A 288,358-nucleotide genomic window follows, 5' to 3' on the forward strand; every position below is an offset into this window, starting at 1 on the left:
TGGAAAATATTTTCTACATCAGTAAATGACTGACACAAACTCTAGAATAATTAAATTGATATAGACATCAAGGTACAATAGGTGGCTGTATCAGATGGAACAGTTTGGATGGGACACAGTTTTTCTTTTCCTTCCAAAAACTCAGCAACTTTCCAGTAAGATATGAATTGTTTATTGTTTTTTCTGGACTTTGTTAATTCATATTCTTCCAGAAAACATAAAATTTTGAAAATGTTAAGGGTAAGAAAAATGAAGCATTTTTTCCACAGTCAAACTGATTTATTGGACAAAAGAAAAATGGTGTCTTTCAAATGCAGAGTGGACATGCAGTCAATCTTGCTTAAGTTGACTCTGCATTAGTCGAATAATCACCTAAGTTGAAGGTCTTTTCAAGTCCTCTTCTCTTTATATTCTATTGATTTCCCTCATAAGTCAAATTTTCTCTAAGTTGAAGCTATTTCTTCAGTCCAAGTAGATTCAACTTAGGCAAGGTTGACTGTAATTCTAGAGGAAAATCACACTGAATACCATGGGTGGTGTAGTATCAAACTTCTCAAGAAAACGGACTGATCTTAAAAACTTAGTTATGTGCAATGCTGGAATAAATCTGATGACCACTTGTCAGAGACTCCAACCCAAAGCACCTTCTGATCTGGAGATTCTCCCACCCGAAACCCCAAGCAAACGGGAGACTCCAACTTGATGTGTGCGAAGTTCCTGGGGTTCTAGATGTTCTCTGGTGCTATCTAAGGCTTAGGTTTTTTCCACATGCGATAGCAATAAGTAGGAAATCCTGTCCATCGGGAAACACAGAGCCAGGGCGGGAGAAATTAAATCTCCAGCGGGAGAACGGGAGATTTTGCAAAACTGGGTTTTCGGCGGGAGATCTCCCGTCGAAAACGGGAGAATTGGAGTCTCTGACTTGTTGCAAAACCTCCAACTGTGAAACTTAAGTAGGCAGAATTTTCAAATTATAAAAGAGACATACACCTCATGACATGTAAAGTCTTGCTCAAAAGAACATAAAGGATTGCATACATAATATTGTACCTGCTGTGTCTAAATCACTAAGTAGTATGCATGGAATAATGTTTATTGCATCTTGAATTATCTACATGTGAAATGATTTGAAATAAGCACTTACATGTACTAGCATACCGGAATACTGCATGATCAAGTAACTGTGCTGTGCTCCATTTTAGTATTTTGTTTTACTATGGTTATGGTTGTTGTTGTTGTTATTGTTGTTGTTGTTGTTGTTGTTGTTGTTGTTGTTGTTGTTGTTTGTTTGTTTTTTCCGGGGGGGGGGGGGGGGGGGGGGGGGCTCAACACCAGGCAAACAAGGTCCCTGACCCCAACAGTAGGCAAACAAGGCCCATGAGTCTGACACTGAAGCAAAAAAGGGCCAACAAATCCCACACCCATTATATCACGGGGCTTAATGTACACAGTGTCGGTCTTGTTGGCCCTTTTTTGCCTACTGTCAGACTCATGGGCCTTTTTTTGCCCAGTGTCAAACTTATACGCTGTATGACTGATGAGCTGTATGACTTTATGGACCCTTTTTTTAATGTCGAGCTTGAGAGCTGTATGACTTGTGGGATGACCCCTGTATTTTGACCAGTATAAGGTACAGTGTACCACACAAATTGCACCACAGTCTATAAGATTTCCAACCAATGTTTGACGTGGGTCTGCTACGGCCCCTGTATTTTGACCAGTAAAAGGTACCACACAAACTGAAGCATAGTCTTTGTAATTCTGGATTAAGGTTCTGTGCAAAATCAACATTGATTTCAAAATCTCATTAGGAACAAGTTAAACTTCAGGAACCAAATCTCACTCTTGTCAAAAGACACATGAATAATATCAACAAAAAGAATAAAGGGTGGTGCATAAAAATGACAACAAAAGAGTGTGTACATCTGAAAGAATATATCACACACTTATCACTGCGTGAAAGGCAAGGGTGAAACCTAATTCACACATGCAGTGAATTTCTGCACATTTGGTCAGTAAAATTCACACAAAATTCCAACTTTTGAAGATGATACATCTTGAACATAGTGTCGTTTTTTTTTCCTTTGTGTTTATACATCTATGAATCTATACAAATATGAAGAGACAAAGAAAAATGAAACTATTGACACGTTTACAAAAATATTTACAAGGATATAACGTATATAAATATCCAGTTCTGGCACCAATTTTTATTGTCACATGATTATTCGATACGAGAATCACTTTCTACCTTCACTGATTGTGTCATCACGTAGGAATATTTACATTGACACTGAATAATACAACAACAAAAGTTTTGACTTGCATCAGAACAGGCATTGTATGGTATATTCATACACGTTTACATAATCTATACAGCTGAATAGATATATCTTTGTACACTGTGACACACCATTAACATGCATGTTTCTCCCTGCTTTTAGTACTGGGTGCAAAGAGACCACACGCCACAGTGATGTCTTCATTTAAGACACAAACGACTTCTTGATCTCAAGAGCAGTTTTCTCTTCCGACGTAGCTTTGATATCATAATTCATACCTAACACTTTTTGCAACTGTGCCTGGGGAGGGCGCAATTGCAGTTATCTGTTCATAGGAATGACGACACTCACATACCGGTGTATCAGTGCATATTAGCTCTCCTTTAATACAAAGTAGCAAGCATAAAAGCTGTTATAAAGAAAAAATAAATAAATGAAGGATTATTGCTACCGAGCATTACTGATTTGTGAAATGCCTGTCTAAATCATGAAAGTATCATAATTAAAGAAAACACATAAGAATCCTTTAGTGCCGAATCAAAATATGAGAGGATGATTGTTATCAAAATTCATGAAATTCTTCCGTCGAGATGTTTTTCATTGAAACTGATTGACAAATTGCCCTACATCGATGTAAATAAGCACTGACTTGATCAGTGTTTTAGTAGTAGCCATGACAAATAATCATGGGCGTACATACTCGAGCAGAATTCGAACCTACGACCTCCTGATCTCTAGACAGGCATCATCTCCACTAGACCATCGAGCTTCTGCCTGACAGCAAGTGTTGGTTCTAATCCTTACAGCATGCAGCGGGTACTGTGTAATTATTCAAATTCATTAAATTCTCCCATCGAGATGTTTTTCATGATTGACAAATTGCCCTACATCGAAATAACGTCCATATTTACATCCATGTAGGGCAATTTGTCAATCAGTAGCAAGGATGATTGTTATATCGTGAAAATATTGTAAAGATAACATCTTTCCAGGAGAGTCAATACGTCATCTAAACCACAAGATGACAAGAACATAATAATCACAATGGGGTATGGGGAGGACCAGAGCACAGGTGCCTAAATCATAACCCGCACTGGCCACGCCCAGTGGTTCTTGGGAGAAAGAGACACACATTCACCTTTATCAAAAGACTCTCAAGGATCTACACAAAGACTCTGTAGTGTCACTAGCAATGAAGCTTGGTCATTTTTTAAATCAATAATATTCATCCTAAGTATGGCAAGTCATCTACTGCTGTCCTGAGGCACAATAATGACAAAAAATTACGTGAGAATGCATGATGTATTCCCTACCAAGAGTCATGAAGTCGAGGTTTTTAGACTCACTTCTTAGACTCACTGCTCACTCTTACTTCAAAAGGTATGATTGCAAATCAAGCGATAGGTTTTGATCAGGTGATTGGTGGCATGTCAGGTGACTGATACTAGTCAGGTGACAGGTTTCAATCAGGTGATTTGTGGCATGTCAGGTGACAAGCTTCAATCAGGTAACTAGTAGTAGGTCAGGTTGCCAGTACACTGGACGATGCATCCTGGGCCATTTAACCTCAGTGCGACCTCAGTTGTAGTTCACTGTCTATTACACAATTTCAAAACTATACCTGTGTGACACGTTTTGTTGTAACTATGACCACAAAATCTTTTTTTTTGGACAAATCTTTTTTTTTTCTTGACAGTATTTATACATCCCACCAAAAAAGGCAAAACAAAAGTTTTGTTTTTGTTTTGTTTTGTTTGTTTGTTTGTTTGTTTGTGTGTGTTTTTTTTTTTTTTTGGGGGGGGGGGTTGGGGGGGAGGGGTGTAAGCCTGCATAGGAGAAACCCCATGATACTTTTAAGTGCAGTCAATTATGAACTGGTATCCAGATACAGGTGTACAAATGCACATGAACTGCACACACACAAATACACAAACAAGGGGAACGGACTAAAACTGCATACATAGTGTGCAAGCTTGTTGAGATGTTTGCTTAAATTACATTCTGCTATGTTCTGTGTGCAATAATCTGCACTGCACCTAAAAATACTGAGATGCTACAATGCTACTGCGTGCATGTCTTTTTCATCTTCTTATCTTTTTAATATTGAGGTTTGAAAGTACGCTGTCACAAGGCTTTCTACCAGAAATTGCACAGTAACAAAAATTGCAAAGTAATCAAATCATATGCAGCAATATGTGGATCCCTTACATTGTCAGTATTTTCTCGTTATCAAGTGCTGCCCAGTTGATGGTGAGAAAGAAAAAAACAACAACAACAAAATATCCTCAGATAGTGAAATCCACATGGCAAATACCTGCAAGACTCTCATATAAAAGCAAAAAACAAAAACAGCTCTGCAGTACTACATACTATGTAATTCTCTTAAGGTAACAGTTAAACTTCTTATTCAAAACAAGTCACATATACCTATGTTGCTACCAAAATCCAACAGGTACAAGGTACAAGGTACTTTTTTCTCCTTTCCCAGCTACTCAGTGATGATAGAGTCTGATTTAGTTTCCTGGCATTCTTACAAATTGAGACAAAATATTTTGCATTTTCCTTTTGGAAATCTACATATATATAACAAATAAAAAAAAAAAAGAAAGAAGAGGAGGAATATATACTCCACGTGTTCTTTGAAGGACTAATACCACATGGTGTGACAAGGAAACTCTCTCTATTTCAGAAAAATAGAAGTGTAACAGTTCTCTCTGGCTGGGTAAAGAAGAGTCAGATACCACAAATTGCAAAATCGGAAAAGATTGAAAGAATTTTGGACAAAAACAAAAATTCAACTACCCGTAATACACTAAAACATTCAAAATACTGGTTGACAGGGAAACAGACTGTAGTGTGATTGATAGTTGTTGGCAAAACCCGAATTGGCGTGAGTTACTTTTATTCATGTCAGAAGCCTGCTATGATGGTGCAAAACTCTACACTATCCACTCCCCTTCCCTTCTTCATTATTTCTATTGCGTAGCATGTTAACTGCATTCACATGAAGTAGTCAAATGCTCCTAAAGTGTACCGTACCGTACTGTACCAAGCCAAAAGTGGACCACTTCGCGATGTGCTCCAAAAGCGTACCAAAAGCGTACCAAAAGTTCTCATGCAAAAAATGTGTGTATCATGATACGTCATAATACAAAGACATCATTCCCTTTGTCCGGGACATCTGAAAGTAGTTCAAGCGCACTGGGTGAATGACCCTCTTGCTACCAAAGGTGCGACCTCTTCTTAAAATAACTCATGAGGTATGCTTTCTCAATAGAGCCCTCGAACGCTCCAAATCTGGCACAGTTCGGTACGGTACACCTTTATAGTTCAGTTCGCTTTGGTTCGCTTTAGAGCGCTCGAATGCAGCTAAAGATGACATAATACCGAGAATGCGTCATACTCACGCTGCAACGCGCTGCCACAGACGAGTGCCAAAAATTTGTCAAAATTGACTGAAAAGGCAAATTGCATGCATTAATGCTAGTTGATCACTACGCTATAAACACAAAATCAATATTAGATGACATAGAATGTCGGAACACACCACTAATTTTTTTTTTTCCAAAGTCTAGTAAGCCTACGTGATATGGAAGTGCTGAAAATGCTTCACTGAGAAAATAGATTTGAAAGTCTTTCCAGTCATGCATTGCGATACACATGTAGTTGACTATTGCCACTATTAAAACATGATTGAGTTGTACAAATATATTCTCCTTTGTTCCTTGGCCTGATAAGAATATACAAGTAACATACAAAAATAATTGATTTGTCAAGAGAGTGAAACTTCCCCTTTATCACACACAGTCGTCAAGTCATAACCCCCACCGGAAAACAAAACAAAAAAAAACAAACACATAAATCCATTATAATAAAATCATGATATGCTAGAATCCATCCAATATCCATAAATCTTGGCACGTCTGGTGAATGAAGGAAACCGTATGAGTGTGTCACTTGTGAAAGAAAAAAATATTTGTGTTCCATCGTCTTTATGTGCATTATACTTTTATATATGCTCTACATATAAATATATTGTCAAACTGTTATATACTCGTTCAAGAGAATTCCAGTCTTGTGGATATAATAATGCAAGAAAGAACAACTTCAAATGTTCAATAGAATTTTTCTCATACATACAATAGATCTCATAGGTACAGGTTTGATGCCATTCCAGACCAGATACACAAGTTTGTACCAAATTGTATATCAATTTAATCACACAGTGTAAGGCACAGTACCAAGTTGGGGGACAGAAACATGTAATCTTTGGTGCTCACTTCTATCTGTGCTTCATTTTGTTTTTTGTTTGTTTGTTTTTTTCAAAAGTAGAATCTGGAGTTGTGGCACTTTTTTTAAATGTAACCAGCCTTAACGAATTGCAACATAAAAAAAAAATATGATATATACTGCTGGCTACAATTTGCACTGAATTTATACACCACTAATGTACTTCTCTGCAAATGTCATTAACATGTCAATTGTCTCTTTGTTGGCTAAATCTATTCTGAAAAAAATTGCATATCCACATAAATATCATAAACAACACATGACCACATCTCTGTGAGTTACACAATCTAAATTGCCAAAGAGTCCAAGTAAGGAGGGCTCCAGCGTGGAATCATGGGAAACGGTTTCGATGGTGACGACATTGAGCTTCACAGAAACGGCCTCGTGAATCAAGTTTTAAAACAAACTCAAAATTTCTCCTTGCAGAAAGGCGGCCGGCGCTGAAGAGGGGAGGCTAGTCATCTCACTGTCACGTCGTCACTCATCTTGCTCGCGACGCTTGCCGAATGTCGCGACGCCCTTTTTGTGGATGTCTCGCTTTACGTGACTGTAAAAAATGAGTTCACCTCCTGCGTCTCCCTCAAAGGAACAGTCACAGTCATTCTGTGCAGTTTCTGGCAAACGAGCGTGCCCTACGCAAACACAGCGATGAAACAAATACGCAAAAGAAAACTCGGCTAAACGAACGAACCAACGAACGGTCACATGAGCAAACCATTTCCAGGTTGGTGGTCGTTTTTTCTCTTTTCTCTTCTTTCCTGCAAAATGCAGATGACAAACACTTTCAATAGTGCTGAGTGTGCATCGTGTCAAAGTGTTTGGAGCAGGGATAAACTGGGAACGACACAGCGTTCAACCTACTCCCTGATTACTGTGGCACATGGACAGCAAGAAGAGAAGCAAACAATTGCGAGTTTCACCGTGCAAATTCTCGGCAGGTTTCGCTAGTGCAAGGTACTAGACTGACCCCATCATCATCTCTGGTGCTGGTCCTACAGAAAAAACAAAAATGTGCGTAGAGTCATCAGCATTGGCACACGAGCTGGGGAGGTTGTCCATTTGTTCCCGGGTCCTGGTCCCGCAGGCTGACTGGTGCCGAGTCCTCAACAGGGCCTGGACCTGATAATCCACTCTGCGGTTGGGTTGACCCGGACCAGGGCCATCATGTTGGTATCAGGATCCAGACATCGCTCACCTGCCGACAACAGAATGGATCAAATATTACAATAACTTTTTAAAATCTAATTAATCACAGGAATCTCTCTTTTTCACCGATTTGGGAAAAACCAATTAAAAACTACAATTGTACAGGCCTGATAACAAACACCTGTCTGTTTTTGCCCACTGTAACTTGTTGCCAATGTTAAAATATAAAAAGAGGAAAAAAGAAAACACACAAAAGACCTGTAAATTCATTAGGTAAGCACGATTACAATAAACCTTGCGTAAGTCAACATTGTACAAATGGATGCAATACATGTACATACACATACACACCTTTGTGGAGTATTGTAACATAAAGTCCCAATATTTTTTTCTTTCAATATTTTGTTTAGTTATTTTGTTGACTTCCATTAGTCTACATTCTCTAAAGTGTACAGATTTTCTCTGGCGTTGTGCCAGTTGACCTATGTGAGATCACATCATGCAACATAACTATAACCTGACTTTGATACAGTATCACACAATTTTGATAGTATAATGCATCCTTACGTGCAATTGACATCATTTTAGTGCTATTAAAGAATCGTGTGTGGCTGATGCCATATTGTGACACACCATCATTTGGATGTTCATTCTCTGACTCATAAAGATGCCTTTAAAACTGCCATGTCCATGGCAACACTCAGAGATGCTAGCAGGGCCTCCATCGCGTGATCTTCTGAAAACAGGAAGCAGCGGATACCAACGGAGCAACACCAGCATCGGGAACACTGCCACCATTCCTCACCAAACATATTCCCTGGAAAATATGCGCAAAGAACTCACCGATGCTGCCGCCAACTTCGTAGAGGTAGAACCTAGGTGCTTTGCTGGGGGTGATGTTGCTCAGAAACTCAAAGCTAGAATTCCTGTTGAAAAAAAAAATGATTTAAAACAAAATTCCAAATAAGAGCAAGATTACAATATTTGGAGAGCACAAGATTTTCAACAATATTCATTTTTTTCTTATTTTTTAAATGGCTGCTACGTAAGAACTACAAGTTGTAAAAGTTAAAAGTAAGGAATTACATAACCAACAGCAGTACATCCCCTCAAATGAACTACAGCAACAAGGATACAAGTGTAAAGTGCCTTGCCAGGGGCACATCTGTTGCAGCCAGGGGGCTTGAACCAAGGACCTTGCAATTGATAGTTTGTGGTCTTAACCGCTGAGCTGCGACAGCTCCTCAAGAGCTCTCCAATATGAATCTAAAACACATCTCTACAGAATATGTAATATTTTCTATGTTCTATATGTTAAGAAAATTTTTATTGTGCATCCAAGCTGGATACTACATGTATGTACTGTATCATTCTATTTTGTTTACATATAATGTAATCTCAATTGAGAAATATGAACATAAAATGAAAAAAAAAATGAAACATTGTGTATGAACTATTGTGCAATGATACTGCAAAAAGAACGTCAATGCCTCTCGCTCCCCCACCCTCACCTCTGAATAGACTTCTTCCGGCTCCGCCGCTTTAGGCTGTTGCGCTTGAGCGGGGCGGGTTCGATGTTCACAAAAGACGCGTCCTCCGTGAACTTGGCCACGATGTCGCCCGCTGTGGTCTTGTCGCTGAGCTGGACGGTGGTGCGCACCTTTTCGCCAGACTCCGCCCCCGGCGTCTGTATCCTGACGATGCCCTCAAGAACCTCCTGTGATGAAAAGGAGACCAAAAAAAAAAGGGTTGGCTTACTACTTTCTCTTAAAGGACAAGTCCACCTTCATATACATAAGGATTGAGAGAATGCAGCAATATTAGTAGAACACATCAGTGAAAGTTTGAGGAAAATTGGACAATCCGTTCAAAAGTTACAAATATTTTAAGTATCTGCGCAGTCACTGCTGGAAGAGAAGACTACTACAGTGTATGATGTCACACGCGTACAACTATATAAAGAAAATAAAAAGAGAATTTCACAAAACTTTACTTTCTGAATAAAGTGCACAGTTCTTCGACTTGCTACTGACGTATGTTAAGGGTAATATTATTCCCCCTGCTTTTTGAAAGAGAGAAGTCGAGTGTTCTTTTGTTACGGAAGAAAAATGGAAATATGTTGAATTTTCTTTATTCTTTCTTTATTATCGTTGTACTCATGTGACATCACAAGCTATAGTCTTTTCATCCAGCTGTGACTTAGCAGAAACTTCAAAAATTCATAACTTTTGAACGGATTGTCCGATTTTCCCCAAACTCTCAATGATGTGTTCTACTAATATTGCTGCATTCACTCAACCCACATGTCTATGAAGGTGAACTTGTCCTTTAATTAACCCTTTCTGTCCCAAGGGCTTTAAAATTGACAGTGTGTAGAACTCTATGGGGTTTTCTTGACCAACTGACTTTCAAAGCACACAAACGTTTGAACTACCATCACCACAACTTCAATAGCTTTCTAAATCGCGCTAACTGCTTATCAGATCTCTCTACCCTGTGTCTATTTATTGGATCGACTTTTAACCCACTGAAGACTAGTTCCACGTATTCTTGGGCTGGGGAGAATAGAAAATGCATGTTATTGGACAATCAGTCTTCAACAGGTTACAGAGGGGAAATGAGGGAAGTGAGTCATGTGTAAGAAATTGTTAAAAAGTTGTTAAAAAGTTGAAGAGACAAATCTATGAAAAGAGGATGAATTTATCGACTGACATCCAATTTCGTCCTGTTGTTTGACTGATGACATATTGTTTCTTGATATGTCACACAATAAAGCGCAAAGCTGTCAACATTCCGAGATTGAGGAGATTCCAAAGAGCAATCAGGTAAGATTCTTGTGTTTGAGACGCACCTCAATGGTCAAGGATTATTCCCAATTCAAGAGGATTTTCATATTCTCTAGTCAGCACATGAAGAAATATTTCATTTTTCAGAGAGCTTCCTCCTGTATCATCAAGACTTGGTAGTAATGTATTAAAGTGTTTAGTAAACATGATTTATCTAACCCTACCCCACAAAACCACCAAAAAGTCATCAAACATGGATTTTTATATATAAGGGCTGAAAGAGCAGACTCTAAGCTTTAAAATGACAGTACAGTATACTTGAATATATCAAGTTAAATGGGGATGGCTAGTAACTGATCAGTGGGAATGCTGGAGGATGATTGTTCCAATCCTTGTGGGATTTATTTAAGAGTACATTATATCATTCTATTGTTGTGTGAAAATTATTTGTTTCAGAATGGTCTCATATTCAAGTAATGTGCAGTTTAATGTTTAGAAGTTAGCGTGCCTGGTCAGTGACGGGGCATTAATCTGCACATTACTTGAATATAAGACCGTTCTGAAGCAAATAATTTTCACACAACAGTAGATATATAATGTACTCTTAAACGAATCCCACAAGGATTGGAACAATCATCCCTCAGCATTCCCACTGATTGGTTACTAGCCATCCCCTTTAATCTTGTACTCCTACAACCATCTGACGAAAGGCACTGTTTCATATGAACATAGATACAATTCTATTTGCTACACTTCATGAAACTTAACAGCTGATACATTGTACTTTGCAAACAATAACAAAATCTATGGAAAAAGTACAAGTAGGTTATCTTCTCTGTGACTGTAGAAAAAGGAAAATATCAAACTTCATCAAGAAATATAAATTCAGTCATGCTGCAAGATTGTGATGGTGTGACGATTTCAAAGGAACGATGCACATTCTCAATTAGTATTTGACAGATGACGGAATTAGATGATTTATCAATATGGGTTTAGATGACAGTCATAAGACCTGGAGCAGTGACAATGCAAAGGTTTCACAATCTACATCGTGGTACATACGAACACACAAAACTAAACGAGGATTTTGTAATCCCTCATCTCTTGTTGAACATTGCGCAGCACCCGACACCCATCAAATGTGAATAATCACAAGAGCGATAAAGCGAAGAAAACTAACAGTATGTCCAGTTATATTGCTCTTAGAATCACAATACATCAAGCAGCTAATTCTATTACCATCATTTTTTTTCCCAAAAATTGATCAGCATTTCTCCATGACAGCCACTATAAAAGTGAAATTTTGAAGGATCACAGCTTTATTGCCATTTCAGTATAAGCCAAAAATCTATCTACAACAATACCCTAAAAAATAACACATACACTGTACTGTAAAACCAGAAACATTAGTCGCATGAAACTTTGGCGAGTTGGAGCTGACAGCCTTTTTTACAGCAAAAAAAACCTTTGTGAATTGCCACTGGCACTCAATACATTATGTAGAAATAAAAACAACTCCAAGATGCATTTCACTTTTGGGAATCTTGGCTTCTTGTGAAATTCACAGAAGAATCATTCACATGAAAATTTATGGTTTTACAGAGCACTCTCGGTGGGTCTTGAGCGAGCCATGGCAGCGCACTATCACAAGGAAGACAAGAGAGGGAGCTCTCCCCCTACCTCCACCAGTGCCGTATACGTATAAAGAGAGTCTGGCCAACTCGTAAATTTGACACCATGTCCTTGCCCAGTGTATTACGCGTTACAGGGTTGGCGTGTATGCTCAGACGTAATTATTAATGAAAACCTACCAAATAAGGGGTAATGAACAATGGGCACTGCGTATGAGCGCACTTTGGTAACGACATGGTTCCGCAAAGATTACAGAACCACTTTTGACCGATCACAGGCTTCAAAACTCATAAGCCGAAAACCGAGTTGGCCAGACTCTCTTTATATACAGCACTGACCTCCCTGAACTAACAGCAATTCCCATGCTGAAAACTAATCACTTGCGTTGAACTACCTTTACCAATTGAAAATTAGCCTGAAGTATTCTCAGCTAAGCATCTGTGAGAAATGTGTGCGACAGTAAAATCAGTTCTTTCTCTCGGGGTTAACAAAGGACAGCAAGAAAACAGCATTTGCATGCTAACTCTCATTACTTGCATTTGACTGCTATAAAAGAAATCAAAGTGAAAAAAAAAAATAACCACAAAAGGTAAAGATGGCAGTATGTACTTTGACAAGAAAGAGCCAGAAAGTGCTGGACAAATATATAAGTTAAAAATCTAGATTGAACAGCATAAAAATTGGGACTTTTTGACAGTAAAGTACAGTGTACCAAGTAATTTAGGATGAGGAAATCGGCACGCTGCTTGCAATTTTTAAAAAATGGACTCCAAATATTTTGGACGAAAAATAAACAGAATTCATGGAGCATTTTCAGTTTTAAAGAAGAAATAAAAGACACACAGAAATAAAAAAAAAAACCAACAACAACAACTACTAATTCAGAATGTGTTAAGATATCACATTAAACGAGTGCACATACATGTACATACAACATTCATGCCACAAATCAATCAGTTAACGAATGACATTGATGTCTTGAGAGTGGGTTACGCAGTGGTGTGCACATTTGATGCGAGGAGCCAGTAATTTTGTGTGGAATTCCTTTACTCTAATTTTTCATTTTTCTTTCTGTCATGCAGAAGCAGGGAAAGGGTTAAGTAGATGCAGAAGAATGGCTTGGGGTGAGTGAAGTTAAAAGGGGGCAGGGAAGACTAAAGCCGAAGTCATGCTGGCAAAACTTTGAAAATACTTCATGAAGTTTGCTCGTCCCTTCATGCTGGCAGCCAAACTTTTTGAAGTGTCAGTTCGCAACATGTTCTGGGGTGGCATTTCATGAAGCATTCTGTCCAATAAAGTCGTTGGACAAATTTGCTCTCAGCCAATCAGATGCAAGGATTTCTGTAGCTTGTAACAGTTTGTCAGAAAAATGTCCGACCAAAGCGCTTCATAAAAATGCCCCCTTGATGCTTGGGTCACTGGTGAGCATGTGCCACAATAAAGAAAATGCATGCTGTCTGATGGCTTTGATGGCACCACAAACAAGACATGGACTGGTCACATGACAATCTTTGTGAAGTTTAAGCTGTGTGCACTCAGATTTCACAAACATTGAGAAAATCTGCTGGGGTTCGGGAAATGTTTCTTGTTTAAATGAGAAGTTTTGCAAGCAGTTTCGTGCGATTTTAACATGAGGTTTGCATTTAGTCAGGCAAAACTTGTGAAATTTAACTTCGAGAAGTTTTGCCAGTGCAACTGCAGCTTATGAAAGAATTGAGAAATTGAGAAATCTAAGGCAACAAAACCTGTGCACACTTTGTTACACTTTTTATGGAGACATCGCATTTTTGATTGTGTGGGAAAATGGGATGCCAAAACAGTATTGGTGGAGGTGCATTTGAATCAGTCATACTCAGATGAAATAAAAATAAATTGTTGCAACATGGTCTGAACAAAAAATGATCGCAATGACTCTAGGCTTACAATCATGCACTGTGTGATCAATTATTCATAAATAATCAAATAATAATGACAAACTCATAGACAAAACAGTGAAAACACTTTGGGGCAGATGAACTTTTGATAACATGCAAAAAAAGGGAAGGCAGCAGAGACTGCTGTGGAAATCTGTCATGACATTGAAAACAAGAATTGAGAACAAAAATTACAATACATAACATGAGAGATGCCAGAAAAAGCTGCTTGCACATGTAAAGCAAGATGCACAATGAAATGAAGCTTGGATGCTTTTTGTTCATTCTTTTTAACCTCAAAAATGCCACTTTTCTTGTCCTTCGTTCGCTTGAACAGTGTCATCACCTAGATGATGGGGGGAAAAGAAAAAAGGCGATGGAAAGATAGAAAGATGGCACCATGTAAACACGTCCAGAGGAAAAGGATTTGATGTGACGGGGAAGGGAGGGGTGAGAGAGATAAAACATGCATCTGACTTCGGGGAGGAAAACGTCCTTCCATCTGACATTTATAAGGAAAGACTTGGGGAGGGTTAAAGGCCGGAAACCTAACTAACCTCTAGTCATGATATACAGACAGGTTCTACCTATTCTGATCTTGTTTTATTTTGTCTTTTTGAGGCAGGTGGGGGTGGAGAAAGGGGATTTTTAAAAAGTTAGATAATTACTTTAAGCCCAGTCAGGGGATAGGTTGATATACACTGTATAGTGTTACATGTAGTTTAACCGATAAATTCCTTTGGGGAGGGTGGGGGGGGGGATTTGCTGCAGAAAAGATAATCATTAAATTGGTACCTCTGAATTTCACTGCTTATCTTGTATTGAAGAAAAAAATAATATGTGACTGGTTAAATCATTAAATGTGCATAAACTCAGAAAGAAAGTTTAATACAAAAACTTGCCAATCTTGAGAAATACAAACTTTCATCATCTAGGATATAGTTGCCAATTGCAGGCAATATTAGAATCAGTTGTAGATTTAACAATTAAGAGGCTTTTGAATGTATACAAAACCAGGAAGAAATTTAAACCCTACCCCCCTCCAAAAACAAAACAAAACAAAGAAACAAAAAAAAAACAATATTGCCAATTTTTAGAGAGAATCAGGAACTTTAACCTTAACTAGGATATGTTGCCAATTTCAAAATCAGAACAGATTAGATAATCAATAGACTTTTGAAAATTCTGCAACCAAAACAAACAATTACACACTACCAACAAAGGGCTAGAATGAAAGATACATAATACTTTACCGTACCTTATGAAATACTAACAAATTTGAATGCAAACGAGCAATCAGAACAAAAAGATACATCACCAACCACAAAAATGTGTTTTCTACAACTAAATACTCCAAGGGTTGGGGGTGGAGGAAACTCTCTTTCTAAAATTTCTAGATTTGATAAAAAAGAAACAAAACCCAACAACAATGAGATAAACAAAATAAAAGAGGACTACAGATGGTACCTCTCCACACTGCAAGGGAAAACATGCATTTTTGAATTGTTGACCTGTACAAGTCATTAAAAATGAATGGTGCCTGTAATAGATACATATGACATATGAACCATACTAGGCTGTGGTATACAAATTGAGGTTTGTGGCTGGTTTAAATACAGGTATTGGCAAGGCGTAGGGGTGTGACATGGGCGGGCTGAGAGGGACAGACAAAATAGTGTGGGGATCTCATTTTTGGGGGGTGGGGTGGGGAGGGGGAGGGGGGAGGGGAGGGGTGAAGGCAGGAAGAGGGGAGCAGAGGGAAAACACATAGCATGTACGACTGACACAGCATTCACAACATTCATTTTGACACAAGGTACCACAAAATACACACAACGGTACTGCACACAAAATGTGACTGCTTACAAGTACACGGTATGACCGACATCTGTATGTATACGTGAACTTTAAGAATACAGAGAATTCGCACGTGGAGAGATAATGTAATTCTGTGAGTGAAATGAGGGGACAGATATGGCACTATATGTACATGTAAAGGGGATAACTCACTGTAAAGTGCCACATACAGCACTTGGAAATAGAAGTATGATGTCAGCAAAGGGTAGGGTGGGAATAGATAGGAAAGGATGAAGCTGGCACTTGAAACAAAGTGCCAGCCTCCTAAAAACAATGCCTCTGGAAAAATTTTAATGAACATTATATGTGACCGTGCACCTCAAAACGAACATAAAGTCGCACATACTGATTTTGCGTGAGGACTGAAAATAAGTGAAATGGGTCAACCTCGCCGAACTTGACTTTTTTATATTTTCTGAAAGAGCGGGTCCTCTTTTACATTATGCTAAAATTTGGTATCATAAAACGGGCAGGAAAGTGTGGTTTTAGAGCAGTTTATCTCGAACATTTTTTGTAGAATAGTGTGATTAGGTGTGTCTTTAGAATCCCTTTTTCATTTCTGAAAAACCTTGTCCACACTCTTCACCTTCAACTCTAATAACTTTTGAGAGGATAGTGCTACTGCTTTGAAAGTTGCCATTAATTATGAACAGAATATGTTAATGAGGCATGCTTAATTTCAGATTAATCTGATAATCCCTTCATTGTTGTAAACTCTGGTGGCTTACTTCCCGTTTTTTGTCCCATTCATCGCACAGCCAGCATGGTTTGGTAAAGATTAAGCGCTTGAATAGACACTGTACTCCAGAGCCTCTTTTCTCAGTTCACACTTTTCCTGAGTCTGTGCTTTCTTTCCAATATTTAGATAGGTTAGGAGAGTCCAATTGATTTGATTTATACATCATTTTAAAGCTTAAAGTCTGCTCTTTCAGAATATGGTCTTAACTAAAAAGTCATGTCTGGCGACTTTTTGTTTGTTTTGAGGTGCAGGGTCACATATACAGTACATGCAGTAACTCTGAATTCTGAATTAAGCAACAGGGCTAGATGGAACGTATTTTCAAATAGAGGGTATTATGTTTAAGTGCCTGAAAAGGAGGCTAATACACGCCATGCACATCATCACTGCAAAATGTGCCTTTCAGAGGAAAAGAAAAGAAAAATATTCAAAATATGGAAGGAAAAACAAATGGAGTTACACGATATACAAAAGAACAGATTACTCTACATGTACCTGTAAATATATCAAGTCTTCTGTGTAAGTTGAATACCAATACCTAACCTACTGTATGATTTCTGACATTAACCCTGTGCACTGTGTATTGATCCTATGGGAAATTACCTTCATTTGCAGGAACAGGGTAAAAATGATGTCAGTTTAGCCTCACTCTGTGCACCCATTTAATAAATTTTGATCTTAGCTTTGAACTTCTGGCAGCTCTGACAACACACTGGTATGGGGTTCCTGGAAGATATTGTGGTAAAGTCTTGAAAGTAACGATTATGTTAGGATCTTTTCAGCATCATTGACTAGGTGGAGGTATCTATCATATATCAAAAACATGGTGGAATATAGAGTTACCACGGGCGATGCCGCGCGTCAGAAAATAAATGGTAGACATACGTTTATGAAGGGGAAGAGATGGGTTGTATGAGACAGAAAGCAGTTTAATACATTCATTTCACTCCTCAAGAATTAAGCATCATCACGGCAATGCATGATAAGGTTTTGGTTCTTGGGGAGGACACAATGAAAAAACACTAACAACAATAATATCAGCAAATGAACAAAGAAAGGGGCGGGGTCAAATTACCGATTTCGAATCCCTCGACCTCTTGCTGTCGATCTCGTACATCTTCCGCACCTGCTCCAGCATCCTGAAGGGAACCTGTTAGTTTTTGAGAGAGAAATGTGTACTAGTATTTATGCATAATGATCATTACCATGCATATTGACTTAGATATTTTGTATTATATTTGCAGCAACACCTATTATGTGTAGCATACATAGAAGGAGCTATTTTGAATGAAAACCACAGAATATGATTGGAACTGATCAGTAAAGGTTTGAGCAAATTCAGAGTAAGACTGCAATGTTAAGTGAGTTCACTGGAGTGCAGAGGTAAAGGGCTCTATATTCTTAACACAGGTGATTCATGGTTCAAATCCTATCTGGTTTTGACATTCTCAGACATGTTGTCTCTCTAACTAGGCGTAAAAAAACAAATAGAGAATGCAAAATGGCAATGGTGGTACAATCACAATGGTAGGGCCTGGAGGAATAGCAGTGCTAACTATATAGAGGCTAGCATGGGGAAATAAAGGAATTTGTTCAAATGATGAAAGCCTTCATCATTTTCACTATCTTTCTTTCTTAGTATCATCACCATCACCTTTGTTATCACTATCACTACTATTTCTATAATATTCAAAGTATATGATTATTAGTAGTACATTGTAGTATCAACAGTACTCTCATCATCATTGTCATTATTCTTTCGATTACCCCTACTGTCATTATTATCATTATCATCATCATCACCATCACCTTCATAACCGTCACCACCACCATCATCATCATTATCATCACTATTAAAAAGGGTACCAGTAAATGGCCATTATATGTACCTATTACATAGTATGACAGCTTACTTGCTGTAACTCCTTATTTCTGTCTTGGTGTCTGTTTTGAGCCAATAATTTCATTTTTTGTCAAACAATTCACACAATCAGGATGCCTCTTGGCAAAGCTCTTACCACCCAGAGGACAGCGTGATACTTGACGAGCATGCGCATGATGTTGGACGTGCCCGCCGCAATCTGGAGCTCGCGGTAGTCGGGAGACTTCTTGCGCGACATGGCGTGTCCCGAGAAGAGGTTGGGGGCCATTATCATGGCGACGTTGTTCAACGACATCTTGTTGTGGGACTCCTGGTCAACCACCTTACCCAGGAATGACAGAAGGAGCTGAAAGTAAAAAAGAAGAACAGAACGGATTCCAGATGTCTGATCAGTGACTGTGACTCGATTCAGTTTTATTGGAGACATCAGGATACAAATTAATCTGTTAATTAACGGGCTGATTTTGCTGTTACACTCAAATCCAAACTTAACATATCTGTTCCTCTCACACTGAGGACTATAATTGCTGTCTATAATGTTTGGAACAATAATGTATTCTTTATCTGGTACGTGTTTGCTTGTTGTTTGCCATTTTCTTCTCTGTTGTCATGTTTGAACATGTTTATATACCTATCTTTTCATTTTTGACATGCCATGAGCACTGAAAGGTGGACCTGTGTGCTATACAAGTAGCCACCAACTATTATTATCATTATTATTTCCCATGGACACCTGCCCGAGTATTCTCAGTACTCGCGTTCAACAGGTTAATTTACAGCTACAGCTGTACCAGCTTGAGCTGCCATTCTATTCACTGAGAGCTCTGGCAAAATAATACATCACATCATATAAATGTTACCTGTACTACTGTATGAGCCATTATTTTCGCGTACGGATATTTTCACGAATGAGGAGCTCACAGACATGTATTTCCGCGGGATGTTGCTTTTGCGAATGGACAACGACACTATTCATCGTAATTGCACATATCCTGGTTCATTGCGACATTTTCGTGTGTTGATAAATTTGCGATCCAACTATGATTCACCAAATTTGCGAAAATTAAACCCTTGCAAAATAACAGTTTATACAATAGTCTGCGTTGCCAATTGACAACAGCTTGTACAGTATGAGGAATTGTACATCATATAAAGGAAAACATCATACAGAAAGTTGGAAGAACTACCTCAAAAAAAAAAGAAGAGAAATTAATAATGGCACTGCTTGTATTGCAGATGAAGGGTATGTAAAGGTTTCTGCATGTTGATCCAAATTGCCTACTAAGAGCCTTGGGGGTGGGGGCAGGGAGGGGAAGAGGGGAGGATGAAATTGTGACCGTTGCCGGCCTGTGTTGACCAGTGCTTGATCACATGCCCCCCTGCCGTGTGTCCAGGGGTACGTGCCAAACAGCAGGAAACTCCTGGTCAGGTTTATCTTGGCCAAATCAAGAATCAACAGGTCGAGGACATGTGCTCTTTTTTCCTACTCTAGGGTTTTATAATGTTCTTCTCCTCTGCAATACGTAGCCATCATACAAATCCACAAGATCAGGCAGATACGACATGAATTTCGTGCAACATTCTTGCTCTTCACAAAAGTTGCAGGGGAGCATGATACCAAATTCCTCCCCCTTACCCCCTCTCCCCCCCCCCCAAAAAAAAGAAGGTATGAATAAAATCTTGTAAATTTTGCAAGCTTACTTTGCATCATTTAATTCTGAGTTCACATTTGTATAAAAATACAAAATGATTTGATCCATCTCTCAATTTTCAGCCGTCCTTTGCAATTTTCACACTAGTCTAAATTGACGTGTAAGGAATTTGAATCGTTCTGGAGGAAAATATGTTTTTGCTTCCATGGTTCCTTATGGAAACACAAAACCTGTTGAAGGCTACGTGTAGTCCCGAGTATACTCGGGCAAGTGTCTATGGGAAATACGTGTTGTAGGTTTGTAGCAAGATATGCCCGTCCTCGACGGGTTGAAAAGACCGCAAAGTGTCCTCATATTATCTCCAATTTTTATATATTTCAAACAATTGTCACTGAGGAAAGATGTTTGCGATAGTTTGTGATGCTCTAATTGTGACTACAGTGCAAGGCATATTAAACCAGCATGGCTTCGAGTACCAGATACTGACATATTGGACCTGCATTATATCCAATACATCTGAATACTGAAACCACACATGCATGATAATCCCTGTGGTAGGAAATATGCCTACCCACCCTTACTCCCCCCCCCCCCCCCCCCCCGGGGGGGGGGGGGGGGACCATGAACGCACATACTCCAGATAGAAAGCAATGAAAAACAAAACAACAAAAGTGTGTGCATCTGGGATCTCTCTGACAGCCGCAGAGAAAAACAAACAGGTGCACACAGGTACTTTGCCACATCCGGAAGAACACCAGAGCCTATCTTGACCCAGCTTTAAAACCCACCCACACACACACAGACACACTCTCATATCAACATCTCTCATAAGCCCCTGGATTTAAAGTGGGTCTGGTCAATATTCTTACAGTCATGGTTGTCATTTTCCAAACCATTGAATTAATTCTGACCCATATGAAGGCTGATATCTGATCACCTTTGTTTGTCTGTCTGTCTCTGTCTGTCTGTCTCAAACTTTTTCAAACATTATTTCAATACTTTCCACAAAATACACGTACACTGAATTATACCTGTTTCAATAAAGCACAAAAAGCAAAAATAGCACTACATGTGGGTTCATGTGTATCTTTCTATCTATTTACATAGTATCTATCCATCTATCTATCTACAATGTATCTATCTATCTATCTATCCATCTATTGTATTTATCAATCTATCTATCTAATCTATCTACATTGTTTCTTTTTATCTATGTTACTTATATTTCTGTCGACCTACATGTATCTAACTATCTGTCTATCTATTTATCTATCTATCTATCTATCTATCTATCTATCTATCTATCTACTGTATCTATCTATCTATCTATCTACCTATCTATCTATTTATCTATCTACTGTATCTATCTATCTATCTATCTATCTATCTATCTATCTATCTATCTACTGTATCTATCTATCTATCTATCTATCTATCTATCTATCTATCTATCTATCTATCTATCTATCTATCTATCTATCTATCTACATGTATCTATCTTATCTACCTACATGTAACTATCTACAAGAATTGACCTCTATTTTCTATGATACATTGTATGTAAGTCACATATATTCTCATTTCTGCATATCGTCCCCACGGTGGTAAGACTGTATGCCACAAATATTTATTTTTTTTTCCAGGAAAGCAAAAATGCTTGATCTGTCTTTGCAAAATTTTGCACAAAATAACTGCAGTGTTGACATCAAATTATGTAGGAACATTATTTTGGATTTCATTAATGATAGTATTGTTACAAAACTCAATATCAGTATTCATGTATGCCAAATGGAGTAAGGAGGTTTGCGATTACATGCCAATTGAGATGCAAGGTCTTGCCAAATCAGGGACAATATGAAGTTTTCTCCCGTGGCTGGCAACTCCTTCGCTTTTTTTTTTTTTTTTTTTTGACATTGATAAGACAGTCTTAAATCCAATGTCACTGGTTGACTGGTTGCTAGAAATTCAAGATAAGAACTCTGAGGAAACATCAGTAACCTGCACCCACAATCTTTCACCAATCTTCAGGAAATGTACTAGATTTTGGGCATTTGTTAAAATCATTCTACACTTGTTCTAACCTTTCCCCCGCCATCCTCAATATCAGCTACAGTACGTGCATGTGAAGAACCACAAACACACAGACCCCTAAACACCAAGGTCAAATGTCAATGTGGTCTGAAACATCACTTGGGCTGATCATGGATTGTTTGTGCAATTATCCATGAAGTGCATTGAAAATCATGCACTACTAGAAATGTATTTCACTTTTCCATTTTCTCTTTAGGCCTACCCCATTGTGGACGAGCTGATTTTGCTGTAACACGCACTTCCAATAGACACCTTCCTGAGTATACTCAGGACTAGTCTTAAATGGGTTTATAATGGGATGGATGTAGTTGCAATCGGTAAGATCAGCCGCAAGATGAGGTGGTTCCCACGGCGATGACAAATCAAAAGCTTCCCGAGCTCTTCGAGACCGATCCTGCGACATTTTGGCAGTCCACTCATCGTTTATACATCCATGAGTCAGAAAACTACGTACACCGGATAGCGACCCCTCCCGCTGATCATCCATCAATGGGGGTGGGAGGGGGCAGACATTGCACCCCTGGGGTGCAATGTCTCCCTTCTCCTTCTAATCTTATCCCTCCCTCTCTCGCTCTTTCCCTATCTCATCTTTGTGGAATATACAATCAATGCATAGATGCCACTTGAAGTATATCCAGAGAGGTCAAGTAGGAATAAGATACCTCAAATCTGTGATACAAGGAGGAGAGAATGCCTTGGCATTCCTTATATGATCCTTTGTCTTTTCATTGCCTCTGATCTCTCTCTCTCTCTTTCTATCTCTCTTTATCTCTTTATCTCTCTAATTATTTATTTATCTATCTATCTATCTATTTATCTATTTATCTATTTATCTATCTATCTATCTATCTATCTATCTATCTATCTATCTATCTATCTGTCTATCTATCTATACCCATCTATCTATCTAACGAGATTACATTACTGTACATATGCAGAGCTCAACACTAACTTTTTAATCTGGTGATCTTTAAATTTGAAATTCTGGTGGCCTGTGACAAAAGGAAACATAACGATCCATTTTGAATTTCAGTTACCTGATTAGGAAAAAACACAAAGGCAACCTCTTCGGAAATTTGGTGGCACAACATGGTCCCAGGTCAACGCTGATGTTGAAGAATATATATGTACAAGTTTGAGAGTAAGTGTCCTTGTTTGTCTTTATGTATGTATCTACCTTTATATAATGGTTTATCTAATGTTTTCTTCTCCAACTATCTCTTTCTCTCTCTCAATCTTGTACCCTGTATAGATCTCCTTGCAGTATCCATCTTTGGGGAATAATAATCTTGTTACTGCATTGTAATTTGCTACAATCATGTATGCATTTCTACACCCCACTGCTACACAAACTATCTGGTACAGCAGTTTTCTTTCAATGAAGTGTACACAGGATACGTGTACAATTTAAAATATCATTCATCAGCTGAAATTGCTACTCCAATTTGAGTTGGAAAACTATTCCCTGATCTTGCCAGCTTTCCCACCTGCCATTTAATATCAAAGTCTACTCTGATGAAGACTGCCACAGAAGAAAAGTGAGATTAATGGACTACTGTCTTCTTGGCAGAAGGAATAATAGAGAGGTAGATTGACAGAGGCCGAGACAGACGACTTTTGTTCGCTCTTGGTAGCCACTGGATGGAAGGACTCTGCCAGCGAGTGCCAAACAAAGAATTCCCTCTATGGATCCATGACAGGAAGGCGTACGTGTCGGTGCCAGCTTGGCATCCAGCCGCACATTAACAAGCATACAATTTTATTACAAGCTTCCTCTGAACAGAGATAAAAGGCTCATTCATACAGATCGAAAAAGCATGAGTCGAATCCCGATCAAATCATGCTTTTCTTGTGTGTGTGTGTGCTCTGGTTCACATGTACATAGGCAAGAGAATAATCACACTGGTTCATGATGAAAAATCATGACTCGAATCACACTGGTTTTTCGTAAAAGCAGGGCCAAACTGCGCATGGGGGAGGCTTGGAGTTTGACCCGCCTTTGACCAGACTGTCTCACGCAAGTTGCGTTATGAGATATAAAAAAAACAGACTAATCAAGTGCAATTTCAGACAATGTTTATACACACGTCGCACTGCAAATAATCATGACACTATTTCAGAAACGTCACACTTTTAGTGGTGCATGTAATGCGATTTGAATCTCACTAATGGTCACGATCATTACAGTGTATGTCCACACACATGAAAAATAATGGTTTTTGTGTTGCAATTCAAATTGGAACCTACGATAATGGTGACTACTGGTGTTGGTGTGAATAGGGTCATCCACCTTCCTCCGGCCAACAACTCAAGCCAAGAGAAATTAGTATGGGAGTGCTACTGCCAACTGCTATGGCTGGAATACGGGAGCATTCAGCATATCATTGACTACAAACTCAATTCTCTTCCACTCTTTGTCGTACCTGTGCAAAAAGAAAATGCCAACAGGAACGCTCTAGAACATGCTGATCCAACTCTAAGAGGTGCACTGGTATGCCTCCAAATGATATGCTTCATCACACGCACACATCATATCAGCTTGAAGTTCTAGCATCAGTGCGACAAACAATAAAGGTAATACCCTTGGAGATATACATCATGCCAATGTAATAATTTGACACACACATGTGGTTTTGAAAGGGTTAATGCACAAAGGGAAAAAGTGTCTTCCAGAACTTCCTTGAACATAGTGTCCTGCTGCAAAGTCTTTAAAAACATCACTTTTGGCAAAGCCAAACTACTCAAACACTGAACTTCAAGATAAAAGTCTTTAATGGCTTTTGTCTGTCCTTTAAACGCGACCATGAACTTCCCGACCCGACGGTCTGCCATCCGATCTTATCTCATCATCTTAATGCCGCAAGTCCACCACCTGTACTCCGTGCTACTCCGGGTCAGACTGGTTTGGAAACCATTAATGAGCAAAGGGCACCACCAGCATCCTCTGAGGCCTGGCGACAGATTTCTTTATCATCATCATCCCCTCTGATTTCACTGAAATAACACGGAAGGAGTGAGCAATACATCAACGACAACCATTGTTTTCATGATCACTGCATGGAAACGACGGATGGGCGAGCACATTCACGCATCCGGGCTGAAGTCGGCTCACCTAAAATCGCTCTGGACCTGGGCCACCTTTTGATTCCTTCGGAACCTATATCACCCTTATGCGAACCGTGATTCTATCCCAGCTTTGTAATTTGTTGAAATAAAGGCAGCGCTCATTTATTGTGTGGGTTGAATCTGAATTTGTATTTGTGAAGTCTTTCTGTTTGTCTGTGTGTGTGTGTGTGTGTGTGTAACAGTAATCACTTGCTACTGTAAAAAAAAAAATGTGTCTAACAAGGTTGATAGCACACGAAGATGATAAAAGTCCAGTCGGAAACTAGAAGAGATTTGGTCAGGACGGGCAATTTTGATGGTCAAGCTGTTCATAAATTTCGCCAACAGTAGGCTTGTTCAAACACACCCAAAACTGAAACGGTAGAAAGAAAAGCTTGGTGCGATTGAAAGAGTCGTCAAGTGGGTGTGACCCGGTCGGCCACCATGCGAGAGTAGCTGCTGACTCTTACCTTTAACGTCGCCCGGTGGATGTCTGGTAGTACCAGGATGAGCAGGTTGAGGCACTGGAGTTGTTTCTTCTGGTCTTGGATCTCTGCAAAGGAAGGATTGAATACGACTATCAAGAATCAAGAATCACGACTCAAGAATCAAGAAGAGGAATCTTGTAAAAGAAAAGAATATTACAGGTGGCTATCTCGTTATGTTCTGATGCATTTTATTTGTTTCTCTTACTCTTTTTGCTCTCTTTTCCGTTACGTCCCTTTCCTTCCTTTCATAGTTTTTGTCACTAGGTTGTTTGTTAACAAGTCCAACATTTTCATCAAGGGACCTATACATTACAAGCTCTGCATTTTAGTAGGTTCCCCACTTTTCATGTTTGCAAAATTATCTTCTCTTGTATTCTTTTAATATGACGCTATGTCTAGTCTTATGTTCAATCGATATTGTATCATGTTATTTGTGTTTGAGATGTGGAACAATAAAATCAAATCAAATCCATGCCTGTGTTGACTGTTTAAAAAAAAAAAAAAAAAAAAAAAAAAAAAACATAGCTAGATATCTATACATTGTAGGCCTATACAGAAGTGTCCTTCGGGACAGTCAGACCTATACACTGAATAGGTTGTTTAGAACCAGCTTCAAGGAAGACTTTCTCGTACACACCTACACTGTACAAAAATAAAAGCCACAACTTTCTTGCAGTGACAGTAATACAGCTCATTAGAGAATCAGATCCACTGCAGTCTCTTTGTTTCTTGTACTTTGACAAATCTCTCTCTTTGAAGACCAGTTCATACATCAAATTGTTGCATGGTAGTTGCATTCACAAACAACTGTAAACCAAGAGTCCCAGATGTTCTGTATCATGTTGGGTTCACTACACTACCAGAACTATGGGGCAACTCCATACGAGGTGTGTAACTAGTTGGCAATTGCCCCATGTTTTAAACTCACTCTCCACCATGGCGAAGGCATTGACGTATTCCCAGGTGAGGATTGGCGTGGGCATGTCTCGCAGGAACTGCTTCAAGAGCCCCACAGCGTCGTTCACCCGAAGGTCGTCGAACCGGAACTTACCGTCATAGAAGTCCCGCTCAATCTGCTCGCTGAGTTGCTGGAGGGAAAGGGAAAAATCAAGGCAATTAGTTGGTGAGGAATTTCACAATTTCTCAAACCTTTATGGCAGACCAGTTTATTAGTACCACGGTACCCTCCATTCATGCAAAACTCTGTAACAGGTTGTTTCAGGTTATTTCTGTCAGCAGCAACAACAACAACAACAACAAAAACTTGCATCATGCATGCCTAACATAACTACTAATAAAGCAAGAATATTAAAGCACAGATATACAGTTTTAAAAGTAGCATTGAGACCACAAGTAATGTGTAATTAGATAACTTTTTGGAAAAATCTCATAAACTAGCCCACATTTATTTAATAACAAGGCCAATCCATTGAGGCTTTAATCTGTGTTGTTCAGATTGTCTGGTTTGTGTCCCCTTTTTTGGTGTGTATCTAATAAACATTTAGGGCATTTGACATGACAAATGACACTATTTTGCTGATTTTGCAGGGGCTTCGCGTCAAACGTTCTCTTCAATAATCTCTGATATGAGTAGATGGAGGAAACAAACAAAAGGATGACCGCCCGGTGACAGGGAAACACCAATGTCTGTCGGACATCACGGTTTCCTTGACATCTCTGCACAGAGCCAGGACGGCGGACCGCAAGATATGGTGGGAGACAAAAACATGGCTCGGGAGGATTGTCTGCGCTGTAGCAGTCTGCCTGCAATCCCTTGCTTTGCTTGTTTTGTTTCTTTTTTTCTTTGGCCATCCCCAATCTGGACATTTGCTCATATTTCCTCCCGATAAATATTATGGCACCGATAACAAACATGGGCATTACGAGGACACTCCCCTCCGACAAACGGCTCTGTTTATTTCAGGTTCTGCCAGAATGACTCAGAGTATCTCAAAGACATCTCAATAGCTCTTGATGTCATCAACATCACGTGGATATCCTTTCTCTGTCTGTGTGTGTGTATCTGTGTCTATGTCTGTCTGTCTGTACGTAGGATTCTACATCTTGGTAAGATTCTTACCACAGCTATCTTTTTCTAGCTCTCTCTTCACTTTTTTTTTCTCACAGAAGTGCATTTATAGCATCTTAGAAAACATTTCTTCCAAAACAAAACAAAACAAAACAAAACAAAACAAAACAAAACAAAACAAAACAAAACAAAACAAAACAAAAGACCACAAAACCAATCCCCGTAATGATGGTAGCTATACTAATTACTGTAACTAGGCAAGCAGATTTTAACACTTGTGAGCCTCCACACTTACAGATTTTTGACAGTGGTTTCAGGAAGAAGGTCTTGGTGACCAAATGGAAAATTTCAAGCAATCAGAAAGAGAGCAGCTAGCTCTTCAAACATGGCACCTGTACCAACTCTTTCATTTTTTTTTTCTTATAGAAAAAAGAGAAAGAAAACCTCACAAAAAGGCTGCATAGAAAAGCTCAAGGAAAACAGAATGCCTCAATATGGAGGGAAACGTAGACACTTCAGATGGACTGGAAAGTGATTGTCATCCCGTCGGGTTGCTCGCTCCATTAAAGCTGTTATTCTCTCCCCGTTACGTGCCCATCATTGCTTCAGTAGCTTCCTGAGAGAGTGATTTGCACACTGTGTACGGAACTCTTGCCTTCCTCTTGTTCTCCAACCCCAAACTCTCCCCCCCCCCCCAACCTATCACAAAAACAGGAACTCCACATATCTGGTGCAATACTATCAAACACAATGCAAGCCCTTATTATCTCGTCTGTATTTCGCAAATCGCACCACAACATAATCAGCAAAAAACTGGAACTGCTGCCCCCTGGGCAAATACTCACTGGCTATTATGATTGCTGGCTTTGATTCTGTAAGAAGGGCAAGTCTGTACTGCACGTACACATATTTTCAGAATAAATCGACATCATGAAATTCACTGCGAACATTGTTAACTGTACACTGTGTAGTTAATTGCACCCAGAAAAGTACAAAGGATTTACAGGCATGCATTGTAATCCAACCACAATTGGTTTCACTCAATACCATCCCTTTGCTCCAAAGAAATGTTGTTTACGCATTGCTGTCTATACAGTGATCTCTTCACAGCCCACAGTCAACTTTCCAAAGTTCATCCCAGCATGAATAGAAATAACGATGACTGCATACTCCTGTGTTTCATACTTTTTTTCTTACAATATGTACATAAAATAAGTGCTTTATGCAGATGGTGTTGCATGGACATAAATCTTATAAAAGCAAACAAACATAAGACGAAACTGGGTGCACTGCTTAAAGAGGACTACACACCGCAATTGTTCAAATCACAATCCATGTTTACGTGAAACTCACCTTCCCAGAGCGTGAATGTTCAATTCATTCATCCATTACCATTCATAATTTGAGCTCATTAATCAGCAGCTGACAAGTTTCACTTTCTATTTTCTCATATAACCCTTTACGTGCTACATTCCTGTCTACAAGGCACCTCAGACATTGGAACTGTTAGAGCACAATTCTTCTTCTTCACATAGGCAGGTACAATAGAATCCTGACTCAAATCTTAACCCACCACCATAAAAAGCCCCATTAAAATTGCCTCACATCAACTTTATGAATCTGATATTTTTACAGTACCTTGTATCCAAAAGAAAAAGAACTCCATATTGTCAAAGATTGCACAGCGTATGCTTTCCATGTGATACATTTTTCGTTTTTTCATCAGCTGAGATCAACACACAAAAGATAACAAAGTCAGTTGCTAGATACCTTCAATAAAAAGGTGATTGGATATTCAAACATAATGGGCCAATATAAAGTGGCGAGATTCACCGAATGAGAGAATTTTTTTTTCAAAATTCAAAATGCTCCAGAACGTGGTAAAATTTTGATAGCTGGTTGGTGTCAGAAAATAAATTACATATTTCCAAAAATTTTGTTTTTTTTAAACCATAAATCAAATTTCTTATTTCTCTGCAAGAAAAAAAAGAAAGAACAGAAATGGAGTTGTTTTGTTGTTTTCTCAACTCCAATGTCTGCAGTTTGAGTTTAGGGGTGGTAGGTTTTATTTTGTAGCCTACCAGAAATGACAAAATAAGAAGTACATGGATAATATTTTTACCTTTATTCTTGCTGCAGAGCCTGGAACCCGCAATACGCCTTCTTCATGTAAGCCGTGCATTTCCAGGAACCCTATTAACTGGTCGGGAGAGGGAAAAACAGAAGTAGCAAAGAGAACATTTAACCCACAGAATACTGAGATGTGGTGGGAAGTGTTTAAAGCAGAGGATTTTAGAATCTAAGAGATTTAAGAGTTAATGGGTGAAGGGGAGAGGGTTGTGCATGCTATACTTGTGTATAGCATACAATACACAAGTACAAAAGTGTATGTGTACAGGTGAGTACTTCATAACAAAAATGATAGCAAATATTTGACGGCTCTATTAAAACATTGTTGCTTTTTCTGTACATGCTGTCTTTAAAGTTAAAAAGTAAATGAAATAAAAAGTACACAAAAGAAGAAAAAGACCAGGGACAATTTTTATTTGACTAATGGGGCAGCTCCATGTGAAAATTCCCATTTATGGTAGCTACAAATATCCCACACAGGAAAAATATGTCAAATGTAGAACAGGCAAGTGTATTGGCCTACTGATTAAATAGTGTTGGTATATATCGGTCATCAATGGACTCATGAACTTGTATGATGTGAAGTCTTGAGTCGTGACACTGAAGCACTGTGCGAAATCACTTGATCTAGATATTTCCTTTGATGAAGATGTCGTGCGAATACACGTAACTGTGCATGCAAGGGGGGAAATGCCGGGCCACGATTCCCGATGGAAAGCCTGTAATTGGCACAAAGAATGCGCTGCTGATCCCATTTTAGCACGGAGTGTGTACTCTGCTCTGCTTTTCTTTGTCTTTCTTTTGTTTGCTTAAGGTTAAGTGCATCGCGATGTCAGTCTCTTCACTTGCACGCAGTCGATTTTCGGGCCGGTCACCCTCGCTGCTTCCTGTTGTTTCTACTGGTAACAACAAGAGACCCCCCTGGTGGTCGCCAACTGACACGGCCCTGACTTCTCACACAAATACCTGCGTCACACCTGCCCCAATAAACTCTCATATAATAAATTTCCAAATCCCTATGTACATGCCTCTGTGGCAGGGCTGTAAAAGCCCCTCATCCAAAAATCCCCCCAAAACTTGGCCAATCTAATTTACCAATGATGTCGAGGTATGGTACTTTCCGAAGCTTAGCAGAGCAATTAGCATTAATAGGTTCTGCCTGACCTTAAGGCTGCATTACTACATGTAGGTTGTACGTACATGTATATATACAGCTTCTTTTTCATGCTTGCTATATGATTACGCAACAGTGGGAGTCAACACAAATTTGTGGTCAAGTTTAGAGTTGCCAATTTGGATGTAGCATAGACAAATAATCACTGCTTCTAGAAAATTTCCATGGGAGATGATGGGTTGAATAACAAATAAATAGAGTATTGTGGGATACACAGCAAAATTTAGAGTTGCCAATTTTGATGTAATAGTGCTGTAACAGAATTTCCATGGGACTTTAATGGGTTGAATAACAAATAAATAGACAAAAAGACAAACAGAGATACATAGTTTTTACACTCGCCAGCTCACATCAAGGCCAGAACATGGCAGGATTTGGCTGTCATACGCAACAACAACCATCATGACAAGTGCAAAACCACCTGCGAGTCCTTCAAGCGGATGAACGTAAACAGAGCATGCCGCAGCACTCTTCACGTCACATGAGTCAGGACACGAGTCAGGGCGAGTGTCGGACAACCCCGCTCTCATGGTCAAGCGTCACACTGGAAATTATTTCTCTGGCAAAACTAGATTCATGGTTTCCATATCAATCAGTTAGCCTTGTTCCAATTTTGTTGCGGGGAGCGTGTGCACTTTACCGATGTCTGACAAAAACATGACAGGATGATATCAAAACGCTTCTGTATCCTTGGCAACGAGCTTGACACTCCCTTACAGCATGTGCGTTCACCAGGGACATCTGCACAAAATTGCCTCTGATCTCTTTTTGTCCATCACCATGGCAACAGAATTAGCCAAAGAGTTCTGTATAGTAACTCCTAAATATTCTAGAGAGACTCCTAGACTAGTTATGTCCACCTTCTCTGTATTGGCAGCTGCAGTTATTGCTCACAAAAAAAGTTAAAACACCCAGAGAAGTACCACAAATATAAATCTTCCCCATAGTTGAATAATTCGAGAGAGCAAAAAAGAAGGCCATCAATACTCTTGGCATAATGAAATCTGATTCCATTTTGACTTGGAAGCACACAGCTAATATGCAGTCCATGTCACCAGATTATACTCCTCTTTACTGACTCCCATGCACACATCTTACCTTTTGTAGAAAAAGCGGGGACGATGTGTCTGGGCTCCATAACTTGTCGTTGGCAACAAGATTTCTGAGGGGTACACCGAAAACGCCATTTTCTGATGTAAGAATGTACAAACAGACAAAATATTACTGAGGAACCATTCAGACTTCTGTGTGATATTCACCAATATTGTATAAATTTACCCTCTTTGCTTCTTACACCTTCAAGCTAGTCCAGTTATTGCTTGCTGGGGCTGACACTTTCAAAATTTATCACCTCCTAAGGAAAGGACTTTCACAACTATTATCATCACCAAGATATATGATAGCAATTATCACAACACCTGTCTTCATATTTCTTTTCTTTGTCACAGTTACCATGATTAACATTATTATTGCAATGAAGCATTACAGCAATCACCATATTTTTCATCATCATCTCACTGTTCTTATCATCAACATATCATGATTACTTTCATCAGCATCATCGCCCTCATAATCGACATCATCACCCTCATAATCATTATTATCACCACAATCATTACAGATGCCCCCCCCCCCCCAATCATCATCATCATCATCATCATCATCATCATCATCATCATCATCATCATCAGGGGCGGATCCAGGAATTCTGTAAAGGGGGGCGCGACTAATATTTCTGGTGTCACTTCCGGGTTTCATTTGATTTTTTTCTTTTTATTTCTTTTGTTTTTAACGAAAAATAAAGGGGGGGGGGGGGCATGCGCCGGTTGAGCAACCCACCCCCACCCCCCCCCCCCCCTTTGGATCCACCACTGATCATGATCCACAGGATACTCACTGATATACAAAGTTTCTGCAAAATCTCCACTTACATCACCTCTACAATTAAAAGAAGTCCTGATCAACATCACATCAAAGGTACATGTACAATTGTATGTGCACACGAAAACCTTAATGTAATAAAAAAAAACACCCCTTAAAAAAACCCTCTAAAAACCACCCTAAAATGTTTTTAAAAAAAAGAAAAAAAAAAGAAGTAAAACTCTCTCACCTTTGACTCTCCTCTTGGCTGCCTTCCGGACGGGGTCAAAGCTCAGTCCTATCCTGTCAAACATGGCAGTGAGTTCTATGAGGGCGATTTTCCGCACCTTGTCCACGTCCTTGCCCGAGAGAAAGTCCACCGGCGTTGTTCCCTGGGCATCTTTGGCTACTGTGATGTTCTGGAAGGAAGAAAAAGACATCAATGATTTCATCATCTCAATTCATTCATGTGGTCCTACACTGTCTGTAAAGGTGGCCTGACGAGGAATTCCACCCCAATTATAGATTCATCTGCTGATAAAAGAGTTAAATCTTACGAGTGCAACAAAGAAAATTTGATCAAAATCGGATGAAATTTAGGGAAGTTGTGAAATTGTGAAGTTTTGCATACTTTTGCAAAACAGTTCTTGTACAGTGGATCTGAATATGCAAGTGCGTGAGCTGACCATGTCATAACCTCACAATTTTCCATTGATCGTGTACAAAAAATGACGAAATTCAATGTTTCTGTCATTAAAGTCTAAAGTATGATGTTATTTCTGGTTGAATAACTTCAGAATAGTGATCAGTTATATATCAGGATTTGAGCCTTGGGCATAATTGCGTTTGAATGAAAAACTGGAAATTCCAAAAATTTCATGTATAAACTATGTGGCAAATTGTGAGGGTATGACATGCTCATTTTGCCATTTCCATATTCATATTGACTGTTCAAGAAATGTTTCCTGAAAAATTAACAAAACTTCAAAATGTCATAACTTCCTTATTTTTCTTCCGATTTCGATCAAAATTTTACCATTGAACTCGTAATATTTTACTCTTTCTTATCAGACTAACTTATATTTGAACTGGATTTCCCCTTTCAGCATCTCAGTTCATTATTACACCATTTCCGTTCCCTCCTCTCAGGGGTGTCTTACTCAAGTTTTAGTGATCTCAGAGAAACTGCACCTATGACCAATTTCAGTAGATTTGTGGAAATACAAATGCACACTTGAGCAGTAGATCTTGAAACATAGTTTTTACAAAATGTAGTTCTACCATCCCTATGCACTACAATGCTTGTTTCTACACCTCTTCTTATATTCATCTGTTTTTTTTTTAATACTTAATATACAACATCACATCAAAATACATCTAGTAGACTGACATTTTAATACGAAAATGGCAGTTTTCCTCATCCGCTCCTTTACTGACAAGTATTTGTACCACAAACCAGCTCTAGCCTGATATATCTTTAGGCCTACATTGTATTTTGAATACATCTCGACAATAATGTCCATATGAATAAAAAAGCAAACCAAGAAAATTGACTTATCTGTAAACCTGCCAATCCCCATAATTATTCATGTTTTTGATTGGCAAATACAAGTGTATATACACATAAAAAAGAAACGAAACAACAAAAGACATGGGTAAGACTGATTCATGACAAGGCAATGAAGAAACGCCACAAGTGCTATAACGGGTGCTGTCTACGAGAACTTTCTGAAAATAGAAACTCTTCCTGCACACTTGTCATTAATAATGGCCCATATTTCACCGACTGAGACCGAAACTGTTGACTCGCCGTTGACGATACGTGATGAGACTCATCTTCCTATCACTCCGGCAGGATAATTAGCGTGGGGGGCACATTAAAGATGAAGATTAGCCCCTCATTCATATAAGGAAATGGACCTGCCGTAAGACTTCCGGCAAAAATTCCCCACCATGTTCAAGTTGACTGCATTACATGAAAGTGAATCATTGAATTGATCATAAAACAGCACAACTTTCATCGAAATCTGACGCAAAGCAAAACTGCCAAGTTTCTCATGTTTTCGCTAGGTACAACATGTATACTGTATGTACTCTTTTGTACATTGGTCTACATATTTGTAGATCGCATACATTGTAAACGCAAATTTCATATATTCAAAGGCAAAGGTGCCACTATCAAAACTCCATCTTTGGTTTGCTCATGTATCTAAAGCAAGAAACACTTTTTTGATGATAATTTACAATGACAGGAAATCCATCTACATTTGTATTCACATGTAAACTAATATCATGGCCATGTATACAAGCACAGGAATGAATTGCTAAGATTTGCTACGACAGATTGTTATCAATTGTAGCCATCTGTACAAATGTTTTTGTAAGATTGCAACTGCTTTACTACACTACGAACGTAGATCAGCAGTTATCATCTTACATTTGTATTTGGGAAATATTTGATAGTTCCTGATTGATTTCCTTTGACTTCTATTATGTATTGAAGTCAAACTTTCACTCTATTGCTCATTTGCATATTTTACAGTCTATAGCCAGTGTGATCTTGAAGAGGGACAGGAGTCTGGGTGAGTAGTGCATGTTTCAGTGCAAATAATATATCTTGATATCAAACTTCTGACACTTGGGTGATAAAAAGTTTCTGCCCTATTAAAAGGGAAATCCAGTCCAAATATAAGTCAGTCTGATAAAAAAGAATAAAATCTTACAAGTTCAATGGTAGAAATTTGACTGAAATCGGATGAAAAATAAGGAAGTTATGACATTTTGTACTTTTGCTACTTTTTTGCAAGACAGTTCTTGTACAGTGGATATGAATATGTAAATGAGTGAGCTACGTAACCATGTCATAACCTCACAATTTTCCATTGATCGTGTACAAGAAAATGATGAAAATTCAAAGTTTCTGTCAATGAAGTCTGAAACATGATGTAATTCCTGGTCGAATAATTTCAGAATAGTGATCAGTTAGGTATACAGTCTGTACCAGGATTTGAGCCTCGGGCGTAATTGCGTTTGAATGAAAAACGGGAAATTTCACAATTTATGTACAAACCATATGGCAGATTGTGAGGTGATGACATGCTCACTTTGCTATTTGCATATTCATATTGATGGTTCAAGAACTGTTTCCTGAAAAATTAGCAAAACTTCAAAATGTCACAACTTCCTTATTTTTCAGCCGATTTCGATCAAAAATTTTCCACTCAACTCATAGTATTTTACTCTTTTTTTATCAGACTAACTTATAATTTGACTGGATTTTCCCTTCAAGAAGCCATATCACAGAGATGACCGGGCCACCGCTGCCGCCTCACAGATTCGACACTTACTGGCAGTTCTATTTCGAGGTTCTTGAATAAGTCGTCCTGTCTGATCATGCCATCTTCAATTCCATGAAGATCCTGCAGAATCATGAATTTTGGAGAAAAATGAGAGAAGAAAACAAGATGAAAATTGTTAGGTGGGCCAGTCATTTTGTGAAAGAAAATTGGGTGAAGCAAATACACTGCAACTGACTGACAAATAGCCCTACATCGACAATGAAAACATCTCGACGGAAGAATTTCATGAATTTGGATAAATAACAGTAGCTACTCTGCACCTGTGTGCGATAATCAGATTCTGTGTGTTGCATATATGTGTGATTATTCCGTTTCTTTTTAAAATACAGTATTACGACTAGCATGATATGATACAATAATGATGGAAAAGGCTGACAGCCCCTACTTAGTTGTGTTGATAGGACACAGCTGTCCTGAAGAAAAAATTTGCATCAATTATATCAACTCTATCCATACTATTGCACATATAAACTTCAGATTGAAAGAACACTGCACATTGCCATACAGTAACAAAAAAAAAATATATATATATATATATATATAATACTGGTAGATTATGTGAACAAAATAAAAATGATCCAGTCTGCTTTCGTATCAAGAGTCAGACTATACAGGAAGAGAAATGAAATGAGAAAGGAAAGGGGGGAATAGAGATGGAGAGCATAAAAGTCAAATCTAGAGAAGAGTTGTGGGTTAGAGTTATAATTTTTGTACTGAAAATAATGCAAATCATCAAATGCTATATTGATCATAATTAATACTCTTCCACACCTACGATCACTATCACTGGGTCAATATGAATAAGGCAGAACAACAGCAATAACAATCAGACCACTTTTTTTTAAAGCTGCTTGGAACATTTAAGACAAAGAAAAAAATAGTACAATGTATGTAGGCTCTTTGATATTCCTATAATCCAATTCATTTCCAAGTGCAAGAACAAAGATTTCCATGAACACAATCATTGTTACCTGGACTTTTGGTGTTCTTTTTTGGCAGAGGAAACTACAGAGGCCCATGATGAGAAGCACGCTGGGAATCACCCACCACCAAACAAAACTCCAAATCATGAATGGAATATAAATGGAGAAAGTGGGTCTATGCACATTCCCACAACATAAAAGATGCAACTCAAATAGTAAAGTTCCAAAACTAATCCAACGTAATTCCAATGCAATGAGGAACTAAATGAAAATAATCCAAAAGTATGATCCTTAAATCCTAAGACGGGGGTCTGAGGGGAGCAGGGAAGTTCGTGTGGAAGGAACTTGCGAGATGGGGAGATCCTGGTGTGATTCAGCCAAGCTGCAGATGGGACAGCTAGAGATCACAGGGTTTTTAGTTCTTGTGGGTGACTGGCTGGGGTCTTCGACAGCAGGTACAGCGTCACTACGCCCAGGCTGTATTGTCATCACTCGGGAGAACCCCCCTATTGAGAGATGGTGCTGCTGTTACGATCAGTCCGCAACCGTGACAGCAGACAGACCGATCCCCTCGTTACTGGAGATGGCGAGTGATTCTAAACAGCTGCTCTGATGTCATCTCAAACACTGGTCACACCTCCGATGGTGATTCGGCAATGTAATGCTTCCAATCGGCTGCGGATTTTCTCCAACGAAAGATTCTTCAATACAATCACAGCAACCCAGAGCACCAGATTCAAGGAAAAGGAAGAAAACTGATATGCAGCAGGAAAAATCTTAAAGCAGGGACATGCCTCAACAGGTATTGATGATGAAGTTCTCTTACACACGCTTTCAGAGTTACAGTCACTGCGATGAAGTCGCGAAAGCTGTATTCTGGATAAAACAGTTGGGAGGTACTGGAGGAAAAGCAGTAATCAGAGACCTGCTTTAATCTCAGTCAGTGAGAAACAATTCTCCCAGCAGTTCGATCTGCCCAGGACGACAGTCAAAGTGCCGTGTGACTCAGAGCCGTACGCCTTTTGTTCACAACGTCATGACAACATACCGACTTCGTATGGTAAGTGGGTAGCGATACTACCAGAGAACGTGTTCCCGATTCCAAAACCACTGCGTGTGGGGGGGGGGGGGAGGGGCAGGGGATCGATCGTGCAAAACGTTGGACAATGATATACCACCAGAAGAGGAAGTTAGCACAGGAAACAGTAGAGAGGGTGAGAGAAAAGCTAACCCTACAGCCAAGGCTAGAAAGGACGTTGCCTGCCATGTACCAACAAACAGTCGGTTTGCGTCGTGGAAAGAAATGATCATTTCCTTGTACTGCTGACTGCTTGCATAACCGGCCCCGATTAAAACAAAAAAAATCCCCAACTTTCCACGTACTGATTTGCATTCAAATTCACTACTAAATATTCTCCTGTGCTCTGCTTATGTTGCATAACTAACCATAAATGACGAAATGCCTCGCAGTATACAAAAAGTGTGTCATTATTCTTTTCCATTGTAATGCTGATCATCCGATACCCACCACGGTTTCAGTACTGCACAAATGGTCGTTCCCTTGTTGGCACGAGACCAAACAAAACAGTAAACATGCCAATCAAATCAGAGACCACTCCCACTAATTCCTAGTTGCTATAATCCCTTGGATTCCAACATCATTCCATCATTTTTTTCTACAATTTTCCACAACACCACAGACCACATTTTTAAAACTGGACAGAAGTGGATACACAGCTGTTTAGCTCCCAACTTGGCAATGGCTCATGTTTAACCCCTTGAGGACTGGCTGATTTGGCTATAACAGGCATTTCCCATAAAACACCTGCCCAAGTATACTCAGGACTGGCCTTCAGTAGGCTAATATGAAGAAAAACAAGACCTGTGATGTTATCACTACGGTCACTGTATCTCTTCTGCAGCATTGTTCCACATATTAAAATCAGTGTGAGCATTTTGTCTACTTCGTTATTACCATAGTGCTCTGTGAGCAGAAATTCGGACACATGAATCATTCCTTTATGTCTCTCTTTCTCTCTCTCTCTCTCTCTGATATACACAATTGTATGTGTGTGAGATAACCCAGATTTGTGTTTTTTTTTTGCTGGTACAGTGTACTTGTATATCCATACAAATTATTGCACAATTAACACTAAAAGTATCAAAATATAACTGAATCTTTCAAAAATATGACTTTATGATGATGAGAGCAGGATGCATCATTCTTTCATTACTCCATTCATCATTCTTCAATTACTCCATTCAATTCTTGGCAAGGCTCATCCTGCATTCTGTTTTCTTATTGAGGGTCAACACAGCACTCTTAATCAATGTTGTCGTCTTTTTTTTTGCAATGTCATCTTGTTAGAAATCATTGTATTTCTGGTACATTGCGGAAGTCTGTATAGTACTGTATACGGCTAATATTTCGCGAGGTTTTATTTTCATGAATTTCACGAGTCAGGTGCTCTTCACAAAATTAAAAACACGCAAAAATATTGACTCTGATCTCAACACGAATGTGACTTCCACACATACATTTCTCCATTCAGTCCTGTACTCCACGATCGCAAATTTAACCACTCGTGAAATCGTCGGGAAGTCCCGATTCTCAAAAATTTAGACTCGCTAAATATATGGCGTATACAGTATGCTCTTTTCCTTCCATTTCTTTCATTCATGTACCCGAGGTCAATGCATACAATGTATGTCGAAAACAAACAAACAAACTAGTTTCCTCAGTAGCGTAGACGGAAATCCCTTCCAAGGTCACAGAGCTGGCGTATCACAATCATTCTGAACTTGCAAGGGAAGAAAATATTTCCTGCTTGAAACCTTACGCAGAGAAAAACACCCAAATATATCAATTGTTACAATATCCCAAACCTTTCCTCATATCAAAACAATAACTAGAAAATATTTAGAGAGCACATACTTGCACCAGAGCAGGTATGAAAACTTAAAGGGAAAGCACAGATTTGGTTGGTTAGATGGGGCTTCAGGTTTTCAACATTTTTAATGATGACTTTTTGAGATAATGTGTAGCCTGTTATAAAAGAACACATGTAATTCTAAGAGGAATTCAAAGTTTATTTGATGAAAATTTATTTTGAAATGACTGAGACAGCAACCGTGGTATGAATGTGAAATCTTGTAAAACTGTTTTTTTTTTTCAAACAACAAAAACAACATAAACCTTTAAATATATACATGTAAATAATTCTGTTTTGTTTTGTTTTGTTTTGTTTTGACTCCGGAAAAACAAATCAACAAGCTTGTTTTGAAAACAAAAATGAGGATATTCTAATGAAAGACATTACATGAATTCACAGTAATCTTGCTCCACATTCACACACAAGGTCAATACAAGAAAAGATAGAAAAAGAAAATGGTGTAAGGACATGCTATCAAAAGGATAGAATATTTCCTAGCCTGAACAGGTGTGAAATACCCTCTCATTGTGAACTACAGTACCCCTGCATACAGCAATTCATATGTGAAATACCTTCTGACACGCAACAGATGTGAAAGACTCTCACTAACTTTTGGTAGATTTATACATGAAGATAGTACATGACTGTGTGCTTACTACCCCGATTTTAATTCATGCATGAAATACAGCAACCTCAACAGATACAAAAATGTGAAATACCCACTATTTTGAATAGCTACATATTACCTTCCCTTGACTTCACTTCATCATATTTTTATGACCCTGCATGACAAAACCGACAAAAAGTTGCCGTAGATCTTTTTTTTTTTTTTTTTTTTTTTTTGGGGGGGGGAGATTCTGAGAGAGCAAATATTAAGGTCTAAAATGATGCATAACTCAATTCAAATGGACCTCATGACCTATCTAATTATCGGACAAAAAGTATGCACTCTGGAAGAAAGGAACATTCCCCCTTAACCCGGAAATGGGACTCCTTTGCAAGAATGAGATGGGACGGTGACAGGAAATTCAGCCCCTAGACTGCTCCCATCACCTGAATCAGTCTGATCTAGTCACCTGACACAGTCTCACAGAGTCACCTGACTCAGTCTGACCGAGTCACCTGACTCAGTCTGATCCAGTCACATGACACCTGCTTTGATAAAAGACTCAGTATCGTAGGAGATCCATGGAGCAGGGAGGCTAGCCCAGCTCAGATATATTTGAGAATCCTGTAACGAACTGCGTACAGCGTTATATACATGTATGAAATTCAGAAATTGTTTTCATTTTTAGCTATTAAATACAAGTAAATGCATGTTCTCACACCAAGATATATCAGAGTTAACATTTGTTCTTTTCTATTTTGAGTGGTTGAAAGGCAAGTTTTATATTTGTACCGCTGAAATATGAGATTTTTGTCATTTCCGTATATGAAATGAATAAGACATTGTGAGAGCATGACATCATCAACTTGCTCATTTGAATATTCATAAGGACTGGTCAAGAAACGTTTCCTGAAAAGAACTGCAAAATATCAAAATGTCATATCTTCCTTATTTCTTTACCCACTTTTGTCATTTTTGTATCATTCTGTAGGAATATTTGTTTCTTTCTTTTGAAGTTAACTTGTTTTATTTGGGGGGGGCGGTGGATTTCTTCTTTAAAGAGTTGCTGGAGGGGGGGGGTTGGGGAGGGGAAGGGGAACAGGGAGACGGGGGGGGGGGGGATGATTCTAGTCATGCTTAATGTAAACCCACTTGAACTCATGACTCCCCAAAATAGATACCCCACGCACGCTCTCCCATAAAGCATCAGCTTGAATCACGTTACACATTTTGACAGAGATTGTGCAGGGGGGCCCCTCAAACTCTGTTAGTAGCAGCTATCTGTGCCATCTTACAGGGTTGCAATAGTTCACATCTGTCTTTCTCTTTTCTCTTGTCACTCTCTCAAATTTTTACATCAATTTTTCTCTCATCGCTTATTTTTCCCCCCATGCCCTTGAAGTTGACAGTATTTGCCTGACACAAGGCTGTGTTTGGTACTTGTACATAATGTGCCAACATCTGCCTTTTTAAAAAGTAATATTTTTTTAGTTTTGTTTTTGTTTTTGTTTTCTTTTCTTTTCTATCCCTGCCTGCCTTATTGCAAGATGTACAGATGGGACAATAATAGACTCAATGTGAAATTGTTGGTTCCCACAGCAGTAAACTCTGTTTTAGGGGGTTTCTCTGAACTTATCGTTGTGGCAGTAAGTGCACGTCACTAGTATAGTATCACACTGCATAAGCTGTCTGGATTACAGTATTGATACAAAGCTCGTAAAGTTCATCAGAAATGAATGCACACATAGACATACCTATGCATTACAAAAAAACAAAAAAACAAACAAACAAACAAACCTGCAGTGAAAAGGGAAAAAAAATCATCCATGCAAATTGAGTGCAAATCATGTATCAAAGAAACAAGAAAACTAAAACGAAAATTGCACTTATCATGAATGCCCAAAACATATTCATGGATTAATACGTGTTTGTATTTATAAGTGATTTGTTGTTATTGTTGTTGTTGTTGTTGCTTTGTTTGCATTACTTTGCCCATCACATGTGAACCACTATTTACTTGTATATAGGGCATAGAATACTGCTTCAGTCTTCAGGTGAGCTTTTTGTATTAAAGAACTAGAAATGTCGCTACGGCGACTGATGCCTCCGCCATAATGCATGATTCTCCCAATAGGTGTATAGTACAATGTCTTCACAATGTGTGATGACAGTTTCACATAACTGGCAAAATATCGAAATAACAGGTTTATCAGAAATATCTTGAATGTTCACTTTCCACGAACTGGGTTTGCTATAATTGTCTTTTAAAGAGTACAGGTACACATATTTGGGGAATTGAAAATTTTTACTTGACTTCTGACCGACCTTATCATAAGTTTATGCATTGAGTATAATTTTCAAGGTATGAAGAAAGAGTGTACAGTACAAAATATATCTTTTTTTTTCATTCAAACCTAACCTTTGACCCTTAACCTTTGACCTTTAACCTTCTGGCTGGAAACTTCTCCAAAGAGAATCTCCATTAAGTAATACATTTGTACATACATGTACATATATTAAATCTTAAAACTAATAATGCAATTATTGCATATACTAGTATATGAGGGAAATAGTAACATTTTGAGGAGTTGACCTTGACCTTTGACCCCTGACTATTGACCCATGACCCCTAAATTCCATAGATAATCCCTGCCAGTCAGTACATGCATATGTACCAAGTTCCATGAAGATACATTGAACCATTTGTGAGAAATGTGATATTGCAACATTTTCACCTAACCTTTGACCTTTTGACCTTTGACCTTATGACATGAAACTCTCTCTGGAGAATCTTTATGCAGTAGTACATGTCTACACTAATACCCCTTTCCCGCTGCCCGTCTCGGTGAACCACCGAGAGGTTCCCCGGTGAATTCACCGGGGAACCTCTCGGTGAAAGTTTGAGTGCCGTCGTTTCACACTGCTCTCGGTGAAACTTTCCCCTAGACGGGTTTTCTGCTCGCAACGTGGGTGATCTTATGTACTTGAGTTTGTTGTGCATCTGCGATTTGGTTTTTTCGATCCTATGTTCAGCAAGTTTTCGGAGAAGGGACTCGTACGCGGCAGCGTCAGCCGACGTCCCGCTCAGTTCTTCGTTCACTGCTGCCTCGCTACGTAATCGAAGTAACAGTCTCTCTTCGTCTTTGGTCCACGCTCCAGCCATTTGCAAAATTCCCTCAAATTTCAACAGCACAAAACGTCAACGGATTTCTCCTGCACACTGTAAACCCAGCACTTGTCGAGAAAAGCACAAAATACGAAAAAATCAAGCAAGAGGCGCACGTTTTAATCAGACTTTACTGGAAGAGTTAAGAGCTAGACACTAGAGGAAGACGAAGAAGGAGGAAGCATCAAATCGATCAAGTACATATGTACACTGCAAACCTATATCAGCTTTGTATACAGTACACGGCGTGCTAATTACTTCTAAACAATACAATGCCCAGCACGATGCAAAACATTGCCGTCGCACTGTGAACGCCACATTGCACACGAAACGACATAAGTACTATGTAGTGTCGTGTGTATGTTTACAAACACGAATTACTAGTACCCTGTACGTGTGGATTTGGGAGGTCGAGTGCGCGCTAGCTGAAAACGTGTGCATGACCAGAAAAAATACATGACCTTTGACATAATCTGCATATTTTCCCCGGTGTTTCACCGAGACAACCTTTCACGCTGGGCGCTCTCGGTGAACCACCGGGTGATCTCCCGTTGAACTATCGGTGTTCACCCAGGACGCTTCTCGGGTAAAAATTGCCCAAAACTTCATCGGTGTTTCACCTAGGCTTCCCCTAGGTTTCAACCGAGTGACCTTTCACACTGCGGGGTTCCCCGGGTGCCCCCAGGTGCCCCCGGGGAAGATTTTCTTCAGCGGGAAAGGGGTATAAGTTTCAAGAAAATAACTGCAGCCATTGCATAGATATGGGGGAAATAGCAACATTTTTAGCATTTGACCTTGACCTTTTGACCTTTGACCTCTTGTCAATGTCACTAAAATCTACTCAACTAAATGTCCCATCATACATCATCCTTGGACCAAGTTTGGTGAAAGCTGCTTCATCCAGTTTTGAGTTATCACGTAAACAGATAAATTTTAGGATTTGACCTTGATCTTTGACCTTTGACCTCCGTCCGATTTCACTGAAAAACTAATCAAGTAATTTTCCTATCATACATCATCCTCCAACAAAGTTTGGTGAAATTTGCTCCATACAGTCTTGAGTTATCGCGTAAACGGATAAATTTCATGATATGACCTTGACCTTTGACCTTTGACCTTCTGCCGATTTCACCTAAAATCTAATCAAATCATTGCCCCATCATACTTCATACTTGGACCAAGTTTGGTAAAATTCCAGTAAATATTACTCAAGTTATCGCGTAAACGAAAGCGGACGGACGTACGTACGGACGTACGGACGAACGGACGGACAACCCGAAAACATAATGCCTCCGGCACCACTACGTGGCGGAGGCATAAAAAATGACAATTCACTATATGAACCCTGCTTGGCAAGTGAAATTGAATGTAGTCCATTTCAGGGAGCTGTTTGTTTGTACAGCATAGAGGCCAAGGCCATACTCTGTCATAAAAAAATTGCTGAGTAGTTGGTGCATGATTTGGCATTAGAGTTTGGTTGAGTTTTGACTGAGAAGTGACGAATGGAAAGTATTCACACACATGACATAACATAAAGATATGTACCATCATCCATTCTTAGGTCCTTTTCGTTCCCATGGCATGAAAATGAGAAGTCAAACAAAGAGAATGAACAGATATCATCTTCAGAAATCACCCCCCCCCCCCCCCTCAGGTGTGTTTATGAGTGGGTGATTGTATTTTTGTTCATGAATGTGGTTGACAATAAAATGTGTGGGTGATTGGTGATTGTTTTTCTACCCAGAACTTTTCATCCATATACAGTATGATTCCCATTCCGCAGGTGAAGCTCTATGAAACAAAACAGACAAGTTGTGCACACTTGCGCAAAACAAAAGTGAAATATGCCACTTCCTATCATAGTGAGTGGGTAGACAGCAGAAGTGCACAGAATCTCTTGGTACTTTTTATTAACCCGTTGAAGACTATTCCTGAGTATACTTGGGCAGATGTCTATGACAAATGTATGCTATAGCATATCAGCTTGTCTTCAACGATTTATTATGTCTAACCCATTCAAGTCCAAGAAACCTTAATTGTTTCCGTTTGGTCCTGACCCTTTTTGCCCAATAATATTTGTTGCTCATGTTAGTTTTGCTTATGGGAGTGCTAAAAAAAAAATTTCTTGAACTTGAGTCATTTCTTGCTCATATATGATCGCTTGTTTCAGGTGAAGAATTTTCAGAGGCATCTCACTGGTTCCATTTAGAACTTAGTCTCAAATTGGCAACGCAGTCTAAAGGATGAGATTCATGTTCCTCTCTTCAACTATTTGCATTAGTTTCATACATTTCTTTCTGACTTAGAGCAGATTTTATAGTGAATCTACCATTTCTCATCTCATTCTTCTCCACTAAGATACGCAGTGAAATTCAGAATTGCCAATTTGATGATTTCTCTCTGATTTTGTGCAGATTTCATTCCAAGTCATTCCATCTTATCATTCCCCTGTATAAGACAGGTATTGAAATTCAGATTTGCCAATTTAATGACATGATAATTTTTTTATTTTTATTCTTTTAAAGCAGATTTTCCCTACGGACCTTAACCCGTTGAGGACAGACTGATTTTGCCACAACACGCATTTTCTATAGACACCTGCCCGAGTATACTCGGGATTTGTCCTCAACGGGTTAATTATTAAAACTAGCCATTATTTTGTGACAGTTGATGGTGAATTTCTCATCTAAATTGAATCTATACCAGTCAGACATGATTTATTATGCTCTCAAAGCATCAAGTTGATGTATAAAAGGTACTTTTAATCATAGTTTCACTCGGTGAACCATACTTTAACCAGAAATCCAGCATATCTTTAAAGGAATAATGCATATCTTATGACAAGTCTTTGTACATGTGGATAAGGATCTGTCCATGGTGTGGATTCCATAGGTCATCGCTGTGATCTTATCCCCACAGCATGGACACGTCCCAAGAAAGAGAAATCTTCATATCAGACGGGAATATCTCCCGACGGATGGGCGTTGATGTGAATCAATCACTGAATTGGAAGTGATCATAGTCCCACAAATACAAAAGAAACGCGGGGACAGAAGCGAAGCTTTAAGGCCTCAAGTCTCAACAGCATTCACATCAATTCTTCCATGTCAAGGCCATGCTAAATCTTTCTCTGTCAGAAAATCTCGCCAACATTGATTGGTTCATTGTTTCTGCAAATCCAGCCCTTTAGTGGCCCCTTCGAGGTAAAGTCTTGTTTGTCAACGATGTAGATCTCTGCAAATCTCTGTGGTGTCAAAAAAAGAAAAAAAAATGCTGGGAGCGTCATTACTAAAACTCTGTGCTGCAGGAATTATTTAATTAGCAAAGAAAACACTCCAGGGGGTGTTTCATAAAGCTGTTCTTAGGCTAAGAACAACTATAAGAGCGACTGGTGGTCAGTTCTTGTGCCCATTCATTGAAATTCTGATAAGTATAGCACATCAGAACGTGTTCCAGTCGTTCTTAAAGGGGATGGCTAGTAACTGATCAGTGGGAATCAGTGGGAATGCTGGGGGATGATTGTTCCAATCCTTGTGGGATTCATTTAAGAGTAGGCCCTAGATTGTTGTGTGAAAATTATTTGATTCAGAATGGTCTCATATTCAATTAATGTGCAGTTTAATATTTCCAGGTTAGCATGCCTGTACAGTGACGGGGCATTAAACTGCACATTACTTGAATATGAGACTGTTCTGAAGCAAATAATTACCACACAACAATAGATATATAATGTACTCTTAAATGAATCCCACAAGAATTGGAACAATCATCCCCCAGCATTCCCACTGATCAGTTACTAGCCATCCCCTTTAAGTCATTGGTAACTTTAAGAACAGCTTTATAAAAATACCCCCAGCATGTACACAAACTGGTAAAAAATGCACCACAAGGGTTACCTATTGATACCATGGGCTGTCCTGGTACATAGTTTGTAAGATTTCCTATCTTTACATTTACCAAATGCAAATCATGTATGAAATCTACTCCTTAATCAATCAGTTGGAGAAGACCAATCAACAGATGCTGTTCAACAGGACTCTATGAGTTGAAGGAAAGTGTCTTCATAATGGTTGGTTATGAATTAATTGGCAAGTGGTTTCACTCAGCTGGATGTAGAGTTTCTTCCTTTTGAAGCAGTTTCCCATAAATCACCAGTCTAATCATTGAGAGGATAAAGTTCAAGGGGCACCTGGGGGGTGTTTCATGAAACTTTTTGTCGGTGATTTACACCGACAACTGTCAAAAGCTACTGAAATCCTTGCGTCTGATTGGCTGATAGCAAATTTGTCGGTGAAAACCTCCGACGAATTCATTGATGAAACGCCCTTCAGGCCAGCAGTCTGCAACTTTAACCATCAACAATTTAGGAATCACAATTCTGGGAGAACTTCAGGGTCTAAATCATATTTTCACTTTTCTAGCATACTAAAGAGTACTTGACTTTCATACCACTTTCAGAAGGCTGAGGAAATAGCATTACCTTTTAAATATGTCAGTAACAAGTAAAGGGAATGCATATTTTTTTTATCAAAAAAAAAATAACTTGTGGAATTCGTGAATGCGTGATGTCACTATCATACTGAAGTAGTCTATTCATCCAGCGATGGCAGCTTTCCGCCATTTTGCTTTGCTTTAATACCAGAAATCAGTGACTAGTCTTCAATTATGTGCAAACATACTGTACGGCCTACATATAGCTCTAAATTCATCAACAAGTGCCCAATCTCCCCCCCCCCCCTTCTCAAGACACATCAAACCAAAATATGCCGGACATATCAAGAACTTGTCTAATTTGAAGCGCTCATCCAAGTGATCCTTCCCAAGCGGTAGAAGCACGTCCTGAAAATTTGATGATGATGCACGGTGGCGCAGTGTGATTCAGAAGCATTTGTCAGCGCTCCAAATATAACACTTCGCCTTCTGTGTGGGTAATACAATGCACCTGTGTTTTTAAAGACCATGCAGGGGTCTGTTTCATGAAAGTCTTATAGGAGACTTTTTTTGCTCATAAGACATACTTATGAGAGCCTTCATGAAATGGATTTTACTTCTCTTTGAAAGGCACTCATGGCTGCATAGAGGTGACTTTGGCCATTCTGAGATTTATGTACACCTTTTTTTTGTGATGACTTCATGAAATGAACTCTGGGTAGTGTAAGGAGAGACCAAGGTGGACCTGAATCCATCAATTTTCATTCACGGCTCGCTAGGGGACACTACAAAATGACCATAAGCGCAGGCATCCAAGAGTAGAAATGCCCATCAGCAAATATGTGCATCAAAGTGTATGCTCATTGGTGCTGATCACCTCAATGAGAATCTTTATAGCCGTGTGTGTGGGCCGAGTATAGCGCCACCGTTCACGATTCATTACAGGGATTCCAACCCGTATACTGTAAGAGCTGTTGTTTTCATGTACAGATATTTTTGACAATGAGGAGGTCATCTAGACATTTTCGTAAGATGCTGTTTCCGCGATTTGACACCAAAGTTATCATAAGTGCACTATGAATGCCTGTTCATTCATTCTGTTACTTACATGGTGATATTTTTGTGTGTTAAATTATAACATCTTCTACAATATATCTGAATTGGAACAGCTTTACCCACTTACTGTTCTCCCTGTGTTACCAATTCTTTACCCAACTTTGAAACATAATATCTAGAACATAACCCTATCATTCCCATTGACAACCTGTTCATCTATATAGTCAATGATATTTATAGAGTTTGTGGTTCTGAGGGGGTTAATCTAAGACAATCATAGGGGTCATTGGGAGGGGTGCACGATGAAAACAAAGATGGTTAGTCCTACCAATGACACATCCATTTACCCCTAATAAGCAGTGCCCTAGATATACAAGTAGCCTTGTTTCAAGGCTTAGTGTGCCATTTTCTTCTTAACCTCACTTCACACTCAAACTCACATTCATTAGTCTTTTCAAAATCTTTCTATCATAATATTATCTTTTATTTCTTCTCTTTGATGAATCATTCTTTGTCATGTGATAAAAACAGTGGTCTATTATCACAACTTTCACAGTTGCTGGTCAACAGTGACTCCCTTTGTTTCACAAACAGGATTTTAGCTTTTTATTGAGACGAAAAACCCATTTTTCTCAAGATTAAACTTCTTATCCTCTTTCACCACTCAAGACTCAAGTTCCTCCTAGAACTCTAACTCTCTCTCTCTATCCATCTACCCCACTCTATTCGTTCCACTTCTAACCAGAACGGCACAAAAAGGAGACACATTTTTCATAATTCTCCACTCATATATTATCAACCTTCACAACACTACAGCTCACAATCCCATGGTGGACTATAAACCTCATTTGTCTCAACTTACTATAACATGTGGCATTGCTATCTATATGCACATAAATGAAAGTTAAACAGACGAGTTTTTCTTCTAATGAAAGCAAGCTGTGATGGGAAATCACAGCCTCAAACGGAGGGTAAGATACAAGGAAATGATACCCATATCCATCAATGGCGTGACTTATTTTCATATTTCCTCAAGATTTGAGGAGGAAATGGCATAAAGTGATATCACTGAAATACATGTATGGCGGGGGGGGGGGGGGGGGGGGGGGGGGGGGAGGCGCTGACTTTGAAAGAGGTTTGATGGTTAATGATGAAGTTGATGTGCTGACCCAATTAATTTTTCCTGATGTGTCTTCCTTTTCGTGACTACGTAGATCGACATCAGAGCACAGGGACGGCAGCGTGGTACACAATCAGCTCTGAAAGCATTTTATGCCACATGTCCTTTTATTGAAACAATCAACAAAAGGTGAGTCCCACTTTTCATTAGGACCACTTTGTTTTGGGATATCTCAACCATTTCGAAACAAATTTTCATCAAATAAACTCTGACTTCCTCTTAGAATTGCATGCTCTTTCATATATCATAAGAAGTTTTTCTTTATCTCAGTTGTAAACATGAAGCCCCATCTCAACCAAAACTATACCATCCCTTAACAATTCATAACTTTCTCTTTGGAAGTTGCATGCTACATTTTGACAGCAAATTCTATCACTCCTATCCTATTGTTTGATTTTACCGCACCTGAAATCATTTTGAACATCAAGCGGCTTTTCATTCTAATGCAAACTTTTCAATAGACTGTTTTGTTTTCTAGTATCATTTTTGTCTGGGCAGGAGTTCTTTTTTGTTTGTTTTTTGTTTTATTGAAGTATAAAACCATACAAAGTGTGCATGTACATAGTGATAATATCATACTCTGTAGCTTACACACATACACACAAACATACACACAAAAAGCCATGATATTTCCCAGAAGCAGGCTGCCCTACATGTATAGGCTGATTCTTTGGCATGGGAAGGTCATTTTCCTGGTCAGGAAGTTTTCAGAAGGATACCATGGAATCCCTTCCTGCTACAGAAGATAAAAACAAAACAAAACAAAACAACACAAAACAAAGCAAAAGAAAACAAAACAAAACAAAACAAAACAAAACAAAACAAAACAAAACAAAACAAAACAAAACAAAACAAGTAGCCCCACTGTTCCACTAAAACACGACATCAAACGCCACTCATCAAAACTTTCCCAGGTTAACTTTTATCATGGCATGATGCAATGCAGGAGTAATGTGCAGAGTCACCCACTTGCCAATGTTTGTGGTTTCTAGCTGAGATCAAATCCAAAAATGAATGTCAACAGAGTAATGAAGTGATACATGATGTCATAGTCTTTTGTTATAGCTTGGGTTGGAACCCGGTGAGTGCATGTATGAACACTCCGGCCAGAAGAGGCTGTCAAGAACCAGTTTCCATGGCGATGAGTGGCTATGACATCATACTTTGATACTCTGTATACGCTCTCATGGATTTTAGTCACTCCAGTTTGGTATTGCTTCACTCTTTCCTACACCTGTGATAAGAGTTTTGGGAAGGACAACTCACCCAACATTGCCTAACATTCTCTCATTTTCTGTTCTCATGTCCCATCGATGACTTTTTGTTTGCAATTCTTTCGATTCTACTTTGTCTGCTCACACCTTTCAAATCTGAGGAAACGCTCTTCTGTACTTTTGCGCTGTTTTCTATATTGTAATCTTTCTGTGGTCACACTAGCAAAACATCAAAAAGTTCAAGAAGTTTAAGATTTTAAAGTTTTGCCAGTGTGCCCGCAACCTCTACTCCAACTAGGGAAAAATCTAGGACTCACGCAAACCATGATGAACCATGTTTTGAGCCTTTTGTTGTTCATGTAACTGCTTGTATTGCAAAATTCTGTAAAGTCTCCCAGTTGCTGAATCTTATTTCAAACTTCAATTCAAACTTTACTTTCTTTATTTTTCAACAATACAGAACCCATAACATAATAACTGAAATTAGACATACAGTACATAAAAGTACATAAGACAAAAAAACTTAGCATTGTGCTCATAAAATATCTATCATTCTAAATATCTAAAACACATACATACTGCATATGTATACATACAACATACTTTTATATATTGCAAAAAAAAAGAAGGAGGGAACCGCTTAAACAAAATTGATGGTAATATGTGCATCCCTCGGAAAGAAAGGAAAGAAAAAACAAAGTGAAAAGTGGAGACTTCAAAGAGTGTGGACAAGAAAGTAGCAAAAATATAGAAAGAAAAGGAAAGCGCAGAAAGAAAACACGAGGCAAGAAAACAAGGAAATTCCCAAGGAGAGCATTCATGTCATAAAATGCTTTGTCAATTAAGAGGACCATAATGAAGTCACGAGGTAAAATAACCTGTAATTATCGCCCTTTGTACTGCAGCCCTAAATGCACTAACTCTCGCTCTAAGACCTTCATTGTGCTAATTGCTTTGGAAAATTCAGAAGATTTCTTCAGAAACCTCTCGTTACCGCTCTTTCCTGTTTTCTCGGCACGCACAGCACGATGGCATTAAGATGTTTTTCAACATTATAGTGAACGATGTTGCAATACGCTCCGCCTCGCGTGGCTGGAAGGTGACGACAAAGTCCACCCTCATCACAAACACTCCCATGCCTAACTTGCGACGACGGTGAAATTAAATTTTGAGTCCACCTGAACGTGACCCTGCCTCATGTTGTGATGGTATAAACTGATGATTGACAATAATTTATGACAGAAGACTGGCAAGATCATCTTGTAGATGACTGCTCTTTTTCTTAATTATCTCACCCTCTGTTCACACATTAGTGGTTTTGGCCTCTAATAATAATGATGATGATGATGATACAATGTTTCCCTCTTAGGAAAATAATAGTGAAAAGATATGGCCCGTTCTCTGGGGCATTTTTTATAATATTGCCTCAAGAGGTCTTCCCTACATGCCATGACCTGAGGAGCTTGGAGGGGGCCAGCAAACTTAACAATGCCCCCAAAAAGCAGCACATATCTGTTATATACCACAACAGTAGAAAATGACATTTTGAAACACTGTGCTGTGAAGAAACTGTTTTCTACACTGCCACAGATATCTGCACCGTAATCATGTCTGACAAGGATCATCTCTCATGATCTAGAAGCCAAGCATTTGCAGTAGATGTACATACAATGTATGTCCTGCTATGAACCAGGGAGGTGTTCCTCTCACCTCCCTGATATGAACCAAGAGGGCAGTTGAATGCTATGGGGTAGTTTAGTACTATATGCACCAATTCAGTGCTATTTTTGAACAATTGAAATCAATTGCTGATTTTTTTTGCTTCCAGTAGTAGCCAATCAGCATTGAGGATTAATTAACTGAGGTATGTAAATAATCTTTTATATTGCCCTTCCTACACTATTGGATTCTTGTGATGTTTGTATGCTTTATTACAATGACAAATGTTAGTTCGAACGTAGATTTTGTTTCAATAACACATGTATCAAAACATACAGTAGTTTTAGAATTAAGTCTCTCTCTCCCTCTCTTTATTATCCTCTCTCCCTCTTTTCTCTCTCTCTTTCTATCATAAACAATTCAAGCACATACTTTGTGTAGACAGCAATGCATGGAAGTCTTTATGCTTTCAGCATATCCCATGCATCACATCTGAAACTTCTACAGAAAAAAAAAAAACGTGCCCTCAAACAATATTCCTTGCTTTCTGTTATCATCAATCCCGGTTTAGAGACGGCAATATTCTTACAAAGACGTGACCTCAAGTAATATCCCTCAATTTTCGTTTCATTTATTTTGATCCCGCAAGAGTTGAAATCATGCATTCTTCTTCTGTATGATTACTCCTGGACTAACATTCTGCAGGTTATTTCTCTATCTTTATCTATTTCTCTCTCTCTTTCTCTCTCTTTTCTTTTTTTGTTGCTGCAAATTGGTGTGCATGATAGCCGAAATCCTGTTGACATCGCAACGAGGGTATAATTAGATCACTGCCGCTTCCTGAAGATGCATGGCGGACATCCATAAAAGAAGACGGCACTACTGTCTGCGGAATTACCTCGGAATCCACCCCCTGGAATTGCTAATGCAGAGCTGGTTTGCTCATTATTTTGGGCAAAATATAAGCTCAGGTATATATTCTCTCTTTCTCTCTATCCTTTCCTTTCCCTCTCATACCTTATCTGCTTGCTGTCTGGGGAGCATTTCATGAGGCATTTTGTTTCTTTTTTCTTTTTGGACAAATTTGCTCTCAGCTGATCAGATGCAGGGATTTCACTAGCTTATTACAGTTTGTAAGAAGAAAATATCTCACAAAATGCTTCATGAAGGGCCCTCCTGCTGGGGGGCATTTCATGAAGCATTTTGTCAGATATTTTGCCTGACAAACTGTTAAAAGCTACTGAAATCCTTGCATCTGATTGGTTGAGAGCAAATTTGTCGTACAAAGTTGTCGGACAAATTGCTTCAGTGATGTGTCATATGCATTTAAGGATTTAAAATCTATACATGATCCACGGACTTTTGTGATTTCTATCACATGGATAAAGGGTTTTGCCCTCTTTGCATGTGTGGATTCCCCTAATGTACCACCATTTGCTCAGATTACGGTACTTAGGTATCCTACCTACGATACGAGGTTATCATTTTCTTCATGTTTGCTGGTTTTCTCTGCAAACTGCAAACCGCAACCACAAATGCTAGCCCGACAGAACACAAGTTCAACGACAGAACACCCTTCCAGGCATGCAGAACCTCGTTTTAGCTCTCGCCTATTCTTGCCCTGCTTCGCCTTGTTTTGCCAGCCAGTCCGCTCGCCCGGCGTTAGAATAATACCGTGATCTATCTCTTCCGCTGACCGTTGCTTCGGCACTTCCCAGCGCTTATCTCCGCCTTCTCTCATCCTTCCTCCTCTTCTTGAATTCCTTGCAAACGATCTCGCCCAGTGGTATAAGGTTTCCATTAAAATCAACCACATTTGGCTTTAACCTCTTGAGTGCAACACAAGGAACATGTGTATCCCCTTTGCAGTCAGGAACAAACCTAAGAGAGCATCCCTAACAAATGCAAAATGAAGGTATTAAAGAGTAGTCCTACCCTCCAATTTCCTTCTTAAAGGCAAAACATAGTTCGGGTAAGGGTTTGAGAACCATTTCATATTTGCTTGCAATATATCGTAAGGGTCTACCAAGAAACTTACCGGGAAGATGAGTAATTTTGGAGTATTTGAGATTAAAAGTATAGAATAATAAAAGTCGGTATACCGACTTTTATTCCATGGAGGATCCAGGCTAACTTGGACTCGGGGTCAACTCGGTCCTAATTTCAGACAATTTACGCGCAGTTCGTGATCACCATATTCCATTCATAGATGCACATTCATTTTGTATGGGCACCAAAGTGTTTTTTTGATGCATGCACTGTATCATCTCAGCCCCTAACTGCGACCAGTCAGAATGCGAAGCTCTCCCACAGGACAACACTGTACATTCCAGAGGGACAACTCGGCCACGCCGTCAAAGCGAGGCCAAGTTGTCCCCGAGTCCAAGTAAGCTTGACCCCGATCGGGCAAGTTCTGAGATGTGAACCTTTTTTGTCAATATTTCGTATTTTCGTTGATATCCAACGAATACTCGTTATTACAGCATTATTCTACACATTTCTTAGGCATGTGCGTACATTTTGGAGCGAAATTTGACAGTTCTCCAAGCGTACAAGAACAATGTTTTACCTTTAAGACTTGCTATTGTAAAGAGAGAGCATTCTTTTGATATGTTCTGCAAGATTACATAATACTATTCTGCCTTTGAAATACATCAGTTATATGTACTGTTTACAAAAATGATATATGTTTTGACAACTGAAATAATAATTACAATAATAATTACAATATAACAATAATCATTTAATGATGACATGGGAATAAAGGAAATGACATTATGCTCAAAATTTCTTTAAAATAATAAAAAGTACTGACTTTGGTTCATATATTCTCCATTCTAATTCCCTCACCCTCACAAAAGTCATAATGGCTAGAATACGAAGACAATTTTATGAGCTTCTACACAAATATGAGATCAGTAGCATCGTTACCTCAAAAACCTTTCAGACATGAACAGATCTATGAAACAATGAAAATTCATTAAAGCATTATTCGGAAATTGTAATATTCTACAACTTCTCTCATTTTGTGCAATGCATATATCCATTTTCTTTTCTTGTTTTCTTTTTTTTTTGGCTTCTCAGAGTCTGTTCCTTTGATTTAAAGGAAAGTAAGTTTGCATCAACTGGGACATGTCATGACATTTCCTTGTAACACACAATGTTGATTCATCTGAGACACATTACAATGTAGTTCAGTGATTCAGTGGTTAACCCAAATCCTATTCACTGGCTGACCTACTAGCCGGTGCCCGGAAACAAGGTTACTGGGCTACTGTCATTCAAACTCTGACATTGATTTTCCGCCTGATGTATTCACACCCCTACCCTCTCTAAACAAAAAAAGACACACAAGCAAAACAAACAAACCAAGATACAGCTTGTAAAACAGAACAAAACATTCAAGTTCATAATGCAGAAACTTTCCTGGCTCCTCCAAACTATAGTAAGAATTTCAAAGGAGTTCCTCCCTATGTAATTCATTCACCTTGAAGAAAAAAAATAATGATACTCTTTCACTGGACTCCAATGTCAAAGGAAAGACATTGTACTGTAGCAAACTAACCCTGTGAGAAATACAAAGTTCTGCTGTTTAAACTAAATTTGGGTGCATTTGTCAACTCACTTCTGGCATAGAATCGAGGTTTCTGAACAACTTTCAGGGAGATTTGGGCAGTAGATAGATGCAAAGCTGTTTTGATTATGGAGATAGAAATGCCCTTCTGGAATGCAAAAAAGTGAGATCGAAAACACGTTTGAACCAAAAATGTGTTTCTGTGGAGATGATAAATGCAAAGTCGTTATGAACGGCATTAATAGCTTGGATCTGCCATTGCCAACCACTACCAACTACCAACTACTGTACATATCTCCACTCCTCAGGTCAAACTGCGCAAAGATGCTGTGCAGGGGCAAGGCCTCCCTGTCAACTTCACGATAGAGATGACAAATGCAAAAACTCGAGAAACGTGATCTGAAAGGCCTTTGCAAATGCGCTTTGACGGGGAGTATTGAAACGTGTCTCAAACATGGGAAAGATGATAAATGCAGCCTTTAAAGACGAGTTTGTGCCAGGGTTTACTGCCCTAGAGAGTATAGCACTCCTCCTTGTTTTGTTGTCGCTTACTTCTCACCTCAAGTGAGAAACTAGGGTGGAGGGGAAAGGAGGAACAACCCCACCACCCCCCTCCCCCCTCAAAAAAAAAAAAAAAATGAAGAAAAAGGTGAGAGAAAGGGAGGATGTCAAAAAACACAAACTCATTCTGAAGTTTCAGGTTCTATTTAAGTGACGGGGTGTGGGGAGAAGGGAAACGCAGTATCACAATTCTTTTGTGATCCTAAAGTCTGGGCCACACCACCCTTAACCTTTTCCTTCTTCCCCCCTGACTGGCTTTCTCTCGCCCCACGGACCGGAGTCCGGTCTAATCCCCGTTCCCCCTTTGAGCAATATCCCCAAACACTGAAACCAGACTCCTCTCGCGTCTACTACTACCACGGCTGCTGCTGCGGACTACACCGCCGCTACCGTATCCTGCCCACAAAACATTCTTGGCAAGGAAACTGAATAGAACTACTACTCTAATAGGTGAATTTTCTTTGTTCAAATTTTTGTTGCTGTTTTTTTTTCAGAACTGCACTGACTCTATGTTGTTAAAAAACCAAGTTAACTTGTGGTTCACACAAGTACGCATGAATAGAATTTAGTTGTCATATTCTCTTTGACTTTGTGAGCACATGGGTTGTTCTTTTCACTTTGATTTTGAGCGAATCATTGAAAAAAAAGTGGCAAATAATAAAGCTATAAAAAAGATGTATAAAGATATCTTTTGCTTTCATAAGAATTAAGTGCAGTACCTCAGAGGGTGCATTTATCAACTTTCCCATGTTTGAAACACGTTTCAATACCCACTATCAAAACATGTTTGCAAATGCCTTTCTGATCGCATGTCTTGAGTTGCTACGTGTATCAAGTCTGTCGTGAGTCAATTGGGAGGCCTTGTTACTGCACAGCTCCATTGCGTAGTTTGGCCCAAGGAGCGTAGATGTAGTTGGCAGTGGTTGGCACGGGCAGGTCCGAGCTATAAACCCATTTCAAAATGACTTGCATCTATTGACTCTACAGAAACATGTTTCTTGGCTGAAATGCATTTGCAATCTTTTTTCGGTGTTTCAGAATCACGTTTCTAAACCCCCAAATCAAAACAGCTTTGCATTTATCAACTGCCCAAAATCTCCCCAAAGTTGTTTGGAAACCTGAATTCTGTGCCAGTAGTGAGTTGATAAATACACCCAGAGATTCTGCCCAGAGACGAGACCAGACTCTCAGGGCAGAATCCATTCATTCATGATAGCAGGAAAGGGGGTGGAATGGGGAGGGGGATGCAGGGTGAGGGTACGATACAGCAATAATCTGACACTTGTTCAAACTTACTTTTTGGTCTCGGGTTCAAATCACGATTGAATCCCATTTTCTTTGCTCATTTTTCCACTAATAAATCATATTTATTTCTGCTTTATAGTTTCCCTCTGCTTGTGTTTGTTACAAACTTACTTTTTGTTACAGGTCTTTCACCAGCCTAAAAACATTAAATAAAACGGTTACAATAAGGTCATTATTAGACTCCATAAATTTAACCTCTGTGCTACTTTGATACAGAGCAAGAAAGTAATTACAGCAAATATGTCAAATTTAGCACAAACCCTTCTTAAGTACCTCTTAGTTTTAAAAAAAAATGTCAGACAACGGAAGTTCTTCCAAGTTATTCCTTTCAATGATATGAATGTGACTCATTAGAAACTGACAAAAGTTGATGACATTGTACTGATGAGAGACTTGGCAGAGGCTACGCACAAGAACCCTGATAGAAGGGGAAGCTTCCCCCCTTTTTTTTTACATTTCTCCTTGACAAGTTACAGAAACGTCTCTGCTCATTTTGAACACGAGGAAAAACCAGATGATAGATCCAGCAAAGAGGTGAGAATTAAATGACAAAGTTTCCGCCAGACTCGGCTTCCTCTGAGTAAAGGTGAGGTGGGGACCAGACCAGAACCAACTGAGAAACCAAGAACCCAAAAATTCATTAACCATCATGATGCCAGACAGACCTCAGTTCAAACTGCTTTTGGCTCCCCCTTCCTCCCCCCCCCCCTTCCTCCCCACCCCACCACCCTTGTGGACAAAAGGAAAAGGTTAGCGTCAGTCAGGGGATTGGCGGTTCTGTGACAACAGGTGGATAGTGCAGTGCATTGTGGGTCTATGACAAATCGTTTCCTTTTTGTCCCCCCCCCCCCCCCCATTTCTGGAAGGAAAACAAAACCAAACAAATAGACAGACCAACAACAATACGTACAGAACAGAGGAAAAAAGTACAACAAAACAAAGAAAAAATTACAAGAAAACAAAACTAAATCAACAACAACAACAACAACAAACACATAAATGTATCTCATTAGACAACTGCATATGGGTGAATGTGAATGCACAAATATCTCATCTATATAAAATCACACTTGTTAAACAAGTTTTCTCATTGTGAATTCAGATACTGGAAATGAGTCGCTTTCCAAACAGTAGAACTGTGAGCAGCATTTTCTTGAACAGCAGCATTGCAAAAGAAAACAAACCTTGGCCTACCCAATCTAAAATGTTGTTCTCAATACACATACCAAAAAATTGTGCGTGCATGAACACATCGTAATCTTAAATCCACAGAACATACATGTTTAAGGATTGTAGTAACAATGATGTTAGAGCAAGCTGCATCATCATTTAAAAACATTTTCAAGGTCAAGCCTCTCACGTGACAAATATACACCCAAAATTAGCGTGGTGTACGGATGTAATTGAGTACGAAAAAAAAAAGTTTGGGCCACAAAGTTGCACAATGTGATTTATAAAATCTGTGCAATCAACATGACATATGTTTCTTTCAGATCTGATAAAAATTACTTTTATCACACATCAGAATGAAACATGTTCATAAATGTTATATGTTTACATTCTCCCTGCTTTTTATATTTGGTTCATATTAATTATTCTATAAACATCAAGTGGGACAATGGCCTTTTTATCTCGGAGAGGGTTATAAATGGATGACACCTTCTGATCATGGTATGCACTGCGGAGAAATCTTATGACCATAACTCTCCACTTCCTCCTCAAGTATCCTATTTTTATCCTAAAAACTGATCTTTGAGTCAGCGAAAGTATAGTGCCCCCCGAATATAGACATGTGTCAGTGCTAGACTCTGGCAGGTGATCAATTAAGAAAAGACTTTACACTGCAACAACACTGCTTCCTCCAGAATTCGTGGAAGAAGTAATTGTAGCAAATCATTCAATTCATAAATATCAGAAGATTCAACATTTGATGTAAATATCCAAAGTTGTAATATTTCCCCCATCACAATCCATCTTGCAGAAACATGTGTTGATGATGATCATCATCATCATCCACAGCATTTGTATAACGCCATATATCTGTCATAGAAACATTTAAAGGCGCAGACTCCTCCAAGAGAGTTAGCAATAAAGGCTATGACCCCTCTTGGTATTATGTGGCCCATTATTACGAGATATGGAAAAGAAAGTTGTAGACAATTCTTTCAGAATTACAAATATTTTAGATTTTTTGCTTCCAAATGTTTGATTAAATTGTTTTTGTTCAGCATTTTATCTTCTGTCTTTTGGTATTACATTTTAAATATCCCCTTCATTTCATCTAATCCTCCTCATATCTAACATATAAATAACAGGTGAATTAATATTTGAATATAGATAAAGAGAGAAAGAGAGATAGAGAGAGATATATGAAATGGATAAATATTAGGCTATGTTTAACCAACGAACACTACCATATCGCAGATAATGTACCACACTGATCAACTATGAAATACAAGATTTAGGGGGAAAAGTATTTCTGCCAATTTGAGCATCTCTTTATTAGTAGAACCATGTCTATGATTATAACCTTTGACCTTTGCTGCCTTACATAATCATTTATGAGATCCATGACATAAAATGCATTGATAGATAAATCTACTACATGTACTCTACTTGCATACATCGCAGACGGTGGGGGGGGGGGGGGGGGGGCAGGGTAAGGGTAATCGAACTCATCCATGTGAAATCATTCTCAATCTTTATAATAAAACACACAAAGATGGTTACGCTACTGCAAATCCAGAAATGTTCACGTGCATTTCAATTTCACACATTTTGCGAGAGCCAAGATATGCGAAATTCAAACGCACACGAAATTTCTTGTCTACTCTATATGCATTGAATGCTGGTGGCAATTTGCAAAATTGTCATGCCGGAAAAAGACCATGGGCTCCAATTTGAAAAAAATTTTTCGCTTCACAGCATCTAATAACTAACAAGATCTTTGATCTCTGCTTTGCTAAAACGTGCTTGTGTGACACACAAATTTTTGTCCTTATTACAAGTGCCATGTACCCCATTGCTTCCTCCAGGATATGACCAATAGGATACAGTGTCACTTCATCAGGATAAACGCATCCATGGTCCTTCCTCGTATCATGTCCCTAGTTGTACCCTAAATCATTCCCCCCCCCCCTGCCATCAGGACTTGCGTTGGGACATATCTACAACAGCTGCCCTACTAGAAACCCTGTGTATGGTGTCTTTGACTAACGAGGACCCTGCAAGATATAACCATTCAGGTTAGACACAGTCATCTTGGGGATTCACTCATGATTCTATTTTCATCTCATCTTGTGTTGCTACTCGCTTCAAAACAGAATGAATATAGGTTTTTATGTATTTTTAATACAAAACAAATAATGTCTACTATGTCATAATTTCAATGTAAGTTCGTCCATTATTGACTTAAATTGACACTCAAATTGTGTATCCTTTTAATTAATAGTTATATTTTGAATATAAAACAAATAATGACTACTTTATCATCATGTAAGATTGTTGTATTGTTGACTTCAAATGATTCTCAACCTTTGCATTGAAGTACAGTATGTCTTGATCCTATTAGTCTTCTCTGTGAGCCTTGGCATGTCCCGTGGGGTTAAGTCATCCTCGAGCTGTCTGACCCTCATAGCAGTCAATATTTCTTCAATAGCAGTCAATATTTCTTCCATAGCAGTCAATATTTCTTCCATAGCAGTCAATATTTCTTCCATAGCAGTCAATATTTCTTAGCTCTTCAATACAACATACCTTCCGTGCATCACAAATTGCTTGCCTTGCATCGTACATTCAGCACATCCTATCATACGATAGAAGTTCTTTCTTGTTCTGCACGTTTGCAAAACTGATCAAATCATGTCATTTGTTAAGTTTATCTTTCTTTGATATAGATCAAAGCCAGGAAAATTTTACATGCAGGCAACATTTGTTTTGATCATCATGTCTGATATGGCTCTGGGAAGTGGTGGTTGGGGGGAGGGACAAAGGTAGTACCCTGTAAAGAGTAAAGATTTGAAGGGATGGAAGTACGGGTGTTATGGGGGGGGGGGGTTGATGCTCAGTTTAGGTTTTTATAGCTTGAGGAGTAGCTCTGGCATGGGGTACCAAGAGAGTCTGGGGTCCGGCCCTCCAGGTCCCCTTTGTAGACCTTCTTTGGGTCTGGACGATAAACAAAAAAGGAAATCTTGCATCAGCCAGAGAAAGGATGCCAGCAAGTTGAAGAGGGGAAGCTGCAATCAGGCGTCTAACAGAGCGAAACCATTTGTTTCCCCTCGGAACAGCGTACAGCAACTTACAGGGTGGGGTGGGAGCTAGATAATCAAGTCATAACATGGAAGGCTGTACTGAGAAAAGTGTGAAGTCTGTAATTACAGTATATAGGGGCACACTGGGATGTTAGGATGTTAAACACATCCAAGGAAATTTCACTTAGATGGCAGGAGTGTATAGCCATTTATATCACTTTACCTTCACTATAGATAATTCTGTTTGGGTACATTCTATCTTTAATCTGCTGTTTCTATTTTTCCCCTCAAATCTAAAACTGCATCGGCCTTTGTTTTCAAGCTTAATCAACATGTCCACAAAAAAAGAAGGGAAAAATCTCCCCCTCCAATTAACCTCTCAACTCCTGGGAACTTGGCGGGCCGTGTGCAAAGTTTTTGAAGGTGTTAAAAATCTTGCAGGGAATGGGTTAAAGCAACATACATTGCTTCTGACTTTGAACAGACTGAATATTTTGAGAGCTGGTGTTCAGAAAGAGAAAAGACACATACAGTTGTATAACTCCACCAGTAGCAATATTCAGAGAAGGAGATAGCCCCATTTTGTATTACTTCATTTTTCCATGAAAATGTGATTGTGGTACTGTAAAAGTGGATATTTTCGCGTGACTAATTTTTCGCACTTGGCCGGGTCGGAAGAGTTTCGCGTGTTTTTAATTCTGCGGAATCAAGACACACGCACAGGCACATATGGCAAGCAAAAATATTCTCGTGCTTTTATTATCGTGCTAGTTTCTGGTTGCGCGAAATGCGCGAAAATTTGAACACCGCGAAAATTTCCACTTTTACAGTAGTTTATTATGTTTTTTCAACTTTGTTTTTATTGCACAGTGGTTGCTGGAGTGCAATTTCAAACCTCATTGCTGTGGGATTAGAAATTACTTGGAAAAGCTCTACAGAAATTTTCTTCAATTTCCTTTGTGAGAAAAAAAAAACAACAACACTTGATCATTCAATATTTCACATAAAGTCTGAAAGTGCCAAAGACTGCACTTTTCACTGAGCAACTTGTAAAGTCTTTACTCAGAATTGTGTTCATGGAGAATTTTTTATTTTTTTTAAGTTGGTTACATCCACAGAAATTCAAAAACTCTAGGATACCATGCCAAGGAGGCCTAAATATCCTCTCTTGGATTTGAATGGAGGAGGAGAACAAAAATGACCTCATTAGTAAAACCACTCAGGTGTAGCGATATGTTTTTATAGTCCCACAGGGAATCTGTGGTGACACAATAGGGATTAGGGGATTAGGTAATCCCCCTCTAATCTAATTTCTATTCATTGTCATTTTGTTTCCAGATATCTGTGGCAATTGGCAAAGAGAGCACTCCGGGGTGTGTGCCAATCAGTGAACTAAGAACAGTAAGGGTTAACCCATGACTTGTAGAATACAGCCCCTTGCATCAGTATTGTCACTACTTTCAGTGGATGAAATGAGATATTGTATCTTTAAAGGGATGGTAAAGATAGTGGTTGAGGGAAGTATGCAGCTTCTAGCTTTTTTGCGTGATACTTAGAAACCACTGTGACGAAATGTTAAAAAGCATACACTTCTAAGAGGGATAGTATTTTTTTTTTGGATAAAAATTGGTTTTGAAATGGCAGAGATATCCAAAAACAAAGTAATATATTAATAGCGATCCTAATAGAAGGTGGGTCCTACCTTTTTAAAGATCCCTTTGTTTTGGATATCTTAGCCAGTTCAAAACCAATTTTCATCAAATAAACTTTGAATTCCCCTTAGAATTATGCTCTTTTATTTTTCATAAGAGGTTTCTCATTTTCTCTCTCAAACAAAAAAATATCACCAAAAAACACTGGAAACCTCAAGCCCAATCTCAACCAAAACTGTACCATCCCTTTAACTCCGTCTGGACGTTTATGACTTAAAATGCCACTGACACTATACACTTTTGTTCCATACTATGCTACTGATTGAGCCAGCCTAAAATAAAGGATTCTCTATTGGGCTTTAACACTCTCAATATCATATCGCCCTTTCTGTCACTTTTTGACATGGTCAGTGAGAAAAGGGAAGAGGAGGAGGTGCACTTCAACGAGGAGTCATGACCACACCCCTCCTCACAGTCCCCTTACCCCCTTCCTGATACCAAAAGGGCCATCCTTGGTAGATAAGACTGTCCGTCTACCCCATCATCTGTCTCTTCACGCCCTGATTCATCCAGATGACCTCCTGCCGTAACTCTCCAGACGTGTCTAGCTTTCTTTCTCAAAAAGTTTCCCTCAACTTTCTTGTCAGAGCCCGGGCACCTCTTCCACTCTTTCTATTCCTAACTCTCTCTCTCTCTCTGTACCCCATCTTTTCTTCACCACTCTTTGCCTTCCCTTCAGCGCTCCCCCCACAGCTGGCTCCTTCCTCTCTCTCCCTTTCTTTCTCTCATATTTATATGAGAAAGAATATATGAGAGAATATATGAGAGAGAATATATGAGAGAAAATATATAGAGAGAATATATGAGAGATAATAATATATAAGAGAGAGTATATGACAAAGAATATATGAGAGAGAAAATATATAGAGAGAATATATGAGAGATGATAATATATAAGAGAGAGTATATGGCAAAGAATATATGAGAGAGAAATATATACAGTGCACTCCCACTATAATGAGTACGATAATAGCAAAATTCTTGTTACCATGAAGTAAAGTGTGAGGTTCAAAATTTATCATCTATACAATTTTTCTATACTTTAATTTTTGGTTGCAATGAAATTTTGATATAACAAAATCAAACCACTGATCCTGATGACTTCGTTATAATGGGAGTGCACTGTATGGCTATGAGTCTCATATACAGCTGAACATGTATATATGTCTGTTACTTTCTCTCTTTCACAAACCTTTTTTTTATTTCTTGCATTATTGCTCTAACTCTCCTCTTATGATATCAAATCTTCCTTCATCTTGATTGAACATAATGGGAGTGCACTTACTTCTGCGCACTAGTCCTTGTCTTGTGATGATATGTCCATTAAATTTTTCAGCAGCAAATTAACGTTTGGTTCATACTGCACACCCAATAATGGTAGAATAATGCACACAATTGAACCAGCTTGTCTGTGAAAGGGGGGTGGGGGGGGGAAGACTTGCAAGAATGAGAGGTTTATAACCACATCGTGATCTCAAACCTGACATAGAGACTGCAGATGGATTAGTAAGTAATGGGGTTAGAACCACCTGAAGTGGAACATTACTCATCTCACTCTCCGCCTCTCTCATCGATGTATCATTTCCCTTTTCCCTCTCTCTCTCTCTCTTTTTACCAATCGCTGTATATCTAAACATACCTTTCCCTTTCTCTATCTTTTTATATTTTTCTCTTATTGTGTATCTCTTTTCTTTTTCTCGTACTATCTATACCTTTTCCTATCTCTTTTTCTCTGTCTATCTAGATTTCTTTCTCTTTCTCTCTGTCTATCTCTATCTCTTTTTCTCTTATTGTGTATCTCTTTTCTTTTTCTCTTACTATCTATACCTTTCCCTTTTCTTTTTCTCTTACTATCTATACCTTTCCCTTTTCTTTTTCTCTTACTATCTATACCTTTCCCTTTTTCTTTTTCTCTTACTATCTATACCTTTCCCTTTTCTTTTTCTCTTACTATCTATACCTTTCCCTTTTCTTTTTCTCTTACTATCTATACCTTTCCCTTTTCTTTTTCTCTTACTATCTATACCTTTCCCTTTCTCTTTTTCTCTTACTATCTATACCTTTCCCTTTTCTTTTTCTCTTACTATCTATACCTTTCCCTTTTCTTTTTCTCTTACTATCTATACCTTTCCCTTTTCTTTTTCTCTTACTATCTATACCTTTCCCTTTTTCTTTTTCTCTTACTATCTATACCTTTCCCTTTTCTTTTTCTCTTATTATCTATACCTTTCCCTTTTCTTTTTCTCTTACTATCTATACCTTTCCCTTTTTCTTTTTCTCTTACTATCTATACCTTTCCCTTTTCTTTTTCTCTTACTATCTATACCTTTCCCTTTTTCTTTTTCTCTTACTATCTATACCTTTCCCTTTTCTTTTTCTCTTACTATCTATACCTTTCCCTTTTTCTTTTTCTCTTACTATCTATACCTTTCCCTTTTCTTTTTCTCTTACTATCTATACCTTTCCCTTTTCTTTTTCTCTTACTATCTATACCTTTCCCTTTTTCTTTTTCTCTTACTATCTATACCTTTCCCTTTTTCTTTTTCTCTTACTATCTATACCTTTCCCTTTTCTTTTTCTCTTACTATCTATACCTTTCCCTTTTCTTTTTCTCTTACTATCTATACCTTTCCCTTTTCTTTTTCTCTTACTATCTATACCTTTCCCTTTTCTTTTTCTCTTACTATCTATACCTTTCCCTTTTCTTTTTCTCTTACTATCTATACCTTTCCCTTTTCTTTTTCTCCATCTATCTCTTTCCCTTTTTCTCCTATTATCCATGGCTTTCCTTTCTCTTTTTCTCTTACTATCTGTCCTTTCATTCCTTTCTCTTACTGTCTATCTCTTCCCCTTTCTCCCTTTCTTTGTCTCCATCTACCTTTTCATCTCTTTCTCTATTAAATTTTCTGTGTATGTTTTCTTTTGTCAAAAAGAAATATACTGTTTCTGCTAAAGAACGCCTTTAGTCTAAGCATCTCTTTCTCTCTCCATGCACTTTATACATGCACAATAAAAAAAAGGACAATTTTTCATTTTCTGTCTTTCTTCCTCTTTTGTTCACTTGGAATCAGTGCATGACAATTTTGATAGCATTGTATAACGAACACATACTTCCTGCGATAGTTACGCACAACTTGAAATAAAGAAGGAAAGTGTTCTGCATTTCACATTATCTTACATCATATTCAGGATTCGACAAAGATGATGTTGTTGAGAGAAACTTCACACCTATTTCAACTGAACATGAGTAGAAATTCAAAGGCGCCAATCAAGTGATAAAAACTTGACAATGTTTGCAGCAAAGTTACCCCATGACTTGATCGCTTTAAGCAAAAGTTTAAACATACTGGTAGCCTTGAGAATGACCAAATCACTGGCATCTTGCCAACATTTGCATGACAGACATCCGTCATTCTACGAAAAAGACAAACAATAGGAAAAAAAAATCCATGTACAACGGACTGTCATATTATGTTGTATGGTTTCACTTTTATAATGAAGCTACAGATATCATTTTTTGTATAGTTCTTGTCCTTTGTGTGGCTCAAATGACCTAGTACAGTCATGGTCTCTGAATCATGAAAAAAAAAGATTTGGGGAGGTTACAAACGGAGGTCACTACAGCTGGTCCTAGTATTCTTCATTCTCTTTCCTTTCTTGATTCATTAAAGAGAAAGAAAGAAAAAAAAAACAGAATGCGTTCACAGGAAGATGTGTGCAGACGAACACCTTTGCCGTAGTTTCCATCACCATGATGCTGAGAGGATGGGAGCAGGTAGTGGTCGTCTGCTTCGCACCTGCTTGCTGTGATGTAGCGCCCCCGGAGAGGACTGAATCTCCCCCCCCCCCTTCTCTCCCCGCCTGTTCCCACCTGCTTCAATCCCTGCAGGGATTTCACTGCCATGGCGATGGGGTCTCGTGGCCCCTTCTCTCAAGGGTTTGATGTGGGGTCAAGTCGTTCATCACGAAAGGACTGGAAATTTACTCCGTCAATTTTTGCAGCTGAACCTTAAGCACGATCCGTGTCAGACCAGAAGATGGGCCCAAACTGATTTCAGGAACCACCTCCATCTCATCAATTCCCCTTTCAGTCTGTGTGTGACGGGGATTTGACCTTGGCACTGTGTCGCTTCAGATTGCCGAAATTCTGTCAAATCTTGAAATGAACTTTGATTGGGAATCCCTCGCACACCTTTGACTGATGTATCCCTCTCTTATTAAGGGGTTTGACTGTCAAAATCAAAGATTATTGCTGTTCTGAAGAGTTCTACAAAGGGTGACAGTTCACAAAATGCAGGAAGGCACCAAACTCTGTCAGAAAAAAACCTGTGACCTTTGACCTTACTTAGCCATATCTGTTAATGACCTTTGTCTGCTCATGGTTCATTTCACACAGAAAAAAAAAAAAGAACGGAGTTAGACAAAAGCTTTGCACCGTGCAAAATGCGTCTGTCAACTGTATCAGTTAATTTGATTGTGAAAGAAATGGTCATAGATTCCTGATAGGCATTAGATTCGATGATATGCTTTCTGACGTGAGTTGACGCATCCTTGAATATACTTTTGACAAAAGACACACACAAAAATACATCACAATGTGACAGGAATGGGCAAGAAGTAGGTTAGCAAGTTTCAGTCACCTGCATCCGTTAAAACCTCTGTGCTACGACTCATGGCATAGATCTGTCACCTGTAAGACTTTCTGACCGCATGCAGACGGATGATGACATGGAGTATATGATATGAAATTACAACTCTCAATTCCATTTACGTACGCTCATTTTTTTTTTTTAACCTTACCAGGACAGATTTCAAATGAGTTTAAAAACTTTTTGCACTTTATTTGTTAAAATTCCCCCACTGCCTTTGACATTTTTCCTCCCTGTGTAAGGTTTCAAGCCACTGGGACTGGCTCACCAAACGTCTGCCACGCTTTGGCCGCTTATTTCTGACAACAGGTGCTCCTTTGAATCACGGATTAGCGCTAATCGTCTCATTGAATTCAATCAGCGCACTCACCGGAAAGGGCTCACACACGACCCATCCGCTGAACTGGCAGGACAGAGTCTACGTATCTCTCCCTCTCTTTATCCCTCCCTCACTCCATCTGTCTCCCCCCCCCCCCCCCCCCCTCCCCCTTCTTAAAGGGATGGTATGGTTCTGGTTGAGATGAGGGATTCAGATTTTAACTTTGTTCAAAATGATTAGAAAACACTTATGTGAAATATTAAAGAGCATACAATTATGAGATGAATGAAAAGTTATTACATGAATATTGGTTTTGAAATGGCTGAGATATCTAAAAACAAACAGGTCCCAGTAAAAGGTGGGACCTACCTTTTGTTAGGACCACTTTTGCTTTGCTTTATTTTTGGATATCTCATCTGTTTCAAAAACCGATTTTCATCAAATAAGCTTTATTCTTCTTCTTAGAATTGTGTGCTCTTTAATATTTCAAATAAGTGGTTCCTAATTATCTCGAAAAAAGTTAAAATCTGAATCCCCTATCTCAACCAAAACTATATCACCCCTTTAATATCTTTTGCCCCTTTCTCTCTCTCTCACACTCTTTACCTGACTATGTTCTTCTTATGTCTACCTCTCTTGTTTCTCTTCTGATATCTGTCTGTACGACAAATTTCAGGGATGCCAGTTAGCATAAAAGAGAGGGACTGCAATACACCTTCTTGACTCTACTTTGTACAAGAAAGGGCCTGTATATACAGGGTCTTGCCTGGAAACTGGCATCCCTATATTTTTCTCTTTCTCTAATGTTGCCCTTTTTATCTTTCATTTTCTGTCCATCTACCTGCTTTTCTTCCTCACTTTCTCTGTTTTGTTTTGTATTTTCTTCTTCTTTTTCCCCTCCTCATCTTTCTATTTCTGTCATTTGGTGCACATCTCTCTCTCTCTCCCTTTCTCTATTGTTTCTCTTTATATCTTCCTTTTTCAGTCCATCTACTTGCCTATTTGTTTTCTATTTTCTATTCTCTTTGCATCTAACTCCCCCTCCCCTTCTCTCTCTCACACACACCCTCCTTTTCTCTCCCTTCTATACTTGGCTTGTCCAGATCCCACCACCAGTTGTCCATGCTTGGCCAGCAACGGTCAGGAAGTTAGACGGTATTAGTCATTATTTCATCAACGGGGTGCATTTGACAGGCGAGTTAAATTCCTTGGCTCTGTCAGACACCGGGAGGGAGACGGGACGAGGGACAGGAAAAACACCTGCCAATCAACTTGGCAGTGCGCTCATTTTGGGATTCCAAAATGACACAATATTTGGCCCGTTACGGCATGAGCTGCCGGACAGTGGCAATTACGTAAATCTGCAGGGAAACGAGCGAGGATCAGACAATAAAGATCCTGCGTTTTGTGAAGACTTAACCTGGAATAATACCAAAGGAGAGATTTCAATAACAATAACCAAAAAAAAAAAAGCAAAAACAGAAGCTTCTCCTAACAGAGATAATGACTTGTCAAATTCATACAAGCTAAACTATGGCATAGCTGTCAAAAAAAAAAACCTCGACATGGCAGCACCACCTCGCAAAACTGGACACTCAAAATGCCATGGTCATAACAGTAACAAAGGCACGCAAGAAAAATTCCCTTTTTTCCTCCCCTGTCATCTTCAGGTCACAATTCCAGGTACGGATTTCATTTTTGAAGAAAGGGTGCCATATCATGCTATGAATTACATCCCACAAGATTCGAATTGTCTCTTCTATACAAAAGACCACATAAATGGGGTCTAATCACTTTACAAGTCAGAAACATCGCACTAGAATGAGGTATATTAAGAAGAAGGAGAAGAAGAAGAAGAGGAAGACAAATTTATAAACAACCAAGACAAAGCAAAAACTTTAGAGCACTTCAATGAAATGGGGATAAAAAGGTATAAGAGGAGAAGAGAAATATACAAAGAAATAATGAAGAAAACAAGAAAGACAGTAAAAGATATGTGAATCAGATTTAGGGGTGAAAACTCTCCATCGTAAGACACATAAACATCATGGGAATCAAAGATTGAAAAAAAAAATGGGATAAACATGAAATTCGGAAATCGGCTCACCAGAATAGAGTCGGGCGTCTGCGCTCTCATGCTGACTTTAGTTCGGTCTTTGATACTCGGCACTTCGATCGGCTCCGTGCTCGTAAAACTCAGAATCCTGACACCTGTAAGGTTGGAGGACAAATCAAAACATGTTTTTCATTGTTGGAATTTGCTAAATCTAATTGGAGAAAAATCGTGAGAGCAGACAATGCGCCGACATCAAGATAGGTGCGCCACGCAGACAAAGTGTGACATGCGATTGATCAGAATGACGAAATTCCAACAATAGCACCTCCGTGAAGGGCGGGGCATACTAATCTGCAGGTGGAATCTATTGAAATTTACCTCAGACAGAAGAAAGAAAGGAAAAAAGGAGGCAAAAATAACATTCTTTTGTGCCCTGAGGTTTCCCTTTCATCTGTATGTACACCCAAGGGAAAGTCCAGCATCTGCTAATTTTGAGCACTGCCTTCATTGCAGGCGATCTAAACAGAGCAGGATGAACATATACACATATTCATGTGTAACAAAGCATACAAGTGCAATTTCACACATAGGAAACTGATACTGAAGACGAAAACATGAACAACAGATATTGACAGTGTGGTAATGACTATCATAATCAGAACAGTTCAATTCCCCTTTAAAGGAGACTCTTATTTCGATGAACAGCACTCCATCGACCTCATCATGGTCACATGATTGCAAGTGTGTGGAAGACCAAATCATACTTGTCCTTGAATTTTTTTACATGTGATGGTATATGAGTGGAAATGAAACCTCTTCAGAGGCCTTGCACACAATTATGAAGTAAATATATCTGACCTACAATTGTAGTAATGAATCGGCACATCGAAACAAATTGAAGGATGTTTACAATAAAAACATTAATGCAAAGATAGTATTTACAATAAAAACATTAATGCAAAGATAAACCAAGGTTTACATTTTTGAAGGATGTCACATGGACATCATAACCAAGGATCCAAAATGATCATTTTTTACATACTTATTGTATACAGAGAAGTATAACAATATTTACACACTATTTTTTTTTTGCTATAGTTTGCAATGCTATTTGCATTTTCTCTGCCTCTAACTTCAAACAAAAAGTGAATTCAATGGGTGCACTTACTACGTACAAGTTGTAAGAATTCTAAGACAATCACCCCATGGGAAATTGCCCCAGACCCTTCCCCTGACCCTAACCCTAATCCTGAACCTCATTTTAAACCTAACCCAAATTCTAGCCCTATCCTATCCCTAACCCTAAATTTTTACATTAACCCTATCACTAAGTAGTATTTAGCCAGGGGGGGGGGGGGGGGGGGGGTATTTGTCCTGACATGGGTTGTCCAGGTGTTGGAAGTTATTTGGTTTACAAACTGTAAGCTCTGTGGTGACTATAATTATTACTACCATAATAGGTACAATAAGATGAAACTTACAGAGATGAAATAATTGTTTGGGCATAAACTGATGTTCAAAACAAGAAGAAGAAGAAGGAAAAGAAAGGATGATTAACAACGAGCTCACTTAAGACCAGTGCAGGTTTCACATGACATCATAATTACACCATGCTCTCTCCCTCTCACTCTCCAATTAGCTCTTTAATGTGTTTACTGTAAACTTGTTGCATGTCCATCAATCAACACTGTAGGATTGTATCTTCACATCCTGGTTCACCTTAAAATCCTCATCGTAAGCTCACAGAGCGCTAACGTGCAGAGCATGTTACTCACAAGAAAGTTGTGATTAACAGAGATGAGAAAAACAAAGAGAGAGAGAGTGAGTGTGTGTGTGTGTGCGTGTGTGATTAGACAAGAAAGATGAAAAAAAAAGAAATGAAAAGGAGAGCAAGTGTGAGGAAACGATGAGAAGGAGAAAGAGAAAGAGAAACAGCACTGCGCAACATGACACTTGATAAAGGGAATTGCCTGGGAAATGGAAGATTGTGTGAATGACGGATTACTTGGTGTAATGCTTCTTTTGTTACCAAAATCATGTCAGCGAAAGAAAAAGTAAGGGGGGGGGGGGAGAGAAAAAAAATGGAAGATAGAAAGAAGGGGATAAAATGACAAAAGTGAGAGAGTCAGTGATAGATACCCTTGTCTTGTTATTCACCAGAAAAAGTGAAGAAAAGTCAGAAAGATAGAAAGCAAAAGGGGGTAGGGGTGGAAGGAGAAGAGAGAATGACAGACAGGAGAACTTTGGGGGGAACTAGGTGAGGTGTCGACAACAGAAGCTTCATCTCTCTGACTCATTCTCGCTTGATTCCGCTCAAGAAAAACATTCTTTGCTATTCTTCTGTTTTTTGCCCCCTCCATCTCTCTTTCTCTTTTCTCCTAGTCAGGGGGAGTCACTGCGCACCAAAGCCGTTCCCCAGAGAGTCGGGAAGGGGGACTTGGCCCAGCTTTTGGGTAGGCGGAGGGGTGAGACATGGGGGCGGTTTGTTTGGATGGAGCCATTTTTAGCTCTCGAGTACTACTAGCATGCCCCCCTCTCCAAAATCCACTCCCTAACCCCCTCCCGTTTCGCATCCCCTTTTCTCCTCTACCATTACTATGACGATATGAGTGAGAATCCTAATCGATACAGAATTCATTTCATTGAAGAGATATAATGAAGAAACACTGATATTATTAACCCCTTGAAGACGAGTCCCGACAATACTCGGGCAGGTGTCTATGGGAAATGCATGTTATAGCAAAATCAGTCCATTCTCAATGGGTTCATTTCTATGTATTTGTTCATGAGGTTTTCTTCAATGCCTCACTAATGTTTTCAAATGGCAAACTGTCAAGGGATCTTGTCTTTAAACCCTCTGGCCCGAATTCACAAAGGTGGTTTTAACTTAGACCATGGTACAAATTTAGACCATGGTCTAAAATAAGCGTTAAATAAGCGTACCAATACATGCGCGCATCAATGCACGGTTTTTTACTGGATGCCTGTTAGCGTACGCAATCTGTCAATCATATCTACACAGAAGAAATATACATAAACCATGGTTTAAATTTAGACCGCCTTCGCGAATTCAGGCCTCTGTGTTGCCATGGAAATAAGAAGAGATTTCACTCTGCGCATTGGTCTACCCCTTACGTCTTTGAGGACGAGCTGATTTTGCTATTATATGCATTTCGCATAGACACCTACATGAGTACGTTCTTATTATTCGGGACAAGTATTCAATGGGTTAATATGCCAAGTTTGCTGCTTGGCATGTCTGTTGGAGCACCATATTCCATTGGCACAGATATCTGCAAACTAATTGCCAAATAATACAGATTACACCTAATTGTCTTAATCCCTATTGTGTCAACATGGCCTTCCTGTTGGACTGAGGCATATTGTTAGGCCTGAGTGGTCTTTGCCAACTTTACAGCCAGGTCAAGATTGGATGGATTATGAAATGATAATGGAAAAGCCTGGCAGGTTGAAGGCGCATAGACCTGGTGGTTGCGGGGGCGCTGTTGGATGATACTGCCCATATATACGGCACTGATACTGCCCAGTGCCGTATATATATGGCACTGATACTGCCGATCACCGTTAGCATGATACGAAGATTGCCGAAGTTGAGCTGTCATCAAGAGTAAAGCGCGTAGGTGTTGCTAGGTAACGTTGCCTTCATTGTCTTCTGCACGTCACACAGTCTGTAGTGATGCCAGGGTGCATGCTTCTTAGTATTACATCACAGAAGATGTTTGCTAAAGCTGTCATCATCAACCGAATCATGAGCCGAACCGTGATCGGACCACTGACTACAGTGGATTGGACTTCTTGGGACTCGTGGAAATGGGTCACAGCGTAAATGCTAAAGAGGAGTCGATAGCATTGGTCTCTATAGGAAACTTGCGCCGTGCGCCCGCGTACGCATTCGACTAAACCACTGGGTCTATGTGCCTTTAAGCTATGTGCTTGGGCTCATCAAGATTTAAAAGGTATTGTTACCATTGGGAGCAGGGATTAAAAAATGTTTGAGTTATCATATTTGATACAGAAGCGTAGGTCAGTTGTATCACAAATCATCCTACCATATAAAAAATGTTGCAATAAAGCCTGGAATATAAGGAAATATCACTATTATTCTAAATAAACCATAACTGTAGACAGTTAATTCGAGAAACAATTTTGTTACATCTATTGTTCACATTTCGTATATAATAACAATACTTAACACTGATTATACTGATCAACATTTTCATATGGGTTGTTTCTATTCCTAACTAACAATTTAGAACTATTGTATTTTGAAGCACTTAGGCTGGGTTTTTTTTTTTGGTTTCATCTGCAAATGGTAAATAATACCTTTAAAGGGAAACTGCAAGAGGAGTTCATATCTATAGCTGATAGCAAACAGAGAAGTGGGAGGGGTGGAGGAGAGGGAGGGGTAGGGGTAATGGCAGTCTACTGTCAGCATTTCTTGTGACACCTGTAGATGCAGGCTGTAATCATTGTTGGTATTATATGTACATGTATGTCATAAGGATAACTGATATGATATGGTACAAGTGTATCACCAATACATGGCACTGCAGGTGTATTGCACACACACACATGCACATTGCACATAATTCTACGTGTACAACTCTATCGCACAGAGAGGAGATGTAATGTGTGTTCGAAATCAAGGCAGACATTTTTGATTTGGCATGCATTTTTGTGAGTTACCTGATGCAATCCGATATGATACATCTGACCCTAGTGTAGTATAAAGTACTACTGTGTATTTTATCCCTTCCTGTGTTTGCCAATTGGTAGATACACTTTACAACGTATCTTCTGGCAAGCATTGGACAATAGAGCAACTCAGATGCCCTGGACTTAATTTGGAATGCAGAAAGTTTAAGTAATCCTTTTGCAATTGATTCTTAACTTTTTTTTGCAGTAACTTTTCTGCATAAATGATTTAATCCTGACAAATTCACTACTATGCTAAGCATACTCGTCAGGGGATGAGAAAAATGCTATTTGTATTGCTGGGCAGATTATGATACAGACATACTAAACAGAAATACATGAATCTTTACAATATAAACAGCCAGGATCTACACTCCAATGTTTCATTTGTGTCCTCTCATATGGTGAAAATACTCGAGCTACACCTGCAGAAAGCGACTCAATACAAATTCAAATAACTGGGAGAGTTTTTACAAGGAACAAACAGGGTTAAATGAACTTGGCATGCCAGTAACTTCTAGACCCAAATTCAACCTCAAAAACAGAAAAAGAAAAAAGTCAATTCTTTACAAGAGAGAAAGGTTATTCAGCGGACACAGTTTTGCTTGATTTTATTTCGCCTGCTTTTTAAGAACCTTTGCCTCAAGTACATTATGACAGCAGTCACCGTTGCAGCACAGACCCAAGGGGTCCCTGCCTAGCAGTCACCTCTGCCTGAACTCCGGGGGAGGGAGTGGGGGATTGGCTACAGTGGACCTGGTGGGGAGAAAAAAAAAAGAAGGGTGTCAATGCCCACGTACATATTGAACATATCCCAGAAGTTGTCGTCAGGTAGCACTTGCCTCGCTGCGGTTGTGCTTTTCAGAGGGTCTACGAAACAGCTTCCTTACTTACGGGCGGTGAATATTGCTAGGTACATAATGTACAATCTTTTCCTTCTGTTCCTCGTTGAATTTTCCTCTTTTCCTCACCAAACTCTACAATGAAGAACTGACCCTAAAACAGCCTGATATGTATAGGAAATTAACTTCGAGTCATTCAATAAGCCAGTTCGGGGTTAGCTCATGGGCACATTGGTACAAATGACCTTTCTTCTTTCTCAGTTTATTAGGCACTCCACTTTGACCCCGTTTACAGTGTGGGGCTGGGCCGAGCCGCGGCCGAGCCCAGCCTCAATTGTGAGGCCGGGCCCCGTAATTTTGTCCGTTTACACTGCCGGGCTCGGCCGTGCTTTTGATTCAAACCTTTCAATATTTTGTCGTAGTGAGTGGCGCTCTGCTTGTAAACAAATGCAGTTTGGTATTGTCTGGTTTTCAGACCCTTTGCCAAATGAATTCCGTGGCGACAAAGTCGTCGTTCGGGCAAAGGCCTTTCCCGAAGGAAAGAATCCTTTGCAGGAAAAAAAACACCTTAAACTATACTAGTTTTCGACGTTGAGGGGGTTAATATCCTGAAAAGCGAAAGATACAGGCAGAGGGTTTGGAAGCCAGACTAAAATTGGCCGCGCATTTGGCCCAGTTTGCGTTTACACCAAGAAAAGGCCGGGCTCGGCCGCGGCCGAATCCACCTCCAGAGCGAGGCCAAATGCGAGGCCAATTTTGGCCTCGCATTTGGCCTTTTGCACGTTTACACTGAAGCTGGGCACGGCCGCGGCCGAGCCGCAGCCGAGCCTCGCACTGTAAACGGGGTCTAGTTTTCAAGCGACAGAAGGCATAACCTTGCCCAACGTAACAATTTGTGGAATTCATCAGCCATGTTCAAACAAAGGATGAACTTGCGTAGACTAAGTGACCAGAATGATCCATCAATTAGCACTTTGGAAAGCATCCATTTCATTATTTTGCATTGAATGCATTGACAATCTTTTTCTATTGATATTGTCAAATATATACCACTTTTAATGTCAGGTGGATGTGCCAGCAAGCACCACTTATAAGGATCACTTGAATAATCACTACATCACAGATGCTTAGCACAGTGAATTTAAATGCAACATGCTCTGCTGGTACAAATGACCTTTTTCTGCTCATGCTCAAAGTGGAACCCCGAACTGGCTTATTATAGCGAATGACAAAAATGAATGCCACTTTCCCCCATTTTGAATACTCCTGAAATAATCACAGCTGTTGTCTTTGAGTAAGGCCAGCTGTTTCACTCTAACCCTCAAGTACAGAATGCAACGCAAGCCTCCATAGTGGTAACCTTACTGGCTGCAAGCTAGTTTATTCTAATATTTTTGCCTCTACATTTTATACATGACCTGTCCATAGCAATAAATTCATCAGTCTGGAGCCAGACTATCAACCCTGATGTGTTACCAGTGGTTCCGTGACATTTGTTCCTGCAACAATTGCTCCCATGAAATATCTGCTCGCTAAGCCAAACATAAATTCTACCCACAAACATAACCCTAACCCTAATCCTAATCCTCACATCAAACTAAACTGAAAACCCTATCACAAGCCCAACCCTAACCCTAAGTCCCTGGAGAAAATAAAACCAGTGCAAATTGTTGCCGGTGCAAATGCTGTAGGAGCTGATGTCATGTCGCCTTTACCAGTACCATCCCAGTGTGTATGTCACTCATGCAGGCAAGAAGGGGGAAGGTGGGGGGGGGGGGGGGGAATAGTCTGCACCCAAGGCTCACATTCAGCGAATTTAGACAGGCCCTTGAGGGGAAAAGACAGCTAATGTGGATCAACAAGGAAATTGTGCTGGCATCTCAAGGCTAGTTCATCAGTTCACAAAGCACATTAAATCAGCATACAGGAACTCGCAGCTGCCAAGGGGATATGTGTACCTGTGCAAAGACCAATCACAAATGCCTACTTTAGACGTTGCCATGGTAGCTACGACAGTTGTACCCCCAGGTGATGCAAGTCTTCTTACTATATGGGGCTCTTTTCAGTTTCTACAGCGAGTAAGCCTCTCTCAGTATACACTGCACAGGCAAAAACATGCAAAGTGAATATCCCAGTCTGCAAAGAAGTCATTTCATGACAGGATAATGTGCATATGTGACCCTGCACCTCAAAACAAACAAAAGTCGCCAGACATGAATTTATAGTTAAGACCATGTTCTGAAAGAGCAGACTTTAAGCTTTAAAATGATGTATAACTCAAATCAAATGGACTCTCCTAACCTATCTAAATATTGGAAAGAAAGCACAAACTCAGGAAAAGTGGAAAATGAGAAAAGAGGCTCTGAAGTACAGTGTCTATTCAAGCGCTTAATCTTTACCAAACTGTGCTGGCTGTGAGATGAATGGGACAAAAAACAGGAAGTAAACCACCAGAGTAACAACAATGAAGGGATTATCAGATTAAACTGAAATTCAGCATGCCTCATTAACACGTTCTGTCCATAATTAATGCCAACTTTCAAAGCAGTAGCACTATCCTTTCAAAAGTTATTAGAGTTGAAAGTGAAGAGTGTGGACAAGGTTTTTCAGAAATGAAAAAAGGATTCTAAAGACACACCTAATCACACTATTCTACCAAAAATGTTCGAGATAAACTGCTAAAAAAACACACTTTCCTGCCCGTTTTATGATACCAAATTTTAGCATTATGTAAAAGAAGACCCACTCTTTCAGAAAATACGAAAAAGGCAAGTTCGGCTAGGTTGACCCATTTCACTTATTTTCAGTCCTCATGCAAAATCAGTGTGTGCGACTTTATGTTCGTTTTGAGGTGCACGGTCACATATATACTATACATGTATATACAAAATTTACCTTAAACCGTATGGCCCAAATGCCCATTCATATGCCATCCCATTTACATGTATCATATCACTATGCACATAGCCACATGAGTGTAAAAAATGTTCAAAGACCCCAACTGTGTCTTATCACTATGTTTCCCCTATAAAGTATATGTAACAGAAATTAACACTGAGGGCTGTTAGATACTAAAAAACTGAAAGAGTCGGATTAAATTTTGCTTTCTCATTTCCCCCCTCTTCGACACTCCATTCCCAGGCTGCCATCATTTCAAGCATCGGCTTACGATGTGCGGCCTGCTGCATATTTCCCTTCGTAAATATTCCCTTTAGCAGATATTGATTAGTCTTTGTTGATAACAAATTTGCAAGGTTTGTTTACATTCTGATCTGCAGTCAGTAAAGTTGAAAGATAATTATCAATTGTTATTTTCATTTCATTTCAATCATTTATTGTCCATATCACGGATATTTGTTTTGTTCACATGCTTTTTACAAAAAAAAAAAAAAATTGTACTAACATGTAGAAGAAACACAGAAGTAAAACCAAACAAGCAAACAAACAAATATTGTATCATCACAACAAAGATGAAAGATGAGACAAATCTTCTTCCATCAGTAGACGGTCATGATGATACACGATGATCAAGATGCCACTCTTTAAGGGGGGGGGGGGGGGGCAATCTGTAGGTTTTGTGTTCCTCACCTGTGTCTAAGTCAGCCACACCCGACGACACCTCTCTGTGGTTTTTCACGATGCTCTCCCGTTCGGTGTGGCGGGGGTCCGGTAACGTCCGGCTCTTCCTACGCTTGCTGCCTTTCCTCCCCGTCGGGTAGCCATCGACTGAACTCACAGACGACCGCTGCAAAGATAAAAAGGACAAACAAGGTGGCTTTTCTTAGACTATTCTCAGATTCAAAGTTCAATCATCTGACAAACCTCTTTTTTGTGTGTCTTCTTTGATATACCCTTTTACTTGTCATTCCCGAGTCATTCTCACCTTGTTTTCAGTATCAATTTTACAGATTTTGTGCAGTCATTACTACAGCAATCCAGCACTGTATGTTGTCATTGCTGTTAATTATTGTGGTAGAGGTACAGCTGTAGTGGTAGTAACAGAAGAATTAGAAGTTATTTTGGTGGCTGATGTTGTAGTACTTCTAGTAAAAGTAACAGAAGTAGCATTAGGGTTGAAAAATACATCATAATCTTTTGAAATGTTGATTGATGTCTAATGGTGTAATGAAAGATATGGTAGGGTGAGTGTAAGTTTCATGTCCAAATGAGTGTGTGTTTATGTGTGTACATCTATGTGTGTGTGTCTGTGTGCATGCATGTGTGTTTGTTACATGTACAATATTGTATGTGTGCCTACGGATGTCTAGATGTGCTTCAATAACATCACTGGATGCTAAAGATAAGAATAAGATTTTCTACAGACAGTCTGAAAATGAGACTATAGCCTTTTTCTGAGGAAGAGAAGAAGAAGAAGAAACAAAGAGAATGATGTGGAAATGAGGGGCTCTCCAAAGTAAATCGTCCTCCGCTAATTGTCGCGGGGCCCCCTCGGGAGGGCAACGATGGACAGCAGTGGATTCGTCTGTCAGCGGCAGGAATTAGATCGGCATTGAGACGTGCGAAGTCCTGATGCAATCTTTGCAGTCATTTCGGCAGCTTGTCACAGGGGGGTAAATGACTACGCTAGAGGCTACCAGGAAAAAAAACAGGACTGAAACAAAACCAAAGCCACCCCCCACCAAAAAGACAAATAATTATCAAGAGCAAAGGAAAGCAAAAGAATGCCTCCATGCATAAACAAACATAATAATAAATTCTTTCAAGGAATAAATGGACGAAAACATTATTGTAATTGTTGAATCTCTAAACAATAGAAGAGGGATGTCTGTATTTCCACAACCACAAAATGAACTGAATTACTCCGAAGGAGCATCAACAAATCATTTCCTGATGTTGCCCAACTGTAAACATGGACATTTTCGATGTGCAAGTGTACATTCATTTTTTCATATTTTGTGCTACTTTTGGGTAACGCGAATTCTGAAACCCGCGAATTCTGAAACCCGCGAAAACATCTCCACAATTTTCTCTGCACATTTTGAATGAATTGACAATTACGCAGCATGAGTTCAGGAATATGTCTGTTTAATAGGCCGCTTTTAAACAGCATGAAAAATTAATTGCATGAAAATATCAATGATCAAAGTATGTATCATGTCCTTCTGCGTGTTCTTCTGAGACTACAAACTACATGTACCTTCTCAGCCTGGTGAAAGTAATGTAACACCAGTGGTTCTGTGTATTCCTTCCAAGTGTAATGCATTACACCATCGGTGCATGTGTTAATCATCCTGCTAATGTGTGCTCTGTGATCTATAGCTGCAAACTACACCATGTAACTTTCTCAGCTCGGTAAAGTGTAACACCATTGGCTCTGTGTATCTCTTCGAAGCGTATCTGATTACACCACTAGTAGGGGTGTTGATCATCCTACTATTATGTGTTCTGAGATTACAAACTCCCTTCTTAACTTGGTACAGTATAACACCAGTAGCTCTGTGTATCTCTTCCAAGTGTATGACATTACACCAATGATACACATGTTAATCATCCTGTTATTATTGTTGCTCCAAGATTGCATACACCCTTCTTGTCTCGGTGTCAAAAGTATAACACCAGCCATGCCTCTGTGTATTCCTTCCAAACAATTGAACACTCATCCTGTCATTCACAAGGGAGTGTCTACATACACATTATATGTCATGTTATCTCAACAAATCTCATTGTTATCATTTTTTTCTGTAAGGTTTGTTTAACATTCTGAAGGAAACTAGCTGGGAACTAGAGGGGAAAGTCCCCCTTCAGGCCCAAATATTCATCATGTTGTTGTTGAGAGCTGTATTCCAATAGTGTTCAACAGTGTCTGAGTACTTAGACCTCCTAATACACAACCAACTTGTTCACCCGTGATGCACATTATAATTGCCATATTGTGAGTAAGACGCAAACAAAAGTATGTACAAAATACAGAAACAGTGACAAATTAAAGAAAGAGAGAAAAAAGTGTAGGAGCAAGGAAAGCTGTGACATGCGCTGTAACTCCTTCCTTCTCAGGAAATGAGGCATTCAAATGTACCTGATGAGTTATTCAATCACTTACGTCCTTTCCACTTAACTCTTTCAGGTACTCTAAAAAAACAACAACAAACACGCAAAAACAAAAACAAGTCATGTACCCCCATGAGAACATCACTCATTCCTTGCGCAGGGATTAGCCAAAGAACATAAATGTACGTGTACATGTACCTTCTTGCGCAACCTTCTTGTCCAAATACGGTGCAAGGTGTGCATGTGTTGTTGTTGTTGATTTAATGTAAAAAGGGAAAAGAAGAACTGGAGAAGACATGTGAGGCAATGACATCATCGCCTCATCTACATGAGAGTTTGAATGCAAAATGGCTTAAGTGCTATTTTCAAACATTTTAAAGTATGTCCATGATCAGATGGAGCCAGATAAAACCTTTCCAGTGATACAGTACTTCACTTGCTGCATCAAAAGGAATGTCCTTGAAGTTATAATTTCAAATATCACATATTTTCAGATTATTTTCTCTGTACTTCTAGCAGCTTTAATTGCAAATATCTCAAAGTAGCAAGAATGGAGTTACCTCGTTTTGCCATCACACTTCATAATAATGTAGTTTGCACCAATGTGGACTGCCATTATCAGACTCAAGGAAGATACAATATGCCTTTGCATATATGTTACATGAACTTCTGACATACAATTAATATACATTTTTGTGCTTTGCATGTATATGTGTATCATTTTTTTTTTTTTTTTTTTTTTGGGGGGGGGGGTGATGGGGGTTGTTGTTTCTCAACTCAAAGTCAATTACTGAATTGTTTTCGATATAACCTTGATTTTCCCCACTTCCTGAACCTGCCCATGAGTGTGGAATTTTCGTTTGACACCACAAATACCCCCTGAATGGCCCTTTTTGCTGCTCATTGCGACCGGAAGCATTTTGTTTTCCGTTTATAGACATGATCTCATCAATAATGACACTCTTTCAGCGCGGCCTAGACCTTGAGATTGCAAACCTCGTTTCTGCGATGATCACCCATCACTTTTGCCCTAACCAATATTGGGCAATTTGCCATCATGTGAATACTGCATTTAGTGCCTGAGTGCAGCATATTACATTTGAAGAACAATGCTGAAGCATGAAGCTACATCACTGCAAGTTTTTGCATTTCTTCCTAATTTTGGACTCTGGGCTTGAGGTGACAATTAAAAGACATTCATTTTACTATTCTCTATACATCCTTTTAGCACTTTTTCAGACAAACTGTGCTGTTTTGAACAGGTCTGCTGATTAGTCCGAACATCAAAAACAGGATTTAGGAATCTTTGGCCGACTGCCATGGGGTAAGATTTGCCCCCCACCCCCCTTCCATTGGACCTGTACAGGAGGTGTTTAAATGTGATTAAACCAAACTAAAGAGAGAAAAGAAAATGATTCAGAGATGAAAATGGAACATAAAATGTAATGAAAGCACCTGTGAGAATTTTTCTATGAAAATATAAAAGATAGAGAGCACACAAGTTCTGGGTTTCAATGTAATTAACATGAAATATATTCAAAGTAAAATTTTGGAACAATGAGAAGCATCTTGTTTTAAGGAAGGGGGGGGGGGATCACTTCCTCCCTTTCCTCCCCTGCTCCGCCCTGCCCTCCCCCAAACCTGTTGTTCCCCGTCACCGCTGTTCCCTCCCGTTTCCTCATTCTGTGGTTGCGGCTTTATTTTGACACTTGGCAAGGATTCCAAATCCAGAAATTACCATCATGTAATTCTTTCCAAGGACGGCACTCATGGGATGCATGTGTACTACGAGCGAGCTTTAACGAGGCTGCCAGTGCGTGTTTTCTCTCGAAATCAGCGTTTCTCACGATATTTAAGTCTCGATCATGTCATATGACACGTAATTATGCACAGGATACACGAAACATGACATCAAATAGCCACCTATGATGAAGATTTATTATACACCAACAACAAAAGTCCCTTTTATGAATAACGACCTGGTGTAGGGTACCGGAATTGCCATAGAAACAAAAGGACTGAATTTTAGCACTTATCTTTAACTGCTCTGTAAAGAGACACCACATCACAAGGAGGCAAAATCAGGCTAGGACAAACTTTCTCTGAGATTACAATCTCACAAATTTTTGAGATTTATTCCTATTTGGGTTTTCTTTCAAGATAAACAGTGTTAGATCTAAATAGTTTTCCAGAAATATAAAATCTCTGAAATATTAATATGCTTGTAATGAGAGACTTAAAATGCTATTTTAACAGAAACATTTCTGAAAAGAGAAAATCTCTTTTCAGATAATTATCATTTTCTTTCATGTCACACTGCCGAAGATCCAAAGTTTGACAGTCGTACTTTTTAGAGACTTCTATTAGCATCTGTTTCCACATAAGTTCTTCAATCCAACAATGATATTCCGGTTTCTTTTAATCAAATTTACATTTTATTTTTGTTTTCAAGACAAACTACACAATTCTGATCCAATCAGGATGATAGATTTTGATGGTGCAGTCACACATCTCAGCTCACGGGAAGATCAAACATTTTTGGATACTAATTCTGACACCCAATTTCTGACATAATTGCGAAAAAGAAATGGTACTGAGGTCAAAATTAACAAACTTTTGAATAACATGTCTCGTATGTACTGTGTTACAGGATCGTGGAGACAAGATGCTGTAGAAGAACCAACGTGCTGCTGAAAAAGTTGTTTTCAAATGCTTGTCGCATCGCATTTCCTCATCAACATTTGAGGATGGGTGCCGCGAAGCGCCAGACGTGTAGTCTAGTCGCAGTAGCTCCCTCGAGCGTGCCGGTAAGGGCGGCACTCCCCTCCCTTCCACAGGCACGCCAATTATCGCAGTCGTGGCGGCTCCGTCCGTGTTCTCGCTGCATCCCGCACCTGTTCTCATTGGCCTGGTGTGGGGGTTGCAATTCTATCTTGTAACCATCTAAACGTGTTGATGAGCTCGTATTGGGGGGGGGGGGGGCAACATGATGTACTTAATTTTGGTTCATTTATCATAAACTATCCAGCTACAGGCTTTAAATTGCTGAGCATTAGATGTACAAATAACCTTCTCGTCACAGCACAGGTAGCAAAAAAAAAAAGAGAAAACTTTCGCTTCCAGACGAAAATATAATGCCCATCTGTTTTGGTGAAGTAATCAACAGCACTGTGTGGTCAAGAAAGGATATCTTGTGTTGGCCAATCTGGCTGGCGGTATACAGCTTTGTATCATAATCAAAATAATGTTCTACGTTGATTACCCAATGGGTCCTTTCCTTGATTTAACTCTTTCAGCTCTACAACTACAAATTTCCATTATGTACAGACTTGCCATAGATGTCACAGCCCACTCCAAATATTCAATATCTTATTCTCAAAATCTGCTTCCCAACCCCTTGTTTGATCCATTGAATTTCTTTATTGATGTTGTTGTTGTCCCTGCTTTCATTTTACGATCACAGCAGCACTCGCACCTCCTAAATGCTTGAAATGAAAAGGAAATACTGTATTTCCATAAAAAAGGAAAGAAAGAAGGGGTAAATGAAAATAAACCCAACTTACTCTTTTTCTCGAGCGGCAGATAACCAGAATAACTCCATCAGGGTCCTCTACACACTGCATGGACCAACGACACGGTACGCACGGCATTTGGAGGCGTTTGGTACGACCAGGGATATATAAGTACCAGATCAATGCCTTCACCCTCAAGAAGAGGCTCTATTCCCTGCAAGACCTGTTACACTTCTCAACTGAAGACTGTCCTGCGTCCAAATCCAGCCAGCTTCCAAGCAGGGCAAACGGCAAGCAGCGTGTGAAGGCGTTAACGAAAGCCTGTCCTGCAGGCTCACGATTTGGAGGTGATAAACTGCTTCAAAGCGAAGGCATCACATGTGCTAGCTAAGTATGGTTGTGATCTTTTAATTTCCATTCATAACTTCAGCTCCAGGAAATGTGAAAATAAATCCATACACACATGCACAACAATACCATTCCTTCCAACGCACCAAGGAAGTAAACGAGTGCCAATTCACTTTTATCCAGCGAAAATACCGTGGCGTTGGTTTCACTTTCAGTGCGTTGAAGATATTGGCAATACAGACATATGCAGATAGTGCCTCGCTATATGATCATTCAGATACAAGAACAAGTAATTGGATACAGAGCAACTAAGCAATTGTGTGGACAATCCTGCAGACAAGATATTGTGACGTCAGTTTGGCAGATATTGACTGGACATGAAGTCTCATACAGTCCTTCAAAGATCGAGTACATGGACTGCTTGCAATATGTGACCAAGCTGTAAAATCCGCTTTTATGAAAACCAAACTCTGAAGATGGCTCTTCTTCTCAAAGCTGGCACAGCCTCCGAAGAAAAGAAAGAGAGGGGGAAAATGTTTGGAGATGGATGACACATATCACGCCTGGAATTCATGAATGCTCAGGCTGGCTCTTCGGAAGTCGGGAGCGGCAAAATTGAGATGCAAGGATTTTTCAACGTGTGGTGCTGGTAAGCGCATTAAGTCCACGCAAGGATCGACTGACATGCCAAGAATGAGTCAAGGAGCTCTGAATCGAATGACCCAAGCCTTCGGCTAACGGGGGGCAAACTTTCCGCACCAGGACTCGATTCGTTCTACGCACACCTCCTACTATACTTAGTCATCCGACGACGACGGAGCAGCTCATTCATTCCAGGCAAAGGGTCGGGAGGGAGAGCTGAGCTTGTCCAGAAGAAAGCAGCACAATCATACGGAAACTCTCTCGGAACTCCCCTCCTCTTGAGTTGGGGGGGAGGGGGTGAGGTGAGGGGGAAGGGGAAAACTAGGGGCAGGGGGTAAGGGAAGGGGGGGGGGGAGAGCTAATGGACATATTACCAAGGATGACACAATTAGATTAGTCTTTCATTCCACACAATTTTCCTTATGGCCCCTAACTCTACATCTGATTGGATAATAGCACTGCAGACATACTCACATTCTGATATAAGGGTGTCTTTACACTTGCCTGACTTACCAATAGCGACTCCTGCACTTTAAAAGTGATATATGTCCATGGATGACATTTCTAGCTAGTAGCATGCCATACACCAGGGGTCTGTCGCATAAAACTGAGAAAAACTCAGGTTAACCATTAAAAAGGCACTGTTTGCACAATGTTTGAACAAACAAACAAACAAACATACAATCTGTGCTGCAAAGTTTTGAATACATGTACATCCAACAGCTTTGATACATTGTACAAATGTATATTGTGTATAAATACTGTTACAAAATAATCTCAATTAAATAACTCAATTTACCACATGAGTACCTACAGTGTAATCTTCCCACAGAAGGCAGTGGTGCTATAAATCATTTTTGTATGGTTTATCAGCAGGCAATATTTAATTTCAGCTGTCTTGATAGTCACACAATAATTTCACAAAAGTTTGTATACCTCTCTTCCTCAATATATATTATTAACCCCCCCCCCCCCCCTGAGTTTCAATAATTCTGTACAAAATAGATGGAGCCAATACAACAAATAAATCATTATCTTTTTGCATTGAAACAAACATCACTTTTTCCATCAATTCAATTGCATTTTCAATCCACAAAGGGCCCATGTCTGACCAGACCGGAGGATTAGGCACTAAAATGTCTGCTTTCAAAACATTATAATAACCTTCAATCATTCTGCAATTTTGTTTTTATCCTTCGCATCCTCTCATATTACATTGCATTTGACTTCGTAGAATCTACAGCCAACGGAGAACACACAAAGTTTAAAAGCCAATACAGATAGTACTTCTCAATGCTTGTTCAGCAGTGGTCAATGCACTTTTAGAGCTCTCACTCTTCAAGGTTCGGGTGACATCCAGGACAAAACAAAAATGTATGAAATTTGATACATTTGTTATTAATCTTGTACTTATAACCTTTCATGGATTCACACCTACGGATGGAGAACTGTCAAGATTTGTATCATATTTCTCAACCCATTGAGGACGAATCCCGATTAAACTCTCGGGCAAGTGTCTATGGAAAATGTGTTGTAGCAAAATCAGTCCGTCCTCAACGGGTTAAAGGATGTGTACAGTTCTGGTCGAGGTGAGGATTTAGCTTTTAACGTTTTGCGAGATATTCAGAAACCACTCTATGAGATGTCAAAGAGCTTGCAATTCTAAGGGGTATCAAAAGTTTATTTGATGAAAATCGGTTTTGAAATGGCGGAGATATCCAAAAACAAGGTGAAACAAAGAGATCCTAATAAAAGGCGTGGCCTGTAGCCTTTTATTATTATCACTCTTTTTGGGATAACTCAGCCATTTGAAAACGAATTTTCATCAAATAAATGTTGAATCCTTCTTAGAATTACATGCTCTTTCATATTTCATAAGAGGTTTCTCATTATGTCACTTAAGAATGTTCAAAACATAAATCCCCAACTCAACCAGTACTGTACAGTCCCTTTAACGACCAGGTACAATTGTAGCATGGGGATACCACGGAGTGGGAAGGCTTGCCTGGTTTGGATATATGATATTAAAGAATCCTCGTAACAGCTTAATCATTGATCTCTGTGTGAGTATGCACACAAGAGAATTTCGTCTGGAGTCAACCAGTACCAATGAATGTATGCGTCGATGCACATACATGTATTTGCTGACTGGTGCTTCATTTGTATTTGTGGTTTTACGAATGTACCCTGGTGGGCAAGTGAATGAATTGGGTCACCACTGAATCCATACACATAGGTGTGTCTGATGAGCAAAAAGTCTCTCATCGAAGGCTTTCATGAAATGGTTAAAGGTACACTAACCAGGGATTCAAGAGGGCGCCATTCGATGACATGATGACAGCTGCCATCTTCATTACAAAGATTGACAATGTAAAGCTAATGTCGCTGCCGAAGTAAAGGAAAGTCGATCACATATTTAAAGGCAAGCTTCCACGACTTTTAAACAAGCAAACTACAAATTGTCTTTGAAGGATATAAATGTATGTTGAAGGTAGAACCAGCAGGAATCATGGCTGAATGAAGAGAAGAACTGAGGTTGACATTATTGTGACCACACTCACATATGAATTGGTCTCTATTTGGACATTCAGAAAGTGAAAAATGCATTCAAGCACGGGTCCACGCAACAGCGCCCTCAATTTTGTGTCTGTGTACCTTTAACATGTCAACACACTGAGCAATTCATAATCTTGTGAACAATGCTTGTGGCATTTTGAGTAAATTTCGCAGAGATGGTAAATCATCTCAAAGAGACCGAGACTGCATCTTACAATTGTTCACTGGTCCTCGGACCGACAACATTCTTTGTAAACATTCGGGTCATCTCCTTCAACAATGAAAAGGTTTGCAGAGTATAGACTAGGCGATTGACAGGTCCTAATTGTAAAAGGAAGACGGCACGCAGTGAATCCCGTGATCTGATTGGGTAAAGGCAACTTTTTAAAGGGGCCAGCCCCCTGCTGTGGATGGGAGCTGGAAAGAGACTGACATAGGGACAAAAGGACTGACTTGCAGCAGAAAAGTGTCATGTGATCCCCAAGGGGTGAGGGGGTTCCCCCATCATCATAAGCCTGTCCAAAGAAGGATTATCATATCGAAAGGAAAGGAAAGGGAAGCAAAAATATCTCTGCTTAAAGGCTTTACAGTATACCAAGAAGTTAGTTAAAACACAAGAATATGCACACTCTAGTCACGAAGCCCTGATTTTCCAAAATGTTGGCATCAAACTATGTGTTGTCATGGGCTTTAAAGGGATGGTATAGTTTTGGATGAGATGGGGATTCAGGTTATCACCTTTGCAAGATACTTACAAACAACTTATTACAGCTCCTACATGAAATGTTAAAGAGCATACAATTCTAAGATGAATTAATCAAGAGTTTGTTTGATGAAAATTGGTTGTGAGATGGCTGAGATATCCAAAATCAAAGCAAAACAAAGTGGTCCTAATAAAAGGTAGGTCCCCTCCCTTTAAAAGGGATCGCAAATAGCTGTCACAAACAGTATCCTAGAGGTGTTGCAAACAGCAGTCTTATCCTTGTAACAGTAGCAGCATTTGTCCTGTTCCTTCTTGGTCTATATGTAACATGATAGACCTTGATATGTGCATCAGACTTCATGGTTGGGGGGGGGGGGGGGAAGAAAATGTTCCACTTTTTTTAGATGCTTTGAAATTAGCAGCATTTCCTGTCTGTAAAGATAGAGACAGCCAATCCGTAATTAGTATTATTGTCACATGACCTGGACTGCTATAATGGTCCATCGGTGATATGTTTATGTAACATGACATGCAGACATCAGAGTTTACCTTGTTAATACTAAGCAAAAGGGGGCTCCGAAGCCTCCTAGATAGCAGCCTCGAGCAGCCTTTCAGCTCAGTATAAACAGACAGCATTCAGATCCAATCAGGTCAGGTTCTGAAACCACCTCGGCTGCAATAAATATGTCCACACAGACATGTAGTTCCCAAACTTGAAATTTAGGTTGAAAACTGTAACTGCCAATGATTAGCTCCACTCGTAAATTCACGACGCGGGTTCACACGCGCACCTAAACTTTAAGTTACAACTTACAAGTGAATCCCGCTTAATGATTACACTGGAGGTGCAGAGTCTTCACTATGACCTTACGCTCGTACAAAATAGCACAGCTGGAGGTTGACCCGGAAGCGAACGAGAAGCGAGGTTCACGCTAACACACTTTCTCTTCCCCGATGACTAGTATGGTACATACATGGTAGACTTACCTCAAATAGCAGTGACTGGTACTTTTCTTTTCTCTCTTTTAAGTAAAGAAAATCTTATTTTCCAGGAGTACATCCTCTTTAAGTTACTTGGTGTCCCATTGCGTTTCAGTCCATGATGAAAAATTAAAACAAAAAAGGGGAAAATCAAGGGACTACAAAAGCTTGACAAACTTCAGAATGCAATGCAATGAAAAGAAAAAAAAAATGTCTCACAAAATCACTTACCAGTAAACATTTCATGTGGTACCAGAAACAATGCAAATATCAAACTTTTTGTTCAGACACAGGACAAAAAATCAAAGTTAATAGTCTGAAAGTTAATGTTGGCACACGAGAGAAGAGTGTATCAAATTATAGTGCTCTGTGGCTGCACATGCACATTTGATTGGACTTTTGTGTTTTTCACAATAATTCCTAACTCTAGATAATATCCTGTCGTGACCAGTAGGATGTTGGGATGAGCTCAGCCCTGTCATCAGAAGATCACGCAAAATCCTGTTTTTCCTGCCATTTTTCCTGACTGCCAAAATCCAGCTTAGCACACGCAGAGGCTCTTTGTTCGAACGCGGGACCTGTTTTTCGCTGTGCAGCCGACTTTGGAATGGCATGAGTGTCAAAAAATCTTGTCAGTCTGCAAAGTGATGTTCAATACACTTATATCTAAATGTGTCATCATGCTCCAAAAGCATTCGTCTAATGGAGGATGGACAGATTTTGAAAACAAAATTGCTCTTTCTAGCTTACGTACATGTACAACTACATGTGGCCACCATTATCTCCTATATCTTTGGGACCTGAATTTCTACTTTGTTGCAAAGAGAGATCTTTTATAACGTGTTTGTCAAAACAGGAGTGTACATGTATTGTAAATAATTGATCAAGACAATTGGATGTCAAATAAGAAAACAGAATCATGTGTTTCCATCTGAGAAGTAATATCGGATGCAACCACAAGATACTGTACACGCCATATATTTAGCGAGTCTAAGTTTTTCCTGACGATTTCGCGTGTGGATAACTCCGCGATCGTCAAATACTGTTACTGAACAGAGAAATGTATACTTGTGCACCACATTCATTTCGGGATCACAGTCATTTTTTTTTGCGTGTCTTTAATTTTGCAAATAGCACCTGACTCGCGAAATTCACGAAAATAAAAACCTCGCGAAATATTCGGCGTATACAGTATTAAAGTAAAATGAGACAAAAAGATGATGTTATTGATCATGCACAGCTCTTCCAAATGAGTGTGCACACAAGTGTTATGAAACTTATATTTTCGGTCATCAGCTTATATTATTTAAATTCAATTACCTTTAATTTCCAACAAAATTATACAAAATCATGAACATAGTATGGCTACAAAAATGCAAAATATCAAGAACATCTACAATGTATATCCTGAATATGCAATTTCTACACAGTAAACAACATGATTGTTATGCTTGGCATGTGAAATTGTTACATACACTGTACACTCAATGGGTTGGACTTTTCTTCTTCTTTTTTTCGGGGGGGGGGGGGGTGGTAATTCTTCGGGTTACATAATTATCTAATTTCTAATCAATTCAAGGCTATTCACTACATCAAAAGATCAACAGAAGCAAAAGTGCAGCGAACCCAAAAGCTAGTGTCAGGGACTCCCAACCCACTGATAGCCATTTGGCAGTCAAAACATTCCCTCCCTTTCCTCCTGAACCTCTTATCTTGCACAATAAACAAGAAAGATGCACAACAAAAACAATAACCTCACACCATTCCTGGACTACTATGAGCTATGGTGGCCTTGACCATAAAAAAAACAAAATAGAATTACATGTACTATGAAATAAAACATTTTTGCATGCATGAAAATTTTGTGACTTTTGCGAGGAGCCAAGATTCGCGAAAGTAAAATGGACGCAAAATGTTTTTGTCTAAATGTAAAATGCACATGTGCAGAGCACAGCTCGGGTCAGGCTGAGCTCTTCTGAATTAGAGTTAACTACTAGCGGTAGCATGTGTTCAGTTTTTTTGTGTGTTTTATATCCACCAGCAGTGTGTGTTCAACAAATCCCATATTACTTGGTTGTACATAATGTAGTAAACTTCAAATTTTTTCATGGCCAGTAATTTGCGCAAGTAAGTTGTGCTGTGAAAAAGACCATCGCCTCCTATTTGCGAAAGCTACATACTGCGAACATTTCTTGTTTCACTGTATAGAGGTGAAAGAAGGAAAGACAGAGAACAGACTCTTTCGCGCAGACAAAATAACGGGATGACCATCGCTACTCAAATACCAATTTTTTTTTTGCACCTGTTCAGATAGATAGAAATATCCTGCTAATTGTCGGTCACAGTAATTCATCGACCAAACTACGCATGACTGAATCTACTAAAATGGTGACCCCTGCCCTTGTGTGAGGGCGCTGTTCAATCACACATGCTTTGAATGGCGGGACCAAAAAATTCTTGAGATCTTTTGCTCCACATTTACACACCCGCCACGGTGTAAATTATCACGCTATCTCAAATTATCATGATAATTCCTAAATAATCACAAGATTTCTTGGGATTTGGATCGTGATGCTGATTACTCTTGCAAATTTCCATATTGGCAAATTTCCATATTGGCAAATATCTCACAATATCTCACAATATCTCACGATGCAAATCTCAAAAATTTGTATCTTATTAATTTGTGTCAGTTTAAATCCTACTCAAGTACTAATCACCAGAATCCATGAGGACTTTCCCGCATTTCAAAAAGTGGTAGAATTCTCTAACTCGATCTTTATGCGCCAAAGTGTACTTGCAAACTTGGCATGCCGTCCACTGAGTCAGGCGTATGAATGTCGCAGTAGGAAGTGGAAATATCTTGACAAACACATTTTTCATGCAGCTTTATGGGTCAGTGATCTGTCAAACACTTTTCCGTGAGTGAGTTGCAAAACTCTTCCTTAACACACAAAAGAGAAGGAAATTGGTGGTTTGCATAAAACACATACCATCAATTTCCTTCCATCGCATTAGACACAAGAATATATTGTTTTCTTTAAGTTTAATACCATAAAATACAGTACGATTCTACATAGCGTGCCAGTTTGCTCTGTTTACAAATTATCGATAAGATTGGAATGAAGGACAGGATACATTTTCACCAACTCCACTGACATCCTATTTGGAAATGAGAGTTCAACTCAAACATGTCTGAAAAGAGAATGATGTAAAGTGATAAGTATGACGCAGTTCATGTTATGAAACCTTGCCGTTTTATCGATGAGATTACTACACACACTCACACACAAACACACACACAGAGTGTACACACTCACAAGTCTAACCGCTGGTTGTTACGTTTCACTAATCTGTACACCATAGGTTGGTCACCATAAAGCCTGACAACCATAGTGTTACATTGTAGCTGCTAATCGTCAATAAAACTGAGATTTGATAAAACTTTAGTGGCAGGAACCTTGTACCAAAGTTCCAGGAATGCAAGCAAAATCAACAGAGTAGTCATTGAAAGTGTCTAGTGATAACAATGCTTTTAGTGACTAATAGCCTTTTTTCTCAATCTTTTGATATCACAAGTCAACGGAAGTAAATCTTTTTAAGTGGAATAAAAATATGGATGATCTCCTACACACTATTCTTCTGGCTATACAAACAAATCCCCACCCCCTTTCCCCTTCAGACCAGTGTATTCTGATATCAAATTTATAGGAATTACAAAAAAATTGTAAGATATTAATAAAATTTTGATGCATAATGACAGTGATCACTGTTATGTGTCAGTCAGTGTGCTTTTAATACACATTACAGTTTTATAGAGATTCCCTATAAAACTATGGCCAGAACATTGTTTCTAATAAATCGTTATCATAGATGTAAAAGTATATCTACTATATAGTATACAAGAACAGTTTTTCATTCCTAAATAATAACAATGACAACAATAATTGTAATAAATATCATATGATGACACTACAATATTAACCTGTTGAGGACGAGTCCCCAATATACTTGGGCAGGTGTCTATGGAAAATGCATGTTGTAGCAAAATCAGCCTGTCCTCATTGGGTTAATAATGAAAACAGTTAAAATTGGAAGAGAAAGTATACAGAAAATATATGAACGCTTCTATGCACTTTATTGGGATGGAACTGTGGGAACTTTTAATAAAACATTCAAGTCTTTAATTGAGTTTTATAGGATTCAAAAGAAAAGATGCTGATACGGATATGGATAGGTACAGTACAAGTACATTGATCCAAAACAGAAGCGCCAGGGTACAAAACTGCTCAAACTAAATGGTCTCATACATCCAATTGGGTACGGCATACACACTTTTTTTTCTCTCCGACAATGATATCTGTGCCTTGATATGATATCATAAATCAATCATTTGATGTAAAAAAAAAAACAACTTAAATTCATATAATTTCCAATGAAGCAAAGAAATGAAAGGTTTAGAGAACAAGTTTCAGCTATGAAATTACATTCAAAATGACTCTCTGACACAATAGCTCTCAAATTTCACATCAAGAAGAGAAAAAAAAATGGACACCAAACATGCAAATTCATATTACTTAGTACTCAGCATTATAAAACTCATATCAAATACCACTTTTTCATGAATACATCAGAGAAGCTTGTAACTTTCTTGCTTCATGCCTGATTTTAAAGAAAATCTCTTCCATTCTGTCATGTGATTTCTCTTTATCTACTGAAGTCGACCCAAAATGGAAATGGAAATGGAAATTTTCTGGTATGAAATCAAGGCAAACTCTTCATCATACAGGTTCAGCTCTTTGGAATGCAATAAACCCAGAGATAATTATAGTCAGCAAGATAATAACTTATTTAGGAAGCAGTATACAAAAAAAAAAATGTCTTTTTACTGAAACTATATATTTAACCATCTTTTTTTACGTCTATTTTCATCTTTGTTTTGTTGTATGTTTTGCTTTGTATTTTTTGTATAAAACTTTTTATTTGATCTCTGAAAAATAATCTGCTCTGTCCACTTTAAGATAACCTTGACAACAGTGTACATGCACTTACAGGCCTTACTGGCTTTTATGTGTACATCATTTTCCATTTTACTTCTTTTCTGTTGTGATTTGTAACAATTTATGCCTGTCAATCAGTGTCATTTTGTTGTTGTTATTGTCATCTTTTTTATGCGTGAGTGTTTGCAATTTTATCTTGTAACACTGGATATTTAATGTTGGGTTTTTCTTTTGTAATTTGAAATGAAAAGTAGATGAATTGGATTGAAATTGAATTGACCCCAAAGCATTTTGTTATTTCAATTTAGCAACAACTTTGCCTCATACCTTTAAAACCAGGGAGACAGACATTTGGCAATGGCCATCTGACAATCCAAGCTGTCATCGGCTGGAGTCCATCCACTTGGACTGGTCAGCCAAGCGGAGGGAAATGGCACTAATTGACCACCCATAATTTGCAAAATATCATGGTCAAAAGACTTTTGGCTGGTGAGTGCAAGTTCCCGCCAAGAAAGCACAAGGGAATAACGTCCAGTTCTTCACTGGACGATTCTCATTCTCCTCCACTGCCGCAATTGCGATCTTAAAAATTAGTTTTAGGGCAATGATACGCCAAGAGTTCTTAGTCCAGACTTTAACATGTGAGTATAATGGGACCAAAGTCTAATTGAACGTTTGACGCAAGTTAATATGACCTACATATAGCTATGAAAATAAGTTGTGAAAGAACAAAAGAGGAAGTCTATTCACACACAAGGCCTCCCAAATCAATCACTAATCTTGATTATCTTAGACAAATCAAAATTTGCAGGAACATGAAACTGGCTTTAACGTACCGATAAATTTTGAGAAAAGTGGGTCACAATGAATTATGATCACAGATGATGCTTCAAAACACCACGAATAGCCATAGTAGAGTTTTTATTGACAAAGTAAAGAATCCGGCTTCTTGCTAATTAAAAATAAGCAACTAAACTGAAAGATTTGGCCGGATGTTATTGTTTATCAAGTACTTTCACAAGGAAATGCCAATTTTCTTCTGGCAGCAATCGAAGATACTGTTTCAATCCTGTGATAGACGAATTTCAGAAATTTTTTGAAGAAAATGTTGATCTACAATGTAAGGTGACTGAGCTGTACATTAGGACGATGGTCAAATGCATGGAAAACATACCAAAGAAAACATCACCATCATTCCAGGTACAATGTAGATGCAAAAGTTTTGGGAATCTGTTGTCCTTATCAAGTGATTTGTGACTTTATATCACTATATACATGTACATGAACCGTTTACTGAATGGTTTCTTATACCACTACTGTATAAAAATAGGAATTATGAAGTGTGGCAAATCCAGTAACTTCCAGTAAATAACATTTTTGAAGCTTTAAGCATTTAATGTCAATGTTATCTTTTTTTCATAACATCACATCTACACAATATAAAAGATTCTCTGGTGGCATTTGCAGGACCATGCAGGTAACATTTTCCAAATGTGGAACTTAGTGAAGCAGTGTACTCATCTGCGAAGGACTTACAATTACTTGGTCTTGTATGCTTCGATATACCTGTAAGTTCTTTAACCCATTGAGGACGGTTTGATGTTGCGACAACCAGCATTTCCCATAGACACATGCCCGAGTATACTTGGGATTTGTCCTCAACAGGTTAATATCAAAATCTCCTCTAATACCAAGATTATTAATTGTCATCTTTATTGGCAGACAGTGAAGGTTAGAGCAAAGAACCTTTACAATTTAAACTAGTCTAGCTTCAGGTCTTTTTTTTAAATAAAAACACACCAAGTATAGCTTGGGGATATTGGGCATCATATTTGTTTCATCACGAATGACATGATTTGTGCAAGAACTCAGATGTTCCTGTTGAGGATTTTTGAAGAGCAGGTCTGGAACAAGAGACTACTAGTAGTGTCAGACTCATGTTCATTACAGAACATAACAGGAAATACATTCAGACTTGAATCATGAGCAAACGTTTGGATGAAGCCGCCCCTTCCCCCCCCCCCCCCCAAGACTAGCAATGAAGAGTGAGAAAACATCGGACATCCTTTTCGATGTCTGACAGTGGTCCTTGATGAGCACTAACCCATGGAAGATGAGCTGATTTTGTTACTTAACCCTTTAGCAACTGAAGATTCCATACATAATGGTCTATTGTTCCCTAGAAGGTGCAGCAATATTACTCTCATTTTGACAACATATATTCTAAATTTTACACTCCATTATTCCTCAAATTAATACAAACAGATATATCTGTTTTGCGTTTATCACTTGTCTCTTTATAATATGCTTTTAATACTCAAACAGATAGAACTGTTTTTATTTTCTAATTCAATTCTTTAAATATGATTCCATATTCCTGAAATTGATACAAATGGATAATACCTGTTTTTGCTTTTTAAACTCTTCATATTCTATTTTTCTACATTATGACACCTGTCTTGCATCTGATGGAGAGGAAAATGGATACATGTATGTGCTAGCTTGTGAATTGAGCTGTGTTTACACCAAATCTGGTAAGAGTCACGGAACGGGGTTTTTGCTATAATGCACCAAAAGGAACCATGTTTGGTTCTGTTACAATATCTCTTTCCCGCTAACAATTTTGCTACAAAATTAATCTTCTACTGTTGATTTTTGCTGCTTTTGATTTTGATGTATGAATAGCATTTTGGGTGATTTTGTATTGAATTACTGATTCATTTTTAACAGAGCCAGACATGGTTCCTTTTGGCATACCATCCAAAAACCCGGCCCCATGCCCCTACCGTGCTCTGTGTAAACATGCCTACGAACCACAGATGAAATCAGACGAGATGTATAACGTATGTTCGGACAGTATCAGAGCACCCTCGTCACTTCCTTCCGCCTCGGCTGACAACGCCGGAGAGGAAGTCGCAAATTTCCTCCCAATCGATTTCTTTCTGCCACTGAGAAAAGCTGCAAGAGTGCCCCAGCACTTGTCTATCATACATATACACATACATGTATATATTTAAAACACAACAACAACTCACTGCACAGAGAGCACATTCGATGAAACAGGATTGCACACATATCGTACACTGCAGACGTGCATACACACACATTTTATACGGTTGGAATTTCCTTGTAAGCAATGTACTGAAGACATCATGTGGGATTTGAAGGATATTTAATGGAGAATATGCAGTATATATTTGGCTTTGGTAGACAGACAGACTAAAGTGAATCATTTTACAGGCTTCTAATGGCTGGCTGATGGGCAAATCTAGCAATTTGATTTAGGCTGTTTCTGCACAGGTCAAGAAACCTTATTGCAATGCTAAATGACATTCAATATTGCAATTACGATTGAAATTATTATCCTTACTCTAGACTAAGGAAGGCTTAGTGGATTCTGCAGTTTTGAATTTCAGAGCGAGGAGAGGAGGTGTGGCTTCTTTTCACATTCCCATCAATCACTCTTGAGTGGTAAGTAGGACAAGCTCTGATTGCAGTGCGAGCATTTGAGGAGCATTTTTTTTTTTTTTTTGCAGAATTGGTTGAAAAGTGACTGTAAGCTCTGCCCCCTCCCCAAAAGAAGAAAAAAAAAAGACATGATTTTGATGTCAATCTGTACACATAACTGTTCCATTCTGTGATTCTGGCAAATCGTGATTGTAATACACCTCTGGACCATCTTTAGAATCAAGATAGAAATCACGATTCAAAACCCCTCCGGGATTCCAGTTTGCATGCACACAGCAAAAACGCGTAATTTGAATCATGGTTCAACTAATGAGCCAATACAATCATGTTTCAAATTACGCATCGTTGGTACTTGTAAAAACAGACTTAATAGTCAAAGTGACCAATTGAATTGTCAACAAGGAGTGGCGCACTGGTTAACTAGCTGTCCTAAGGCCCATGAATACTGTAAAAACAAGGAATGTTGCGTGCATTTTAATTTTGAGAATTTCGCGAGACCAAGATTCACGAAATTAAAATGCACATGAAAGCTCTTGTCTACACTATATGCATTGAATGTTAGAGGCAACTCGCGAAAATTCCACGACATGAAAAAGGCCGTTGGCTCCAATACACGAAAATTTCATGCCGCGAAAATATCGTGTTTCATAGTAACACAAGTGAAGCACAGATCTCAAAAGTCCCTTTTGTGCTGATCTGTGCTCTGCTTCAGCTGTTCGCTGCACTTGTGACTGTCTGCAAGTTAACAACAGTATGAGGATCCTTGACTGAGGCTAAGATTTGTCACTCTCTGAGGTGATCGGTTTCTGTGGTTTGGATGTAGATGCTTGCGGTATGGGATGGGGGATTCTTCCCATTCACCTAGTGATGGTGCAGGTAGTGATGGTATGTGGTCATTACTCACTGTACACTACCAATGTCTCCTTACTCACAAAGTTTAACATATATAGTAAGCTTTAATAACCTGTTTAAGAGACTAGTCCTGAGTTTACTCGGACAGGTGTCCGTGGAAAATGCGGGTTATAGCAGGGCCAGCGGAGCGTTTTCAAAAGTGTGGGGGCCCATTGCGGGTTTCATGAGCTAACAAGCAAGACATGAATTAAAAAAAAAGGTCTTCAGCTCATCTCTCCATTTCCATTTCCGGTTTTTTTCAGCTGACAAGCAAAAATACTCTTCCTCCAACAGTCAAGAGTAGTAAGACCTTACGTCAATTTAAAAGGCTTTATAAAAAATATATTTTTGATGAAATGTATCTGAAACTGTAAGTACAAGTATGCATTGTTTCCACCTCTGCCTCTTTTCTTCTCTTTTCATTGTATCTTTGACCTTTGTTTTATCAATTGAATTTGTATGATAATTGCTTAGTTTAAATGTATTGATAATTGTTCGTAGGAGATCATTTCCAACAAGCCTCTTGTGTGCTTTCTATGATCCCTCCAATCAAAATGTATAAATTGTACCAAGGCAATTGTGTTTTGATATTTGTAAATGTTATGTTTTGATATGGAAATGAATGAATGAATGAATGAATGAAAAAAAAAGGGGGGGGGGGTCTTCAGTGGAAAAACATTACCTTTAATAACGTGCTCACACAAAAAAAGTGTGGGGCCCAAAGTGATGACACATTATGTATTCCTTTGTATGGTGCACAAAAAGTATGGGGGCCCGAGCCCCCACGCCCCCACGCCCCCCCCCCCCCCTTCCACCGGCCATGTATATTTTCCCCTCCCTTATGACAGAAAATGGTTACGGGTTGGAAGCGATCACAGCTGAATAGGAGAACGGAACACAACAAATCTACCAGGTTCCACCACAAGGGGGAGCTCTTCAAATACAAGTCTTTCTGTCTCATTGCTTGAACTGTTGATTACAACACCCATACTCCACTCACTGCCAACACAGCCTAGGAATAGCTGCAAGTCATAATACTGCCTGAACACTGTGCCGACAGTTGTCTCAAGAGGGCAGTAAAACAGGTTGCTCACAACCTGCTAGTGGGTGTGTTGGCAAAGCACAATATTTAGGCTTTCCTCTTCCATGAAATGGATGCTTGCCATTGAAGTGAACCTTATGGTCTGCAGGTCCTGATTTTGATTTCATTTCACTTCCAGTGGTTCCTATTGGAGATATACACTCATTCTACAATTCATGAGAAAATTCTCGGAGTCCCAATCAACAATAAAACCTTTGTGAACTACATCAGTAACTCTAGTCAAATGGACTTACTTGTAATTTGGAGTAGCGACGTTTCACGTCCTCTCCGGGACGCTTCATCAGGCCGATGATCTTTGATCGATGATCGTTGGGGGGCAACCAATTGCCGCCAAAGATCAGTCGGCCTGATGAAGCGTGCCGGAGAGGACGTGAAACGTCGCTACTCCAAATTACAAGTAAGTCCAGTTGACTAGATTTACTGATATTGTTCATGCTCTACTTTACCTGGATGACTGAGAACATTCACAGACTAAAGCCTTTGATTACCAAGGCAACACTGGGGCTTCAAAGATGTATTTCCCCGTCCTCTGATTGTCCTCTGAATTTCAGCTCCACTTACCACACACAAGTGTAGCATCCTCTTTTGGCCAAACATTTAACCCTTACAACTTCCTTCATGTAGTACAATTTTGAATTGTGATGTAGACGGCCTGGCGGTGTACATGTATGTGAATGCTACTATGACTTGTGACGTTGCAAAAACTTGTATTGCGTTATGTAACGTTGTTAACAAGATGCAACAACAATTACAAATGATATAAACTTTGTTTTAGAAAGCTGAGGGAGTTAAGTGAGGACCAACGCGGCTGACAGGAACACAGTCACTTGTCTGCAAATATATCTGGATTTTAGTTAATTAGCTGTGATTAAACGACTGTTTGCATCCATCAAAGAAACTGTTATGAGCTTGCATTGAGCTACATGTATCCTAGTGGGTGTATGTGTGTAGCATGATTCTTCATCATACCACTCTTTCCATTCCTATCAACCCTTTAAAGCAAAACCAAACTATTAAAAGCAACAGACGCCTTTCAACTGAAAGTGAATACTTCCTGGTATTTGTTTCCCTTTCTCTACAGTAATCAAAATATTCTCTCTTGTCATTATCCTTCCCTCAAGATGAGTGACAGTTATATGTAAACAAGATGACCACAGGTTGAATGAAGTAAACATATTCTTTTTTTTCTCTCTCTTTCTCTCACGAAACAACAATAAATAAGTTTTCTCATATCATCTTAAAGAGCCATAGTTTAGCTATAAGACTATAAATAAACTGATGCAAATTCTTATTCATCCAGTCGAAGTGTAGCTTCCAAATTCGTCTAAATCAGAAATTGGACTTAAAACTTACTTCATGCAACGTTTTGCTGTTTAAAAGCTGATTGTTAAATGGCAAACGTCGCACAAAGGAGAAGTTGATTGTTAATTGGTGGAACGTCGCATGACAAAAGTTCCAGGTCCAGTTTTTTATTTAAAAGAATTTGGAGGACTATAAAGACTTTCCAACACTCCTTCCCATTTATGATCATATAAGAGACGACATCATTGCAACGTCTGTGGAAATGAGAACTGGGTAGTCTGCAACCATCATTTGTGACCCGCCACGTCAAAAGGATCCAAAAGCCGCTGACGGCTGAGCCAAGAAAATCGAGTTTGAAGTCAGATCATCAAAATTGGTCAAAACCATCGACTATCTGTTTTTGACATAATTTTGTGGTCTAAATGTTTCGTCCATCATCTGCTGAAATTTAGAAAGTAAATGATCAAAGGAAAGGGAAGAAATTAACATTTTTCTGGGCCATGATTTTCCGCGTTTAAACTGAGCAGAAACATGTCCGAAGATTTGGATTTAGCACCGCATATATATTCTGCTCCAAGCAACAGGGGAGTGATCTTATTGGTGAGTGCCTTGCATCCTGGTTACTGATTGGTCGTGAATAGACCGCTGGTGCTAAGCTTGAATGAACATTGTGGAGGTTGCTAGGGGCATACCTTCTATCGTCAACAGGTGAAACGTATAGACCTCCCCTTTATCATGATTGCTACGGAAGGAAAACTTCGTCGGTGATCTTCTCGAAATGCCGATTTCTTATACCACTTGACATGCTCTCTTAAAATCATTGATATCTCTGCAACCGAGTACTTTTGAGTCATGTTATGTACATGTATGCGATGAAAGCGGAAAAATAAGGGAATAATGTCATGTCATTTTCAGAAAGTCGACCTCCCCGACTTTCGGATCCTTTTGTTGTAGCAGGTCACATTTTAATCATGGAATAACAATTATTTTTTCTGTTGTAAAGAAAAGATAGATACATTTGTAGATAGATAGATAGATAGATAGATAGATAGATAGATAGATAGATAGATAGATAGATAGATAGATAATACACTGATTGAACAATACACGATTTGGAGGCCAATCCTTACACTCGACTGTTTCCTTCCGTAATTCTGGCAAATTGTGATTGAAAAACCCCTCCGGACCACCATTTGAAACACAATTGGCATTACGATTCAAATCTCTCCGCGAGTGCAGTTTGTATTCACTCGTCAAAAACACCAAAAATTTGAATCATGATTCCAGTGATGTTCAATTACAATCCTGTTTCAAATTGTGCACTCTTAGTATGTGTGAAAGCACTCTTTCATCTACATGGTGCAGTGTATACAGCAGAAATATAACACGTTTCATACGGTTTACCTCTTACTAATGTACATCACCAAAGCTATGAAACTTCACATAATTACCCAGTACATGTATCAAGTTCTTCCTGTCAAAAACAAAAAACAAAACAAAACAAAAACGAATAGCATAATGAAGTAAACTGGGCTGCCGTCATGACAACCGAGTTTTGATGGCTCCGAGAAATCTTAGAAGGTTGTATCTCCATACGGAACTGTCAAATATCTAGTATTTCAGATGATTGATTACACAGTAAATGTAATTTCCCACGAATGAGCACAAACAGGAAGAGAAATTTGGAAGAGAAATCCTCGAATGACGAATACGAAGACTAGAATGCAGAACAAAGATACAAGTATGTTGGACATAAAACGGTACTCAAACTTGCTTTTCATATTTCTGAAAATCCTTGTTTAGTCATTTGAATACAATGTAGCAAAACATCAATTTGAGGGCAAAATTTCTTGTGTTTAAAACTTGGCTAAGATGGCATTTTATGTTGCAATGACTGACAAGAGAGGTTATCATATCTGTTTCTTCCGGTTTTTGTGAGGTTTTTTTTTTTCAAGGTCAATAAACATCAGCTGATGTCGGTCCAGTCCAAGCGGATCGGAGCTCTGGATGGAATCTTCTCCCCGAGCTCCGCGCATTCAATTGATTGCTTCCTAAATACAAGCACAGAAACGGAGGACGCTTGCCTCACCATGTAACAACATTTCCTGCAGTCGACAAGCATGGTACGTGCATGGTCAGCGTCCAGTTTCAAATCAACTGGCTGCATCAACAATCCCTGGACGAGAGTGAGATCATGTCTGGGATTAAAGGGAATGTTTAGATAGTACTACAATTAGCTGTTATCTGCTCTTCACACAACCAAAGATGTATCCCTTTTCGTGCCCAGTGTATAAATTCGCAAGCAGCTGGTCTGCAAACTGAAAGTAAGATAAAATCCATTCAGGATTGGATTACTTGGCTAGAATAAAACCATCACTGTCACCCAATACAACTGAATGACTGTACTTTAATAGTGTCCACAAGATAACACAATGTTACACGCGAATCAGACTACAGAGTGTTAGGTTACAAATACACACACATATATATACAAACACAAAACAAAACAAAATAAAACAAAACAAAAGACAGGCATGTATGGCTTCTAGCATAAACCTGCAATTCTCAGTTAAAGGGATGGTACAGCATTGATGGAGATGAGAATTGGGCTTTTAACTTTTTGCAAGATATCAAGAAAACACTTATGATATAGTACAGAGCATACCATTTGAAGAGGAATTCAAAGTTTATTTGATGAAAATCGGGTTTGGAATGACTGAAACATCCAAAAACAAAGTAAAACAAAGCGATTGTAATAAAATGTAGGTCCCACACTTTATTAGAATCGCTTTTTTTGGATATCTCAGCCATTTCAAATCCAATTTTCATCAAATAAATGTTGAATTCCTCATAGAATTACATGCTCTTTCATATTTCATAAGAGCTTTCTCATTATCTCACCAAAAAATGTTAGAAACCTGAGATTAGGTCTCAACCAAAACTATACGATCCCATTAAGCACCTTCAGTTTGATAGGGACAAAGGTCAAAAGACTGTTTAAGAATACCTGGGTTGCTAATGTATGTACAACTGTAGGTGTGACCACAAATGCTTGCTGATTCAACTGCTCTCTTGGTAGATTAAGTCTACACCAACAACAAGTAAAAGCTTCATCAGACACACTTTGTCCTGGACAGAAGCGGAGGGCAGTTTTGAAGTCAGATCTAAACGTCAACCGTTCCTTTCTCTCTCTCTCCCTCTCTCTCTCCATCTCTCTCTCCCTCTCTCTCTCTCTCGCAGGACACAAAATTCCTCACGACAAATTGCTTCTCGTTGGATTAGCATCTGTCAAATTAATAGTTTCCTTCCCCCGACTGAAAGACGCTCATTAGCCCTGTCTGGATAGCTCCACACAGCGCATTCCATCCAGCCCAGCAAACTTTCTGTGAGTGTGTGCATCTGCTGCCCCCACACGTTCATTAAAAAAAAAACGATCTCTCAAGGGAGTCAACTTTCGATTCCAAAATACTAGTAGGCCGGACGCTTGTGCATTCTGCCATTGAAGCAAGATCAAATATAAATGCCTGGGAAAGATTCGCGTGTGCACGAGTGCAGCAAAGCAAAACGCACATATCAGGAGTTTTATGTGAAAGGAGAAGGCACAGGTATTACCCCATTGAATCTTGAGATGTTGTCATACTCAGGGTTGTTACAAAGGGTTATCATGTGGTGCAGGGAACGAACAGGTTAAAGAAATCCTCACCATCAACACATCTCGGTACAAAAAGAATTATTACATGTAGCAAAGCTCTTTAAAGTTCATGAGTCCCTTTTGCAACCTTTCATATTAGGTTGCTTTCGTAACCTGGTATATCATAGAGGTCTACAGGCAATTCAGACCTTTCCTCATGATGGTACACTTGGAAATTTCTTTATGATGGAGGAGAAATAAATGCTATAGATTTCCAGTGAATTTATTCAGAATCTGAACAAATTCAAACCGTTATTCCCGGTACAAAAAGCAAGCATATTCTTAGGTGACAGGGAGCAAGTTTCTTTTTTTCATTTGTTTTGGGTTTTTTTCAAAACTCCAGGGTGTATTACAATAAGATTTCATACATGATGTTTGGTGACATTATTCTTCAACCATGCAAAATTTTGTGGTATTTCCAATTCTATAACGGATATCGTCACTGGGACGACAAGACCTCGTATCTGAAATTTTGGTGAAAATGACTTTTTTTTATTAATAGTCAGATAATCAGTTAAGTGATGTCCTATCCAAATCCTAGCTGTCTTACCCCAAAAATGAAGCCACCATAGCATGTTAAAGGAAAGGCTTTTCCATTTGATAACGTGCTTTGGCGGCCATGTTTTTTTGCTCTCCTGAACATTTGACATTTTGTAGATACAAGGCCTTGTCGCCCCAGCGACGATATATGACCTTTAAAGTGCAACTCCACAAGATTTTCAGGTTTGCGTTGATAGATAGAGTAAAATCAAGCATTAAGTGTGGTAGAGTTTTCCTTTAAACTGGACCTGAAGTAAAGAGTTTATGGAATTTTAAACTTTCACATTTTCAAAGAATAGTGCTGTTAGCAGTAACCACAGACTCAAACTACATGATGATGTGATGTCGTCGACACCTGGACCCTGTTTTTTTAAAGAGTTATAATTGATTATATAGTTGATTTCTATCATAAGTCTATGGCAGCCTGTGTGGTAAGGAAATTTGTAATCGATTATATCGTTTGATAAAATGGGGCCCTGATCTTGATCACATTAAAATTGCAGTGTGAACGGACAGCGTTCGTAAGAGCATACATATCTCACTTGGGGTAGAATTCGGGTATTTTTGATATTCCTGTTTAATGTTAAGGTATTATCTTTTTTTCCTCAAATAATATGAGTCTGTGTATTATTATCGTCAAGGATTAATTTTGCATTTTTTTATTTATAAAGAGTATTGATATTGTCTTGATGTTATGATGTAAAAAGGAGTGTCCTTGATTTGTTATTTTGTGTTTGTTGAACTGTTATATTTTGTCATTCTGTTGCAGGGCCCCCTAGGATAACAGTGTGTAAACCACTGATGGGGTTACCCTGGGTAAAGAAAACTGAATAAATAAATAAATAAATAAGTGCACTTACTACAGCCTCAGTGTCAAATCGTGAAAACAACATCTCACGAAAATGTCAGTGACCTCCTCATTCGCAAAAACATTTGTACACGAAAACAACAGTTGTTACAGTCTGAGATTGGTCTTACCTTACTCGCGGTTTTCTTGGCCAGTGCATGTATAGCAGATTCAGCAGTGTTTGCCTGGTCTGTACACTACACACAGCACGGAGTGCACGCGGGAAGCGGCTCCGTGCTAGTGCCGGTGGAGTCCGATACGGTATTGACATTTTCACGTACCAAGGATGGTGAATTACGATCATGATTTCTCGAATCTTCATTCATGACGGAAGGTCATAGAACTCAACTGCTGTTTACAATATTTCCCAGATGAAAGTCAGTCAAAGAGCGTGATGATAAATGATGAATGGAAGATTTTTCTTGTGCACAAATAGTGGTGTAGAAACACAGAACAGCTACGAACGAATTTGACTGCACATGCGCAAACCGGATCTCATATATTCTCGACCGAGAATTGTGTGATGAAATAACAGCTTTTACAGTATGCAATCTTTTGGTCCTTACCTCACTCCGGGCATCCTGGGGTGGGAAAATGTCCCTCACATCAGGCTTCCTCGTCTTGGCGTCCCGGGCGGCCATCAGGCGCTGCTTGTACGTCTCGTTCAGCTTGTCCACCCGCTTCCGGACGGCCGCCGCCTGGCTCCTCGTGAGCGTGGAGGTGGCATTCTCCCATACCTCATTGTCAAGGGCGTGTCCCTCTACAAGAGAACATTTCAGGGTGTTACCGTGAATGAAGAGCAGAGTATGTATATAATGTAAAAATAGATGGTCACAATAGCTGATCATTACCAATGCATACATAGTTGTACAGGAAGAGAGGTTTTACATTTTACATCACCATGCTAACTTTCTATCATAGAACATGCTCCAACTTATATTTATCACAGCAATATACAGCCATGATATGCATCATCTTCTGAGTGCTGGAATCTAATTGGTTCATTACTATACATGTCTATAAGATTGACTCCGAGTACGAGAAAGACCATGTGATTAAAACTATATACTTACGTACAGTATATATTACAGATAACTCCTCAAGAAGTTAGTTGTATCTTTTATTTTTATCTTTTTAAACATGGTCATATCTCGCACACCTATCATTGAATACAGTGAGAAAACAGACATGCAAATCTCTTGATTGGTCTGTGCATATTATGTGTAAGCCGTGGGAGGGATATGTGCACACTTTTCCATGTCTTGGGTCTTTGACATCCAAAGCAACTGTGAAAGTTTGAGTAAATCAATAAGATTCCTCAAACATCAGTTCTTGTAGGACATGAAGGGTATCAATTAACCCTGCTCATCCTATGAAAGGCATGGAGAAAAATATTTGCCTTGGCACATATCACCAACTGTTTGATTTGAAATAAAAACAGGGAAATCAATGCCAATACAAACTTCACAAATCTATCTTTTTAATATATATAAATAGTCAACCCAATTTTTCTCAAACTTCAATAATGTATTCCAATATCTAGGGTGAATTTCCCCTTTATGCACTAGACTCCTTTCTAGTCTCACACATGTTTATGAGCAAAATACAAAGCATTTTCAAAGGAATATCAGAAGGATTCCTTTTGAGAATATGGATGAGTCTAATATTCAAATGCACAAACATCCATCTACTGCTCGCTGCTGCAACAGGAAATATTAAGAAGTATCAAATACCTTACAAAAACAAAATATCATATCTTTTTCTCACAGGCCTTGTTAGAGGAGATGTGTTATGTGACACCAGTGAAACACTCAAAAGTGACGTATTGCAACAGAATAAAAACTAATCTGTTGCCAAAATATTACAAACGTTCTGACCAAAGAGGTGATTCATTAAAAGCACAAATATTTTTCTCTCTTCTTTTGTTGTTGTTGTTGTTGTTTTTCTTTCCCTTTCAGGATTAATGAGATTATGTATTTGTTTGTTTGTTTGTTTGTTTGTTTTTATTCAAGACAATGACTTTCATTGATAGGTAATAAATATGATGACCCAAAAATTACCACTCATTTTGTCAAATTGATGATAGAATTGAACAAAACAGAGCAGACAATGTCTGTTGTAAGAGGAGGAGATCAGAAGATTCAATTTCAAAAGAATCGTTGTTCCTACGTTTCGTTAATCCACAAATAAATCAAGGGTTTGTTAATTCTGAAGGTTTGGCTTAGTACATACCTTCTTTCCATTTTCAGATTAATGAGCCTTGATTCTAAGGATTTGTTAGTATACTTACAGTATATAGAGATGCCTTCTTTTTCAGATTTAAAATGAACCTTTGGACTTATGAACCTTAGAACATTCGGAATAACAAGCCTTCAGAATGAACCAACAATTGTTTGGATTAACATATACCTTATTTCATTTTCACATTAGTGAACATCTAGGTATAGGGATTTTGTGTGTTATTGGAATAAAAATATCATTTGATCTTTGGAATAATAAACATCACTCAAATATTGCTTCCTATTGTACATTAATGCAACTTGTTCACAATCATCTCCAAAGCTTAAAGGGATTTTATGGTTTTGGTTGAGACCTAATTTCAAGTTTCTAACATTTATTTGGTGAGATAATGAGAAACCTCGAATGAAATATGAAAGAGCATGTACATTTGTAATTCCACGAGGAATTCAACGTTTATTTGATGAAAATTGGTTTTGAAATGGTTGTGACATCCGAAACAGAGCAATTCTCATAAAGTGTGGGACCCACACTTTATTACGATCACTTTGTTTTACTTTGTTTTTGGATGTTTCAGTCATTCCAAACCTGATTTCCATAAAATAAACTTTTAATTCCTCTTAAAATGGTATGCCCTGTACTATTTCATAAATGTTTTCGTGATATCTCACAAAAAGTTAAAAGTCCAATTCTCATCTCCACCAATACTGTACTATCCCTTTAAACTCAACGATTCTTCTCTTAAAAGAGGATAATATCCATTTCTCATCCTACTGCTTTGGTCCTCAATTGCGCATCTAACCTCTTACAAAATTGCCTGATAAGTCCTGATTCATTCAAAATATATGTATATTCCCAAAAGTACTGTAAACAGTGCAGGCCTATAAAATTTTGATTTAAAAAAATAAAAAGAGCAGATGGACATACATGTATACAGACAGACTGACAGACAGACAACCTGAAAACATAATGCTTCTGGCACCCTTCAGGGAAGTGACACAAATAGTGATGATGGACAATTTCACTTAAGGGCTTTTTACACTTGTAAATTTTTGCTTAGCCCCGGACCAACGGTGGGGCTAAGGGGGGGCCTTAGCCCCACCTTTGGTACGGGACTATCCTTAGCCCACTTTCTGTTTACACTCGTTTTTGCCAAAGTGGGCTAGCCCCACCGATAGTACGGTACTATCTGGCCCTGCAAAATAGCAGGGGTTAGCACCGCAATTAAGGTGCTAGCACCGCAATTGCGGTGCCAAGCAAGTGAGTGTAAACAGAACGAAAAAATAATCCTGGGCTAAGCGACGGAGACGAAGTCCGACCCTCACTGACCAATCAGAAACGAGGTAATCAAGTGCTGCCGGTGCGTGCGTGTACGTGTACAGTACACAGCGTAATTATGAATATTCATGTGGTTTGGAAAGTCCGGGGCTAAGAAATACGAGTGTAAAAAGGTCAGTTTTCTCCTTAGCCCCGGACAAGAGATAGTACGGGACTAATTGGCGAGTGTAAAAAGCTGAAAAAATTGGTACGGGACTAACGATAGTCCTGGGTCAGAGAAAGTCCGAGGTTAAGAAACACAAGTGTAAAAAGCCCTTTGGAGACTTTGATTGATCTATGAGAGCCTGCCAAACAGCAAGCATTATTAGGCAGTATATTACGAGCAAAAGATATAATAAGCAAACTTTGAATGGCAAAAAAAAAACAACAACAACAAACAAAAAACATAAAGACATAATTTCTGAGATGAGAAATGCAATGTATATGATATCTTTCCCCGGCTGGCAAACAACAGTTGACCTAAATTTTCATTACAGAATGTGGTCTCTGTACGTTATACAAGGAGACCACATTCTATGAAGCACTGATGAAACTAGGTGTTACCGCATACTAGTATTGTGGGGGGGGGGGGGGGGGGGGGGGGGGTTGGGTTAGAAATTGCTTCAACGTTAGAGATAAAAAAAAAAGTTGCCTGAGCAGCAGATTCTATTCACCTTGGTTACCATGGCAACCAGGCTGGTCAGGCTTTATCTTCAATGCAATTTGACATTTTACACAAACAAGACACAGTCTGCAAAACCACCACGACTGGCTTCAATATTTGTACATTCAGAATGATACTGCTTGAAATGTCTATACACAGTCAGCTTGGGATATAGAAAGGGGGTTGTTTGTTTGTTTGTTTGTTTGTTTGTTTGTTTTTCTCATAAACTAAAGAGCAAATACACTCAAACATTCATGAAGTAAATAAATCTACATAAGCATTTTTTATTTAGAGACTAATAAAACAGTGGCAATAGATGGATCAACATTACTATTCCAACCACAATATCATAATAACAATTATTACCGCTCCTGCAAACTATTATTATAACTATTATTGTAAATAATTCTGTTATTATTATCATCATCACCTCCATCATTATTAGAATCAATAACATTAACATGAATATTTCATTCGGGATGAAGATTAGAAAGAAGTCAAGGTGAATTGAGAGATTTGTGCTACATTATCTAAAGCAAGAATAGGAATATTATATTTGCTTTGTAATACTAGACACAGTTAAAAAAGGGAAAAACCAGGCTTTTTAGCTGGGGTTTGAACCCATCATACACTGCTCACCACGCAGTGGCACTGCTGACTGAACTGAAGCCAGTTCAATGGCAGTCGCTCACAGAAGTTAGACCACATAGAAATCTTTTTCTTATCATTATATTCAAGGAGACTGCTAGAAAATAATCTATGGCATTAGATTGCAAACTCTCTCTGCACAAACCAATCATTTTTGTTCATGTAGAGCATCTTCCTTTCAAATAACAAGAATCAAGTCAAAACAAAGAGAAGGAAACGTGGTTGAAGCATTAGGTAGTTGTTTTAACTTTATCGTATCATTTTCACGGACTGGTTTGAACTCAGTTGTAGTGCCACCACCTGGCAAGTATTAGGTTAAGGGTTCAAATCTCAAGCTGGTTCCTCGATCATTAACTTGGTCTACTATAATACAGACCAAACATGCAATCTTACTTGCAAGGAAAATTATTGAATCCTTTAAAATCACAAAGAGCTGTTGCATAGTTCTTTATCCTCTAAAATCGTTCTAGAATCATCCACATTTTAAAACCACAGTGGTAACACTGACTGTCAGAAAGAGAAATTTAAGGGGCAGAGTATAAACTGAGACAAAATCTCCCTGCTACAATCTGTTTTCTCATTGTTACATTGTGCAGGGTAGTTTATTTCTAAGCTGTAAATTCACTTTGAAGTATAGCATCCAGCACATAAATTTTTGGTCGTCCTGCCTTTAAATTCTGAGGGTGGCGTCTTTAATGATTCCCCTCGTTAATTACTCTAAATCAGTTTTAAGAGAGTGTGGGAAAATTGTGCAATACGGTACTGAGTAGCTTTTGAGTAGGTTATCATGGCTGCCCTAATTTGGCCAAAGAAAGCAAGTGAAAAAAGTGACATTTCTCGTAAAAGAGCAAAATGTGTCTGTCATTTACACTGACATCACTGGACTATCATGATGTCTTATCTAACATATCTCTTTTGTAGGATGAGTGTTTCTGCATGAAATTTGGCCTTGACGAAGAGCTCATTATGTGAATTATGAAAACATCAACAACTCAAATTTGGATGGTATGTCACTTGCTTTCTTTTGCCAAAGTAGGGCAGATGGTATATTGGGCTACTTTCCCATGTGACACGTGCACCTGAGCTTGAAATACATACAAAAAGTATGTTAACGGAGAGAAGGGGAGGGGGGGGGGGCGGCAGGGGGAGGAAGGGAGAAGGAGAGGCATATGATGAACTCACTCTGAAGCACTGATGCTAAGTTATCCAATCCAGTCTCTTGTAACCATAGCAACTCTGCCTCTCCATCTGTAACAAATGAAACGAGACATTACAAAAATAAAGAAGGGTTTAATGAAGGAAAAGAAAATGAAAATGGGTATTCCGCGATAGCAATTTTGAATGAGTTAATGAGGCATCACATTTATATTCCACAGGTTCACATAATCCGTTTTTATGAGAAACACAGAGAAGAAAGTATCAGTTGAGAACCAGAAGGGCACTATTGCATTCTAGGATTTGAGCATGTCTAAAAATGAAACAATCAACTCTCATGAAATAAAAAGTTTACTTAACCAAAAAGGGGGTACATTTGACAGCATTGTAACAAATATCGGGTGAAATAATGCCCCTGTGGCTTTGATTCTTGACATTTTACTGAAAATGGAAATAATTAAAACTTGACACAATACGTAGTACAGAGGAGATCAAGCTCTACAGCGTATTACCGATATTCAACTCAATATCCCCAAAATTGCAATAACACCCTTCTGGTTCTCAGCCGACAAAATATAAATTAGAAATTTTGCACCTAGCAGAATTAAATGCAAAATGTGAAGAGCATTTGTAGTTCGAGTCCAAACGTGTATCTGCTGATATCCCTCTGTGATCTGCCAACTCATGCTCTAAGGATTATTCAAAGAGGTATAATCATACAGTGTAGGTGCTAGAGTGTTACCTCACAATACTATATGCCGTGTACAATTGTTTTGTGAGTGCACAGAGCGAGATCCACCAGTACTAGGGGGGGGGGGGCATAAGAGTGATCTTCCCACTTTAAGGCTGCATTTATCTATAACTTGAGAGAGAGAATCACGTTTCAAAATGCGTTTGGAACGGTGTTTGCAAACGTGGTTTGAAACTCAATTCTCAGGGTGCCGCGTTTATCTAACCATCATATAATCTCGATTCGAGTGGTGTCGCTGCGCAGTTGCTTTGCGCCGTATGACCCGGGAAGTAAAGGTCAACTGCATACCACCAAACATGTCTCATCAGTCACACACAAATAATAGGCAGAGAGCACAACCGGAAACAGCCGGGATTTGACCTTGAGATATAAACACGTTTCTATACGGCATTGAATTTTCTACTCACAGAATGGCTATCATGGTCTCAAACGTGTTTCAAATCGCCCTTTGAAAGGCGTTTTAAAACGACGTTTCTAAACGCGTTTGAAAACACAGTTGCATTTATCTACTAAACCCCTGATAATGCCTCAAACGCGTTTAGGATCGTGATTCTGCCTCAGAAAATGTTTAGATAAGCGCAGCCTAAAGTAATGGTGGACAGCGTTCCTTGCTGGCGGCCAAGGAGTGCGGGACTTGCAATGTGCCCTGTTTAAATGTACTGTGAGCGCGTGTTGCACGCGCATGCGGAATGAGGTCTGCTGTTATTACGACGGGAAAGCAAACATTTCGTTGTAATCACAGACATTTTTGAATACATAGACCACCCTCTATAGACTGTGATTATACCTCTTGGGATTATCACTCTTCCACTGATACCTTTAATATCAGTCCTTCTTGCCATGAAGAATCCAATCAAGAAAGAGGGTAATGCACATAGGATCAGCATTTAGTTTCATCACAAACCCCTGGAATTGGCAAGTCATTGTCTTGGCTACGGTACCATTAACCTGTTGAGGATGTGTCCCTAGTTTACTCGGGCAGACGTCAGATGGGAAATGCGTGTCATGGTAAAATCAGCCCATCCTCGATGGGTTAAAAAACATACCTAACCTATAGAGAACTAGGTGTTAAATCATGAACAAGTTCAGTCCAACTACACTAATCTTGCAACCTTTAATAGCACTTGCAGTTACGAAATGAGCAATCACATTGCAACTTTTCCCACATGAATCGCTTAAATTGACTTATACGAGTACCTGGACGACTTCTACAGCCATTGCCAAGGCAACCATTAGCTAGCAGGCAGCATCCAGCAGTAGCAGCAGACACAAAAAGCAACTTGCCTAAAGTTATAGATGCAGATGCTATGCAAGATAACACTCTATCATCTCTAATGCTATTGTGGCCCACTTCTGGCCATGAATAGAAGAGGATGCCTATTAACCCATTGAGGACGAGTATACTTGGGCAGGTGTCTATGGGAAATGCATGTTGTAGCAAAATCAGTCCATCCTCAATGAGTTAAAGGGATGGCATAGTTCTGGTTGAGATGGGGATTCTGGCTCTAACCTTCCACAAGATACATGTAATTAGAATCTCCTTATATGAAACATCAAGAGCACACAACTCCATGAGTTACTCAAAGTTTACCAGACAAAAATTGGCTTTGAAATGGCTGAGATATCCAGAAATATTGTTTTACTTTGTGCTTTTTTTTTTGAGATCTCAGTCATTTCAAAATGGATCTTTATCAAATAAATCCCAAACTCTTCCCAGAACTGTATGCCCCTCAATACTTCATATAAGTGGCCTCCAATCATCTCACAAAAAGTCAAAACCCAAATCTCCACCTCCACCAAAACCACACCATCCCTTTACAGTAGATGCCTGGCAAATCACTGCTCTATGGGATTTGTGTGTATTATACGGTGCAGAACAGCAACTTAGGTAATATCAGAGCTGAGAGTGAAATTTACCCAGGGTATTGAGCCTGATTTACTGCATCGATGAGAACTGTGAGTGTCTACATGACCAGCACCGTGAAAATGAGTATTTGCTTCTCTTGGTGCAAAGCTAACACCTTTTTAGTCATTGTAGGCCCTACTCCTCTGATGTAGCCTTGGACTCCTTTCCAATAACCCATGGAGGACGGACTGATTTTGCTACAACACCCATTTCCCATAGACACCTGCCCGAGTATACTCGGGACTCGTCCTCAACGGTTTAACATGTTGAGAATGAGTCCCAAGTATACTCGGGCAAGTGTTTATGGACAATGTGTGTTGTAGCAAAATCAGTCCATTCTCAGCAGGTTTATATGACATGCATGCCACAAGTGTGATATAATGTTGAATTTGAGTATGATGAAAAGTTGACACCTAGATACAAATTAACAAACCATTTCTGAAATAATTTGTCACTGAAAAGTCTCTTATAATTCTTTGTGTGGCACAATGAACAACCCCATCCCCCACCCCATCTACCATATCATTCTGTGACTGAAACACATTAACATTTTAGAAAAATATTCTGTTTTTCAGAGTCATGTAGCCTTTAATAGAGGAGCTTATGCCACAAATGCAGTACAACAAAATTATAGACAAAACTACAAGCCAATTTTTGCTGTGATGCAAATTTTATGACATAACTTTAGCTATTTTTCTTGCTACTATACCCAGGAAGCCAGGATTCACAACAAAGGGGTCTGTGCAATGGTTGCGTGTTTGAGGGGAATTATGTGAAGTTGGCAAAGCCGTTGGCTGAGTGCTGTGAGCAAAAGTGGCACATAAAGAGTTATTAAAAACATAATGTTCCGCAGCTGCCAGCATTCACACATCGAACTCGGGGACATTTCAAAGAGCAATTGAGGAGTTATATTTGACTATCGAAATGGGAGGTGGGGGGAAATGATTCCAAAATTAAGAAAGCTTTTATTTCTCCTGCCAGAATATGAAGAGAATATATTTACATTTTCTGGAAGTCTCCATTTAGATCACAGGCAGTTGCCAAACTTGAAGTTTAGGTCAAAAACTTAACTGTCGATGATTAGCTCCACACGTGAATTCACAACACGACTTCACATGTGCACCAACATACGAGCGAGCCCCACTCGATAATTACAATGGAAGAGCAGAGTCTTTGGTAGATGACCTTGTGCCCATACAAAATAGCGCGGCAAAAGAGACGCGAGGTTTACACTAACTCAAAAGCTTGTTGATTATCGTGTCCACACGGAGCAAAACTACGACAGCGGACCCCCTGTTGCTCGTTGAGAGAGCGTAAACCCTAAGATGTCTCGTGGTTCTAATCATCGACTAAACTTTAAAGACTGCTAACTTTCGAGTGTGTCCACACGGTGCTAAACTACAAGCTAATCATCGAGAGCTAAGTTTTCAACCTAAACTTAAAGTTTACGAACAGCGTGTGAACCTAACTTCCTAGTGCAGAATCAGGGAGACCTTGGAGTCCTGTAATATCAGACATCTATTAGTAATTTAGTCATACCTTTGAAGGTATTGAAACTAATTTATGCAATAAATTGTGAGAGATCCCAGCTGGAGGTCAGTAATCAATATCTAAACATTTCACTCAACTTGACAATGCCCCCTGTTCAAGGAGCATCGCTATTATAGACTCACATGCTTATTAAGAGGCTTATAGGGCAATAGTGCCAAACTATTTTTGTGAGTCAAGGCCCACAATGTTTTTCATGTCCTTTGTCTTCTGTATTTTATTCTCCTTTTATAGTCAAGTGAGTGTCACATCCTTTTTTTAATTGTCAGTTGTTGCTGTTGTTTTCACAATTAGGTGAATGAAAACATAAATGATAATTCGAAATGAGGATGTTGATGAAGAAGATGATAATAATGATGACGACAATAATGAATAAGAATGATAAAAATCATAATATAATTCTAAAAATTTCAGTAAACACTAATTTGACAGCTGAGTTGAGAGTGATTTGAGCTGGAGAAATGCACCATCCACCAAATGCTTTTGAAGACAAGATTTTGGGCAAATTCAAAGGGTTTACAATAATGGGAATGCTACAAACATAAATTTGACAGGCCCAAAATTCAAACAAAGGGAAGTCATCACACTTCTATTGCTCATTATGAGTTTACTACCCAAAAAGCAAGACTTAAAGAAAATGTGAATAACATTTTACAGAGCTTCTCCAAAAAAGATCATCAAAAGATTTCCATAAATCATCCATCCATGGACTCCACAATGCCCTTCCGTCTGCAAATCCTGACGGCCAAAGCCAACTTGTATGAAAAATCACATATTAAAATTTGAAATAGGCGACTTCTTTCTCTTTTGTTTTTTGTAAGGAAATATCTTGGAACAAAAGCTATACAGTAGTATTAGGTAGGGAACGTCTATACCTCGTCACATACAAAAAAGAAAGAAAAAAACAAACATGTGTTTTATTTCTGCAAGAAATAGCGTTGTTTCGTCAACCTTCTCAGTTAATATTACAGCAGCTCTTACAAATATCAGATTTGTCATGCTGATTATTAAAGTTGTGCTTCAACTTAAAGATTGACAAGTGCCTCAAAATGGAAGGAAAAAAAAAACCAAGATGCATGGACACCATACAAATCACTAGGCACCGGAATTGGACTGCGCTTCACGTAACACCGCCATCGCTATGGCAACAATCTTGAGTTTTATCTCTCTCCCTATCTTTCTTTCTCTCTTCTTCTCTTTATTTCCCTGTCTCTCCATCTCTCTCTCTTCCTTTCTGTTCTGTTGTTATTCTTTTGCTATCATTCCTTCAATTTTTTTTTTTTACGGCTGTCATGACACAGCACACAAATACATTGTGCCTGGTAGTCAGCACTCACACGCAAGGCCAATATATTGCACATTGCTGAGAACTGCAAGGGAACTCTGCCGCCTGTAGAAATTTAATATATTCATTGCATGCTACAATGTACTTGAGGAAAATCCAAACACCAGTTTCCTAAAGGCGTCCACATGTTATGGGAATTTCCAGACAATGCAATTACCATGGCAACTAACCACACGCAATTCTCACGGCTGATAGGTTGTTGCCTTCTCATTGCCGTGGTAACTGCAATTATTGCAAGATGCCACATTCACATAGGGCTAATACATCATGAAGCAGGGTCCTGAGCTGTTTCATAAGGATGCTTACAAATTAGCAGATTCTGCAAGGTTCAATACTTGTCGTTACTATGGCAACAGATTGGCAAAAAAATAAAAAAATAAAAGGAGATATATAATAGCCTTGAGTACTCAGGTTGAAATTGCCACAGAAACTTCAAGACCAGGGATGCCAGTAAGTACAAAGTATGAAAGAGAGGGCCTGAAATAAATCTACATGAGGCTACTCTGGAGAAGAAAGGGCCCAAACTTTGATACTACCAGAGTCTGAATTCAGGCTTTTGCCTGAAAACTGACATCTAGCAAAATCAGTCCATCCTCAATGAGTTAAAGGGATGGCATAGTTCTGGTTGAGATGGGGATTCTGGCTCTAACCTTCCACAAGATACATGTAATTAGAATCTCCTTATATGAAACATCAAGAGCACACAACTCCATGAGTTACTCAAAGTTTACCAGACAAAAATTGGCTTTGAAATGGCTGAGATATCCAGAAATATTGTTTTACTTTGTGCTTTTTTTTTTGAGATCTCAGTCATTTCAAAATGGATCTTTATCAAATAAATCCCAAACACCAGTTTCCTAAAGGCGTCCACATGTTATGGGAATTTCCAGACAATGCAATTACCATGGCAACTAACCACACGCAATTCTCACGGCTGATAGGTTGTTGCCTTCTCATTGCCGTGGTAACTGCAATTATTGCAAGATGCCACATTCACATAGGGCTAATACATCATGAAGCAGGGTCCTGAGCTGTTTCATAAGGATGCTTACAAATTAGCAGATTCTGCAAGGTTCAATACTTGTCGTTACTATGGCAACAGATTGGCAAAAAAATAAAAAAATAAAAGGAGATATATAATAGCCTTGAGTACTCAGGTTGAAATTGCCACAGAAACTTCAAGACCAGGGATGCCAGTAAGTACAAAGTATGAAAGAGAGGGCCTGAAATAAATCTACATGAGGCTACTCTGGAGAAGAAAGGGCCCAAACTTTGATACTACCAGAGTCTGAATTCAGGCTTTTGCCTGAAAACTGACATCTCTGCAATTTGTCTTTGCAATATACAACACCTATTCCCAACTGTACATGGTCTTCTTAAATTTGCGTCCATGCTCTCAGCTCCTACCTTGAAAGCGGAGTATGGTCTTTAACCCATCAGACAAATGTATTTAAAATTTATTATCTTGCTTCAATCTTCTGTCAAGAATTTAAATGCAAGAAATAGACAATAAAAGTATGCCCTTGACCCTACTCAGAGATTACACATATACATTGTATGACTTAATGCTGCATACATGTACCATATCAAGCACATGAACAAGTAACAAGTGTTTGCACATGGGCATTCTGAATGAAACAAGCCGAAAAATCATATGAGTGCAGTATCGCAGATGATGGCAGACTGTCGTAAAATCAGATAACAGCATCATACTGTGCTCCCAGCCTATCTATCGGCCCGGTGAATAAACAAGATAAGTTGGTGTTGTTTGCCAGGTAGTCGACAGGCACTCATTCCGAACGACAGGTTGTAAAGTTGCCGGCCATCCAAAGCAGTTCACGGATTTGAGAACTTTTGACACTTGCTCTTACCCTGATTAGTGCAAACTCTATCATTCTCAAAGGTGCCAATGAAACTTTGCAACCCATCATGTCACAAAAACTATGAATTTCTGTGATTTGGCACTGTATCTTTTAGATCATAAAATGTTAGAGGATAATTTGATAGTGTCTCATCAAGTATCATACATTTTCATAGTCTCGTTCATTTGTACATGGTGTACCTCTTATTTTTCACAGTGAGTTGTAGTCACATACAACTGCAGTCTGCACAAGTGCGCTTGATTTGCTATAAAACTCGTATGAAGATGTGTAGCAACCGAGGCTGAGATCACTAGATTTTGACTTTCACTGACCCCATTCGGGTTCCCTTCAATATAGTGTATACAAAAAAAAGTTTGCAAAGCCCATCATCACAAGCTCTATTCATATCTTCTGTCCAATCGATATTTCCCATTGTCTGATGATGGCACATGCAGTTGACCACGAAAAGGGGATACGTGCATGTACTGCTTATTTTTTTGTTTTGCACATGCAGATTACCAAACTGTCTGTTCTTTTTGAACAGGGTAGACTCAGAGAATTGCAGAAGGAACGTGGTAAGTGTCACCTACTGCAAGATAAAAACAGTTTGTTTCGAGTCAAATCGCAGGCCACTTTTATCTGATATCATTTTGTTGGTGAAACCCCTCCATGTACATACACTGTATCTCTGCTTGCCTCTTTCAAATTTCAATCCCCCCCCCCCCAAAAAAAAAAAAAAAAATTATTAAACTCTGGCAGAGGGGACAGATGACCCTTGAAAAGAGAGGGGGCAATGATTGTACTATACTCTCCATGTGCCTAAGGGTGCATTTATCAACTCCAAACAGCTTTCAAGGAATTTTTACGAGTTGATAAACGCAAAGCTGTTTTGATTATGGGGTTCGGAAAGCCTTTTCGAAAGCCGCAAATTTGTGCTTTCAGAAACAGGTTTCCGAAACCGGTTTCCAGAAACCTGTTTCTAGAAGCCCTTTGAAGCAAGATAAACACAAAGCTGTTTTGAAACGGCTTTGTACTGCGGTTACAGTATATGACCCCTTCTCCTCGAAGTCAAATTGCGCAATGCAGCTGCGAAGTGACAAGGCCAGTTTTCATGTTCGCGATGAGTTGATAAACGCAACTATTTTGGAAGCCGTTTCTAAAGGGCTTTGGAAACGGCTTTGGAAAGGGGTTTGGAAAGGGCTTTTGAAAGCCGTTTCAAACAGGGGAAAGATGATAAACGCAGCCTTTGAGGGATGAATAAAGGTACAATCATATCGGTTTATAAGGGGGAGGTACATAGCCATGGAATCAACGCCAGATATACAACGGCCTTGAATTATAACCACCTGTAGACCCTGTGTAAAACCTTTTGACACTACATTTTCACAGGAATGCCACACTTCAATAGGTAAGGTAGGAATTCCCTTTTATAGAGACTTACAATTACTTTTTTTTCTTCATAGTCTCCAATGACTAATCATGCCAGATGCTCTATAGATGGTTTAATCAATATCATATAGGGCCCTAATGATTTTCTTTCTCTCACAAGGATACAAAATGCATTTCAATTTTAACACTGTGTGTTTCCCACAAAGTGAGAGGTTTGACTAATTATATGCACCTTGTTTTGAGCACATGGGTAAATGTGATTAACCCGTTGAGGACAATCGAGGTCCCGAGTATACCCGGACAGGTGTCTATGGGAAATGCGTGTTGTAGCAACATCAAACCATCCTTAACGGGTTAAACATCCATGTGCATGTGTGCATGTTTGTGTATATGGCTTGCAACGTAGGTACTGTTTGAGAGACATTGAATAAATTATATATACTGGGAAAAAAATGTGTCTGAATATATGTTCGTGTCTGTATGTGTGTGTGTGTAAGTGCATTTAATCATGTGTGTGTACCACTTGTGTTGTTGTGTACACTGTACTTAACCCATTGAGGACGAGTCCTGAGTATACTCGGGCAAGTGTCTATGGGAAATGTGTGTTGTAGCAAAATCAGTCAGTCTTCAATGGGTTGAAACAGTCATCCATTTTGCATAAAACAACCTTGGCCATTTACTTGGCTCAGTATTTTATCGTAACCATCAGGTGCTCAATCTGATAAATTTTACCAGCGGGGAAAAAGAGAGAATGCAAAATGGCAGCTTACACCATTTATATCATGCCGCATAATGTAATCTGGAAAACCACATACATTGTACCTGCCAGGTAAGCACACCAATTTACATATCATCAATGTCGCACACCTCACATATTGCAGTACTGTGGGATTATAGCACAGCGTGGGGCCTTCATGCATATTACTTATTCAAAAAGATCATTTCACCAGATACCGAACTCGGCCACAGGGGGCTGCAGCGCTGTAGTGTAAAGGTTGCATCTCCATTTTCACAAGCTCAGAAAAAAAAAAAAGGATTTTGATGATGGTCACATAAATTACCTCACTTCTGAATTTTGATAGCAAACCTCGTAATTTACATTTCTGCAAGTTTTGGCATATAAATCAAGCATTGTGTGTGAGTGTGTGTGTGTGTGTGTGTGTGTAATCATTTCAGTTGAAGATTTGCAGGCTACAAACTGAATGATGTTAACACTGTGTCATGATTTTTAAGAAAAATTGAGCGTGTATGCTTCAAATGGGGAGGGGGGGGGGGGGGGGTGGGGAGACAGTCTAAAGTGTTGTTTAAACCAGTGGCGCTGCCTCTAATGTGAGTTGAGTTCCAGCAGCACTACAAGCACTCAAAGCTCAAGAGGATTGACTATAATCCTGCTTGACCTTTGACCTCATAATTTCTCATTGAAGTATTAGCATCCTATCTAAACATAATTGTCTGAGGCAAAGTACCGACACACATCAATTACACTGAAGTTCCCACCGTACATGTACATCTAAAAGATTCAATCAAACAACGCTTCAGACAAGCTCTTTCTATTGCAGCAGAGGAAGCAGCAGTGATAAGCCTGATATACAGTGTGTCTCTAAAAAAAGTAAACCCAACTTCAACGGCAAATTTTCAGAAAACTATAAAATATCTACACATTATTTTTTCGTGGTTAGATAGTCCAATAAGTCATCTGTCCAATGATACCACGTAGGTTATGTAACTTTCATGCATGACTGAGCATGATTCAACTTAGTAAATGGGTGTGAAATCATCACTGTGGCAAGTTCCGTGATCAGCATACTTTCTCACATTGTACCAGATGGCTCTTTTTGTTGGAGGCTGCCTGTCGGGGAACTGCACCCGAAAAGCCTCTTGAACTTCCACGAAACTTCTTGTTTCCTGGTATCGAGTTACCAGGAATACTCTCTGCTAAATTTCAACTGTACCATGTATGGAAAGCATGTGAAGTGTGAATGTGTCAGGAACAACCTTTGCTGAAGTTGTTATGAAATCATAGGCCTAACATGTGACAAAAAATTAACTTCAAATATGCCCTGAATGCATGACAATAGCAAGAAATAACTTGCCACAGTGATGATTTCACACCCATTCATAAAGTTGAATCATGCTCAGTCATGCATGAGAATTACATAACCTATGTGGTATCACTGGATAGAGGACTTATTGGACTATCTAACCATGAAAAAATAATGTGCAAATATTATATAGTTTTCCGAAAATTTGCTGTTGAAGTTGGGTTTACTTTTATTAGAGACACCCTGTACATATGTACACGCACAAGTACAAATATGCAAGGTATAATACAAATGTAGATGTTTTTAAAAAGCCCCTTGCTAACATTTGCAGAAGGAAAATAGAAAATCCAGCTTAAAAGTTTCATAGTTCTAAAATGTGAGTTAATGATGAAAGTTACCAATATGAAAATGTTAATCAGTGTAATCAATGTTAAGTATTGGCATATATACAAAACATGAACATTATCAAAAACCATTTCCAGAATAAACCCTCACCATGACGGTTTAAGAAAATATGTGGTATCTCCTTAAATTTGCAGCTTTATTGTGATTTTTATTTATTTTTTTTTTTTTGTATGGTAGGGTATTTTGTGATACGAGTGAACTATGCAAATGTGTCAAAAATATGCTAATTCAAATATTTTTTTCAATCACTGCCCCCAATGTTATAAGAGTGGCAAAGATCGCCAGTCTTCCCTCTGCTTTATTCAGAATGAACTACAAAGACGAAGAGAAACTACACGGGATGGGTGGATTAAACTATGGCAGGCAAATATGACTGGTTAGATTCAAATATCCATGATTATTTCCCATATTTTATTTTTATTTTTATTTTTGCATAACACCAACCACCAAACCCATTTCCAGGGGCTTAACACCCCTCGATCTTCTATTCACTCTCAGCGAACAAAGATGATCAAGTTCCTGCATTCGCCATATTCATCTTGCTTTTAATACGGTCCTGAAAATAATAGTTGCTTTAATAATCTTGTGGTCAAATGATCGTTGCGGTTGCCATCATTTTGCTATTGAAGCCAAGAAACCCTATTCAATGGCGTGGTGCAGCATCCCCTCATCACAGAGTCTCGGATTCATCGTCAGTGTTTCATATGGAGGTGTGATAAAAACAAATTGTTTTTACTTGAGCTGATTGTTGTTGATATAAGATCTACAATTGCTCGTTGCTGTTACACACAGCTAATTTCAAGTAACTCTTAACCCATTATGAACAAGCTGATTTTGTTGTTCATAGCATACATTTCTTATACCCACATATACTGGAGACCAATTTTCAATGGGTCAGTTGCTATCAAAATTCACTCTTAACCTGTTCCATAGAGAATTTTATACAACACCTCAGAATGATGTCGAATTGTGATTGGCCAAGAACATGTCACATGACATTCAATAGAAAATACCTGTCAAACTCATTGAGAGTGACAGCCATACAATAGGCCCCTGGCATGGGCCTATTGCACGGCTCAAAGGTACTATAGCACGGCTTCGCGGGGGGCTACTAATGCATGGCCGCTCACAGAGTTCTGTGGCTCACAGCAGCAAAGCGCCAGCAAACTACATTGTACGTGCTGGCCGGCTGCGCTGCGCTGCGCTGCCGGTAAGTCTCACAGACCAGGCGCGGCGGAGTACTGGCAACGTTAACGTGTACGCGCAGCTACTTTACCTAGCTAGTTGCATGTATTGCGGCCTTTATACCTACTGCTGTGTTTTTACTTTTGACTCTGATCTGCTACGTGGACCACAGTGATCCCAAAATCAAGACGTCATTTCAAGTTGAGAGACCGTAATTTGATTATTTTTCTGTGTTTTTATACAAAATCATTTTCGGAAATAGACAAAGTCTAGACCTACTACTAGATCTACCGACATCTCAGATCGGCCTAACAGTCAGGCCTAACTCGATCTAACGTTAGCGTAGAATGGGTATAGACCCTGCGGAGTGATTCCTGTGACTGTGTGGTCGAATCATGACGAGTGTTTGAAAGCAGTACACAGGGTGGTTTACAATTCTCGGCCTAATTGTTACATTTATTTTTGGGCCTTCCTGAGTTGGCGGTCACTAATTTAGTACTGTGATTGTGGACAAGGTGTTGTATAAAACGAATAATTTATGATTTTGTTCGTGAGATTCGCCACTGGTCTATTCAACGCGGCGCTATGCGCCTTGTTGAATAGACCAGTGGCTTATCTCGCGCCTCGTGCGATATTCGTGCCCTATGCACTCACAACTCATAAATTATTCGTATACTGAAATCCCCATAAACTTAATGAACAGGCCACCAGGTTCCCGTATGAAATGGGTTATATTGGCAACACATTTTACAATTTGACTAAAACTTTACTTCTCTCTAAATTGGCAACGGTTTTAATTTTTATCTTTATTTTTTGCAAATCTAATGATTTTTAATAGCCAGGTCCATGTAATCTTCTGCCAAAAAGAAAGAAAAAACTGTACGGAAAATTTATGAAAGTACCAAGTCACTGAAAATAAGATGATTATGTCTGTAGCAAACTTCTCCCAGGGGTTGATGGGTTTGACAGTCAGTGTTTCTATGCACATGTGAAAACAAACTAGAATATCACTCCTTGCAAAAAAAGCACTGCAGTGGTGATTCCTCCAAAAAAGCAACTTCTTTAAAAAAAAAATGACTTAAAAATGCAGAAATAAGTGATGTTTGACAAAAAAAAAAGAAGAAAATATGTGGCAAGGTACGTGTAAAAGTGAAATATCAAGAAACTGCCAGAAATCTGTTAAAATAAAATAAGTTTTCATCGCCAGTAGAGTGTTAATACCTCCTCTTGTGGGGAAAGGGAAAAGACTTCCTCTACTCGTCACAATATTTTCCCATAGCAACTAAGTCCTCCATAGCAACCGATTCATCCAGAGCAACCTGAAGTCTCGGAGAAATGCAATTTCAAGGTCATTTCCCTTGTTTGCTTTTTAACTCTTCTTTCTTTAACTCCTGTCATCAATTCATATCTACCCCCCCCCCCCCCCCATGCCTACATCTTCCCTTTGGCCTTAGCAACACTTAAATGCATCATTTACGCAATACCCCTTTCTCCTTTAGAGAATGAAAAGCTATCTAACAGACGATGCGCGTTCTCTTTCCGGCTACACACAAAAAAATGTGCTCATTGTGTGTTCAGAGCATGACGTTTGCACCCGGCAAGACACATGAACAGGTACAGGCTGGTATCAAAGAATTCTGTTGCCATGGAAACACACAAGATGCTAGCAGACTCATGAGATTGAGATGGGGAGATGTGGGGGAGAGCGTAAGGCTGCGGCTTTGGCAATTTCACGCACATCTGAAGATGAATGGAGAAATTAAAGCAGACACCGAACTTGTCAAGCTAGGCAGTACTTTCCTCTCTCTCTGTATCTCCCTCTTTCTCTACCTCTCTCTCTCTCTCTCTCTCTCTCTCTCTGTCTGTCTCTCTCTATCTGGTAGTATGAAATGTAAGTGATACAGAATAGGTGTACATGTGTGCTCAGCATTCCTTGCTTTTGGAAAGATATGGAGAAAGGGGGAGGGGGAAGAGAGAGCCAAAAATTGAAAAGAAAGATAAAGGTCACTCAATATTCTAAATTATCAGTCTTGAGATCAAATGTCTTGACCAGTTCTGACCCACTCAAAGCTGTACATGTCAGACATGTGATGCCTTTGAAAATCCAACACAAACACACACTCATACTCATAGTCATAAATTGCCAACCTAATAATGCCACAGAGTACCTTGAACAAGAACAGCATGCCTCTGACACACCCAGTCGCTGTCTAAGAATGACATTTTGCACAAATCTGCACGTATCAAAAATGAAGCCAGCGTTGTCAAGATCTGAAGTCTCTATGGGACACATGTTTCTATCCACTGAAACCACTTGTCAGCAAATATTGATGTAAAAGGTGTGGTATCATAGCATCAACACAGTTTTATGGTAACATGAGGATTGCATCAATAAGTGTGATGAAAATGATGGCGGTGTTATCAATGATGAGGACAGTATTGATGATGATAGCATTTAAGACAATGTTGGTCATGGGCATGCTGTTGATGATAGTTGTAATGGGTATGATGAAAATTCTAAAGATGGTTCTGGATGAAGTTAATGTTGATAACAATAGTTGATTTAGGAGACATCGAAGATGATGGTAATGATTAATGGCAAGAGTAATGGTGATGATGATGATGATGACGATGACGATGACGACGCCGCCGACGCCGACGCCGACGCCGACGCCGCCGACGACGACGATGATGATGTTGTCAATAATAATATTATGGTAGTTGGTTATGGATACTGCATGGAAGTTTATGATGTTGTCAATTATGATAACAATGACAATGATAATGATGATGATGTTGATGATAATGATGATAATGATGCTTAAACAATGATGATCCACATGATGAAATGATACCAATTATGAATCACATAATTCTCTGATCACTATGAATGTACAAGTGTATTGATGGTGACTATCACAATAAAGCCGAAAAAGGAGATTTGATGATGATGGACATAGAGGTCAACTGCTATCATGGCATAACCGTTGCTAATGCTTCACGTTGAAGACTTGCTGGCATGGGGTTTGAGTCAATAGCTCTTCATTCACTGACCATGCGGTGTATATTTGAAAACCATGAACAGCACCAGTCAGCAAATATGTGCATCAAAGCATATAGCTCATTGGTAACAGTTGCCTCCAGTTGAGGTTCTTTGGCTGTGTGTGTGTGTGTGCTTGAATGTAAAGAGAGATTTAAATAGTGATAAAGCTGTACACAATAGGCGTTTTCACATCAGCCTGATGTTGCCAAATAGCGCGCTATTTTCTGACTTGGGAAATTCACCCAATAACGAAATAGCGCGCTATTTGATAATGTGAACACAAATTTAGCGCGCTAATTGTATCGCTCTGGTCGAGAAAATTTCTCGGGTCCAACACGGGAAATTTCTTAAATAGCGGGATAGTAGCGCGCTATTTGATAATGTGAAAACGACTCGAGAAATTAGCATGATGCATCCCATCATGCCTAGCGTGTGTGACCCGATGGATTGAGGCAAACTGCACACAAACCATGAGGAATTTTTGAGACGGCACACACATTACTGATGCTGTTTGCACATACTCAGCTGTCGAATTAGCTCGAAAAAAAAAATTCGGGCTAATTCTCTGCGGGCTGATGTGAACAAGAAATGAAATAGCGCTCTAATTCGCAATCGCGAAAAAATTTCTCGAGCTTGGATTTTTATCGGGCTGATATGAAAACGCCTAATTTGTTACAGGGATTCTTGAATACAAATTGTATACATTCAAGTTGGGCCGGCCTTCCCATTCCATGGCATCCCCACGCATAGTCTTCGATAGTGGTGGAAAGTGGTACAGCAAGGGAGATAAGCCAGCAATGTTGCTGATACAAAGCTCTCATGACACTCATCTTCCATATTCAGCTCTGAAATACACATTGATGATGTTGCTAAAGATGAGAATGAGGATGCTCATGATGATGCTGGTGGTGGTGGTGATGGTGGTGATGGTGACGGTGACGGTGACGGTGACAGTGACGGTGACGGTGACGGTGACGGTGATGGTGATTGTGATGATGGTGATGATGATGATGATAATAATGATGTGAATATGCAAGGATGAATCATTCCACAAACAGGAGGAACTGATTCCACACTGGTACAAAGTACCTTGCCATTAGAAACTAAACTCGTGACCCCTGATATCAATATTTTAATCACATATTAAAGTGCATCAAGTGGTATTTTCTTGGAAATGCACTATACAAAGACCATTTATTATTATAATTCACGCTGCTGAGAGAAAACTTAATTTTAGATGACAGAATGATGCCTCACTCCCTTCCACCTTACCTGACGTGACAGAATCTTTGCTCTCCTCTCTCTCTAACATCCTCTCGGGACTCGGGGAGTTTGGGATGATCTCCTTGGTAACTGCCCTCGACTTCTCGATCTCCTCCAGCTCAGAGAAGTACGTCCTGAGCTCGGAGTTTGGGGGAAGTTCCCCCTCCGGGGAGCTCATGATATCTGGAAGAAGAGAAGATGGAGATGATAGAGACTGTTTCTGAAACTCGTTACATAAAAATTGCAGAAGCTGCATTAAAGTGTACAAATACCCTGAGTATTATGTTTGCTATATTTGTCTGTAGAATATACCTGAGACATGCCTTCTGCAAAATATTCAATTTTTTTTTTTGTCACTCCTATTTCAATCTATTGGTATTCAACCATAAATTTTAAAAAGTATACAAAAACAAAAACAACTTGAAATAGACTAGTCGATCACCCATTTCTTTCAATTGGACGAGTGCGCTATCGATATTTTTTTTTTTCAATTATATGTCTTGAACAATAGTGATATGCAATGCACATGCACGCGTGAATGTACTTCGATCGATATCTCACTAACCGATAAACATGTGGAACAAGTATGCATAATGTCTGTACAATGTATGTTGGTAAAACCATCTATCATCCTAGTACACGTTACCCCTGCTAATATTATACACTTATGTACTAACCCATTCAGGACGGGCTAATTTTACTACAACACGCATTTCCCATAGACACCTGCCCGAGTATACTCGGGACTCGTCCTCAACGGGTTAATTCACTAATATCCTTTATCTTTGATTAAAATTACAATGGAGGCACACACGCAGTGTGAAGAGAGGTGAAACATGGCATCACTTCACACTAATTAACGTAAAGTGGATATAAAAGGTACATCACTACAATGCAGCTATTACCACACGTATCCATTAATCAGAGCACTTCACACATGAAAGAGAATGTGAGGTTAGGCATGTTTTAACTTCAGCAGCCTGCAAATGCACAGTAAGTTGAGTTAGGATGACATTTCAGCTCCAATGAAACAAAATTACAGATCCATGATTTTGATGACTTTAATTACTTTTTTTTCATACATAATGATGCCCTGGCACCAGAAGCACTGAATCACACGCTCTAAAACAAAAACAAAAAAACTGATAAAATGAGGATTTGCTCATTCTGTCCTTTGTCTCTTACTTCTTGAACCTTTATCGATGCATTTTCCAATCGCATGATAAAAATAGTATTTCAAACAACCTCTTGATACAAAATGCACAAACATATGATAAGGACATTTTCAAAGTTTTAAAAGAAAACTTTATACACTGTCTTTTCTTTTCCTACCACACTTGGACTAAACAAAGAACTAATTCAATGAACCTATTAACAGAAAAAGAGAAGCACATTGCTGAGGTTTAAATGATAATGCTACAGCCTTTTCTTCTATACCAAGCTTCAACTAAAATAGGAAAAAAGACAACAAACAGATGCTGTGGAGGATGGCTCCATTTCCACGCCAGGTTAATGTTTATGACCTCTGTTTACCCTGTCATGCGGTATGTTGAGAATGTATGGAGCATAGATCGGCACCATAAAATCAAAAGACCACAAAGCTCATCGTTGTGTCATCCAACAGACAAGAGGGACATCCAAGCATTGGAGAAGAGAAAAACCAGTCCTCTGGGTCATAAACTATTCTCCTACTCTCTCCCTTCCCATCTACTAACCCCCTCCCCCCCCCCAATCCCACCCCTTCCTCTTCTTCCCCTACGATGATTACCCCCCCCCCCCCATGTTCCCTATGTGAAGCTTTCACCCACCACCCTCAAAACCATTGCCACTACCACTTCCTTTTTAACCCCCTCCCCCACCCCCAATCTCTATTTTCCCTCCCTTCCAATAAAAATCCCTCTCTGTTCCTTGGTTGAAATGATCATCCCTCTACACCTGTCTGCCTCATAAACCATTGGTTCCTCATACCACCACTTACTTTTCATATTACCCAAACCTCCTCCTCCCTTCCCCGTTCCTCCAGAAGAAATCCCTCCCCCTGACCCTCATTTGAAGTGATTATGTCTGTAAACCTGTCTTCCTCATACGCACTGTCACCACCATTTCCTTTTCTCAAGCCCCCCCCCCCTCCTTTCCCATTCTTTCCCTCCCCTCAAACTCCAAATCCCGCCCCCTGCTCCTCATTTGAAGTGATAATGCCTGTACACCGGTCTGCCTTATAAACCACTACTAAAACCACTTCCTTTTTCCTACTGCTGTATAAGCTTTTATTTTTGCAGGGGTTTAATTTTCACAATTTTTCATGAATCACTGTTGGACCACAAGTTTTTAAAACAACTCACGAAAATATACGTATCTTGAACTTACAGGCATTAATGTAGGTACAAAAGCCTCGGTGTTAAGATTGCGAAAACAACTTCTCGCAAAAATGTCTGTGGCCTCTTCATTTGCAAAAGTATCTGAACGTGAAAACAACAGATTGTAAAATACAGTATTCCCCTTTCCTGTCGCTGCTGCAGAAAGAGAATCGATATTAATTGCAAAATCAAATTGAGGGTTCAAATAATTATACTCTATGTCCTCTACAGTCTATATCTGAGGCCTGTTTCATAAAGATTGAGCATAAGTTGCAAGTTGCAATCAATCGCAAATTGTATTTCATAAATTTTGCGATTGATCGCAAGTAACGCTCTGTCTATTGAAAGTTTGCTTGATTTTTCTTGGTATCAAGCATAATTGTCTTAGAAACAGGACTTGTGCTCAGCATTGAACTTATGCTTGATTCACTAAGTTACGGTCCATAAATTAAGCATAAGATCAATCACAACTCTTCATGAAACAGGCCCCTGATCAAGAATCAATCCTCTGTGCATATGATACTCATGCTTACAATGGTAGGAAAACTTTGTCCTTTTGTACTGCCATTTTCTTGTTACATTAATCATAGATGTATTCATGCTAACTTGTCACCTTCAGGCCAGAATTGCATCTTCCAGTTACTCCCCCACTAAGATTGATAAAAAATGTCAATATCAATAACAATAGATTCCCATCACTCCATTAACACACCAGCGGACCAAATCAACACCCACAAGAAGTTTTAGAATCATAATATATTATGGTCAATGTTTCCATTTGAAAGATCTTGAATAAACAAAATAATAATAATAATTAGCATAACATTCCTCAGAATATTGACAAATTGTTGTGCCTTGCTTTATCTTTTTCTCTTCTCCTCTTCCTCTTTCTATAGGTCTGCCAACATTCCCACATCCAAATCAGGGAGATTCCACACAGCAATCAGGGAGATATCTGTGTGGTACATGTATTTCAATGGGCAAAAATAATTCCCAAATCAGGGAGATTTTACTAGTCTCTCATTCAGACATGAACAGATTTTGACATTTTCAGGGAGACTCCGGCAGAATCAGGGAGACTTGGCAGCTCCGCTTCTATTACTCTCTCTCTCTCTCTGTGTCCATCCTTCTGTCTCTCTGTCTTTTCCCCTCTCTCTCTCTCTCTCTCTCTCTCTCTCTCTATGACAAGGGGCACGCATTGCTGGCATTCTCCAGTACGTTCATATCAGAATAAGATAACGGCAAACTGACGTCCAACACAGGCACTCACAGCCTCGTACTCAAACACATTTATACATTTTGTACACACTTCCCACATACATGTAGAATGTAAAATCGATGGTACTGCACACACGCATACAGTTCACTGAATATAACCCTTTGACTCTCATTTATCATAATGCCAAATTTGGATAGTGCATGAAACATTCAGTCCATGTGAGCAAAAGGTTTAAAGCACTTTGATACCTCAAAGATTTGATGCTATATGATTCCATTTAGTTTACCACGCATTCTCAGTATTGTAATATTAGTAAAATTATCATCAATGCAAATTAATTCTAAATTGAAGAAATGATGCCCATGCCATGCAAAAAATTAGACTTCCTCCATCAATTTCTTGCTATTAATCGGTCAAACAAATCATCTTTCTATCACATCAAACTAACAGGCATACAAAGTACATACCTAGCACTGATGTCTTTAATTTGAGAGGGGATTACATATAATATTTAAATTATCTCACCAATAATTCTGTACCAGGTACAAACTAACATACCGTCACTGTAATTCATTATAATTCATTGCAACGTTTCTTTCCTGTTGCCTAGTAACAATCATCTTCTTTTTTTTTCAGCTGCTCCTTCCAATTAAGTTTCTTGAGCAGGAACTCACTCAGTATTCATCTGCTGTTGCTAGGTAGAGCAAGCCTCCCGCTAGTTTCTTTGGTAGGCAGTCTTTTGTTAACATAGCATGCATTAAAATTGAATACAGTTGAACCTCTCGTATCCGGACAAGTCGGGACCGGGGCTCATCCGGATAAGGGATTTGGCCGGATACGGGAGACTCAATGCTTTATACATGTGCATATACATACACATGTACTGATGTAGCCCATTGTAGTACCACATGTAGTAATGTGTATACTGCAACCTTTTCATTGTTACATGTGAGTGAGAGGACTCAAGCGCATAATCTTGTGTCCATGTTCTTGCGATGATTTGGGGATGTTTGGGGATGTTAAAATGTCTGAAGGTAAGCAATTTGGAAGGAAATTTGATGTAATGTATGTTAATCATGTTGGAAGTAATATGTAATTCATGTGTGTTTGTGTAGGAGTTCTCAAGGAGTTGGGAATCCCAATTTCCTCCCGTAATTATTATATTTTTTTTAAATCACGGCGAGAATGCCTCCGTATAATAGAGCGATCCGGATAAAGGGAGGCCGGATAAGAGAGGTTCAACTGTACAATACAGAAATGGTCAATTGGAGAGCTCTGCGACACTGACATGATTATTCTCATCTACACTAATCATCTACACCGTAGTTTGCATGGAGGGTAATGATTGACATGTATTATTGTTATTTTTGTGACACACATGAACTTTTAAACATCTATAACTCCCTAAATCTTAAACCCAATTCTAATCAGACATTTACCATTTTGTTTACTATGATGTCATACTCTTTACATCCAAGTTAAGCAGAACTAGAAGTAGGTTTTGTCTGTAATAAAAGTACTGCTGGAAATTCCCAGAAGCTTATTCAAAGCAGTTATTAGACTTACTGTAGACATTGACACATGGAAGGTACACCATGTTTTTTTTTAAGATCTGTGGAAAGACATTGAAATGAATGTACAGAGGCAACATTTTCCTGTCGTGACGAATGGTCATATTCTGTTGGAACTACTTACCGCTCAAAACTTGCTCTATATTCCTAAAATCAGTGCTCTCCTTCGACACACATAGAAACACATCACCTCCAGGCCCGGTTTCACTTGGATGTGGAACGGTGGAACGATGCTGACCTCTTCACATGCCAGTGATACCTTCCCCTTCCTAAGTCACAAAAATAGGATCTCTCCTGGATTTCCCTGGACATATGAGATAGAACAAATGAATATAATATAAATATCATCCACACTTGATTTGATCTGCACTTGATTATATAAAGGATTATTTGACCCCTGTCGTAAATAGCGAGCCTCTAAGTCACCAAAAATTGTTGCATTTGGTTTTTTTTAATTTAACCATTATGAACTTGTTATATATTTTGACATCATAATCAAGATTGGGAATTATTCATGGATCTTGTCATCAGTTTTATACCATCACATAAGTACCAATTACTGTGGAAGTGGAAATTTTCGTGGTGTTGAAATTTGCGCGCATTTCGCACAACCAGAAGCTAGCGCAAAAATAGAAGCAGGCAAAAATTTTGTCATGCCATACACCGTATGTTCATAGTAATTAACAATCTGATTCTGCGGAATTAACAAAATTCAACTTAAACGGCCAAGCTACGAAAAAAGAATTACTCACACGAAAGTATCCACTTTTACAGTATCATAGAACATTGAATCCGAGTTTCTAAACCTGTCCCTTTAAAGGGAGTCTGATTCCCATGGCTCACCACTTGAGCAATTGGTGGTCAGAGTTTCCTCCCCCTGAGGTCATGGGGGGATGTTTGCATACTGGTCATTCCTAGACCAGGAGCAGGAAGGAAGTGACAGGTTCATAGCCGCCACAGAGTTTGATTGGAGGAGCAGATACCCAAGCCATCGCCATGGCGATCAAAATGCCCCATCCCACATCCCGGTCATTGGTAGCTTACAACAGCAAGAACGATCATGCTTGCAATGATGTAAGAGTAAGACCATGCAGTGAGTAGGCTCCCACATTTGCATGAGGTGCGAGAGCCAGCTTACATGAACCGTTCTTTGTATTGGGGGGGGGGGGGGCATATACACACTCTAACCCCCCCCCCCCACTCTCTTTCTCCTTCTTCCTCTCGCCCTCTCCTCTCTCTCCCTTCCTATCTCTCTCCTTCTCTCTATAATATACTAATACTGAATGGTTATGCGTGCGATGATATACGAGATCTCACTTGAGGTGAAAGATAGAAGCGCTCTTTTCAACGAGGCGAAGCCGAGTTGAATAGTGTACCTCATCTTTCGAGTGCAAAATCTTGTTCTATTGCACGAGTAATAACCATACATTATTTGTTTTGTACATCAACAGATTTGGTCCACACAGATTCTTTAATTTAGTACAGAAATGGTAACCATTTTTTTTCCTTTTTTTGTGAAAGGTGAACAAGTAGCATAGTCAGTCAGTTGCGTTAAAGAAACTGATCAGTTGAAGTTGTTTAGTAACTGCTGAACGTTTGTGGCAAGGTTTCTTTATTATGACATCAGGTCCGTGAAATGGAACAAAAACCACACACATCGATCCATGAGTTTAACACAGGAGTCAATGGAAATTGGTGACATCACCTGTGCGATATCCATTTTTGCTCAAACAAATTGCATGGTTGATGGCGACAGCACGCAATGGCACTTTAATTGCATGTCACATGATGAGCAATCGACCAATCGGATAGCTACATTCTTTTTACATGCTGTATGATATTTATCTATCTGTCTGTAATACCTAAACTGTATCACTGTATTTTTCTGTCTGGTTCTCTCGCAATTCAAGACAGACTGACTTGTCATTGTACTCTCTGTTTCAGTCATAAGGTATTCAACTTGAGCTCTTAAAAGTTTATGGCTAGCACAGCATATTCTAAAAGTGCAGAACAAATGTGAGCCATAAATCTATTTTTAAGGAGAGATTGCTGGACAATGTTCAACAAAGTTAGACTCCAAAACACAACATATGTCCATGTACAACCACATATTTTTTCAAGCATAAAATTTTGTCAATCGGGAATGGCAAGAATTTTTTATTTATTTATTTATTTTATTTCTTTTTTTTTTTTTGGGGGGGGGGGGTGGAGGGGTGCAGTAGTGACCCAGAATCATTGGATCCAGAATCATTGGACAACACAAGAAATAGATATCATTTATATCATCATAAACAGCATGTGGCTACAACTTTCAGTTTCTGTGAAAGCATTCCCTGGCCGCTTTGTTGAATTTTATTGCCAGGAGAGAGCTAGTCTTTCTCAAAGACCCTCAAGCTACCAGCACTGACAGTCATGGGTGCAGAGATCTGAAGTTCATTGCATCCCCATATTACACATATATCCAACATGTAGGCCTTTTGACTATTATAAGCTACTGTATGTACAATGTTTGTGTGTCTCTTTCTTTTCTTTTCTTTTTTTTTTTGGGGGGGGGGGGGGGGTAGATTCCTTCATGTATTCTTGTGTCTGTTCAAATGCATTCCTGATATCATCATGTCCTTAAAAACTATGCCATTTTATAGTTAGTCATATCTATCATAGTTAATACTTAGTCATATCTGTGTTTGTCTAGATAGATAGTAAATTGTGTGAACAAGTTCATACATATTTTGTCCATGCAGGTCTACATGATTCTCTGTTCCCTATGACATCACACCATTTGCATAAAAATGATCAATCAAGGTGATTGAAGAAAATAAACTATGCCATAAACTAATCTTATCTAAAGAAAGCTACGACTAATTCTCAGCTACATGTACCATTGAAGATAAGCACGGACTGTATAAAAGCATTCGCCGTGTGAATTTTTTGTAAATTGGAGCAGAAAGCCTTTTTCGCTGGCATGAAATTTTTGTGAATTGCCAATGGCATTCAATGCATATAGTGTAGACAAGAACTTATGCGTGCATTCTAATTCCGCAAATCTTGGCTCTCGCGAAATTAGCAAAATGAAAATGTACGCAAACATTTCTGGTTTTACAGTATCACCTGAGGAACCATCACTGGTTTGATTCTTACATACTTTACATAAATCCCTAAAATACCCAATGTTCTGCATACAGCTACAAGTATACTCTGTTTGATAACACAGGGTTGGCGGGAGAAGAGCTCACCCAATTAACACTATCAAATTAAGCAGAGTATACTAGTAATGCATAATCCACTTCAAGGAAGTGAGTACTCCGATTCCTACACGTGTGTATCCAATCAATGTTACGGTTTCCCATTAACTGACATCTGTAGCCAATTATGCAGCAAGTAAAAATGTTGGAGTACCGGGGTCACGAGGAACATTGTAGGTGACAATACACTATGTAGCTGTCCAAAGATTTGTACTGTATATTATGCGTCTCTTGGTGGTAGTGGGGGGGGGGGGGGGAGGTGGGACGGGGGTCAAATTTGAAAGAATACATAGCGAAACAAAGCTTTCAGTTTTCCATACAACTTTGCTGGACTATATTTCTAGCATAGATATGACCATAAATAATTACAGTACATGGATTTGCAACAAAAAAAAGTGTTTTCCAAAATCACTCAAGCTTCATGTCTCGAAGAATAATGTGGCACATACATGTACATGTATAGGGTTCATGCTATAGCACACAAAGAGTACAAATGGAAGACAATCTTTACACACAATAGCAACACTTGAGCCCTTTTTACACTTGAGCCCTTTTTACACTTGTGTTTCTTAATCCTCGTACTTTCTCTGACCCAGGACTATCGTTAATCCTGTACCAATTTTTGCCTGCGTTTTTGCAGGGCCAGATACTAGTAGTACGGGATTATCGGTGGGACTAGCCCACTTTGGCAAAAACAAGTGTTAACAGAAAGTGGGCTAAGGAAAGTCCGGTACCAACGGTGGGGCTAAGCCCCCCCCCCCCCCCCCCCCCCCCCCCTCCTTAGCCCCACCGTAGGTACGGGATTATGCAAATATTTGCAAGTGTTAAAAGCGCCTTAGGCTTACATTGTACAGCTGTACATTGTACATGGCATGAATACATTCAGCATTTGATTTGCCTGTTTAATTTGACTCTCTTTCATAACAAGTCTTAAAATTAAAGATAGCCTGCAGTTACAGTCTAAACAGAATGTAGAGCAAAAAGTTGATTTGCATGCTGGGCATTGTCACATCCAAGGCTATCACTGACTATTCCATTCCCAGGGGTGTGAGACAAAACCACAAAGGCTGTGATGCTGAAAATGGAACAGCATAAAATCAGACACATAAAAAACGACCACATCTATGACCACTCTCTGTGAGTGAATAACAGCCTTTCATCTGATAAAGCACAGGTCTGTAATATTTGGTGTCAGGTGTGGGTTCTCTTACAGTTGTACATCTGATACAAGGGCAGCAAATGCTACATGCATACAAAAAAAAAGAGCACTAAATTAAACTACAATATATAGTTTGAATGACAACTGTAAGTTAAGTTGAATAATATTACATCAATTAAATTTCCCCTTTTCTCCTCTTGTTTCTTAAAGGGATGGTATAGTTTGGTTTAGATGGGAAATTCATATTTTCACTTTTTGTAATATGATTAAAAATACAAGTATGAAATATTAGAGAGCATAAAATTCTAAGAGGGATCAAAGTTTATTTGATGAAAATTGGTTTTAAAATGACTGAAATAGCCAAAAACAAAATAAAACAAAGTGGTCCTAATAAAAGTCCCACCTTTTATTAGAACCTCTTTGTTTTTTAATATCTCAGCCATTTCACAACCAATTTCCATCAAATAAGCTTTGAATTCCCCTTCTATGCTCCTTTATATTTCATAAGAGGTTTATCATTATTTCACAAAAAAAGTTGGAAACTCGAAACCCCATCTCAACTGAAACTGTACCATCCCTTTAAAGGACAAGTCCACCTTCATATACATAAGGATTGAGAGAATGCAGCAATATTAGTAGAACACATCAGTGAAAGTTTGAGGAAAATTGGACAATCCGTTCAAAAGCTACGAATATTTTAAGTATCTGCGCAGTCACTGCTGGAAGAGAAGACTAGTGTACTACAGTGTATGATGTCACATGCGTACAACTATTAAAAGGAAAATAAAAAGAGAATTTAACAAAAACTTTACTTTTTGAATAAAGTGCACAGTTCTTCGACTTGCTACTGATGTATGTTAAGGGTAATATTATTCCCCCTGCCTACTGAAAGAGAGAAGTCGAGTGTTCTTTTGTTATGGGAAAAAATGGAAATATGTTGAATTTTCTTTATTCTTTCTTTATATCGTTATACTCATGTTATATCACAAGCTATAGTAGTCTTTTCATCCAGCCGTGACTGAGCAGAAACTTTAAAAATTCATAACTTTTTAACGGATTGTCCGATTTTGCTCAAACTCTCACTGATGTGTTCTACTAATATTGCTGCATTCACTCAACCCACATGTCTATGAAGGTGAACTTGTCCTTTCAGCTTTTATATTTTGCTCTAAAAAGTCATAATAAGTACTCATAAAAAAGACATGCAACAGAAATTCTTGCATGTACTCTACGTGCTTGTAAAATGATGTCAAAACGCTGCAACGGAAGAATTTTTGGCAATGACTGAAAGCACCACATGACCACCAGCTCTGTGTCATCTATTAAAGTTGAAGTATTCAGACATCTCTGCTCAGACATCTTCACACGTGCAAAACAAACAGATGGGACTGTTGACTCTGCACACACACACTCCATACAGGTTGGGCTATCTTATCCTGGTAATCCAAAAGGGGACTTTTCTTCCTTCTACAAACACAGTGCACCACAGTGACACCAAAGATATGGAATACATGTACACTGTACATTGATTGTACAATACAATTTAAAGCAGAAAATGCACATACACCTCATACACACATACACACACACAATACACAATTTTATGTACCATTCAGATTTGTAAAGGGCCTATATGCCCATGGGTGGAATACCTGAAATTAAATTTGCACATATCCTTCTATCTTTAACCCATTTCATACTGAATTTTGGAATCCCTATAAATCTATACACAAGTTACCAGGTTCCCACAGGTAATGGGTTAAAATGGAATTACAAAGTACTTATGTATTCATTCAAATAAAGACAGAATAAACTGACCAGAAAGAATATAAATTATTAGTGGAAAAGTGAGCAAAGAAAATGGGATTCCATCGGGATCCCGATGGAATCCCATTTTCTTTGCTCACTTTTCCACTAATAATGTATTCATTCAAAACTTTTAAATGACAAGTCTTGTAGAGGAAATTTTATGTTCCATTTTTTTTTTTAGTGCATCCGATTAAATGAAATCTAGATACCCCCCCCCCCCCCCCACACACACACACACACATACACTGTAATACTCTCTTTCAATTTCTGTACTCTTTGGGGATCATACTTCTAAGTTTTATGGAACTCCATAAAAACTTCTCATGATCCCTCCACAAATCATCCATCATGTTATTATTTCCTTTCTTTCTAATTCACTTTGTGTTTGGTGAATATGGTATGTATATGTATAAACTCTTTTACTCTGTATATTCCAATTGATGTTCATTATATAACATTTTATGTATCTTTTGTATCCTTTTAATGATTATGTGGAAATAAAATTGAATTGAAATTGTAGTGAGAGTCTCCTTTCATATGATGGCAGATACTCCGTGTCAAGTTGGTTATTCTACAGGAAGTGGAAACACTCTTGATAAAAAGCTCTTAATCTAAAGAGTAAATCTATACTCAGTTGATTTCACTGAACAGAATGAAACGCAATTGCAGTTCCATTATTAAATTAAGACATGGCATGTATGAAAAATGTAGGCTTTTCAAGTTTCCCATACTTTCACATGATGGTAGTGTTGGTCACATGTATCCATAATGCACTTTTTACCCGTTGAGGACGAGTCCCGATGAGTATATCCTCAGGCAAGGGTCTACGGGAAATGCGTGTTGTAGCAAAATCAACCCGTCCTCAACCGGTTAACATAACAAATGCATGAAAAAGCTAGTGTGGAGACATTCCAAGGTTGCACAGTGCAATTTGCAAAACATTATATTCATGGCTCCCCACAACAGACAGATCTAGAGATTGCGAATTCCTGTTCAAAGATAAACCCAAGCGGAAGACGATGCAGCGGTAGTGAAACCAGTAATTCAATTTAACATCAGACTTGTCAAGAGCCATTTATGAGTCAACTGTCCAATCTTAATTCTGAATGGATAGCAATTACATGTATAGTAATATGGATAACTGTGAAGTGACACCACTGCATTCAATGGAATTAGTGTTGTATACCTTGGTATCCCTCTCCATGTTAAAAGGGATGGTATAGTTTTGGTTGAGATGGAGATTCAGATATTGATTTAATAAATTTTGCGAGATAATTAAGAATCACTTATGAAATATTGTAAAACATACTATTCTAAGAGGAATTCAAAGTTTATTTGATAAAAATCAATTTTGGAATGACTGAGATATCCAAAAACAAAGTAAAAGAAAGTGGTCCTCATAAAACTGGGTCACGCCTTTTATTTGGACCTCTTTGTTTTTGGAAACATCAGTGATTTACAAAACCAATTTTTCATCAAATAGACTTCGAATCTCTCTTAAAATTTCATGCTCTTTCATATTTCACAAGGATTCTTAAAACATTTCACAAAAAGTTGAAAACCTGAATCTCTGTCTCAATAAAAACTTTACGATCCCTTTAAGGCTTTCACTGAAAAGTTCCCTATGAGGGCACAACAAATCCAAAAGCCTGCCTTACCATCCTAGGAAACGATTTAAATCAAAAAGTTAAAACGTACAGCCGCCTCATTTAAGTCAAATTGAATTTGATATCAGTTATGGACCCAAGTCGTAACTGACAGAATAGTAACATTTTAAGCACAATTGGAAAATGAAACAAGAAAATTATGGAATTCTACAGCCTTGCATGTTTTCAAGAACAGGAATATTTAGTCCGAAGCATGTAATGCAGATCTATATTATATACGAGATTGGACATTTACATCAAATCCTCACATGTGTTTGCTAAAATGCTTTGTATAAATGAAAACATGTGGACTTAATGTTTCTGATATAGGCCCTACTATAATCCAGCAAAGTACATATTGTACAACATCTTGCCCAACGACAAATGGTACATTGTATTTTGATGAGTATCACACATCTAAAAATAAGCTGATGCAAAGGATTTTTGTTGTACATTTCAAGACTAAAACTAAAAAGAAAAACTAGAGTTTGATTCGCAATGTCCACAGTTTCATTCATTTTCTGATACCCCTTTCATAAACTCAATAATGCGGATAATATCCGCAACATTTGGTCGTAAAATTGGAGAGGGGAAAGAATAATGCGCTTTATTTCGACCCTTCTATTATCCGCATAATAGCAGCATCGGGACCAGATTTGGAGTTTATGAACGCAAACCCAAATAATGCGGATAATTGCCAAGGTGCGGTCAAATGTCACCTGTCTTTCCCGCAGGAGGGACGTGTGCAGTCACCATGACGATTATCCGCCTTTTTCAGGACGGGTGCTCGTAAAAATAAAGCGGATAATTTTCAGAGTTTGTGAACGCATTTTTTATTGAATTGTCCGCATTATTCTTATGCGGATAATTGGAGGATGAGTTTATGAAAGGGGTATTACATTCTGTATTTTGTGGTATTTCTTACACTCTAAACCAGCAATTCAGATTGTAAATTCCAGAGCTGGTGATCACTTGAGTCTGTAAAGCAATATGTTAACTCCACAGAATCCCAGTAAGACTATAATGTATAAGGACCTTGTTAAAGGGATAACTTGTCTCAACCGTGGTCTCTTGTTTAAAGTTCTTACAGTCTACCACAGCCATAAAAAATTTGAAACAACTTTCACTGACACTACCAAAGTTGTATACACTGTACATGCTCCCGCCCTCGCATCACAACTGCACTGAAATGCACTCTGTCAAAGAAATATCTCATTGTTGCTCAGGGCATCATGTATAAAAATTTCTTGCACTTTAATAGCACAGCCATAAAAAAGCCAGAGGCAACTTTCAGAAGCAGTAAATTGCATGTAACCTCTAAGGAATCACAACCAGACCAAAATATACCATCTCAAAGAAATAGCTCCCATCTGCTCCAGGCCTCTTAATCTACAGCAGCCATTTAAGAAATAGCAATAATTATAACATTAAAAGACAAACAAAAACAAACAGACAGACAAACAAACCAACCAAAAGAGGTAACTTTCACTAGCTGACAGATGTACAATGTATACCAGGTACCAGGGAGGCCACCTCCCTGCGGGTACTGTAGTTATGGTGCCTGAAGCCATGACTGCTGGACCGGAATGGCTATGGAGTCCATCAATGCAATGCGTAACGACTTCCTACATTGCAACTGATTGACATTTTACAGGTTGTGTCGGCCTACCCTTCATGTAAATTGTACAATGTACATATACACTGCAGCCCTGGCCTGTAACATCAATTCTTTTTGTACTTACTAGCACAGTTGCAAAACTACCATGTGCAAGTCTGGTAGCTAGTGAATATGGTCAGTGTTAGGCATTACTAAAAACTGTTCTTGTCAAGCAACGTACATGTTTTTACTCTGTGTATTAGTGTTAAACTTTCCCCCTTTTTGTCTCCTTTCCGTTTTAAGCCAAACACGACTCACTAAGACGGGATGGAAACATTGCAAATACTCATTAATATCACCATTACTTAAATGTATCTTGACTGCAACTTCAAAGCAGTTACGTGCCAATTCTATCTACACTTATTGGCTGCAGTACACACTCACTTTCTACTCCCCCCCCCCCCCCCCCACCTTAACCTGTTGAGGACAGACTGGTTTTTGCTACAACACACATTTCCTATAGACACCTGCTCAAGTATACTCGAGACTTGTCCTCAACAGGTTAATACCATGAGGGGGTACTGCATTTTTTCGGAGATATCATTTTAAAAGTAACATTCCACCCCTAATGCAGGTCCATGCTGCATTGCATTTGTAGACCAGTCAGTCTCGTTTTGATCCATTTTTGGAGAGACAGTGTGCAGAAGACACTATCCATCGTATGTCACCGTGAGTGAACACTGGCTTCCTTCCTACAGGATATCTGTTTTGGTAGAGTGTATACCATTTTCTGGTCACAATTCTGCGGTGAATTAAAGGATCCCTTTAAAGGGATATACCACCCCTGAAAAAATATGTGAGTATGATGGTGCCCTTGATACGGCAACACAATCTCAGGTGTAATGTTCCATCCGAGTTTGAATGTACATGTAGGCCTATATACAAGTTGATTGTTTTATTGTTTGTTTTTGTTTTGGGCATTTTTTTTTTGTTTCGTCTTGTTTTTTTGTATCCCTTGCAGTAACTCGTGCATTTTTAGCCAGCTCCTGGCCTGAGCTAAATTGGCCGGCACCAAGCAGTAAAAATTGCGTTCAGTAACCACAGCAGAGCTGCACTACTTTTATGATGACCCATTCACGAACTCGGTCACATAAGGGATAACTACCATGGTAACTGAAGGCACGCTCCGGCGGAGGCACAGCCAGGTAATTGTGACCTTTGACCATGTAAGGAATTTTGGCCCGAGCCTGGCACTGCTACCGTTCATAAACTCCTCGATCGACGCCTGGCCCGCGCTTGGTGCTAGGCTGTAGCAGTGCCAAACTAGTCCGCGCCTGGCGCGGGCCACTTTGGCCTGACCCATTCATAAACTCAAAATTTTACGACTAAGCTCGGGCCTTGCCCAAGCCAGGAGGGTTACTGAAAGGGGTATTAGTTTTGTGTGTGTTTTTTTTTTTTTTTTGGGGGGGGGGGGGGGAGGGGGGTTCAAATGATGAGAAATGCCAGCAAAGGGAGAATTATTGTCATGCCAGACCATTTGACAGTATCAAAATGCCAGTACAAAATTCAATTTCGAGTTTTCAGACTGCACAAACTTTGAGAAGACTTGCCAGGGTTCAGGAAATTTCCCTAGTTTGAGTGGGCAGTTTTGCGAGAAGTTTCGCAAGAAGTTTTTGGGAGGTTTGCGGTCACCCTGGCAAAACTTCAAGAACTTCAACTTTGTGAAGTTTTGCCAATGTGACCATGAATTATGACAGGGCCTTTAGAAATCTGCAAATATGATTTGATTTATGAGTGAAGAGCGAGAAGCATATACCAATGCACCACTCCTAAAGAATAATTCAGTTAACGCAAAATTCTGTCAGTCATTTTGACCAATGTCACTACCAGATTTATCAACTGTAAAACCAGAAATATTCATAAATATAAAACTTTCATGAATTTTGTGAGGAGTCAATATTTGCAATTAAGTAAAATGCACACGAAAGCTTGTTTGTTTGTTGTTGTTTTTTTTCTACACAATGCATTGTATGCCGGTGGATACTTATGAAACTTTCATGGTGCAAAAAACAAAACAAAAAAAAAACTTAAGGGAATTTGCTCTAATTTATGAATGCTTCTGGTTTTACAGTATTTCTGCCATCGGTGCATAATGTTATGCATAACTTTTTCAAACAGAGCCCCGCTGATGGGTTCATTGCAAGCACTCTCATTGCAAAATATCACCAGAAAGAAAGTTCATGCGAAGTTACAAAAATCACACACTGGCTGTAATTTTTCTAGCAATGTTTTATGAGGGTTTTTGGCAATGTTGCCATGCAACTATCGCCCAAATTGCCCTTACGTCGTGATTTTTCACCGACGGTGCGACTGGTCTGGAAGCTGACCTCTGAGGGAACAGGAAGTTGTCCTCCTGTAAATCTCATGGCTGCTAAAGACGAGGAAACGGTAGGATTCCACCACTCCTGGGGTAACGCGGTAAACAAACACACCTGTACCACACTTACTTCCTGTCAAGTTTAGATCTATACAATGTATGTCCATTCTGGGCAGACTTTATCTATAGAGGATTTTTAAAGTTTATGGGAACTTTGCATGGATTTATGAGGTAACCTGCCATCTGACAGTCATCTTTACACCTGCTGCCTTTGGACTTGGGCACCAATGACCAAAGGTCAATGCCCTCTATCATATTACGACATGACAGAGTTCATTTTACCTCAGTTTCTTGTGCTTTCATACACACATAGAGTTATTGTATATTTTATACGAAATATGGATTACAATGTGTTGATGTGAGACCATCCAGACACATTGCCCTGATATTCAATAATCTTACAAGTTTTTATGGCAGCATACGCCCTCACGCACTGTTTCATGGGAAGGGCCTGAGTCTCTCCCTATTGCTGGCTTAGCACATAATATCTTTACATTACATTGATTTCATTTGGTGATTTGCGCTTACCCTAGCAAGCAATGCCATTAAGCCACACCTACAGTACCTACAACGTATACCACGTACACGTGTATGGCTATTATGAGAACATTCAGAAATAGAAATGAGCATGTTGCATCATATGTCATAACAGTTCCCAAACCATATAATGTAGTTTCGATATCAACAACATTTTAATGGTAGTCATCTAGGAAGAATAAATAATGGGCATTACACACATAAAAACATCCTATATCCATACATCATGTATGCATATGAGAGCTCTCTTGTCTGAAAGGGATAAGCTGGATGCAAAGTACTGTATATAGTTGGGTGACATTCATTATTCCAAAGGTTCGATTATCCAAAAAATAAAGTTAGGTAACTTATTCCCAAGATTTATCATTCCAAAATAGATAAATTCCCTATACGTAGAGGTTTGTTAATCCAAACATTTGTTGGGTTATTCCAAAGATTCGCTAAATCTGATACAATCGTAATTCCGAAAATGAAATAAGGCTCATTATTCTGAAGGTTTGTTAATCTGAAAATGTGAAGACGGTGCATGCTAACAAACCTTCGGAAATACAAACCTTATTTCATTTGCGGATCCATGAACCTTTGGAGTAACAAACTTTACCCTAAAGATAGGCAAGAGAACGTGCGATTGCTGAATACGATAACAAGTGAGCATAAGCATGCATCCGTCCATATAAAAATATCTAGACACACACACAGTATGCTACAATGTATGAATACAATGTATGATTACTGTAAAACGAGGAATTTTCGCGTGCATTTTAATTTCGCGAATTTCACGAGCGCCAAGATTCGCGAAATTAAAATGCACGCGAAAATTCTTGTCTACACTGTATGCATTGAATGCCAGTGGCAGTTCGCGAAAATTTCATGCCGCAAAAAAGGCCGTCGGCTCCAATTCGCAAAAAATTCATGCCGTGAATATATCATGTTTTACAGTATATCATATTCTTACTGACAAGTCAAAAAAGTGCTTTGAACCTACCTTACTGCAATACTTTGAAACTAAAGATGTCACATTCAAAGTGTTTATATTATCAACACCATTTATTCACACAAATTGTATTCATTCTGAGAGTCAGGGCCAGTGATATCCTCAATACTTTCAATTTCTGTATAATCTGGACCAGTGTCAATCTGAAATGGAAAAAAAAAAGAAAGAGAAAAAACTGAAAAAAAAAGAATAAATTTGAAACATCTATTGCTAAAACAAACAAACAAACAAACAAACACCATTTGTTACTTAGGATCACAGTCTGGGTTCATAAAAAGGTCATCAAAATTCAACAATAAAAAGAACACATTACAACAACATAAAGACACAAGTGAGGATTATCCGTTCCTTTCAGTTCCAGCCTTGTATACAATAACAATTAAGTAGTTACACTTCGCAAAATGTAAATGGTGCTTTTCAGTAGTTGTCCTGTTAGGGTTAAAGGCATTATTTACCATTTGCAGACAAAACAAAAACCCAGCTTTAGCACTTTAAATTAGTTCTAAAATATGAGATCGGGAAAGAAACAACTACTGTAAAAATTGAGTATCTGAATATAAGAACGAACCAAGTCCATGGAAGACCATTTCGAGTAAACTTAAAAAAACTTCATAACTTTTTTATTTGTCCAATAATATTCTATTTAACTGTGATGGCAAGGCAACATTGTATATACAAATCAGAACATAATTATGACAATTAACATTTACATGTACATTAATTGTGGAGAGGCCATTTTGTGTGATAGACTTTGGTCGTTCTTTGAATCATATGGACTTGGGTCATTCTTTGATTCACTTATACATGATATTATGCTATAGAGATGAGAGAAGGATGAGAGAAGGCGCTATAAATGTGAATGTAAGAATGACCCAAGTCCTTCATTCTTACATTCATATAAGATTTAACTCATTCATTTCAGGCTCTTCCGGAGGTAATTAGGATTTATCATTTACACACAAGATGAGTCCATGCATAAGCTACAATTTCCCATATCAAACTGAATTTGGCCAAAAATTGGACTCGGGTCGTTCTTATATTCAGGTCTTCAATTTGAATCCGTATAATTGATGCTACATGTAAGTATTGTTAAATACACAAAATGTGAACAATAGTTATAATAAAAATGTTTCCAGATTAAATCGTCTACAGTTACGGTTTATTGAGAAAAATATTGATAGCTCCAATATATTTATGGCTTTATTGCAAAATTTTTAAGTGTATATGTTCATGGGATGTTTTGTGATACAACTGACCTACAAACTATGCATCAAATGTGATATCTCGAACATTTTTTAAATCACTGCTCCCAATGGTAAACAGGACCTTTAAGTAGGAGGTGACTCAGACTGCCTACCCTATGTCATTAACTACCAATAGGCGGTACACTCCACAAAATGTGAATGTTACTTTCTAGTTGTTGTCCTGTTAGGGTTAATTAAACATTGCTGTGCAACTACAAATGTATGCTTCCACCGAACAGACCGCTGATAGGTACAAGCTACAAGTCAACTGGTTGATGGATGTCTTTGTTGGTTTGACAGGTAATCCTCTTAATTGAGAATTTTTTCCCACCTCCTTACAAGAATCATCATGACCTTTATGGAGGCATTAATCCCTTCCTTAACAACCTGATTGAACAAATACGGTCTAAGCTGAGAAAACACCGTGAAGAATAGCGCTTCCAACTAAAGAGGCGCAAACTTTAATCATTTCCAGGAGATATTAATAGCCCTGCGGTTGATGATACAGTGAGCCCTGCCGTGCGTGGATGGTCCATGGCTCTCACCCAAAACATTCTGGGCTTTGACAAAGTTTAACTTTCAAGCTGGAGACAACAACACAAAATACATTTAACCCATTGAGGACAGGCTGATTTTGCTACAACATTCATTTCCCATAGACCCCTGCCCGAATATACACGGGACTCGGCCTCAACGGGTTAATTCACAAGTTCATTCATTTCACTGATCAATAAAATGTACCATCAGTAACATAGACTGTATTGAGAGCATAGTACATTGTTTATTTTACACTGTATACTGTAAAAGGAGAATCATGACCTTGTAATGGCAACTTTGTTTTGCATCACGGCAAAAAAAAAAACAATGAAACTGGTATGTTTAGTTTTGATGCTAATGACCAGGACTCAGTATATTTTCATGCAATTCCTCTTTCATACAATGTGTAGTTTCCATATGACTGCTGAAACTATTGAGTTTTGCTCTAAATGGAGGCATCTACTCTATATGCAAAAAAAAAGGAAAAAAATGGTGTGAACTAACGATGCATATAACACAATTTAAGTTGGATAATGATGAAAACCTTAAATATTACCCCAAAAGGTACACCACAAGTACTGCAATCTCAGAGCATTAACGGTATGATCAATTACATCAATTACAATACTGTACAACCCAAAATTTTCATGTGCATTTTAATTTTGTAAATTTTGTGTGAGCCAAGATTGGCGAAATGAAAATGTATGCTACAGTTCTTGTCTACACTACTTGCATTGAATGCAAGTGGCAATTTGCGAAAAATGCCGTCGGCTCAAATTCGCGAAAATTTATTGCGTAACAGTATTCACAGCGTGAGAGTGAATCACACGTGCAACTTGTCAGCTGTATGAATACTACTGCTAGGGCATGTTTTATCATCATGTCCTTGTAAAGATCTACTGAGACCCACTACTGAACAAGGAGGGCGCTTCAGGAATAAAACACCAGACAAAATACTCCAAAAACAAGTCATTATCCTAGTAAATCATGTCAACCAGACAAGTTTCTTGGTAAAGTCTTTCAATATATACTGTACTGCAAGCAAGTTCCAGAATGGCGGAAGATGAATTTTGAGCCATTTTGAGAACTACTGTATGTTTTTAATAGCTTTAGTACTTATACCAATTTCCTGTAATCAGTTCCACAGTATTAAGGTCCACATGAAACATGCATACAATACACCTTATTACATAAAGACCACAGAATTAAAGAGAGAGATTTCAACTCAAGGGATGTGATTGGGTTTTAGATTTAGTTTGATGTGAGGATTAGGGTAAGGGTTAGGGTTATGTTTGTGCATAAAATTCATGTTTGGCTTTAATAGCATGCAGATATTTCATGGGAGCAATGGTTGCAGGGTGAGCAAATGTAATGGAACCCATCGTAAGAAACATTCTTGCCGTACATCGCATCAACTTGAAAAATATCCAACAACAATGTCACATGTGGTCTTTCATGTGCAGGACAAGTATAACTTAAGATCAAACATGAGAGCACTAAAGCTTGAATCTATTCCCATTGTCTAGTTTTGTGTTTTAGAAGGCATTCCATTTATAGGACAGAGCTTGTCAGTTCAATTACCCATAGCCATGACTTTTAAAAAGCAATGCTGGCATCAACAGGCAATTTACCTTGCAAACTCTAGGTGCTCAGGGCTTGCCAATTAGACTTATTTTTCATAGCACTTTTTTAGATAGTTGGGTAGCTGAATTCGCTCCCCGCATCATTTAATAAATCTCATTTCATTTCGCACATGCACATGAACAGTCAAATCAGGTGGAGCGATGATGTCATCCGCTCTCAATTCTTGCATTGATTTGCACAAAAATATCTAATAATGTCAATTTCCTTTTTCTGAAAAGGACTGCTAACGAAACAATATCTCTTGCGTGGAAATACAGATCGTATTCCAGGGTTGTGATTAAGTGATGCTAAATGAATCTTGATTGGGTATTGATGAGGTGAACTCATTACTCTAGCACCTACGTGAATTCAAAATTTGACCTTAAATTACAAACACTACACACACACAAAAAAAAAAAATATATATATATATATAATTGTAATGGCAATACTGGGCACACTATATATACTTTATCATTCAAAATAGAAGTATTGCAGCAACAGTAGTAGTAGTAGTAGTAGTAGTTGTAGAAGTGATGGTGATATCAATGATAATGTGACTAATATCAAAACTGAAAATAATATAATAAAAAATATTCCTCAATTGCTACTATACAGCCATCATTTTCATTATCATTATTTTTTATAATTATTATCATCATTATCTATTACACGGATAGTGATGACAAGTACAACAGTGACAGTAACGATAATCAAAATAATGGAAAAATTAGTTACAAATCCAAAACTAGAAATTTTTGCTTGCAGGAAATTTCCATGCATTTTGCAAGGAGTCAGGATTTGTGAAAGTTGAATACAAGTGAAGGTTCTCATTGTGTACACAATGGACTAAATGCCACTGGCTTTTTGGGAATGTCTCATATTGCAAAAAAGGCCTTCGCCAAGCATCAGTTCCAATTCGTAAATGTTTCTGATTTTAGTTGGAGAATGAAGGCACATAAAGGGGAATAGTCATGGTTTAATGATAATACACACACTATGCATATATACAACTGTATACTGTAGTGATCATAGCAGTCAAATCCAAGTCCCTTTAAATTCCCTACTCGTGTCACTTGGTGAATGGTGCATATTCACACTTTTATAGCCACAGAAACAACCTTTTGTGGGGTGGATAATGTTTTATTCTTAGCACAGTCTCTCTTCACTGTGCGAATGGTTCTCCTTGTATTTGCCCAGGTCCACTGTCAATAATGGTCTAGACTGACAAAAGAAAAAAGAAAAGAAAAGAAGGGATTGAGGCATGCTTGTACAAACTGCACAGTTTTATGCAATAGCCATACGGACCATCACAATACCTCACATACAAGTCCCTCTGCATGGACCAATGCACATTCCCAGCCATGGGTCATACAATGTTGGACAGCTACAGGTACAAGGGCTGGATCTGATATTGTACAGTCAGAGCGTTGGGAGCAGTGATTTGAAAAATGTTCGAGATATCACATTATTTTGAAGCATGATGTGTAGGTCAGTTGTATCACAAAACAAAAATACAAATACATATATAAAGGAGATATCACTATTTTTCTAAATAAACCATAACTGTAGATGGTTAATAGTCTGGAAACATAACTATTGTTCACATTTTTGTATATTTAACAATACTTACCATTCATTATACTGATTCAAATTTTTACATTGACTGTTTCTATCACTATCTCACATTTTAGAACTATTTTGCAGCACGAAACCTGAGTTTTGTTTTATCTGCAAATGGTGAATAATGTCTTTAAGGTACCCTATTTTCACATCTTGTCTACCTCTAGCTTCTGATACTTCTTTCAAATGGGTTTCAACTTTATCCCTCGCCCTCCCCCCTCCCCCCACCCCTACCAAGCTGAGATTCTTGCAAGAATACATAAAAAGAATCTTAACTCATGAATGCAATAGATGTGGTATCCTAGTATGAACAGTTTTTTTTCACAAATTATTAAGGAAGAAGATACAACATGCTTGAAGGGGTACAGCTAAGCCCTGCTGATAAAAGACTGCGCTACAATCACTGACTTACTTGGATTCTTGGATTCTGTGGAATGCACAAGAATGCTGAATTGAAGAGATTTAGAGGTGGATAGTTTACACTACACTTCACTTCGTTTCTCTCGCAGTGATCCCCAATAATGTGGGGCCACACAACTTCCACACGGAGGAATGTATCTGGAAGTTTTCACGAGCATCAAGAAGGTGACTTGCAGAACCTCGCTGTGGTATTAAAAGACGCCTTGTTTAGGATAAGAAGGCAAGAAAGCAACTTCTAGAACTGACCTAGGTGCTTTATTTGAGATGAGGCAATGAGAAACTCATTTTACCTGCCTAGATCATAAGGACAAGAACATGTCTGGGCACCTTGTTCTGCATGACCACTCAAAGAATGCATCTTGCTTTTAAAAAGTCACTGAAGTACCTCATCCAAGACAAGAAATCAAGAAAGTTCCTTGTTGTTAGTAGCCTAGGCACCTCATTTAGGATGAGAGGGCAATAAGATGATGAGGTACCTTATTAACACTTTGCCTGCTCAGAGTTGCTGTGGCACTTTGTTCAGGATAACCATTGTTGAGGTACTGGTGATGTATGAATTTAATAATTGTTATTCCTATCAACATTCCTCATCCCTAAAACAGTTTGTATGAATTAAAGCTTAATAATCATGTAGCAAGAAGGTGCTTTGTTCAGGATGAATAAATAGGTCAGAAGGCAACTTGATAAAGCTCTCCTGGGCATCTCATTTTATTACAGCCAAGATGTTGGAAGATCATTGGCAGTTTCTGCTAGATGATGGACATTATGATTCAAAAGTTGACAAGTCGAGTATCATCCAAATCCTGCGATCAGATCCAGACATCACAAAGTGAAACATGATTTTAGCTTTAATTTGATTGAACTGTTTGTATAAAACTTTCACAGGAAACCAGAAACATTGGGGTACAGACAATGCATCAAAAACCAAACTCTCAAACTCCATTACGGTCAATAGCTGTTCTACTTTCAATTTATAATTGATAATAGTGGGTAAAAATACCAGGTAGAACTGCAGAAGTGTCATTGACAGAAAACATTATGAGAAAATTATGGAAATCAAATTTTTGTAATATACTTTGAACAGTAATATTGATTACAATGATGAAAACAGATGAGATAAGATGTCACTGATGCTATCCACTAAAAATGTCTCTCAATCTGCTCAAATCCTCTCATACATGATATTTCCCTTTAAAAATGAAACCAGAAGAACAAACAACATAGTAGCCTCAATTGCTTGATTTACTGTAATATCAGCAAAGGGTTATTTCATGGCTGTTCCATTGGTGACTTTTTTTCTGTTATCCAGAGTTTGACTTTACATTTGCGCTTTGAAAAGATTAAGAATTTGGGGGTAACAGTCGACCAGTCAACTTTTGAATCAGAGTGCTCCTCATCTTTGTCAAGTTTGGTTGAAACTGTCAATGATATTTTGCTTTGTTTCCTTATGAACCTAACCATAAAATTTCCATTCCGATTTAGGTATGATTTCCTCATAATTTCATTCCTCTTTGCCAAAATTTTGCCCCTAATTTAGCAATCATCAATCGCCTACAGAGCTTTACTTGATACACGACGACGCCGCTCCGCCTGATTAAACCCCTTCCCTTTGAAATCAACCTGTTGCTTGGTAGAAAGTCACACCCGAGTGCACTTATCACCACTTCCCGATGTGGCCCGATGTGCCACAATAACCACACATGTCATGCTCCAGTGCACTCTCACATCTGGTGACTTCGTCATCAAGGTAATACTCGGGATTTTCCCACACACAAGCCCCTCCAATCATTCGTCCTGATCTATACCATAAATATATGCATGAATAATGATAGTTCATATTAGTAAACAATTACAATAAAAGTCCAGCCACAAACATGAAAATCTCTGGCTCCCTTTTGAGATGGAGAAGGTGTAAAAACAAAAGGAAATATTTCGCATGACAGCTGAATCAAGATTCAGGTGGGAAATTCTAGCAGAAATGGGGAAATTGCTTTATCTACTTTGATTCATTGCAAGTTTGGCTAGAAATGGGGAAAACTGCTCTCTATTTTAGATTTAAAGCAATTCAATCATTTATCCCAAACCACCAGGGAGAGCTATGCAGACTGAGTATATAGCAAGTTTCAATAACACTGTATATAATATGTGACCCTGCACCTCAAAACAAACAAAAAGTCGCCAGACATGAATTTTTAGTTAAGACCATATTCTGAAAGAGCAGACTTTAAGCTTTAAAATGATGTATAACTCAAATCAAATGGACTCTCCTAACCTATCTAAATATTGGAAAGAAAGCACAAACTCAGGAAAAGTGTGAACTGAGAAAAGAGGCTCTGAAGTACAGTGTCTATTCAAGCGCTTAATCTTTACCAAACTGTGCTGGCTGTGCGATGAATGGGACAAAAAACAGGAAGTAAACCACCAGAGTAACAACAATGAAGGAATTATCAGATTAAACTGAAATTAGGCATGTCTCATAAACACATTCTGTCCATAATTAATGCCAACTTTCAAAGCAGTAGCACTATCCTTTCAAAACTTATTAGAGTTGAAAGTGAAGAGTGTGGACAAAGTTTTTCAGAAATGAAAAAGGGATTCTAAAGACACACCTAATCACACTATTCTACCAAAAATGTTCAAGAGAAAATGCTAAAAAACACACTTTCCTGCCCGTTTTATGATACCAAATTTTAGCATAATGTAAAAGAAGACCCGCTCTTTCAGAAAATATGAAAACGTCACATTCGACTAGGTTGACCCATTTCACTTATTTTCAGTCCTCACGCAAAATCAGTGTGTGCGACTTTATGTTCGTTTTGAGGTGCACGGTCACATATGCAATGTCTTTGATAGAAAAGTGAATAAAAGACAGCAAATGTGTGATGATTTGCAGTATACAGTAGACGAGCAATAACATCGTTTAAACCAATTTGTATGCACACTTGTTATTAGACCAACTAAAGCACAATTTACGCTGAGAGGGAAAAAATGTTTCTGTGAAAAGTTGCTAGGCAACTGTGCAAAAGGCAAAAAGGTACCATCCCACCCCCAGCCCCCCCCCCCAAAAAAAAACAAGGAAAAGTAGAAATTACGCGGTGCGTAATATATGTCCCCGCCGGAAGTAGCATTTTGTAACAAAATGTGCAATATAGGTAAAAAATCAAGGTCAAAGGTCAAAGAAGTCAAAGGTCAAAATTCTGTGTAGAAGTTTTGAAGCCCTCACCTAGTGCCATCACATAAAGCAAATGGAATCGAAATTGGGTTAGAAATGGCGAAGGAGTAGCATTTTGTAGCCAATGTACAATATAGGTCAAAAATCAAGGTCAAAGGTCAAAGAAGACAAAGGTCAAAATTCTGTGTAGAAGTTTTGAAGCCCTCACCTAGTGCTATCACATAAAGCAAACGGAATCGAAATCGGGTTAGAAATGGCGAAGGAGTAGCATTTTGTAGCAAAATGCAGAATATAGGTCAAAAATCAAGGTCAAAGGTCAAAGAAGTCAAAGGTCAAAATTCTGTGTAGAAGTTTTGAAGCCCTCAACTAGTGCCATCATATAAAGCAAACGGAATCGAAATCGGGTTAGAAATGGCGAAGGAGTAGCATTTTGTAGCAAAATGTACAATATAGGTCAAAAATCAAGGTCAAAGGTCAAAGAAGTCAAAGGTCAAAATTCTGTGTAGAAGTTTTGAAGCCCTCACCTAGTGCCATCACTTAAAGCAAACGGAATCGAAATCGGGTTAGAAATGGCGAAGGAGTAGCATTTTGTAGCAAATGTACAATATAGGTCAAAGGTCAAGGTCAAAGGTCACAACTGAAATTCTGTGTAGAAGTTTTAAAGCTCCCATGTAGTGCTATCATATAAAGCAAACAGAATCAAAATTGGCTCATAAATGACAGAGAAGTAGCAAATTGAACATTTTGATCACACACGGACGGACGCACGGACGCACGGACGCACGGACGCACAGACACACACACGTACGGAGCCCGTTTCATAGTCCCCTGCTCGAACTCGTTCGGCGGGGACAAAAATATATATCAATGAATATTCAGAATAAAAAGTATGTACTATCAACATGGACTGATATTTTGAAATGGGAATATTCATAGTGCTGAAGAATAATATTTGTCACAGGCTAGATTTTACTTAACATTTCTGCTTTTATAGCAGTTTATCATGTGTTTTTGTTGCAAAGCTTACATGAAAGGTCATACATTGACACTTTTTAAATGTCCCAATATTGAAGTATTTCTCAAGGAGAATGAAAAAAACTGCTCCAGCATCCCCCTTCCAATCGGAATTTGGAAGCTGATACAAAAGGAACCATTTTCTGAGTTCTGAACATACCACAAAAGACACTGTAAGCATATAAACCTTTTATCGAGACACTGTGAGCATATAAACCTTTAAATACGAGCCACATTACTCATTACTGCTTGTATTGCATACTCCTACTTGAAAAACACAACTTCCTTTCTGCTACTGATAGAGAGTGGAAGGAAGAGGGTGAGATCTGAAGAAAAAAAAATGCATGAAGGAACAGAAAGCGAAAGAAAACAGCCCATTTACCAGGTCTGATACAATAGCAACCATTGATGCAGGCACAATGCACCGATGGCCCCAGGGTGCGGATGGGATCATAGAGGTGATTGGTATCCCCCCCCCCCCCCCCCCCAATTCATGTCAAGGGAGGTTAACGAGCTATCGGTATCAAAATACCTCAATTTGACAATGCACACTACTGCAATTTTTAAAAGTCATAACATCCTTGGGCCATTAATTAATGTCATGATTCATATCTGACTAACTTCTACGCCTGGATAACCATGCTACTTCATTGAGAGAAAGAGAGCGTAGTCTATCCCAAAAGGAGTGTGGAAACCTCTGCAGGGAATTGGGTCCATTGAGATCCACCTGGGCCCTGTTTCATAAACGCTGTTAGGATGGCAACTCTTGCTGGAATGGCAACTTCCCATAGCAACAGTCAATCAGGAAGCTGGATTCTTATCATTACTATGACAATTGTCATTCCAGCAAGAGTTCCTATCTTATCAACTTTTTATGAAATGGGGCCCTGGACTTCCTCTTTCGTTTGAACCTAAAGAAAGTCCTTCATGGCACATTTCCATAACTCCATCAACAAGGACACTCTTTTATTTCTTAGATATATACACTGTCTGAGACAAAGAGAGCACTTTTCTTCAGAAAACACACACAAACAAGATTATTTTGGCTGTTGTGTTCATTTGTTTGTTTGGTCATTTTTTTTTGGGGGGGGGGGGGCAAAGGTGATGACAAGGATGAATACTGTAAAGCTAGGAATGTTCGTGTGCATTTTAATTTCGTGAATTTCGCGAGAGCCATGATTCGCGAAATTAAAATGCACGCGAAAGTTCTTGTCTACACTATAAGCATTGCATATTAGAGGCAAGTCGCGAAAATTTCACGCCGCATAAAAGGCTGTCGGCTCCAATTCGCGAAAATATCATGCCGCGAAAATATTGTGTTTTACAGTAAGTATAATGTTATGCAATCCCGATATCTCCCTTTTTTAAGATGACAATTGTGAGGAGTTATCACTTCTTGCAATAAGTCTCTCTTTTCTTTCCTGAATGAAATGCCACAAATTTCACAATTTTTGTGAACGAAAGACTGCCCTCACCTCAAGACTCTGCCAAAGTCATTGTAAGAAAAAAAAGAGAGGGATCAGAGAGAGAGCATAGAATCATGCCCTATATACCGAGACAGAGAAGAATACCCTAGCATATACACTCAGTTAAAGTGGTTTGGTGGTCTATTTCCTTATGATTAAATAAATGAAGAGGTTTCGAGTATGCAGGGCACTTTCATATGACGAGTATTCCACTATCCATTCCATGGATAGATTATATGCAACCAACCAGGCCAGTATGACAGCATTTGGACACATTACCCGCAAGCAAATGTGACCCTGCACCTCAAAACAAACAAAAAGTCGCCAGACATGAATTTTTAGTTAAGACCATATTCTGAAAGAGCAGACTTTAAGCTTTAAAATGATGTATATCTCAAATCAAATGGACTCTCCTAACCTATCTAAATATTGGAAAGAAAGCACAAATTCAGGAAAAGTGTGAACTGAGAAAAGAGGCTCTGAAGTACAGTGTCTATTCAGGCTCTGAAGTACAGTGTCTATTCAAGCGCATAATCTTTACCAAACCATGCTGGCTGTGCGATGAATGGGACAAAAAACAGGAAATAAACCACCAGAGTAACAACAAGGAAGGGATTATCAAATTAAACTGAAATTAAGCATGCCTCATTAACACATTCTTTCCATGATTAATGCCAACTTTCAAAGCAGTAGCGCTATCATTTCAAAAGTTATTAGAGTTGAAAGTGAAGAGTGTGGACAAGGTTTTTCAGAAATGAAAAAGGGATTCTAAAGACACACCTAATCACGCAATTCTACCAAAAATGTTCGAGATAAACTGCTAAAAAAAACACTTTCCTGTCCGTTTTATGATACCAAATTTTAGCATTATGTAAAAGAAGACCCGCTCTTTCAGAAAATATGAAAAAATCAAGTTCGGCTAGGTTGACCCATTTCACTTATTTTCAGTCCTCACGCAAAATCAGTGTGTGCGACTTTGTGTTCGTTTTGAGGTGCACGGTCACAAATGAGAATTTTACGAGAGTATCTGTACTCTAGGCTATGGGTCATTGAGAATCGCGTACTGCAACATCGAAGCTGGGGAACGATGGCGTGATGATGTCACTGTACAGGATACATCATAGTATATCATAGTTCTCCCATCAAGTAGCATGCAAATCTGCACTAAATATACAGTACTAAATGTTTTTTAAAGAGTCAATGCATCTTGTCTGTCAAATTATTATAGAGATAGGAAACTAAAGACCTTGGAAGAGGGAAGGGACGAGACTAATATTGCCAACCCCCCCCCCCCATTTTTTTTCCTTACATGTCATGTCCTCTGCACACAGGAGTTTGAAAAATTTTGAAGCAATATGGCCTCATCTTATTGGCAGAGTTGATACAAATTTATGAGATTTCATCATTTCACTATTTATGGTTATTACATAGAAATACACAATATTTCTCTTTCGTGCATCATTCAGATAAATTTGTTTATTTGATTCTAATCATAATTAAATAGCGCAGACAACTTCAACATGAAACACTTTACTCAACATTTAAACTCTAAATTCATCCCCTGCAGCTCCATTACAGGAAATGATTAACCTTCTTTAAAGGAGAAGTCCGGACGATTTTGAAAAAAATTAACCAAAATCTACATAAATAAAGGACCATAATGACTAAGTTTCATTGAAAAAGACCCTCCCAACTCGCCACAATCGATTTTTTAGCATCACTAATTTTGAATCGTAACCGTTCGATTTCTGTACGCCGGCGAGAAAGATCACGTGACAGCGTGACGTTTCATCCTCACATTGCTTTTTGCTTGGAGCGTCAGCTGGCTCGGGGGAGCCCTGCTTGAGCAACGGTGATACGGGCCAAGCGAGCGGTAGTAGCGTACCGCTCAACAGTCTCTGACCACACAGCGGATGCACGCGGCATGATCTATTGCTTCATTAAAAAAATGCCGATGTGTCAAGTGTTAGGGTGTTGTCAATACTTCAACTTTACTAGTAAGTCTTCAAATTGAAGAAATATTTCGAATTTAAATTGATATCTATCCACGATACTACCTTTACATGATCCTGAATGCTACAACACGCAGCCCGATTACGCTGTGTGTATTGGGCTGCTGGTCGTAGTTACCGGCGCGGCAAGGCGGCGGTACCAAGCTGGCGCTGGCGTTTCTTCCTCGGTTCAAGTTACATGTATACTGTCGTATCTTATCACCGTCAGACGCACTTTTCAACAGTCTCGGACAACAAAAGAGGCAATAATTCTGACATTGACAGACTGATTTCAGATTGTTCACACTCAGAAGTCGAAAAAACGATCGCGGATTGTGATAGCACTTGGCAGCAGCAGACGTAAATGTATGCCTGCACAGCCCGACAACAGCTAATGCATTGTAAGTGATGGGGTGGACACTAATAAGTACGGCAGTATTATAATACATACATATTTCAATTTAAACGAAAATGTTATAGCATTGCAACTATTTTACATTAATCTTTGAAGATTTTATATAGATATATAACGAAGATTATTTGAATAAAGGAATACAGCGTTTGGCAACAGCACTCCTAAATCGGTGTACGGTCTCCTGCAGTAGCGCCGACAAGGCACACCTATGCAGGCATGCAGATACCGCCCGCAGTCAGCAGTGCAATGGGAGATCGATGCGTAGCTGGGCTTCGCTCGCGGTGCTCTCAGCTGAGGAAACTGCACCCGATACGTCACGCGCAATGCATCCTGGGACAGATAGTACGAAGGGCAGCTCGCGACGGATTCGAACATGAAGAATTACCTTATTTTAAAAAAAAATCATAGTAAATGTATCTGATGGTCTTTTCTCGTCGGGAAAAGGGTAATAGGTTCATGAAATATTGTTCTTTACACACGAAATGGCTGATAATCGTCCGGACTTCCCCTTTAAAATTGAATCGCAATTTTAGTCAATGGACATATACATGTAGTTTGAACAAAACAGTAGGCCTACTGTAAAACACAATATTTTTGCGGCATGACATTTTCGCAAATTGGAACCGACGGCCTTTTTCGCGGCATAAAATTTTCGCGTGTTGCCTCTAACATTCAATGCGTATAGTGTACACAAGAACTTTCACTTGTATGCATTTTAATTTCGCGAATCTTGGCTCTCACGAAATTCACGAAATTAAAATGCATGCCGACATTCCTCATTTTACAGTATACAATTCTATGTAATGAAATTGCTACGTGTATACAAATGACATTTTGCATCGTGCCAGTCATAATTGCTATGTGATACCAAGAAAAGTATTCCCTGCATTACATTTATTGCGAATATGAAGTTTGCTTCTGCAGACAACTTATCAGCAGAACTATTGTATACGCTATAATTTTCGCGTACATAAATTTTCGCGAATTGCCGCTGTCACACATTTTCGCGAGTGGTTAAATTCGCGATTGGGGGACCAGAGAAAATATGAAGTGGCAAAGAAAGTGTGAATTTTCAACTTACTAGCAAATAAGAATGATACTAGTTATACACTGCATGAAAAAGATTTGCCAAACTCTGTGAACTAGTAAGTTAGAATTCAACATTTTTGAAGTGGTTAAGTCCATCGCGCTAGATTTCTGACGAGTGGTCCCCTAGATTTCTGACGAGTGGTCCCGCCTTGCGATAATGGATTGGCTTTCTACAGTATTCATAAGTAGACGTGGATGTGCGTAAACAAGCTTAGCCAGTATGGTCTGTTCGGTAAGCCGTGACATGGTATACTAGTACTGAAATGTTCGTATCATCAAGGCAAGGGATTCATTTTGGAAGGTAATATTTTCGCGTGTTGTTAATTTCGCGAATAGCTCCCGACTCGCGAAATTCGCGAAAATAAAACCCCCGCGAAATATATAGCGTATACAGTACTTTTACAGCAGGTCATGGGGATGCCTATAAAATTTTCTACTTTATGACCTAGTGTCATCACAAATACCGAATACTGGTATGATATACATGTGTACATGCAATCGCTACGAGGGTCCTGTGCTTGCAGTGGTCATTTTGATACCAGCGGCATTTTCCCCATCCACTCATCCTTGCTTTGATAATCCTAGTTTGCTTATCTCCCTAATCCTGCTAATCCTTCAACTTAATCCAGCTGAAACTCACAAGGGACTAAAATACTTAATCCCTCAAGCCCACCACTCAATGGCAGTGATTTTACAGTTGTTCCTCTTTCTCCGTTGTTTTTCTTTTTCAGTATGGTGAGTACAGACGTGAACTTACAATATGATAAAATTTAAATCACTGTCAAGGTCAAGCTTACTGTAAAGATTGGTGTTGCTGATGCATACAGAATACTTGCCTAGATTGTTTTTAATGACAGTGACCTGATGAATGCTATAGTATAGACAAAAATTATAGACTATAGTAGAGACAAAAATTAAGTGACTTCTAAAGCTAAATATGCCCTTTAGCCATCTAAAAGTGTATATAATGTACCATGATATCAACCATGAATGTATCAATGTGAATTTACTAATGTACCTTTTATTTTTTTTTTACTGATATCAGAATTCTTGATAAACTAGAAGATTTTGCCAAAAACACAAATCTGTCTGTCTGCATCAATCCAATAAACATGCATATTACCGTACTGTACATACATATTGGTAGTCTAAAGTCACAATACTCACCTGAGAGCAATGGTTATTGAAAATGGATTTTTGCAACGTGATGCAAACATTAATGCTCCTGAGCGTGGATACACACACACACACACAAATCTTGCGATATGCATTTTTTGAAGCAAAAATCAATGCACCTTTATAATGTTTTGTTTTGTTCTTAACTCTCACAATAATTTTTCCCAGTGTGGTGTGTGTATGGCATACAAAAGGTGTGTCTTTAAAGTTCAAACTAGCAGGCTATTTTGCGACTTGGAAAAATAGCCTAACATTATGAATGTGCATCTTCATTAGTTTGAAAACATCCCGCTTGAGAAATTAGCCAAAAATTGATGCATGCTGACTTTGCATTATCACTCGGCTTAGCGCAATGTTTCAAAAATAGTTTCCCCAGTAGTAGATCAAATTATGTCATCCAGAAAATTTTGGCCTATTGGCGACGAAACCAAAAATAGTTCACTATTTCACGAACTAGACCAAGATTTTGGGGGAAAATTTCCCAACCAAATAGTGTGTTAATTTGCATCTTCATTGCACAAATAGTGGGTTAATTTGATATCGGGCTATTGAACTTCCTACCCACAAAATAGCACGCTATTTTAAAACTTCTACTTTGAAACTTCGGTCTGATAAAGAGATAATAAATCTGCAGTTGCTACCAAGGTGTAGTGAAAACATGACAATCACCTAAAATACTGGAGGATAACAATCTAAAACTGATCCCTGTTGGATAAAAAAAAAAAAAATTCAGAGGATGCGTGGAGGCCACTATTCTGTCATTCCACTCTAATGAGTTTCACTTTCCATATCCTGTGCTTGTGAATTCTACCCATGTGATACATGTACACAGTTCACACACACATGGTATACACACAAAGGAAGAAGAGCTATTTTCCACTGTGCAATCATTACACTGCTTCCGCGTCAGACTGAAACTTACGGTGTAACTCCATGTTGAGTTCAGCTCTAGTAATGATAATACATTGATAACTTATATTGCGCCAAATCAACTCTGTCGAATTGCCCAAGGCACATAAATACAGAGCAAAATGAAGACACAAAAAAAGTTACATATTTTTTGAAGGAGTCACATGTCATAAACACTTTACACATGTTAAACGCTTTCATGTCGTCACGAAAGCTATTCAAGAGTTTGGGGCAGGGGTAGGTAAAAAAAATCTTTTTCTCCATGATTTAGTGACTTTGTGGACAACAAGAGAACCAGAAGCAGATGATTGCAACAATCTTGTGGGGTGTAACTTTGAATTAGTGAGGTATTGTAACCAAACTGATCTGGGCATAAAATATATGGCCATTCACCAAGACAAATGAGCAGGCTGTCTATTGTGATCCAAATAGTTACCGTTATTATTTGTCTTGTTCTTACTTTCATTATTCATTCAGTGACTGTGAATTTATCCATTTCCATTGCGCAAAAAGGATTAACCTTGAAAATTATTCTCTGCCTGAGTTTCGTTTTTCTTAATTACAAAACAGCCATCCAGCTGAAGGTAAACAACCTCTATTCATTCATTCCCATCAATTCATCACACTAATCATTTAGGTAAAACCAATCCTATGAATTACTTTGAATTACTTACTTGGATATCTTTATTTCAATTCACACCTGCAAAATGATATTTTTTGCCAGAGTTCAGGGGCCTTTCACCTTAGTTAACAACTGCAAGGGATTTTTCTTTTTTGAAAGTCTAATCAGCTGCTCTTACAACTGCATGCAAGCAGCTTTACCTTGGCCAAGTACTTACAACGTAAGTTCCACTTAAGAGTTTGTCTCAGGCTGTAATCTGGTCAAAGAAGATGGCGGCAAACTGACGGACAGACATATGAACTTTAATAGAGGGGCAGACACATACCTATCCACAGATATCATTACTCTTAGGGAAGGGATATTTATTCTCACTAGCGTTCTACCGCGGGATCCCGCAAATTTGCGGTAGGACGATTTGCCGAACGCGTAATACGCGCTGAACGTTTTTTTCTACGCGCAGCGGCAGGGGAAAAAAATCGTGCGGAGGAACGCGGTAGGACGCTGATCGTCCTGCCGCGGTAGGACGGGCATGATTCATTCTTCGTGTGCACGCAACTACGGGCAGATACTGAAGTGGTGCACGCACATCCTTTCCCCGTCGATCGGATCATATCTCGGTGGCACAACTTTCCTAACGTTTGATGCATGCACGATACACTCGTTACATGTATCATGTTGTAGTGTATTTGGGCGGCTCGTGTGTTTCACGCGGGGTTAGTAACGGTGCGTTTCAATTTTTGAGTTCTCACGATCGTATTAATAAACATTATACACTTTCTTTCGATCTCAACATCAGCAAAACTGCGTTTGACTTGTTTGCACTTTACGAATTCTTTGAGCTCTGTCACAGCACGATCATGACAAATTTTTGTCAAATTCTTTCGAAATCATGCTCAGCAAAACTGCGTGTGATTTGTCTACAAATATACAATCTAGCAAATTCTTTGGGCTCTCTCCAGCACGATCATGACGTTTTTTTGTCTAATTTTATCTTTTTAAAGTTTTTGTTCGATCTCACTTTCAGGAAAATTGCGAGTAAATCTTTTTTCTTTGAGTTTGTACAGTACGATCATGACATGTGAAGCAATCTATCACACACTTTCTCATACTAGTAGTAAAGTTGGGCAAGCGTTTTGGAACAAGGAAAAAAAAATGCTTGACCGAATCGGGCAAGCAAATTATTTTGAAGTCATCCTTTTCCCCCACATTTTCCCTGAGCTCCAATATCAATAAACCTATGAAAATCGAGCATACGGAAGCCCTAAACTAACGACTGTCTAGCGCTGCTACGCAGTTTCAACAACTTTCTAACACTTACTTTTCGATGAAACACGAACACTCGAGAGATCGCTATGATCGGAAGTACGAGTAGTTATACAATGTACTTGAATATTCCATTGCAATTTGTTTGTGAATAGTATTCCGTAGTGACAAAGCCCAATATTTTGGCAGTAAAAGTAACCACCAGCAGAGGACTGGCGTTTTCTGCTCGCCGTAAGTTGTTTGCAGGTGAGTATAGGTGACCCCCCTCGTAAACAGCCATACAGTAACTGTTTGTGCACCACGTGTCTGTAGAGCACGCAGCGAAGTCGGAGAAACAAAACAGAACGCAGTCACGTAGACAAAGTTGTGAACACCAACTTGACCAAGAAGGAAAACATGAAAAATCCCACGATGGCAAGGTGCCAGACTTGGGGAAGGGTGGGGCGGTAGAATAGAGAGCATTCAACAAAGGAAACCGCGCGCACTGGTGCATTCCTGGAGGTTATAAACAGTCTGGAGCCTGGGGGACCCGGGATGGACAGGTAAGGAAAGCAAGTCGAAGACCGAGGGCGAAGACCAAGGATGTTAAACATTTAATACGATTCGTTATCACAGGCTACTAGTATTTTTTTCTTTTTCCTGTCATTTCTTATCTGTATGATCTTTCATTTATCGGTAAAAAGAAAAACAGTAATTTATGTCAGGATTCAAATAACTTGTTTTTTTGTGTGCCTTATTTTCTTTTCTACTAAATTATATCTTACCTGAATTATCACCACTGATCGGGGGAAAACAACAGTAACTGTTCGTTTCTCACAGTTCACAATCCGAAGTTTTTTGTTTTGTTTTTGTTTTGTTTTATTATAAAGAAAAAAAATGAAAGAGAGAAAAAAAGTTTCGGTATCCGAAGGTTCGCTTTACCAAATATGAAAAAAGAAGAAGAAAAGTTAAGTAATTTTGAAGGTTTGTTGATTCGAAAGCGAAACACAATGTGTAATTCTGAAGATTCCGCATTCCCGAAACTAATAGGCCATAAGTTTCGTACCACGCAGACCTATATACATGAGAGTTCGTTCTAAGATTAACAAACTTTTTCTCAGATTTACAAACCCTGGGGATAATGTCACATTAATATTCGTATTAACGAATCCTTACACGTTCTTTAACAAACATCTGGAGATTTTGCGTGTTTCAGATTCGAAATAACGGGGTCATCCTACGAGACCGACACCCACGACTCATACAGCCCACGAGTTCGACATTGAAAACAGGTCTATGAGTTATACAGGTCACGAGTCATAGAGCCCACGAGTTCGACGCTAGGCAAATGAAGTTCATGAGTTCGACACTCGGTAAAAACGGCTCACGAGTTCGACATAAATAAAAACAGCCCACGAGTTCGATGGATATACAACACGGGATTTAATGTGTCGGTCTCGTAGGCCTTTTTTGCTGTAAGTTCCTCGACTTCGTCTCGGCACTTATACCCTCCCTCAATGGCATTTCAAACCCTTCGGATGGAACATTCGGTATTTTCCCTCCCCCGCCAGTGGACATCATCTATGTCGAACTCAGGGCTGTATGACTCGTGAGGTGTATGACTCCTGTAATGGACTGTATATTATGTAAATATGACTCGTGGGTGTCGGTATCGTGACGTACATGCACCCGAAATAACGAAACATCAGAAAATAAAATATAATAATAAAAAAAGAAATAAATATATTAAAAAATGAGAGGAAGAAAGGATCGAAGGTTCGTTCATTTGATAACGAAAATTGATTCGCCTTTACTGCAAGTTCGTTTATCAGAAAAAGTTTCGTACGACGTGATTCATTCTCTGATCAACAAATCTTATTTCATTTCCAGAGAAACGAAACTTCGGAATAATGCCACTAGTCGGATAAACGAACCTTGCTGATTATTTTCGGATTGACAAACTTCTATAGTCGGCAGTGGGAATCTGCGTGTATCGGATTTGCAATAACGAACCATCGGCATAACGAACCTCCTCCTTCTTCTTCTTCTTTTTTTTTTGTCGGAAAATGAACACCACGCCTAGAAATCACCGATAGTGTCGATTAAGAATGAAACTGATTTCTTATACTTCAAAGATTATTCTTTTCTGAACTTTCTCCCAATGCCCGAATAAAAAGAGTTGTTTTAGAGCGTGTTGCTCTGAAAGTGCTTTATTCCAAAGGTTCGTGAATCCGAAAATGATGACTGATATGGCCTATCAAATTCTCCAAAGGTTTGTCAATCCGAAATGAAGGTTCGATTTTCTGATGGTTCGTTTGGTAGTTCATAATAATATATATATATATATATATATATATATATATATATAAGGGTACTGTTCGTTATTCCGAAGGTTCGTTAATTCGAACATTTGTGGCGTTATTTCGAAGGTTCGGTAATCCAAAAATGAAATAGGGTTCGTTATTCCGAAGGTCCGTTGATCCGAAAATGAAATAGGGTCCGTAACGAACCTTCGGAATAACGAGCTTTTATTTCATTTTCGGATTAACGAACCTTATTTCATTTTCGGATTAATGAACCTTCGGAAGAACGAACCTTTGGAATAACGAATCTTCGGAACAACGAATCTTCGGACTAAAGAACCTTCGGAAAACGAATTGTAACCATAATCTTTATGTTGAAAAAATGGTGTTATGTTGAGGCGCATGTAAACACATAATTACAAACACAAGAACACACGATTCACAAACGGGAATACAATCGTAATCTCTATTTGTGGAATTGATGAAAATGAAAAAGGGTTCGTTAATCCGAACATTTGTGGCGGTATTACGAAGGTTCGTTATTCCGAAGGTTCGTTAATCCGAAAATGAAATAGGGTTCGTTGTTCTGAATGTCCGTTTATCCGAAAATGAAATTCCTTCGGGATAACGAGCTTTGTTTTATTTTCTGATTAACGAACCTTATTTCATTTTCGGATTAATGAACCTTCGGAATAACAAACCTTATCACTTTTTCGGATTATCGAACCTTCGGAATAACGAACCTTCGGACTAAAGAACCTTCGGAATAACGAACCTTCGGAATAACGAACTACAGTCGGCAGGCGTAAATTCACACACGAATACACAATATACACCAAGAGACGAACTGGAATATAATCGTAATCTGAATATGTGGAATTGATTTTATCATTATTTTCATTTTTTCTGCTTCTTGTATATAGGTTACTTTATTATTCCACACTTGGGTGCGAAGGTAAGGTGAGGGGTACCGAGTGGTCAAGTGTCGGGGTCATCCAACGAGACATTGGACATTGGAGTAGTGCATACAGATGAGGCTTATAAATATGTCTTACGGTATTTTTTGAAAAAGTGGACCTTCCAGACTTTTATTTCATATTTATGTATTTATTTATTTACAACGTATTTATTTTTTGGGGGTGGCGTATAATGTATACGCACCCTACTTCCACCCCCGCTACAGGCCTGCTGATCCTGATCATCCTCTTTGAAATAATGGGCTGCGTGTTCCCCTTGTCATATCAGCCCCTTCTCATCATCATATAACGATGACCCCCCCCCCCCCTCCCCGTCTTCGCCGCAGGTTATTCACTGCTGTATAAGTTTATTTTAATTTGATTAAATGAGTGGTGTAATATATTGGGTGATTTTTTTTTCATAGCAATATACTCACAAACAACCTTTATGAAATGTTGAAGAACATAATACAATTCTACTCTCTAAAAAAAAATAGAGTGAAAATATTCACTCCTAAAAGAGTGAATAAAAAAAAGAGTGAATTTTGAATGAAAATGTTCATTTTCACTCATTTTGGAGTGACCTCAGGGATCACTCGAAGATTTTGGAGTGATCCCTGACGTCACTCTAAAACGAGTGAAAATGAACATTTTCACTCTAAATTCACTCTTTTTTGTATTCACTCTTTTAGGAGTGAATATTTTCACTCGATTTTTTTTTAGAGAGTAAGAGGAATTGAACATTCATGTGAGAAAAATCTGTTTTGAAATGGCTGATATAAAAACAGTGTAAAACAAACGATCGTCAAAGTGGGTCTAACTTTTATTGAACTGCTTTATTCCACCTCCCTGATATCTCAGCCATTTAGAAAACAATTTTCATCAATAAACTTTGAATTCCTCATAGAATTATATGTTCTCTATTATTTCATTAGAGATGTCTCATCTAAAAGGAAAAAAAAAAACATCTAGTCCCATCTCAAACAAAACTGTACCATCCCTTTATCGAACCTTTCCCTGTGGAATAATGAACTGTCGGAAAACTCCACAAAGAGTCCGGATAGAATTCCGCAAAATACTAGTACGTGGTGGCCATATTTTACTCTTTTTTTACAGACCGATCTGCAATTCCAAACGGTAAAAACAAATGCCAGTCCCTTCCAGTCAAAATGGGATGATGTTCGTTATTCCGAAGGTTCGTAATTCAAAACAAATTTTCATCAAATACAACTTTGAATTCCTCACAGAATTATGTGCTCGTAAGCAGAAATTAGTAGGGACGTACTCAGCAGCTCCAAAATTCGTATTTTGCCCTAAAGAATAAAGATTCCTATGTTCAGCGTTCATTGATTGCTTTATGTTATACCAAGGACGCAATATACTGATCTCCAAAAGCTTCGGAAGGGGGGGGGGGGGCGGGGGGAGGTGCGGAAACTCCAACTGCCTTTCAGGGGAGGGGGATACTTTGATTTTCTCAAGCGAGCTTTTGTGAGAGCGAATGCAAAACTTTGTTGGGTATTTTTAATTATCGTTTACTATAAAACATAGACATGCGTGTCAAGCTTTAACTTTAAACATCACCATTTCCGAAGTATATTATTCCAGTTTCTTTTCCCCTAACTATAATCTGAAAGTCTGCCACATGCATGATCGCTAAACGCCACGCTTTGCGTGGATATGCAGAAGTACGAAACGGTTACAGCTCGTTATTCCGAAGGTTCGTTATTCCGAAAGCTCTTTAGTCCGAAGATTCGTTATTCCGAAGGTTCGTTGCTCCGAATTTCATTTTCGGATTAACGAATCTTCGGAATAACGCCACAAAATGTTCGGATTAACGAACCCTTTTTCATTTTCAGATTAACGAGCCTCTAGGTATAGGGAATTTGCGTGTTTCGGATTAACGAACCTTCGGAATAACGAACCTTCGGAATAACGAACAGTACCCGTACGAAACACGTGGTTTCACTCAATTCAAAGGAATGAGGTTATTGCAAGTTCGATGGATCGAATGCCCCTCATGACTTAGTTGAAGAAATCAAGAAGTCTTTTACGAGCAAAGAAATAGAAATAAGAATGAAGAAAAGGAAAACCCCGAACGAAAGTTGCTAGCCAAAATATCTAAGTAAAATTTAGTGGACATTTACAGTATACACTATATATATATAATTGTATATATATATATTTTTCACAGGTGAAGTTCCTTCGAACTTTGAATAAGGATACGCAGTTTTGAGGGGCATGAAATTGTCATGATTTTGCTGTCTAATCGGGTACATGTAGCTCTCAATAAGCATGCGGCTGCATAACATTCTCGTAGTGAATTTGTCTCGGCATACGAGACCCTTCATACTAGTAATATTTCTGTAATTCCATTTTTGATTGAGTGATTAATCAATCCCTTTTATAGTTCAGTGAGCATTAAAAATACTGGTATTCAAGTATATATAATCGACTGTTCGATGTTGTCTAGTATGGGCCAAAAGAAAGGCTATACACAATCATGATGTGTTAGAATCATGATCTTTGCCAATTACAAGCTGATCGTTGTTCGATCGATATTTCCAGGCTATGTAATACGCTGTTTATTACCAGAAGTGCGCGCATTCTTTCGTCTAGCACCTGGAGTCTGGCAACTGTTTTTGTGGAAATGTCCACAAGTGTGTGTGTGTGTGTGTGTGTGTGTGTGTGTTTGGGGGGGGGGGGGTGTCAAGTTTCTTCTATCCGAAGAGACTGCATACGCACAATCAGCTCTTCGCTTTTATTTTACTGTCAATGTTTTTCCCCTTATTCTTTGCTGGTAATAGCATTCGTAATTCAACCGAAAATAAAAAAGGTCAAACGGTTGGTTATTCGGCAATTCCATCCAAGTTGTAAGTTAGTTTATCATAAAGAGCAATACGTACTAGTATTTGACAATTACAACAGTGAAAGAAATTATCAAATTTGATCCTGAAATTTGATCCTAATGGCGATGTAGAAGAGAGGGAAACGTGGCAGATGGAAGGATTTTTTTTTTATCATTGAATTTTAAGAAAATTACAGATCACCAGTATATTTCATTTCGTCAAAACTATATCGTGTTTTTGTGTTTATGCCAGTGCGTGTATGTGGGCATAATATGTTTACTTGCGTGTTTTAATTCAACTCTCATCGTGTAATATCCCATAATTATAATTACAGCAATCTGCGCATCCCGAGAAAAAAAAACTGAAAGATGTAGCATCTCCTTGCTCAAAGTCTTGCACTACGCCTCCCCCTCCACCACCCCCACCCCTCGAAAACCAACCTAACATAGTGTGTGTGAAAACACCGCTGTGCTTCTCAAAAAAAAAATAATAATAATAATAAATAGAGAAGAAAACAACTGTACATTTCGCGTCGTAACGTGTTGATTGCACGTCGGTCTCCCACCACTCAAAGAACATCTGACACCGTGGGAGCTGAACATGAAAGTTGCGTTCTTCCCCAGGCACCACTCACGCACATGTTGAATGACAGCACGTGGTTATTGCGCACCTCGCATTGGACACATACTGAGTAGACATCTTCTGCAATAGACTGTTCACAGATTCTTGCAGACTGACTTGATTACAGTTGTTCTCATCAACTAGTGTAGTGTACGCGTTTCTCTTCATATTGTTATATTATGCTGTTAATAGCCTGCAGGGAAAACAACAGCGTGTTTGAAATGGAATTGTTGGGAATATATCGCAGGTTACTACTGATTTGAGAAGAATTTGCTTTCCTGTCTTCCAAAGTGGTATGTACAGGCAATCTCCCCGAAAAGCCTAACCAATTTAACGGAAAATCCAGCGGTTTTCTTGGGATTGCAACGGTATTTTAGCACCAGCCAATACTCCTGTACTGTAATGATAGGGAGATCAGGAACGAAATTGCACATCGTTTAATACAACCTTGGGCGTCCTTACTTACACACGGGATGAGTTGCCCGTCGAGGCGTGGTAAATATTCTGTAGGTGTATGTACCATTATATACCAGATTAAGAACTAATTTCCGTAAAACAGTATCCCGACAGTGAAAAGAACTGCCGTGTCGGTAAAATAATGTCAATGTGACGATCAAGCTGTAATAACAATGTACAAAATACAATCTACAAACTAAAAGAAAGACATATTACATTTGTTCATCAGAAGTGAAATTCATCCACCAAAATTTACGTCTAAAGGCGAGTCTAAGCAAGGTGTGTGACCGTGGCACATGCTGTATGTAAATAATCATAACAGTTGTCAAAATGCAGCTTCACGATGTCCTTTTTGTGACTTGTGTTTTGTTTTGTCGGTTTTTTTGTTTGTTTTTTTCTTAACAAAGTAGCTTCGATATTTGAAGCTCACTTTTCCCATTGGCATTTTAACATGTCAAACGTTGCACTCTCGCTATTCAATTGCCTGACAAAGGATACTAGGAGTCACGTGTAGATATTTTTTTTCAGTGATTTCGTTCATTTATATCAACACAAGACTCGCGAATTGTCATGTCACATTATATAGCTCATTTCACTGTCGTTAAATCAGGATTCGGGTACTACTAGTAGACCTACTTAATCATAATCACTTCATCCTTGAATGTAAATTAGGGCCTACACTTTATTTTTTGAGTGATCCCGATAGAATAGTGTCTCAGCTTGAAGGTTGCTCGACGATATTTTTCCACCTCATTTGTGATTAAACTGGCATCCACACGGCCACAAACGATTTCAAGCCGTGTAATTCTAGTCTTTACATTATAAAAATCGCCATACGCATCGTAGTACATGTACACCCAGCTTCTGGCTCTCGTTGGTTGCGTGTGCTGCTCGAATTCTCTCTTCTGTTGATTGGGATCACACGGCGTACGACCAAACCGGGCTCCCACACACACGCACAAAGAAGCATGAGACGTGACCAATACTAGTATGTGGCGGTAGAACGCGGAGGGACGCCAGTCGTCCTACCGCGGTAGGACGATTTCTCTCTTACAGAAAAAAATCACCAGCGCGCACATCATGTCAGATGCGCCTATATACGCGTAAAATCGTCCTCGAGCGTTCCATGCGTCCTCCTGCGGTAGAACGCTAGTGAGAATAAATATCCCTTCCCTTATTATTATCATTATCATCATTATTATCATTATTACTACTATCATCACCGTCATCATCATCATTATAAAGATTATTATTATTATCAATATTATTATCATCACCATCATTATCATCATTATGATTATCATTGTTGTTGTTGTTTTTATTGTTGGTATTATTATACAATTGAAGGGGTCGGTGCAATATATAATGCTAACCACACTTTTGTCAAAATTGAGTTACTTGCATTTTCATAATCCTTATCCTTCACTCTAACCTCCGCAAAAATATCATATTTGAATTCAACCAATAGGATGGTTAAAAATGCATGCATTCATGTTTTATTAATGTGCAATGTATGGACTTTCCAAACATTTAAAAGCGATTATCTCAAAATGACTATTGTGTGGGTTACCACTATATTGCACCGACCCCTTCAATTCTTTGGTAATATCTTAGTCTGCCAAAGCAGCAAAAAGTATAGTGACTGTGGCCCAAAGGTCTTACCACCCAAACATGGTACAAACCGTACATCAGCCCCTTTTGATGTGTTTGATCAGGGAGGTGGTCCCTGGTTCACTTCACCAGGATCTAATATTGAATCTGCTCTTTACATGTAGAAGCAAAATGGGCTATTGTTAATTCATTTAAGAGCCTTCAATCTCACTGAAAGCAGTCCACCTTCTAATGAGACCACTCACCAAGTTTATCTTGGCTTTAACGCAGAGAGCATCAGCAAAAATCAGATAGCCAGAATAGTATAAGATTCAATAAGACCTGACATGAAATATTCAGAGTGACAGACTTGTAAAAGATGCATGTATACTGCAGGTCAGCGAGGTAAGTCACAACACAGTGCAAACCAGGGGGGTGTTTCATCAACGTTTGTCAGTGCTGACAATCACCATAGTAACTAACAGTCAGTGACCAGAGCATCTCATCCAATCAAAACCAAGGATTTTGCTGAAATTGTCAGCGCCGACAAACATTGATGAAACACCCCCCAGATGAGGGTGATGATGTCTTTAATTGATTTGTACACTGTACTGAAGGGGGGAAAAAAAATTAGTTGTAAAGAAAAGGTTCTTAACCCCTTGAGAACAAGTCCTGAGTATACGTTGTACAAGGGCAACCAAAACTGTACCATCCCTTTAACACCCAGTGAGGTTTGGAAGGAAAGGATGTTTATACAACTCAATGTAAGCACACCCTAGATCTCTCTATCGCCAAAGGGGTTATTTTGTAACATGATGTATAGCAACATGCACACACATTATGTACATGTTTTAGATACAATGTACATACAAGTTGTAATGTGCAAAGTGTAAGTTTTAATTCACTTTCAAGGGGGACGCTGCCTCCTACGAAGCCCAAGTTTCTTCCGGGATGTCAGTTTTGTTTTGTTATGTTTTTCCGGTGTCTACCCCGACAATGGCTGCGTGCTGCAGAGAGCTCAGACAGGGGTTGTCTAGGTCTACCAGTGCCATAGCCATAGGGAGCTTTCCGACCTTGCTACAAAAGAACTTCTTGAATAAATCATGTTTATTATAGTGAAACATGTTTCTTGAACATGCTGAAAGTGGTAGAGTCTCTCGAGCCATTGCTGAGAAGTCTACTCAGGGATGTGTCACAAACTTCATCCATGGCCTGTCAAAGAAACATCAAACTTGTTTGTTTTTCAAGTATACATACATCAGTGTACAAATTGTATAAGTGTTTGTCTCCACCTTATTATTATCTCAATGTCTTTAACCTTAACTTGACAAATCAATAAAAAAATGTATGTACAGTACATGTACAACTACACTGTAATGATGCATCATGTTTAAATTCATGCAATAATTTGCATTGCTCATTGTTATTGAGCGGCTGAGCAAACTGAGTGGCCTTGCTAAAATACAACTCTTTAGCTGAGAGCCAGCTTTTCGTCATGGATTGAATAAAAACAAACAAAGAATCCTCAAATACAGCAACACAAATCCAACATGCCTTCTTGCCCCGAGCAACTAAAACTCTGACGGTCGAGTAATATGAATCCACAGACACTTGCCTATTCATATATTCATATGTTCATGTACTTGCAGCAAAGTCAACTCAGGACTTGACAGATTAACTCACAGCTGATAGAAGGACAGAGTTCTTGGAAGAGTAATATACACTGTAATAATTTAATAGTATTATGATAATGATATGGTCTGCTTTATCCAGGGCAGCCTCTTCAGTGATGTCACTGCTCTACCAGTGCGACCTGCCATTATCACTGCCTAATCACTGCCGAGAACCCTTACACGGCACTTTGGTTGAGAGGGACATGGTGGGTAAAACATCTTGTCCAGGGATGTGGGCTCATAATGGGATTCAAAAAAGGGAACTCTGATTAAAAGTCAAGAGTCTTATCCACTATACCACAGTTCCCCTGCACTAATCATGTGTACATTGGGATCCTGCATGAATTTACAGCACTGGACCAAGTACTTGAACAGTATGACAATTTATGGGTCCATATTTCATCTGCAAGGACTTATCTGATATCATTCATTGACTCCTTACTGTCCTATAAATTACAATTTATGGAATATAGAGTCTGCAAACAGTAGCTGCGACTGTCTTTTTAGAAGGCTCAAGCAAACCAGACTGTCAGAAACAACCTTTGTTTAACCCGTTGAGGATGGTTTGATTTTCCTACAACACGCTATTTCCCATAGACACCTGCCCGAGTATACTCGGGACTCGTCCTCAACGGGTGAAAGGGGTACATTATACATTATAACTGTATGTGTATCCACTGGAATATTAAGGAACTTTGCCTGGTACCCAAATCTGCCAGTAGAGCACCACTCATACGTAAGAAAAATAACTAACAATGTACATGGTATAGGGACTACCAGTAATTCACCCATAACCAGAAAACCAAAGACCTAAAGATTAACTGTAAAACCAGAAATATTTGCACGCATTCTAATTTCATGAATGTTGTGAGAGCCATGATTCACAAAATTAAAATGCACTGGAAAGTTCTTGTCTACACTCTATGCATGAATGCCAGTAGCAATTTTCGAAAATTTTATTCAATGATAAAGGTCTTCGGCTCCAATTCACGAAAATTCCACTCTACCAAAAATATTTGTATCTTGCTTTATGGTGATTACTGGTATATAATACAGTATTAACTCGATTCATGCATAGTAATCATATTCATAGATCTCAAAAAGGCCCCCTGCACTGACACGCTCACATTTGCTGTTGCTAAAAAGAGCATAGGGGACTTCGCAAGAGGCAAATTGAATATTGGTAATGCAGTCACTGCAATATTCACCATGTGCAGTGTGTGTGCAAAAAATCATTACTACATTTGTAAGTATTCAATCCTATCAGAATTGAGTTCTGCTACTTTTAAATCTCTTTGACATCTGTTTAGTTGCGAGTTAATTACTGAGTTTTTAGATGCCTACCAGTTAAAGGGACAGTAGTATTGGTTGAGGTGAGGATTCAGCTTTTAACTTTTTGCAAGATACCCGTAGTTAGAAACCACTTCATGAAATTTTAAAGAGCGTGGAAAGGGGAATTCAAAGTTTATTTGATGAAATTTGGTTTTTGAAATTTGAAAGATATCCCAAAACAACTAGTTAAACAAAGCTATCTTTAATAAAAGGTGGGACCCACCTTTTATTATTATCACTTTGGTTTGGATATCCTCGGCCATTTCAAAACCCATTTTCATCAAATAAACTTTGAATTCCTCATAGAATTATATTCACTTTATACCTTGAGGTTTTCCATTATCTCAAAATTCATCATCAAAAAATGTTGGAAACCTGAAGCCCCACCTCAACTGAAACTGTATCATCCCTTTAAAAGACACCAACAAAACACTGAGACCAAAGGCCAGAAAGTGTCTTCCCCTAGCTAGTAAAAAGGGACAGACCTGTGTACATTTACAATTAAAGGCATTATTTACCATTTGTAGATCTGAAACAAAACCTAGCTTTAGTACTTCAAAACAATTCTAAAATGTGAGTTAGGGATAGAAACAACCGATGTAAGAATGTTAGAATCAATATAATCAATGTTAAGTAAGTTACTGTTTAAATATACAAAATGTGAACAATAGTCATAATTAAAAAAAATTCTAGAATAAGCCATCTAAATATGGTTTATTGAGAAAAATAGTGATATCTCCTTACATTTTCGGCTTTATTGCAGGATATATGATAGATTGTTTTGTGATACAAACAACTAACCTACACATTTTGCATCTAATATGATAAAGTGAACCTTTTTTAAATCACTGCCCCCAATGGTAAACAGTAACTTTAATCTGTACAGTAGACTACTGTACCAGTAGTCTACTGTACCTCTTTAGAGACAGGAAGGAAAAAATCTGACTGGCAGAGATACAGTAACACTTCAGAAGTATCACAAGTGCAAATTACAGTAAATAGAGCTACAGTACTGTATAATCTCTGTAAACACCATCTCTAGAGGATAAAGGTTGATACTTCCAAATGGCTACTACAATATATTTCAGGCAAACATAGGGCCCTGAACATACCTCAACAGATTTTCTAAAAATAACTGTGTGGAAAATAGAAGGAGCGACTCCTACAGATATACATGTAATGCCAGTATTTACTCTGCTATTGTGTCGGGGCATGTGAGATAAAACAAGTCAAGTGAAGTGCTTTCTTTGACTTCTCGGGGTGCTGTGAAAAATAGGTCAACTCAAGGACGATGTACAGTGTATTAATTCAGGGCTGTCATCGCTGCAATACAATGTATGAAGTACATAGGCCTCCATACAGCGTAATCAAGATAAAAACATGATACACAAGAGGTATGGGGGGGGGGAATTGAATAAAATATCTTATTTGTGTTACAAAAACAGTACTTCACTTTAAAACAAAACAAATATGTAATATTTTATAACTATTGAAGAAGGGGAAAAAAAACTATTGTTTGCAACAACAAAAAAGAAAAAAATATATACATGGCAGACCTGCTACATCACGGTGTGCACTACATGTTGTACACCAGAGGCATGCAGTAGAATACAGTGGAGTTAATAACAATAGATTCCAGCACTAGAGCGTGATGATAAATCCAGTGTGAACGCTCTCTGCGCGACTGCTTGAGGGATCAAATTTCATACTTGGCTCTTTTAGTCATTGTCTTCCTGTGATCCAATAGACTCAATCAGGTCTTGACTGTTGAACATTTGATATGTCATTAGTGTTTGCTTACGCAATAAAACTCTGATGCATGCATGCGTTATTTCCTCTTCAACAGTGATGAGTGCAGGTTTAGGGCAACAACGACAAAAGTGATACACTTCTTGTACAAATTGTACCATCCGATCACAATACACTAGCTGTTACAACACATGACATACACAGTACATTACAAGTGTAAAATATGTTAGTATTACTTTAGTAACTCTATAGGCCTACATAACCAAGGCGGAGATCCTTCTTGAAACTTAAACCTTGAAAATTCTAATACTGTCCTCAGTGTGTAACTTTTGCCAGAAGAAGTCATGTCAATGTCAAAATGTAAAAAAAGAGAGAAAATTATGCTACTGAGGATTCACATTTCTGAAGCTTCTACAATTCATAGGACACAAAAGCTGCATTTTAAGATACATTATATTACCAGAATATTGTATTTATAACTTTATGTAGAAGAACTTGTATGGGTGATAATTATGGTACATTTTCTGAAAAATATTACCTAACTATCAAAGGAGATTATACAGACCATATATGATGAAACATAAACATAGTTAAGATTTATTTTACAGCACTCAACATGATACTTCCCTTTAAAAACAAGACAAAAAATACATTATGTACAGTTTGAAGACTTGCCTTCCTTTTTAGATGTCCTGTAATAACCATGTTTTTTAACCTTTTTCCTCTTTTTTTTTGGTATAGCGCCAAAAGTGTTGCTATCACAGGATGTTATGTTTTGCCAGTGGGACGTGATGCACACGGCAGACATTTTTTTTTATCTATGTAACATCTGTGATCTACCACATAAAACAGGATCAACATACAGAATGGGTACAGTTTTAAGTACGGTACCAAACAACAAGGATAACTAGCTAAACCTATCCGAACCACCATCCTAAAGTCCTAGTGATAATACAATGTGCATTAACACTGGAATTACAGCACTTGGTTTGTTGTTACCATTCTGGCTGGGGGTAAATACCACATCTACAGATACAGCAATAATTCATACAGTATCATTTTCATAGACTAACAAAATATAATGGTACATTGTGCATTTCTGGTAAAGCATTGCCCATCATATGCACATATCTCCAACAGGAAAAGATAAGAACTGTGTCAGGTCACTATACATCCACTTGTACATGATTAGCGGTATTTTGCGACATTATTCATACTCAAATCTTGCATGTGTATTTTGTGTATTGTTAAAACTACATCCCATTCGACATACAACAGTATTTAGTGATGCATTTCACAGTGTATAATTTGCATTCACATCACAAAGCACGGCTTGAAGTACAATGTACCGGGGTACACATATTTCATTGTCGATGTGAATAAAAAATGTACAGACTATTGTGCAGGACTGAATGTGTTAATGTGTCTAGTAAAAAAGATAACATCACAATTGCTGGCCTTTATTCCAGGCAGACAAAATTTGTTTTATTTCAAACACAAAGTAAATATTTTAAAAAAATCATCAAAGACAAAGATTAATTTGCTAAGTATTGCTTTGAGCAATTTGCTCCAGTGGGATGTGCCCATACACTGTTCATGTTCATGATTTCTAAAATGGACATACATGTAGGCCTACATCTGTACATTAATTGTACAGGATTTGCACACATTTTGATAGTCAATGAAAAACATTTGTCTTATATTGCCACATTCTGTACTACAGATTTTTGGTACATTGACACAAACTGTTTTGTGATTTTTGCTTTTGCTTTGTTGCTGCTTTATACCTACACATTGTACTATAAAATTTACATTTATAACCCCTTCTCTAAATTGTTCAACTATAGCACTGCCACACAATATACAGGAGCTTTAATAACTGAAGACAGTTGTCAAAAACAAACTTTGTTAAATCCATATTAACTTGGGCATATTATAACAAGTCTCAAAAAAATAATATGAAGTCACAAGAAGTGACAAAAAAAAAAACTATAAAAAAATGATATATTGTATTTTAAGCTAAGGGAGAACTCCTGGTTCGAGCACAAGCATTCCACATAAAAATGTTCACTTACAAGTACTAGTGAGCGTATTATCCAGCCCTTGTAAATGTTCAGAGACCCTCGGAAGGCTAGGTAACCACCATGTATCAACACTCAACACAGCATCACCTTGGCATCTTTTACAGGGCATGTAACCACACTATAAACACAAGAGAAAGGTTTTAGTTTTGATTCTACATGTATGTTGTCTTTGAATGATAAAAAAAAGAAGAAATATGTATACATTCAGCTGATTTTCACAGAAATATGATGCCGAATCATGATACAGGAACATTTGTAATTTCGTCACTGAACAAAAGGGAGGACAAATTTGAGTGTATTAAACTGATACCTGTATTTAGAGGAGCAACAGCATGGAGAATCAGGCAAAGGAACATTCGAGGAAATCGCATTAACTTTGCCGGAGTTCAAGTGTACATTTCTGTCTGCTACATAGAGACTAACCCCCTACTTTTTTTTAATCTTTCTTCTTTTTAACCTGCACATATTCAATGTAGGCCTACTATTACGGTGTGATTGTAATCAGACCGAAACTGGATATTCATAATCATGTGAGAGTCTGCGAGGGAAACCATATTAAATTGGCATCAGAATTTATTCCTAGGCTTGGAATAACTGCGCTCGTGGCAATATCCGATTTCCATGTACCTGTACCCATGTATTAATGCAGGCTGCATGCATTGTGTATGTTTGAAATGCATGAGTTAGCATCAATCGCAGACTTTACTATGAGTGACTGGTATTCATGGAAAGTTTTGACAATGTACCGTAACAATGGTTCTTTGACAAGCTGTGCTCAGCTGTTGACTATTAAACTGTCAAAATCATAAAATGCATGGAGGGACGTAGATTTCTTGAATGTACAAGTGTCAGCCTATTTCCATCACTAAAAACTGATCGTAAAAATCTACAAATGTACTACCGGTACAACAGTAGATGAGTAGAGTTTGGGTTGGAATTGGCTTTAGGGTTTTATTCCATAAATAAGGATACAAATGAGCTCGTCACTCTTATGATAAAACTGACCCACAAAATGTCCTAAGAGTAACAAAAAGACAGGCAGAGAATTTGTTAAGCTTTAGATGGAATGACTGTCAGACAGACAAACAAATCAATCCATATCTATGAATATTCAAATTAATGCATTTGGCTCTAGAATTTATCTGTAAAAGCACTCCAGCACACAAACACTTTAGCGTAGAAGTGTATATATATTTTCATGAAAGTATAAACTGCCATCTTCAACAAAATGCTTACTAGATTAGTAGATTAGTGGACCGATAAATTATACTGTAACTTGTAATCTCACAATGCATCGTTTCTGGAAAGACATTTTTAGTCATCATTGTTGTTATTTAATATCACTTTCAAGTTGAAAGGCCTGGCGACTGGGCCTAAAGTGATGTAGAACCTACCACAACCAATGACAACGCGACTGCAAAGTGTATTAAACGACCTCTGACCGGATTTCTACCGGGACACTGCTGGCGGAAACGCCTACCAAATCTGGCTCGAGAGCGCGGCGAGACAGCAATAAAAACTCACCCTAGAAAATGGTCCTTCTTCCTGCTACACGCGTGCCCAAATTGGGCATCTGCTCAAAAATTCGATCGCGTGGTGGCTAGCCAGCGGGCACATTTATCGATTTCCAGCCATAATGATGGAACAAAAACATGAATAGTCTACTTACGGGATTGACAGCAACAATGCAGAGATGTTTCGTACGACGGCCAAAGCTGGATGAATAGACCAATGTATTGGTATCACAGCTAGCATTTGAGAGGCAGCAGTGCAAGTTTGAAGGGCCGGGGAGCTCGCCCGATGGAGTGGCGGAGTCGCGTCAGTGGTGAACTGGTGAAAGCGAAGCAGAGACACACACACGTGCCAAAAGATATCGAATACACACGCGCATACCTCGCAAATCCCTTCACACTCGACTGCACTAGAAAGCCTGCGGTGTCGGCGTGTGTACGTTGGAGCGTACTTAGTAACTGTATAGCGCAACACCGTTAGATGGCGACAGATCAATTCTAGTTATTGGTTGAGGTGAGGATTCAGTTTTTTAACTTTTTGCGAGATACAATGTGTCATTGTACTTACAGACCACTTTATGAAGAGAGCATATCTAAGAGAAATTCAAAATTTATTTGATGAAAATTAGTTTTGAAATGGCTGGGATATCCCGAAACAAAGTGAAATAAAGTGACCCTAAAAGTTGGGTCCCAGCTTTTATAGGATTGCTTTGGTTTGGATACGGTCATTTCAAAACCAATATTTTCACCAAAACTTCGAATTCCTCATAGAATCATTACTATATTTTTTCATATTTCATACGAGGTTTCTCATTATCTCAAAAAATCATTATCAAAAAACGTTGGAAACCTGAAGCCCCATCTCAACCGTAAACTGTTTTCGTTTTTATATATATTAGTAAAACCATATCGTACAAGTACAAATACTAGTAAAACCATATCGTAGAAGCTCTGCTTCTTAGTGGGACCCTCCACTTCCATCCTCATCTTTAGTTGACTTGTATTATACGTTTTATATTAACAAAGATGTAATTGCATCTACTTTTCATTTTCATATGTACCTTGTCAAATTATGTTCTGCAAGTATTACAAATATCCTGTACTTATGCAATGTATATAATTTCTTTGTTTATTTGATGGAAGTGAAAATAAAGTTGAATCTTGAAATCTTGAAACCGACCAGTGAACTCTTCACTTAATTTGCTTTGTCCTTGATTTTGTTTGTTTGTTTTCATCATTGCAGTTTCGAAGTTTGCTTTTTTCAACTATTTTCATACAGTTCAATGCATATGCCTTGAACTATAGTAGCCTAGTTTTTAATATAAACGGGTACAGTTGCTTCGGGGAAAATAATTTTGGCTATTGTAAAAATCCAAACTATCAGAATCTTGTAGGGGAAAAAAGTAAGGCCTACATAATTCGATATTAAGGAAATCTACTGGTGTTTTGGGATGACCGTTTCTAAAGTGAAAGGGCGAAAATTGTGTCGAACCCCTTGGCCGGAGAATGGACGAGATATATATCTTGAATGAATAGTAACTATATAGATAAATCGATATCCATCAACCAAAAAAAAAGAAGCTACGTTTCATTAGAAAAAACAATCTTTACATTCAAATTTGTACATTTTGAAGTTTAAATTGGCAAAGGTGAAATCACATTTGGCTTTGGTATTTTAGTGGCGATCGATATATTCCGAATGTTCGTTAATCGGAAAAAGGTCCGTCATTCCGAAACGGGCAAATTCCCCATTATCATCTTGTATCTGTTCGTTAATCCGGACATAAAATCAGGTTCGTTTATTTGAAGGTGGAGTTATTCTGGTACATGCGTTTATCCGAAAATGAAATAAGATTTGTTAATCCGAAAAAAAAAAATTAAAAGAAAGTTCGTACTAGATAACCTTCGGAATAACAAACCTTATTTCATCAGATTTGGATTAGGCCTAATTACGAACGCTCGCGGAATGACAAACATAATTAGGAAACACGAACCTCGGAGTTAGTGCAAACCTTATTTCATTTTCCGATTAACGAACCTTCGAAATAACGAATATTCGGAAGAACGAACCTCCGGAACAACGAACCTTTAACCCGTTGAGGACGGACTGATTTTGCTACAACACGCATTTTCCCAAAGACACCTATACCCGAGTACCAGTATTACATAATATACTCGGGACTCGTCCTCAACTGCTTTGTAGGTTATTTCATTTTCGGATTAAAGAACCTTCCGAATAACGATTAACCTTCTGAATAACGAATTGTGACTGTTTTAGTCGGTGTCAATGTATAATCTCCTGTTATTCGAAATGTCATTAATTTTCACGTCATCAATTTATCGGACCCCAAATATGCAATATTGATTTTCTTTTGATTGATTTCAAAACGAGAAAATTTGGCGCAGATTTGTTGAGAGACAGTGATTTCAGTCCATCGTCTCTCCGTATATTGATGTAGGCCAACATTACTATTAGATCTGTTTTCGTCATGTAACGCTGGTGGCCCGAATGAGGTCCGGTGGCCCAGTGGCCACCCCCAAAAATATAAATATCGGGCTATTAATTTTTAAAGGAATGACGTGCTTTGTTTTCCCGATCGGCCCTAATAGATTGGTGAGTGGTGTTCAGTGATTTTAATGTGTTTTTCGTATCCAGACTCATAGGGAGAAGTAACTAAGTGCTTGATAACAAGACCGTCATTTCATTAATTTTATAGCTCGTTCTAATTTTTTTTTTTTTTCAGGTCACCAAATTTTATTGTCGGGCCATCAAAGGAAAAAGGAAAAGTGTCGAGCCTTGCCTAAAATATTGTCACCGTTAATGAAAACATAGTTGTGAATCTCGAAATATCACTCTTCAACTTTTTTACCTAACGGATCCTGTTTTGCTGAAACGTCAATGATTTTGTTTGTTTTCTTCAACTTTAAAGAAAATGAAGAGGTGAAATCGCTGTAGGCTTCCGAGACGGGAGAACGATGGGTGGTACATAGAAGGCTTAACGATGCACCACGTATATTCTTTCTTGGGCATGTATGTGGCCCTGAAAAGGGTCTATACCCACTCAATCTCGACATTTGGGCAGGCATGTTCCTGCCGTTTTCAACTTTTATTCTCTCGAAAACGGCAAAAACATGCTTGCCGAAACGTCGAGACTGAGTGGGTATCCACTGTAGGCCCTTTTCAGGGCCACAGATACATACCCAAGCGGTTTAGAAAGAATACGTGGTGCACCGTTATCACCGAAGTGAAGAGGTATTTATCACATCAAAATAATCTTCGTGATTCTCCAAACAATTTTTTTTTGTCTCTGTAGGCCTTCTTATAATAGGAGCTAACCCTCAAGCCCTCCAAGAAAATAACACGGTGATCTTTCGAATATTAAAGACTTAGCTTTCTTTTGTTGCATTCTTCTGAGGAGCGGCGTTTCCCATGCTATAGAAATCAATCCTACATAAGACTGGTTGGGAAATAATCGCTGTAGGCTTCCGTGACGGGGGTGCTGTGGCATAATGGATAAGACTCCCAACTCCCGTTCGGAGGACCCGAGTTCGAATCCCGCCCAGTGCTTATGTTCTTGGACAAGATGTTTTTACCCACTATGTCCCTCTCGACCCAGGTGTATAAATGGGTACCTGGCAATGCTGGGGTAATAATAATAGCAGGGCCCTCTGGTAGAGCAGTGGCAACACTCAGAGGCTACCCTGGGTAAATAAGACCTTATCATTATCATTCTCAATATGTAAAGAAATGAGGTTGCTGATTTCGTAACTTTTTATAGTTTAATAGAATAGTTGTTATCTATTCTAAAAACAGTTGTTATTAAAGTTATTGTTTTTAACATAATTGATTTTGTTGTAATAGCGCTCTCATCAGTTTGCTGTAAAGGCGCCAAATAAGAAGCTGTTATTGTTATCATCACCATCATTATTATAAGTAGTATACACGTTATCATTAATATTATCGTTATTTCAACTATATATCATGCTGAGTCTTCATCACGTTTTCACTGCTTCTGAATAGGATGTCTTGTATTTGGAGGTAAAGTGCATGATTCTATAACTTTTGAAAAAAAAAATAGATTTATTGTCTTTCTATGTTTTCTCTTACCGCCTGCTCTGAATCTCTGAAAACTATTCATTTATTTGTCGTATAGAATCTTTGTAAACATTATATCGTCTTATAATTAACTACTATTTGTTATATTTTGTGCTATAAAACAGAAGGCAGCTTCACCCCCCCCCCCCCTTTTGAACAATTAGTTCCATTAAGTAGGCCAAGGATATGAAGAGTTGTTCGCAAAAACCGATGAGTCCATTTTTGAAGATTATGAAGTACGGTATCTGTCATAAAGTACAAAATAATACTTTTTAAATGATATGTTGGTCACTACATAAAGGTACATTTTTGAAGTTATGGTCAACAAAGGCAAATTTTTTTTTTATTATTCTCTTTATTTTTCTTGACGTTTAATCGCAAATATCTCCATTTGGCAAATATGGACTTATCGGTTTTTGCAAACAAACTCTTCATATATACATATTGTATTGTTGTAATATACGTTTTGCTTTCTTTGAATCTGTATCGATTACAAACATGTTTTATTGGAAATAAAATTTTATTTGAATTAAATTGAAACTGAATTGATTAAAAAAGGAAAAATTATAGAATAGCCCCCCTAACAATCAATAGCAGCGAGTATACCCATTTTATAATGAAATTAATCATCCCAGACTAGACATTGTATGTACTACTATAGTGAATATGGGCGAAAGTCACATTCTGCTATGTCTCCCTCTTGTGGCAAGTTTGAAAGAGAATGCGCATTGATTGATACAGCTACTGGTATGTCCGTGCATGCTAACTGAATATCAGCCTGATCCTCGATAACATGGAAACGGGAGAAGGATACGGATACGAATTCTGATGTAACAACAGGAAGAGAAATGAAGTAAATGTCCACCAAAGTATGCATTTCTTTGCAGTAACATTACTTTTGATTTCATTTTCTCTCAAAGCAAAGTATAAACCTATAATAGGCTTTATAGGAAAACGCTATAATCCTGTCAAAACTTTACGACCTGTTCAAGGTCTAAAACAAGCGGCTATATATAGCGCTATTACCTCCAAATAATCATCATAAGGTTCTAGAGAGCGAATACTGTCAGCAGTTTACAATGAGCTTATGCCAATAAGGATGGGGAGGGTTGCAATGAACAAATGTTGCAGTTTGAGGAATACTTAGATTAATATAATAATAAAATGGTGATGATGATGGCGGCGGTGGTGTTAATAATCTTCATGTATCTATCTATCGCTCTAATTATATTAATATATACTTGTGTAATATGTGTTTGTGCATGTGAATGTGGGGCATACCCAAACTGTGTGCCCAGTGGCACTTGCATGCCCAGTGGCACAGGGCCACCAGTATCTTAGAAATTACATGTTTTGGTGACCCAATTGGGCCACCCAAATTTGTGAGTGTGTATATTGTTTATCTCATACAAAAAAAAAAATAAAAAAAAAATAAAAAATCGAACAATAAGTCACGGCTGAGTAAATGCATTAATTTCAGCTAGATGCCGCTACTAGTTTTGCCAGATTGCAACGAGTTTTCACAACCAAACTCAGTCTTGTTCACGGCCAAATTTGGTCATTACTTGACTCACAGCAAAATCTTGCAACCATTTTTTAAAAAATCTTTCAAATAGAATTAGATGTTTTCATATGCTATTAGTAATCATTCTATGAATATGTGAAGAGTTTGTTCGCAAAAACCGACAAGTCCATTTTCGAAGATTTTGAGGTATGGTCTCTGTCATAAAGTACAAAAAAATACCTTTTAAATGATATATTGGCCACTACATATAAAGGTACATTTTTGAAGTTATGGTCAAAAGAAGCAAATTTTTTCTTATCATTCTCTATATTTTTCTTGACCTTTAATCGCAAATATCTCCATTTGGCAAATATGGACTTATCTGTTTTTGCGAACAAACTCTTCATGTGGTGTCATGGAAAAAGTAATGTTGACTCCTCTATCAAAAGTTCACAGCAACTGGTACTTAAAGCCCCTTGTAATATTTGTCAATTTCAACACAATCTTAATGGTTAATATTTGTTGGATTTTTAAAAAAAATTAAATTATTTCATTTTGTAATGATCTTTCCTAGTCACAGTATATTTCATTTGAAGCTGTATAGATATCGAACCTACCAATTTTTTTCCCCTGATAATCATCATGATTCTAATTTCTTTAGGGAATTCTAATTGAATGTTAATTATTTTATTTCTGATATTTTCTTTATATTTTGGGGTCACAAAATTTTCTGTCGGCCAGCAACAAACATGAAAAAAAAAAGTTAGTATTGGGCTTTGTGTAATTGTAAGAAATATACACACACAGAGACATATATATATATATATATATATATATATATATATATATATATATATATATTTCATATAATCATACAAGTATATATATAAATATATATATATATATATATATATATATATATATACACACACACATATATACAGATGCATATATTTTCAATATATATATTCATAGGATGTGTGTGTGTGTGTGTGTACGTGCCTACTTGTAAACCACTGTTGAACACAAACAGGAAAGAATGAGTGCCAAGACATTATGCATTATTGTGAGTGCTACAGGACTGTAACAAAACAATTTCTATTTCATCAAAAATTACATTCAACGTGTTCAAGAATCACAGAAACAGACGGGCCTTTTTACTTCCCCTTTCAGTCTCCTCCAATCCACTTCACTCATTTCCACAAAGGATCAGGGAATTCAAGCTCTTATAAAAATATGAACCTACTCATCATTTATCATCTGTATACTGTAGTACTGTACGAAACATAATATATGAGATGATTTTCACAACCAAGAGTTGTGACCTGAATGGCACACACTATGAAATTAAAAAAACAACAACAACAACAAAGACAGACATACTGGCAATATTAACCTGGTACCATCCAAGTAATGCATAAGCCAGATATATTCTCAACATTAACCCTTTAGCAACTGAAGATTCTGTACATGATGGCCAGTTGTTTACTGGAAGACACAGCAATAATTTCTCTCATTTTGACAATTTTCGACACTATGTAAAATAGCTCACTGCATGTTTATTTTTGCTCATTATTAGTTATGTTAATTTGATTTCAGATTCAGATTTCGATTTATTCGACACTTTCAGTAAATAAGAGGACTTTTATACAATCCACAGACTATGAGATTTTGTTCACAAATTTACATCAAGAATTAAAATCAAATAACCATATTGTGAAACCATTTAAAATGAATCATAACAAGTGATATATCTCAAGAATAATCTTCAAGGGCACCTCCTCAATACATACACCACATACATACACTCACACACGCACATAAATCTAATGACATAGGCACTCCTCATTCACACCATGGGCATAACACACACTCCAAATCTTCAAGGAAGCATAGAGTGAATCTGATACTTCTCTAGTTCTTCTGAGGACATCTGCATCAGTTTGGCAACCAAATAACTTTAAAAGTTAATTGACTCGTATTACTGCAAACACCATTTAAAGAGATATATGATTAGAAAAATTCAAATGAAAATTACACCCATCCTATCATAACTAATTTCTAATTCTAAACCATCAAATTTCTTAAGAAGGCAACGAAAAGAAGGAAAGAAGGAGAAAATTAATACTAACAAGAAGATAAACATTATGAAGAAGAAAGAGGAAGATGAGGAGACTACGATAAGACAAGTCCCACATACCAATATAATATGCATCAATGCAGTGGGGACTGCACTTATCCATCATCTTTATAATCATAGAAAGTTTTTATGATGTCAATAAAATTTCACAAGTCATCATTAACTGGAATGTAAACCACGACTTCAAGCATAAAACATAATTAGAAAACCGTATGTTGCAAGAGTGTTCACTCTTCATGCTGAAGGTTCAAATTTTGCTCATCTATTTAGAGGGACAGAATAATGTTGGTGGATATGAGGATTGGACCTTTAACTTTTGCAAGATACCAAGAAGACACTTATGAAACAGTACAGAGCATACCATTCAAAGAGGAATTCAAAGTATGTTTGATGAAAATCGGCTTTGGAATGGTCGAGACAGCCAAAAACAAAGAAAAACAAAGCGATCGTAATAAAAGCTGGGTCCCACCTTTTTACAAGGATCACTTTGTTTTTGATAGCTCAGCCATTTAAAAACAAATTTTCATCAAATAAACATTGATTTCCTTTTGGAATTACATGCTCTTTCACATTTCATAAGAGGTTTCTCATTATCTCACCAAAAAATGTTTGAAACTTGAAGTTATAGGTCTCAACCAAAACTATATGATAAGGATTACATGCAGGCAACTTGTAGCTGCTCTTGAATCACCACCATCAGTACCACTCACACATTGAGGAATGAACGTGTGAACTTCCAACATGTGTACATACCTCCTTTTAGCATTATTAGGGGTTGAAAACACGAGGAAAAATATGAGGAGAAATACATAAACATAAAGAGAAGGAAGTAACAGAGGAATCAATTTGCATATCACTGATTCACACCTACAAAAGTGAAAGAAGGGTAGTATGACATATTTATTGTGTTGATTCGTATTTAGTTTGTTGTATTAAAGAAATTACCTCTGTTATTTTGTATAATGCATGCAGAGTATAAGTTATTTTGATTATGGTTTACAATTTGGTAATCTAGGGCCACCTCTCATCATATTATGATGGAAACACCACGCCCAAAATTCCAAATAAGAAAAAAAGTATAAATGCAAAACACACATACAGCAAGACTGAACATATATACTGTGTGTGTCACATACTAGTAATTGATAGTGTAGCGTAAGTATGTAGCCCATGATATATACAAATTGAATAAAAAAAGTTATTGGAGACCAGGTGAAACACACACATGAACTACGTGTATACATAGTGTTGGAAGATTGAACACATACTGCGTATAATTGTAATAACAACGATAATTATGTCTCATGTTATACAACATGTAAGATGAGACAATTTATTACTTTCAAGTTCTTATACATTAATACTGTGACACTTCGATGATCAAATTTCACACTACATATTGTATATCACATGAGGTGCATGTGCCTCTTTCTTCTTCAACATGCACAGGAACGATTTATGAATGTATGGCAAAAATATTTTGACACAAAATCAGAATAGAAATAATTTATGGAAGAAAAATCATATATACCTACCAAGGACAAAAATAGTACTGTTTCAGAAGAGTACTCTCAAGACAATCATAAATGAAGTACATAAAATTTGCCACAATAGATGGCGAGCCGTCAGAGAATCAGTTACAGTTCAGTATTTGGAAGGTTCATGCAAAAATATATGGAAAATAACAAAAGATGTTTGGTGATAACCAACTCGGCATCTACAATCATTACTCCTATAAATATCACGACTACTAGTTTATTGCAGCACAACAAAGATTGGATATAATTCTTTATGATTTCCTTATGATTTTATTGTGATTTTATTGTCAAACAAGGGAATTTTTTTTTGCTCTTTGTTCAGTTTCGTGAGAGACTTGCAAGGCTATGGCATCATCACTGCATGAAATTGGCATGAAATGTGGCTGCCGCTAATGTGACTGTTTCATATTAAAAAACAACGGTAGTGAAATCTCCGAGTTCAATGACTTTCCCAGTTCCACTTTGATGGAACTACTTCCATGCTGTTCATATGAATTCATTTTCATTTTCATCAAATCCACACATCCTTGAATGTGGTTGGAAATTGCACTGGGATATTCCCTTTTTCCATGCAGTTTTCCGTGTAGTCTATCTTTGTCTCTTAAACTGTTTGTTTTTACGTCTTCCTGTCATTTTATGTCCTTGCTTCTGTATTTGGATTTTTAGTTAAGGGCAGATTCTCAAAGAGCAGACTCTTAAGCTTTAAAATGATGTATAACTCAAGTCAAATGGACTCTCCTAGCTTATCTAAATACTGTGGAAAAGTATGAACTGAGAAAAGAGGCTTTGAAGTACAGGATCTATTCATGTGCTCTATCTTGTACTATGCCGTGCTACCTGTGCAGTGAATGGGACAAAAATAGGATGTAAACCACCTTAGCAACAACAATTAAGGGATCATCAGATTAAGCTGAAATTAAGCATGTTCTATCAACACATTCTGCCCATGATTAATGTCAACTTTCATAGCAGGCTTTATCCTTATTAGAGTTGAAAGTGAAGAGTGTGCAAAGGATTTTCAAGAAATGAAAAGGGGCCTCTAAGAACTACCTGATCACACTATATGCTACTTAAAATGGTTGTTAAAAAATGCTGAAAACCCACTTTCCCATTCATTTTATGATCCCAAACTCAAGAATAAAATAGAATACAAAACAGCTCTTTCAGAAAATATGTAAAACTCAAAATTAACATGGTTGACATAAGTTTCACCTTTTTTGACTTCTCACGTAAAATCAAAGTGTGTGACTTTTTGTTGGTTCATGATGCATGGTCACAAATGTTGTCCCGCAACCACACGGCACAATTATCTTCATAGTAATAATCCATTTTCCCTTATCATCATCAATCACAGTATGGGTTATATGCTTATAAACAGATGTTTCCTCAATCTATTCAAACATTATCCTGTTTTGTTTTGTTTTTCCTTCCCAAATCACAACATCTCTTAATAAAAACAAACAGCTACCAGCATCACTGGTCTGACAGGTAAACAAGCCAAGTCCTCATATTTCCCTGCTGTTGTTGAACAAAGGATGGCAACCATTTTGCTACATCAGGTTTCAGTATACGCAACAAAATGAAAATAGCAAGACTCTCAAATTATGTCAACAGTGAAAACACTTTCGAAATCTTGAGTCATTCAAGGAAACTAGGTGGACTGTGTAGTGGCGTGAAGCTGGTTGAGAAGGCTTGACTCAGGTGATCTGGTTTTTATCAGAAGTGAAATCCGAGAGACAGAGAGAGAGAGAGAGAGAGAGGGGGGGGGGGGGATAGAGGTACATGAAATGCAACAGAGACAAAATGTCTATAATAATTATGGAATTTCCCTGACTAGTGGTAACATATCTACATTTGTATATCTCACACACTCACCACTCAGTCACAAGAAAATCCAGGAAACAAAAGCAGCAACAATCAGAAGCACAAGGAAGAGATTGGCAAAAAAGATAAAACAATAACACACACAAAGACCCTAATAAAGAACTATTAATCCTGTATGAATAACCTTATGCAATATATGTGTATCTAACAAGTCTATTTATATCTGGTGAGTCTATCTTTTTTGCCAATCGGTACTTTCCACTAAAGTCTGCAAGTGGCTAAATTCTTGATTGAGAAATGACAGAAACAGAGAAATGTATGTGTGCACTTTTCATTTATGCCAGGATCAGTCTTGATATATTCATTTGTTTTAAATTTGCAGATAACATCTGACTGGCAAAATTGATGGAGATTAGAATCCCTTGAGATGAAATGACAAGCGTTACCATGGTGACAAACTGATGAGTGATGTTGATATATGTCCCAGACAATGTAACAAGCAAACATACACTATTAACTCTTTATGTGCCACGTTCGCACATCCGGCTCAGTTGACGGCGTGCCAACTTCACATATTCTGCTCAACAAACAAAGCCGCCAAAACCGATCGTTAAGTCGCTAATCCCGCGGTACAATCAAAGCGTTTTTTCGCGCTTTTGTTCCTCTCACATACGGCTTGCATTCTATGTGGTGATTGACTATCAAGCAGTGTTCCCAACTAGATTTGCGTGTACATTCTAAGTTTCTGTCAGTATTTTATGTGCAAAAGTCATGCCTTTACAGTAATGTAGCAACTAGTAATTCAAAAGAAAAATTGAAAATAGAATTGTTATACGTTGTATATGGAAGCAACGTTTGGCATTCTTCTTTAACTTTGCTCACCATTATGTCCAGCTTAACAGAAATTTGTAGAAGTTATACAAATGGGAAAAACATAATTCTTTCCCAACGCATGACTTCCTTCGTGTCTCAGAATAACATGGCACACAGGGGGTTTCCACCATGGCATATAAAGAGTTAAATGTGCATTTACTCCAAATATATGACATGTGGGTTTAGGGAATGCTGAAACATTACAGGAAGACATCAGTGACATATGAGGGGAATTAGAAGATCTGTTCAAAAGTTATGAAAATATAAAGTTTTGATTAAAAGCAATGTACTGTCAACTCTGCTATGGATATTAGAAGGCTACAAAATATGAGATGTCACAGTAGAACAATGACATATGAAGAAACTACAGGGAGAATTTCAAATATTTTCATTTTCCAGCATATCAAGAGAGCTCACGACTTGCCTCCTTCAGAAAGCAGGAATGATTTTACCCATAACATATGTCAATAATAAGTCAAAGAAATGCATATATTGTAAAAAATAAATGCTTTTGACCCTGATAATATGGCATGTCTTTGGAAACAGGTGGGGTCAGAATGAGAAAATCAATTCCTTCAGGTGTACAAGTCTCTCGCACTGAGAAATCCAGACAGTAGTTGATTCAAATATGGTAAACCTGGTACGTCTAACAAATTACAAGGCAAGAACATGTTGAACTGGTTCACCTGTGTGCTGAAACATTTAATCTTTGTACTTCCCTACAATACTTGTTCAAACCAATACCTGAAAGAGTATGAAGTGTGTCTGTCTGTGTGTATGTGTGTGTGTGAAAATCATTTTGTTCTAGTTATTGCTTCAGGAGTATATAACTCAAGATGTGTTATTTACATCTTATCTGATATACATATGCATACCTTTATAAACAAATTGTGAGTTGTGACTTTTGTTCACATTATTCTTTTTTTCTTTTGCATGTGATCAGATCTTGTACAAAGCTTCTGTTTCATCCAGTGTGTGTATGTACAAGAAGTATGTTGTGTTCAGTGGTCAAAGGCTTAAACTTTCAACAGGAATCACCCAATACATATTTTTAAACCCATTTTGGCAGACTGGCATAATGATTTGATAATATTCATACACCAGCCAACCTCACACACAAAGCCAGTTTCATGCCTTGTATGCTCGTGGCATTATAACCATTACTAGTGAAATTTCTACCAACCTCCACCACCCTAATGCATACCAAATGCACCTCTTTGTCCTTTTCCCTCTTTCAGATCGCACCATCTCTTGCGAAAGTACAAGAAACACATTCACATAACTTGCACATGGACATGAGGATACAAAGGGTTCAAGTAAAAACCTCTTCCATTACATAAGAACACGTAGAGTTTCTGAGACCAGTCGCATGGGTTCGACCAACACGCGTGATCCGGCCAGCGCCAGTCTTCATCGTGCTGGCCCGCGCTGTTGCCTATCTGTCGATGTTGGTATGGAATCAGGGTCCCCCTGACTCTCATTATGGAATTAAAACTGCAGATCACCATACAAACAGTGCGTGATGATAAATACAGAATGTCCCCCCCCCCCCTCCCCACTTAGTGGACTTTGCTCATCTACGAAAGAGCATCCTCACTTTGTAAACTGAGACAAGATTTCCAGACAATACATTGAATGTTTAGAGTACTGGTGCTGACATCACGTGCAGAATGAAAACTGAAAACGCAGCTACACATCATCTGATATGCACTCAGTTGGACATAGTACTGTATGCGTACTCTGAGTTTAGAAGATTAAAAATATACATATACATATACAAATATATTGATATATATATCTGTACACAGAGACTGCAAATAGCCCTGAGCTTGCAAGAACTTTCTGAAAAATAACAACAACAAACAAACTTCAGAGTGGCCTTTGAAAGTTTCTTTATCTGGGATTAATGCCAGTTCGTTGCCAGGATTTGAGACGTCGGCTGTCGGTGTAGCCCCCCACCTGCTCGGTCTGCGGTGGGTTGGGTAGGTTGCGGTAGTGCTCAGAGGGCTTGGCATTCACGTTCGGCAAGTTCATGTAAACTGGGTCACCCTTGTCCTGCTGCTCCGTAATCAACTGCATGGACGGCGATGGCTTTGGCATGGATGGAGGCGGACGCTGGCTGGCAACGAAGCTGCTGATGTCGGCGTTGGTGTTCGTGTACTCCTCCCCGAAGTCATCGTCGGGGGGCTTGGAGTTCTTTGGCGGTGGGAGGGGCCTCGTCTTTTGTTTCGGAGCCACTCTGGGCTTCCTCGCCGTCTGTGGCTTCATCGCGACTCGTGGTTTCGGCCCGCTAATCTCTTCATAATCGTCGCCAAAGTCTTCCTCAACGTCCGCGTGCACATTGGGCAGCGGCATGGGGAGCCTGTGCTCCAAGTCGTGCTCCGCCGGCTTTCGAGGAACGTGGGGATTGTCGATCACCGGCGACATCACCTCGTAGGATTCGCTGTCACTGGATGACGGAGACTCGCGGCCCACCGTGTCCCGGTTCATCGTGTTTGCAGGCGACATCTCTTCATAGCTGCCACCATAATCCGCATCCTGTGATCGCAAGAAGGATGGTGCCGTGTGTGATTTCGTAGGTTCCATTTCCTCATATTCACCACCATAGTCCTCTTCAGGGGATGGCCCGAGGGGGATGGCCTCTCTGATCACCTCGTTCTCGTCAATTACACGTTCTAATAGACGACAAACGGAATGAGAAAAGTTAAGAAGGGAAGACAAAGAGAAGAGAAGAAGAGGAAGGAAGGTAGAGTACCAAAATGTGAAAATAGGGAAAGAGAGTTTCAGAGAAATGGGAAAGAAAGTTGAGATAATATGAAAGAAATGACAGCAAGAATGAAAAGTTAGAGAGAGAGACACAAACGAATGAAAGACTTGGGCATGATGAAACATGATAATGTGTATTGTTTAAGGGTTTGCATGGTGAAGTAACCCCAAATTTCTCTCCCTCGTATGTATGATATTATCACAAGAAAATAGATTCTGTCACCACCATTTAATCTGAGCACTGATAAACCAAAATGCCAGTCAAAGCAGAACTTTATAATAGCAGCATGTTATCACAATCCCTCTTGACAAGGATGAGATTTGTTTGTTTCTAATGTGACAGTTTTGTCATGTTGCACACAACAGAATCTTTTCATACAACATATGATGTAGGATGGAAATTCAATACATATGGAAGCAATTACCAGATTTCCTTCGCTAAATACAAAAGTACAAACTTTGTTCTGCGGTAAGTTTCAAAAAGCTATCGCAGAAACAATAAATGTCAGTGACTTGATGACCAGTCCTAAGATCTTTTTATATTTCATTTTTTTCAACCTTTTTCTAAGGTACCCCGTTGAGGACAAGCTGATTTTACCGTATCATGCATTCCCCATAGACACCTGCCCAAGTATTTTCGGGACTAGTCTTCAACAGTTTAAGTGCATGAGATCAGGCTTATTATGGACATGGCTCATAGCAAGATACCACAAGGAACATATTTCAATATAAACTCTGAAATCTTAAAATGAGGTAGTTAATTATGAATCTTTGATTTCCAAGTAATTATTGATGCTATAGATATATATACTTTTTGAAATTTCAAAAAAAAAAATGAAGGCCATAACCAATAGGTTTTGTGATAAAGACACACTTTCTGACCTTGTTGAGTATCTGTTGCTACAAATACAAAAATCTAAATAACTCACGTGGCACTGGAATCTCTTTCTTGTTTTTCTTCTTCGTTTTGATCTGTGGTTTGGAAGGAGAGGGAAGACTCTTCATCTTAACCATAAGAGCCTGATTGAGTTCCTGTGTGACTGGGCTATTGAGTTTGGAGGGGAAGTCTAGGCCCCTGTTCTTCACAGGTGCAGGGGGTGGGCTCCTTGGAGGGAGCTCCTCCTGGATGGAGGGTGGGATAAAAGCAGGGTTCTCCTCCCCAGCTGGAGAGGGTCTTGGTGTCGGCAGCCGGACAGGTTGGGCGGGGTCGGCTGGGGGACGAGTGGGTAGCGGTAGCTGGAATGGCCGTGGGAGCCCAATGTTCTGATTGTCTATTGGAGGAAGGGGGAGGGGCTTGAAGGGAGGTGGGCTCAATGCCGGTAGCTGCTCCGGTGGAGGAGGGAGGGGAAGGTCGGGCAAGCTCTCCCTGGCGACCGGAGTTACAGGAGGAGCTGGAGGGAGCTGGAAGGCAGGATTTACAAAGTCATTGCCCGCTGGAGGTATCCGCGGAGAGGCCACAGCAGTCAGCGGGGCTTTTCCCGGTACATTCTCGTATACGTCATTATTGTCAGAGTCCGTCTGGTCCGGCTTCAGATACTCGTCGGCGTAATCGTCGTCATCATCGCCGTCGTAATCGTTGCCTCTGCTGGGTCGGAAGCCCTCGGGGAGACTGTTTCTTGGAGCTTTTCCAACATCAACTTTCCCATGACTGTCAAGATTGCCATAAGGCCCCTCCTGCTCCTGCTCCTAAATATTTGAAGGAGAAAGCAGACACTATTACTGCAATGGAGTATCCTTAAGATGCAATCTCATCAGACCCACATGCTCATATGGTAAAGCCTGAACTATTCACCTGATTCCACATTAGATTAACACCATCAACTGATTCAAGTGAGTTATTTGCATGTTTTAACTGTTGCTTTATTGTCCAGCACTTATTCCCTTAATCACTATTGAATACGCACACACACACACACACACACACACACACACACACACACACACACACACACACAAGTATACCTTCACCAAAGTTAAGTCCAAAACCAGCCATCAGAAAATGTAATTAGCTGTCAACATTCATCCAAAACATCATTGCAAGTGATACTGTTTCCTTGTTTGTTTGTGTTTGTTTTTTCTTCACTTTTGCTAGTTTGTTACAAATGATTCATTTTCCAAGAAACAATCAGGAAATAAAGCTTAATGATATCAGAAATTTGCCTTGAGGACTATACCCCCACAAAGGTGACAAAAATAGCCAGCAGATTAACTGCACTCATCAAACTAGAAACAAACACACATGCATACACACAGCTTTGTAGGGTTAGCAACTTCAGTAGGATTACGTGGTGATGTGTCATGCCTTCTTCACTATGCATGCGTGCATTTGAGAGTGTTTGGTGTCTGGTGTTCGGTGTTTGGTGTTTGTTGTCATGGTGAAAACTTACATGCAAAGTGTGCAGTTCTGACTCCTTGTAGTCCTTGTGCTTCGTGACGAGAATTGACATATAACACAAGACAAAACAAAGGAACAACAAAAACAAAACAAAATCAAATCCTGTCCACATTGAGTAGATTCTGAAGTGTACATGAGAGAGTGAGTGAAATTACTGTATAGGCTGTTATTTTGGCAAGATCCTGTTTTCACAAATTGGCACAGATCGAAGCCTTCATAGGCGCACTGCTACCTTTTATAGCGTATGTTGACATTATTGCGTGTTGTTAAATTCGCAATCCAACTGTGATTCGCGAAATTTGCGAAAATTAAACCCTCACGAAAGTAACAGCTTCTACAGTAGCTAGGATGGGATTTGTGAAACAGTGCAGACAATTATGCTACAGGTGTGGAAAAGTTTGTAGAAAGACATTATCAATTAACTGCATTGAAGCAGCTAGAGTAGATGCACTATTGCAGCATGACCTGAAAAATTTTGGTGGCCTAAAACTGTGTCACCTGATCTCCACCGCTTACAGTTTGTTATTCCGATGGTTTGTTATTCCGAAAATCAAATAAGTTTTGTTGTCCTGTAAAATGAAGTTCAAAAGGTTCATCACTCCGCAGCTTTGTTTATCTGAAAATGGGGGGAATTTGTTTTTTTAACTAATTTTGTATGTTTGTTAATCAAAAAATTAAATACGTTTGTAAGTTAAGAAATTCGTTAAGACGCACCTCTTTTCATTTCCAGATTAACAAACCTCATTTCATTTTCGGATACAAAAAATCTTTGGAATTACGAACTTCAAATAATGAGCCTTATTTCATTTCCAGATTAATGAACCATTGGGAATTGATGCTAAGAATATATAGATTAACAAACCCATTTAATTTTTGGTTTAATGGACATCAAGGAATACAGAATTCGATTGCATTGGAAAACTGAACCTTCGGAATAATGCCACAAATGTTTGGAATAATGAACCCTATTTTATTTTTGGATTAACAAACACCTACAAATATGGATTTTGAGTGTTTCAGAATAAACAAACATTTAGAATGACAAACTATATTTCTTTTTCAGATTAAAAAACTGTCGGAATGATAAACATTACCCAGCTTTATACCATCCCCTATACCCTCACAACTTTCTCTCTACAATGCATAATTCCTCTGCATTTGTCTGTTCTCCTCTCACTTTTCTTTTTTTTTGGGGGGGGGGGGGAGGGGGGTCATAAAAAGCATCAGAACATCAGACTGAAATTTTCCTTAAAATGTACTTTAGCTGGACAATGTGCCACAGGGTCCACTTTGCATAGTCAAGCCTACTCTAGTCCCTTGCTGAAATACAGTGTTATGATCACAGTTTGTGTATTTATCAGTGGCAGTTTACTGCAACTATTATAAAGTGGTATCATGGGAACTTAAACTTTTTTTCGATGAATGCATTTAGGTGCGCTTGCAGTCTGTGCTTGTGAGTGAGCTTCTAACGTGCAAGCTATGGTGTGATCCGAAGACCCGTGCACTGAATTTCATAAAACAAATGATGACCACTAATTTCTGACCTCAAATTGCTTCACTGGGGGCAAAGGTCTAAATCTCCAGTGATCCTGACTACATGGTGGTAACTGTGTCGTGACCTTAATTAGACAGGAAGTAGAAAGTTTGATATCTTTTGGCATGACACGCCATAAAGTAGGACACAAAGTTATGAGACATGCATCATCTGAAGATCGTCCAAGGCATGCATGTTCTCACGCTAAGCTTTTATTACATTATATTACATAGAAGGAGCACAAAAACACTTGACTTGATAGATACAATGCAAGAACACCATGTCCTGTATAAACTACTTGAAGCTCCCCCTCTACAAGAAACTAGGATACAATGTTTGGACTGTCAGCCAACGCTACTTTCTATTTATTCTACTGACGGTGTTCAGAGAATTCCTCACATAATACATTCTTACATCCCTCAATGACTGAGTGGGATTGGGATTAGCCAATTCAACCAAATGCATTATGTTTGGATGGGCATGTCGATACAAAGTGCAGTAAAAATCACTATGTAGCATATTTGCAGTGACAATGACCTAAACACATGATCACTCCTATTCTTGAAGAGTATGCTTTTAATAGTTTATTGTGGGTTGAGAGGAAAGGGTGGGGGAGGGGACTGGGAGGGCGAATGGATTATGAATGCAACATGAATAAAAGATTTCTGGAGTTTTTATCACAAGTGCCATTTGAGTCAGTTTTATGTCATGCTTTTTAAACAAATGTTTGCTTGTTGTTTCAATGTAATCTTGTAATGTACGAATCTATTTATGATGTGCTATTTAATGTTTTTGATGTTGTTACCTTAACACAATCATTTATGTAATGTAAATATCCTGCACTGAATTTCCTATAGTATTACCAGGTGCCTGTTGGATGATTAAATAAATTGAATTGAACTGAATTGAAAACAATTGTAGGATTATGCAATGATATCGTATCTACTATACAGCATTAAAATACCTTTTTTTCTGGGGGGGGGGGGGAGACAAACAGAAGGCCTATTAATGGGGCAAAATCATACAATCTGACACCAGCTATTCATAAATAGCTTTGTATCTAAACAAATAAACAGCTTTGCTAATATGCATTCTTGAAGGGATAATGAAAATGACTTGACTATAAGTTTTTTTTAGACTTGTGTTTCTGCTCACACTACAAGTGTTTTTTTTTTTTTTTTTTGTGCAACAGTTTTTCAGTTGATCTAAATATCATACGATGATGTGGCAGGAGTGTAGAAATGTTGATTTTCAAGCATCCCAACATGTTCTCTCACAAAACACAGAAACAACCTTTTTGTAGTACGTATGTGCACATAATACACGAATATGTAATAATGCATATAGAGTGAAAGAATGAAAGAAAGATATTATTCAGAGGGGTGAAGGTTCAGGTGGTAGTGTCGCTGCCCTGAAAGCAGTAGACGACAGGTTCGAGTCCCACTGGTTCCTTTTTTCCCGACATGTTTGTTAATTTACTGATCAGCAGTTACGATCTTAACAAATTTAATTTGTAGAGGGAGACAAACTGAAGAAACTCACACCTGGATGTCTGAAGTTGGTAAATATGTGAATGTGAGTATACGATATGCATACATTCTCTATAAGAGGCTTCAACTGGGGATATGACAGTTTGCTCAAGGTTAACAAGCCTATGTCCTTGATTTGTTTGGCCTGAAAATATATAAATGTATTTTCTTTTCTTTATTCCGATGAATTGACAAATCGAAATTGGAAATGCACAACAGGTAGGTGCACTAGTTATATATGTGTATAAAGGTAACCCTAGGGCCTAGAAAGGGCACTTTTTCACTTGTTAGAAGTACTTTAAACAAACTTACATATGCTCAGTGTGAAACACTATAACATCCACAAATGAAGCCTCTTACAAGAACAAATGCACACACATAGATGCATATGATGCCTGAAAACAACAATTCCTACTCTCCGGTATATAATTTTATTAACACTGTGTGGTATGGAGTACAGGCAACTCTAAGGCTAGGAGAATAAGAGACAGTGAAAACAATTTCTAGCCTACCACTGGAGCTGGTGGTTTTCTCCTCCGGCAGCGTCGGACACAGCATACTATGATGAGGATGACACCCACAACTAGAAGCAGACCTGCAACACCTATTACGGCCCAAATCCAGGGCTCTATGCCATCTTCACCTTCTGGTGTTACCATATCCGTGGTTATAACCAGGGTGGTAACAAAGACTGTTGTTGCGGTCACGGTGCCACTGGTGGTGGCGTTAATGGTGGCATCTTCAAGAGATGTCAAAGACTCAGTGGTATATCCGGACCCCTGTTGGAAATCAAAGAGAAGGGAGGAAAGGGAAGAAGGAAGAAATAATAATAATAATAATAATCAACATTTATATCGCGCTTAATACCGGTATACAGTTTCTAAGCGCCTTACATATATCATAATTATACCAAAACGTAATATTATATTCAACATAACTACAAAACTCTACAATAATTTACATCACATAATATTCTTTAGCAATAATCAAATACTAAAATTTGCATACTTAATAGACACACACAAAAAAGACACACACAAGAAATGATGGAAGGAAGATGGGATGGAGTGAAGAAGGGAAAGAAGAATGAAGGACAGAGGGAAGGTATGATAGAGAAAATATGGAATAGAGGAAGAAGAGATGGAGGGAATAATGAAGGGGGAGATTTAAGAAGGGATGAAAGAAAAGATGGAAGGTAGGAGGGTTCAAGGAAGGAAAAGAGGAAGAAGGGATGGACAAATGAAGGAAGGAATGGACAGAGGAGGAGCAGGTGGAGGGAGGCACAGGTGAGGGAGGAATGGATGAAGGAAGGGAGGAGAGTGAGGAAGGGGTATAGTAGAGAAGGGATGGAGGGAAAAGATGAGGTAGGGATAGAGAAAAGGAATATGGAAGAGTGATAGAGGGTATGAGTGATAGAGGGAACGAGGAATGGAGGAAGGGGTGAAGAGAGTAATGAACAGAGAGAGGAAATGATGTAAAGAAGGGATGAAAGAAGGAATACAAGAATGGATAGAGGAAGGGATTTAGGGAAGAAAAATGGAGGAATGAAAGGACAGGATGGAATGAAGGATGAATGGAAAAGGGATGGGTGATAAAAAGAGGAAGAGGGAGAAAGGAATAGAGGAAGGCATACAAAGAAGAAATCAAGAAAGTGACAGAAAAAAAAGATGGAGGAACAACAGTAGAAAAGAGTTGAAGAGAAAAGAAAAGAATAAGTAGAAAAAAAAAGGAGAAAAATAGTTATAATTTTTAGGTGATAATGGGGAAGATACACTTCAGCTTTGTACATACTTAAGCATCCTGACAAATGCACTCTTCATACTAATGAAATAACTAAAGACACATTTTACACAGTATTATATTTCAGCATCAAAGCATATTGAATAACTGTGTGTGTGTGGTATGTTCTGTAGTGTTTTTTTTTTTCCATCCACTAAAACAACAACTTTCAGAAAAAAAAAATATGCTGGATGTAACAGAAAAACATAGTATTTCTCCAAGGTGAAAAATCACTGACTTTTCTTGATATAACGTGTATTCTGTTTCTGTCATCGGTGCAGTTCTCAATACCAAATTCAACTACCTGTAGTTGAAAATTGTCTGGCGAGTCAAAAACCGGGAAATATTAGGACCTATACCTACGGTAGGAAAAGAAAACTGTAGGAACACAGAGGCATAGTGGAGAGGGCATTGAACTTTTGACCAGGAGGTTCTGAGTTCAAATCCTTATGCGTTCCTATACCCTTAGATGCACAGGGGGAGGAAACACACAGTTCATGTTCCATATCTGACAGATCTGAAGAGCTAACAGGGGAATTTTTGTAAAACTAGAAACATCTTTTATCATTTGTGTTACAGGTATAGTATCCCCAGGGAGGTGGAAGAAAGATGGAGTGTGCTCTTCTGAGTTTCCTTTGAAGTCATGCGTGGCCCCGACAGCGTTTTTTTCCCCCTCCCGTAATCCCATTACTCACGCTCGGCGCACTGCAAGTCGTAAATCTTGTGGCGGAAATCACGACGCGAAATGCATTGTGGTCGGGGAATAAAATGGCGTCCTACGGTGTAACACAGAACTCTAGAGTGTATTCTGTAAAGCAGTGGTGTAAGCAGTGGTGGTGGTTCTGGCGATCGTGATTTTGACGGAGACGAGTTTGTTGAGGAGGAATTGCTTTTAGCAAATTCAAAATCACATTGACACAGCAACTTAACGAAATTTGATTTGCAATTGAAACTGAAACTCAGAAAGTTAGATGGGCCTTGGCTTGGAAATTGGAGGCCAAGGCAAGGGCAAGGCTCAGGACCTCAGGTACGCTGCCTAGCAAAAGCATACCTAACGTTAGTCCTAGCTAGTAGACTCTAGTATTTCACAAACTAGAATCTAACTAGCTCCAGAGGTGTACTCTACTACTTTTTAATTCAATTTTTTTGTAACGTTAGCATGGGGTAGAGTCAAGTAGATTACCGGTATTTACCGATGAATGATCGAGGGAGAGTGAGGCGAAACACTATATACTAAGCTCTGTTTTTCCCCCTAAAATATACTTACAGCATCATACATCTAGGCTTTTATAGATATCATCTTTAATTCTCTACGGAAAATTATTATAATCAAGGCTGATATGTCTAATTTACACTTTTTAACACTCAACTTTCCATTCCAATATATATTTACTAGTAACTCAAATTCACCGAAACAACGGCAACGAACGCTGTCCCGACGCCTACTCGGCGGCCCTACAACAACCCGACGAGTACGCTGAAAAGCCCCAGCTCGCTCGGGTGCAGACGAAAAAAAAAAACGCCTCGGTCTCTATGAAGCACTACTTTTACACTCGAACTGTGTGAAAACACGCCCGAACACGCTCATGTAACTTATATCATTTTGAAGATCAAGGTCAGGCCTACCTCTCTAACTATAAAAAAATTGCGGAAATGTGCGGGATTTCTCATAATCGATACAGAAACAATATGATGACATCTCTAGCGCACAAAACTTACTGCTCAGTAACTCCGTTGTTTGTGTACCGATTTCGCTGGTTCAAACGGCAATCTCCTCAGCACAGTCTGCTGAACCAGCGAAAGGTATAGACATACCACGCTACCCAATTCTTGAGCCATAAGTTGTAGCTTTCGAAGGGGGACGTCTTTCACTGAATGTAATAGACTGCCAAAATTTTGAATATGACGTCATATTGTCGGTGCCACGCATCGCTTCAAAGCCCGATTTTTACGAGCATGTGTTTGTGGAAGGCCTGGAAAGGAGATCATGTTGCGTCACTCTAGTGCGCCGGAGGGTGATGGGTGGACCGATAAGGCCAGATTTTGACATATTTATCACAGAATGAGGGTTGGATTTCAAGACGTTAATCGGTGTAAGACCACTTGATTTTTTCTCTGAGGGAAGCTCTCAGAGTGCCATCTCCATCTTTCTTCCACCTCCCTGGTATCCCTTTGTAATGTTTACTCTATAGTTTTTGCTTTATGCACTTGTCAATGTAATGACTCACTCCACTACCCCCGGACATGGGTGCGTCATTTCCTCGTTTGGTCCGTCAAATTTGTGACCCAGGTGTTCGTCATTTTACCAGCTTTGTCCGTCAAATTTTTGACCGAGGGGTGCGTCAAAATCCCATCATTGTCGGTCAAAATTTTGACCGAGGGGTGCGTCATGGTACGTCACTTGGCTATGGAAAATAACACGCATTAATTTGAACCGAGGGGTGCGTCATGGTACGTTACTGTATACGCTATATATTTCGCGAGGGTTTTATTTTCGCGAATTTCGCGAGTCGGGAGCTATTCGCGAAATTAACAACACGCGAAATATTACCTTCCAAAATGAATCCCTTGCCTTGATGATACGAAAATTTCAGTACTAGTTTACCATGTCACGGCTTACCGAACAGACCATAGTGGCTAAGCTTGTTTACGTGCATATAGCACGTCCACGTCTACTTGCGAATACTGCAGAGAGCCAATCCATTATCGCAAGGGGACCACTCGTCAGAAATCTAGCGCGATGGACTTATCCACTTCAAAAATGTTGAATTCTAACTTACTAGTTCGCAGAGTTTGGTAAGTTTTTTTCATGCAGTGTATAACTAGTATCATACTTATTTGCTAGTAAGTTGAAAATTCACACTTTCTTTGCCACTTCATATTTTCTCTGGTCCCCCAATCGCGAATTTAACCACTCGCGAAAATGTGTGACAGCGGCAATTCGCGAAAATTTATGTACGCGAAAATTATAGCGTATACAGTACTTGGCTATGGAAAACAGCACGCATTTTTGCACGCTACCGGTCCCGGATACACGTACCGCGAGTGAAATTACAGTGAGCGCTTTCCCGCGGCAAGTGAAAATCAAAGTCGGGAAGCGTTTTGGAATAAGAGGAAAAAATGCTTGCCAGAATCTGGCAAGCAAAGAATTTAAAAGCCACCCTTTCTCCTTACATTTTCCCTCCAACAAACCCATGAAATCATGCATACTCAATCTCAAACCAGGGACTGTTCAGCGATGTAACAACTTAGTTCAATCTTTCCTGTCGAAACGGCAGCAGAAGAACTGCCTGCTGCATGCCATTTTCTGCTCGCGGGATAGCCCGACCAGCTGGCCAGACGCGCGCGCGACGCTGTTAGCTGTGCGAATCTCTACGTACCGCGACTAGGCTGTAGTTACGCATGTACTCGAGCGGGAATATGAATGCCGTGGGGCGTGGTGTGTACCTACCTGCGCTGCAGCAGTATGCATCCACCGCACTAGCAATGGCCGCGCACACACAGCGCATTCTGCACACATGTGATGGTCATGTATGGATTGCATGCACAGAATACATACTACTGTACGGAATGTCGTAGCAGCAGCGTGATGTACGGTGAATGACAATACGGTGCTTACATGGTAAGGGAAACTTGCCGAAACTTTTACAAATTATGTGTACAAACCAAAAGAAAATGAAATTGCTTGAATAAAACGTATGCAAAAATCGTTTCAGTATTTACGGGGGTGCGTCAAATGTACCGAGGATGTCCGTCAAAAAAGTGACCGAGGTGTGCGTCACTTTCAACGTGTTGTCCGTCAAAAAAGTGACTGTGGTGTTCGTCACTTGCAGCGTTATGTCCGTCAAAAAAGTGACTGTGGTGTCCGTCAAAAACCCCGTGTGGTCAGTCAAAAAATGACCATGACGCACCCATGTCCGGGGGTAGTGGGGTGCGTCATTACATTGACAAGTGCATTATGTTTGTAATGTCTGTGATATCATGTGCTCTTTATCTGGTTGAATATATTAATAATAATAATAATAATAATAATAATAATAATAATAATAATAATAATAATAATAATAACAATAATGACAACAAGAACAATGATTGACATAAAAAATTGCTAATTGGCCTTTTTCATGGCATCAGAAAGAAGATAAATGCTGAAGATTACTTTGCTTGTGAATGAACTATTTCAATATGGCAACGACAGGACCCATTTGTTCATAAAAGTTTTAAGATGTGACTTATATACATTCCTCTCACAAACCAGGAATACTCACTATAGTTAACTACAGGGTGCTACATATACAAGCACTTGCCCGATTGCCCGGGGCAAGTGAAAATAAAATTAGGGCAAGTGTTTCTGAACAATGAGAACAAATGCTTGCCTGAATTGAGCAAGCAAAAAAGTTCTGAAACCACCATTTTTTCCCTTCATTCCCCTCCAACAAACCCACAAAGTCAACCATACAGAAGCCCAAAGATAATGATTGTTTAGTAATGCAACACACTTTACGTTTTATTTCAGCAACTTTCCAACACCTTCATGAAGAAGTCATGCAATGCAACGGCAACACTTGATCGGACAGAGTTTATTAGGCTACTCTATTGTGCTTTAGCATTCAAATTAATGTACCTACTGTTTATTCAAATGATTGTGTTTTATTAAGCCCTAGACTTACACATGCTTTTCTACATTATTTCCTTATATTTTGAACTTTGTATTTGGGCGAGTAAAACTAATGTTGGGTCAAGTGTTTTGCAGCAAATTTGAAAATCTGCTTGCCCGACTGGACAAGTGGTAAAATAAAGTTATGTAGCACCATACTATATTACTGTATAAGCTGTAATTTTCTAGAGGGTTTAAATTTTTGTGAATTTCGCAAATCACTGTTGGACCGTAAATTGAACAACACGTTAAAATATTACCATGCGTGGGTGACCTCCTCATTTGCGAAAATGTCTGTACATGAATATAATAGCTTATACAGTAAACTGTGCAGCCACACACAGGGCTGCAAAGGAATTATTTTTACCATGATTTCACAAGTGTTTTTCCTCATCACTCGAAGGGATGATATATGAAACTCTGTCATGTTTGGTTACCTGTCAGGTCAGGTTACAATGATATCACCATTCCCCCCCCCCCCCCATTGCTCTACTGAAAGCGTTTTCATTCTCATTTTGTGTCAGACATATGATAGCATGCAAACATACTTTAAAGGGATTGTACAGTATTGGTGGAGATGAGAATTGGGCTATTAACTTTTCGCGAGATACCAAGAAAACACTTATGAAATAGCACAAAGCATACCACATTAAGAGGAATTCAAAGTTGACTTGAAAAAAAATCGGGTTTGGAATGATTGAAACATCCAAAAATAAAGTAAAACAAAGCAATCGTAATAAAAGGTGGGTCCCACAATTTATTAGAATTGCTCTGTTTTGGCTATCTCAGCCATTTCACAACCAATTTTCATCAAATAAACGTTGAATTCCACATGGAATTACAGGCTCCTTCATATTTCATAAGAGGTTTCCCACTATCTCACCACAAAATGATAAAAACCTGAAGTTAAGTCTCAACCAAAACTGTGCCATCCCTTTAAGAGGAATTCAAAGTTTATTTGAAAAAAAAAAATCGGGTTTGGAATGATTGAAACATCCAAAAATAAAGTAAAACAAAGCAATCGTAATAAAAGGTGGGTCCCACAATTTATTAGAATTGCTCTGTTTTGGCTATCTCAGCCATTTCACAACCAATTTTCATCAAATAAACGTTGAATTCCTCATGGAATTACATGCTCTTTCATATTTCATAAGAGGTTTCTCATTATCTCACCAAAAAATGTTAGAAACCTGAAATTAGGTCTCAACCAGAACTATACGATCCCTTTAACAGAATAGAATTTAATAACAGACTATTTTAATCCTTTATATACTCAGGAACTTACACTGTAGCTTAACCCTTGAGGATGGGCTGATTTTGCTACAACATGCATTCCCCATAGACACTTGCCTGAGTATGCTTTGGACTCCTCCGCAATGCGTTAACTTGCTCTAGAAGATTTTCCATTGATTAGCATTCAGTAATCCACTCAAACACGACCTACAGTGTAGTCGTAGATTAGCAAACCTGCTCAGGTGTGGCAATGTGCCATTAGTCCAACGAGAAGGCAAAAGTTACGTTCAGACGACAAGCCTTAACCTCGAGGTTAGAGCTTGTAGTTAGGGACCGTGAAGACGCACTCGTAGTTAGCTAACCTCGAGGTTAGCTCGATGTTAAGAGCCATGAGAAATCTTATGGTTAGCGCTCTTCATGAGCTGCGGGGGGTCCCCACTCGTAGTTAAGCACTGTGTGTACACAAAAATTTACGCACTCAAAGGGGCAGGAATTTAACCTCGAGGTTAAGATTTGTCATGTGGACACACGTCGAAGTTAGGGGGCAAGAGCTTTGGCCTCGAGGTTTCCTAACCTCGAGGTTAGGGCTTGTCGTCTGAACGTAACTAAAGATGACATAGGGACTATGGGTGTATTGGCAATTTCTATTCTTTACTATACTGTAAAACACAATATTTTCGTGGCATGATATTTTCACGAATTGGAGCCAACAGCCTTTTTTCGCGGCATGAAATTTTTGCGAGTTGCCTCTAACATTCAATGCATATAGTGTAGACAAGGACTTTCGCATGCATTTTAATTTCGTGAATCTTGGCTCACACAAAATTTTGTGAAATCAAAATGCACATGAACATTCTTTGTTTTACAGTAGATATAGTAGCTGGTTGTCATAGATCTGTGCCTATCAGTGAAGAAAAAAACCCACACGGTGCATGCCAATATAGAAACAAAGCATGGTATTAAATGGCAATTAATCCATAGTTTGGATTTGCAGGAAATGTGATATGTCCTTCAAACAACAATGCTATTCTCCCCTACATGAGACAGAGAAGTCTAAAAGTGTCTATTCAAAATACAGTACTCTCTGCTTAATCGGGTAGTGTCAGGCAGAGCATTTCATACCCGATTAAGTGGAGCACCCTTTAATAGCCTTTCAGTGCACACACTATGCACATATCTGCACCACATACACAGCATACACAGTATGTCAATACAGCCACAGCTCATTTGCAGTCACATATCTCTCTCTGTTCTGCCATATGGACATCACTGCCCGTTGGCGATCAGCAATGCAGTAAGCCTCCTCCAGTTCCCTCTATCGTCTCACGAATGCGGCAAGGTAGATGCTCTCTCGCCAACTATCCCAGCCATTGTGGAAAGGAAAGTGAGTCGTTGTCGTCCACGTGAAGTCACATATAGTTTTCACAAAAAGCCAGGTTTCTCTCATACACCTTACAAGCCCAACAGAATTATTAAAAGTTTTACTGTACTTATTTTTTAATTGTATAATTTCTTAAGAGTTCATATTTAGACACACACATTTTAAAGACTTTCTGCGAGAAACAATGACAACTGAATAGAATAGAAACTGAAATGCATACCCAATTATCCGGTAAATATAACACGGATTGGAACTGTTTTTTCACTTTGTATGTCAATTAAATGGAGTATCCGATTAAGCAGTACCGGTACCCGATTTACGTGGAGACTACTGTACTTGAAGAGAGAGTTCACTTCCCAATGGAGCCAATCGATACAGTATTGCATTATCAGAAGGGAAGGAGCATCTTTGAAATTAGACATGGAGAAGCAGAGGATCATATGTTTCACATCTATTCATATATTAGTTTTATAAGTATTAATTACCGTGTTCTTAGACACAATGCCACATACAGATGCAGATGTGACAAACCACAACAAAAGGATCCAAAGGTCAAAGGAGGACAATTTTCTGAAAATGACATGACATTATTCCCTATACACTTCCACTTTAATTCCGGGCATAACATGACTCATAAAAGTACTCGGTTGTGGAGATATCAAAGATTTCATTAGCGCATGTCGAGTGGTTTAGGAAATCAGCATTTCGAGAAAACCGCCTTCAAAGTTTTCTTCTGACGCTATCATGATCAAGGGGAGGCAAGACAGTTTACACCTCTTAACAACAGAAGGTATGCTCCTAGCAACCTCCGCAATGTTCATTCAAGCTTAGCGCCAGTGGTCTACGCACGACCAATCAGTAACCAGGATGCCAAGCACTGACCAATAAGATCACTACCTTGTTGCTAGGCGCAGAGTCTAGCTAAATCCAAATCTTCTGACACGTTTCTGTTCCATTGAAAGTTGGAAAGTCATGGCCCTGATAAACACTAATTTCTTGCCTTTCCTTTGATCATTCAGCTTCGAAATTTCGGCAGATGATAGACGATACATTAGACTACAAAATTATGCCAAAAAAGGAAATCCAATCATTTTGACAGATTTTGATTATCTGACTTCAAACTCGATTTCCTCAGCTCAGCCGTCAGTGACTTTAGGATCCTTTTGTTGTGGCCTGTCACATTTATATTGGATACAATGATGATGACAATCTATATAGTTTTATAAGACCCTCTAGGTTTCCCTTTGACTAGTCTCCTGTCAATGGCCCTGGCGCTGTTGGATTCTGTAGAGTCAACATTGATATCGGGTTTGCTTCAGTTGCCTGATACAATGAATTATTTGCACCAAGGCCCTCTTGATCCCCGCCTGACAAATATTATACATATATCGATTATGCGGTGAGGCCATCATCACCTTAGTTATCAATTTGCACATAATATGTGACTCAAAGGTCGCAAAAGTTGCTGATATGGATTCTCTGTAATGGATCAAAATATAATATTTGGGTTGACTGACTCAAAGTTTTGGAGCTTGTCTTTATTTACCTGGGAGAGTAATCTTTTCTCTACCTACTGTCAAAATTTGGCAGCTTAAAGACACACAGTCGTGGCGAGTGGTTTGTGCGGCACGGAGACGAACGCAACATGCTGCCTCCCCCATTCTGTATCAAATGTACAGAGACTCCAACCCCAAGCACCTTCTGATCTGGAGATTCTCCCGCCCGAAACCCCTAGCAAACGGGAGACTCCAAGTTGATGTGTGCGAAGCGCGAAGTTCCTAGGATTCTAGATGTTCTCTGGTGCTATCTAAGGCTATTTTTTCAACATACGATAGAAATAAGTAAGAAATCCTTTCCACCGGGAGACACAGAGCCAGGGCGGGAGAAATCAAATCTCAAACGGGAGAACGGGAGATTGTGCAAAAATGGGCTTTCGGCGGGAGACTCCCGTCGAAAACGGGAGAGTTGGAGTCTCTGAATGTAGTGACCCCAAATGAGAATAGCGTTGGCTCAATGGGTCAGCAAACAACATGCTAGACTACAAGAGTTCTGTGCTACAAATCTCCTGACCCAAAATGGCTGTCCGAGCGAGCCACGAGAGCTTCCAAATGGACGCACACTCTCAGTGCGCATGCCCATGAAGAGAGGCCAAAAGAGCCACGCGTCTTCTGGCCTCTCTCCTCCAATCACCGCAGCTCGCGGTCACAATGTTTGTGTATGATGCGTACACACACGTACACGTGTGTGTCAGTGGCAGCATTGTCCCACGCGTTAGTCTGGCATTGCGCAATTGCATGCACAAACTTCGGTCGTTCGGGAGTGTACGTACCATTAGGGATGACGATCGACCATCTTTAAAACAAAACTGAAATTGAGATATTAGCAAATTTTTCTAGACCATATTTTTTTCAGACAGGCACTGCTCTTATTAGGAAGTAGAATATATTTTCATTGATATTTCTGCACAGCAAGCCTTAGTGACTAAAATGTTAAACTCCTTTATTCTTCTTTTCTATGAACCTGCATCTCCCAACTCTCTCTTATTTCAATGACTTGTTGAATGGGTTAGGATGGTTCAATCTTAAATAATCTTAAAGGGACTGTACAGTACTGGCTGATGTGGGGATTCATGTTTTGAACATTCTTAAGTGAGATGATAAGAAACCTCATATGAAATATGAAAAAGTATGTAATTTTAAGAAGGATTCAAAGTTTATTTGATGAAAATCGTTTTGAAATGGCTGGGATATCCAAAAAAGTGATAATAATAAAAGGCGACATGCCACACTTTTATTTGGATCTCTTTGTTTCACCTTGTTTTTGGATATCTCAGCCATTTCAAAACCGATTTTCATCAAATAAACTTTTGATTCCCCTTAGAACTGCATGCTCTTTGACATCTCATAGAGTGGTTTCTGAATATCTTGCAAAATGTTAAAGGCTAAATTTTCACCTCGACCAGAACTGTACACACCCTTTAATATCAAGGCTTACAGCTTTGTCTTATAAACAAGCAATGTAGATAGAAAAGTGGAAATTCATTTTGGCCTGATTTTTGTGTGTTTTTCAGGTTGGCAGTCACATATCATGTGATAGAGACTGATTATTTGATTAACCCTTTCTGAGCCGGAGACTTTGGACAGTGTATGGGTTTTTCTGTACCAATCAGTGCTCAAAACACACAAAGGAGTTTAAAAAAAACGTATCACTATAAAATTTTAAGACTACATTTGCAGACATATTAAAACTTCTCATTAGTAGTGGTGTATTGTTGTAGTTTCATATTCCTAAACACATTTTTTATTTAATATATTCAAAGTTAAAGCTTGAGTGGTGTTTTTATTCAGTTCGCTGCCTCTAGAGACTACAGGCTAGGCATCCAGGGTGACCGATAGAGTAAATCCTGTTACATAATAAGTCTGTAGTATTTATGTGTCCTCGTTACGCTCAATAAACCAAGGAGAATATATCCGAAGCAGTGGTAGAAATACCTTCCCAAATGCTAGGGCTTTTATGCTACGATGTTTTTTAGTTTTGTTTTACTTATTTGCCCACGTAAAGAGAACACGTTTTATTGCCACATTGCTTTATGCTGATGTGTGCAGTTAGTGGGTAGCTCTGAAATAGTCTGCTTTCTCCCAATGTGAAAAAGATTACATACTGTAAACACAGAAATTTTTGCAGTATATTGATTTTCATGTATTTCATGCTATTTTTGGCTAACTAAATTCTACATCCTGTGAAAATATCTTCACAATTTTCTCTGCACATATTGAATACACTGACAATGTGCACATTGTGAATTCAAGGATCCGCAAAGATGTGTTTGAGCAACTCAGCACACACACACACACACACACACACAAATCATCAAGCGAAAATATCGACGATATTGAAGATATATGTGACCCGCTACAACAAAAGGATCCTAAAGTCGCTGACGGGTGAGCCGAGAAAATCGAGTTTGAAGTCAGATCACCAAAATCTGTCAAACGTTTGGACTTCTGTTTTTACATAATTTTGTAGTCTAATGTATCTTCTATCATCTGCCGAAATTTCAAAGCTAAATGATCAAAGGAAAGGCCTGAAAATAGCATTTTTCTGGGCCATGCTCGGCTCGCCCGTCAGCGACTTTAGGATCCTTTTGTTGTAGCGGGTCACATAATTTGTTGCCTAATAATCAGCTAATATCCCTTCCTGCACATCCCTTATACAAGTATCTCTCATAGAAATCTGAGGTAGAAAAAATAAAGGATAAAATGTGAGGAAAAAACAAAACATACTTATCTCAGCAGTCACTCATAAGATCATAATCAAAGTCTTTCACTCATCAGAAATCTACTTGCCAAATAAATGTGGAAAAAAATTATAGCTTGGTGCAGCTGACCAGTCCCTGTGTAGCACAGACATAAAACATTGTCCAGAGTTTGCTTTCCTGAAGTATTCTGAAAATGTACAAAATGCATACTCTATTTACAGCTCAATCTACAACAAATGTTTGGCCAATTCATACATAAAAGGCATGAGTCAGGCCTATCAATAGCCATTATTGAAAGTGCATTAACCTTGGGAAGTTTACAGTGGGGTTATTGGTCTGTCTGTTTGGTTTGATTTTTTTTTTTCCCTAAAAGACCTTCAAATGCTTCAAAATTTACATTTACTACAGGCAGACAAACACAAAAGTTACATTCATACGGAGGCCAATCATGAATGGAACCATGAGCTTAGTGTATATACGGTACCCCGTAAGCTACAACCAGCATCCATACAATGCCTAATCTTTATTCAAGATGAAATTTTTCAACATGGATAGAGTGTAAACCACAAGAAATCTTGTAGATCTAATCATCAACTAATCTTAATAGTGATTGCTATTAAACTTCAGAGTGCATCTACACAGGGATAAACTAAAAGCTACTGGTAATCATCAAAGATTAAAAGGATGGTACAGTTTTGGTTGAGAAAGGACTTGATGTTTCCAGTGTTGCTTGATGATTAATTTTTGAGATAATGAAAAACCTCCTATGAAATATGAAAGAGCTAGCTTATAATTCTAAGAGGAATTCGAAGTTTTTTTGACAATAATCTGTTTTGTACTAGCTGAGATATCAAAACAAAGTGACCCTAATAAAAAGTGGGATCCACCTTTTATTAGGTTTCCTTTGTTTTACCTCAGCCATTTCAAAACCGATTTTCATCAAATAAACTATGGATTTCTCTTAGAATTGTATGATTTTTAACATTCTACATATTGGTTTCTAAAGTACCTCGCAAAAAAGTTAAAAGCTAAATTCTCACCTCAACCAATACTATCCCATCCCTTTAAAACTTTGAGTTTAATGGGTTAAGTTCAGGAATGTCATGTGAACTTTACTACAAACTATGAGAGAGAAAGTGGAGCTCCATCTCCCAAATTGTGTTTCCATTCTATCAATTTGTTGCAGTATTCATAGATTTAGCAATTAGGAGGCGTTGAAAATTCTGAAACCAAAACAAGCAATTTCATTGCACAGTCTAAACAAAAATTGTGCAAATGAAAGATGGTGTTTTAACTCCACCTCATTAAACATGAGGGTCAAACACCAGAAAGTACAGCCACAAAACCACATACAATAATGTGGTTTACATGTATAAAACTTAATGAGAAAAAGGTCCACCATACAAAGGGGTCATCGCTACTTTACAGGATTAAAGGACAAGTCCACCTTCATATACATAAGGATTGAGAGAATGCAGCAATATTAGTAGAACACATCAGTGAAAGTTTGAGGAAAATTGGACAATCCGTTCAAAAGTTACGAATATTTTAAGTATCTGCGCAGTTACTGCTGGAAGAGAAGACTACTACAGTGTGTGATGTCACATGCGTACAACTAAAGGAAAATAAAAAGAGAATTTCACAAAACTTTACTTTTTGAATAAAGTGCACATTTCTTTGACTTGCTACTGACGTATGTTAACTCTTAACGTGCCATGGTCGCCGAACGGCGACCTTAGTGCTGACGTGCCATGGTCGCCGATCGGCGACTAAGAAGAGCGAGAAAAGCATTGATCATTTAAGTTCTTGTGGTACCGTAATGTGTTACACCAAGAAACTGCCAATGATATGTAGTGGTAGCTGATTAGCATAGCCATCGTTTCCACTGAAAATATAAGCACGCTTACATTGGAAAATTTTGAGTAAATACATGATTTTGCAGCTATGTGTATTTTTTTCGTGTCGGGAAAATGCGCAGCGAGCGCATCCTCTGCGAGATGTGTATGGATCAAAAGTCTCATTGGTAAACCACACGTGTGTATGCTATTGAATCTGCGTGTATTGTCTATGCGGTTCCAGTCGCATTGTTCCGCTTGGATGCTGTCCTGCGGGAAGCTGCTTTGATTTTGTCCCTCAAAGAGGGTCAGCTTTCGTTTGTCGGTCAAGTCTTTCATCCTATTGTTTTGGTGAACTTTCCCCAACGCACCCAACAAGTCACCCTGGAAGGAGTTTCATCAACCACAGGCCATGTAACTTCAGGCGTTCCACAAGGTAGTGTCCTTGGTCCCTTGCTATTTCTTCTATATGTCAATGACCTACCAGAATGCATATCTCCAGATACCACTGTACGCTTATTTGCAGATGACTGCATGTTGTACCGTAACATCAAGTCTGAGGCAGACACAGTCAAGTTACAACAGGATCTTGACTCATTACAGCAATGGGAGGAAGACTGGCTCATGCAATTCAACCCCAAGAAATGCCAAACTCTTCATGTAACCAAAAAGAGACGTCCGATAATCAAGTCCTATAACATCCATGGTCAGATCCTCGATCAAGCTGATACTGCAAAGTATCTTGGTGTCCATCTCACTCATAACTTGAACTGGAACCATCACATCAATGTCATAACAAAGAAAGCAAACTCAACCAGCGCCTTCTTACAACGCAATATCAGGTCATGTCCAAGAAACACAAAGGAGTTGTGCTACAAAGCACTGGTACGCCCCATAATGGAATATGCATGCACCGTTTGGGACCCGTTCACTCAAGACAATATACACAAGCTCGAGATGGTGCAACGTCGCTATGCTCGCTTCATCTGCAATGACTACAGACGAACAAGCAGTGTTGCAGCCATGCTCCACCAGTTACATTGGCCTACACTTCAAGAGCGCAGGGCTCAATTCAAGGTAGTAATGCTGTACCGCATCAAGTACTCACTCATTGACATACCCCCAGATATCATACACCCTTCTTCATCAACTTCACTCCGCGGACACTCTCACAAGCTCTTTATTCCATATGCACGAACTGTTAGCTACCAAAGGACATTCTTCCCAGACACAACCAGACTATGGAATGCTCTGCCCCAGGATACCTTCAACTGCACCACTTTAGCTCAGTTTAAGCAAGTGGTGCAGGATATTCAACTCCGCTAGAAGGGAATGGGATGTTTTTAGCTGCACTCTAGAAAATGTAGTCATTTTAACCTGCACTGTACATAAACACCTCCACACCATGCCTGCCAACAGTACGACAATACACCAAAGGTGGACTGTACTGAACAGGACGAAGAAGAACTTCACTAATCGTCCCCATGCACGCTAGCATAGGAATTGCGCGTGGACAAAGACCTGCCGATTTCAATAGAGTACCCCCCCCCCCCCCCCCCCCCCCCCCCCCCCCCCCCCCGCCCGTGGTCTGCTTTAGACAAAAGAAGGATTAGTAGGCTCTTCCTTCTCAAGTGGACAAAGGACACTCTTCCAGGGCCTGGGACAATTACTTTAGTTTCAAATACAAGATCTGGGACTAAAGGACTCAGATTTGGGAATGAATGGTAAAAACCTCTGGCACGTTAGGGGTTTTGGGCCTGGCACATTAAGAGTTAAGGGTAATATTATTCCCCCTGCCTTCTGAAAGAGACAAGTCGAGTGTTCTTTTGTTATGCGAGAAAAATGGAAATATGTTGAATTTTCCTTATTCTTTCTTTATATCGTTGTACTCATGGGACATCACAAGCTATAGTAGTCTTTTCATCCAGCCGTGACTGAGCAGAAACTTCAAAAATTCATAACTTTTTAACGGATTGTCCGATTTTGCTGAAACTCTCACTGATGTGTTCTACTAATATTGCTGCATTCACTGAACCCACATGTCTATGAAGGTGAACTTGTCCTTTAAGGAACAGAATTCTGTTTTCTTTTAGAAGAAAAACTACAGCAGCATTAATAGAGCAAGTCACATGACTTTTTATTAATAGTACTGCTCTCAATTTGCACTCAACACCTTTTTTCAGGTCATGATTTAGATTGCGATGAAAATCCAAAATTTTACATGTACATTGAGGACAGAAATAATACAGTTTTGTGAGATTCATGAACCAAATCACACAAATCAGTGTGATTATTTTTTTTTTTTGCAAAAAAGACCTGAGGTTGTGCGGTGAGAACCATGACAACAAAAATGTTGAAACTTTATATCCCACAATGCACTGCACATGTCATTCCTTGCTATTATTGCCATGCTGTGGTGTGTCGCAGTATATTGAACTGGCCTTGAGACTAGTAAAGTTTACATACAGTGTGTAACATTCATAACATATGCTTGGGTCTCTTTGCAAATAATCGTGACCCAACAAGTCTTTTTTTTCACAGTTTGAATGCTGAATCAAAAGAACGTGATGCTGATCACGACCCAAATTTTGAAATTTTCGCAATGAGAATGGAGCTATTTTTTTCTTTTTATAGGGTCTATTATGCGATATTCGTTTTCCAGATGGATAGAGACATGTTCGCTATCACATCAAACCACTCAGATTTAATTTGCATACAATCGCATAGATCCTCACACTTGACTTTAATACAAGACATATGTCCACTTGATATCAAGCAGACCAAGTGATGCTTTCAAGGAATTAAGTGAAGTATTGAGTGTTGATGAAAACTGTCCGTGATGTCTTGAGAAAAGGAATATATCTTCAGCTAAGAACAAGAAGGGCTTTACTGCAAATGGGGGAGGGGGGCAGTATTGAGTAATTGGTATCCTGGTGTAGAGCTCGATTCCCTATAACCACATTATGGTGTCAATCTTAAATAATTATCTCATTTTATGTCTTATTCATACGATATATAATTGTACACTTAGAGAGTGGCATTTCATTATGTAATGAGACATGAATCCATTGTCTTCATATCTGCGGGGCAGATCCAGCTTTACACATATACTTCAAATATTTTTTTTTTTTCAGTTGTAGCATCAAACATGGGTTCACGGGGAAAAAGACTATAGGGATTCCATCTCTTGAACTTCCTCGGTGTAGGTAGGGCCTTAATGGCTCCAACAGTAACAGGCAACATTCAACACATTATGAATCGATTATTTCACTGCATGAATAGTGCGATGTTTTAGACATACATACTAAATCAGCACTGAACTGTATGGTTGCCCATAATGGCCAAACAATAACACTTTAATCCGTTGAAGACGAGTCCAGAGTATATACTCGGGCAAGTGTCGATTGGAAATGCGTGTTGTAGCAAAATCAGTCTGTACCTCAACGGGTTAAGATAAAGGCTAGCATGCTTACAGTACCAGGTAGTTTCATTTGCATGATACAGGCATGCTCAACAATAGCATTAACAGAGCTAGACAGTGATGTACTTGAAACGTCCACACATAAATTTATGCAAAAGGTCCATTTGTATCAAGCACAAGTCACTTCACTGCATTTTCCAAGTTTTTACGATGTTGGCTGAGAAGTGACCAGTTGGAGACTAGCTCCCAAATATTTTGACTTTGTGTGATTCTGTGTGTATTATCTTTTATACCCGGATTGCAATTGTTAACTCACATTGGACATTATTCAAGCCCTGGGTTGTTGAACCCATCACTACGAAATACACAAAGCGGAATCCTACCTATACTACTGATTCAAACTGGCTGATTCAAAGCCCCATATCATGCAGAGCCCAAATGACAAAGAATACAAGGACACTATATAATCAATTCTTTAGCTAGCTTTCTGGCCAGTTTAGCAAAGATCTAATGTGTAATGGCTTGGGCTAAGTTACAGTGCTTTGGGGAAAAGGGTTGGCTACAGGATTGTGGTTAAATTACAGTTGAACCTCTCGTATCCGGACAAGTCGGGACCGGGGCTCATCCGGATAAGGGATTTGGCCGGATACGGGAGACTCAATGCTTTATACGACCGTCATAATATACATACACATGTACTGATGTAGCCCATTGTAGTACCACATGTAGTAATGTGTATACTGCAACCTTTTCATTGTTACACTCAGTAACAGACCCCAAAATAGAGGTTTGTGTTTGCAAGAATGAAATCATTTTCTTTTATAAATTCTTGGGATGATTTACCTAAATAATTATTAAGAAATGTATCAAGTAGATCTTGAAAATAAACAGTACGAGTCCACGAAACCACGCTTCAAAATTTGATCATCATGGCTCGGCAAAGTCGACTGTAGGTCGCCATTGTTAGATTGAGTTGGGAATCCCCCTTTCCTCCCGTAATTAAAAAAAGAAAGAAATCATGGCGAGATTGCGTCCGTATAATAGAGAGATCCGGATAAAGGGAGGCCGGATAAGAGAGGTTCAACTGTAGTAGTTTAGACCCTGATGTGGCATTGTAAACATGTAAAGGGTATAAAAGTGTCATAGGTAACAATGCTAGGTAAAAATGGCATCTAGACATAAACAAAATACAATGTAAAAAACAAAACAAAAACTAAAACAAAGACAGAAAAAACAACAACCTGAGGACAAAGAGTCCCATCCGCCATTAATGTCTCAGATCAAGAAAAAGGTGGTAGTACCGGTATACAGAGATTGAGTCACAGGAATTATTACCTGAGGTGTCCAACCCTAAGTTTTTTTCTTTTGTTTCATTTTCATAAACTAGTCAGATGGACCATGAACCGAATTTAGCTTCAGTTAGCTCTGTCACCAAAAAAAAAAAAATGATGATTTGTAGTCTGTCAACCATTTCAGTAATTTTTGCCAAACCAGTACTGACAAGTACAAATATGATGTCAATACTAACAGCAATTATTCTTCCTGATGTGCCACTGATATTGCAAAGCTTTGATCTTCTAAAGTGAGGCTATGATAAAGACTGTTATCTGAACCAGAACAATTTTTAAAAATGTGCCAAAAAGCAGACTGAAATCACTAAATATCTGAGCCACATTATACAAGGGTATATTGTGTTAAAGAAACCTGACACTTCCAAACCAAAATCTCTATTACTTCAAGTAAATCCAGGTTTTTTGGCTTAGTAAGAGAAATAAAGGAGGTCCTTTATGAGCAGAAAACCTCTTCAATTATCCCATCGGCACCAGGATGCGGTGCATCAAGCAGGAACACTTAATAGTGGATATGCCATATCCTTTGCCAGCATAGTATTTCAAAAGTCAAGATTTAAAAGACGAGATTACATGAGTGGTTGAATTGATGATCATGAGCCATAGCCATGGAATGAAAAATAAGTTCTATCCTTTGTGAAGAAAAAAATTAGCAAACACTTACTTCTTTTGGAGATGCTATACATTGCATTTCTGTCACAAAAAGCAATGATTTTTTTTCTTTAGTTGTTAATTTCTGTATCAGTTTAAAATTCAGGATGATTCCTTTGAAAACTAGGTGTTCATTTCTGTTGATGGTGGGCAATTTCTCAATCAACAGGAATCAAAACAACGTGATGCAAGATCACTAATTTGAAGGAATAAGCAGTACCCGCTGCTATAAGGGCTAAGAACCACCACTGTCTATCGCTCAGAAGCTCAGTTGTCTATTGCACAGATATGATGCATGCTAGCAATAAGGAGGTTGTTGGTTTGAGTCCAACCCGAGTATTTATGCCTGTGATTTTTCCTCATGGCTCCTATTGGAACACTAAGTACTCGGTGTTTATTTTTGTGGCAACGTAGGCTAATTCTCAATCAGTTGCAATAAACATTATCACTTGTCAAGAGAAAAGTTAGCAGCTTTTATACTTAAATTATATGCTAAACATTGCTTAATTCTGAGAGTCGTTAGTATCACAAATATCAGTCTCATGATTTTACGGAAAATAACACAGACACAAGGTACAATACAATGTATAAGGTGCGTACATTGCAGTGCACTGCAGGTATCAATCAACCTCCACTTCACTGAAACTGCTACTGTTTATAAACCAATATTTCACAAGGTTTATATTTTCACAAATTTTGCTAGTCAGGTGCTATTGGCAAATTTAAAAAACACATGAGAATATTAACTATGATCCTGTCATGAATGTAATATGGAGGCATATTCTCCAATCATTACTGGTACACACAGTACTCCACGATAGCAAATTTAACAAAGTTTGTAATGTTGCTGGGAAGTCCCGATTTGCACAAAATTAGATTCGCTAAAACTTCGCGCAAGGTGTATACAGTTACTTCTTTGGTAAGACTCTTTGTTTCTACTACTGACAGCAAACACGCAACGGATGTCTGGAACAATGAGCTACTACCGGCTATTAACCCTTTCAAAACTAATCATCTCAAACCACCGACGGAAATGCATGTTATGAAGATGCTCAAGGTAAGGAGAGGGTTAAAACAAATGGCATCATTGTCGCCTCAAATGAATACCAGTGTGTGGTCAACCTCTAGTAGCTATGAACTTTCACTCCTACCACTACAGAGATGGCAGACATTTTGTGATATCATTTGGTCGTATGGTTGTTGTTGGTGTTGTTGTTGTTAGGATGTACTGTGAATTTGGTGGGAGAATAATGCAAACATAGTGGAGGCACATGAGCCATAGGGACATTTCTAGTTGATTTATTCATGAATATGTTATAATGTTCATTGCAACTGTCATGGAAACAAGTAACTGTGATGTGAGATGTGTTTGTATTATTGTGCAGATGTCAATGGGAGCAATATTTCTATACGTATGTCCTATCATAGATCAGTACAGATGAATCTGAATCTGAGTTTAATAGAGGGAGGATTAGGTCATGACATCATCACTTCATCTCATTTGCATAATATCGGTTGAGAGCCAGAAGGGCATTATTACGATTTGGGATGGGGGGGGGGGGGGTATTTAAAGGACAATTTCACCTTCATAGACATGTGGGCTGAGAGAATGCAGCAATATTAGTAGAACACATCAGTGAAAGTTTGGAGAAAATCTGACAATCTGTTCAAAAGTTATTAATCTTTAAAGTGTTTGCGCAATCACTACTGGATAAGAAGACTACTACAGTGTATGATGTCAGATGCGTACAAAGATATAAGGAAAATAAAAAGAGAATTAAAAAAAAACTTTACTTTTTGGATAAAGTGCACATTTCTTCAACTTGTTACTGATGTATGTTGAGGGTAATATTATTCCCCCTGCCTTCTGAAAGAGAGAAGTCAAGTGACCTTTTGTTATGCAAGAAAAGTGAAAATATTTTGAATTTTCTTTATACTTTCTTTATATCGTTGTACACATGTGACATCACAAGCTTTTGTAGTCTTCTCATCCAGCCATGACTGAGTAAAAACTTCAAAAATTCATAACTTTTGAACGGATTGACCAATATTCCTCAAACTCTCACTGATGTGTTCTACTAATATTGCTGCATTCACTCAACCCACGTGTCTATGAAAGTGAACTTGTCCTTTAATTACTGGTATCACAATGTAGAGCTCCATCTCCTACACATACTGGTGTCAATCTAAATTATTTTCATTTTCAGTAACGTATTGAAAATCAAAATCACAATGGTGCTATTTGACCTGACATTTGGAATAACGCTTTAATCATAAATCCACCCACTTTTGATATGCTCAACCTTAGAATGCGATAGTGCCCTTCTGGTCCTCAGCTGCTGATACATGAATGTGGATATGACTAAAAGCATTGTTTTGTTAAAACATGGGGGTGTTATTTTAACACTCAGTGATATTCTTATTTTTTTGTCTGGTTGCAATGGACCGTATTCAGTTCTGTTTGCTCTATACCGCTTTATTTGCTGAAGTCAGCTTTAAAATAGAGCGACCTTTCACCATGGTTTCAACAAGATGTTTATTTCTAAAACTGACAAAAAGCCCCTCCATCTTAACATCTGTCCTTGAACAGCGTACACATTTAAAAGTCGATATATATACTATACAGCCATTTTCCACACTTCCTTTGGCCATGTTTTAAAGGGATCGTATGGTTTTGGTTGAGACCTAATTTTGGGTTTCTAACAATTTTTTGGTAAGATAATGAGAAACCTCTTATGAAATATGAAAGAGTATGTGATTCTTTGAGGAATTCAATGTTTACTTGATGAAAATTGGTTTTGAAATGGTTGAGATATCCAAAAAAGAGTGATTCTACTATTGAAAGTGTGGGACCCACACTTTGTTACAATCGCCTTTTTTTACTTTGTTTTTGGATGTTTCAGTCATTCCAAACCCGATTTTCATCAAATAAACTTTGAATTCCTCTGAAAATGGTATGCTCTGTACTATATCATAAGTGTTTTCTTGGTATCTCGCAAAAAGTTAAAAGCCCAATTCTCATCTCCACCAATACTGTACCATCCCTTTAAGGAATTATCAAGTCTGACTAGCTTTTAAAGAAAAATCCATTCCAGCCATTTTCCCCACTTCCTTTGGCCATGTTTTAAGGAATTATCAAGTCTGACTAGCTTTTAAAGAAAAAAAAAATCCATTCCAGAATTGTATTTATTTCATAAGAAAGAGGGAAAACATAGCTCTGAAGAACAGTGCAAACAATGTTCTAAATCAGATTTCCAAGAATAAGGAAGGTATGACATTCTGAAATGTCAAAATTTTTAAGAAAACACTTTTTGACCAGTAGTAGTGAATATTCAAATCAGCAAGCTGATGATGTCATACAGAGCTGCCAACTTTTGTAAAGACCTTTCAGTACTTTGATGGCTAAAATCATTTTATTTGCCCCTTTTTTGACTGAAAATCAGTAATCCTTAACAGTGTAATAGAATATATAACAGACATTATTTCTAAAATCAGTTATTTGCTTGTAGGGCAATTCCACGGTATATATAGGACACAGGTGCCAAAAATTCAAAATGATATTTGTTTCAAACACCATACATTTTCAGACAATACTCGAGTTGAAGTTTTAAGAATCATTATGCTTTTCAATAAAAGCGGCCATTTTGATTTTCAAAATGGCTGCCAAAATATACCTATAACTCAATGGTAAAAAGAGTGTATTGTCACATAACTTACTCTCTGTATATCCACTTTACTAGTACTCTAAACAACAATCTTTTATATGTATGCAGTTACCAGAGAAGTCTTTTACCACACGATAGAAAAAAAAAAACTGGTTCCTTTAAAGAATTTGATAAAAACTTTTAATTAGTTTGACAATGATGAGTGTAACGTCAGTTACCAAAAACAAGGAATTTTTAACTTTATTCATCAAAGAAAGTGAGCTGTATGATGTAACTTGGGATTTCGTCGGGTGCCCGTGCATTGGCCGCTAACGCAATACAAATTGTATTGCGTTAGCGGCCAATGCACGGGCACCCGACGATTTCTAATGTATGTCCATATGCCTTCCTTTTAATACCAGAAATAAGGATACTTGGCATACTGGAGAGTCAAAATGAACACTTCAAAATGTGTAACGTCAGTTACCGAAACGTCATACACGAGTATGTAATGTCAGTTACCATGACAGTATAACTGAGGCAAATTTTTTGACTTTAGGCCATTTCAATACATCTGGGAAGTCAAAGGTTATCAACAAAGAGCAGCAATCCCTTTGATAGGGAATGATATCATCACCATGGTATGTCCATGGATACATTTTTGTTTTCATTTTATATATGTTTTGTTTATTTTTTTATTTATTTATCATAATTATCATTTTTTTTTTGGGGGGGGGGGGCTTGAGCTTTTGATTTTTGATTCAGCACAAGTTTAAGGTTAAATCATCTGGAAGTTTAGGTTTACCACATGCAATATATGCACTCAAATTACTATACAGTACATTCCCAGTCCTACCGGATGATAAAGCTACCAAAGTTTGTAGGCCTAATCAATGACATGGTTGCATGGTAACCACCTTTTCTATACAAAAGCTTGTGTACAGCTTTATACCAACAGTTTTATAATCTTTACTAATGATTGCTTTTGCTAGCATTTTTCTTTTTTGCTTGAAGCTTAGTGAAGTGTCTACCTCAAGGCAAATGCACAAACAGATATATTTCTTCGCTTGCACTTAAATGTGTGGTTTAGTTAATGTGGCACATCTTGTATTATGGTACATAAGGCATGTACTCGTTACTGTTTGAAACTTAACACTGATGTTGCCAAACGTTTAACACTGATGTGGCTCAAAGTGAGAGGTGATTCTAGGGTTTAAAAAAAAATGTTCATATTTGTTGATTACTTTATTTCATTCATGCAGGGACATTTTGTAATACATGATAATTATGAACAGGAAGATTTGTTTATATTGATCTTAGAATTCTTTTGTTGCAAAGTCCTATTTCTTGGTATCTGGGATGTATTTGCAAGCCTTGATATATCATTGAAAAGGAAAAGAAAAACAGTTATATTACTTCAAGCAAGGAATAAACCAATAATGCTCTTTTGACCAAAAAAGCATAATGTTTCTTCTTCACAGAGAAATATTAAAAGTGCAACACTTTTTATTCAAATCAATTGATGATGGAGATCATATTTTTTTTTGTTATTTATGGCCCTAACAATGCCTTGAAGGAGAAGGGGTAAAATAAAGAAAAGAAGAAGAAATATATCACAGTAGATTTCATACATATTTATGTATATTTATGAGTTGATATGTGTTTTTTCCCCATTACCTTAAAGATATTTTTTTTTTTCACACAAAAAAATATCCGTGTTTTGTGTAGTACTGCAGGGTATTATGGGTGGGGCACTCTAGATAGAAACTTTCCTGTTCATTAAAAAAAAACCCTTAGTTATGTCAATATATTTATACTTGGAACTGCTGAATCTTAAATGGCTCTGTGTAATCATAACTGTTGAATAAGCATTCAATCTTAAGACAAATGTCAAGTAATATCCTCTGGTGCATTTACATTATTTTTGCCCAACTGTGCTATGGCATGGGGGAGGGGGGTTGCCCCCTAAGGGCCCTACCCCATTTGTGTCTTAAGATTTTTTTTTTATTTGTTGCTAAGTAATTGCCTGGGATTGTTACTGGTATACTGCAGCAGTATAATAACCTGTTAAATAAATTAGTTCTCTGTAAACCCCATAGCAAAAGTATGTGTAACGTCAGTTACGTAACGTCAGTTACTGACATGTTTACCTTTAAGTTTTCATTAAACACAAAGAAAATGGACTAATGTTTCGTTTCATTTGTGTATTTATAATTGATGAACCAAGGTATGATTCCATATCAAACAAATCATTCTGAAAGGTCAGAATTATGAAATATCACAAAACTATTCCCAATCATGATTTTGCGTGTGTAAACCCTATGGCAAATGTAAGCGTAACGTCAGTTACGTAACATCAGTTACCGTCATGCCTTCACTGAAATTGGCATGGTGCTAAAAGGAAATATCTAGGGTGCACATTATTTTGCACACCTGTTTCTAAGAACCTAGGTGTATTGCCATATTAAACACATAAAGGCTAGAAGTCAGGGACATGAGATATTTCCATTTAAATCTACACCATGATTTTCCATGTCCTTTTTCCGTAACGTCAGTTACCGACACATTTTCACTTGCTATCTGATAAGAAATGCAGTTTGAGAGAAAAACTTTCCACCTATTTCTTCATTCTCATGAACTCATTCATCAATGCTAATAGCAAGCCCCAGGTGCTTTCATTCACAAAACTACAACGTAAACAATTTCATGAAAATCCTTACGCGTAACGTCAGTTACCGTGGAATTGCCCTGTAACCTTCAGTATTCTTCTCCAATTTCAGTAGAAATTACTGAAATTCAGTACTAGTTGGCAGCTCTGGTCATGCTTTCACAATTCTTATTCATTTCATATACAGAAATAACAAAAATCTATTATTTTACCTGTGTAAATATAAAACTTGCTTTAAAACCACCCAAAATGAAATAAACAAATATGTACTCTCATTGTTCACATTGTATTTATCCTGTGATTATACAGTAAATAAACAAACAAATATTTACCAAACACACAAACTATTGAATTTAATTGAACATGGTACTGAATCCATAAAATCAAGCAGTCTCCATTCATATTCAAGCAGAACAGACATATTTTAGAGATTCTTGTTAGGCCTATTGAATCATGATGTAAGAATTATGATATTTGGTTAAAATTTTATGTTACAATTTAATGAAATGTATGATGTCATAACAGTAAGTCGTGAACAGCGTGCACTGAAAAACAAAATGGGTGATAATACCTCAGATGTAATAAGTGGAGTACAGCCATTTGAAACTGCTCTAGTACGAGAAAGGTGTCCTCGTCCACACAATCGAAAAGTTCCTAATGTGAGGGATCATGAGCGTGGAAGGATATCACAGCAATGGTGTGTGTGTGTGTGGGGGGGGGGGTTGTAGGTGTGGAAGGGGAGTGTCTTCCCCCCCCCCCCCCACACACACACACACACACACACACTTTCCACTGTACAGAGCTTTGACAATTTTGCATTTTTAAAGGGTGTGTACAGTTCTGGTTGAGGTGAGGATTTAGCTTTTGACGTTTTGCCAGATATTCAGAAACCACTCTATGAGATGTCAAAGAGCATGCAATTCTAAGGGGTATCAAAAGTTTATTTGATGAAAATCAGTTTGGAAATGGCTGAGATATCCAAAAACAAGGTGAAACAAAGAGATCCTAATAAGAGGCGTGGCCTGTCACCTCGTATCATTATCACTTTTTTTGATATCTCAGCCATTTGAAAACCAATTTTCATCAAATAAACGTTGAATCCTTCTTAAAATTACATGCTCTTTCATATTTCATAAGAGGTTTCTCATTATCTCACTTAGGAATGTTCAAAACATGAATCCCCACCTCAACCAGTACTGTACAGTGCCTTTAAGGTGCACTCTGGTGCATACTTCAGTGAAGATTTCAACACATGCATAAAGAGAGTGTGCCTGTGGGAAATCCCAAAAGTTTGGGAATGTTCGGATTTTCAGGGATTTGAGAGACATTTCTCCTTTTTTAACTTTTTGTTTTTGGGTTCAGCGTGAGAATAAATTCTTTCATTGGAGTGAGACAGTTAATTAAAATCTGGTGAACTGTGTGAGTCTCACGCTAAGATAGTAAATGAGAATTAGGAGCCCTTTGTCCAAAGTCCCTGGCACAGCTAAAAGGTTAATAATACCTGTTCAGACTGCAGGGCCCTGTTTCATAAAGCTGTTCGTAAAGTTACGAACAACTTACGAGCGACTGGTGATCAGTTCTGATGTGCTATACTTATCGGAATTTCCATAATTCAGCACAAGAACTGATCACCAGTCGCTCGTAAGTCGTTCGTAACTTTACGAACAGCTTTATGAAACACACCCCTTAACCCGTTGAGGACGAGTCCCGAGTATACTCGGGCAGGTGTCTATGGGAAATGCGTGTTGTAGCAAAATCAAACCGTCCTCAACGGGTTAAGAGCCTTTAAATGAGCATATTATAGGACATATCAGCAGCAGCAAAGGAGGAAGTATTCTGACTAAAACATTTTTCAGCCCCCAATATTTGTAGAGGACTGTTATGTCAATGCAAAGAGCAAACACATTCAGGATTTCCAATGCCAGTAAACAACATCAGCACAAACACAGTGACATCATGGCCTCCAAGACTAATTACAAAGAACAAACTCATGCAGACATCACATACAGTTTCTTACAGGGGAATAAAATGTATGTAAATGAATTGGCCAAAGTTCGCAGTGGGTGTTTCACGGAGAACTAAGGTAAAAGGTCAGAAACTAATAGGCTCTGTGCAAATTAATGCATTGCATGTGGTTTCTCTGAGTTGCTGTTATTTTATTTCCTTTTTACAGTCTAGTCTGGAAATCACACTGTTAAACTGACAGTGGTAAGGCTATTTGTTTGCATTTGTGTATTGGGGTCTACTTTGTTGGAAAGTGTCCTTTTATACTCATTTTGACATAAGACTGATGATTGATCCATTAAAAACATATTCATATGGGCACAACTGACACCCTATGAAGCATAATACTGAAATAAGATAGAAAACTGCAGTTCCTCCCCCTTTTTTTGGTAGTGGAAGCATGCAAAGAAGCAGATAATCAGAAAAGATGATCTTTCACAGGATGTTAAAAAAAATAAATAAAAGATAAAGGAAAAAGTATGAAACATAAATTAGTTGATTTCATTAATTAAGACATTTTGGTAATTAACTTACATAGGTCTCAGTAATCATAAAGAAGTTTGTAATCTGTAGGTACATTGTACTAGATACAAGATGTGATTCTATAAATCACCTCAAGCAGCACAAAATCTTTCTGTTTTTTTATTGCTGAACAAGCATTGCACACAAGTATTTGGCAGGTCAACAGTAGGTCATAACATCATTGATGCTCAATAATGCAAACTACACTTGTATAGTACATATAATATGTTCTATTCTAAAACTGTTACTTTTTTTTTTGTAATTCTTCACTCGGAAATTATAATGTAATGGACAAAGGGGTTGCGCCACACAAGTGGTGTATGAGAAGCTGATCTCTATAGAATAAATCCTGAATTACAATATAACAAGCTCTTGTTGCTTGTTGTTATCTAATTAATGTAAAACCTGAAAAGGCATTTTTGTTGAACACCGAACATAAACAGTGTGAATTATATAAAACTGCATTAAAGAAAGATTTAAAAATTTAGAACTACTTAAACCTCAACATGATCTTGAAATGTACATGTAGTATGATATTGTACTATACTATGTATGACATAAATTTGACATTGATATCATGAATATGTCTTATAAATAAAACAAGTGTATTTCTATGCAGGAGGATTAAGAAAACATACATTACTTCACAGTCAGCTCCATCAATCTGGCCAAAAAAAAAAATGATTGGTATGATTCAAGGTTAGTCTAGTATGTCCTGTCACACTCAAATGTCAGGCAAGAGCATGGAAACTCTAAGCTACTAAGCCTGAGAGTAATGACTGCCTGAAAACAAGACTAATACGCTGTAAAACATCTCTTACAATTTTGCAGTTATGATTAAATACTGAATGTTCACTGTCAGAGAAATTCCAGAGCAAAAAAGTGAGTAGAACCAGGAAGTATAGAATATAATGATGTAAAAAAAAAGTCAGCCTTGATATTTACCATAATGTAGGTTTCAAGTAATTGATTTGTGGTTGATGTTAGTTTTGCAATCTTCATAAATTGTCTGACGCTAGCACACTATCTGTCATGTATGACAAGCTATCAATAAAGAGCAAGTCACTGTATGGATATTGCAACAGTGCTTAACCTATTGAGGACGGGCTGATTTTGCCACCACACGCATTTCCCATAGACACCTGCCTGAGTATAGGGACATGTCTTCATCGGGACAATGTGCCAAATCTTGATAAGACTGTATTATTACAGTTTACTGTAAGACCAGAAACATTCACAGCACAAAACTTACGCAAATTGGAGCCAACTGCCCTTTTCACTGCATAAATCTTCTGTGAACTGCCAACCATTAGACAATTGATCAGTATACTGCATGTTAATTTACCACCTCTTTGCTCCCTGCCAAATTCGTGAAAGTTTCATGCACAGGAAAATTTTTGGTTTTACGTGATACATAGGGCCCATAGCTTTATCTATATTCTCATGAGCCCCTTGCTAATAAAAGGTCTTTCATCAGGCATGTTTGATATCATGAAGATGGTCATTTTATCTGAATTTTTTTTTATCTGTATTTTTTTTATTGATTTTCTTTTGTAACTTGTTCAGTGCTTGCCATTTATTGTATATCATTGTATATGTTTGCATTTTCGCCATGTGTATGTATGCTTTGTTATTCGATGTAAAACACGGCCTTGCTGAAATACAGCTGTCCAGCTGAAAGCAGGCTTTTATTTCTGTGTATAAATAAAATAAACTCAACTCAACTCAGAGACAAGAAAATGGAGCTTTTATCTAGGCATTGCCTAGAGTGGGATTATTCCCGACCAAATAAAAGATTACAGTCTGAAATTTAAGAGTTAAAACTCCACAAGTATAAGAGAAAAAATCTAATTGAGGCTTGGAAAAATGAGCAGAGTTATGAAATTGTGAGTTTTCACTAGACTTCCACAAAACAGGGTTTATACTGGACACCTCATATCATCTCTCACCACCATGAATATTTGTTACAACTGCATCACCTCGTATTTTACTTCCAACTGAATTCGGTGTAGTTTAAAGGGTGTGCATAGTTCTGGTCGGGGTAAGGATTTAGCTTTTAACCTTTTGCGAGATATTCAGAAACCACTCTATGAGATGTCACAGAGCATGCAATTCTAAGGGGTATCAAAAGCTTATTTGCTGAAAATCGGTTTTGAAATGGCTGAGATATCCCAAAACAAGGTGAAACAAAGAGATCCTAATAAAAGGCGAGGCCTGTCGCCTTTTATTATTATTATCACTTTTTTGGATGTTTATATCTCAGCCACTTGAAAACCAATTTTCATCAAAGGAACGTTGAATCCTTCTTAAAATTACACGCTCTTTCATATTTCATAAAAGGTTTCTCATTATCTCACTTAGGAATGTTCAAAACATGAATCCCCACCTCAACCAGTGCTGTACAGTCCCTTTAACTACTGAGCAATAAAACATATGCAGCAATGGCAGATCCAGGTGGATGTGCACTGGACGCACGCTCCTCTTTAATTTGAGAAAATAAAAGAAATCAACATAAACAAAATAAAAGGAAGCCCGTGCCCTTTCAATTTCAAAGAAACCATCTTTGTCAACCCATTATAGTGACACCAGAAAATTGCGCTGTACCCCCCTTTTTTTGCTTGTCAGCTGATTATACCTGGAAGTGGCATGTGAAATACTTTTTGCGCCCCATTTACGAAATTCCTGGATCCGCCACTGAGCAGTTATGAGTGCAAAGAGGGAATGCAAGTAATGAGGTAAAATACGATGTGTAGTGAACCAGGAAGTCTCACGTTATAAGGTCACTGCCTTATGATTGATTGATGAATGTGTGGTATTCCCTTAAAGAATTCAAACTTATGGCACATCACAAAGTTCATTATTTTCTGTGCTTCTACTGAAAATAGTCCCTCGTATCACGATGCAGCAACCACCTAAAAATGTGGACGACGGATCACCATGCAAGTACTTTGCATCACAAACGACCTGATGTGTTTCTATAGACAGGAAAATTTGAGGCATTACCCACATTGCTGCGTATCACCTCCCACCGCCTCCATAGTGTTCAGTAGAAAGATGCTCATCAGTTGGGGCATCTTTATACAACTTAGTCAGCAAACATTTTTAATTTTGATTTTTGTGCAACTCTATTTGTTGACAACTGAAAGAAGCTCACCAGGCTATGGGAAAGAATAAAGAAAAGATTTAAAGTCAAGACATCAATGAAAAAGAATTAACCTAGTTGGAGGTTTGGCAAATATCCAATAAGTATCCCCTCAACAACTGATGAGGTGGACACCAGGAAGGAAAGGGAAGAAATATAATTGTCAAATGTGTTTAAAGTATATTAATAACACTTAACAGAATGTTCCATTAGTAAGATATGAACTGGGCTCTCTAGAGCTATTAGGAAGGAAATCGAAATATGACTCAAATTCATTGACTCTTAATGAGGACTTTGCCTCTCATGTGTGGGGATTCAGAAATATGACTAGTTAGTTCATATATCAGTCACATTTGAGGAACAATCCATTTAGAAGTTATTTCTATAAAAAGTTGTGGATAAAACCATGTGTGCTGCTATCACTGGGTAAGAAGGCCACAGAAATATATGTGACTCGCTACAACAAAAGGATCCTAAAGTCGCTGATGGGTGAGCCGAGAAAATCGAGTTTGAAGTCAGATCATCAAAATCCATCAAAACGTACGGATTTCTGTTTTTGACATAATTTTGTAGTCTAATGTATCTTCTATCATCTGCCGAAATTTCGAAGCTAAATGATCAAAGGAAAGGCCAGAAAATAGCATTTTTCTGGAACATAATTTTCTGACTTTCAACGGAACAGAAACGCGTCCGAAGATTTGGATTTAGCGCCACAGCTAGACTCTGCCCTTAGCAACGAGGGAGTGATCTCATGGGTCGGTGCGTGGCATCCTGGTTGCTGATTGGTCGTGCGTAACTGAACATCGTGGAGGTTGCTATGAGCATGCCTTCTATTGTCAAGAAGTGTAAACTGTCTTGCCAACCGAGTGCTTTTATGAGTCATGTTCATATGACATTAAAGTGGAAGAGTAATGGAGTAATGTCCTGCAATTTCCAGAAAATTGTCCTTCCCCGACTTTTGGATCCTTTTGTTTCAGTGAGTCACATATGCTGTCACAGTCAGAGAACTATAGAAAGAATGTTACATGATTTCATTATCTAGTAATTTTATTTTAGAAGCACATGATTCACCTCTTTCAGAAGACAAGGGAATTATATTGCCTTTAAAAGGCATCACTTACCATTTGCAGATGAAACAAAAACCCAGCTTATTTGCTTCAGAATAGGTATAACATGTGAGTCAAGGATGAAAACAATGTGAAAATGTTAATATGTATAATCAATGTTCAGTATTGTTAAATATACAAAATGTGAACAATAATCATCATATAGAATTGTTTCTAGACTAAACCATCTACAGTTACAGTTCATTGAGAAAAATAGTGACACCTCCTTATATTTTTAGGCTTTATTGTAAAATTTTCATATGGTAGGATGTTTGGTGATGCAATTGACTTACACTACATGCATCATCCTAAGTACCCAAACATTTTTAAAATCACTGCTCCCAATGGTAAACAAAGACTTTAACGTACATCAGAGACAAGTCAAAGGAATGAATGTACAAAAATATTGAATTCTTACGTGTTTTTTCTTTCATTTCCCTATTGTGACATCACAGACTATTGTAGCCTTATCATAATGCAATTTTTAAAGGACAAGTCCACCTTCATATACATAAGGACTGAGAAAATGCAGCAATGTTAGTAGAACACATCAGTGAAAGTTTGAGGAAAATTGGACAATCCATTCAAAAGTTATGAATTTTTAAAGTATCTGCGCAGTCACTGCTGGATGAGAAGACTGCTACAGTGTATGATGTCATATGCGTACAACTATATAAGGAAAATAAAAAGAGAATTTCACAAATTTTACTGTTTGAATAAAGTGCACATTTCTTCAACTTGTTACTGACATATATGTTAAGGGTAATATTATTACCCCTGCCTTCTGAAAGTCGAGTGCTCTTTTTTTGTGTGAGAAAAATGAAAATATGTTGAATTTTCTTTATTCTTTCTTTATCTTGTTGTACACACTTGACATCACAAGCTATAGTAGTCTTTTCATCCAGCCATGACTGAGCAAAACCTTCAAAAATTCATAACTTTTGAACAGATTGTCCAATTTTCCTCAAACTTTCACTGATGTGTTCTACTAATATTGCTGCATTCACTCACTATGAAGGTGAACTTGTCCTTTAAAATGTATGATCGTCGTTCTCATCTCTCTCTCTATTCATTTCTTCGAGATCAGTCTGTGAAATATTTTCTCTCAGATAATAGGAGATTTAGGCTTCAACCAACCTTTCGACTTGCTGGCTAGTCAAGTGATTGTACTGTTGCTTTGACTAAAGGTTGGTAGAAGCCTAAATCTGCTATTGTACGATCTCCCCAACTGATGAAGGTTTTCTGCATCTCTCTCAGATGTAAGACATCCCTTTCATAATGTCCTTTTATTGAATGAGCATTTCTACTTGACGCATTGTTAATCTACATTAATGCCACTTTGCCAAGACGTTTTTATTGCTCTACATGTTTCTGATCTGTTTCAGCCTTCTACTACATAATACCTTCCTATTTCTCTCGCTGTAGGCATTGTCTTTAACCCATTGAGGACGGTTTGATTTTGCTACAACACGCATTTACCATAGACACCTGCCCGAGATTACTCGGGACTCGTCTTCAACGGGTTAAACAGTGTCTTCTATCTTTCTCTTTCTATCTAAAGTTGTATTGTCCAGTCACTGTTTATGATACACGATTCCGAGGAATTTAATCCCAGTCATGCACACAGCTCTGTTTTTTTTTTTTTTTTTTTTTTTGTTTTTTCCTCTGAAAGTCTCCTCCACTTGTACAACAATGTACCTCAAAATATGTTAATGTTTTACTCATTACGCACAATATGTACCGGCATGCTACATTTTCATTCATATACCTAACTGTGTGTATTTCTGTAATGAGTACCAGGTAAGTTTATTCATCACTCATTTTGTCATGTTATACATGTAGTTTTATGTTGTTGATCAATCCCATTTTTTTTTTTTTTGTACAGGTCAACAAAAGGAAAAAAAAACCAAGCAACTGAATTGAACTGAAAATATGTGACCATGCATCACAAAACAAACAATAAGTTGCACCCCTTGATTTTACGTGAGGACTCAAAAAAAAAGTGAAATGGTTCAACCAAGTTAATTTTAGTTTTCCATATTTTCTGAAAGAGCTATTCTTCTTCTACATTATTCTTGAGTTTGGGATCATAAATTGAATGGAAAAGAGGGTTTACAGCAGTTTTTTTTTCTAAAACCCCCTTTTTTGGTAGAGTATTGTGATCAGGTTTTTTTTTTTATAGAGGTCCCTTTCATTTCTTGAAAATCCCTTCACTTGACCCTCTTCACTTCCAACTCTAATATCTTTTGAAAGGATGATGCTAAGTATTACTCTGAATGTTTACATTTATCATGGTCAGAGTGTAGTAATAGACCGTGCTCATTTTCAGCTTAATCTAATAATCCATTAATTGTTGGTGATGCAGTGGTTAACACCATGTTTTTGTCCCATTCACGGCACAGGTGGCACGGTTTAGTAAAGACTAAGCTCTTTCCAGAGTGTGTGCTTTCTTTCCAGTATTATGTAGGTTAGGAGAATCCATTTGAATTGAGTTATACATCATTTTAAAGCTTAGAGTCTGCTCTTTTAGAATCTACACTTAGGGCAATTCCACGATAAAGTGGACATGACCATCAAATTTTCAAAATAGTCAAATCTCATTCATTTTGGTATCAAATGAAAGCTTAAGGACTGAATTTTTCATATTTGACCATCTTGTTAAAAAATTACATCATTAACTTTGCTAAATATGTGCATAAAATCAGCATAATTAAATTTGACATAATTATCTGAAAAATATAATGAAGTTAAATGAATGTAGCATGAGAAAATGAGAAAGGAGGTAAAAACTTTGCCTTTGTTTTCAGAGTTTAAGGGTTGAACATCATTACCAAATCATCAAAGTGCAAGATTTTCTATGTGTTAAGCTTCAGCGAACATCGCAAATACGATCATCAATAATGTCACGGTGTTATGGTAAAAACTGATGTTTTTAGTATTGTTTGAAAATTACAGACATAAAAGGGTTTATTTTGATAGCCCAAATCATGACCACATGTAGCTACCATATACAAGTACTAAAATGATGGTAACTCATTTTGTTTATTAATTAAAGCTGATTAAAATGTGTCACGGTGTTACAGTAACTGTAACACCGTGACTATAACACCGTGACTTGCATTGCAATATTAAACACAGGACACATACCGGATTACACATGATAATTAACTGTTAAAGTGACTATCTGATTTCTCTGTCACATGCTCAAAAGATAGCTCTAGGTTTTTCAAGGATTGTTCATAACAGATGGGTCAAGCTATATCCACAAAGATTATCCCTTGTACTTGTTGCCAGCATCATGCAATTTTCACCCTTTCTGTGCCAAAAATCGAGAACTGTGTTTACAATGCAGTGGGGTTTGATATGCCAATCAACACTCAGAGCACATGGTGGGTTAAAATGCAAGCAGCCCACTCACAGTGTGCCACCTACCAGATTCATAACTATCCAGAGCAGACATTTCTGAAGGTTTTGAACTTTTAATTACGGTAAAGACAACAGTTTCAGTTGAGTTAATACCCTTTGTTTAATATTTTTATCAGAACTGACCATTTTATCACATGGTTTGACTCTTCTTGTGTAGACTCAGATGTGTTCCTTACATGATAAACAGTCTGAAATCTTGCTGCAGCTTCTCTGGTATCCTAAAGAATTACTTAGGACATACTGAAGCTAGATCGATGTGTCCACCAAAAGTTAATCTCACTGGAATACTACTTTCCTGCGCATGGTGCTGTGCACAATCTTACAAGTTTCACCATTAAAAGAGCCACACACACTAGGATTTATCGTATGAATGAGAATTTGCATTGTAATCATTTTTATGTACATGTTCATTTTACAGTACATCTTTGAAAAAGAATAATAATTATGGTACATTTTGTACCACACAAATTGCCTGAATGATTCTTTTTATCGCTAATGAAATTGCTAAGTGGGTTCACCTGGCTTTGTGACCAAAGGTATTAAAATAAAAGGTTCAAATTTGTATGTCATCTTTAAATATACAAATTGGACTTTTAAAGAGTAGCTGTAAACACTAAAAGTTCACTCATGAATATTTAACAAGCTTTCAATGATGATAGCGTGAATCATGTCTCAAAACATAAAGTATATTTTACTGAAAGAGCAGTGTTCCTGACTGTAACGTGTACAAACGTATATGACATGTCACGGTGTTACAGTGCAAAGTTTTTCTTTACTTTGTTGTTTTTGTTAATCTGTTATGATTTTAATAATTTTCTGTTTTATCTGGAAGTGTTATACTGTGATGTCAAACATTCATCATGAATCATCATTTCATTCTACCTAATGGAGAAACACTATGAGCTGAAAGTAAGACAACAGGATTCTCCATAGGTTTTCTACACACATTTCAGAGGTCACGGCGTTACAGTCACGGTGTTACGGTGCACTTATTTAAAATCTATGTCATAGTTTTCCTGTCAATTGATTCTTTAATCAAATTTTACTTCATTATTGTCATTGAGTCTCTAGTACACCCAATGAACACATCCACTTATCAAAATGTTCATTAACTTCACAGAGTTTTGTCAGTAAACAAAGTGCACAAAAACCCATGTCCATTTTGCGTCACGGTGTTACAGTGGTAATTAATCTTGCATAACTCATTTACCATGTCAGTTTTTCTTCCTTTCTTTTGTTTTCAAAATTGCTTACGGCGATATGCATAGATACACAATAACATTTTTTTCTCAAGTGTTACATTTTGATTATTATTTACATTTGATGAGTGAAATTATACTCAAAAGTGTCACGGTGTTATCGTGGAATTGCCCCTTAACTAAAAATCCATGTCTGGAGACTTTTTGTTTGTTTTGTGGTGCAGGGTCACATATTATTGTGTGGTCCTTTGTCTTACATCTTGAATTTGTTTTCTTGAGTTTAGGGTTACATAAATTCATTCTTCCTCCATATCTTTGGACTTCTTTGAAGGACCTACAAATTACAAGCACTGCTTTTTACAGGGTTCCTCCATTCTTTGCTGAACTTATCTTCTAAAAGGTACCTTCTTTCATATACCTTTGTAATATTTTCCTCAATTGCCAATTGTTACTGTAATAGGCAAGCCTATTTGTCTCATACAGAATTGCATGAATAGCTGACAGATTTCAAGTGCTATTACATATTTCATGTCATTTTGCAGACCTTGTTTGTGCTTGCTGAAAAGTGAAACAAATTCTAAATTGGATCTGAATGAATTCATCAGATCATATTTGCTATACATTTTGTGCTAAAATTAAAGATAGGGAGAATCATTATGGTTTAATATCGCAGCCAGTAAAAATATTCTTTGTAGATTTGTAAAATCAGAGCTCAGCACTTTGAGTGACTGTTTATTGTGAAGCATTTTGCTTTCTATTACATACAATCCATGACAAACGGAGGGGGGGGGGGGGAGACAAGTTCCTGTTTATGTTCTTGCTATAACTCAAACAACAAGTTAAGCCAGGCATACACGTGAAGGCCATGAAGTAAATCAGAATCTACCCCTTGAATGGATCAGCAACCAAACAGAACAATCCAACCTTTGGAATTTTAAAGACATTTCTGTAATTTACATTCAAATGGATTATGGCTCTATGCTTCACAGAAATGCCTGTCATAAATTCTGGCACCTAGATCGCTGTTGAGGCAAATATGCATTCATACAATGATCACTATTGTGGCAAAATATGCATTCATGCATAGACCTACATTATAATTGTATTCAAGAAACTGTCCTTATCAGATGAATAAAAGACAAATCAAAATCTTCTACCAATTTGAATCATGTTTTATTGAGTGCAAGGTCATGTGAATCCAAGTGATTATATGAATGCTTTAAAAAAAACATTCTGACATAGGAATTTGCAAGCAGTTTCATCAGTATGCAACATCACAGACTTCACATTAAAGAGCTTTTCCTTCCAATTCAGTTCAAGTATTTATTCATTTCCATCATCAAAAAAGAAAAAGAAACAATCTCTTCTTCATCGATATAAAACACTATCAAGTCCACACAGATGGTCAATGTATAAAATATAAAGGATCGGGTGCCATTCCATCACCCTTGATGACGGGCAAGTCCAAGATAAGGTCCCCTCAGAAGGCAAAATTTCATCTTTGCTCAATATTGACATATTTGGTATCATTTTGAAGCTTATGAGTTGAAGTTTTGATTTCCATGGAAGAAAAAATGATATTATGTAAATTTATGCAAATTTCAAGGGCTTCATTTGCATAAATGTAAAACACAGCGTTACGTATGGGACATTTATAAAAATTCATATTTATTCAAAGGAAAGCAAATGATATTTGATTAATATGTGGACATAAGAAGTTCATCAAATAGTTTAACTTGGTATGAAAATTTAGGGATTATGCAAATGATTATGCAAATTAGCTCGTGTCCTATCATGAGATGTCCCATGCGTAACAAAATGAGGTCATTTTTTTAGGTTTTTTCTGAAATTGCTAAGGTTATTTGAATGCCCTTTTGGAAAGTTCTAATTTATTGTTTAAAGAAATTAAATACCATAGAAAAAAGAAAAAAACAGTAAAAGAAATATTCTTTATTAGGCATTGAAATAATGTTACGTATGGGACAAATGCGTTACGTATGGGACATCCTCATATATATTGCATGTGAATGCATGTAGCTAGCTGGGAAGGTCTCTCAGTGCACAAATGGTCAATCATCCTGGAGAAAGCATCCCAGCTTTGGAGCTACTTTTTGAGTTATAGACACTTGAAACAATACATGTACTTGACTGAACAATTTTCAGAAAGAGGGAGGGGAAGATGGCAAAATACACAATGAATATCAGCATTAAAGGGATGGTATAGTTTTTGTAGAAATGGGGATTCAGTTTTCAACATTTTATGAGATGACTGGAAACCAACAATATGAATTACTTAAAAGCATACAATTCTAAGACTAGAGGAATTCAAAGTTAATTTGATGGAGATCCAATTTGAAATGGTTGTGATATAAAAAAATAAAATAAAGTAAAATGATTTTTTTTTTTGATTGCAAGTGATACACAAATTGTCCTTATTCAGTTTTCAATAGTAGCCACAACAAAATTCATGGGTATACATACTGAGGTGTGACTCAAATCAATGACCTGACTGCTAGACAGACATCATACATCTACTCGATTACTGGAATTCCACGCAGCAGGTATTGCTTATCTATCAAGATTAATATTTCTTGTGTCAAGTTGTTTTTTATTGAAACTAAATGGCAAACTGCCCTTCATCAATGGAAGTAAACACTTTAAAATATTCATTTTTTTAGTAGTAACTATCCTGATTAAAATAGGGCATACATACTCAGGTTGGTCATGAATAATATAGAATATGATTGAGTATGATTATAATGGTAAATATTTGGGGGATGTTGTTCCCTTGACAATCTGGATCAGTATTTGAGTAATTTCAACTGATTCCACCTCAATAATTAAATGCAAAAATTTGGTTATGGGTATTTTGCAAAATTATTTTGCAAAATACCCATAAACATGGTTCTCCACACACTGAACGAATGGGAGACAAAGGGCATGCATACTCAGGTTGGTCATAAAAATATGAAAATATGATTGAATATGACTATGATGATGAATATTTGGGGAATATTGTTTCCTTGACAATCTGGATCAGTATTTGAGTAGTTTCAACTGATTTTACTTCAAGAATTATGCAAAATACCCATAAACATGGTTCTCCACACACTAAATGAATGGGGGACAAAGTGTCCCATACGTAACACGTCATGTCTCTCTTTAATTAGAACCTGTAATTAGAGCTTTTTGCCTAATGACATGAAACTTACCTGTGATAATCTTGAGTGTTGTGACTTTCATCACAGTGAGTTACAAGTTGTAGAATGTAATACTTTCAGAGAGTTTTGAGGTTGAAAAAAATGTTCAAAAAAACAAAATTTTCTGGTCCCATACGTAACGGCACATATTTTCTCTTCTAGAATATAATTGTCAAGGTCATTTTTTGCAATTTTTTACATGATTATACTTCTCCTAGATATCAATCACCATGATAAAGTTCAATATGATCAAAGGCCATTAACACTATTTTTCAGGTCATAAAAGTCTCTGAATGTCCCATACGTGACGCGCATGTTATCTTGGACTTGCCCTGACACTGGCACTCGTCCTTATAAATGTAGACCATCAGGGGCACCCAATGTTCATACAACATGTTATCCTGTGTATTGAACAGCATGGCCTGTGACCACATTGTTACCATGGTGTTATGCAGCAAAGAGGTCAACGATTTAACTTCAGATACTAACTTTGTTGCTCTCCTCTGAACTGATTCAAGCTTTTTTGCATCACTCTTTGTATAGTTCATTCCATACACAAGAGCAATATTCAAAGAGTGGTATGGCAAGGGCTTTATAGAATACAGTACGTAGGACACTCATAGTTTGCCTGTTTTTATTTTTTTGTTTTTATTTGTCTTTCTTTCTTTCCCTCCTTTCACACGTATCTTATAATGTACATAAAATCTTAAGCAGGGGCAGATCCAGGAATTCCGTAAAGAGGGGGCGTGTTTACAAAATTAAAGGGGGGGCGCACGCACCCCTCCCCCATTTTTTTCTTTTTATTTCTTTTGTTTCAACAAAAAATAAAGAAGGGCGTGCGCCGGTTGCGGTCCTCCCTGGATCCGCCACTGTTAAGTGGGAGTCCAGCCATAGAAAGGCCAATGGCCTCTGCTTGCTCCTCCATTTTCTCTCTTAGAATTCCCTTTCTTTTTAATTTTTTTTTCTCTCCATTGTGCTTTCTTTTTCTTGCACAACTGTTACCGAATGTAATGTTGTTATCTTCACCTCCTTGTTCTTTGTTACATGTATTTTAATGAAAATTTGGAAATAAATGAAATGAATGAAAATGAAATGAATAGTGATGAGCTGAAATGAAAGCAGGATGTTCTTGAATGATATTAATGAAAATGATAATGTTGAGGTTATTTAGACAGTCAAAGAGGAAAAGGATCTTGGGATATACTTTTCTCCTAACCTCAATTTTACTCTTCATGTGCACAAAGTAGCTGCAAAGGCGAATGAAGAACTCCGTCTGATCAAAAGGACTTTAATATTCATCTGACTAGGGAGTGTTTGTCCTACTGTATAAGGCCCTTGTTAGACCACTCTTGGAATATTGCTCTTGTGTATGGAACAAACTCTCAAATAGTCCAGTGTAAAAAAGCTTGAATTGGTTTAAAGGAGAGCAACAAAATTGGAATCTGAAGTTAAATCATTGTCATGATTCTGTGAGAAAGTATTTGGGGATTCCATCCCTAGAGTATCGACGTGAACGTTCAGATATGATTCAAGTGTTCAAGATTTTGCATGATATGGAAGACTTCCATGATCAAGCTGTTCTCTTTGTTATCAATGATCAAGTAACACGCAGTCATAAGTTTGGTTACAGCTTGTTATTCCGAAGGTTCGTTATTCCAAAGGCTCTTTGCTCCTAAGATTCGTTATTCCGAAGGTTCATTGTTCCGAATTTCATATTCGGATTAACCTATCTTCGGAATAACGAACCTTCGGAATAACGCCACATATTTTCGAATTAACAAAGCCTGTTTCATTTTCGGATTAACGAACCTCTAGGTATAGGGAGTTTGCGTGTTTCGGATTAATGACCCTTCAGAATAAAGAACCTTCGGAATAACGAACAGCACCCACAAGTTTAACCTGTTGAGGACGAGTCTCGAGTATACTCGGGCAGGTGTCTATGGGAAATGCGTGTTGTAGCAAAATCAGTCCATCCTCAGCAGGTTAAGTTGTATAAAGGAAGAGCCTGTGTCAAACTAGTAAAAGGTTTTCACTCTTTCAGTTAGAGAGTTGTAAATATTGATTGGACTATCCTTTGTGCGGAATCTGTCGAGACAACATCAGTTAACAGCTTCAAGTCTATTAAAGCTCAATGATCACTGGAAAGAGAAATATAACAAATTTAATTCAGATTGCATCAACTGACCACCAGTGGATACATCACATGGAACTCCTCAGGCTGAGGATTAAATCATTTGAATGGCCCTCTACAAGTCTTCAACTTACTGGGCGTCATCATACAAAGTTGTAGGTAATTCAGGAAATTGAATATTCTCACCTACATGTAACCTCATTTCCATTCTGTGTCCATCTATGGGTAATTCCATGGGGTTGGGACTGAAATTGTGACATACAAGTTGAAAATTCAAGTTGGGTAAATTGAAATTTCCTTTTTCCCCCTGATTTGTTACTCCCATTCTTCAACTTATTCCACTAGAAATCTGTTTATTACTTCGCATACTTTCAGTCAGCATGGGTAAACAGGTATGGCAAAATACCTATGTTACATGGACTTCATTGGTTGACATCCTTCATAATTTTGTGTTCTGAAATGATAACAATGAACACATCCACGTTTTTTTCGTCCATAGCACATCAACGTGTTATTTAAGAGGCGCATGAGATCATTATTAGTAAGATTGTATGTTCTGATGTCAACTGCAAGCCACTTTTATTAACATGTTTTTTTCTACAAACCATTAACAATTTCAATCAAAGGTTTAACTTTTTCATCAAGAGTGACACAATGGCAATATTCTTAAAAGCACCACAATTGAAGCAAGTGATTTGTATGGGTATTCAAGTGAAAACATGATTTTATTGTTATAATCAGGGGTTTTCAGTCAACAACCTCTCCCACAGTGTACTACCTATGTTACACGGACAGTATGTCTTTGTAACATAGGTACACTACGACATATCAACTGATTTCCTTTATTGTGGTGTGAGATGTTAAAACCTACACATATAGACTTTATGTATGTTCCCACAAATAACACTATTGTAACAGTTCTTTGGAATTATATCTACTGCACACCTGTGGAACAATACCTATGTTACGAAGACTTCAATTCTTTGTAACTCTGGTATGAAAGAAGGCAGACTTAATCAGAAGAAGAAGAAAGTGAAGCTTTACACAATTTGACCTTATATACACTAACAGCATCATCAACTAGTTGTTAACTAACTAAGGAAACTAATAAAGAGAAATCATACAAGTCTTCTTGTCTTCTCCATGTTCTTTGTTTGAAATTAATTTCTGCTCTTTTTTTTCCAATGTCCATTTAGCCCTCGATTTTTGTTTTTCTTCTGTCCATTTTCCCTCTGTGCAGTTTTCTTCTTGTCTAGTTTGTTACATTCGCTCTTCTTGGGTGTTGCTTTGTCGGCTTCCTCTCTGTTTGTGGAGTGCTGTGGATGTGTCCTTTTCACTCTTTCATGTAGTTTAAAATGTAGTGGTGGCAGAGGAGGAGCCATGGCAGATTCATCAACAAACTGAACAAAAGGTGTAAAGAGAAATAGAATAAAAAAAAATAAAAGAAAATTTTTGTCGGGATTGACTATATATTCCTGTTGATGTATCTGTGTGTTTATGAATGGAATTAAATAATTTCAACAATTTTGCTTACATTTCTACCTCTTGGCATACCCATTAGCTAGAGTTCCATGTGTACCTCCCACCAAAATTGGGGAAAAAAAATGGGTTATGCTTAAAATGATGTAAATATTAATAATAATAATAATATAGCACGTAACACATAGGAAAATATCATTTTCATACTCTATGCTAAAAACTTCTTTTGATGTAAGCTAGGAAGGGCAGGTCGCTGCCCCCAGTGTCCTAGCTAAGGTTAGGGCTATGGTCAGGGTTACGGTTACGGTTATGGTCCTTAATAGACTCCCAAAATAATACTAGGCCCTATTTTATATTCATCCCCCATCGAAATTGTCGCCCTCTTTTTGAATGATAGTGTAGAGCAATAATAGTCCAATTTTGATTGGGGTTCATAATTTTATTGAAGCCTTTCCTACCCACTACCCATCCAAACTGAATAGGACCCTGGCATTTTAGCTTTGAGACTTCACAGTGGGTGAACATGGAATGGAAATGGTGAATCCTTGTGAAATGTTAACAACTTCATCAGAGCATCTAACAGATCAGTGAAATCTTGGAAGGAAAACACTTACATTTTCGAAGTAAATCTGTTAAAGAGAAAGAATTTCACAGCTCCTAGTTCCCTCAATATCACCAGCAAAATAAAGCAAACTCTATTTCTCTAGTTCAGATGCAGTCTGGACATCTACGTTTTCCAACTAGTATATAGTGATTAATACTAACTCTAGCACATCTACCTTGGTAGATACCTTATGACAAAAGGGTCCAAAAATTCACAATAATCGGGAGGTAAAACAAATTTATATTGCAGTGAAGATACACTGATATGCTTTAGTATGGTTTTCTAAGAGAGGAATTATATGCTCCTTTTGCAGAGACCAGCATGGACGGAAAATTTGGCGATCAAAATTATGAACATGAACATGTAACAAATATCTCAGTATGTGGGACTACAGTATCATCGTCCACAGTATTTTTGGCCAGTTCAGAGGTTTAGATGTCGTTTTTTTTCCTCTAATAGAGTTACAGAATATGACAAATGTTATTATTTTCGTAAAATAGCGTAAAAGCTTACCAATTGACATCAGAAACATTAAAACTCCTGTACCTACGTTACATGGACAACGGCAGAAAAACAGATCTTGCGCTGTCCAGGTAGGTGTATATTGGCTGTGAGTAGTTTTTCTGCCATTGGGGGAGGACTGCCAGTGACATGAATACGATTGCTGAAGTTAGTAGCTCTTCTTTTTATCGCGAGACGCGTCTTTCCATACCTACGTTACACGAAGAGGCCGGACATCGCACTGAAGTACAGTGATATGTTCTGTATTTTCTGGTTTATTTGGAGGATTTTGATGCTAATTTTTGGATAAGAATACTTCTGAAATATAAATCTCATTATAGAAATAAAGTTTCTGATCATATTATGATTGGAAGTGTATGTAAAACCATGCTATACCTATGTTACAACAAAAATTGCCATGGACATCGTTTGTAACGTAGGTATGAGGTTGCTTGAAGATGCTCTGGTGTTCTTATTTTGTTACAAATGTTTATGTGCCTTATAGTCTTTGTAGAAGTCACCTTGCCTCTCTTAATTATGATAGGCATAATGCTGAAAGGTTGTATATTCCTGTTTTACATTGTCATGAAAATGGCATATATTTATGTCACAACATAAACCACAAAAAACCATGGGACATCATTAGTGAAACAGTCATAGACAAAATACATTTGTACACAGGCTTGTTTTTTTTTTCATCAAATAATTCTTCACACATTTCTCTTCAAGAATAACTGCAAACCACAGACAATTATTTGATAAATTTCTCAGAATATGACTTTTATTCCCTGCACAACATGAAAATCTATAGAAGACCCAACCCCATGGAATGACCCCTATAGATCCCAACTTGGTGGTATGCAGTATAATGTACCTCTCATGACAAACTTACAAAGGATGCTTTAAAAGCACTGCACGTCTTTGAAAAAAAATAGTAGTACACTCAAATGCACAGTGTACAATCATAGTAGTTTTTGAAGAGTCATCTAGCCCAATTCCCCTTCTTCGTGTCAAAGGTACAAGGCACTGCCTAGATTCTTGTGCAACGTTGGCATTCCTGACTCAGTCACTGGCGAGCCAAGTTCACATATTCTTCTCGAACACACATTCTTTTCAAATGCACAAACTCGCCCAAACCGATCGATTTATCGCCAAATGCCACAGTGTAATGAAAGCGTTCCTCGTGATTCCATTCCTGTCACAGGTAGCTTGCATTTCATGTGGTGATTGACTATCAATCAGTATACAAATGACAGTTGGAATTGTGTGCACAAGGTAACTATGGAATGCTTAACCCATGAGGTGAAGCCGAGTGGGTTTAGGCTTAATTCCATAGTTTCCGCATGTACACTTTATTCTGACTGACGCACGAAAAGACATGTGCGTCGTCTGTTTTATAGAATGGGTAATTTTCTTGCCAAAAACTCATTTTCTATCGTGTTACCCGATGACAAATTTACTGGATGCATTTCCTTTTGGCTTGCCATAGACGAGAGCCCGAAAACCATGCATCAGTTTTTACTGGAAGCATGGTTTCTCTTCAGAACCATGCATCCAGTAAAAACTGATGCATGGATGTTTTATCCAATAGGCGTCTTGTACTGAGTGCGCAAACGCTTGCTTACCACGGTATATAATGCGTGAACCTTTGTTACAAGTTTGCGTACTCTTTGCAATAAGTGCGCGATAACATGTTTACCACTGTGACTCAGCGTGCGGCCAGCACAAAATAACACATAGCTCTTGACCAATGAGATCGCAGGATTCTCGCTACCCATTCTATAATCTTCCCTACTTGATTTGCAAGTAAATTCTAAGTTTCTGTCACTGTTTTATGTGCAACAGTCATGCCTACAATATGGTCACTTGACAGAAAGCAATCATAGATTTGTCATACAATTAACAACAAAGCAAAGCTTATAGGCATTTTTACTATAACCTTGCTCATTATATGTCCAGGGTAACAAAAGTCTAGAAGTTACATTGATTAAAAAAACAGAATGTTTTCCCAAAGCATGACTACATTGCTGTCTCAGAATAATGTGGCACACAGGGGGTTTTAACCATGGCACATAAAGACTTATAATCAAATTTCATCTTTTTTCTGTTTCCATCTATCACAACTTGTAATTGGTATGATACCTGCAATCTGATCCATATTTATCCCATTGATCACACCTTAGCAGATGTTGGTAAGATAAATGGATAACATAAAAACATTAATAGTTAAAAGATACTGCCATTATGACGAAATGTAAAAGGTGCTTAAAGTAAACAAAAGTGGTTGTTATGAGTACTCTGCAATTACTATATTACTATTATCAAATTACGACACAATTTTCACTTTCTATTCACCTATGGTGGGGTGATTAAATCTTTGCAGACCCATCACATCAAAGTGTCATAGGTATCGCATACAAACAAGTTTCAGACGGCAAAGAAAGAGTTAATGAAGAATACCTGATAAGATAACAGGCTAAGCAATGGCAGTAAAGAGGTAGGAGACTACCAGAGGAGAGAGTAAGAGTAGTCGTTAAGGATAAAAATGTCGAAACAGAGACAGATTTGTTGCTTCTGGTTTCGCATATGTCATAATGTCATACCCTAAATGTCATTAACTGTTGCCAACTACCCAAAAAAAAATAACATCTCAACACTAGGCCATAGGTCTTTCTCTACCTCCACAAAAACAACAAACAAAACAAACAAAAGAAAACCAAAAAAAAAAAAAAAACTAAACTAAACAAAAAAACCTTAAGCAGGACTGCACACTAACCCATTTTTCTATGCCTGTCTGTGTCTGTGTCTACATAATGTACAATGTATTTTACTGGTCCGACGGTGATTTTTACTGGTCAGTGACCGTCGGACCAGTGCCAGTGTGCAGCACTGCCTTAACCTGTAGAGGACGGTTTGATTTTGCTACAACACGCATAATTTCCCATAGACGCTTGCCTGAGTATGTATACTTGGGACATGTCCTCAACGCGTTAAGACATTGCAATAATTACAAAGAATGATGAAAGTTTATAATTTTACTTTAATGTCTCTCTCCACTTTAGCTATATGGACATTATCACATTAAAACCTATGAAGTCTCACACATTTAATAGGTTTAAGACTTATTATGCCTCAGAGGTCTTTCTTGCATTCACATGCTTGACAAGCTTTAATTCTCACATAATAGCACCTACCTCACAAGTCACAACCCCACCCTCCCCCCCACAAAAAATAATAAAGAAAAAAAAATTCCCCCAAATATGGATTTCCAGTCCCCCCAAAAAGTCACATTGTGGGCCAGTCTTTTCATTTCATTACAATGATTTGAAATAGCCGATGTTAGAATTTACCATATGGCACGATTTAGGCCCTACCGCTTAAAAAGTGCCACAAGTTCCATACTGTGATAACAGGCACACCCACCTCCAACATCCTCCACCTGATCGGTTCTTTGCTTCCAAGGCAATGTAAAATCCCATGCCTAGCTGCTCTCTGACTATGGTATTTTTGTCATATTAATACCATTTATCAGGACACACCTCCATAAATGATTTTATTAAGAGACCATTCCTCATGAAGAAGTTGTAGAAGTAGCTTAATTGGCAGTGCAGTGCAGGGCCGATTGCGATGGGGTGGCCGGCGGCTTGCAAGACCAAGAGTAGGCCTATGTTTGTTTCCAAAATCCACTCATAGAAGGGGTACACTAGTGTTGTGGTGGTTTGAATTATGGTTGCATTGTACAAAGATCTTAGCACTTATCTTGGCAAATATCCATCCACATTAGTATAATGAGAACTTCTTACCAATATGGATGCAGATACAACCATCTACAAAGAAACCCATGGACTGATCCCAAACAATGTAGAGAAATTCACCCACAAAGGAAACTATCATACTCGTCGACTTCATGGAGAATTTTCCTATGAGAGGCCTAAATTCAGCAAGGATTGTCTTAAGTATTCCCTCTATACTCGCACTATTCCAGAGTGGAATCTACTACCAGATAGTGTGAAAACGGCCCACAACCTTGACAAGTTTAAAGCAGATCTATTAAACATAGATGTGTTTAGCATAACCCAAAAAGCACACTTCAAGATTTAATTGTTGCTGCTGCAAATGACCTCGACCACTGTACCGTGATAGCCCACCAGGGCGTTGTGTGCAGTATACAACCAGAACCAGAACCAGAACCAGATTGAAGACCAACAAACTTGGTTAATCGTGACAATTTAGAGTACGAACATACAAGAAAATAACTTCATGCCAGTCCCAGGCGTAAGACTAAAGGCCCAAAACCACTATTTCGGCGCAATTGGTCAAAAATCGTGTCGCTTATGTTCCTTCTCACCTAGGAGAGATAAAAAGCTCTTTCAAAATGCTCCGGTGATTTTATGTGATGCCAAGGGACATATAGACAAAAACTGAAATCATTTCGAAGGCGAGATTGTACCACTAAGCCATCGGTGGAGGGTTAAGTTCGGCCAACAGGCTCAAAAGTGCATGTCGCCAACGATGATTTTTTATGTTTTCTCAACTTTGTGGGAAAATATGAGCATAAAGAAGAAGCTTACTCACAGTTTCAGAAAAGTAGCCGAACGTTCTATGAAAACCTACGTATCACAACTTTATAAGCTTATCATTCTTTAACAACAAACTACCTGATGGAAATGTGTCGCCAGATCTGCTGAAACATAGGTTACCATCTTTGTACTGCAAACTTGGTAATGCTATTACAGTGAATACTACACAATTGTATTGTTTTTCTGACCAAAAGGGGTCTAAGTTTATGTTAAAAAATATTTCATCACTCAGCTTCAAAAGACATGCGACTGCAAATCTCGCAAATATAGATTTTAAAAAGGTAGATTTAAGAGAAGTAACATACGTTACCATCTTTGTAAAAAGTATGAAGGTGCATGGCTCTGAATGATTGTTCTAAAGTTGAGACTTATGGAGTAGATTGTCCTCATACCCATGGGTGGCAAAAGATTCATCATTATGTTGCTAACTTATACGATTTAATCCACAAGTGTAACATACGTGATGTAACTTACGTTACCACCAAATGACAGAAAGCTTAATTACACCATTAATTACCACCTAAATGTATATTTCTCGAATCTGTGCCGTCGATTTGAGGCCATGGGATAGCTCAGCAACCTCTTTTACTGGCATCTTGAGCATTGGCAGCGCGAAAATACCTTTACATGATGTGTTGAAAAACTGAGTAAGTGTTTGATTGTTGGAAATGTGTTGTTGTTTTTCATAGAATCATACTTTACTTCTGTTTATTGTGTGTTTATTAAGTCAGTAGGTTTCACCGTAAAAATCCAGTAATTACTTTGCTGTACAGGCTTATTCTTTTGAAATAAATCACTCAATTTATTAAGTAACGTATGTTTCAAATTTTGGTAACGTAAGTTTCAAGATGTTGTCATGTTAATAAAAGACAATCTACGGAAAATCCCATTTAATCTGAGACAATTTAATTGCTGCAGTTATGATGTTGATGAATTTCTACGTCAAAACATATCAAATTCATTTACAGCTGTATGTTCTTGTTTGTTTGGAGGATGCAGTAAAAGGGGACATAATCATAGTATCTTTAAAAAAATCGTTTGGTGGGCGTTGATGTTCAACTTGGCTTTAATGATGTCATATTTCAGGTATAAGCAATGAATTTAACATTGTTTTAAGAAAATTCAATGCATAGCTAATAAGATTAGAGATTACACAGACCTGTAATTCAAAACTAGTGGACCAGGTCCCTGCATTAATGTAGTAACGTAAGTTTCTAGTTTTGGTAACGTAAGTTTCATCAATTCATGTCATTGAAAAAGGATATTTTAGAGAATGTGCGTGGATAAAAATAACATTTAATTGTTCTAGAACTATTGTTGAAGGAATTCTGTAGGGAAATACGTCTTTTCTATTATATTTATCTTTGGTTATCATAAACCAATATGGTGACTTACTCCCTGACTATATTTAATGGAGAAAATAAACTCAAATTTCTGTCGTAATGTCGTTGATGATCTCAAAGTGAAGAAACACACATTTTGAATGAAGAAAAGGCAACAAAAATACAGTGCATTAGAGAAATGTAATTTCAACTACATTGTATTACTGTTACCACCATAGATCAGGCCTACATGATAATAATAATGATAATGATAATAGTAATTATAGTAATATATGTTTCAGTAAGCTATATGTTTAAGACATTAACATTTTTTGTTCTTCCTTCTCGTTGAAGTTATACAGTTGCAATGGGGAAGAGCAGTGCTAGGATTAAAACCCCATAATTATAGGGAACGTGTTAGCTGTAATCAGAATGGCAAAAAAGCATATCTCTAAGCAAAGATTCAAGAAAAAAAACTTATGCCCGTCTCATAGTTAACAAAGAAAAGAAGCAAAGTTACACATCTTTTTTTTTTACCCTACCACATCAGGGTAATTATAGGAGAGGGGGTTCAGGCTCCCCCGCCCCTTTGCCAGCAGTCAAAATATAAACAAAAGGAAATAAAAAGAAAAAAATGAATCGCGGACTGCACCCTCCCCCGTTTGAAATAAAAAAAAAACAAACAAACATGAAATTGGGCTTGTACTGGCAGCATCGAATTGAGCTGAAGCCTTTGTTTTTTACATTTCTTCAATTTTCTTTTCTTTCTTTTTTTTCTTGCTTGTCAGTCGATGAAACCCGGCAAAAGAAATGAAACCAAAAAAAAAAAAAAAAAAAGAAAAAAAAAGGCACGGGAGCTTTTTATTTTTCTGCCCGTCAGGAGATTAATACTGGAAGTGGTCGACTTTCTCTAACTCCTGACCCCATCCCCCACCCCATAAAAATCCTACTTACGGGCCTGCATGCCTATAATCATTATCAGTATCTTTGTTGTGCATGCATACCAACTTGTCCTTTCACTTTTCTTTTTAAAGATTCAAAACATTTTTCCTGGAGACAATTTCAAGATACGGCAAGAATTATTAATGCAAGACTTGTTATTCTTGCTATCCTTGTGGATTATAATGTTTTATGCATACATAACAAGGAAAATCGAGTACATCATTTTACTAATGACAATTTCATTCATCCTACCCAGTATTGTGCTAATGAAACTGTGTAATTTGACGTTATTTCATGGACCTCATTTTGCCAAAGTCAACTTAGTAAAGTGGTCATTTATTTAGTTAACAAAGAACATTTCTCGGTTCCTTCTTTCCCTATCTCTCCTTTACCGAGTTCAGACATTTTAAATACAAGCAATACGGCGTTATTGTTCATTACGAAGCACTTTAACAGAGTAATCATCTCGTTTCTGCCGTTTCTTGTTTCATACAAGTGTTAAAAATTTTGTGAATACTATTTTATTGCAATTGCTATTTTCAAACTGTTCCTGCATAGAGTAACTGTTGCGACAGCTGATGAGTCTGCAAAGTTATGGATTCGAAACATATCTTTCAACAGCATGAAGATAACAAGTTACAAGACATCAATATGAAGATAACAAGTCACAAGACATCAAGCATACGAAAACTTTCATTATGATAAAATTAAAGTGAAACCTACGTTACCCACCGCTCGTTTTATATTACACGTACATCATGACAATATTTTCATCCGTTAAGGCACGAAACAGCATGTTCCCAACTCTTATCATTTCAATGCCATAAATTCATAAGTATGAAGCCAATTGTCTTCAAAATATCAACAGTTACGGATTACTGTTCTACTGAAGAGTTTATACGAGGACATGTTATAAAGTCTTGCAGTTTTACAACTATTTTAATTGTTATTTTTGAGAATTGTATCGCCATAATATTGCGACATCGTGTTATAATATTCGTTCACTTAGAGTTGAAGAGAAATTAGTGTAAGAATATATACAAAAACCAAAAAGAAAATGTTCCAAAATTTGCTGCACATGTAGTAGTATTGTCTTTGTAACTTACGTTACATTAACGTGAAACATACGTTACGTGGAATCTAACGACTATATTTTTGCGCATATAGTTTCACATGTTTCATCGATGATACTCAAGAATTAGCTGGCAATTTGGGACTGATAAATGGTGAAAAATATTTTCTGAAGAAAGTCTGATGTCAAATTATCGAGAAAACAAATTAACATTACCTGTCTAAGGTTTAACACAATAGGACATGCTGTGTTCAGTATAGCATACAGGTCATTTGCCATCCTTCCCATCTGCAGGCAGCATTTACAAACATGGCAGCCGATGGTATACTTCACATCTGACGCATAATTATCTCAATCATAGAATGTAGTCACCAATCTTAATGCATTTGAAATAGAATGACATGGTAACGTATGTTACATGATGAAATTTACGCCCCATGGAAGAAATTATCACACCTTTAAAATAAAGCAAAACCATGTGTTCATATTTTTCAACTACAAACTTGAATATTTGTCTCGTGGATTGGTATAAAAATGAAACCTATTCTAACAACTTTAATTTTCCCGTTTTGTGATTGTCCAATTGTGCCGAAATAGTGGTTTTGGGCCTAAAACGTCTTTGTCAAATCAAAATGACTCACCTGATGCACGGTCATCAGAAATGAATATAAGAACAGCCATTTGCATAAATCCTGTACCCTGACGGCGTATTCCAACAGTTTTCTACTTCTTGGCATCTCTGCAACTCCCCGAGAGAAAAACGTCCCTGTATTTTCCCATCGCATTGCATGCGAAGAATCACCGTTAGTTCTGTTCGGTGCCAGTGTCCTGCGTGCACGGGTGGATGACCGCACCGTGGGCACCCTTCGCCCCGGCTCTAGCCCCTCCCAACAGTTCGGCGAGCACTCCGTGTTTTCTCCTCCACGACCAAGAAATCTTCGTCGATTTTTGCCCGTTTTGCTTGCTGTTCCAATCATGATTTGAAGCAGCCGACCTGACCATCTGAAACTCTATATCCGTAACTTCATCGCTGGTGGCTGCCTAGTAGCTGACAGGTTACATGTTAGTTGGACTATCACGAGATATTTGAGGAAGTAAGTTTAATTTTATTCTGTGAAGTAGCGATTTCTTGTATCACACAGCCCTTACTCAGATGCGTGGGTTCGGCTTGTGGTTGATGCACACACAGGCTAGGGAGGCTAGAAGGCCAAGGAGGCGCGGCAGGCGGTGAGCCGACGCAGGCGATCCCAGTGATCGATATCTCGTGAGCGCATGCGATTACACCTGGCAGGGGAAATCCCTCTTGACTCCCGTGAGCAACTGTTAACCAATCAACTGTGAGCGTCACAATCAGGTACTGCTAGTATGTAAACAGGGTTCATCTTCGTACAACGGGGCTAGAAAACGGGCAGGGAAACACGCCAAACGCTAAAGGTGTACTCTGTATATGGAACAAGGTTCGCAATGGTAGAAAAGCGGTAATTGAGCGGCAACAGTATGAAAGAGGATTCCTCGCACAGATCTCTACGTGAAAGCATGAGTTTAATGGAATTCAGTAATAGTTTTTTTTCTTCTCCCTCGTTGGCTGAGACACAAATCTGTTATAACGATTGGTCTGTGAGGGACGCACACTGATTTTATGTGTTTTTTTTTTCTCTCTCTCTCTCAACGGTGGGTGAGCTATATACCGACTACTGGTGTTTTTGCTCTCTGGTTTTTTTTTTTTTTTTTTTTTGGTTATCCCCATGAAATTGTAATAAATGTAATAAAAAATGTAATAAATATGATATATGCAGAAAAATATGTTGGTATAGCATATTATGGATTAAACTTCCTTTTGAAACTATATGTCATTGGAAATATTTGTACAATATGTCTTATGATATAAATCATATCTTTGCAGAATATGTTCAACCCTACTTTTACAACACTTGGTATATAGTGCTATTATGTTCATAACTATCTACAGCTTTACTTTCATTATCATAATTAACATTTAACATTATCTAGCCCACATCTACAATATTCAAAATGCTCTTGAGCAATTTCACCTCAAACTGAACACCCACTTAAAACATTCAAAGTATCCTGCTGAGCACCACCAATACATATCTATCTAAAACATGCACATACATTTGGAATAAATAATTGCTTAAATTCTTACGTGTGATTCTAAATGTTTAGAGTTTTAGTGAAGAAATAACTCTGCACTAATTTTCACATTTTACTTGCCCACACACCACCAATAATTATTGTTGAAATAACAGTATTACCTTGGAAGCCCACACTGTATTAGCATAACTGCATTTGATAGAAATTTTGCATTATGTATGCCATGCACTCTAAATCATTCTTGATAATGAATGCTAAAATGAAATCATCCTAAATTATGATATGAATATCTATGGTGTATGATGTAGTTAAGCATGAGAATAATAACAACAAAACTTGTCTGTGTGTTTAAGAAAAATACCACCTGAATGTATTGACCTAGTGCATCTTTTTGCTTTTCCTTTCTTTATTTCATGTAAGTTAGCAAGGGCAGATCCAGGAATTCCATAAAGAGGGGGTGCCTTTACAGGGGGGCACACGTACCCCAAATTTTTTCTTATTATTTCTTTTGTTTTTACAAAAAATAAAAAGACAAAGGGGGAGGTGCCCCGGTGCGCTCCTCCTGGATCCACCACTGGTTATACAGTGAGGTCTCCCTCAAAGTACTGTTTTATTTCTGTTCTCTTTTTTTCTAAATCAACCTCGTGTTTGTATTGATAACCAACCAAGGAACCCTCACTTCAGCACCTTCCTGGACAAACATTAGCCTGTTCTCTTTGTGTCCGTGTTTGTGTATGGGTGTGTCTGTGTGGTGTGTGTATTTGTATGTAAGTGAAGTAAAAGGAGAGTGAATGTGGGTGTTTGAGGTCATGGGGGAGGGGGAGGGTGGACAGTTATAGGATCCAGCCAGAATCAAGATGATAACAGGTAAGAGAATAGTTATATTTGTCTGCTTGTGTATAGAGTATCATATAAGGTTCTCAATGTACCAATGTATACCTATTGTATGATCAATGTACCTATGGTAGGCCTACAGCTGTACAAACATAGTAGAGCGTACCTACTATTTGGTCCAGTAAACACAGGATAAAATGCAATTTGTATCAATGGCTGTATGATTGTTCTGTTTTTTTCCAGCTTTCAGAAAATTCTGTCACCACAAATGCAAGAAAAATAAAGGAACAGTATGTCTCTTTGTAACCGTCACAGGATACTAATTTGCTATGTAACACTCTCACTCTATCATCATCAATTTATCATCTGCATCATCACATCAAATACCTGTCATCTTTTGTATGATTCATCAACACTTCTCAAGGTCAGATCCAGGAATTTCGTAAAGGGGAGAGGCCTTCACAAAATCAAAGGGGGCACACACGCTTTGCCCCATTTTTTATTTTCACTTATTTTGTTTTAACAAAAAATAAAGAGGGGGAGTATGCCTGGTGCGTCCCCCTCTGGATCCGCCACTGCTTCAGAATAAAGAAACAATTTACATAAACTCTAGTATTACCAATCTCCAGTTGAGAGTTTATTGAGAAAAAGGAAAGAATGTGACATAAAGACAACAAATAGAAAGGAAAAAGAAAAAGTTGCCTGCACACGACAACTCGCACAGGCAAGGTACTCTGAGAGATAAACAAAACTGAATGACAAGACATAAATCTTTCATTACTACTTGCAACCTGGTTGCACATAAATGTCAATGGCAGTTTCTGACACTGGCTGGTCTGCAGGGGGTTGACATGGTAACATGGCTTGTCTACTCTTCGAGTCAGTACATGACCTTTGACCCTTTACGCATTTAGCAAAATCACATACATCACTATGCTAGACCTGCACGTACATGAACTTGCCCCCTTTAGGCTTGTTTATTGTGGCAAGTATTTGTACTGTTGATCTCTCCCCTAAGACATAGGATACCAATATATCGTTAAAGCAATTGTCTCAAATGTTCATGTATTCTTTTACAATCGATGAATCATAAATACATAGCTAGTGTAAACATCTTTACATCAAGGTTCTCTAAATTACTAACTGCCACATCTACACTGTGTTTACACACCAAAACATTTCTATTGACTTTTAGTACCAGCTTCTTATATATATATATATATATATATATATATATATATATATATAAATATATATATATATATATGGACATACATATTTAGAACTGTCATCACAGCAGTTGTCACATTTGTCCCTCAACATGAGTGTCACATTGAACAATTTCCAGTTTATAAGTTTATAAAATATACACGTATCTCAAATGGACATGGTATATTTTTGTTGTGTGGTTTCTTACCAAGAATCAAGGTAGAAGAAATAAGACAATGTAACAAAGAAATGGTGAAATATACAAAGCCAACAACAATATTCACAAATTTTTAAGCAGAGAAATATAAAGGCACAAATGGCTTCACTTGCATGATGCGTTCAATGAAAACAATGTTTTTCAAACTGTAGACATACAGTTGAGTCTCATACACATTTTCAAACTTAAAAAAGAAGAAGACAAAGATATCATCTCCATATTGTTGGTAGATCATTAATAAAGGTCTGGGTTTTAAATCTGGCAAACTTTACTTTTCACGATGTCATTACAAAGGCCTTTATTCAAATATTTTGTTGAAATATAATTCCAAAATTACCTATGTACATACTACACTGTTTCTTCCAGCTAAAGAGAGAGAGAGAGAGAGAGAGAGAGAGAGGGTGGGGGGGGGGGTGGGTGGGAAAGGATCCCATTACAGCTGTACGTCATTAACCTTTCCTACAATCTTTAGCTGTTTCTTCCAGGAAGAGGGCTGATAGAGAGAGAAAAAAATCTTAGTAAATAACAATTTTGTGTACATCACTAACCTTCATTATTGTACAAGAATAGAATCCCTGAAACATGGCACTATCAATTACATAAATGCATGTCACATTCCCAAACCACATGCCTATCTGTTCAAACAGATACAAGTCCATTTACGATAATGCAAGATCAGCATGGATACGAAGCTAAACATCATTAATTGACACAAGCATATGGCTGCTGCCAATTGATGGGCCAATTAACATGGTTGAAACCATAATGAAAACAAAGTTTCAACAAAAACTTAACATGACACAATTGGCCTCAAGAAGTGAGTGTTATCTCTGTATTAGTGTGCAAAATAAACAAATAGACCAGGAAGTGGGACATATATTATCATGGCAAAATACATTAAAAGGCTGGAGGGTAACAAGGTTTGTATTATTTGTGTGTGTGGATCAATACAGGCATGAGACAGCAAATAAAACTACTGTATAACCTATGGACTTTAAAAATGGCTGCTTCAAATGATCAAATGAATGACTTTAGTCAAAGGTTTGGGGGCAACTCTCTGTCATTCAGTGATGTATTCATATTCTTCTTTTGCTCAATCACTTACTGTTTAGTATTGAAATGATATTAATAACTTGATAATGATAGCAATGGTAATGTAAAAAATATTTCTTAGTAACACCTTTACTTTGTATAAAGTACCTCTAAACTCTAATGTGGTGTTAAAGAATGACTTACATTGATTTTATACTGCTGTCACTTGCTACTTGTATTTTGTCCTTTTGTTTACAATGTGTGCTTGAATTTGTACATAAAATCCGACCTTCAATGGAGTACTCTATGTGTAAATATTGTGCAGACTTGTTTCAGATACCGATAACTGAAGCTATCACACTGCTAAAGATCGAACAAAAATGAAAACCCACTAATCAAAATCCTCATCACCCCAATCAAGACGACAGTCATGGTGGCGATGATGACAATGATGACAATGATGATGCAGACGATGCAGACGATGATGACGATGATGATGATGATGACGATGATGATGATGATGATAATGATGATGATGATGATGACGATGATGATGATGATGACGATGATGATGATGATGATGATGATGTAAAAGGGATGGTATAGATTTGGTTGAGATGGGGGATTCAGATTTTAACTTTTTAAGAGATAATTAGAAACCACTTATGGAACAAGAAAGACCATACAATTCTGAGAGGAATTCAAAGTTTGTCTGATGAAAATCAGCTTTGAAATGGCTGAGATATCCAAAAACAAATTGAAACAAAGCTATCTTTGGAGATCTCAGCAATTTCCAAACAAAATTTCACCAAACAAACTTTGAATTCCTCTTAGAATTGTATGCTTTTTTATATTTCATAGGTCATTCATTATCTCACAAAAAAAAAAGTTGGAAACCTGAAGCCACATCTCAACCAAAACTATACCATCCCTTTAAAGACTACAAGTTGTATTATCACACAACACACTCTGGTGAAAACTTGTTACACAGCCCTGCCATTTTACAACAAAGGTCGCCAGATGTTAGCCCATCAACCAAACTGATATATGAGAAGGCATAGCATAACTTTGATGAAAAACTAAAAATGTTGCTACAGCCACTGCTATACCTCCGCCATATTGCATGGCTCCCCTACTAGGTCTACACTACATCTTGAAAATGTGAAGACAGTTTCACATGATTGGCCCAAAACTTACTGGAAATATCATTTTTTTTTTTTACAGCAATACTCTGAGGTATTTTCCACATATGGGAGAAAAATTGTGACATTTTAATATTTTCAATGACCTTTGACCCCATGGACAAATCTTTCCCTACAGAATCATTGTGCAGTAATGCTTATATATACCTAGTTTAAAGGGATCGTATAGTTTTGATTGAGACATAATTTTAAGTTTCTAACCTTTTTTGGTGAGATAATGAGAAACCTCTTCGGAAATCTGAAAGAGCATGTAATTCCATGGGGAATTCAATGTTTATTTGATGAAAATCGGTTTTGAAATGGCTGAGATATCCAAAACAGAGCGATTCTAATAAGTGTGGGACCCACACTTTATTACGATCGCTTTGTTTTGCTTTGTTTTTGGATGTTTCCATCATTCCAAACCTGATTTTCATCAAATAAACTTTGAATTCCTTCTAAAATGGTATGCTCTGTACTATTTCGTAGGTGTTTTCTTGGTATCTTGCAAAAAGTTAAAAGCCCAATTCTCATCTTCACCAATACTGTACCATCCCTTTAATTACATGTATAGGTATCATGTCATCAGCATTCTCTATTAGGTATGGAGAAAACAGTGTAGTCTTCATTTGCAGAGGACAAGCATAACATGAAAGAAAATCCACAAGCAAACTCTTGGTAAATTGAAATATTTTTTCTTTTCATATGTTGTAAGAAACTTCACATGACATCAGGGTCTTCTGATAAAATCAGATTTGTCATAACAAAAACAAAAAAAAAAGAGAGAGAGAGAGAAAAAGAAATATTTGAATCACACAGATATATAATCATACTTTGAAATACAAAATGTTAAACTATTCCCTCCACAAAACATCCCTATAAACCCAAGCAAAAGAAAGCTTTGAAATAGTCCTGAATCAAATAAAAAAATGATGAAATTTCAATATCAATAATATTGTCTTGTAATGTGGAACCTTAATTTTGCGACATACTGTACTATAACAACTACAATTTTACATCTAATATAGAAAATTTACGATCTATGATTTTGAGCACACGCAGTGGAACAGGAGCAATAGACAAGTGGAAAGTAGAGCAAACTGTAAAGATGGTGACGTAACCTGAAAGTCGCTTGAACAAGTATGGCGATGTGCAGACATCAAAATACAGGAAGACAAAAACAAAAACAACAACAAGCATAGTCATATGACCTTGACACTGTTTTTTTTTTTATTTGATTCGTTGATTCAAAATCACACACGAAAATCTTGTTCTCTTAAATCCTCTTCAAGTTTGCTACGGTTTAGCTGAATTCAACACTTTCATGTCCTGTCAGAGGTCTATGTACTGTAAAAGTGGAAATTTTCTCGGTGTTGAAATTTTCGCGCATTTTGCGCAATTAGAAACTAGCGCGAAAATAAAAGCATGCAAATATTTTTGCTTGCCATATGTTCCTGTGCGTAATGTCTTGATTCCGCGGAATTAAAAACACGCGAAACTCTTCTGACCCGGCCAAGCGCGAAAAATTAGTCACGCGAAAATATCCACTTTTACAGTAACTTGTTGCTAATTTTGTTTTTAAAAAAAAAGATGATTATTTGGCTTTATCCGTACAGAGTGAGCAAAGAAAGCAGTGGTCACAAGAAGAAGATAGCTGCCTTTACTGGTGGACAGAAGGGCACAACAGTAGATGAACTGATGATGAAATGACGTCAAGTTCATCATTAATTCTGTTAACTTGTTAGCTCCAATTTTCACAAGTCTGCTGAATTTTCATGGAAATGAAACTATAAATCAATCTTTTCAAGCATATATATATTCTCCTATAAAACAGTGATATTCAAGTTCAAGTAATGATACCTACTGTGTTTTGAACACATGTAATTCAGTCAAACATTGACTGATAATCAAGCTATTCTGTGTTGTACACCCAGTACTGTTACTTAAAGGGACTGTAGAGTACTGGTTGAGGTGAGGATTCAGATTTATAACATTCCTAAGTGAGATACAGTGTAATGAGAAACCTGTTATGAAATATGAAAGAGCATGTAATTTTAAGAAGGATTCAACATTTATTTGATGAAAATTGGTTTTCAAATGGCTGAGATATATCCAAAAAGTGATAATAATGAATGCCGACAGGCCACATCTTTTATTAGGATCTCTTTGTTTCACCTTTTTTTTGTTGATATCTCAGCCATTTCAAAAGCGATTTTCATCAAATGGTCTTTTGATTCCCCTTAGAATTGCATACTCTTTGATATCTCATAGAGTGGTTTCTGAATATCTCGCAACATTAAAAGCTAAATCCTTACCTCGACCAGAACTGTACACACCCTTTAACACCAAATAGTTTTGACAGGCACTCCAACACACTGATTTATTCAGCCATAATTATGCAATATCATCCATCAACATAGCAGTGTCAAATTTCCTCTTTATCAATGTTGCTAGCAAATTGCACATTCACAAATATTTGTCCAACTTTCAGAAGTGATCATCTGGTATAAGGCAGAGGCACCATAAACATTTGCCCTTAATCATGCACAAAACTGAAAGTCTCTATTCTATTTTAAAGTGCAATTCCACTTCATGTTCAAGTTAGGTTTACTGAAAAGAGTGAACACAGGCTTTACAAAATGGTACGGTTTCAACAAAGTGTGTTTAAAACTGAAAAGTTACGGAATTGGAAACTGAAGTAAAGAGATGTTTTCCTTGTTTTCATATAGTCGCAACTACATACCTCAAAATTGCAGGCGTAACATAATAAATCGACCCTACCAAATCGCCTATACTCTGTGAAAACCTGACAAAATCCAAAGCTGTATCACTTTATGTCCTATTTTATGTCTGAATTTGCTGAAATTTTGATCTTATTGTTTGTCTGATTTTATCAAAGTCAACTTGAACATTGTGTAGAATTGCACTCTAGACAACTATTGCTGGCCATAGACGAGGTTCCGTGACGTTAAATGGCGCGTTTACTGAGGGGCAATAATAAACGTGTGCATAGCTCTAGCGCGGGGTACACATACCACATACCCGCCTGCCCATCATGGGATGTGGGATGTAACGCTTACGCGCTTGCCCACGTGTCTGGGAGACCCCCATACACAGTTTTTGCCCCTCAGCATGGCTTGGCGATGTCACTGGAACCATGTTCATATTAAGAAGACTGACATTCATCATTTATCGCAATCTGCATTTCATGCCACCGCGACTACACATGCTTCACTGGCAGACTTGCAGCACTGCTTCCATTATAGGCAGTTGAAAAGACAACTGATAATTCTTCTTTTCTTTTCATTTAAATTCACATCAGCCAGGCTGCATGTTTCATAGTTGTTTCAAACCAGAATACCTTTGCCTTAGCTACACATCAAACATTTCTGATAAAATTGGACTTTTCCACATAAAGCTAATGTTTCCTTCATTGCCATATTTTTGCCAGTCGGTATTTATGACTCACAGAGAAAAGTATAAAAGTTCGATAATTCATGGCAACAATGGGTGGATGGTACATTTGTCAAATACATGTACTGGCCTCAGTTTACCATTATGATGTTTTTATCTGATAGCATGTAATCATCAATGTAACAGGAAGCTTTACAACTGATCTGGCAGTCTATATGGAATAAAACTTTGTGCACCGCCAAATCAACACTCCTTGGAATGGATCTACAAATTCTTCATACATAAATTGTGATTCTATAAATGAGTGGGCATAAAAAAAAATCCATGAACAATTATGTACAACTCAAAAAGCTCAAGGTCAAAGGTTAGTGACATTTTCAACCTTCCCCCCCCCCCAAAAAAAAAAAAACAACCCAAAAATGATAAAATGAAAGATACTCTTCATAGCATACAAGTGATTAACAAGGACAAGGGGAAATCAAATACACACAAAAAAGGAGACTTGTATGGAATAACATGCATTGAATACCGAGGAGAAAAGTCTTAAATCAACTCTCATGAAATCGATACGCTGAAGAGCCAAACATGCATCAGCTACCTCAGTCGAAGTAGAGTAAAATCGATACCATGGATAATCCGACCAACAAAGTTACATGATGTCAAAACAAGGAATACAAGTGATAACCAGTTTCAAAATCAGACAATCTGTATAAGAATGATATCATTCAACAGTTGCTACTTTTGAAAACAGGTCAACTTCTCCACTTTCCTTGTTCAGTCGCTTTTACTACTAGGTAGTCATTTACACATTGTTTACACATACGATTTCTTACTAGCAACAAGGGTTGTAAACATAACAAGGTTTGCTCAAGTGCAGCCCGTCTTTGTGTTCGATGTATCACTTCAAATTTGCTCTGTACACATCGAATTGTATCACTCAATTTCTTGCCATCTCAAGAAAATCTCCACAATGAGCTTCATGTGATTAAAATACAGTTCCGTAAGTCAGTTCAGATGTCAGTACCGTAAAACACAATATTTTCACAGCATGAAATTTTCGCGAATTGGAGCCAACAACCTTTTTCGCGGCATGAAATTTTCATGAGTGGCCTCTAACATTTAATGCGTATAGTGTAGACAAGAACTTTCACATGCATTCTAATTTCGCGAATCTTGGCTCTTGCGAAATTCGCGAAATTAAAATGTATGCAAACATTCCTTGCTTTACAGTATGTTGATATCTGAATAGCCCAATGTACATGTAGCTACCACTGTAACATGTTAACACTGTATCTTGCATAGCTCTCCTAATCTACTATGGCATGGCATAGCAACAATGTCATATTTCTTGTCTTTGTTTTTTTTTTCAAAAGCTAGTTCTTCCATAACTTTGCTAAAAGATTGGACTTATGGCTATAAATGTTAGGCAACATTTTTCAGTACATACAAATGTCATACCTTGGTGGAAAAGCATGACAAAGTCGGTGAGAATATCAAGTGCAATGGGAAGACCAAGACAGAAAATATCAAAAGCTCTCCCCTGAAGGCAAATCGAGCTCAAACTGTTGCTGTAATTGCCAGCTGTTTACCCTGCTTGCTAGAAAGGTACCAATTCATTGGCTAAACAGAATTTACGACACACATGCTACAATAACAAAGAAATGATACCTTCTGGCAACAGGTGTGATATTTCTTGAAGGATAAACCCACAGCACTGATATCGCATAACTATAAAAACGACAGATGTGTTTTTGTTTACATTTCCTTCTCGTTTTTATCCCAAACTGGTCTTACATCCTGATGACGTGCCTACAAAGTAACAACGCCTGCATGAAACCCCTTGCTATTCCAACTCTCTCATTTCAGATAATGGCAAAGAAGGCTTTCTGCTATTTCTATCTCAACTCTGCAAAACTCAATCCTGCATCCATGTCAAATGCTGCCAATGTAAAAATGTGACATATCGTAGTTGATTACATCATGTAAATCACACACTGGTATGACGTCATGTAAAATCGCGGCTGCCTACACAAAGCCTATTTTCTGGTTTCAAAAGATTTGACTTACAATGTATGCAGAGTTGTTTGTACCCTTTTATACACTTTTATGGTTATATTGTTTTCAGATGGCCTTCATGGTTCTACAATAATTGCATTAGTACTAAAGATGGCTACTATTCACAACATATTCGAGGTGCAACATCCACGAAGTCATTTCCAGACATACAAAAAAAAACCAACCCAAACCCAAATATATATCAAATACTGAACTAAAAGTATGTTCACTCTTGTGCAAAATCTATCCCATTTGTTTGAGTTCACTATACCTTATGTGAATTGTGAAAAAAAAAATGCTGAAACAATTCTTGCCTACGAAATGTAAAGAAAGAAGACTCCTCCAAATTCTTATTGAGTGATTTTTTAGGAAGAATCGCCTAGATAAGCATCGTCATCTAGACTAAAAGTAACTAAGCTAAACTGCTGATGTCCTCAGATCTGGCACGTGTTGATTTTTCTGCTTGACATTGTGACTGTGGGATACATGGAGGAAAAGGAGGAGGAGGAGGATGAGGAGGAGGAGGAGGAGGAGGAGGAGGTAGTGCAGATGGGAATGGGATGAGGAGGGGAAGGGGGAAGTGGGAGTGGAAAGCAATGTAGAAGGGGGGGGGGGGGGGAGGGAGGGGAGGAGAGGAATCCCTTAGAGTTCTACTTTGGGTATCTTGGATGTCAGGTAGCTCTCCAGACCTGAGATGCTCCTAGCTCCAGAATGCTTCTCTACGAGATTCCCGTCCTGGAAGAGAAGGAGGGTGGGGTAGCCACGGATCTATGAAGACAATGAAGGAAGAGGAAGAGAGAGTCAAAATTAAATGACAATTATTCAAGAGACTCATGAGTGAATAAAAATCTCATCCAATCAAATATCAACACCAATTCTTATATTCCAATTCATCATATCTCATCATAACTTTGCTTGCATTATTGTTTGTTTGTTGGTGTTTTTTTTTTTTACTCCAAAGATTTAATCTTTCTCTTTTGGGGCAACGGGGAGCTGAAATTGGGAAAAGTTATAAAACAAATAGGGCCTCACTGAAGTTGGGGAAAAGTTATAAAACAAGTAGGGCCTCACTGAAGCTGGGAGAAGTTATAAAACAAATAGGGCCTCACTGAAGCTGGGAAAAGTTATAAAACAAATAAGGCCTCACTGAAGTTGGGGAAAAGATACAAAACAAAAAGGGCTGCACTGCAGGTGGGGAAAAGTTATAAAACGAATAGTGCCTCACATCATGTTTTGTGCAGAGTTCCTTCTCCTCTGTGCAGTCCACCTTGGCGATGGATACTCCCTGGACTTTGTCAAACTTCTCTGCAAGTTCATCCCAAGTTGGTACCAGTTTCTGGCAGTGGGGGCACCTGGTTAATACGACATGGAGAAAAAGTAATGACTAAATCACTGGTGCTATGTAGAAGATAGTCTTCAAACTTTTATGAAACATTGCTTCTTATAAAAGCGTGTAAATTAAATCTGTTCAACTGGGCATACTCAAAATCTACATTTTATATTGCCTCTGATAGAGTAAGAACATGGCAACATAATGGAAAATACAAATATTCAAAATGATACCCCTGGTAGAATGCAGTAAACTTCAAGGAAATGCATGTAATCAATAATATTTGTTTCTGTCATCTTTTATTATTCTACATATATAACTAGATGAATATTAGCTTTCATATTAGCTCTTGTGGATAATCTGGTGCAGAGTGACTTTTTTCACTACACTTAAAACCTGAGATGACAGCAGAAACACATTTTTGACAGTGCATCACAAAACCAACAAAAAGTGCAATGATTTTGTAATGACAGTTGCAAAAAAGAGCAAAGCTTCTACATTATGATAAAGTTTGGGATCATGAAACGAACAGGAAATCATGTTTTTCACACTTTTTGGTAGAATCGTGTGATTAGGTGTGTCTTATAGAGTCCCCTTTTCATTTCTTTACAACCACATTGATACTCTTCCCTATCAACTCTAATAACTCTAGGAAGGATGATGCTACTGTATTGAAAGATGGCATTAATCATCTACAGAATGCGATTATAAAGCCTGCTCAATTTTAGCTAAATCTGATAATCCCTTCATTGTTGTTTGCTCCAGTAGTTCACATTCTGTTTCTTTGTTCCGTTCATCACACAGCTAGCATGGCTTAGTAGAGATCAAGCGCTTGAATAGACCCTGTATTTCAGAAACCGCTTTTCTCAGTTCACACTTACCAGAGTGTGTGCTTTCTTTCCAATACTAAGTTAGGCTGAAATGGGAGAGTCCATTTGAATCGAGTGATACATCATCTTAAAGCCTAAAGTCTGCTCTTTCAGAATCTACCCTTACCTAAAAATTCATGTCTGGTGACTTTTTTGTTGGTTTTGTGATGCCGAGTCACATTTGGTCTGTGAAGACCCATAAAAGCTGAGCAAATAGAGCTTGATAAAAGCCCCCAACGTTATCACCCGCAACTGGTACATGGTTTTGTATACAGTTCATACATACAAGCCCTGATTAAAGTTCAAAACGTTATCAAGAAGCAGTATATGCACATGGTTTCGAAGAGATAGTAGCTTGACTTCACCACAGGTAAAGGACAGTGCCCATCCGGATGTATATTTCGCATATAAACAATGTCTACTACAAAAATACAGTGACTCGTGTCACAAATTCCTACTTAAGAGCATCATATCCAAATCAATGCTAACGTGGATGATTTTAGTTTGAAAACACTGTGGATATTATGCAAAGAAATGGCTATTTCTTGGTAACGCAAGGTCGCTCATCAAGAGAAAAAGGGTTACATCTAGGACATCATCAAAGTGTATTTCATAATAATCACGACCCAGTATTCCGGGCTCAAGCCACAGCTGTAAAATAATAACATTCTGTGTGGTACTGTAAAACAAGGTATGTTCGCGTGCATTTTAATTTCGCAAATTTTGCAAGAGCCAAGATTCGCAAAATTAAAATGCATGCAAAGGTTCTTACCTACAAAATATGCATTGGATGCCAGTGGCAATTCGCAAACATTTCATGCTGCAAGAAAGGCCGTCAGCTCCAATTCGTGAAAATTTCATGCCGCTAAAATATCGTGTTTTACAGTATGTGTGGTATAATGGCAAACTTTCAAAAATATTTTGAGCATTTCAATCTCCTATTGAGTCTTACGTAAAACAAGATAGAGAGAGAAAAAAATATCATGGCTGTGGGCCGTGTAGCACACTGCATGCCACTGCCGCACATGACACGGTGTTGGACATGTCACAGAGCTGGACAGCGTCTACATACCACGGGGCGTAAAACTTTACAAAGGTTGTCCCTGATGCAATCGCTTCTGGGAATGTGTCAGTTCCGAGGACCAGAACCTATTGAGAGGAAAGAAAGAAAATCAAAAACGAAAGAGAAGAAATGAAAAAAAAAATTATCTAATCTAATTCAATCTTATCATTCATCGATTATTTTTATATCATTCTTAATTCCATTTCATCTTATTCATTTATTATTTTTTTCCATTCATTCATTATGAAGATAGAAATGTATGCTTTAGAATCAAATATCACATATCGTAATTTATTTATGTATACATGTATTTTTCTTCCATCAGTTTGTTCATGATTATGTATATGTAATTGTTGAGTGGGTCTTTAAAGGACAAAATTACCTCCATAGACATGTGGGTTTAGTGAATGCAGCAATATTAGTAGAACACATCAGTGAGAGTTTGAGGAAAATCGGACAATCCGTTCAAAAGTTATGAATTCTTGAAGTTTCTGCTCAGTCACGGCTGGATGAGAAGACTACTATAGCTCGTGATGTCACATGTGTACAATGACATAAAGAAAAAATAAAGAAAAATCCACATACATGTATTTTCACCTTTCTCGCATAACAAAAGAACACTCGTCTTCTCTCTTTCAGAAGGCAGGGGGGGAATAATATTACCCTTACCATACATCAGTAACAAGTCGAAGAAATGTGCACTTTATTCACAAAGTATAATTTTTTGAAATTCTCTTTTTATTTTCCTTATATCGTTGTACGCATGTGACATCATACACTGAAGTAGTCTTCTCAACCAGCAGTGACTGCGCAGACATTTTAAAGATTCATAACTTTTGAACAGATTGTCCGATTTTCCCCAAATTTTCACTGTTGTGTTCTACTAATACTGTTGCATTCACTCAATCCACACGTATATGAAGGTGGACACGTATATGAAGGTGGACTTCTCCTTTAATTATGTAAGATGTACGTTGTATGTACATGTTAATCTCTATTGTCCTTTGTCTCCAGTTTAATCCGGGAGGCAACCTAGGCCTTTCATGTCATATTGTTTATTTATATGATAAAGAATATGGTTAAACAACAATATCTTTTTTTGCGCTTTTGTTCATTCAGTTGCTTGCTTTTTCTTTAGGATGGTATGATGGGCTTTAAGGTACATATGAGAGCATCCGTCCCCCACCTTGGAAGTTTCAGCATCCTTTTCGGGGCTTGGTGGCTGGGCGTCGGCTGGCTTCTCGGCTTCCTGAGGAGGGGGCGGGGCCTCACCCTGAGGTGCAGCTGAGGTCATCTTGGTGACGTACGTCTTCAGGCTGGCATGGTCACGCCCACCTCGGTATGAGTCCACCTGTGATGAGCAAGGAACAGTTTTAATATTTATAATTATAATGACAATAATAATAATAATAATAATAATAATAATAATAATAATAATAATAATAATAATAATAATAATAATAACAATAATAATAATAATAATAACAATAATAATAATAATAACAATAATAATAATAATAATAATAATAATAATAACAATAATAATAATAATAATGATAATAACAATGACAATAATAATGTCTTATTTATCAGGAAGCCTCTTCAGTGTTGCCACTGCTCGACCAGAGGGCCCTGCCATTATTATTAACATAGCGGTGCCAAGTATCCATTTATACAAATGGGTCAAGAGGGACATGGTGGGTAAAAAATCTTGTCCAAGGACGTAAGCACTGGGCGGGAATCGAACTCAGGTCCTCCAATTCGGAGTCGGGAGTCTAATCCACCATGCCACAGTGCCCCCACTTTTTAACTGAATTATCAGGGTACTTCTTTGACTTTCTTCATCCGAGTAGAAATTGTCATTTTTGACCTTGAGGTGAAATACCACATTATGTGTATAGTTGTTGTGATAAACAGCAGGAAATCACAATGTTTCTGTAAAAGTGGAAATGTCTGTGGTGTGGAAAATGTTTGTGCATTTTACGCAACAAGAAACTAGCATGAAAACAAAAGCTCATGAATTTGGTTCGCCTGTTATATGTATTAGTTAAATACGCTATTTATTATGTAACACTATAGTTTGATTTCACAGAATTAAGAACATGTGAAATTCATCTCAACTTGCCAAGTGTGAACAATTACTCAGATTTCTACTTTTCCAGTAGAGCCCACAAATTGGACAGTGATAAAGAAAGTGATAGTATTTCAAAGTTGTAAATGTCTTTATCCAAAAACATCACATCTGACAATGATCAATAATTTAGCAACCAAAGCCCGTCTAGGATGTAATGCTTGCTGGGTTATTGGTAAACATGACTACATCAGAGACTCAAGCTCTCCCACTTTCAGGCCCTTTTTGCAAAATCTCTCCTGCTTTTCATGAAATTTCTCCCATTCTAGCTGTGCATATCATAAGATGTATTTCTGTCGCCCCATTAAACCAGTCTTAAGCTCACTTTGTATTAAAGAGTACAATCATTCTATTGCCTTTATACAAGATTTATACAGCCAGCGTGCTACCTTGCAGCACACACAAGCTATTCCCAATGACATAAACACTTCCCTTCAGTTTTTTTTTCTAAAATCAATGACTTCTGCACCATTTTTTTGAAAAGTTTTATCACATGACCATACTCACATCATCGCCATCTTTGAAGAACTTGAGAGTGGGGTAACCTTTGACCCCATACTGCTCACACACTTTCCTGTGCGCAGTGCAGTCAACCTGAATACAAAAACAAGATAAGAGAACACAACAGTAAAATCTAACCTTCTCATGATTCTACAGCTCTACTGGATGAGACTCCATACCATTAAATGTACAAGTGTAGGTAACCCTCTCACCGTGAGATACTGAAGTGTCCTTATACTTCATACTCTTTCTCATTCATTAAATTCCATGACTTTCCATGACCTTTCTACCCAGAATTCCATGACTTTTCCATGACTATTATACTTTTTTTTTTACGCGTTAGACTGAAAATTTGATCTCAAATCAAAGCGAAGCAGAGGGCATTGATTATACATGTCTCACACAAATTACATAAAAACTTCTATATTTGCAATTCCATGACTTTCCATGACCTTTTCATGAAAATATCAGTTTTCCATGCCTTTCAAGGCCTGGAAAAAGACTAAGCCAAATTCCATGACTTTCTAGGCTTTCCATGACCTGTATGAACCCTGTTATATGTGACCCGCCACAACAAAAGGATCTGAAAGTCACTGACCGCTGAACCACAAAAATCAAGTTTTAAGTCAGATCATCAAAATCGGTCAAAACCATCAAATTTATGTTGTTGGTATAATGCTGTAGTCTAATGTATCATCTATCATCTGCCAAAATTTTGAAGCTCAATGATCAAAGGAAAGGCAAGAAAATAGCATTTTTCTGGGCCATGATTTTCTGACTTTCAAGGGAACAGGAACATGTCGGAAGATTTGGATTTAGCGCTGCAAATAGATTCCGCCCCAGCAATAAGGGAGTGAACTTATTGGTCAGTGCATGGCATGCTGGTTACAGATTGGTCGTGCGCAGACCGCTGGCGCTAAGCTTGAGTGAACATTGCAGAGGTTGCTATGAGTGGACCTTCTATTGTCAAGAGATGAAAACTGTTAAGCCTCCCGATGATCACAATTGTGTTGGATAGAAAACTTTGAAGGCGGTTTTCTTGACACGCTAATTTCCTAGACCACTCGACATGGTCTCATAAAATCACCAATATCTCCACAACAGAGTACTTTTATGAGTCATGTTATACATGGAATTAAAGCAAAAGAGTAAGGGAATAATGTTATGCCATTTTCAGAAAATCGACCTCCCGTGACTTTTGGATTCTTTTGTTGCAGCGGGTCACATATTATATACAGGACTTGCCTAGCTTCTGTTGGCAAAAGGCTATTATGCCATCAGCCTCCTAACTTCAATCATTAAAAACAAAAGTTTGCTGCTACTACCTGAAGTACAATTGTATTATAGATTGATTTTCATTATGTTAATACACAATCTGTGATTATATTACCAGAAATAAACTACAGATATGCAAATTCATTCCATAACTACAGAGCAAAGTTTCAACCAGGGATGCCACTAGTACAAAACATGTGTTGGTGTTCTTCATGTGTTTTATTGATGGATAAATAAATGCTCAGAATATCTCAGAATAATGAGACACATGGGAGGTTTAATACACGATGGCACACAAAGAGTCAGTGAACCTGCACAGGAGGACCACCAGACAAATTTTCTGCTGACTCTAGCCGTTCTTGAACAACTTTTATCACTCCACGAGGTGATACAGTACCTCCAAAGATCCTACACACAATGAGATGGTCAACTCTCAGTCAAAAAGTGAAACGCTGCCGCTTGGAATTGTGGGATTTTTATTTAAAAGAATACGCCACTAGCATTGAGCGGGGATAGTTTCTATATGAGCTGTACTTTCCTGATATGTTTGCGTATGACCAAGTCAGGCTAAGACAGGAAAGAAGGATTTTTCTGTAAAAGAATTATGAGTAAACCTAAGAATTGATGCAGTGCATTAAACTGCATCAATAGCTACTGTACGCATGTACATCAAACCATCAGCAGGTTTGGGTTTTCATTATTTTGATTTCCAGAAGACTGTGCACAGCGAGTTTTCGTCTCACCTCCCTGGTCACAGCGAGCAGTAAACTCGAACATAGCTCGCTCAGCTCCACTCGCAGATCACCACATTCGCTGTGACTGTCTACGTCCACAAATTACTGCCAGCTGCCTTTGCAAAAGGCCAACTCTTGTTTGATCTATACATTGTACCTGCTCAACCCTAGCGGGCGGCAGCCACTTCTGTTTCACCAGCGGCCGTGTAAAATCGGAAGAGTTGATCATCTTAGGGAGTGTAGGATCTTTGATACCACCAAGACCACTCACCTTTGCAATAGTGACGATGTCTGAGTGCTGGAAGCCCTGTGCCAGTTCCTCCCATGTTGGGGCCAAACGCTTACAGTGCCCGCACCACGGTGCGTAAAACTTGACAAAGTGGCTGCCCTTGGCAATGTGGCCCTGGAAGTTGGACTCGGTGAGCTCGTACAGGCCATGCTTCGGCTCTGGTGGCTGGGGTACATCTTCCTGAAGTGAAGAGATGTAGATATACAAGAAAGTCAGTCTACCAGTAATATTCTACTCTTCTTCGAGCAATAGATATCATAACGGTTTAGGATAATGAGAAATGACGAGGGAGTAGGAAGAAAGATAAAGAGGAAGAAAAAGAAGACTATTTTTAAGAAAAGGTGAAAGAGAACAAGAAGAGACCAAGTGGAAAAGACACAAAAAAGTATAAAAAAGATTAAAAAGTAAAAATGAAAGTGGAAGTAGAAGGAGAAGTATAGAAGAAGCAGAAGACAAAAAGATAAAGAAAAAGGAGAAAGACCAGGAGGAGGAGAAGAAGAATGATGATGACATAAACTAAGGTAGTACCTATGATGAAAATAAGTTGAAAACGAAACATGAGACCTCACACAGTAAGTGTAAATGTTGTAAATTTTGATCTATAAGCAAGAGTTTCTTCGTTTGGCAAATGAGAAGACAAAAAAAAAAAATTGGTAAGACACACCAGTAAACATACAAACAAGATGAGATTTAAAGGGTGTGTACAGTTCTGGTCGAGGTGAGGATTTAGCTTTTAACGTTTTGCGAGATATTTAGAAACCACTCTATGAGATGTCAAAGAGCATGCAGTTCTAAGGGGTATCAAAAGTTTATTAGATGAAAATCGGTTTTGAAATGACTGAGATATCCAAAAACAAGGTGAAACAAAGAGATCCTCATAAAGTTGTGGCATGTCGCCTTTTATTATTAGCACTCTTTTGGATATCTCAGCCATTTGAAAACCAATTTTCATCAAATAAACGTTGAATCCTTCTTAAAATTACATGCTCTTTCATATTTCATACGAGGCTTTTCATTATCTCACTTAGGAATGTTCAAAACATGAATCCCCACCTCAACCAGTACTGTACAGTCCCTTTAACCAGCTTATTTCTATTTTTTTCTTATTTTTTTTTATTCATTTTTATTTTTTTATTTCTTTTCTTTTTCTTTTTTTTTTGGGGGGGGGGGGGGGAGGGGTTGGGGGTGAGTGAGGGTGGAGTGGAGTGGTAGAAGGACTTGTCCACCATACCTCGGGATTGAGTTGCTCCTGGATAAACTTTTCCAAGGTCTCCACGTCTCTCTTGCCCTTGTACTTAGCCACCTCTTTTCCATCATGGTAGAACTTCAGGGTGGGGTAGCCAGTGACGCCATGGGTGGAGCACAACTCAGTTTCAATGGTGCAGTCAACCTGGGTCAATGGATATGAGTTGATGGTGCAAAGAAAAAATACACAAGAATTGCTTGATTTTCTTTGTTTCCTCTGTTCTGTGTTCCTAGCCCTACCCTGAGTGTTCTTGTAGTGTGTAGTCCTTATATGTGATAGCTGTCCCTGCGTGTTTGTCATTTTGCCTCTGACGAAGATTCTGCTAGGATCGAAAGCTCGGAGGCCCCTTTTGACTCCAAGAATCATTTGAATCTTTTCAGAGATTCTTACTTTCATAGTCATTTTTTAAACTTTGGATATCTTTGAAGGGAGTGCTGGTTCCTCTTGATCCTAAATCTGTACAGGGTTGAATAAGACGATGCCACTATGACACAACAGATGCCAACAAAAAGGCACAAGATCCCAAATGAAGTCCTGATGCCACACTGCCATTATTGGCTCATGTAATCGGGGAAAACTCTGTATGATGGCAAGACACGCTGTGTGAGTGTGTGCATGCATAGTTCAGAGGAATGGCTTTGGACCGTCACTCGCATCTCAAAACACTCTGTACAATGACGGACCAAAGTAACAGGCTGAATTTTGCTATATTTTGAATGTCACAATACATACACACGAGAGAATCTTAAGTTCTCACTAAATATTACTGCCTGCTTTGAAAATCATAGCCTCACCTCCAACGAACACAAAAGTGTGCATAATGTGCCTTATTTGTAAAACAGTTTAACTACAGGGTTACCAGAGGCAACAATTACCTTGGCGATGGTAAGCTGGCTGTCATCTGCTGTATTGTACTTCTCTCCTAGCTCATCCCACACTGGCACCAGTCGCTTGCAATGTCCACACCTATGGAGTAAAAGTATCATGACATATTAAGTGTAAGATATCTTGGAGTCTGAAGCAATGATGCTTACTTTAACCCTTTGAGGATGAGTCCAAAGAAGATTTGGGCCAGTGTCTATGGGGAAATGAGTGTTATGGCAAAATCAGCCCATCCTCAAAGGGTTAAGCATGATACAAAAAAAGTGAAAAAAAAAAATTCATTTACAACATACATGTATGCACCATGAAACTAATGCCTGTATGATGTGAAAAAGAGACAAAGGGTGGCAAACAGCACATGAAAATTTAGATGCATCATACGGTATATGTGACTGCCTAGCTCGAAACCGCACACACAAAAAGTCTCATTCTCTGTAATAGACCAAAATAGTCATTAGGGTTGACCGACTAAAATTTGACTGACTAAAAGTTTGCCTTACATGGGAGTGTAATCTCTTCTGTGCCTACACAATTGTACAGTCAAAACTTGGTGGCGAAAACATGACCAAAATCGAGATAAGCAGTTTATCTGGACCATACAGTATGTTCTCAGACAGAAGCTGCCTTCACTGTGATTTTCATTGATACTTTTGCACAGAATTCCTGAGGGACCCTAATCTTTAAATCCTCTTTTCTCCCTTTTCTATGAAACTGCAACTCCAAAACTCTTATTTCAATCATGTTTTGAATGGGTTCAGATGGTCCAACATGAACGACCTGGGACTGTACAGTACTGGTTGAGGTGGAGATTCATGTTTTGAACATTCCTATAAAGTGAGTGGATAAAATGAGAAACCTCTTATGAAATATGAAAGAGCATGTAATTTTAAGGATTCAACATTCATTTGATGAAAATTGGTTTTCAAATGGCTGAGACATCTAAAAAGTGATAATAATAAAAGGCGACAGGCCATGCCTTTTATTAGGATCTCTTTGTTTCACCTTGATTTTGGATTTCTCACCCATTTCAAAACCGATTTTCATCAAATAACCTTTTGATACCCCTTAGAATTGCATGCTCTTTGACATCTCATAGAGTGGTCTCTGAATAACTTGCAAAATGTTAAAAGCTAAATCCTCACCTTGACCAGAACTGTACATACCCTTTAAGTGTACAGTGTACGATGCATCATTTGAAAGCCGAGAGATAACTCTTTCAAACTACGTAGAAAAATGAAAAGTCATTTTGGCCTACTTTTCTGTGGGTTTTGAGACAGGCAGTCACATAACATGGAAATTCCACTGAAACAGAGGTTACAGCAGTTGGCAAAATTTTGACACAACTGTTCATAAATATAAGGTCATGAGGGTTTCAATACTTGATCTTCAGTCAAATGGCTGTCACAGGCTCTAGTACTTCATTGGCCCCTCTTTGTTAATCCTGTCCACCAGTGGTGCAGGTAATCCTTGCCACTGCTTTCTACCAAGGGGTGCACAATGTCAGTGATATCCAGTAGAGGGTAACAAGATGTTCTGCAAAAGACACTGGTGTACACGTACACACTGTATTGATGTCCCACCGAGTGCAGTCCCCCCCCCACCCTCAACCCGACTACACATTTTTTCGAGCCGCCATGGGTAAATATTTCCAGCTACCCGACAAGACATTATCGCCACGTGTTCGTCATTTTGGTGAGGATGCTGGGTGTAAGTGTATGTTTCATCAGGCACAGTACAATGTACATGTATTTCTCAACTTTGCTTTGTCTGTCAACTACAACTTTGTACATATGTACTCTAAAAAATCAACAAAAATAAGAACAGAACCAAGCATCTGCCATCCTCCCCAAAAAACAAAAACAAGAACAAAAACAAACAAACAAACAAACTGACAATATGACCATTCAACTTTTATATGCCAAATTGAAAAAAAAAAATAGGGACAATGAAATTAAATGATGTGATGGAGGAAGTAGAAGCTTAAACAAGAATACCAACCACTACTCAAAGACAGTCATGTGAGAACAGGCTTGGGTGCCTGCAACTCAGCAAGGCATCCCACGTGTGGCACACACTGTGCATAAAATTACCATGTACCAGGATTTCACACACACTCAGCCATGTAACAAAAACCCAAGCAACTTCACTCAATCCAGTGCACTACAGAACAAGAATGCCTCTTTACATGTTAACGGAGCACTGACAATTTGGCCACGTAGCATCTGGGTTTCAATGGTGTACAATGTATACAGCTTGTACCTCAGTATTAACTATAATACACTGTAATGGAAAAGTAAGGATGGAGTTCCTGTAAGAAGCAAAAATCCAAATTCAAAATGAAATATTTCACTTTTAAATTTTTATTGACTAATCTTTAATGTACAAGTCATTAACATAATAACACCATTAAAAGAAAATAATTGAAGTGGATAAACATCATCGTACTACTGTATATGCTATATATTTCGCGAGGGTTCTATTTTTGCGAATTTCGCGAGTCGGGAGCTATTCGCGAAATTAACAACACACGAAAATATTACCTTCCAAAATGAATCCCTTGCCTTGATGATACGAAAATTTCAGTACTAGTTTATCATGTCACGGCTTACCGAACAGACCATACTGGCTAAGCTTGTTTACGTACGTATATAGCACGTCCACGTCTACTTACGAATACTGCAGAGAGCCAATCCATTATCGCAAGGGGACCACTCGTCAGAAATCTAGCGCGATGGACTTATCCACTTCAAAAATGTTGAATTCTAACTTACTAGTTCGCAGAGTTTGGTAAGTTTTTTTTCATGCAGTGTATAACTAGTATCATTCTTATTTGCTAGTAAGTTGAAAATTCACACTTTCTTTGCCACTTCATATTTTCTCTGGTCCCCCAATCGCGAATTTAACCACTTGCGAAAATGTGTGACAGCGGCAATTCGCAAAAATTTATGTACGCGAAAATTATAGCGTATACAGTATTTGAGCATACAACATGCTACAAGGAACATGCCATAGAGGATGATATTGTGAGTCTGTGATGATGCTCAAACAGCATCATTGCAATTTGGCACAATTTTGGACAAATTTTCTTGGAACTTCCGAGATTGCACTGTACTTTGCTGAATTGTTCTTGAGTTTTCTTACACTGATGTAAGATCAAATTGGAGCCAAATCTTGAACGCATCACCCCAAAGGCTGAGATATCCTTTTCAAAAGCAAGGCTTGTGCAGTAGCTTTTTAAAAGCTGTACCTTTTAAAAAGCAAAGTTTGCCAAACTACTCAGGCCTAGCAATACCACAGTCTCCAAGGAAAACCAATGTGGTTCAAGAGGAATTACGGGGATTACATTACAAATGTACCCTGTTTTTTTAATCTGATGGTAAGTTTTTGTGCCCCTGACAAAAAAGAAAGAAAGAAAAGCAACCCAATGGATGCGCCAATTGGTGAATAAGGCACAGTACAGTAATGAGACTTCAGGCTTCCAGTAGTGTACAGTACCAGCAGAGTTCTGACGTCCAGCGGAACACTTGAGATTATATTTTTAAATACTATTAAAAATTTGAGCTCTCTGAAGAGTGTTATTCAAGGCCAGACAGATAGCAAATTCTAACTTTAAGTACCAGTACCATACTAAGTTGTAGCTTTCCTCTTATAACGCATAAATGACTAGTTTTGATTTGGAAGGCACACCACATACTTAAAGTGTAAATTCACATCCTGAGATGATAATGTTGCTTTGCCATGATGTGCACCTTTTTTTTTGCATGTTAGCCTTTTATGGTAAATTTGCTTTTTCAAATAAACTGTAAAGTACTTTGCTAGAGGATGCTCAGACATGCTTTTCTACATACTGAGTTGAATATACAAAATATGTTTTACACCAGTGTAAATTGAGAGTAAAACATACATTGTAAACACACACATGCAGGGAATAATTTTCCAACTCAAATTTGATTAGCAATTTCAGCTGATGAACAATATTTCACATGGTATCCAGTACATTTCTATGGAAAAAGTGCTACACACAAGATAGTTTGTGTAGCAGTGGTGTAAAAGTGCATAGCAAATTGTGATGCGATACCAGGAAAATTATTCCCTGACATGCAATGTATTTGTGCACAAAATACATAAAATATGTTTCAGTCATTGGCTCAGAGAGCTACTAAAATCAAAGTCATCTAAAATGCTTTCTCCATTAATTGTACTCAGGAGGAAGGACAAGATTATTGACTTTACACACACCTTTATTCTATACCTCAGACTACAGTAAATGTAGAAACACTTCAAGAAAAAGTCGCAAAATGGTTCACTATTCAATGCTACATGCATTCGTACTTTGATTGAAATCAACATAGAAATAGTGCCATGGAAAATAATCTTGATGCAAGCCCCATCATGTGGATTTTTATTCATTGACATAGTAGAGTAGTAGAGACAAATGGGCTTGACTGTACTCGCAGCCCCTTTCCCCCATTCATCATGACAATTTCTCAGGTGTTATTGATTTCCTGTGTCGTAAATTGGAAGAGACAAAACTGTTTCATTTCTCATAAACCAAGTACATCACATGCAGTGATCAGATTTCACAATCTGTATTTATTGATGAGCTGTCATGAACACACTTCCATTGACACACATCACACAAACCAAACTGATGCAGTGACAAGTTTAAAACAAGGAAAAGTAGAAATTACGCGGTGCGTAATATATGTCCCCGCCGGAAGTAGCATTTAGTAGCAAAATGTACAATATAGGTAAAAAGATGAAGGTCAAAGGTCAAAATTCTATGTAGAAGTTTTGAAGCCCTCACCTAGTGCCATCACATAAAGCAAACGGAATCGAAATCGGGTTAGAAGTGGCGAAGGAGTAGCATTTTGTAGCCAATGTACAATATAGGTAAAAAATCAAGGTCAAAGGTCAAAGAAGTCAAAGGTCAAAATTCTGTGTACAAGTTTTAAAGCCCTCACCTAGTGCCATCACTTAAAGCAAACGGAATTGAAATCGGGTTACAAATGGCAAAGGAGTAGCATTTTGTAGCAAAATGTACAATATAGGTCAAAAATCAAGGTCAAAGGTCAAGAAGTCAAAGGTCAAAATTCTGTGTAGAAGTTTTGAAGCCCTCACCTAGTGCCACCATATAAAGCAAACGGAATCAAAATCGGGTTAGAAATGGCGAAGGAGTAGCATTTTGAAGCAAAATGTACAATATAGGTCAAAGGTCAAGGTCAAAGGTCACAATTGAAATTCTGTATAGAAGTTTCAAAGCTCCCATGTAGTGCTATCATATAAAGCAAACAGAATCAAAATCGGGTTAGAAATGGCGAAGGAGTAGCATTTTGAACATTTTGATCACACACGGACGCACACACGGACGGACGGACGGACGGACGCACGGACGCACGGACGGACACACACACGTACGGAGCCCGTTTCATAGTCCCCTGCTCGAACTCGTTCGGCGGGGACAAAAAGTCTTATTCCTGAATTTATAAATTAAACAAAAAAACGAAAAGAAAAGAAAAGAAAAGA

The 288,358-nt window shown here is 38.3% G+C and overlaps 3 protein-coding genes across 3 annotated transcripts in view; all 3 read right to left on the bottom strand.

Moving 5' to 3' along the window:
• Positions 1-4,656: 4,656 nt before the first annotated feature.
• On the bottom strand, positions 4,657-137,270 carry LOC139716086 (rho GTPase-activating protein 18-like). Its single transcript, XM_071627640.1, has 18 exons — positions 137,193-137,270; positions 131,931-132,104; positions 115,210-115,275; positions 109,727-109,920; positions 81,157-81,313; positions 72,062-72,165; positions 36,404-36,475; positions 33,307-33,475; positions 32,295-32,386; positions 30,015-30,092; positions 26,792-26,951; positions 25,846-25,928; positions 18,664-18,873; positions 17,721-17,795; positions 14,345-14,395; positions 9,230-9,435; positions 8,562-8,644; positions 4,657-7,767 (listed from the first exon to the last, which is right to left on the bottom strand). Exons 2-18 carry the CDS (start codon positions 132,097-132,099, stop codon positions 7,676-7,678), a joined length of 2,061 nt encoding a protein of 686 aa, XP_071483741.1. The 5' UTR covers positions 132,100-132,104; positions 137,193-137,270; the 3' UTR covers positions 4,657-7,675.
• A 62,686-nt stretch (positions 137,271-199,956) lies between these two features.
• On the bottom strand, positions 199,957-209,410 carry LOC139716017 (uncharacterized). The gene is made up of 4 exons (XM_071627574.1): positions 209,399-209,410; positions 206,865-207,131; positions 201,824-202,580; positions 199,957-200,803 (listed from the first exon to the last, which is right to left on the bottom strand). The coding sequence occupies exons 1-4, from the start codon at positions 209,408-209,410 to the stop codon at positions 200,022-200,024; spliced, it is 1,818 nt and encodes a 605-aa protein (XP_071483675.1). The 3' UTR covers positions 199,957-200,021.
• Positions 209,411-275,692: 66,282 nt separating this feature from the next.
• The window catches only part of LOC139716000 (thioredoxin domain-containing protein 5-like), a 15,467-nt gene continuing 2,801 nt past the window's right edge, over positions 275,693-288,358 (bottom strand). The window contains exons 2-7 of the mRNA XM_071627557.1: positions 282,826-282,916; positions 281,936-282,094; positions 280,687-280,884; positions 278,413-278,499; positions 276,961-277,125; positions 275,693-275,860 (exon numbers count right to left, since the gene is read on the bottom strand). Of these exons, the coding sequence (XP_071483658.1) occupies positions 275,693-275,860; positions 276,961-277,125; positions 278,413-278,499; positions 280,687-280,884; positions 281,936-282,094; positions 282,826-282,916 (868 nt within the window). The remainder of the gene's footprint in view (positions 275,861-276,960; positions 277,126-278,412; positions 278,500-280,686; positions 280,885-281,935; positions 282,095-282,825; positions 282,917-288,358) is intronic.

The sequence above is a fragment of the Diadema antillarum genome, unplaced genomic scaffold (assembly GCF_040938485.1).
Source record: "Diadema antillarum isolate AM-2024a unplaced genomic scaffold, OU_Dant_1.0 scf00000060, whole genome shotgun sequence".
Taxonomy (NCBI): Eukaryota; Metazoa; Echinodermata; class Echinoidea; order Diadematoida; family Diadematidae; genus Diadema; species Diadema antillarum.

Bases quoted from the DNA above. Each gene is read 5' to 3' on its own strand.
- LOC139716086 (XM_071627640.1), bottom strand. From the start codon at position 132,099: ATGAGCTCCCCGGAGGGGGAACTTCCCCCAAACTCCGAGCTCAGGACG. The intron at 81,314-109,726 runs GTAAGGACCAAA...TTATCTTTGCAG, and splicing joins CCCAGGATGCCCGGAGTGAG to CGGTCGTCTGTGAGTTCAGT. The intron at 32,387-33,306 runs GTGAGAGAGTTT...TTCTTACATCAG, and splicing joins AGCCAAGAGGAGAGTCAAAG to AAAATGGCGTTTTCGGTGTA.
- LOC139716017 (XM_071627574.1), bottom strand. The intron at 202,581-206,864 runs GTAGGCTAGAAA...TCAAATATTTAG, and splicing joins GAAAACCACCAGCTCCAGTG to GAGCAGGAGCAGGAGGGGCC. The intron at 200,804-201,823 runs GTGAGTTATTTA...GTCGTCTATTAG, and splicing joins GAAAGAGATTCCAGTGCCAC to AACGTGTAATTGACGAGAAC.